Source organism: Dasypus novemcinctus, chromosome 26 (assembly GCF_030445035.2).
Source record: "Dasypus novemcinctus isolate mDasNov1 chromosome 26, mDasNov1.1.hap2, whole genome shotgun sequence".
Lineage (NCBI taxonomy): Eukaryota > Metazoa > Chordata > Mammalia > Cingulata > Dasypodidae > Dasypus > Dasypus novemcinctus.
Genome location: NC_080698.1, coordinates 34332857 through 34555411, shown reverse-complemented (window position 1 = coordinate 34555411; position 222555 = coordinate 34332857). Strand labels below are relative to the sequence as shown.

General features: G+C 42.5%; 1 protein-coding gene, 1 long non-coding RNA gene and 1 other non-coding gene across 4 annotated transcripts; 2 read left to right on the top strand and 1 right to left on the bottom strand.

Annotated features, from left to right (window-relative positions):
• The first annotated feature begins 26947 nt into the window (after nt 1-26947).
• On the top strand, nt 26948-146324 carry SHQ1 (SHQ1, H/ACA ribonucleoprotein assembly factor). Of its 2 annotated transcripts, XM_004456219.4 has the most exons (11): nt 26948-27228; nt 30498-30562; nt 32563-32685; nt 33440-33600; nt 46542-46654; nt 61445-61572; nt 70743-70897; nt 73823-73876; nt 76187-76310; nt 97126-97246; nt 145015-146324. In XM_004456219.4, exons 1-11 carry the CDS (start codon nt 27086-27088, stop codon nt 145559-145561), a joined length of 1734 nt encoding a protein of 577 aa, XP_004456276.1. In that variant the 5' UTR covers nt 26948-27085; the 3' UTR covers nt 145562-146324. The 2 variants fall into 2 exon arrangements, with proteins under 2 accessions (XP_004456276.1, XP_012379789.1); XM_012524335.4 differs by lacking the exons at nt 70743-70897; nt 73823-73876; nt 76187-76310 and having other exon boundaries at nt 26963-27228; nt 145015-145673.
• A 3813-nt stretch (nt 146325-150137) lies between these two features.
• Nucleotides 150138-157231, bottom strand: LOC101439247 (uncharacterized). The gene is made up of 3 exons (XR_011647548.1): nt 157099-157231; nt 156745-156872; nt 150138-154194 (listed from the first exon to the last, which is right to left on the bottom strand). It is a non-coding gene; the product is annotated as an uncharacterized lncRNA (long non-coding RNA).
• Nucleotides 157232-215468: 58237 nt separating this feature from the next.
• LOC111763615 (U6 spliceosomal RNA) lies at nt 215469-215575 on the top strand. The gene has a single exon (XR_002796453.1). It is a non-coding gene; the product is annotated as a U6 spliceosomal RNA (small nuclear RNA).
• Nucleotides 215576-222555: the final 6980 nt, after the last annotated feature.

Sequence of the window (222555 nt, the reverse complement as noted above, 5' to 3'; positions counted from 1 at the left end):
ATCCATTCACTCGTTTGCTCATTCATTTGTTCATTTATGTCTCCATTCCATCTACTCTTACAACCAATTCACTCATCCATTCATCTCCTCCCCCATCATCTATTTTATCCATTGATCCACGTATTTGTGCACCTGTCTGCACGTCCAATCATTCAGAGACATCTCTGTCCTGTTTGCCCAGTGCAGGGCCTGGCACATGGCAGTGCCCAATACAATATCTGTTAAATACGAACACTCCAGATCCATGCAGTCTAAAGAGATTATAGAATGACTTTCCAAGTCTGGATTTGAAATTTGATTCTGCCACTTACTGACTTGGAGACCCTGAGCAAGATGCATCCCTTTCTTAAACCTTAATTTCCTTAGCTGCATTAAATTAAGTAATGCATTCAAAGAAACTAGCACAGTACTTGGCTCATGGAAGGTGCCAAATAAAAGCTCTGTGATAATTAGTATAACTAAATATAGCTTATCACATATATACAAATGCAAATGCTATTTTCTTTCTGGCAGATTTGAGATAGAATAATAACTTTGGAACCTAGTATAGGAATAAATTCTTCAAAGATGTTAACAGCCATCATCACCAGATCAGGATCCCAGAATTTTCCACCTATCCTTCCAGAGCATCCCAAGTCATAAATCTGAAGCATTAGGCACAGCCTCTTATTACTCACCATGAATTGACAGCCAGCATTCTATTAACCTATTCTACTAGCTTTCTTCTTAGCATGGCCACAGAACAATGAACAGTTGTAGCGATGTCCCTGAATTTATACAGGATTCCATGTTGCCTTATAAATCATCTGAAGTTTAATTATATTGAGAATAGTCCCTATATTGGCATTATATTTTAAACCTTGGGGTACCCACTGTATTTAAAGTTCTAGTAATGAGAATATTCAATAACTTGGAACCTTTTGCTAAGCAAGTGTCTGGGAAAAGGCGGAATGCAAGCCTGAAGTGTGGCTGGGCAGATGTTGCGGGTAGAGCAACCACAAGCAATCCATTGGTTCTCAACTAGGGGAGAGACCAACCCACCAACCCATTGGGAAGTATCTGGAATAGAGAGAAGGGTGTTTTGGATCATCCCAGTGACTGGCAGGTTCTACTGGCATCTGCTAAACCTCTTGCAATGCTTAGGACTCTCCAGTACGACAAAGAATTGTCCTGGGCCAAATGCCAACATGGGGGCTCTGTTGAGAATCACTGGCCCAGGCTAAGATTTAGAAAGGGCCAACATTATGTTGGTGTGTGTCCCAGGGAAGCAGGAATTCTTGAACTCTGTCTTGCCACCTCCACCCTTCTTCAAGGAGAGCATATGCAACAAAGATAAAATAAAGCGAAGAAGAAAAAGTGCTGCTTGATTTATAGTTGGGGTTTTGGTGATCAAACAGGACTCACTTTTAGTTATCCATTGGTGCATAACAAACTGCTTTAAAAACTTAATGGCTTAAAACATGTGTGTAATGTCATCATTTCTGTGGGTTAGGAACGCGAACCCAGCTTAGCTGAGTCCTCCGTTCATGACCTCTCACAGGGCTGCAGTGGAGGTGTCGGCAGGGGATGTGCAGTCTCATTTGAAGGCTCAGCTGAGGAAGGAGCCACTTTCAAGCTTATTCACATGGTCATTGGCAAGGCCCAGTTTCTTTCAGATCATTGCTGGCTGTTGCCCAGAGGTTCCCCTCCATTCCTTGCCAGGTGGTTCTCTTAATCAGAGCAAGCACACATGAAGAGCCAGAGAGAGAGAGTGTCAGCAAGATGGAAGTCACAGGCTTCTGTGACCTAACCTTGGAAATGATATCCCATAACCATAGTCAAGATGATTAGAAGCAAGTCCCTAACTCCAGCCCACACTCCAGGAGCGGGGATCATTAGGAGCCATTTTAGAAGGCTGCCCCCTTAGCCCCCATATTCATTGAATCAGCAAATTCTGTCAAATCTTCTTCCAAAATAGCATTACCATCTGTTCAATTCTCTCCTTCTGAAATGCTGACAGTGATTGCTTAATAAAGCCATCCCTTGCTCAATTCCTGGTGGCCTTATTCCCATTTATTCCATGTAAATCATTTCCCCTGGAATTGTGTGATGTGTCTATTCCATGGCCTAGACACTACTGCAGTTACCCCAGTTGATCTCCTTGCTTCTTCTCCCACTTAGTTTGCTGTGGCAGCCATGACAAATACCACAGGATGGATTGGCTTAAACAATGGGAATTCATTGTCTCATGGTTTTGGAGGCTAGAAGTTTAACATCAGGGTGTTGGCAGGCCTTGTGTTCACCCTGAGTCTGTCGATTTCTGGCAATGTCATCACACGGTGATCTCGCTCCGTGTTTCTGTCCTCTGATTTCCTGAGGAAGTCTCAGCTGCCATCTGCCCTCTATTTCTGTGTCCAATTTCCTTTGCTTCTATGGTCTCCAACCATATAAATTAAAACCCACCCAATTCAAATGAAGATCCTCTTCACAAATGAGTCCACACCTTCATGAATAATAGCATCTTCAAAGGTCCTATCTACAAATCGGTTCACAACAATAGGACTGGGGCTTAGGGCCTAAACATGTCACTCCCCAACACTTACCTCCTTCCAGTCCTTAGACCAGACTGATTTTTACAAAAGGTAAATTGGATCCCATTGCTCCCCTGCTTACAGCTGTTCAGTGGTTCTCTATGGCTCCATAAACAAAACATGAACGTACAGTGGTCTCTAAACCATTCTGCACCATCTGGCCCCTGACTGCCTCTCCAACTTCACCCACCCTGGGCCTCCCTCCTCTCATGCCCCACTGGCCTCCTATCAGGGCCTCCAACACGCATGCCTGGGCCTTTCTTGCTTCAGCATCTTTGCCCTTTGGTTCCTTTTCCCTGATTCTCAGCTCTGGAGGATAATTCAAGCTTTAGATCTCAGCTTAAAGCCACATCTTTAGAAAGGTCTTTCTTAATATTACTTCTTCCCATTATTCTCCTTTATTTGCCCATTTGCACACTTACTACAAACTATGTGTATATACATGCAGAGAGACTTAAATATGCATATATATATATATATATATACACACGTATGCATATAATTTTTAAAGTTGAAATTGCTTACTTATAGTAAGGTACACAAGTCTTAAGTGTGCAGCTTGAAATACCACAAAAACCAAGATATAGAACATTTCTAGAATCTCAAAAATCTCCCTATGCCCCCTCCCAGTGGTACCCTCCAAGGGTAACTAAACACTCTTCTGACATCTGGAACCATAGGTTAATTTTGCCTGCTTTTGAATTTCATATAAATAGAACCTAAAAATATATACTCTTTCATTCAGCATTTTGTCCGTGCAGTCCATTTGCATTTCTCCACATCTTAGCAGGTTTATTTGTTTGTATTTTTATTGCATGGTCTTCCATTGTGTGGATATACCAGGGCTTATTGTTTACATAGCCATTTACCAATGAGGACTTTTAGAACATTTCCAGCTTCTATCAATATCCAGCTATAAACATTCTTGTACAAGTCTTTTGATGTATGTAAGCACTCATCTCTGTTGGGTATATACCCAGGAGTAGGATTTCTCACTCATAGGCTAGGCATATGTTTAGTTTCCAGTACTGCCAAGCAGTCTGTGGAAATGGCTGTACCAAGTTCCAGCTTGTTGTCCAGCTGTGTGCCAGCATTGCAGTGGCTCCACATTCCCACTGACGCTTGGTCTTACACATGGATTTCATTTGAGCCACTCTAGTGGCTGTGTAATGGTATCTTGTTATGGTTTTGATTCTTAGTTCCCTGATGCTGAACCCCTTTTATATGTTTATTGACCATCCCGATATCTTCTTTCGTGAATGGCCTCTTCAGATGTTTTGCCCATTTGAGGGGTGGGGTGTCCTTTCCTTATTGCTTGTGGGAATTCTTCCTAAATTATGAATATAAGTCATTAGTTGGATATATGTTTTGCAAATAATTTCTCTTGGTCTGTGGCTTATCTTTTCATTCCTTTACTGTTATCATTAATGAACTGACATTCTTAATTTAACAAAGTCCAACTTAATATTTTCTTTTATAGTTAGTATATTTGGTGTTTGTCTAAGAAATCTTTGCCTACCTCTTGGTCACAAAGAGATGCTCTTATTGTTTTCTGGAGTAGAGCTGTCCAGTAAAGTTTTCCATGAAGTCAGAAACATTCTCACCACCACAGTCCGATATTGTCATTACTAGTCACATGTGGCTATTAAGTACTTGCAGTCTGCCTAATGGGATGAGAAACCGAATTTTAAATTTTACCAGATTTACAGAGCAATGTGTGGCTGGTGGCTGCTGTATTGAACAGCTCAGTTCTAAGCATTTATGATTTTAGTTTTCACATGTAGATCTATAACCAAACATGGACTATTTTTTGTGTAACATGTAAGATAGGGATCAGGGTTGATATTTTTCTATGTGAATATTTAATTTATCTGTTTGTTGAAAAGACCATCTTTACCCCACTGAAATTATAGTGGTGCCTTTGTCATAAATTAGGTGACCATCTATGCAGTTATGGATTATTATAGAGTTCTTAAAAATAATATAGTAGAGGACAGCAAAGTAATTAAGAGCTTATGTTCTAGAATAGAATTTCCTACAATCAAATATTCCATTACTAGCTGCACACTCTTGAGCAAATTACTTCATCTCTCTAAGCTTCATTTCCTCATCTGTAAAATGAGGACAATAATAGGATTACCTCCTTTATTTCTTGAGAGGACTAAGTACAATAATTCCACATAAAATTAATGTTTACCATGGACCATTCAACACATGCCAACTATTAGCTGTTATCTATATGCTCTAACCTGGCCTGATCTGAAGCCCTATCCAGCATATATTAGTTCAGTAAAGCAGCAACTGAGAAATAATATATTGAGCACTTTTGTGTATATATATATATATATATATATATGCATGTATGTATATATGCATACACGTACATAATATTCCTGTTTTGAAATTAAGTCATAAACACATAAAAATAATTGTAATGAACATTTATATCTTACTAAATGCTAGTCACTATGCTAAGAGCTTTATCTGTGTCAACTCTAATTTTCATAACAACCTCATATGGTAGATACTATTTCATCATTGTTTTATGGATAAAGAAATGGAGGCACGGAAAGGTTAAGTAACAGCAGGTATGGGATTTGCGCCCATGCACTTTGGCTTTACTGTGCATGCTGCTAACCCCTGTCTCAGGGTATACATGTACATATGCTTGCTTTAGAAAAATGGGAAGGATATAAAAAGACACATACAAGTTAGTAGCCAATAAATACCTCAGGGGGATGGGAAAGAGGTTTGGGGCTATGTCTATATCAGAATGTCTTCAACTCTACAGAAGAGAATACCTGACTAACTGTATCTTAAACTAGGGCTTTTCACACTTAACTGCAGATGAATTATCTGGCGATCTTGTTCAACTGCAGATACTGATGTAGCACATCAGGGCCACGACCTGAGATTCAGCATTTCTAACAAACTCCCAGATGCTGTTACTGCTGCTGGCCATGGACTGAACTTTGAGTAGTAAGGACTTAAACAATAAGGACATAAAAATGTAAGAAGCCAGGAAGCAAATGTGGCTCAAACCATTCGGCATCTACCTACCACATGGGAGGTCCCAGGGCTTGGGTTCCTAGTGCCTCCTAAAAAAGATGAGCAAGACAGCGAGCTGATGCAATGAAGAGATGCAATGAGGTAACACAACAAGAAACACTAAGCAGGGAGTGGATGTGCCTCAAGCGATTGGGCACCTCCCTCCCACATGGGAGGTCCCAGGTTTGGTCCCCAGTGCCTCCAAAAAAGAAGACAAGGAGACACAGAGATCACACAAAAACAGATACAGAGAGCAGACAGCAAGCACAAACAAGGAGGGTGGCAGAAATAAATAAATAAATCTTTTTAAGAAATGTAAGAAGCCCATTGCAGATGTGGCCTTCTCTGACTAAGTCTGTGTACCTTTTCACTGTGTGCCTACTATGAACATTCTTGAGTTGGTCTTTTGGTGAACATATGAGTACAACTCTGTTGGGTATATACCTAGGAAGGGAAATGCTGTGACACCAGGTAGGCATATATGCAGCTTTGTTGCACAGTTGCCAGCAATTATTCCAAGAGGTTGTATCAACTTACATGCCCACCACCAGTGTTTGAGTTCTGATTGCTCTGCACTGGGTATGTAGTTGTTTTCAATTCAGCCATTCTGGTGACTACATAATGGCTACCTCATTGTGGGTTTAATTTGCATTTCCCTGCTGACTAATGAAGTTAAGTACCTTTTCATATAATTTATTGACCAACTGGGCATCTTTTATGAAGTATCTTTTGCCCATTTTACTATTGAGTTGCCTGTCTTTTATTAATTTGTAGGATTAACCAGAATATATAAACAACCATTATGGATAAACAGTTTAAAATTTAAATCTTTGAACCACTTGGAGTTTTTCCTGGTTGAGGTATGGGCTCAACTTAATTTTTTTCCGGATGCTTTACTGAGTTGTCTCTACACCAATATTGAATAGTACATCTTTCCCACAATTTGAGATGCTACCTTTGTCATATAATACATTTCCATGAGAGTTATGGACTATTTCTGTGTTTCCTATTCTTTTCTATTAGTCTGTCTCTCATGTGCAAATGAAATTTTATTTATTTAGCATTTATAATACATTTAAATATCTAGTAGGATGAGTTCCATCTTTTTAGAGGTTTCTAGGCTATTCTTATTTATTTTTCCACAACTTCAGAAATAGTTTGTCTCATTCCCAAATAAAAATAGTTTGTTGGTATCAAGAAAAATTTATAAATTAACTTACAGAGAATTAACATCTTTATGATGAGTTCTCTATCCAACAAGATTATGTTTCTTATTAGTACAAATCTGATTTGGTGTCCTTCAATGACCCATAAACTCCTTTGGCTATGTGTGACTGAGCTGGTGAGAAACTAAGAGAAGTCTCTAAGGCCAGAAACTGCAAGAAAGTGAAAAATCAGAGATGTTATTCACCACTGAAGACAAACTTTTCTTTGGACAAGAAAGAAATCCCCAAGTCCAAGCAAGGTATAAGGTTAGACTGGAGACACTTGAATAAAGCTGGGTCTCCCAAAGGGTGGTGCTCTGAATAGGAACCCAGAAAACAATGCATCTCACAGAGGAAGAAGGGAGAGATGCTTGCCTGTTTAAACCTTGTTACTCAGAGAAGAGACAGGAAAAGTATATATGTGATTGAGAATTCCTAATGTTTTAGTTTGTCAGACTGTTAGGACAAACACCATACAGGGGGTTGGCTTAAACAGTAAGCGTTTACGGTCTCACGGTTTTGGAGGCCAGCAGTCCAAAATCAAGGTGTTAACAAGGCAATGCTTTCTCCTGGGAGTCCGTGGCATTCAGGTGCTGGCTTGCAGTAACCTTTGGGGTTCCTTGGCTTACACCTCTGCTTCATGTCGATCTCTCTCTGTGTCTCTTCTTCTGGTTCCCACTGACTTCCAGCTTCTGGATCCTGTGTGGCCTTCTCTGACTGAGTCTGAACCTCTCTTGTTGAGAAAGGACTCCAGTAACATGGATTAAGGTCCACTCTGGTTCAGTTGGGCCACATCTTACCTAAAACTAACACATTCAAAAGATCGCTCTTACCCACTGCACAGGTAAAACAGGATCATGGATTAAGATTAAGAGAATGTCTTTCTCGAGATACTTGAATAAAGCTGGGTCCCCCAAAGGGTGGTGCCATGAATAGGAATCTAGAAAACAACGAATCTCACCGAGGAAAATATGGAGAGATAGCCTGCCTTATTTAAATCTTGTTAGAGAAAAGGAAAAAAAAAAAAGATTTAACTGAGAATTACTAATGTCTTATCTTGCTAGGGTGTTAAGGCAAAATATCTGTTTGAAGATATTAGGTATGTGATTCATGGATTTTATGTATACACAATGGTATACATAGATACAAGAGACTATGAAAGAGGATAGGGCAAATATGAAAAAAAATATGTAACTTCTAAAAATATAAAATATGTAATAATTAAGTTTATAAACTCAATTTAAGGGTTAAATATCATGTAAAATCCAACTTAACATAAAACTAAAAAGACTGGAAGATAGATCTAAGAAAGTTACAGAAGAGTAGTGTAAAGAGAGAGAAATTGTAAAAAATTAAGAGATTAAAAGGGGGATAGGGAACGGATGTGGCTTAAGCAGTTGAGCGCCCATCTCCCCCATGGGAGGTCCTGGGTTCAGTTCCTGGTGCCTCCTAAAGAAGACAGACAATGAGCAAAAAAAAAACCTGAGCAAGACAACAAACAAACAATAGTAAACAACAAGCAAAAACAAATGAGCAGGGAGTAGATGTCGTTCGAGCAGTTGAGCCCCCACCTCCCACATGGTTCAGTCTGGAAGTATTTCTGCTAATATACCATTCTCAGAAACCTTGTGGGTCTCCCATGTATATCATGGAGATTGACTCCATTAGACAAAAGTGTCCTTGACCTGTCCTTTCCTGGATAATCTTATCTCTATTCCTGGCTTCTGCTGAGATGGCTGGGGGGCAGCGGGGAAGCAGGAATCCATGAATCACATATCTAATATCTTCAAACAGGTCTTGGGTTCAGTTCCCAGTGCCTCCTAAAGAAAAGACAGGTAACGAGGAAAAAAACAATGAGCAGACAAAAAGCAAACAAAAGTAAAAACAATGAGCAAAGAGAAGAGGGAACCATCTCAGCGGGGGTGGGAAATAAAATTCAAAATAGTATTTAAAAAAAAAAGGGGGTGATAAAGTGAAAATATTTAATATACTTATAATTAGAGTTCCAGAATGAAAGGCTATGGGTTGGGGGAGGCAATCTTAAGAATGAAAATGGCTGAGAATATTACAGAACTGAAAAAAGACATGAATCCTTAGATTGAAAAAACAAAACAAAATATAGTTTCCAAATAAGATAAATTAAAAGAAAGGAATATTTCCACGAAAATGTAGACCATGAACAAAAAAGAAAAAAATCTTAAATGCATGGAGAGAAAATTCTGGATATTTACTAAGGAATAAAATTTAAACTTCTAATCTGCCGTAATAGAGACAAAAGATATGGAGTAATATCTTCAATGTGCAAAGGAAAAATAAGTGAATTTACACTTCTGTACCCTGGCAAATTGTCCTTCAGTTTAGAGGGTATAACAAATACCTAAAAATGTGGAAATGCCTTTGGAATTAGTTAATGAGTAGAGGTTGACAACATTTTGAGGTACATGATAGAAAAAGCCTATATTGCTTTACCAGGCCATTGATAGAAATTTGGATATTAAATGTGCGGCTGGTGAGAGCAGTTAAATTTTTTTTTTTTTTTTTTTTTTGTTGAGGTACCAGGGCTGGGATTGAACCCATGACCACTTATGCGGGAAGCCAGCACTCAACCACTGAGCCACATTGGCTCCCCTGAGTTGGTTTTTCATTTGTTTGCTCGTTGTTGTCGTTGTTGTTTTAAGGAGGCACTGGAAACCAAACCCGGGACCTCCCATCTGGGAAGCAGGCCCTCAACTGCTTGAGTCACATCTACTCCCCAGTGTGAGAGCAGTTATTGGAAACTGGAGGAAAGGGGATTCTTGTTACATGGTGACATCCAGCTTTACTGAATTGTGTCCTATACTTACGTGGAAAGCAGAATTTTTAGGTTAAAATATCATCATTTTAGGTAAATGATGAACTTGGATATTTGGATGAGTGGATTTTCAAGCAATGTGTTGCAGGTAAGGTCTGTTTCCTTATAGTAAAATGTGAGAGGACAGAGAAAAATTGAGGAAAACCTGTGAAGCAAAAAGGAATTAGGACTTAATGGTTTGGGAATTCCCAGCCTATCCAAATTGCAAAAGATGCTAAAATTAAGACATTTGATGTCAGGAAATCATGTTCTGCAGAGAAAGTCAAGGGTGTGGCTGGACAACCTCTTGCTAGTGCCTCGAAAGTCCAGAATTTTCAATCACACAGAGTGCTGTTTGAAGATATTAGGTATGCGATTCATGGATTCCTGCTTCCCCGCTGCTCCCCAGCCATCTCAGCAGAAGCCAGGAATAGAGATAAGATTATCCAGGAAAGGACAGGTCAAGGACACTTTTGTCTAATGGAGTCAATCACCATGATATACATGGGAGACCCACAAGGTTTTTGAGAATGGTATATTAGCAGAAACACTTCCAGACTGAACTAAAAGGGACAGAGAGGGAAGCAGACGTGGCTCAACTGATAGAGTGTCTGTCTACCATATGGAGGGTCCAGGGTTCGATCCCCTGGGCCTCCTGACTCATGTGGTAAATTGGCCCACATGCAGTGCTGCCATGCACAGAATGCCTTGCCACATATGTGCAAGGAGTGTGCCCTGCAAGAAGAGCCACCCTGCATGAAAAAAGTACAGCCTGCCCAGGAGTGATGCCGCACACACAGAGAGCTGACACAGCAAGATGATGCAACAAAAAAGAGACACAGTTTCCCAGTGCCACCGGATAATGCAAGTGGACACAGAAGACCACACAGAGAATAGATGCAGAAAGCAGACAATGGGGGGAGGGGCGGGAAGGGAAGAGAAATAAATAAAATAAATCTTTAAAAATAAAAGGGACAGAGAAAGAAAGAGATGAAAGAAGGCTGTCAGACCTTCAAAACTGTACAGGTAAGACATGCTGAAAAAATGACTCTGCTGCAAAAGTGTGCCAACTTTCATAAAAAAAGAAAGAACGATGTCTCAGAGGGCAGAGCTGAGAGCCACAAAGGATTATTCCCAATTCTTAAAACTAAATGGAGTTTTCCCAATTAGGTTCTGAAATTGCTTGGTGCCAATGACTTCTTACTTTCTTGTTTTCTCCCTTTCAGAAGGGGAATGTCTTTATCTGTTGTCCTTTGTATGTTACATTGTCATATTTTGGTAGCCCATAACCTGTTTTCTAGCTTCATAGGTCCACAGATGGCAAGGAATTTTCCCTCAGGATGGATCATTCCTAGGGTTTAACCTATGCTTGATTTAGATGATTTAGATGATGAGGTTTGGGATTTTTGTGCTATACTTAGATGGGATTTTGAACTTCAAATTATGCTGTAATGGGTGAGACTTTGGGGGATGTTGGGATGAGGTGAACATATTTTGAATGTGAGATGGACATGAAGATTTGGAGCAGAATGTGGTAGCCCAACTAATGGCCCCAAAGATAACCAGGTCCTGATCTTTGTAAGCTGTGACTTTTGCAGATATGATTAAGTTAAAGATTGCAACATGGAGATTTATCCTGGATTTTCTGCCTGGGCCCTAGTTGTAAACACAGGGATCCTTCTACAAGAGGAGCAAGAGATCAAAGCAGGAAGTAGGAGACATGATGAAAGAAGCAACAGGTTGGAGTGATGCAAAGAAGGGGTTGTGACCCAAGGATTTCAGGCAGCCTCCAGAAGCTAGAAAAGACAAGGAAAGGGATTCTCCCCTAGAGCCTCCAAAAGGCACACCTTTGCCAACATTTTTACTTTAGCTCAGTGAGACTGATTCCAGGCTTCTGGCCTCTAGAACTGTAAGAGAGTAAGTCTATATTGTTTTAAGCCACTAAGTTTGTGCCAACAGGAAACCTAATGCAGACGTTAAAAAAGATATTTGAAGATGCACAAAGACTAAAAGTTTATTGCCCATAGACTACCAGCGAATGAATAATAAAAGATGTACTTCAAAAAAAAGAAAATTGAACCCAGGAAGAAAGTGAAATGCAAGAAACAGTGGTGAATAAAGAAATAGGTCAAACATAACACTCTATAAACATAAAATGTAACTATTTTTGAAGAGCTTTATGATCACGGTGGGACTAACATATGTGTAACAAAAACATGGAAAATTGGTGAGGATAGTTTGGAGGGAAAGTGAACGATGAAAATCCTTGTTTTGTTCAGAAGAAGGAGAGAAATTTTGATTATGTTTTTTCCAAAAAATCTAAAGTCAGAGGCCTTTGTTTTTAAAAAACAGAGTCTAAAGTTAGAGGCCTTTATTTGTAAAAGACAGAGTCCAAAGCTAATATTAAATGCGTACATTAAACATTTTAGGGTATAGGTGACTATACAATATTCCCTGTAAAATTTCTTTAAACTTTTCCATATGTTTGAATTCTTTTTTTTAGATACTGGGGGTACCACTCATATATGGGAAGCTGGCTCTCAACCGCTGAGCTACATCAGTTACCCCAAGTTGTTTTTTGTGTCTGTTGGCTTGTTGTTTTGTTGTTGTTGTTGTTGGTTTAGGAGGCACCAGGAACTGCACCTGGGACCTCCCATATGGGAAGCAGGCACTCAACCACTTGAGCCATATCTACTCCCTAAAAATTTTTCATTATAAAATTTGGGGTGAAAAAAGCCCCACAATGATATATTGACCAGAATAGCTAAAATTAAAAGAACTGACAGTACCTACCTCTGATGAAATTATGAAGTAACCAAAACTCTCATACGATGCCAGTGAGAATGTAAATTGGTCCCGTCCCTTTGGAAAACTGTTTAACCGAATCTCCTGTAGTAAACATATGCTTGCTCTATGACCCAGTAATTTTGCTCGTAGTATAATACATACTTACTAGAAATCATACTTATGTATGCCAAAAGACATGTAAAAGGAAGTACATAGTAGCCTTAATCATAATAGCTAAGCACTGGAAATTACCCAAATGCCCAAAACCAGTAGAGTGGAATGCACCATAGTGTGTTCATGATGTCCATATCAGTAAGATTGAATAAGCTTTACTTCTCCCTGCAAAATTATGAGCAAATCTTATTACCCTAATATTGATGGCAAGAAGCCAGATACAAATTCTATTTACATAGAGTTTAAACTCAGACCAAACTAATCTATGGTATTAGAGGTCAGGATATTGGTTTCCTCTGGGCAGGAGGAAGAGGCAGTGACTGGGAAGGGGTTGAGGGAGGGCCCCTAGGGGGTGGTAAGATTCTGCTTCTTGAGCTGGATGGTGGGTACATGAACCTGTTCACTCTGCAATAATTCATCAAGCTGTATATTTATCATCTGTATGCTTTTCTACATTTTAACAGATTATCTTTTTTTTTTTTTCTAATTTAAGAGTAACTACTGAGTCAATGAGCTTGTGGTGATTCTAAGAGTCCCGAAGAAATGAAAGGACTCCCAGGTATTTTGGGGGGAACCTAGACTAGAGGACACCTGAACCCACTTTCTTGCTGTAACTCTGGGAGATGGCAATCTCACAGGTGTTCCCGGAGCCCCAAAGAGCAAGAACTGTAAGGTGTAGTGGACAGCTGAGATTCTCAGAGGAGAGCAGCCCTAGGCAGCCTCTCAAGACCTAGAGTGGGACAAAGGATGGCACTAAATTTACTAAGAGATAGCATCCTAGTATTTGCAGGGACTGGTGCAAGAATACAAATAGAGGTCCCCCTACGAAAGTTTAATTATTTAAAAGTTAGAAATCAAACCAACCACTGCCAGATAATACATGTTCTACTCTACTTGACAAATAAGCTTTTATAATGGCCTGGAAAGCCAGGATGAGCTTTCAGGAGTTCCGTACTTGTATGTGGAGGTAGGAGAGAGCCAGTCTCCAGTCCTTGGCTTTTGACCCATCTCCTTCTGCCTCTGTCCCAGGTGCATGTGTGGACACTGCCTGCAGGCCTGAGCTTCGACCATGTGCCTGCAGACAGCTGCCCCTTGCCCACTCTTCAGACCGAAGGGAATGTACACCAAAGACACAGTTTGCCCTTAGGAGGACCACTAGGGAAGAAGCCTGCACTCATTCTAGAAATTGACTCAGGATCATTTAGGTAAGGAATCATGGGTCTTGGGATTTGTTTTGGAAGGCTTGAGCTCTGGATGGGCACCCTCCCTTGGCACCACCAAGGAAGGCCTGGGTGAGCCCTGTAAAACGTGGGGCCCAGCCTAGCTAGGGTGAAAGGATAGTGTAGGTCCTTGTGCCACGAGAGAATGGCTCATTAGAAATTGGAATGGCCTGTCCAGCTACCAGATAGGTATTTGGATGCCTCAGTAGATGTTTGCCTAGGGAGGTGGTTATGCCTTGGGCCACATAGGACTGGACATTTCTGAAGGTGCCTACATAAGAGAGATGACCCCTTTGGATCAGATGTCCGATCAGGCCACCCCACTCTCCTCAATACCACCATTCTTTTAAAACTTCCTAGAAATGAAATGACACTCTCGGGGAGAATTAGGGAGGAAGAGAAGAACTTTAACTCCTTGAAGTTTCCCCAAAGAGATTGGAGAACTCTGAAGTGACTAAATTTACCATTAATTGACTGGCAAACTGCAGCTAGAGATAGAAATTAAGTTCAGAAATGGAAAATAAAAGTAATTTTTTTGCACACCTGAATTTTGTGGATTGAAAGATCAGGCCTAATACAGACCCTGTGGTTTTAAGATCCCTTTACTTTTTACAATACCCTGACTCATAGCCATGGCCAAATTATCCCAGGGACAGGGGAAGAGAGCAGAACTCTGGTCTGAATAGAATGTGGTGGTGGGTGGGGGATTAGAAGATGGTGGAGAAGGGAAGAGAGGAGACTGATTGCATGCATTACAAATAGATCAATCAAGGATTTCTTCAACCAGGAATTCTCCTGGTGTACTCAGAAAAATGATTTTGCCACTAAAATGTAGGAATTCCATCAGATTTTTTCAGACATACATATTAATTAAAATTAGACATCCTGGGATTCTTTTGGGGAGGGGGGGAGTGATGGGACTGGACAACATGAAACAAAACAATGTTAAAAGAAGACTTACACTGCTGTGTTTTACAATACGCTAGTTACTGATGATAAAAACAGGATGGTATTTACACATTGGAGTAGCTTGGTGCACTAGAATATAAAACTTAGGAAGAGAACTGGCTAGTGGCCAAAAAAATTAGATATAACTGAATTACCTAAAAGTTGGGATTAGATACACAAGTTATGCTACTAAAATGTTACTGGGAAGAAGACTTGGCCCAGGGTTAGGGGGTCCGTCTACCACATGGGAGGTCCGCAGTTCAAACCCCGGGCCTCCTTGACCCGTGTGGAGCTGGCCCATGCGCGGTGCTGATGCGCACAAGGAGTGCCGTGCCACGCAGGGGTGTCCCCGTGTAGGGGCGCCCCACATGCAAGGAGTGTGCCCTCTAAAGAGAACCACCCAGAGTGAAAGAAAGTGCAGCCTGCCCAGGAATGGTGCCACACACATGGAGAGCTGACACAACAAGATGATGCAACAAAAAGAAACACAGATTCCCAGTGCCGCTGATAAGGATAGAAGCGGTCACAGAAGAACACACAGCAAATGGACACAGAGAGCAGACAACTGGGGGGGGGGGGGGGAGAGAAATAAATAAATAAATCTTTTAAAAAATTAAAATGTTACTGATGTAGAAAGGTTTTTCATAACAAAATTAATTTAAAAAGAAGCTGTGAAAAGCATGTGTAGTTTAATCTTCTTATAAGGAAAAAGACATATATGCATAGAAAAAAAGTATAAAAGGATTTATACCAAATGTTAACAGTGTGGTTATCTCTGACTGCTGAATTTATTTTTTTCTTCATAAAACCTGAACCTTCACATGTGACTAATCTGTACCAAGAAATCCTTACTAATTTAAATAATTAATGGAAGCAGCCTCGCTCAGTCAAAAAGTTGACACAAGCCAAATGTCCATCAACTAGTAAATAAATAAACAAAATATGGTATGTCCAGTCAATAGAATAATATCCCCAAGAAAGAAAGAAAGAGAGAAAGGAATGAAGTACTGGATGCAGCTCAAAAACTTTACGATAGGTAAGGAAAGACAAACACAAAATACCACTTATGGTTTCATTGATATGAAATGTCCAGAAAAGGCAAATTTATAGGGACAGAAAATAGATTAGTGGTTGCCTGGGCTTGGAAGTAGGAACAAGGATTCACTGTAAATGGGCAGGGAAAATCTTTTAAGCTGATGGAAATGCACTAAAAGTGGATTATGGTGTGGTTGCACAACTCTATACTAAAAATCACTGAACACTACACTGAAAACAGTGAATTCTATGAAATGTAAACTATACCTCAACACGCTTATTTTTAAAAATTTAATGGAGAACTTGGTGAATCAGAGATGAAAAGATTTAGAGTGCTTTTTTTGTTTGTTTTTAGTATGAAGGGAGAGGGTGAGGAGAGACTGATTGATGACTTCACAACTGCAAAGTAACAGAGCCTGGCTTTAAACACTGCAGCTTCTGTGTAGATTAATGTACCACAGTATTTTTGAGGCCAGGGGAGAAAAGTTGATCTAGATGTAGATGCAGAACAGTGATCCTATTTCCCTAACCAACTGTGGGTTTCAGGTGGAGAGAAAATTAAGCTTTAGCCTTGAGTCTGAAATGCTGCCACCAACCAGCTGTGTGTCCTCCCAAGCCACTTCATTTCTCTAGGTTCGTTTCCTTATCTGTAAAAAGAAGTAGGTTAGGCTAGATGGTTTTTATAGTCCTGCTCAGCAGTAGAATTATTTTCCTTGGCATTCAACGCCCTTAACCATTTGCCCTAGACTCCTTTCCAATCCTGTTGCTTATTTCTTTGGTTCCCGGATCAGATAAGCAGACCTGATTCCACCCTTTTTATCTGAACTTATTCTCCTTTGTGGCTTTGCTCTAGCCCCAGGCTTTCTTATCAGAAATGAGATTTTTTTTTTTCTAATTGTTTCAACCCAGGAACATTCCTCTATCTCTGGATCGCTCTGGCATCATTTGTACACTTTTTGTTGTTTTTCACTGCTGTTCCATTTATCAATTGCTACACTATGAACCTCCCCCAAAACCTAGTGACTTAAAACAAAAACCATTTTATTATGCTCACCATTTTGTGAGTCAGGAATTAGGACAGGCATATTGGGGGTGGCTTGTCTCTCTTCTGCGTTAACTGTGGACCCAGCTGGGCGACTTGAATGACTGAGCTGAGATGCTCAGTCATGGGAAAAGGCCACAGGTCTTAGAGACTTGATTCTGGCTGTTTGCTACTCTTCTCCACATGGCATCTGCTGGGACTTGGATGTCGGAGATGGCTTCTTCACTCAGGTGACTGGTGTCTGGGCTGGGCTGGCTGACAGAGCTGGCACTGGCCCAGCACCCCTCCCTCTCCACTCAGCCTCTCCGTGGCTAGGATGGGCTTCCCCACAGCGTGGTTGTCTGAGGGTAACTGGACTCTTGACATGGTGGCTGGAGCAAGGGTTCCAAGAATCCAAGTAGAAGCTGCCAGGCCATTTGTGACCTGGGTTTCAGAGGACACACAGCTTCACTCTTGCTGCAGTCTACTGGTTACACAGGGCCAGCCCGGGTGCACTGTGGAAGGGCATACAGGCATGATTAGTTGGCACTGGGGTCGACTCATGTCTCCCACGAAAGGCATGTTCAGGTCCCATCCCTGGTCCTGTGGATGTGAACCCATTTGTAAACAGCTTCTTTGAAAGGTTCATAAAACCTGAACTTCACATGTGACCTCTGAAGACAAAATTAGTTAATGTGTGCCCATACTGAATCAGGTTAAGCTTTTATTTTTCTGGCCCCTTCCCGCCCCCCCCCCCCCGCCCCCGCTGTTTTTTGCTCTCTGTGTCTATTCACTGTGTGATCTTCTGTTTCTATTTCTCTTTTTGTCTTGTCTTCTCTTTTTTCTCCTCTAGGATTCACAGGAATTCGATCCTGGGGACCTCTGATGTGGAGAGAGGTTCCGTGTCACTTGCGCCACCTCAGTTCCTGGTTTCTGTTATGCCTCACCTTGACTCTCTCTTTCCTCTCTCTTTTGATGCGTCATCATCTTGCTGTGTGACTCACTTGTGCAGGCACTTGGCTTGCCGTGTGGACACTGGCTTGCTCTGCAAGCACGCTTTTTTTTTCTACCAGGAGGTCCCAGGGATGGAACCTGGGTCCTCCCATATGGAAGGCGGAGGCCCAATCACTTGAGCCACATCTGTTTCCCTCAGGTCGAGCTTTAATCCTGTTTACTGGAGTGCTTTATAAGCAGAATGAAATTCAAATATATGGAGAAAAGCCACAGGGAAGACAGAAGCTGAAAGTCAATTGAACCCAGAAAAGTAAGAAGACGCTGCCATGCGCATTGCCATGTGACGCAAAAGCCAAGGCCCTCCAAAGACTGCTGGCTGACACCAGGGCACAGGAAGTCTTTTAGCATCTGAAACAGTGAGCCAGTACATTCCTGTTGCTGATCCAACCCATTGACCAGTATTTGTTTTAGCAGCCGGCAAACTAAGACAGTGGCTTCGTTGTGGCAAGGGGCATCTTTGGAAATTGGCTATCACAATTTCTAATCCTTCTGTCTTATTTCCATAATTAAAGCCTAAATTATCTGAAGTTAAGAATCATTTATGTTTTATTATCTCCACTCTTTCTCTCTTCCCATAGCATCAAGAAAAGAAACGTGTGCTTTATAGACAATGGGCTGGAGGCAGGATTGTTCACAGGTCCTCATCCTGGTTCTGTTGCTTACCAGCCATGTGAGCCGGGGCAGTCACTCAACCTCTCTAATTCCAAGTTTCCTCATCTATAAAGTGAGGGAGATCATAAAACGGTGCTCATAGAACTGATACAGGGATAAAATATTGTAAGTCACTTAGCACAAAGGGCTAGCATTAATAAGCAACCAGTAGGGGAGAGGATGTGGCTCAAGCAGTTGAGTACCTGCCTCTCACATGGGAGGTCCCAGGTTCCTGGTACCTCCTAAAGAAGATGAGGAGACAATGAGCCAAGACAACAAGCAGACAGCAAGTGGACAGTGAGCAGACAGCAAGCAGAGAGATGAAGGAGACACCTTGGGATGGGGGGGCTGTAAAAAAAAAGCAACCAGTAAATACCAACACTTACATTTGATTATTTTTATATCACCAGTTTAGGATGATTTGGGGGCAGTGGTGCCCAGAGGAAAGGGATGATGATTTGGGGGCAGTGTTGCCCAGAGGAAAGGGAGGGACTCAAGCACTATTCTCCAAAATGAAAAGAAACATTCCAATTACAGTGATGGAGGCAACATATACAATGTTCACTGAGGCACTTTCTCACTGCTTCTGATTCCATGAAGACATAAGTTTGAATTTTCTTCTTGTTTCTTAATGTATTATCTAAATTTGCCTATGAAGTTTGATTCTTTTTTAAAAATCCCAAAAGGCTGTTAATTTGGGAAAAGACCATGAACAAAAATGTAAATAAATAAAACCCATAAGGAAAAAGATTAAGAAATTGAGATGAGACAAAGAAAATGTCAATATAAGAAAAGAAGTGTAGGGAGCAGGCATAGCTCAGTGATTGAGTGCTTGCTTCCCATGTATGAGGTCCCGGGTTCAATCCCTGGTACCTCCTAAAAGAAAAAAAAAATTGTGAGTAAATCAAAGGATGAATGAATACTTATAAACAATATGCAAAAACCAGAGTGAAAAATGGAGCAAAGCAAAAGGAGAGAATCAGAAGAAGGACCCAAAGCTATGTCTTGATTATGTACACTTGACAATACATAATTACTACCTGCATTTTAAACACTTGGTCAGTTCATTGAAAGGATTTGTCCTTATTTAGGAAAAAAAGAGATAAATATCAACTCTTCTGGGAAAACAATATAAAAACAAACCAGTTATGCTATTTTAACTTGTAGAGAAGCACCAGTAATGAGTTTACAATGCACATCATCAACAGAAATGGTTCCAAATTGAAATAGAACCTATTTTTCTCCTACACAGAACTCATCATTTTTATTGAGGTTTCTATTCCCATAAGATTGGTTTCCTTCTGGGTGGCTGCAGTAATCAGAAGACATTCAGGAAGGTGCAGAAAGTCCTGGGAAGGTATTTTTAAAATAGAGACTGGGGAAGCGGCTGTGGCTCAAGCAATTGAGCTACCATTTACCATACGGAGGACCCAGGTTTGATCCCTGGGAATACCTGGTTAAAAAAAAAAAAAGAGGGAAAATCATGGCTTTGAGACCCACAGTGAAGAAATACCTGGAAATGACACTGCTGGAAGCATCTAATATGTAATCCTTTGAGTCTCTCCTTTTTGACTTAGCATCCCTGTGTGATTCACAAAAGTTGTGACAGTAACAGTTCATTATTATTGCTGTGCAGTATTCATTAAATGAATACAGCACAATTAATTTGTCTATCCTACTCTCGATGAACATTTGGGTTTTATCCAGTTTTAGCTATTGTGAATAACGAATGTGTCTCTATGCATTCTTTTTTTTTTTTTTAAAGATTGATTTCTCCCCCCCCCCCCACCCCAGTTGTCTATTCTCTGTGTCTATTAGCTGCGTGTACTTCTTTGTCCACTTCTGTTGTTGTCAGCGGCACGGGAATCTGTGTTTCTTTTTGTTGCATCATCTTGCTGTGTCAGCTCTCCGTGTGTGTGGCACCATTCCTGGGCAGGCTGCACTTTCTTTCGCGCTGGGCTGCTCTCCTTATGGGGCGCAGTCCTTGCGCGTGGGGCTCCCCTACATGGGGGACACCCCTGCGTGGCACGGCACTCCTTGCTCACATCAGCACTGTGCATGGGTCAGCTCCACACGGGTCAAGGAGGCCCGGGGTTTGAACTATGGACCTCCCATGTGGTAGCTGGACGCCCTAACCACTGGGCCAAGTCCACTTCCCGTCTATGCATTCTTGTACATGTGTCTCAGTGGCATCAGCACTCATTTCCATTATAGGGCCAGGAGAGGAATTGCAGGGTGACAGTGAGTATGTATGTTTAGCTTTAAGTAGATACTGCCTGTCTTAGTCTCCAAGGGATGCTGAGAAAAGGTACCACAAATGTGGTGGCTTAACAGAACAGAAATGTATTCTCTCACAGTGTCGGAGGCTAGAAGTCCAAAGTCAAGGTGTCAGCAAGGCCATGCTTCCTGCTAGGAAGAAGAAGGGGAGACTCATTCTTGCATCTTCTAGCTTCTGGTGTTTGCCAGTAATGCGTAGGGTTCCTTGACTTGCAGCTGCAGCACTTGGATCTCTGCCCCCGCTGTCACATGGCATTCTCCCATGTCATGTCTGTGTCAAAATTTCCCTCTTCTTTTGAAGACACCTGTCCTATTAGATTAGGGCCCACCCAGATGTTTGCCTTGTTTTACCTAAGCTCACCTTCAAAGACCCTATTTTCAAATAAGGTCATATTCATAGGATGTTAGGATTTTGGCAAACACTTTTTCAAGGTGGTTGTGCCAATTTATAATCCCACCACAATCTTTGGAAGCCTAAAGTGGTACAATTAAGTCATTTTTTTGCTGGAGGGAATAAGTGCATGTTTCCTTTGAATCAAGGAAAAGTTTATTTAGGTTAAGTATAACTAGACCATAAGTATTTTTTAAAAAGCAAGGTAAGTCAGGTATTTTGCCATGAATATTGCAGACACTTTTCTCTAGTAGTTTTGCAGGATTATGTATTATAAAGAGTGTGAAGGGGTTCCACAAAATGTGGTGCTAGATCAGGTTGCCTAGATGCAGAGCATGAGTTACAGATTTGGATGCATGTGATTTATTAAGGAAGGCTCTTAGTAGAAGCCTAGTAGGCAAAGGGGATGTTTGAAGTAAGATAGGAAATGGGGAAGAGCAGAATAAGGATGTGGGCTCAGGTAACATCTAAGCTTGGTCTGATTCTGTAAGGCATTCTGGAGCTTAAACCACACGACAATCACCTGTCACTTTGAGGCAGTCAGCTCTACCCCATTTCAGTCAGTTATGGTGTGGGTATGGTGGAGGTGGTGATTACTTCTAGGAGGCTTCCAACAATCTAGGGCAGGGGTTATCAACAGTGAGCCCCAGGGACATTTGTCAAAATCTGAAGATATTTATGGTTGTCACAACAGCAGGAGCTGATTTGGGCACTAAGTGGGTAGAGGACAGAGATGTTGCTAAACATCCTACGCTGTACAGAATGAAATTATCATGACAAAGAATTATCCAGCTCCCAATATCCAAGATGGAGAAACTCTGGCTAGTGCATTTATCTGGAGGAGTCAGCAGCCAACCATCAACAACACTCACTGCTCTGACAGATGATGTGACAGTCTGAGATTATTTTTGTGAATTCCAAAGAGTTTATAAAATAATCTATTCCTCTGGGTGTGATACCCTTTGATTATATTGGATTCAGTTGAGGGGTGCTTGATTAAATTACCTGCTAAGATTAGGGCTTTGATTTGATCACATCAGTAAGGTATGACTCAGGCTGAGTCTCTGCCCCATTGGTGGGCCCATATAAATGGATGTGGGAAGAGAGAGAACTCTATCATTTTTCTGTCCTGGGGCACTGGGGAGAGAGGAGCCATTCACCAGATAATTTGCAGCTGACCTTGGGAAGAGAGGCAAGACTGATATAAAAGGCCCAGAAAGAAATGAGCCTTATTATGCCAGGGAGAGAGGAAGCCATGAGAGACAAGCACTATGCCAGCCTGCAGCTGAGAGAAAGGAAGCCCAGAGATCAGCGACCATCTTGCTTCAACACGTGGCAACTGACTCTGGTGAGAAGGCAACCTTGAGTTGGACTCCTTAGGGCCTTGTAACTGTAAGTTTTTACTTTAAGTAGATCCTTTATAAAAGCCAACAGATTTCTGCTACTTTGCATCAGCACTCCTTTGGCTGACTAACACAGACAGGTTCCCAGTTCCATAAAGGACATCTGGGCAGAACATCAAAATAGCACTTTTTGTGGGTCTTTCTCTAAAAGCTTGCAGAAGTCTTTCAGAAATACGATGCTAAACAATGAAAGTAGCTTGGAATGCTATATGGTTAGCTTTCCTAGATGATCCTGCATTTCATCTAATGGAAGGGAACCAGCATCTTAAAATATATTGCTAAGCCCTTAGCCACACAGCTCAGAAATATCAAAAAACTTACTGGTGTCAACTATAGACATGTATATGTAATTTTGTTCAGAACTTTCCTAAGCTTGTATAAAATTGGAAGTAGACAAATATTACCTGAAATATCCATTATTGTGTTACATTACTGCCAACACAGTGCTCTTTAAAAAGCTTATTTCTAACAATTATAACTTGAATGGACTGAAGGATTGGGACAAGGAATAAAAAGTTGTAAAATTAAAGGAATTAAACAACACTGGAGATATCCCCAGTGTCAGATTCATGGTCTGCCTCATCTATATTTTTGAGGCCATTCCTTAAATCTCCTTTACAATCCAGTATTTATTTATAAGTCACTCATGAATTTATTTAAGCCCTCTTAGAAGCAGTTTATAGCTTGTAATTTCAAACTCTCAGGGTATCTAGTCCCAGTATATTTACTATTGTTATGTAAAAGGCTAATTTATTTTAAACTTTAAAATGTGTTATCTAGTTTGTATTCTAACTCTGTATATCTGTATTCTAGTTTTATTTACGTTTATGATTATTCTATTAGTTTCATTTTTTTCTCTCAAAACCTTGTTTTTTTTTACCTAAAATAATAATACTAATAAATAAGAATGGCCAAATTATGGATATAACTATTTTTGACAAAACATGGAAATGTTACCTTCAGTGAAAAAAGTGAAAATAAAGATTATGATCCCACTTTTGCTAAAAAAAATTTATATACATTTATGAATAGGAGTTTGAGAGGATGTATGTCAAAATGGTTAAGGTGTAATTTGCAAGCTCTGGGCAAGATCCTACCAACTCCCCAAGATAGTTCAGAGAATGAACTAGAGTTATAAACAGTTTATTCAGGAAGCTATTTCTAATGTGTGTTAAAATTTTCTTCCTTGTGATGTCTTAATTACCAATGTGCATGCCACCTTCTGGAAACAGGGAGTATTTCACCATTAAAAGTCTAACAATAGAACTTTATAATAAGACTTAAATTGGATTTATTTATTAAAAACTATTTTATTTAACATTTAATTTTGAACCTGGAGGATCACAAGCTTGTTAGGCCAGAGAGCAGCTAATCTGATATAGTCAAAGATGATAGGTTATATTCTTGTTCTCAATAATTTGGCCATGGAAAAAAACTATTTTTAAATTAGCGAAAGGCCATCCAAAAGTAAAGTCTAAGGAAATGGAAAAATAAAAAGGGCACTGCACAAAAAGAAGAAGGAGGAAAAGGAGGAGGAGGAGAAGAAAAATTTCATTCCTGTTTGTTTTCCCTCCAATCCAGAGTTAACATGAAATGTTGAATATTCGCAAGCAATGTCTGTATCCAGAAACAATTGAATCTATGAATCAACAAAGATATATCTCAAAAATGTACCAAAGGGGAAACGGATTTTGGCCCAGTGGTTAGGGCGTCCGTCTACCATATGGGAGGTCCGCGGTTCAAACCCTGGGCCTCCTTGACCCGTGTGGAGCTGGCCCATGCGCAGCGCTGATGCGCGCAAGGAGTGCCGTGCCACGCAAGGGTGTCCCCCGCGTGGGGGAGCCCCACGCGCAAGGAGTGCGCCCGTGAGGAAAACTGCCCAGCGTGAAAAGAAAGAGCAGCCTGCCCAGGAATGGCGCCACCCACACTTCCCGTGCCGCTGACGACAACAGAAGCGGACAAAGAAAGAAGACGCAGCAAATAGACACCAAGAACAGACAACCAGGGGAGAGGGGGAATTAAATTAGTTAATTAATTAATTTTTAAAAAATGTACCAAAGGGAAAAATGGCATGTTGAAGAATTACATTTATAGTGTGGTAATGCACCCATGCATGCACAAAGTAACAGAATACATTGAAATGTATGTAAAATTATAAAAAGAGGTTACCTTTGGGGAAGCTGAAAAGTGGACCAAAGTTGCGATGGCAGTCAAAGGGAACTTTATCTGTAATATTCTATTTTTTTAAAGTGTATTTTAACTTGTATAATTTGACACTAATTAAAGATACAAAAATAGGTCAGCATCTCATTCTGTAGCACAGCCCACACCCATGCCTTGGGTATGTACTTACCTCTTTTCTCCTTTCTTGGTCTCTTAATAAACTCTTTACTCCCTTGCCTACCCCTCTCCCCTGCTCCCAAATACTAAAATAAAGCATTGTTGCTTGTAGGAAGAAGGGACAATAGAAAGCTATTATTTGGTTGCATCTATCATATTTTGTGATGCAAGAGATGCCTTATCTAATCTAATCAATAACAGCAGCACTGAACCATGTATAGTTTGTTTTTCTGTGTTGCAATACTTCTTCTTGTGTTTGTTTGTATGTGTGGCCAAACACACAATAAAATATCTAGGATGCGCACAGCTCTACTTTGCAAAATGCTTTTAATTCCCCATGGATAGTAGGGTTTCAGACTCAGTTCACTTTCTGGCATTAATAATTAAAAATTAATGCATGTGCCCTACAGGAATAAAGACCCATGGCAGATATAAAGATTTCTTAAGTGGTAGATATAAAGATTTCTTCTAGAGAAGCTAATGTGGAATGATTTAGTCAAAGTCCTATCTCAAGGGACCTTTTGAGGGCCTTACTAATTCCAAATTTGCCTCAATGCATTGTCAATATTAAGTGCCTATTATTTTTAAGGCTCAATATGGTCTAAATCAGGTAGGTTTGGACTGGGATAAGTCAGAATGTGAAACAAAGGGGCAAGCAATAATGTCATAGGGAGTCAACAATGTAATAGGTTAGAACCTGGACTCAGGACTCACACTCACCTGGGATTTAATTCCATTGCACCATTTTCTAGCTGTGTGATCTTACACAAGCCATGAAGAGGTATGGTAATGTCAACGTCATAAAGCTGTCAGAGGGCAGGCTGCCACATATTAAGCATTCAATTAAGGTTAGCTCCTGTTAATAGATTTTTTTCTGAATCCTAACTAAATTTCAAGAGTGTATCCTTAGAATGATAAAAAATTGGAGGTTGAAAAGGCTTTTGAGCTTATTATTTGGTCTTGTCCTAGGAGTTAGCTTTCACCTTCTTCCATTGATAGGAAATAAATACAACAGACTATACTAGTTACTGGTGAAATAACAGTACGTTTTAAAAATGAGAGAGAAAGAAGGTCAAGGGAAAGGGAATATGAAGGGCAAGAGGAATGTTAAAGAGACTAGTGGGAGAGGTATTGGAAGAATATAAGGGCACAGAGCAAAGCAAAAAAATGCAGACAAGAGGAATAAGGAAACAGAGACAGAAAAGAGCCTTCTGACAAGTGTAAGGAGAAAAGTGAGAAAGGGAAGGAGAGGGTCCACAGATCGTCAAGGCATGCTCCGACACAGTTTAAGAGTAAAATTTTCTAGGTTCTGATCATTGTAAAATACATGCTATAAGGAAAACTGCTTAACCTCTTTGGGTCCAGTCTTCTTCATAGTGTGTATTGTAGATGAAATGAGATTAATGGGATGGACACTATGTAAACGAGAAAACCCTATTTAAATAAGGGAGTAATAAGAGGAGAGAAAGCGGCAGAAAAAGACCAAAGTGTAGTGGAAATAAAACAAAGGGGCGGGGAGGGAGGGAGCAGAAGGGAGAACTGTTGACAAAACGGGTGAGATCTAAGGAAAACCACAACAACGATGCTGCTGCCGTGCCTGCTCCAACAAACCGGGTATTGACCACTTGCCAACATTAACTCATGTTATCCTCACAGTATCTCTAGGGGGATGGGTTAGTATTATCTTTATTTTAGAGAAGAGATGTCTGAAGCATGAAGAGGTTAAAAAACTTTCCCAACATTTCCCAGCTGGGAAGTGGCTGAGAAGTGATTCAAACGCAGATGTGTCTACCTGCAGAGCCAGTGCCATTAAAATTCATCTCCAAGAACCTCGAAAGAGGTTTCACGGGTCTAAGGTGGACTTTTGTTCTTCCACGAATTATTTCCTAGGTTCTGCTTTTGCGCTCAAACCCATTTACCACGCCCTTTGCCTTCCCAGTTTAATCTGAAAACTCCACCTCTCTCTGACAGCGTCCCGTCTCCACGGAGATCTGCGTTGGGCGGGACTTCCTGCCTTACGCGCGAGCACTTCCGCCTCGAGCCGGAAGCACCGCGAATAATCGGACGAGCTCCGGCGCGGGCAAACCTCAGAGAGTTTGAGTGGCGAGAACTTGGTGGCCGCTGGTGGCGGCGTGAGAGTTCCCTACGTGTCATCTGCCTCCGGCGTGGAGATGCTGACACCCGCGTTCGATCTTAGCCAGGACCCCGACTTCCTGATCGTCGCCATCCGCGTGCCCTACGCCAGGGTCTCCGAGTTCGATGTCTACTTCGAAGGGGTTGACTTCAAGTTCTACGCCAAGCCGTACTTTCTCAGGCGAGTTTCGGGTGCCCAGCTTAGGAAGAGCATATTTTGGGAATTCATTCATTCACTCATTCGAAAATAGCTTATTGAAGGAGGATGGAAGAGTTAGCGAGCGGCGGGACGCAGTCCTCGATTTAACGAATGCCGTATTCCGGGATTTCGCCGCTCCTTTCGGTGTTGAGGAAGTGATCTCTTCAAGGCGTGTATTCTCGATGCTGCAGAAGCGCATTGCCTTCTTAAATCCCTACGCTAAAGAGATTTTGGAGCCCTTTAAAACGTGGCGTTTGGGATCCTGCCACCTTTCCACCTTCTGTCCTGTCACCCTAGTTCTCGTTCCTTCCCGGTTTGTTCTGTTGCCTTCCTTTCATCTTCCTGGCCTCTCCCCTGCAGCAGGATAGCCCTTGCTGAGATCCTTGATAACCTCCCAACTCATCGGCCCATTTCCTTCCTCAGACGACCTTCTGAGGTCTCCTTTTTACCGACCCCTTAGTCGAAGTACTCTCCTTCCTGAAATGCCCTCCTTCCTTGGTCCCCCTGACTCCACATTAGCCTACCTCCCTCCTTGCTGTCTGCTACTTCTCTGTTTTGCCTTTTAATAGTGGTTCTCGTCCCCCAACATTCAGTGAAGGGTCTTCAGCGCTTCTCTGTTTATATTTTTCTGCTTATATAACTGTAACAGTAAGAGCAATAATTGCTAACACTTACCGATCACCTTCAGTGTTGTGGGCAAGCAATGTGTTAAGTGCTCTCTGTGCATTATCTCATTTAGCTTTGACAGTGATCCCTGGAGATAGGTACTGCTGTTAGCTCCATTTTACAAAGGATGATACTTTATAAAACATTGTCAGTTCCTTGTCCTCCCCTTTCCAACTAGGTGAAATCCATTCTTCTAATCTTTCTCATTCAAGTGTGGTTCCAGCCTACCTTCCTTACCTAAGTACTTCTGTAATACAAACTTTCCCTCCATTCCAACTGCTTGCTTCACTGTGCTTGAACCAGCTTTGCTCAAATTCCCTTAGACCCTAACTTAATCTGCCTACTTAAATATACTGTAATTTCCTATTTTATTTTTCATCTCTTCCTTTGATTTATTTATTGAGCTTCAAGTATATGGCAGGCCACGTTTTCAGTACTGGGAATATAGTGGTGAACTATCTATCCTCCTGTCCGTGGGCCAGGGCTTGGCTGGCTGTTCTGACTTGAGGTCTTCAATGCAGTTATTGTCAAGTGATGACTGGACCTGGAATAGCAGCTGGTGGCTGATGGGGCATCTCTCTTTGTGTAGTCTCAGGGCCTCCTTGTGTGTTTTTTTTTTTGCATTGTCTCGTTTGTGTTTCCTCAGGAGAATTGAACTTCTAACATGGTAGCTAAAGGCTTTGAGAGCAAGTCCTCCAGTGAGCAAGGCAGAACTCATTTCACCTTTTATGATCTAATCTCAGAAATCACATCGTGTCATGTCAGCTGTACTATATTGGTTAAAGCAGTCCCAGAAGCCCACTCAGTTTTAAGGGGAGGAGACATAGACCTAACCATTGGGAAGCGTGCTGAAATCATGTCGTTAAAAGAGAATGTAGCTCGGTGGTTGAGCACCCGCTTCTCATGTATGAGGTCTTAGGTTCAATCCCCAGTACCTCCTTAAAAAAAAAGAATGTAGGATGGGCCATCTTTAAAAGTACTGTTTGCTACCAAAGATGAGTAAAACTTGATCTCTTTCCTTGAGGAACTGAGAATCTAGCTGAGGGGGTAGATCTGTAAACAAATATGATTTCACCCTTATGCAGTAGGTGTTTATGTATATAAAGTTTAGGAGAAAGGAGATGATAATAATAGCTCACATTTTCTGAATACTCACCTACTGTGCCAACTACTAAGGTTTTTCCATTACCATTTCCTTCTCACAGTAATCCTTAGATGGGTACTGTTTGTCCCTGCCTTTTTACCAATGAGGAATATTGATCACGAAGCAGTTAACTTGTTCATAGAAAGTTATACCACTGGTAATATGACAGGACTGGGACTCAGTCCAGAGTCTCACAGCGTTAGAATCATTGTAAACTAATTTATTCATAAAGTGACTCCTTGTCCTGTCCTTAGAAGGAGTCTTGGTTTAGAAAATGCATTATGGCTTAAGGAAACATTGGTATCAAAGGCAACTAAGTTGGAAACCTGTGCCTTTTGGGTCTGCCAAGATTTTTATCTTGTTGGAGTAGGAAGCAAGGAGGAGTTTGGGAGGAGAAGAAGCTAAAATTTTAGGTTTAGGATGGAATGGAATGGACCTAACATACCATTGTGATGAATTTGAATTATCTAATCAATACCAAGCAGCCATAGAAGCTTTTCCAGAAAATCAGATTTCTGTTTTAGAAAATTTAATTTGGGGCCCTAGTAGAAGACCCAAGCCAGGTAAAACTGGAAGCAGGGAAATCACTTCATTTCCTGTGGTATGAAAGTGGGGGAAATCCTTCCCATATTAGTCACGATGACAGTTGGGAAAAAATACCTTTGCTTTCTGCTTTTCTTTCCCATTCGAGTAACAATTTGCTGCATATAAGCAGTTGGTTTTGGTGCTTTATTATTGTTTCTCCCTTTTTGGCTCTTTATTTTATTTTAAAGAAACTTTAGATTACATAACTATTACATCAAAAATGTAGGGGATTCCCATATACCTCACCTATTCCCCCTCCCACTTTTTCCCCGTTAACTATATCTTTTGTTAGTGTGGTACATTTGTTACAATTGATGAACACATATTGAAACATTGCTATTAACCATGGTCTGTAGCTTATATATAGTTTATGCTTTGCCCTGCACAATTTTATAGGTTTTGACAAAATATGTAATGGCCTGTATCTATCATTGCAGTGTCATGCAGGACAATTCTAATGTCCCCCAAATGCCCCATTGTACACCTAGTCTTCTCTCTCTCTCCATCAGAACCTCTGGTGACCACTGCCTTTATATCAATGTTACAAGTTCTTCCATTACTAGAATAATAATAAGTACTTTAGTCCATAGTTACATTCCCCACTTACGTTGGTTTATTCCTCAATATTGAAGATTTCGGGATGGTAATTTGGCTCTTTTTTTTTTAAGCCAAATAGTAAACTTGTGTTGGGCACCTATTAGTGTCAGGCACCTGCCTTACTTGTAAGAAAGGGGGAAGTACTGTAACAATAGTGGGAACTAATATTTATTGTGGCTTTTCCTTTTAAGTATCTATTTTATTGTGACCAGAGGGTATTTAAATAGAAAGATGAATCATCTCTGTATTAAATCTGCAGATTAAACCTTCCTGGAAGAATTGTAGAGAATGGAAGTGAGCAAGGGTCCTATGATGCAGATAAAGGTATTGACTTTGGGATTTTTGTTAGTTTTTCCTTTGGATTCTTCATGTTAGAGTTACTATATAATAATCTTTCCTTTAGAGTCACTATATAATAATCTTTCCTTTAGAGGTGTTGAAGTGCAACCTATCCATGTCCCTCTTTTCCATTTCTTAAATGTCCAGTGCCATTTATTTTTGGGCTTCCTAATTATTATTATTTCCTGTCTTTTTTTTTTAACAGATCTATTTTTATTGATGCATCTTAATAAAACATACAATTTATCCAAAGTGTACTCAATGGTATTTGCTATAGTCACATAATTGTGCATTCATCACTTCATCAGTCTTTTAAAATACTTCACAATATTCAAAGTAAAGTTAAATATTCTGGTTTTGTTTTCTAGGTGTTTTGTTTTCTACTTTCCCTACATTTAGGAAATAAACGTTTAAAAGTTAAAGTTAGAATGTGTAAGGTGATTGATTATAAAAGATGTGGATGATTTTTAAGCTATTGCATCTTTCTTTTATAGTTTTCAAACTTAAATTTTAATAACATGTAGGTGAGAGTGAAAGTGTCCATGGGTGGCATTTAAAGGCTGATTGAATTTTTTTCTCATCATTGATCTGCCTCATTTTAGCTAGCCATGAAACAGTTTATTTTCCCTTTATAGAAGTCATTGGATTTTCCTTTGTCCCTGGACCTGGAATAAAAATACTTTGTGTTTTCTTGTGTCATGTATGCAGTGAACATTTATTAACCTCAATAAACTAGAGTAGGGGAGGGAGGGTAGGATGAAAGAGGTCAATGACAAAGTTCCAACCCTGAATACAATGTAATTAATGTGCTGAAGAAGTGTAATGAAACTGCCTTCCTAGGTAGTAAAACTGCTTTTAATTGCAGATTAAAATATCAATTTTAATTGATGTTGAAACGAAAGTGGTTAAGTTTTAAAAGTACATGGGTTTAGGAAGATTGTTTATGTGGAAATACTTGTGTTGTATTTTATTTATAAAATTGTATTTTATGTATACAATTTAGTACCCTGAAAGAAGTAAAATGTTTTAAAATGTAAGAGTTGTAAATAATGTAATAAACTCGTAGGCCAGCCTGGATGAGGTTGATAAACCCATTCAAGGAAAGAAAAGACATGCATAGAATTTGAGTCTGCATTAGACAGACTTTAAGGCTATATCTCTTAAGATGTCAAAGAAACTTGATTAAGCCATAATTGCTTTACTTAAGATTGTATATTTTGAAATTGCTGCTATTCTCCATTGGGTTAGGTATCCTGATTTTTTTTCCTAATTCAGAAATATATTTTGTACGTAGCTCTTGGTTAATTCTGAGCTCTTACCTTCCTTTTTTGTTTTTGCATGGTTCCATTATGGTTTACATTTTAGACTGTACACTTTTATAAATTTTCGGTGATATTTAACATGGCCCATATCCATAATTGTAGGATTATGCAGAACACTTCCATTGCCCCCCAGTTACCCTCTCTTCCAACTATTCTATTCCTCTCTCCCCCTCCCCTCAGGGCCCACAGTAACAACCAAGCTGCACTGCTTGAAGGACAAGATTCATAGATACTTGCAACAATACTGAGGGCTTGACACACTAGTCTGTCCTCCCCCATTGGGAGCACACCATGCTCTCAAGAGACACACTTCCCTCTGTTTGAGAATATCAGGCCTCCCCAGGATGGGAGTATAACATTTTTAGAAAATTTGACTTAGACTTTTAATACTATAATAGGTTAAGATGATATTCTTAAGACAAAAGCATTCTGCAACTTTAGCAGATTAATTTCCTACAGAGGTGACTCCTGAATCAGTGGTTTTGAAAAACCTGAGTCTTTTTCTGTCTTAGATTTTTTGGTTGCTAAATCTATAATAAGAGCTTAATTTTGGAGCTTTATGAAATAGAATTATATTTTACCAAGATATGTATTTCTTAGGTATATTTGCGAAGTCTCTGTATATTTTAATTTATCTGAGTATAAAACAAATTTATCTTTAAGGAATATTTACCATTCGATTGCCCAAAGAAACTCCTGGCCAACATTTTGAGGGACTGAACATGTTAACTGCTCTCCTAGCACCAAGAAAATCCAGGACTGCAAAACCACTTGTGGAAGAAATAGGTATGTGCTTTGCAGTTGGGAGGAACTAAAGATAAGCAGAAATATTTGGAAGTCTGTGTGTTTGTAGGGGAGAAGGGATATAGTGGATAGGAAATTGGAAAAAAAATACAGTGACAAAATAAAGAAGTAGACATATATGCAGATATCTCATTTAGTGGTATATAATTTAAAGACATAAAGAACTCTGTTGAACCAGTAGTTCAGTAACATTTTGGACCAACTGAAAGAGCCCCTCTGTCTTTGGTAAAGAATTAGCCTCTTGTGCTAAGCTTAGAAGTGTGTTACAGTTCAATGACTTACTTGTGAACACCACCTAAGTTCTAGAGATGGAACATTTCCAACACCCTGGAATCTTACCCTGTGCTTCTTCTCAATTACTTCTCCCTCCCTCCTCTCCAGAGTAACCACTATCCTCAGTTTTGAATTGTATATATCATTCATACAGTATGTGATTTTTTTTTTATCTGACTTCTTCACTTAATATTACTTTTGTGAGATCTATGATGTGGCTGAGGTCCATTTTCTTTCATCGCTCTATAGTATACTATTATAGGAATATCCTGCATTTATTTGTACATCCTACTGTAGATGGATGTTTGGGTTGTTTCTATGTTTCATTTGTTATGAATAGTGGTGCTATGATTTTTTTGTACTTGTCTTTTGATGCACATGTGCAGGCATTTTCTACACTTTTTCTTCAAGTTGGACCTAGGAAATTCAATACTTAAAAACAATTAATATTTAATATATTTAGGTGCTTCTGAGGTTTCTGAGGAAGGAGCAGAGGATGATGATGAAGAATTTGATTGGCAGATTGAACAGTCCCCCTATGAAGAAGTATCAGAAAGTGCTTTGAATCCACAGTGCTTCTATGGATTTGGAAACTTACGTTCAGGCGTGTTTCAGCGGTTACAGGTATGCTGTCTTTCTGAAAGACCTTGTTAGATAGGATTTTACCATTTGAGTATTTTAATTTCAATTCTCCTTACATATGTAGATATTTTACTGACTTTTTTTTTAATGTTTATCTCTAAACATCATTTCTTCTAAAATGAAAATAATAATAGCCTCCTTAGATTGTTATGAAACTTACACAATGGCTGTATTTAAAGCATGTAGCATGGCTCTTTTCATGTAGTAATTACCCAGATGCATATTCACTTCCATAGCATTCACTGTTCTGCCCAGTCTTACTGCTCTTATAGATGGCCTATTGCTTTCTTTTTCTCCATTTCATTTAGTATTCTAGACATGAAATTCCAAAATACAAAATGGAACTCTTCTCATACTTCCTGGAAAACTTTATATTTTAAACTTCTGAAAAATGAAGATCATGTACTTAATGGCATATTATTTATGTCTCTTCTGTTTTATATAAAAGTAGGATTGAATGTTTTTGATGAAAATGAGATTGAAACTTTTGATTGAATTGTGTAGTTTTTGGTGTATGGTAGGGACTATTGTCTATTGTCTATTTCTTCTTTTCTTTTTTTTTGAGGTAAGCTGTCTCTCATCCACTAAGCCACTTCAGCTCCCCTGAGTTGATAACTTTTTTATTGAAATATATCACTCATACATAAACATACATAAACAATAAATGTATAATTGTTGTAAATTTAAAAAAACATACATCAAACAAACACATCTCACCCTACCACCAATAACTTGCATTGTTTTTAAACCTTTTTAACTAATGATTAAAGAATATTGCCCAAATATTACTACTAAACAAAGTACTTTTCCCCTAACCAATCCAATTATTATTATCTTTATATCATTTATATATGAACATACATAAACAATTAAGTGTGTAGTGAAAGTTGTGAACTTACAAAGCAAACATGTATAATATCATTCAGGGGTCCCATACATCAACCCTGCACCAACACCTTGTATTGTCATGAGACATTTGTTGCAAACTATGAAAGAGCGCTGTCAAAATCTTACTACTCATCATAGTTCTTATCTTAAATTTGGTCTGTTTTCCCCCAACCCACCCTATTATTATTTTTTAAATATATTTTATGACAGAAGTTGTAAACTTATGAAACAATCATGCACATGTGCAGAATTCCCAAACAACACCCCTCCATCAACACACCACAATGTGGTGTGTCATTTGCTACAGATAAAATAATATCATCTTATTATTGCCATGTCCATAGCATATATTTAGCTCACTTTTTCCATACTGCCTCAGTATCAACATAGTACATCTTTTGCATAGATGCAAGAATATTATATTACTATTAACCATCGTCCATAGGTCACTCCAGCTGTATTTTTCACATGCTTCTCCACATTCCCAGCACCGTACAGTAGTGATGTACATTTGTTGTAGCTCACAAAGGGCACTCTTGCATCTGTACCATCAAACACAATTTTCACCCACCTTTTGGTTTACTGTGTTGTCCAGTTCCTAGATTATTCTCAATCATTCTGTCAATTGGCATTTATATAACTATACTACCGTTTTCAGTCACATCCCCATTTATAAACTAGCTGTTACTCACTGTGTGTTACCATCCACTCTATACATTTCCACAATTTTACAGTAAAGCTAATTAAAACTTCTACATACATTAAACATCAGTAGTCATTCAGTCCTTCTCTTATCTCCTTTAAGAATCCACTACCTACCACCAGGTCTTGAAGATATTTTCCAATAATTTCTTGTAAAAGTTTTATGGTTCTTGCTTTTATTTTTAGTTTTTTTAATCCATTTTGAGTTAATTTTTGGATAAGATGTGAGATAGGGGTCCTCTTTCCTTCTTTCAGCTATGGATGTCCAATTCTTTCAGCACTATTTGTTGAATGGATTGTTCTGCCTGAGCTGTGTGAGTTTGAGAGGCTTGTCAAAAATCACTTGACAATATCTGTGAGGGTCTGTTTCTGAACCATAAATTTGCTTCCATTCATCTATTGTGTCTGTCTTTAGACCAGTACCATGTTGTTTTTACCACTGTAGGTAGGTATTATGATTTAAAGTCTGGAGATGAGGGTTCACTTTTCCTTTTTATGATGGTTCTTGCTATTCAGGACCACTTACCCTTCCAAATAAATTTAATGATCGTGTTTTCAATTTTTTTAAAATTTTTATCGGGATTGCATTAAATCCATACATCAATTTGAGTAAAACTGACATCTTAATGATATTTAGTCTTCTAATCATGAACATGGAATGTTCTTCTAGTTGTTTAGGGCTTTTTAATTTATTTTAACATTGAGTTGCAGTTTTCTGAATACAAGTGCTTTACATCATTGATTAAGTTTATTCCTATTTGAGTTTTATCCGTCATATTTTATTTTCACCCTTCTTTTGACACTTTTAGTTACTTTTATTGATATAATCTTCATTTCTAGACTCTCTTCCAGGCCTCTCTCTCCTGTCTTTTCTTTTCAGGTTCTAGCACACCCTTTAGTATTTCCTGAAATTCTGGTCTCTTGCTTAGAAATTCTCTCAGTTTCTGTTTATCTGTGATAAATTTCACCCTCATTTTTGAAAGACAGTCTTGCTGGATACAGGTTTCTTGGCTGGAAGTTTTTCTCTTGTAGTATCTTAAATATATCAGACCACTGTCTTCTTGCCTCCACAGTTTCTGGTGAGAAATCAGCACTTAATCTTATTGAATATCCCTTATATGTTATGCATTGCTTTTCTCTTGCTGCTTTCAGAATTCTCTCTTTGTCTTTGGCCTTTTGAATTGTTTTTTTAAATTTATTTTGCTTGTTTGTTTTGTTGTTGTTTAAGATGCACCAGGAACCAAACTCAGGACCTCCCATGTGGGAAGCAGGTGCTCAACCATTTGAGTCAAGTCTGCTCCCTTAATCTTTTTTTTTTTAATGGTAATACATTCCACCTCGCCCCCCCCCCCCCCTGCACCCCCATGGTTCCCCTGTCTGTCTGCTCACTGTGTCTGCTCATCTTCTTTAGAAGGCACCAGAACCAAACCTGGGACCTCCCATGTGGGAGGTGGGAGCTCAACTGCTTGAGCCATATCCTCTCCCGTCTGTCTATTTATTCTTGAGTGTGATCTCCAGTTAAAACCTGATCAAATCTCAATTGGGCTAAAAATGAATGATATCATCACTTTTTCTCCCTTCCTCAAACAATTTAGGAAATTCGCCTACATTTTACATTATGTAGGGAAATTGAAATGAATGAAATGGGTAGGAGAGATTTTGGATTAGTTTGTCATTTCATAGAAGATGCATCGCCTAGAATGCTATATCGTGAATATGCTTGTGAACCATTGACTTGGAGTCTTAATTTTTTTTTCTTTTAATGAGAGAAAAAGGGCTGAGCTATTTCTTCTCTACCCACCCCCCCACCCTTAATTGGATAGAGGATGTTAAACATGTTTGGGTAGTGGTTTTTGTTTTTTTTTTTGAGGTACTGGGGCTGGGGATTGAACCTGGGTTCTCATATGTGGGAAGCTGGCACTCAACTACTAAGCCACACTGCCTCCCCTATGTTGTTTTTTTTTTGTTTGTTTGCTTGTTGCTTGTTTTTCTTATTGTTTGTTTTTAGGAGGCTCCGGGAACCGTACCTGGGACCTCCCATGTAGTAGGTGGGAGCCCAGCTGCTTGAACCACATCCACTTTCCCCAGTGGATTTTTTAATAAACATATTTAAATGTACCAGGGAAAAGTAAGGGATTTAAGTTCAGGTTCCACTTCTACCTCTGATTAGATTCATGATGCCAGGCCAATTATTTTACCACTATTATGTTTCATCTCTTTCTAAAATAAATATAAATTTGCTCACCTACTTTCTAAGGTAGGTCATTTTGAAATCTTAATGAGATACCTCCTGTGAAAACTCTTGGAAAAATATAAAGTGCTACTAAATTCCTTAAAGGTAGTAAGACTAGGATTTGCTTAGGAGCAAATAATGCTGATGAAAAATATCTTTAAAAAACTTTATACTTTTTCTGCTGAGTTATAACCCCCCACATTTTCTCTTTCTGTAATTACTTTCCCTGGCAATCTGAGTAGTTAGAATAGAACCAGTTTTGTCTACAACAAGAACTACAGTGAATGGATCTCACTTATTTGGCTGAGAGCTAGGTTGTGGTCTCTCTGTTTTGGACTTGTGAGTTGAAAGCTATAAATGAATGGTGGTAAATGTCACACAGGCTAAGTACAAATTGGACATTCAGATTAGAAGTACTTCCTGAGGCAAGAGACTTGGTTTTTTAATTGCTCAAGATCCACTTGAGCAGGGAAGTGGACATGGCTCAACTGAGAGCTCATCTGTCTACCATATGGAGGGTCCAGGGTTCGATCCCCAGGGCCTCCAGACCTGTGTGGTAAGCTGGTCCACGTGCAGTGCTGCTGCACGCAAGGAGTGCCCACGTAGGGGAGCCCCACGTGCAAGAGGTGTGCCCCACAAGGAGAGCCGTCCTGCATGAAAAAAGCGCAGCCCTCCCAGGAGTAGTGCCCCACACATGGAGAGCTGATGCAGCAAGATAATGCAACAAAAAAGAGATGGCATTTTCCCAGTGCTGCTGGATGATGCAAGCGGACACAGAAGAACACACAACGAATGGACACAGAGAGCAGACAATGGGGGAGGGGGGAGGGAGAAAAATTAATTAAAAAAAAAAAAGATCCACTTGAGCAAGGGTTCTTAACAAGAGGTCCATGAGCTTGAATTGAAAGTCAAAACATTATTCTTGTGGGGACATGTTGGTGTGGGTATGATATATTTATTAAATAATACACAGTATAGTGTGGACTTAGTTTTCACCTGACTGGCAAAGGGGTCCGTGGAACAAAAAAGGTTAAGAACCCCTGCTCTTGAGGGATTTCTGCTGGGTTGCTGATAAGATACAGGTTTGTCATAATGTGAGTCCCTGTTAGGTCAAAAGTTCCTGTATTTCTATTGAAAATATTCTCTAAGTATGTAATTTAACTTGAGTTTTTAAAAAAGTTACTATAAAATATTCTTTATATTGTTTTGGATGTCTTAAATACTTAGATTACTAATCACCCAAGTTGAAAAACAAAGCATTACCAGAATACTTGCAACCGCCTGAGTATTCCTTCATGATAGCATCTCTCTCTTTCCCTGTAAGAAATGAATCACAGAGTTTAATGTTTATCACTCCCGAGCATTTAGTTTGATTATCTAGGATCATTGAACTATCATTCAAATTTTAACTGAATGAACTTGGCTATTCTAAACAATTTGAATGCATATGTCCCTCAATGTATGGGAAAAAAAAGCTGTGCATGTGAGAAACTCTAAGGGGTAAGGTAAAGAGTAATACTAGTAGTAGTAGAGGTTCACAACCCCATGTGTGCAATATTTGGATCACAAATAGTTCTAGAAACAGTTTTTTTCTTATTTAATTTGGTGGCAAAACCTGACGTGCACTGATGTCATTTGATATTCATTTTTTATCCCACTTAGTGTACATGTTCAAAAATGTTACTGTAGAAATGGAAATTTATTTGAATATGGGGTGCTCCCCCCACTTAGAGAGAGTTAATTATAATGTGGTATGAGTGCTATGTTACCTTTCTACTCGGAAAAAGTCTGGATTTCAAAGCCCACCTTGCTCTGAGGGATCTGGATAAGAAATGGGGGCCTGCAGTGTTTGCTGCCCCTCAGGCCCCTGCTGTGTCCTTTCTGTGCGTTGACTCAACATTACCATTTCACCATGGCATTGCTATTATTATATCTGCACATTTTACCAGTAGACAAACCATTAGATATAAGTATTTTTTAAAAGAATAATGTGTTTTCTTGTACGAATTAAATTTGAGGACTATGGTGTCCTTTGTGACAATTAGGAAATTATCAGAACTTTTGGAAATCATATGTAAACCAAGATGCCAGAAATTATCTTTGGGATATTAAGGTAGCTGCACTTTATGAAATATTGCCACAAAAACTTACATGATTGGTATTACTTTCAAAGTTCTTTTGCATTTATAACTACTGTATTTGTGGCAGTCATACCATGTAGTTAAAACCTGACCACCTAAAATTAATAATATGGGTGTAGCTGAGTTGTTTGAGCGCCCACTGCCCATGTATGAGATCCTGGGTTCAATCCCTGGTACCTCCTAAAAATAAAATTACTGTGTTTGGGAGTGGGTGTAGCTCAGTGGTTGAACGTCTGCTTTCCATATATGAGGTCCCAGGTTTAATTCCCAGTATCTCTTAAAAATATATATAAGTAATAGGACCCTTTTTCTGTTAGTAAAGCAGCTAGAATGGTTATTCCATAAATAAGTGCTTTTTTAAAAAAACATTTATGTATCTATTCCCCGCCTCCCTGCACGTTGTTTTTTTGCTGCTGTCTGCTCGCTCTGTGTTCTTCTGTGTCTGCTTGTCCTTTCTCTAGGCAGCACCGGGAACCGACCCTGGAAGCCCCCCAGAGGGGTGAGAGGCTCTCAACCTCTTGTGCCATCTCAGCTCCCTGGTCTGCTGCGCCTCCCATTGTTCCTCCTCTGTGACTCTTTTTGTTGTGTCATCTTGCTGTGCCAGCTCTCTGTGTAGGCCAGCACTCCATGTGGGCCAGCTCATTGTGCGGGCCAGCTTGCCTTTACCAGGAGGGAATTGAACCCTGGACGTCGCACATGGTAGACAGGAGCATAATTGCTTGAGCCATATCTGTTTCCCAGAGAACATCTCTTCTAATGTAAAACAATGTATTTTAAAAATTCAGCATTTTCTCAAATATGGTTTTCTCACAAGTTTAAAGTTTCTTTAGTTCTGCTTTTGCATAAGATAATATCCATAAAGTTTCTTTGACTATTCATATTTTACTAGTATTTTTACAGCCTCATTTTTCCTCCTCAAAGGAAATACTAGCTTTATTTTCTCTGACTAAAGGCAGTACATTTTCATTATAAAAATACACATAAAAAAGAAAGTAAAAAGCCATCTATAATTTCAGCACCTAGGTATCTTAATTGAATAATTTAACCCTTTATGCGATATGGGAGCCTTTTGCACTCTGTCCCCTCCAATCTTTTATGCAGCATTTGCTTGCTGTCTTTTGGATTTCATACTGATTATGGAAGAAAATAAAATTATTTTTGCTGAAACAAATTCTCTTTCAACCTCCCCAACACATACACACACTTTCCCTCTCTCTTCCTTCTTCCTTTCTGAAATCGCTGCCAGTGCCAGGATGCTTTTGGAAAACTGCCCTGGCTGCTCAGCGTCAGGGCTTCACAGCAAACTCCTGGCTCCTGGCGCTGCCAGCAGCCACAGTCCTAGAGTCCACGAGTCTCTGGCCGCCAGCTTGTGAGCTGGTGGGACCACTGCTGCCAGCAGCCGCAGGACAACTGGCTTGCTCTCCCTTCCTTCCTCCGCTGCACTGGGGGACCTGAGGCTATTATTTCCAAGAGACTCACTGGCCAGATATGCACACCATTCTTTTCTTTCTGGAGAGTCTCTGCCTTTTTTATGCCTAAACTCACAGAAACATGACTTAAATCTACTACACGACCTTTGCTTGGGAAATTTAAAAATAGCTCCCATGATGATGGAGGAGGTTGTGGTTATGGGAGGAGTGGGTGAGGGGGGTGGGAGGTATATGGGGACTTCATATTTTTTTAATGTAACATTAAAAATAAATAAATTAGGGTGGCGGACTTGGCCCAGTGTTTAGGGCGTCCGTCTACCACATGGGAGGTCCGTGGTTCAAACCCCGGGCCTCCTTGACCCGTGTGTAGCTGGCCCACGCGCAGTGCTGATGCACGTAAGGAGTGCCCTGCCATGCAGGGGTGTCCCCCGCGTAGGGGAGCCCCATGCACAAGGAGCACGCCCCACAAGGAGAGCCGCCCAGTGCTAAGGAGAGTGCAGCCTGCCTAAGAATGGCACCGCCCACACAGAGAAATGACACAAGATGACACAGCAAAAAGAAACACAGATTCCCGTACTGCTGATGACAACAGAAGCGGACAAAGAAGACGCAGCAAATAGACACACAGAACAGACAATTGGGGTGGGGGAGGAAGGGGAGAGAAATAAATAAATAAATCTTTAAAAAATAATAATAAATTAATTAATTAATTTTAAAAATAGCTCTAATAGCCAGTGGCCAGAGCAGTGCCTTTATTTTTACTTTTTTAATTAATTAATTTTTAATTTATTTCTCTACCCTCCCTCCTCCCCAGTTGTTTGCTTTCTGTGTCCATTCGCTGTGTGTTCTTCTGTGTCTACTTGTATTCTTGTCAGCGGCATCGGGAATCTGTGTCTCTTTTTGTTGCGTCATCTTGCTGCGTCAGCTCTCCATGTGTCTGGTCCCACTCCTGGGTGGGCTGCACTTTTTTCACGCAGGACCGCTCTCCATACAGAGCGCACTCCTTGCACGTGGGGGACATCCCTGCATGGCACAGCACTCCTTGCGCGCATCAGCACTGCATGGGCCAGCTTACCACACGGGTCAGGAGGCTCTGGATTTGAACCCTAGACCTCCCATGAGGTAGGTGGATACCTTATCAGTTGAGCCAAATCCACTTCCCTGTTTTTATTTTTATTTTTTTTAATTTTTTTAAAAGATTTATTTCTCTCCCTTTCTCTTCCACCCCCTCCCCCGCCCCCGGTTGTCTGTTCTCTGTATCTGTTTGTTGTGTGTTCTTTGTCTGCTTCTGTTGTTGCTGTGTGTTCTTTGTCTACTTCTGTTGTTGTCAGCGGCGCGGGAAACTGTGTTTCTTTTTGTTGCATCATCTTGTTGTGTCAGCTCTCCATGTGTGTGGTGCCATTCTTGGGCAGGCTGCACTTTCTTTCACGCTGGGTGGCTCTCCTTACGGGGCGCACTCCTTGTGGGGGAACACTTCTGCATGGCGCGGCACTCCTTGCGCGCATCAGCACTGCGCATGGCCAGCTCCACACGGGTCAAGGAGGCCTGGGGTTTGAACCGCGGGCCTCCCATGTGGTAGACGGACGCCCTAACCACTGGGCCAAGTCTGCTTCCCTGTTTTTATTTTTAAAATCACTTTCCTCCTGCTACAGAAGCTTGACATTCCTCATCCTCTTATCCTTCTCGTTTGTTGGTTAATGCCTTAGATAGACTTTCGCACCCCAAGGTGCTTTTAAGTTCTCTCCAGTTTCTCTTTGGGGCCCAGTTTGTAATGGTTGTGCAGAGCCCAGGTGGGCATGGCAGTGTCATTCACATTCTGCTATATACATGACGCACGACTCTGTGTGGCAGCCCTGCATTTGGGGGCAAGGAGGAAAGGAGGGAGAAAGGAAGGCTAGCTTCTTTCTTGGTGTTGATTTCTCATTTTCACGAGAGCAGGTTTATCGTTGGGTCTCCAGCCCCCAGAACAGTGCCTAGCCCGTAGCAGGCCCTCAAGCACTGGTTGCTGACCGAGTGAATTAATACTGGATGCTAGGCACAGTGCTGGGGATGCAGGAAGGAAGAGGATAGAGAATGTGGAACCCACATTCGAATGGGAGGTAGTCATTTAAACAAATAAATAAGATAATTTTAGATAGTGACAAGTGAAGGCAAAAGATGGGGTGATGTGAGAGTCTGGGGGTTCCACTTTGGCTAGGATGCCTGGAGAAGGCCCCTTCAAAGAGGTGACATTTGCACTGAGTCCTAAATGATGAGAAGGCTACTGTGAATGCAGAGGCTCAGACTTGGGACTGAACTGGCATGTTCTGGAAATGGAAAAATTCTAGTGTGTGGCTCGAGCGTATTTGAGCCAGATGGAGAAGGTAGGAGATGAGGCTGAAGAACAAGACAGGCGCTAGATGATGCAGAGCTTTGAGCTGTGATAATAATTTGCGTTTATTTGCAGAACAATTAATGCTTGAAGTGCTTGGGGTTATTTGAGTCCATTTATCCTCTCAAATGTGGAGTTATCTGCAAAGACTTAACAGATTTCCCAGATGAAATAATGAAGCGAGACATTTTAATCCCTGTTTATGTCTTTTTATTACTATTAGCAAATGAGGAAACCGAAGCTGAGGGAGGATAAAAACTTAGTAGGAAGCGCCTAGCGAGTGTGACAGAGTTGCAGTGGCATAGGGAAACCGAGAAAGGAAACTGACATTATTGAATACACCAAGCCCTGGGCTTGATGCCTTACGTACACCATCTCATTTAATCCTCACGACTGACCCCGCGGAGAGAATGCTGCCCCACCCCCCTCCCACCCCAAGATATCTCCATTCGAATCCCCAGAACCTGTGGGTATGTCACCTTATATGGCAAAAGGGACTTTGCAGTTACATTTATTAAGTCAAGGATCTTGAGATGGGGAGATTATTCTGGTGCGCCCAGTGTAAACTTAAGGGTCTTTACACTGCAAGAGGCATGAAAGAGGGTGAAAGCGAACGAAAGAGAAGGTGATGTGATGCTGGAGGCTGAGGGAGAAAGGTCACGTGAGGTGGGCCATGGGCCAATGAATGAGGACAGCCGAGCTGGAAAAGGCAAGGAAATGGATTTTCCCCCTAGAACCTCCAGAATGTATCACAGGCCTCCTGACACCTTGATATTAGCCCACGGAGACTGATTATGGACTTCTAGAGCTGCACGATAATAAATTTGTGTTGTTTTATTTGTGTTGTTTTAAGCCATTGCATTTAAGCCATTGTAAGCAATTGGTTACAGCAGTAATAGGAAGCTATACACAGTCCTGTGATGGAGGTAGCACGAGATTCATTTCACAGTAAGGTTTAGAGAGATTATACATTTATACTGGAGCTCTGATTTAAATGCAGGTTTGTCTAGCTCCAAAGTCATGCTCTGATACCTTGAGAATTATGGGGAGTTGTAGGGGCCATGGAACTCCTTGGGGCTAGAAGGAAAGAAAGCAGGTGACTCTAGGGTGTTAGGGGGAAGGACTGGCAGGAAATGGCTCTCAAAGTTATCCAGCTACCTTGAGGTAAGTCCTGTGGATGCATTTCATCAAAGGCCCTCACTGATGCCCTTCTCCAGCTCTGTGGCTGGTGAAGCTGATTTCAATTGGCGAGAAAGTGGGAGAACAGTCCTGGTCACTCTGGGTAAGGAAGAGATGTTTCTGATGGACTATACTGCAGCCTTAAAGTATTTTCCCTTGGCAGAATCGCTGCATGCTTATTAAATTCTTTGTATCATTAGTACTTTAAGTGTATTATGAATTGAATAGACTTGTGGATTGCCCTGAGAATCTCCTATTTAAAATAGTATTTCTGGAGGAAAGTATGTTCCAAGTATCCAAAAGGTATAAAGCAAAGGAACATTTGGAATGCAAATTTTTATAAGTTTGCCTAGAATGCTTGTACTTAGAAGTGTTAAAGATGCTCTGATGCTCCAATGAATTCCAAAAAGATCTCTGAACCCTTTCATTGTAATAGAATGTGCTTAGATTAAATATTGTTGACATCGCTTGAATTAAATGGATTGTGGAAAGTTTTTTTTTATTATGCAGAAGTTTTGATGGTATAGGGAGTCTGTATCCCAGTATTTCTAATTCAGTGTAGTGCACTTTCATTTTAGTGATTCTCTAGTACAGCAGTTTACTTTAAGCCTATCAGTTAGGCACCAGCCTGTAAATCCATTTACAAGTCTGTCTTAATTTGCCTCCACAACTCTACCAAGTTATATTCCTTGATTTCTTTCCAGTGAATATTCCTTAAGCTTCTTCCATTTTCTGTACTTGCCTTGCATGGGAGTTTGGTGGTAGGAGTGGGAAGGTTGAAGAAACAAAAAAAGGTATAGTTTTGGGAACTTTTCACATTTATAAGGTTTTTTTACTTCCTAATTCTGATTAAAAGAATAACCAAATGGTATCCTAGGCAGTTTTCCTAATGTGTGTGTATACTGTAGGATTTGGCTTAGAAAACATATTGGTATGTACCCATCTCAGGAAAGACGACTGCAGTAGAATTGAATATTACTTAGATGAGCTTTTATAGTTTTCAAATGGAAAGTCATATACATCAAAATTGCCCTTGAAAATCTTCAGTCTTTTCATAAAGTAGCATATAATCTGGTATGGTAATTCTTATTTGAGACCAGCTAAGCTAGACTATTTGAAGAAACAAAAGGAAAGTCTATATATAGGTCTGGTATTCAAACCATTCTGCCTTTACTAATTTTCAAATTTCTAGGGGCATATGGGGAATGGATGGAGAATTAAATGTTCCTGCTTGCTTACAGTAGTGTATTGCCTTCTTCTTTTTGTTTTTTTAATGCTAAACCTTTATAGCCTTAATATATGCTAATCAATTGTTTGCGTGATCAGATAATTTATGTGAAAGATTTTACAGGGCTTAGGAGGAAGTAGGTACTTAACAAACATATGCTGGATTTGAATCTAAATGTCTTCAATAGTATCATGGCTCACTTACTTTTTTTTTTTTTAAAGATTTATTTTTTATTTATTTCTCTCCCCTTCCCCACCCCCCTAGTTGTCTGCTCTCTGTATCCATTTGCTGTGTGTTCTTCTGTGTCCACTTGTATTCTTGTCAGCGGCACCGGGAAACTGGGTCTCTTCGTTGCGTCATCTTGCTGTGTCAGCTCTCCGTGTGTGCGGCGCCACTCCTGGGCAGGCTGCACTTTTTTTGCGCAGGGCGGCTCTCCTTACAGGGCACACTCCTTGCACGTGGGGCTCCCCTACGCGGGGGACACCCCCGTGTGGCACGGCACTCCTTGTGTACATCAGCACTGCACGTGGGTCAGCTCACCACACGGGTCAGGAGGCCCTGGGTTTGAACCCTGGACCTCCCATGTGATAGGTGGACGCTCTATCTGTTGATCCAAATCTGTTTCCCTCATCGCTTACATTTCGATCAATTAGATTCACCCTTCGTTTGGACATTTTGTGCAAAATTTAATTTTCAAATGCTAAAATAGCATTAAAAAAGCAGTTATTCTTTCTTTTCTGGGTATTCTTAGGATGAATTAAGTGAAGTTATTGATATCAAGGATCCAGATTTCACATGTGCAGCAGAACGACGGCAGAAACGCCTGGCTGCTGAGCTGGCCAAGTTTGATCCTGATCATTACCTGTGAGTATCATATTTTTTGAGGATGAAATAAATTTACTTGTAATTTTAAAAAAAGATTTATTTGTTTATTTTGCCCCCCTTTTCCTCCCCATTCCCCCATCCTGCTCTTTTTGCTGTCTGTATCCATTTGCTGTATGATCTTCTGTGTCTATTTCTCTTTTGGTATTCTTATCTCGTTTTTTCTCCGCTAGGATTCACTGGGATTTGATCCTGGGGACCTCTGATGTGGAGAGAGGTTTCGTTAGCTGTGCCACCTCAGTTCCTGGTTTCTGCTGCACTTCACCTTGACTCTCCCCTTCATCTCTCTCTTGTTGCGTCATCATCTTGCTGCGTCATCACTTGTGCAGGCTCTGGCTTGTCATGTGGGCACTGGCTTGTTGTGTGGGCACTGGCTCATCTCGCTGGCACTGGCTCACCACACAGGCATGCTTTCTCTTCAAACCCGGGTCCTTCCATATGGTAGGTGGAAGCCCTGTCATTTGAACCACATCTCCTTCCCTACTTGGAATTTATTTCTTCAAAATTTGAGTCTTTTTAACCCTGCAAAAAGTATGTGCTTCTTGCACTCTAGGTGAGAATGATGACTCAAAGCCTTGACACTCAAAGTGTCAAGGTACCGTTGTACCTGTGTGATCTTTGTAAGATGTTGCTTTGTAGTTGTCCTTCCCAGCAACAGAGCTCTCCTGCCTACTTCTTTAAGTTTTGTACTTGCCAGCTGAAAAAATAGAACACTAAATTCATGAGAAAATTTCACTTCTTTTCTGTCTTGAATAATGGTATACATAATGAAAATGTTTCTGCTTCTTTGAATTTGAATCTATAGGTATTGCGTTTCTTGGCTGATACTGGGTCTTCCTAACATTAGCACTAACACTGACCCTACCACCTGTCATCAAGACTGGAGCCCTGCCACGTGACAGGGCACAATGGTGGCTCTACCGAGCTCTCCCCTCTACCGAGCTCTCCCCTCTCCCCTGGCTCAGCTGTGGGTGACAGGCACATGGCAGCGTTCACTGTTCTCCCCCCTCTCCTCTAGGCCTAGTTGTTTCAGCTCCAGTCTGCTTCATCTGTGGCTTTTCTGTCTTCTGGGTTCATGAACATCTGGAAGCTTCTTTCACTGTGGCTTTATTCCTGTGTCTGCTGCTTTTTATTTTATAAAGGACTCCAGTAAGAGGATTCAGACCCACCCTGGGTCCTGCAACCTAATGAAAGACCCTTAACCGAAATGATCTAATCAAAAGTTCCCCTCACTGAATTTAATCAAAAGGTCCCATCTATAGTGGGTTCACAGGCACAGGAATGGGTTTGCTTTAAGAACAGGATTTTCTGGAGTCCACAGAAGACTCAAACTACCATAGATGGTGATGTCTTTCATTGACTGGGAGGGCATCACATCTTGCAAAGAGGCAAATGTCACCTGGCCTCTGTGGCTACTTGGCTCTCATAGAATGTATGGAGGATGGGTGTTGTATATTGATGGAGACCTCAATTATTTTTCCCCAGCTCTGAACCAACAATTTACAGTTAGAGGCAGCTCTAATAGTCATGTCTCCTTCTATTTGTGTAGTGCTTCCTGCTTATCAGGTTCTCTCATGTGATTGTTTAATTCAGTTTTCACAACATGAGGAAAAGAGGTTAAGGGACTTGGCCAAGATCATACCACTACTAAATGGCTTGGCCAGGACTTGAAAAGAGTCTCTGCGTTTGCCATTTGTCTTTCCTTTTCATGTACACTATTTAAGCTTCGCTACTGGTGCTCTTGTGATTAACATTCTATCTCCTGTGACACAGTAGGATACTAATTGGAATGGTAGAAATATATCTTGTGATGTGCAAATGCATTGAATGAGATGTGATGATAAACGGTTGAGCTGTTCAACATCCTAAAAGAAACTGGGTAAGAGCAGGATATGTTATATTTTGGAGGACATCTGAGAGATTCATCTCCATTTACATTGCCATTTCTAATTACCTTTATCGCTCCAAGTATGGGTTTAAAGGTCCACTGAAGAGTAATTTGAAGAAATCCATTTAAAATCATGCTGAATATTTAAAGTGGAAATTTCATTGTCAGCAAATTTCTTGGACAAGCATGAAAACAGAATGAACTTGACAAAGTCTGTGATTTCAAGTGGGAGGGAGCTTAATTAGAAGAACTGCCTATCTCTTCTCTTTTCAAATTGGAAGAATAACTATATGGCCTGGGGAAATTAGGAAATTGGAATTTATAGTTTAAAGTGTGATATTCTAAGTAACCTTATTTTTCTCCATCTTCTGTGTTTCTTTATCCAGAAGCTTATTTTCTTTAATAGTATGCAAGAAATGTTCTTTCCGTTTCTCAAGGAATGGTTCTTAAACAAGTGGTTTAAATTTAGTCATGGGCTAAATTGGGGAAGTGGGAGTCATGAGGTAAAGGTTCTTTGTGACTTTTCTGGTAGCAGTCAGACTTTGGCTGATTGTAATTTTTGTGTTACTCATTACTCATTATTTATATTGGGTGACTCAGTCAAATGTGTTAATGTTAAATGAAACACAAGGCAAGTTCTTTTAAATTTTCAATTGAAAATTGTTTTAGCTCAATGCTTTTTTGTGGTTGTTAGTGGAGGAAAAAGGCTTACCTTAATTCTTATGCAGATAATACATTGTATGTGCTATATTATATATTTATATTTTATAAATTGCATATGTAAAGACATAATGTATGTATGTAATATGTAATATCTTACCACTTACAGTTACACCAACGTAATGTACTACACATTTTTAGTTGTTTGATTGTCCTTATAAGTCATTATATCATCTCATGCTGTCAAGGTTATTTTAGGCTTAAAGAAAACTCCCTTTTAATTTCAGCCCAAGCAGAATACAGTGAGATAAATTGACTATATAGACAACTTAAATAGTTAAAAGTCTCATATAAATGACTTGGATTATTATTATTTTTAAAATCCTTTATTGTCGAATCTGATTGTCAATGTGCAATTTTTTAAAAATTGGCATCACTATCCCAAATCCTCAAGGCTAAGGAATGAACAAACATAAGGGGGCTATGCAACTGTGACCAACATAGACTTGTTAGTATTGTAGTAATGGAAGAACCTATAACCTTGATATAAAGATAGTGGTCACCAGAACTTTTGCGGGGAGGGTCAGGGAAGAATAGGTGGAAAATAGAGTATTTTTAAGACATTGCAATTTTTCTGCCTGATTTTGCAGTGGTGGATACAGGCCATTATACATTTTTTCAAGACCTATAAAATTGCATGGTGCAAAGTAAAAACCATAATGTAAACTATAGACTATAGTTAGTAGCTGTGCTTCATTATTTGTTCATCAATTGTAAAAATGTACCACACCAATATAAGATGTTATTAATATGGGAAAATTGGAGAGGGGGAAGGGGCGGGCTGTATTTCCTTTTTTTTTAACTTTATTTTGTACATTTAATAATTGAAAATATAAACAATTAAAAACTAAAAAAACAGTTGAATAAAAACATATTTCTCATTGAAATGTACTGGATACATATAAATTTTTTTTTTAATGATACAATATATTATACAATATATTGGTTCATAGTAACACAGTCATGCAGTATTTGTCTTTTTGTGTCTGGATTGCTTACTTCAATGTAATATCCTCCAGGTTCAGCCATGTTGTCATGTTTTGTGACTTCATTTCTTCTTACAACTGCATAATATTCCATTGTGTGAATAGAACACACTTTGTTTATCCATTCCTCTGTTGATGGACACCTGGGTTGTTTCCAACTTTTGGCAAATGTGAATAATATTTCTGTGAACATCAGTGTGCTGATCTCTGTTTGTGTCACTGCTGACAGTTCTTCTGGGTATATACCCAGTAGTGGTATTGCAGGGTCATGTGGCAAGTCATATTCAACTTCTTTAGGAACTGCCAAACAGTCTTCCACAGTGGCTGTACCATTCTGCATTCCCACCAACAGTGAATAAGTGTTCCTATCTCTCCATATCCTCTCTAACACTTATAGTGCTCTGTCTTTTTAATAGTGGCCATTCTGATAGGTGTGAAATGATAGCCCACTGTAGTTTTGATATTTATTTCCATAATCATTAGTGATGTTAAGCATTTCTTCATGTGTTTCTTTGCCATTTGTATTTCTTCTTTGCACAATGTCTAGTCATGTCTTTTGCGCATTTTTTATTTGGGTCATTTGTCTTTTTATTGTTGAGTTGTAACATCTCTTTATATATCCTGAATATTAAACCCTTATTGGACGTGTGATTTCCAAATATTTTCTCCATTGAGTGGGCTGCCTTTTCACCCTTTTGACAAAGTCTTGTGAGGTGCAAAAGTGTTTAAGTTTGAGGAGGTCCCATTTATCTATTTTTTCTTTTGTTGCGCATGCTTTGGGTATAAGGTCTAAGAAACCACCACCTACTACAAGGTCTTGAAGATGTTTCCCTACATTTTCTTCTAGTAGTTTTATGGTCCTGGCTTTTATCTTTAGGTGTTTGATCCATTTTGAGTTGATTCTTGTATAGAGAGTGAGATAGGGATCCTTTTTCATTCTTTTGGTTATAGATAGCAAATTTTCCCAGCACCATTTGTTGAAAAGACTGTTTTGTCTAGTTAGCATTGACTTGGTAGGCTTGTCAAAAACCAGTTGATTGTATAGGTAAGGGTTTATTTCTGGGTTCTCAGTTTTGTTCTACTGATTGTTCTGTCTGTCTTTATGCCAGTACCATGCTGTTTTGACCACTGTAGCTTTGTAATATGTTTCAGGGTCATGCAGTGAAATTCCTCCTATGTCACTCTTCTTTTTTAGAATGTTTATGGCTATTTGGATGAACTTTACCTCTCAAATTTGCTAATTGCCTTTTCTAATTCTGTAAAGTAAGCTGTTGGGATTTTGATTGATATTACATTGCATCTATAAATCTGTTTGGGTAAGATTGACATCTTCATGATATTTATTCTTCTAATCAAAGAAAATGGGATGTCTTTCAATTTGTTTAGTTATTTTCAAATTTCTTTTAGCATTGTTTTGTAGTTTTCTACAAGTTGTTTTGTAGTTTTCTGCATATAGGTCCTGTACTTCTTTGGTTAAATTAATTCCTAGGTATTTGAGTCTTTTTGTTGTTATTGAAAATGGAATTTCCCCCCTGATTTCCTCTTCCCTATTGTTCAGTACTTGTGTACAAAAACATTACTGATTTTTATGTGTTGATCTTGTATCCTGCCACTTTGCTGAACTCATTTGTTAACTCAACTAGCTTTGTTGTGGATACTTCAGGATTTTCTAAATACAGGATCATGTCATCTGCAAATAGTGAGAGTTTTACTTCTTCTTTTCCTATCTGGATGCCTTTAATTTTTTTTTCTTGTCTAATTGCCCTTGCTAGAACTTATAGTACTATATATATATATATATATTTTTTTTTTTTAAGATTTATTTATTTCTCTCTACTTCCCCCCTATTGTCTGTTCTCTCTGTCCATTCGCTGTGTCTTCTTCTGCATCCATTTGCATTATCTGGCAGAACTGGGAAAGTGCCTCTTTTTTTTTGCGTCATCTTGCTGCGTCCCACGGGGCGGCTCTCCTTGCAGGGTGCACTCCTTGCACGTGGGGCACACCTACATGGGGACACCCCTCCATGGCACAGCACTCCTTTGCATGCATCAGCACTGCTTATGGGCCAGCTCACCACATGGGTCAGGAGGCCCTGGGGATCAAACCCTACTCTCCATATGGTAGATGGATGCTCTATCAGGTGAGCCACATCTGCTTCCCCTAGTACAGTATTGAATAACAATGGTGACAGTAGACATCCTTGTCTTGTTCCTGATCTTAGAGGGAAAGATTTGAAACTTTCCCCGTTGAGTATGATGTTGGCTGTGGGTTTTTCATATATGCCTTTTATCATATTGAGGAATTGCTCTTCTATTCCTAACTTTGGAAGTGTTTTTATCAAAAAAGGATTCTAGATTTTGTCAAATGCCTTTTCTGTCAATTGAGATGATCATGTGTTTTTTCCCTTGAATTTGTTATTGTGATGTTTTACATTGATTAGTTTTTTATGTTGAACCAGCCTTGCATACCAGGAATAAATCGCACTTGGTCATGATGTGTAAATCTTTTGATATGCTCTTGGATTTGATTCATAAGGATTTTGTTGAGAATTTTTGCATCTATGTTCATTAGAGAGATTGGTCTGTAATTTTCTTATAGTGTCTTTATCTGGCTTTGGTATTAGGGTGATGTTGGCTTCATAAAATGTGTAGGGTGATTTTCCCTATTCAATTTTTTTGGAAGAGTTTAAACAGGATTGGCGTTAATTCTTTTCAGAATGTTTGGTAGAATTCACCTGTGAAGCCATCTGATCCTGGACTTTTCTTTTCTGGGAGATTTTTGATGATGGATTCATTCTCCTTAAATGTGATTGGTCTGTTAAGTTCTTGTATTTCTTGTAGCACCAGTTTAGGTTGTTTGTGCATTTCTAGGAATTTGTCCATTTCATCTAGGTTATCTAGCTTGTTGGCATACAGTTTCTCATAATATCTTATGATTCTTTTTATTTCTGTGGAGTGAGTCGTAACTTCACCCTTTTTATTTCTGATTGTATTTATTTGCATCTTCTCTTTTTTTTTTCTTTGTTAGTCTAACTAGGGGGTTATCAATTTGATTAATGTTCTCAAAGAACCAGCTTTTGGTTTTGTTGATTTTCTCTATGTTTTTTTGTTCTCAGTTTCTTTTATTTCTGCTCCAATCTTTATTTCTTTCCTTCTCCTTGCTTTGGGATTGGTTTACTGTTCTTTTTCTAGTTCCTCTAGTTTTTCAGTTAAATCTTTGAGTTTAGCTCTTTCTTCTTTTTTAATATAGGCATTTAGGCCCATAAATTTCCCTCTTAAAACTACCTTCTCTGTATCACATAAGTTTTGGTAAGTTGTGTTCTTGTTTTCATTTGTCTCAATTTATTTACTGATTTCACTTGCAATTTCTTCTTTGACCCACTGATTACTTAGGAGTGTGTTGTTCACCCTCCACACATTTGCAAATTTGCTTTTTTCTTGTCTGTTACTGATTTCCAGTTTCATTCCGTTATGATCAGAGAAGGTGCTTTGTATCATCTCCATATTTTTATATTTATTCTGAGCTCCATTGTGCCCTAACAAGTGGCCCATCCTGGAGAAAGATCCATGGGCACTTCAGAAGAATGTATAACCTGATGAGTTTGGATGTAGTGTTCTGTATATGTCTGTTAGGTCTAACTCGTTTATCATATTGTTCAAGTTCTCTGTTGCCTTGTTGATCTTCTGTCTAGTTGTTCTATCTAATGATGTGAGTGGGGTGTTGGAGTCTCCAATGATTATTGCAGAGAGGTCTATTTCTCCCTGCAGTTTTCCCAGAGTTTGTCTCATGTATTTTGGGGCACCCTGATTAGGTGCATAGATATTTATGACTGCTATATCTTCCTGGTGAATTGTCCCTTTTATTAATATATAATGCCCTTCTGTGACTCTTATAATTTTTTTGCATTTAAAATCTATTTTGTCTGATATTAGTGTAGCTACTACTGCCTGCTCTTTTCTGGTTACTATTTGCTTGGAATATCTTTTTCCAACCTTTCAGCTGGTTTGTATCCGTGGATCTAAGGTGAGTTTCTTGTATACAGCATATGGATGGCTCATGTTTTTTTTATCCATTCTGTCAGCCTTTATCTTTTTAGTGGGAAGTTAGATCCATTCACATTCAGTGATATTAATGTAAATGCACTATTTACTTCTTCCATTTTATTCTTTGGTTTTCATATGTCGTATCTTATTTTTGTCTGTCTTTTTACTCTTTTGGTTATCTTTTCTGTTGTTCTTTCTTTTATATTCTCTTCCAAGCTAGTCTCTCCTGTCTTTTTCTTTCAGAGTCTAAGCCTTCCTTTAATATTTCCTGCAAAGGTGGATTCTTTTTTGCAAACTCTCTTAGTTTCTATTTGTTTGTGAATATTTTATATTCACCATCATATTTGCAGGACCGTTTTGCTGGATAAAGAATTCTCAGCTAGCAGTTTTTCCTCTTTCAGTATCCTAATTGTGTCATATCACTGTCTTCTTGCCTCCATGGTTTCTGAAGAGAAATCTGTGCTAAGTTTTAGTGGACGTCCCTTGTACGTGATGGTTTGCTTCTCCCTTGCTGCTCTGAGAATTTTCTCTTTTATCTTTGACATTAAACATTCTGAGTAGTATGTGTCTTAGAGTAGGCCTGTTTGGATTTATTCACATTGGGGTATGGTGTACTTCTTGGACATGTAAGTTCATTTCTTTCATGAGAGTTGGGAAATTTTCAGCTATTATTTTCTCAAATGCTCTTTATGTCCCTTTTCCCTTCTCCTTCTGGAACTCCCATGTTGTTGTGTTTTGTGTTGTCATTCAACTCTCTGAGCCCCTTTTCTGGTTCAATTTTAGCTGTTCTGTCTTCAGTATCACATATTCTGTCATTTCAAGTCTGCTCTTTATATGCCTCAAGTGTGTTTTTGATCTCACCTATTGTGTCTGTCATTCCCATGAGCTCTGTTACTTTTCTGTTCAGGATTTCACATCCTTCTTTGCGCTCACTCAGTGTCTTCTTGATATCATCTAACTCTTTAACCATATTGTCTTTCAACTCATTAATTTGATTTGGAAATTTGTACCCATCTCGCTGATTAGTTCTCTCAAATTCTGCATCTCTTTTGGGACTTTGATATTTTCCTTTTCTGGTGTCATGTCTTCTGTTTTCTTAGTATGGCTCTTGATTTTTTGCTGATATCTAGGCATCTGATTAGCATGTAGTTTACTTAGATGCTCATTTTCATTCTCTTTGGTAGGGATTTAATGTCAGGAGGCTGTTTGTTACCACTGCTCTTTGATTCTTTGCTCGACCTAGATTGTTAGGATTGTCCTGCTGTTTACTCAAAACTGGGCACTGGACCCAGTAATTGGTTGTAGGGTCACTTCTTAGGTCCTTAGTGAGGTAGGCTATAGAGGCCAGAAAAAGCCTCTCCTACGTATTTTTCGTTTTCTTGAGTGCACTTCTTTGGTTTGCCAGCAGATGGCGCTCTGTGGTAGTTCTCAGTTTAATGCCAGATTGGAGTGTATTTGTTGCAAGACAGACAGAATCAGTGTGAGAACTTCCTGTATGGAGACTATGAGCCTTGTAATTCAAACTTTCTCTGAAACAGTTCTCTAACCTTCTCTGGCAGCCCCCTCCCTTTTCCGAGGTCAGAAGTATTTCCACTCCCCTCTGAGTCCTCAACAATCAGCCCCTGTTAGTAGAGCAGATTGGGAGGGTTGTGTGTCTTTAGCCCCTTGCTGGCTCCCAAAGCAAACAATGGTGCCACCCCACCTGGCCTGGAAGGGCTCATGGGACACAGCAGACTAAATTTCTGGGTCAGAAGCTGCCTTAGGTAGATCCCTGGAGCCCCCTTTGTCTGTATTCGCAGGCACAGAGGCCTGAGAATTCTAACTTGTCTTTAGTGTGGGAAATGGTGCTGGCAGCAGCAGCTGCTAGTTTCAACTCTGCAGTTTTGTAGTCACGTTTTCCCTCCTTTGTCCCTTTCTCCTCTGGGTGGTGTTTAGCCTTTGTCTGGTATCCTAAACTCTAGATCTTTTTCTAGGCTATTTCAGCCTGTTCCCTAGCTATTTTTCAGGAGAAGATAGTCCCTATCTTTCTAGTCCAACATCTTCCCAGAAGTCTCCCCCCTATATTTTTGATGTAACTTTTCTATAATCTAAAATGTCTTTATAAAGAAAATTTAAAAATCTCTTCACACAAAAACAAAATTATATTTTTTGTGTGTGTGATTTTTTTGTTGTTGTCTATGTTCTGCAGCCCAGCAGAGTGCTAGGCAAGTAGTAGGCAATCATAAACACTGATTGTTTTTTATTATCCATTGTTTGCCATTTTAAAATCCCTTTTGTATATTATTTTTATATTCAAATATATTAAAGACATCTTGAAACTTTCTGTAATAGTCTTTTTCTGAAGGCATTTTTTTTTCTTTCCAAAGCAAATTGTATTTTAGTCGTTGGCATATATATATATATAAATTTTTGTTCTAGTAGGTACCAGGGGTTGAACTCAGGACTTCATATGTGGGAAGCAGGCACTCAACCTCTGAGCTACACCTACTCCCAGCATATTATTATTATTTTTTTAACAAATCAGTTTTATTTGATACATATTAATAAAGCATACAATTCACCCAAAGTTACAACCAGTGGTGTTTGGTATAATCACATAGTTGTGCATCTTTTTTTTTTTTTTTTTTTTTTTTTGAGTACTGGGGGCTGGGGATTGAATCCAGGACCTCCTTTGCAGGAAGCCAGCACTTACCACTGAGTCGCACTGGCTTCCCTGAGTTGGTTTTTTGTTTGTTTTGCTTGTTGATGGTTATTTTTGGTTTTTCAGGGGGCACCAAGAACTGTGTCTGGCACTTCCCACGTGGAAGGCAGACATTCAACTGCTTGAGCCACATCTGCTTCCATATTATCTTTTATCTTAACTAATTTATAAAATCTTGCCTATTTCTTTCTTTGAATGCAGAAATAGTAAAATAATTTAGTCCATATTCTAAATATCTGTGAGATAAGAAAAGTGGCAAAAATTATAATATTAACATTTGGGATACCATTTTAAATTGTGATAATTTTTCACTGCCTTGAATTTATAAGAGATGGTAGACTGCTTGAGCTTTTGGATATACTGAAGTGATCTTCCCAAGAACACAAGCAGTCATTATGAAGGTAGGAAGGTGATCACAGACTTTCATGGAGCCGCAGCAGCTCCGAGTCCCGCCAGCCCGGCCGGCCCAGCAGACCCCTGACCTCCCGGACATTCTTCTCGGTCACCTCCACGTGGATGACGATGGGGTAGATGTCGTTCTGGACCAGCTCCCGCACGCCCCGCGCGCCCAGCTCCAACAGGCAGTGCTTCTTCCCGACAGACTCCTGGATGGTGCGGATCCTGCTGCACAGGCCGGGGCTGGCAGGCCAGGAAAAAACTCTAGGCTAAAAATTTATTCACTCATTCTTTTATTTATGCATTTATTTGTTCAAGAAATACTTGTTTGAATAAACTGCCTGCCAGACAGCATTGCAGGCACAAAGGACACTAAATATAACAAAATCATTTTACTCATGAAGGTGCCATTCCAGTGAGAGGAGCAGCCAATGTTTCTATTGTGATAAGTGCTATGAGAAAAAGCAGAGGAAGGGAGTGGATGTGGCTCGAGTGGCTGAGCTCCCGCCTCCCACATGGAAGATCCCACGTTGGGTTCCCAGTGCCTCATGAAAAAACAAAAACAACCAACAAGCAAAACAAATGAAAAAACCAACCCAGGGAAGTCAATGTGGCTCAGTAGTCGGGTGCCAGCTTTCCAGCTTTCCTAAGTCCTGGGTTCAATCTCTGGCCCTTAGTACCTCAAAAAAAAAAAAAGCAGGGGCACAGATGTAGCTCAGTGGTTGAATATCTGCTTCCCATGTAGGAGGACCTGAGTTCATTCTCCAGTACCTCCTTAAAAAACAATAATAAGTTAAAAAGAAAAGGCAGATCAAGGGATTTTAGAGTGATGGGGCAACCCACTGACTCCTTTATTTTAACATGTCCAAAACCGAACTCATCATTTTACCTGTAAAGTCTTGTGTGCCCATTTTTCACTCCAGTCACCCAGGTTAGAAACCTGGGATTCATCTATGACTGCTCTTTGTTATCCCATACATCCAATCAATCCTGAAGTTGTACCTTTTATTTCTTTATTATTTGTTATTCTCTTTATGGCCTTCCTCTTTGCCTGGCTTGCTGTAGCCTTCTCCTAGCTGCCTGGCTGGTATTCCTCCCTCCATGCTGGCCTTCTTCAAATCTATCAACCATAAAACCACCAGTGTGGGGTCTCATGTACTGAAAATGAAAATCTGCTTAAATCCTTACTTGATTCTCCTTATACTTAGAGCATAAGCTCCTAACTCCTTAGTCTGGCAGTGAGAATTCTCCAGCCCAGACCCTGCCTGTGTGGCCTCTCTTCTGCCACTCCCTGCCCATTTTATGCTGCAGCAATAATGAGCATTACATATTTCCCTGCCCATACCACACCGTTTCTCATGCACGATTTTTTTACTCATGGTATTTTTTTTTTCCCCAAAAAATTAATTCAGAAATTTATTTTGATAGGGGTCAACTGCAAACAATTTAACTGTTCAATAATAGGGTCAGTTAATTATCACACATTTACAGAAGGGATTGTATGTTGCAGCCACTGACAATTATTTATGAAGAATTTTAATGACAGAGGAAACTGTTCACAGAGTGGGAGAAATCAAGATACATGGTATTCTTTTGCCAGCTCTTTTCTCACCATGCACTGCTTTGCCTAAACAATTTTTGCTTGTCCTTGCACCCTACCTCCCAGACTAGCCTAGGAAGCCCTCCTCAGACTCCCTTATTAGAGTCCATCGGTTTGACTGCATTGTTAAATATGTTTTAGTTTTTTGCTGGGAAGTGGAGATGGTAGAAATACTATTCTACAAAGACAGTTTTTTTCCCCCTGGGGGAAAAACAGCAACTTTTCAGATGAGCTCTTCTACACTTGCCTTAAATGTACTCAGCACTCCATTGTCCATGACCCTTTCCTCTCACTGTGCCAGTTTTCCCTGGGAGATCTGGCCTCTTCCTTGGCCTCAGTAATTATCTAAAATCTCACGACCCCATGTCTCTCTCTCTCTCGAGCATCAGACTGTGTGTCCAGCTGTCTGCTGGACAGGTCTCTATTCACATGCCCGTAAAGCCCTGTTCCCGCCAGAAGTCACCTTCTCTCCACTCATGTCTGGTCGCTTCCTGTCTACCTGTTGTCCACTGAGTTATTCAGGCCAGAATCCTAAACTGCAGCCTGGACTCCTCCAGCTCCCTCCATGCCTATCTCTTGGTGCTAGCTTCTTGATGCTTCTAGATGGTGGCCACTGCCACCATCTTCTAGGCTACTGTTATTTCTGTTCCTTCTGGCTTGTCGCTTTAAACATTTTCCAAACCGCAGTGAGTGTGATGTTTCTAAATCACACTGATGTCAACCCCCTATATAAAACCTTGGAAACATTCAGTTGTTCTCAGGGATACATATCTTCCAGATTCTTAATGTGGCTTTTAAGATTATGATCACCACAGCAAACTATTTTCAGCGATTCACCTTTTAAGAAACAATTTCTTAAGTGTGCCTTCTTATTTCCTAGTCTTTGATGCACTATTCTTTCAACTCAGACTACTCTCTCCCATTTCTCTGTTAATCTGGTTAACTGCTAATTATCACTCAGCTCTTGGCTCAGATAACATTTTCTCCAGGAACGTTCCCTCTTGTCCCAATTTTATTTTGTGGTAGAATCTTGTCCTGTCTACATCATAGTACTTATGCTGCATCGTGATTGTTTGATTCCTCCCTGGGACTGTAAACTCTGTGAGGGACACCGCGGTCTCTATCTTGTCACCCGTGTAATCCCACTGTTTAATTTGGCACAAAGTCAGTACTTTTTCTTAAATAAATGGCTTATTTATCATTTTAGCCATTAAATTTCTTCTCTTAATACTTATTTTTTTTGAAACTCTTTTCATAGAAAAAGTTAACACCCTGATTTGTGGATGAAAGTCTGTAGTAGAGCCTCAAAAAGTTTTCCGTCACTTTAAAGAGAAAGATAGCTAGTAAGAAAATAGACTTTTTAACAGGTTCGTTTATAAAGCAATTCCTTCATCCTAGTCTCATATACCTTGTGCAACTGATAAAATTAATACTGAGAATTTCCATTCCAAGATATTAACTGTTCAGTTTTGTCCAAAGTACTTTATTTCCTCCAGAATAAAAATGGAAATTTTCCGTTGTTTAAGGTCTTGGATTCTGAAATAAGACAGAAGTGGATCCAAATCCTGGCCACACTTCTGATGGTTCTCTGACTTAGGTCGAGATACACAACTATTCTGAGCTGCAGCTTCTACCCACGTAAAGTGAGGGCATTAACCATACTCCCTGCCCATGGAGATGGTATGAGAGTTCAATGAAATAATGGATGAAAAGAACTTAGTGCAGTGCCTGGCATATGTAAGGAACTCAGTAAATTATCATTTTCAGCATCTCAACTGAGAGGAGAAGCATTTAAGGGCATAAAAGTATCTGCTAGAAAGCTATCAGAACAATCAATTCCTTGAGTTTCTAATTAACTGCAGTGTTACTATAAATGAGTTTTTCATCGTGAGTTAAACTTTTTTGCTACTCTTTTCCCAAGAATACGAATTTCCAACTTTGAATGCAAGTTAGCATAATTTCTGTTATTTTTCTACTTAAGACCAAGGAAGTAAAATGCAGGAAAATTAGTTTTCTGTTCTCTGCATAGGTTGCCTTTTTCTTTTTCAATAGTTTAAAATCAAGGTATTTTAAAGATTAGCACAGCTAAGTAAAATAGTTTGTACCTTAGTAGAAAATAAGTGTGCACATGCTTAAAAAAACGATGCATGTAATGATGGGACTTTTGGGTAGGACTGCGATGTCTTTTCTATACCTTCTACTTAAAGAAATCAGAAACCTCAAATATTTCTTTAATCACCTGCTTACCTTTTGTTTTATGGTGATTAGTGACCACCAAGGAAGTAAATACAGGACTTGATCTTTTCTTGAATTGTACTTTGAATTTACAACCTATATTTCTAGTGTGGATGTGATGAGCTGAGGTACAATTTTTTAAAAATGAAAACCAACCTAATCCTATGAAGCAAGCCCATTCAATGTGTTGTGTTTTTTTCCAGAGCTGACTTTTTTGAAGATGAGGCAGTTGAACGGGTTTTGAAGTATAATCCTTGGTGGACTGATAAATATTCGAAAATGATGGCCAATTTGGGAAAGAGTCAGGAGCAAGACAATCTTGCTGCATTAGGTAAGAAATTCAAATTTGGATTCATTTGTTTAATTTTAAACTCTGAGGGTATATAAAGCTTGCTTGCTGCCTTCCCTATTTATTAAGCATACTATTGTAATTGCCTCATAAACTGAAGATATGATTTGGTTTGCTAGTTTTGGAAAAAGGGTCTTTACTCCTGACTGGAAAATGCCACAGAGTAATTAGACTTATTTGTCCTGGATATCTCTTTTGAAGTCTTTTTCCTTTTGAATCATACAAGTCCTTTTTAAGGATTTAAAATTTTTGTAGTAAATTTAGGAAAATTAACACAGAGGACATTTGTAGTTACGAAATAAACTGCTTGAGAGATAGGAACATTCGTCTGTGGTATGGATATTTGAGTATTAGTAATAGTGGGCAAAGACCTAGATCTCACTCCCTTTGTTGAATGCATTTAAATTGTCCTTCCCTGTTTTCACAAGTGGTTTTAAGAGGAAGCAGGGAATCGTTATCGTCCTCTGTACCTTACAGAGAGCAGGTGGACCAACTTTTACACGTGAAAGCTGAACTGAGAAGTTTTATGAGCCACAAGAGGTGGCTGTGCCATGTCTAACATTAAGACAAATGTTATCTGCAAAGAGCCCTTTCTTAGATGGTCATTTTATTACTGCTCTTTGTAAGTGGGAAGTTGATGTATTATGTCTGGAAGTTAGAATTCTAACAGTTTCAGATAGATCAGGGATAGAAGATGCATGTTTTCTGTCATACTAATTGGCTTTTATTCATGTATTAAAATACAGTTTTAATGTTTAAATGAAAGGAATACATACAGTCATACACAGACAAACATTCTCAAGGGTGGGTTAAAATAGAGTATAGAATCTCCCCACTCCTACTTTCTCTTCCTAAACATAATCACTGTTAACCATTTTGGTGTATTTTTGGATACATATGCCCATATCTAAATATTTAATTTAAGAAATTTGGCCTCATATATACTTTGTCTTTACTTTTTTCAGTTTGTAGTATATTTTGTAGATCTTCCATATCAACACTTATGGATCTACCTAAATCTTTTAATGGCTCCTGAGTAATCTGTTGGATATTTGTATCATGACACATGGACATGTGGGCTCTTTACTAATGATGGACATTTGGATTGTTTACAGTTTTCTGCTATTACAATTAATGCAGTAATCTTCTTTAACCACTCAATCTGAAGTAGCAAAATGGTCTCTTGCATCATAGTGTTGTTGGTTTTTTTTAGATTTATTTACTTATTTATTTATTTTTCCCCCTTCTCCTCTTCCTGCCCTGCTGTTTTTGCTGTCAGTGTTGTCTTCTCTTCTCATTTTTTCTCCTCTAGGATTCACTGGGATTTGATCCTGGAGACCTCTGACAGGGAAAGAGGTTCCCAGTCAATCGCACCACCTCAGTTCCTGATTTCTGCTGCACAGAAAGGGTTTCTGCTCTCCCCTTTTCTCTCTTTTGATGCGTCGTCATCTTGCTGCGTGACTCACTTGCGCGGAGTACTGGCTCACCACGTGTGCACTGGTGCGGGCACTAGCTCACCATGTGGGCACTCACGGGGGAATTGGCTTGCCACGCAGACACAGTTTCTGTTCTTTTTTTCACCAGGAGTCCCCAGGGATCAAACCCAGGTCCTCCCATATGGGAGGTGGAAGCTCTATCACTTGAGCCACATCTGCTTCCCTGCATCATACTATTTTGATTCACTGTCCAGAAATTATCATGTTTCAGCATTTTTTTTTTGTTTGTTCATTGAATGGTTCACTATTTCTCCCCACAAGAATGAAAACATCTTAAAGGCGGGGGCTTTGTCTAACCTGCCATATTTCCATTGTCTAGCATAGTACCTATGACTTAATAGGACCCAATAAATATTTACAGAAGAAATAAATTTTTTTGAAAACATTTTTGGGATTGGCTTTTGCTAAATGAGATTGTCAAAAAGTTTTAAAGTAATGCATTCTCAGAATTACTGAGAAGGGCTAAGCTATTTAGGTTTTATTAGAGTTTAGGTTTTTGTTACCAGTTTGAAAAATTATTCCTGTAATCTTTTAGTAAATAGAGTATTGGCTCTAATGCATTTATAATGACTCTTCATACATTTATTATTCTCACTAGAACCTAGGTTTTGTATTTGATTTGAGTTTAAGAATCTTTCAGAATCTTGCTACATTACATGGGCAAAATTTTAGATGCAGTATTGTTAATGCAATTTAGAAAGTTAACTCTTTATGCCACGTAGCTCTGCACAGAAAGTTTGCTCAGACTTAAATCATCAATGACACCCACTGGTCTGAATCTGTTTCCCATTTTTTGTGCAGTATTTTAATGAGGTGGTATGAGAAGAAATCTGTGGTTGTGTAGTTGAGCTTTCTGTCCACAAGGGTGAGCTAGTTGCCCTAAAAATCAAGAGAAGGCTGATTTGCTCTACTTTGATCAATTGTAGGTTGTTTTTTCTCTTGTTTTTTGTGTCAGCAATGCTTGCTTTGAGTTAGTTTCCTGTGTATAATTTTAAGAGACTGGGCCAATCTGTCCTTTTAACCACTGACCCTCCTGACCATTTTTCTATATCCAGAAGGATATTTTAGAAACAGTCATAGTCTACAAAGCGTCATGACAATTCATTCTAAAAATTAGTAGAAATAGCAAGGGCATGTGATCAAAGGTAGGAGAACTTGAGCTTTTCTAAGTATGTGACGTTTGGGTTAAATATAGGGTATAAACTAAATATGGGACTTGGAGTTTAACTCCTTGCTCCGTCACTGACTAGTTGTATGATCCTGCACCTTCTCTGGGTTGCTGTGGAAATCCTATTTTACTTACCTCATAGAGTTGTCATGAGGATTAAGGAAGATAACATATATAAAATCTTTCATATCGTAAATGTTAAATGTTATTATTGAGAAAAATAAAAACGGTAGGAGAACCAGGAATTGAATGGCTTCTCTGTGAAATTACAATTTTCTGACTGAGACTTCTTTGTTATCAATACTTTTCTGTATTTTTTTTCTTGTTCAAATATTTTGAGACAAACAGAATTGAAAGAATATATTGAATTGTCTTGATCCAGGATAAAATATGGGAGAAAAGAAATAAACCTTAAAGTTCACTGTTTACAGAACACTGCTCCTGTATCTTTCCCCCTATCCACCTTCATTCTTCCTTTCCTTTCTGCCCACTTCTTTGAATCATAGCAATGGGGTGTTACATCTTTCACGCATCTTCAATCAGATGTTGGCATCCAGACATCCCAGTGCAGGTGACAGCTGGATTTTGATTTATTCCTCATCATAAAATATTAATCTGCTTTGTTTTGAATTCCAGATAAGTCTTAGGTGATGAACTGTGGTCTCTATCTTTGCCTTGGTTATGATTCTTGTCATTTTCATTGCAGCCCTGAGACTTTTATTAACATCTTCTGCTTTGTAATGATCCCGATTTTCCTCCCCAAAGGCTTGTAAATGGAAGTGTTGAATGCCGTGCTCCCACTGAGCTCTGGTTTCATGAGGATGGACTTACCACATTTCCCATGTTGTCTTTCAGTGGTTAATCTCAGCCCAAGAATCTTGGCACATTAATGCTTGTTATGACACCACATAACATTTATAGTCAATGAACTTCCTAGCAGGGACATCCTGTTGGGCACCAGTGAGCTCTTTAGAGGTAACAGTCAGTGTCAGTTTTGACCGTTGGAACATGGCAGGGCTACTCATTTAGGCTGAAGGTTTGAATGCAGCACATTTTCTTCTAGTTCCCTTGATCTGTTTCCAGTAAGTATACAGTGTAGTAGACACATTTGCATTGCTCTGAGAGGAGCCAGACAGTGAATGATTTAATCGTTGACCCAGAGTAGACAGGGGTGTTTGGGAGGGGGATCTAGAGAGGAAGGGAAGATTTAAAAGTAACAAAACTAGGAACTATTCAGGAGAAAAAAAGACCTTCTGACATGTGTCCTTCCTGATGGGAGCCCCTTTGCAGTTCTCAAAGTACTGATGGGCTTTTTAATGTGGGGAGGTGGTCCTGAGCCATGTGCCTCAATGCCAGCAAATGAATTGAGCATTTAGTTGGCTTTTGTTTCACTGTAGATTATTTTTAGAAGTATAATTAACCAAAATGTTGTGAACCATATAGCAAAGCTGCTTTGTAGTGTAGCTAAGTCATGCAAATGCTTGACAAATGGTGCTCATGGTGGCAATCATCCAAGCATTGTTGGCACCGCATCTGTGGTTATTTCCAGGACCGCTGCTCGGGTAGACCTGGTTGTGTGCAAACCTCCCCGAGTTGCCCTCTGGATGATAAGATTTACAGCTCTAATAAAAAGGCTCTAGGGAAACTCAGACTTCTAGTTTCTCTAGTGACTTCCTGGGTTGTTTTTGTACTTTTTCTTTATCATCCCTAATTTCTTTGTTCGGATTCAGAATTTACATGTTTGTGTATTATTAGTGAGCTTGGTCCAAAATGCAACTTTAAAACTCTCAGAAAAAGCTCAAAAAAGCTGGTGGTGTTTTAAGGTGTTTTAGGGGAACCTAGTATATTCAAATACACTTTCCTTATGTACACAGTCATTGAAAATATAATTTGTTGATGCACTTACATGTGAGTAATGTAACATCTGAACCTATAGTTCCCATATCACCCTTTGAGAATTGTTATACATGTGCAGGTATTATTACTTAAGAATGGAGGAATACACTTGTAGATGAGTTTGTGTTTTGTTAGTTACAGGCATGCTTATTTTGTGATTCAGAATTGTGTGGAGGCAGAGATCTTTATTAGTAAACCAGGATAGAAAGCCTTTTCTCTTGTGAGATATCAGCATCATGAACACTTGGCACTTGCCTATTAGCTAAATTAATAAACATCTCAAAAGTAATTCCTGAGAGAATAGTCTCTGGTAAACCTTCTTGCTAAATACAGGGGGTCTTTAAATACTTTGTTGGGTATACTTTTATCATGAAATGAGTATGTTCTTGAACAGATTTCTTAAACTGAATCACTTAAAGTGAACTGAGAGCTTCTATTTAAATTAAGGGATCTTCAGATTAGTCCTTTAATGAGACAGTTGACACCCAGTTTATTTATCTTAATAATTTCATTTTTAATGTCAGCCGTTAAAGAGCACTTCACCTGGTACCTAACTGCACTATATTTAAGTTTTTTTTTAAAAATCCACACATTTCTTTACCTTGCTGGCCAGCAAATTAAATGTATTTGAGCTCTCTGTGGTTTATATGAACAATATTTGTATAAATACATTTCTTTTTTCTTCTCATTTTTCTACATAGGACTTTTCACATGGGTGAAAAATAATTATATACATTTATTTCAAAATCCTGTTTTTTGCACTAAGTGTATTTTAGTGAATAAAAGGAATATTGCTTTAAGTAATGTAAACTAAGTGTCTTTAAGATTTTTTCCCAGAACAGAGGCTTCAAAACTGCTGGGAGCTTTAAAACAAAAAGAGGCCATGTTAAATTCAAGGCTCATAAGAGAGGAAGTAGTAAGTCAGGAAAATTATATGTCAAAAGGGTCCATCAGGTGTAAGTAATCATCTGCTCTTCCTTCTGGCTTTTGCCAAGTTTGATGAGCAGAAAGGCAGTCTTTTTTCTTGAGCAGAGCCAGGATAATTTGCTATCAAGAGAGTGGTTTGGGAATGTTAAAAAGGCAGTTTAGGAATTTTTGGTGCCTAAAAAGGTGGTAGCCACTTGTCTTTTACTCTCCCTCTTCCCCTTCTTTAAGCAAGAGGCCTTCCTGAGTTATAGCTGAGCACAGGATGGCTCAGCTAGAGTCACTGTTCCTTTCCTTCCTTGCAGCTGGGTGTGGGCATATGAGAAAGTTCTGACTGATGGGAAGTAAGTGGAGGTGATAACCTGCGATTTCTGGGTCAAGTCTTTAAGAAGGGTCTTGCCATTCTCTTCTTATTCCCCTTGATTGGAAAATAGAAAAAACCTGGAGCAGCTGTCCTGGACCCAGGGATGGAAGTCATTTGATGGGAATGTCGTGCCCCAGCACCCTTGGATCCTTCACTCAGGAGGGTAGCATGAGAAAGAAACTTCTGTCTTACTTAAGCCAGTGTATTTTTGAGTTTGTCTTAACAGCTTAGCCTTTCTGTGCCTAAATGTAATGCGCAGTCCGAAAAGCTGGAGAAAAAGAGGTGAAAGGCATTTTGACGTTGCTTTGCTAGGAAACACCAGAACTAGAAGCCGAGTGCTCCTCTTACTAAGCTTAACATTTTTTAAGTAAGTTTGAAAGTCGTTCTCTGATAGGCATGAAAGGAAAATTAAGAATTAGTTTGGGAGGTAAAGGATTGGTAACATTTTTATTTAAAGATAACTTGACATATCTAGACGCTTACACTTTTTTAAATAATTGATTTAAGACAGGTTGTAGGCCATGTTTTACTTATGAAAGTGAGGACCTAGGTACTGCTGTGGTTTTAGCTGTTACTCTCCAGTAACTCTTGCTCTAAGACAAAATGTATTTCACTTTGTATGTGAGGTAACAAGGAACTAATAATGCTTACGTTTTGTTAACTTAAGAAAATAATTGAATACAGAGGATGTTATGTGGTCTTTTATCTATAGCAATAGGAAGACTTTATGTGGAGAGACTGTTGTGATAACTTGCTTATCATTTGCTTCAAAAGAGACTTAGAAGGAACCAATCTCACACTTGCTTACCTTACCAATGAAGGTGTAATCTTTTTTTTTAGTCTGTCTGAAAAGAAATAGCTTTTCTCTCTTCGATCAACTAGAAATGGGAAAAATACTGTATTCCCAATAGTGACAAAATGTAAAAATACTTTCAAATAATTTTTAACAAGAAAAGCTACAGATGTATTTGACAAAGATAGTGGTTCAATACAGTGAAAAAGATGGATTACTTACTAAACTGACTTGGTACAATTAACTATTCATCTGGAATAAACAGAAATCTTAAAATATATGAAAAAATAAGTTCCAGATGGATTAAAGGCTTAAATGTAAAAAATGAAACAATAAATCTTGAAGAAAATCTAAGAGACTTCATGCATACTCCAGGATTGGGGGAAACCTTAACCAAGGCTATAAATCCAGAACCTGTAGAAGAAAAGATGGACATATTTGGCTATATAAAAAAGTAAATACTTTATTTTAACCTTTATTTCAAATTTTTATTTACTTTTTTTTTAAGTAAAATTTACAAGAGTAAAATGCAGAGGCCTCAAGTGTTCCATATTAACTTCGAAAAAAATTAATTTTATTTACATATACTCCATAGCCACCAAACAAACGAAAAAAAAGCTTTAATGGAAAAAGATACCTTAAAGTCAGTAGACAAGCAGTAGATATGAGATGACTAGGCTTCATATATGTAATATACAAAGAATTTTTAAATTTGATGAGATAAGCCATCCAATAGAAAAAAGAAATGGGCAAAACATTGAAAGGGGTACTAGAAGAACAGATGCAAATTTCCAACAAACATGATGCTCAAAGTTTACAGTTAGAGAAATACTGTTGGACAGAACAGTGTATTAGTTATCAGTTGCTGCCTAACAAATTAGCACACAGACAGCAGCTTGACAACACCCCTTTAAGATCTCACTGTTTCCAAGGCTCCGGAATCCCAGCCAGGTTCAGCTTGGTCCTGTGCTCCCGGTCTCACACAGCTGTATTGGAGGTGTTGGCAGCTCTGTGCCTTTCTGGAGCTCAGGGCCTCTTCCAAGCTCACACAATTGTTGGCAGGGCTCAATTCCCATGTCTAAAGAACTGAGGTCCCTACTTTCTTGCTGAGAGCAGTTATCAGATCGTAGAGGCCCCACAGTTCCTTACCACGTGGCCTTTCACATCATGGCCACATATTTCTTCAAAGCCAGCAGGCGCTGGCTTCAGTCTGCTAAGAACGTAATTTCACAGTGCGAGTTGCTGTCCACTGCCTTTGCAGTATTTATTTGTCTAGCGCAGGTCATGGTTTCTATCCCCACGGAAGGTGCATCTCATCAGGGTCAGGTTAATGTTGCCTACCACAGTCACTTTACATCCATCGAAGTGGAAACGACGTTTAAGAAGCGATTACCTTTCTTGCCACAAGGGTAGGGAGGTACGCGTAGGAAAGGGAATGCTTCGGTTCAGGACAGTTGGAAAGGAGAGCTATTGAAGCTGTAAGTAAAGCCTCTTCTGAAAGCATACTTTTTGACCTGGTAAATCTACTGTTGGGGGAAACCACTTTATTGAAAAAAACCTCCAGTATCCAAGGACATAGGAACATATGACAAGGACATTTATTGCAACATTATTAGCAGTGGCAGAGAACTGGAAGCAAATTAAATGTCCATCAGTGAGGAAGTGGGTTGTATAGAGCAAGGTACACGTGGAATATTTAGCTTGCTTACAGAAATTAGCTAACTCCTAACTGATGTGGAGAAGTTTGCAAGAGACAGTGTTGTGTGAGACAGACTAGTTGCAGAAAAATGATCCAATTCCTATGAAAAATGGTGAAAATTCCCTTGCATATATGTTAGTATCTTGTACATGGCTACATGGGTGTGGAACTAAATATGGAATGATATATACTAGGTTTTTAAATGTGAAGGAGGCTGCTGATGAAGATGGGGAGAAGGTACCAAGCAAAAGAAGAAAGGAAAGATAGACTCTAGTGAAAAGAAATGTTCTCTTCCCACAAGTCTAATATATGTCATGTGGTCATATTTATGCATTTATGTCAAACTTTGTGCACATGTGTAAGGAATATTAGAAAATCAAAACTTTGCCCTTAAAATGGATAAATATATGGGACTATTCCTATTTTTTATATAAAACTTTCAAAATGTATATTGCATATTTTCAAAGTCCTTTATTTAGCTATTATCTTTTGTGTTGTAAAATATATTCCCTTAAATTTAAAGTCAGTTAATGGTCTAAAGTTAAATGCCTTAAGTACTGTAGCAAAAATAAAACAAAGGAGCACAGGAAATAAGGAATAGATCATATTTAGAAATTTCTCCTTTTTTAGACCTATTAGGCAGAGCCCTTAATAATACTGTGAAAACTAGTTAAAAGGTTGTTTATGTACCAGAGTTAAAATAGCTTTTTATTTCAGTTTCTACAGTCAAAGTTCTATTTTTGACAACCTTCCACATTGGGAGTTTTACAAAACAAAATGAAGTATCTAATTTTAAAGACATTTTCTTCTAGTGTCTTTTTCTGAAGAAGAGAAATACCAGCTACGAAAATTTGTCAATAAATCTTACCTGCTGGATAAGAAAGCCCATTGTCAAGTGTACTATGGCTTGATTGATATCCTCCTGGCATATTGCTATGAAACACGTGTCTCTGAAGGAGAGCAGAATGTAAGTGCGTGTGTGTGCATGTTGACTTAGATTGCTGCACTGTGATACTGTGATTAAATCTATATTAATGCTTTAGTATATTAAAACATCAAATCTCCTGTCTAGAGTAAAACTGTTGCAGTTAGTTATTTAAGGAATGCTCAAGGAAGGGTACAAGTGTGGGTCGGTGGTGGGTACAGCATAAGGGCATAGTGCTTACTTGGTCTTTTTCTCTTCTCATGGCATTAGTCTACCAAATAGCAGAGTGGAAAAGTTTAAGGAGCTAAAGCGGAGGGTAGAGAAGGATATCTCTTTGTCAGGATATGACTGGCCACAGAAGAGGGTTGTTGTCACAGGACACTTGGCCTTGGCAAGGAGGTGAACTTTACCTACCCATCTATATTCTTTTTCCAAGCCTTCAGTTAGCAGATGCAATGTGATAGCATTTTCAAAAAAAAAAAGGAATATTAGCATTTACCTACAAATGTCCTGTAATTTATGTAGTATATGTGTTTCTGAAAAATAGTACATGAATCAGATTTTTAAAATGTGAATCATGTCTTTTTTGCTATCTAAAAGAATCCTATGTAAAAATCCTTTTGTAAAGTGAATTATTTCTTAAGTGCTCTTTTATAATAATATTGATTTTATTGCATCTCTTAAATCACATTTGATTTTATAAATGAAGAGCACCACTTTTTCCTCACCTATATCCCTCAGAGTGTATAAAAAAGGCTGGAAAACCCAAAAAGCCTTTCCAGGTCATGTGCACCTGTTCATAATTTTCCTTCCTCAAGGGATTATTTTTAACCTGAGTATATTCTTTTCTCTTTTAAAATTGCATAGACTTCATATTTTTGAAAGGAAAACTACACAAAGACAATAATTAAAATTTCCTGTAATTTCAGCCATCAGAAATTACTGTTAAAAGGTGATATATCTGTATCCATTCTTTTTTCAGTGTACACATGTATCCATATATATGTATATTTACATTGGATCATAATATACATACTTAATCACTTTTGTCACTCAGCATCATAGCATCAACAAAGCATTAGAATTAGAATTGGATATATGCCAATTTTTTTGGTCATGATTCTGAAAATTTCTAAGTTGACTAGAGGTTTGCATTTTACTCAAAAATGAATGTTAATATGTTTGTAAGCATATCAAGGTTATAACTTAAAATGTGTTCTGTTATGTCATATTTTAAAGACTGTATTGGAGAGAAAATTTTCTTTGACAAAATGTGCTGGGTATATTACTTGAAAAAATGAGAGTGTTTAGTTACATTTGGTAAAAATTTACCATTTTTGATTCTTATATTTGCATTTTTTAATTTAAAAAATTATTTTTATGTCAATGTTACAAGTTACTCAGTTAACACAAGGTGGTAACTACAATAACAATAAATCTGCTTTAGTCAGTAGTTACACTCCCTCCTTTTTTTTGTTCATTCCTCGATCTTGAGGGATGTGGAACAGTGCCCCTCTGACTGCTGAGAAGGGATGTAGATATGATGGGGCAGAGGAATGGGATTGTTTTGCTGGCAGGTGAAGATACTCCTTGCTTTGGGGATGGGACTGGTCCACCATCATTGTTTTGTTAGTTGTCCAATGCAAGAGCCTGAGGAACTTAAGAGTAGAAGTTGGCCGAATTATCTGCTGGGGTCCTGGGGTCAACTGGCATAGGAATAATCAGAAGTCTTTAAGTCTCTGAGAAATAATACTTAGCAAATAAATTGGAAATTATAGATTCAAATAAAAGAAGTAGAAGAATCATGATTAGTGTATTTGCATTTTTGAAACCATGAAGTCTTGGAACTTCAAGACGACCTCTGGAATTTATTCAACCTTACAGGCATTCTCTGAAGAGCAAAATTCTTGAACAGCTTATTTATTTACTTATTTATTTATTCCCACCCCCTCATTGTTTGCTTTTGCTCTGTTTGTTGTGCGCTTCTCTCCCCTTCCCCCCACCACCGGTTGTGTCTATCTGCTGCGTCTTCTTTGTTCGCTTCTGTTGTTGTGAGCGGCATGGGAATCTGTGTTTCTTTTCATTGCGTCATCTTGTTGTGTCAGTTCTCCATGTGGGCAGCGCCATTCCTGGGCAGGCTGCACTTTCTTTCGTGCTGGGTGGCTCTCCTTACGGGGCACACACCCCTGCGTGGCACAGCACTCCTTGCGCACATCAGCACTGCGCATGGGCCAACTCCACATGGGTCAAGGAGGCCCGGGGTTTGAACCGCGGACCTCCCATGTGGTAGACGGACGCCCTAACCACTGGGCCAAGTCCACCACCCTGGTCATCTTATTAGGAGGCACCAGGTAACTGAACCCGGAACTTCCTATTTGGAAGGGAGGCGCCTAATTGCTTGAACCAGCTCCATGCCCTGCTTTGTTGTGTTTCCATTATGTTTTCCTCCTTGTGTCTCTTGTTGTGTCAGCTCACTGTACCTGCCCGTCATGTCAACTCGCTATCTTGCTTGTCTTCTTTAAGAGACACTGGAAATTGAACCCGGGACCTCCCATGTGGAAGACAGGAGCTCAATTGTTTGAGCCACAGCTGCTTCCCTGAACAGCTTTTTAAGAGTCAAGGGCAATACTTAAACATTATCTTTGATTACTTAGATTATTTATAGAATATTTGGAAGGCAAGTAACTTGAGAAGGATAGAAATTGTGTTGTCATTACTTTGCTTTAATTTTTAGTTTTAAAGCCCCTGTTTATCTGGTACTCTTACTTGCAGAAAAGCTTTGTTATTATAAAATCCATGGAAAGTAGACAGGAACTTGTCTCTGGTATCTCTCCATTAGTAAAGCAATTATTTTTCTGTAGCCATGAACAAATCTTAATTCTCAGAGACTAATACTCAGACACTATTTGAGTAAATGGACATTTCCTTTATTTTTAAGTGACTTTAACTCTTTTCTCCAAAACAAAGGTTGAATCTGCATGGAATATCAGAAAATTGAGTCCAACACTGTGCTGGTTTGAGGTATGATTACCAGTTGGAATTGTTTAGATTTTGTTTGTTGAGAGAGTTATTTTTTTGTGGTTGTTGTTCATTTTGGGTAACTCAAGCAATTCCTTGACTTTTTAAAGTGGAAGCATCAATGTACAAATTTTTCCATTGTTTTAATAAAATTCTGATTCCATTTGTTACTCTTATTCTAATCATAGTATACTAATGAAGTTAATTAAGTAGGGTATTTTGGTAGCTGGGGACGTTTGGAGAAAGAATAGGGACAAGGTTTTGGGGGGAGATGCCGGGGATGGAGTTTGAGGCATGTTTGTAAGTGGCTTATATTGGGGCTCAGAGCTGCTACTTACTGATCATCAGGGACTGTGCTAAGCAAGTTTCCTATATTACCTCATCTATTTCTTTCAGTAGGTCTATGAGGTAGATACTAATGATATGTTACAGGTGAAGAAATTTCAATCATATAGTTGAATAATTTGTCTTAGGTCCTGTAATTGGTATAAAAGGATGGCATTTATAAATTTGCTAGTTTTGAACAAACTTCTATATAAAACAGTATTTAAAAGTAGATGCTTTTTTAAAAAGCGTCAGTTTAAACATTGATAATTGAATCATCAATGAAGACAAAAAAAATAGATGTTTCTCTTTTCCAGCTTAAATCCTAAATATAGTACCTTCTAAGTTGTAAAATCAAGTTTGTTTTATGACATCACTTTTTTCAAGTAATAGTTAAGATATAAATAGGAACATCATCAAATTTTACTTCTCCAAGAATGGCCCAGAGACCAACAGCCTTGGCTGGGAGCTGGGAGTGAGAATCTCAGCCCCATCCCAGACCCCTGAATCAGAATGAGAATCTGTGATAAGACCTCCAGGTGATTCGTGTGCATTAAAACTGGAGAAGCCATACTCTCTAGGCTTCTTTTGGCTTTTACAGATTACCATGATCAGCATAGAACATAGGAACTGGTTTTTGTAATAATTACATCGATTGCTTATGTTTAAAGCAAAGCAGGTAGTGGGTAGATAATTTCATTAATTCTGTTTTTAAAAATATGCATGAAAATTCACCAGTTTATGATTTGATTTTGAAAGCTTTAATTTGCTTTTTGAGATAATTTAGAATTGGCAGACAGGTTAATTGCTTATTTTGAACTTTTATAAGCATTTCGGTTTTTTTGCCAGATTTTTTTAAGTTCAAATTCTTTTTAGATAGAAGCTATTTTTTTGGCCAATAATTATATTCTTAATCAGATCTCTCATAGTGTTAAGAATAAGAAATTTTATGATGCTCCCTTAGTACTATTTTTATATTTTAAGTTTTACATATAGTTTACATTTTTTATACTTTGCTTATCAAGCAAAAGTTTAAAAAATATTTTTTTTCTAGAAAATCGCCTTACTCTTGTGTTTTCAGTAAGTTTCTCAGTTTGATACCATTTAAAATAAAACACTTTTTTCTTTCAGAAATCAGTAGTGGTGTTTTCTCTTTGATAAGTGACAACAAATTATTCAAGTCAATATCCTGTATTTGCTCATGCCAGAAGCAAAAATGAGGGGAAAAAGGGGGGGTTGATGGTATGGGAATAAGGCAGTGAACATACTTCACTAAAGAGTTCTACATTGTTTATTTGTGGTATCTTGAATAGTCCTGAAAGACAAAAACATGAAACATGTACCATTTTAAAATGTCCTTTATATGCATCTGTTTTTTGTTAATGCCAGGTGTTTTAGGTTATTATTTGTAATTCTTAAAAGACTTAAAAATATTCTTGCTACTTTTTTACTTTTTTTTACTTATGATTTTTTAAAATTTCCCAAGTATTTTTAAAATTAAAGTTAATAGATCACAAGAAATGTTACATTAAAAAACATAAAAAAAACAAAAAACATAAGAAGTTCCCATGTAACCCACTCCCCACCCCCCCACCACATCATTTTTGTAAATTATATTTTTTGAAGATATATATGTCACAAAAAAAATGTTACATTAAAAAATATGAGGTTCCTGTACACCCCTCACCCCCCCACCCCACTCCTCCCACCCCAAAAACCTCACCCATTACACTTTTTACTTTAAGAAGCATTTGTAATAGGCTGCTATAGAGTGAGAAATTACAGACCAGAATTGACCATTTTATTGTAATGTGTACAAAAAGGGTCTTGTTTCATGGTTATATATTTCTCTTCTACTTGGCTTCTGGGGTTTCTACTTGATGATGCAAACTTACAGTTTTTTAATGGAAAATAGGTTCACATCTCATTCTGTGCTTTTGTTTGTAACATATTTTATGGAAATTTACTTATTTAAATGGCACTTCACAGACTTGGACTAATGTTCATGAAATCCTGGTGTCTTTTGGAAGAAGAGTTTTATCCTACCCACTTTATCGCCATTTCAAGCTGGTAATGAAAGTCTACAGAGATACTATAAAGATACTGCAACTAGGTAAGACCTTATCTGGGAGTGTAAAAAGTTGTCAGTTTTCAGCGCGTGACTATGTAATCATGAATTTTGTTTTTCTTTCTATGTAAAAAAGTAATGAAAACCATCCACAATCCAACCACTTATCCCCAGGTATACAAAGTAATAATCCTTCTCTAGAGATATATAAGCAGATAGAGAAGAGTGGTCCTCTTTTTTGAGGAGGGCGGGGAGGGTAAATAGTGAAGGCACTCACAGTCTTCCTAATGTTTTTCATATAGTGGATTGCATCAGTCAGTATTTCTTGAACATCTGTAATTTTCTAGGTTCTATGCTAAGACAGTGGACCTAATAATAAATGATAGATAATCCCCCTGGTTTACAGTTTTGTGATGGAGACATGATGAATAAGCAAGCAATTCCAATATCAAGTGGGAAGTAGCCGTTACTCTGGGAACACTTAGGAGGAGTCACCCGATCTAGACTTGGGATGTGAGGAGAGGCTTTCCAGAGAGAGGCACAACGAAGCTCAGAGGCCCTTTGACTATTACTAAATCCAACCTGAAAAGGCAAATACCTGCTAGCTTAAAGGATGTGGAAAATTCCAAGCTCCGAAAAAAATTCCAAAGAGCCCATAACAGCATCATTGGAATAACTATATAATTTCCAAGAATATGACTTTGAAGGGGGCAACAGTCATTTGTATGTGTTAGTTCTGGCACATTTATTTAAAAATCGCTTTCAGTACTAATGGTCATTTCTTATATTCTCCCCTGGGGGAAGTCTCATTATTCCTTTGTCCTTAGATAAATGTGCTTCTAGGGGTTTAGTTTTCAGACTTTGGGATAAGAAGAGGAAAGAAAGGAAATTCTTCTTCCCTCTATATCCAGGGACTTTGTTGCCTCAAAGGGGGAAATCACATCTCTAATGTTTTGTCCCATTAGAGGTGTGCCTCATTTTTTCCTTTGCCTTCTGTTTAACCTGTATAGCTTTGTGGCCCTGGGCATGGCGGTGGTGGTAGGGGTCATATTTGAAGTAGATTCTCTTAAAGTAGACATTCGTTGTAAAAATGAACCATTGCTGGGGAGCAGATGTAGCTCAAGTGGTTGAGTGTCTGCTTCCCACATGGGTTCAGTCCCCAGTGCCCCCCCAAAACAACAACAACAGCAACAGCAAGCAAACAAATGAAAAAACCAACTGAGGAAACCGATGTGGCTCAGCGGTTGAGCGCCAGCTTCCCACGTATGAGGTCTGGGATTCAATCCTTGGTCCTAGTACCTAAAAAAAAAAAAATGAAAGATGCCAGCTGGCTTAGAATAACTATAATTTATTTTGAGGGATTGTTGATTATAGGCTAGCAGAACTGAAACCATTAAGAAATCTATCTTTAACTTAACAGTGGGAAACTGTTTTGTTTCTTTGCATGTTATTTCTTCTTGCCTTCCATTCAAGATATTTCTTGAATTGCTAAAATTACCTTGAAAAATCAATCTACTATAAATGACTGATTGTTGAGCTTGAGGAGTAATCAGTTCCACATTGCAATTAATTTCTTGTGTAAGTCATGGTAGATTATCTGGGCATTATTTGTAGATTTAAATGGTGAGAATGCAGTTTGCAGTTGTCCTATTACATCCTGGCTGCCAGATGGAAAACAGTGGCAAAGCACACATGCACATGTGCACACACACATACAAACTACTACTTGTTGCTTTTTATTCTGGGGAATACTCTGGTTCCCTGGATTTTTATTTGAAAAGTAATCAGTTCCATGATTGCATGACCAAAAATAAATTTGATTGCTTTGACTTGCACTGTAATGAATTACTTCAACAGTTTTAGGAGGTCAAAATTAAAGTTTAGACTTAACTTTTCATCATTATCAATCTAACAAGAAATAGTCTTATCAGCTGTGCTATGATAGCAACAGAAATTTGAATTAATACACTGGAAGCCTCTCTGAAAATGAATCTGAACACTCTATAAACCATGCACAGTATGTTCTGTGGCTAGCTTGGGTTATTGCTAGTTAGTGCTGAAATAGAAGACTGTATTGTCTAGAATTTATGCCATAAGCTAAATTCTTACAATGAGGATTGTACAAATACATGTGGATGTGTTTGTACAAGTGGATGGCCCAGGGATACCCTTATTGCCTCTAAAGAGTTGCGTTTGTTTGGACAATCCATAAGTTAAGTGGGGGTAGCTCTGGTTTGGCATTTAATGTTTTCCAAGAATGAATTTATGCCTACTTATAATTTGAAATGCAACCACAGAGATCACACTTTTTATTGTTAAGGTCAGTATAGTGCTTCCGTAGTTGAAAGAAATAAATAACTCTTTCCCCAAAAGAAATACTGATCTTATATAGAATGAGCTTCCAAAACCAATGTAGGAATGCTTCAGTCTATAGTATATTTTATAAGCACTGATTGACTAAGATCTGAATTTCCAAAGAGCCATGAATTTGCTTTACCTGACTTCACCATATCCCTTATAAAGTTTCTTTACTAGGCTTTTGGCTGTTTTCAGTATTATATTCCTTATCCCACTGCCTCCCCTCCTAAAGATGGTACGTTCTCTCACTGTTGCTGTTTGTTTAACCCAGACTCCTGTAAGGGCAGGACCTCCTGCTCTGCCCCCTAAGTCCCGTGGCAGTGCTTCGCTTAGGGTCTTGTACGTGCAGCCGCTCTCTCTCTGACCTTGGGGCACTTGCTCGTCCCCCTTTCATTCCCCTGTCCCTGTCTTGCACCAGCTTTGACTCCTGTCTCCTTGTTCCATTCTTTGCAGTAAGAGTGGATAGAATCCTTCATGGAAGCATCATTTTACTGCTATTAATCAACTGAAAATAGAAAAGGGATCGAAAGAGAACAGGTTTTCTAATAAATCTTTAGAAGTTTTTTTCTACTTAGAAGTGACGTAGTTGAATACTTGCTTATACATTACACAATTTACTGATTTATTATAAATTGCAATTTATTTGTCCTATCTACATTTCATTAATCTTTATAAAGGTATCCCTCTTCCTACTCCTGTTTTTGCTCAATTTTTTAAAAATTATTTATTTAATTTTTTATTTCTGCCCCTCCTTGTCTTGCTCTTGCTGTCTGCTCTCTGTGTGTGCTTCTGTGTCAGCGTGCCTTCTCTTTAGGCAGTATCAGGAACTGATTCTGGGACCTTCCAGAATGGGAGAGGCTCTCAATCTTTTGTGCCACCTCAGCTCCCTGGTCTGCTGCATCTCTTATCGTCTCTCCTCTATGTCTCTTTTTGTTGCATCATCTCGCTGCGCCCGCTTACTGCATGGACCAGCGCCCTGCATGGGCCAGCTCTCCACTCAGGCCAGCTCACCACGCAGACCAGCTTGCCTTCACCAGGAGGCCCTGGGAATCTAACCTGGATCTGCCATATGGTAGATAGGAGCCTAATCGCTTGAGCCACATCCACTTCTCTCAATTACTGAACAGATAATAATACTATAACTCTTATATTGAAAGGGCTGAACATGATGGCGTGGACAGGAAAAATCGACTTAATCTTTTCTTCCAGTTCCACCTTTGGAATAATGGGCAGGTGCCTGTAACTCTTTCTGCCCCTTTTAGATGACAAAAAGTTCTCTTACCACTTCTAGACAAGAGGAGTCTAATTTCAGTACTTAGTATACCTTCTTTGACCTTTATTAAAAAAATAAATCTTCCCTTCCCCGGCTCAGGCCCGCCCCAGATGTGGGGAGAAAGGCTCCTGGTGGTTCCAGGAAGCAGCGCCTGCTTCCAGAGCGGCCCCGTCCTCGGCGTCCCCACGGTCTGCTCCCTCCAGCTCCTGGGTGCTGGCTTTTATGTGGGTCAGCCACCCGGCTCGGCACCCACAGTCTCCAGAGCATGCAAGCAGACTGGCCGAGGGCCTCTTAAAACCTCCTTTCTCTTGGTTGACAATGACAGGAAAGCCTCCCTCCCTCCCTCCAAACAGGAGGGGTGGTAGGAAAGCCCATAGTACCCAGCAACTTCATCCGAAGAGATTTTCTTTTCCTTCTTGTCCTTCGGCTCCTGGAGGTGAACATTGGGCTAAGAGATCACAAAACAGTTTTCAGTTGCTCTCTGCAAGTCAGTGCAGGGAGTTCAGCATCTCTTTTTAAACTGAAGGGACACTTGAAAAATATTTTGTCCTTTGTGAGCCTTACTGGAAATGACTCCGAAGAAGTCCTGCTTTAATATGCTAGTACGTAATAATAACCTCAGCTGCTGTGTATGGGCTGCTGTATGTCCACACATTATCAGTTCTTTAGGTACACTATGGCATTTTCTCTTTTCTGCATTCCTGAGCTGCAGAGTTCATTACCCCCATTTTACAGGCTGAAGATAGGCTCAGAGAAGCTAAGTCCCTTGCCCAAGGTCATGTAGCAGTGGTTGATAGAGCCTGGAGTTGACTCCAGGTCTGTCTGACTCAAAGTCTGTGCCCTTCCCCATATGGAACTAGTTATAAATGAAATTATGGGAAGTTTGGGGTTTGCTTCAGAATAATATAGAGTGGGTTGGGGGAATGCAGGCAGGATACAGACCAAACCAGGTTGGCCATGAATTGATAATTGCTGAAGCTGGGTAATGAGTACACTGGAATTCAGTGTACTGCTCTATTTCTGTACAAGTTGAGATTGTCCTGTGTAAGAAGTCATCTTTTCAAAAGAATCTGGGCCCTTTGCCACTATGCTATACTTCTATGTTCCAAATTTAAATTTATTCATCATTTTGTGGAAAACAGTGTAATTGTCATTTTGACAATTGTATAAACTATATTTTAGTTAATAAAACACAGGCATTTGAAATTAGTAGTTTTGTTTTTTTTTGTCTTTTAAGGCTGATAGAAACTCACTGTTCTTCCATTTGAAGTCTGATGAATAGTAACTACATGGCAGGCCCTAACCAAAAAACAGCTTTCAGGAGAATAGTTATCTTCACCACTTAAAAGCCACTTTTACTTCAGATAATTAATAGCCCTATATATCAGTCATTAACTGGCTCAATAATCAGTTTTCCAAAAGTGACCATTTTATTAACTTCTGTAGATTTAATAACACCATCAATGTGAAACAAAAGAAAAGAGGCATAACACCAAGTGCAGGGCAGGGCTGATTTTTTTAAGAAAACGGCTTTTCAGGAATTTGAGGTGCAGCAGGTGTATTGTGTGTGAGCTCTGAATTCTCATGAAACCTTGAAGATGAATTTGTTCTTAGCATTTAAATTCTTTTTATTCCAGAGTCAGTTTAATACATGCTTCTTTTTATTGAATTATAGAGGTGATTACCCAAAACTTGGAAACCAAAAAGATGAAATCACTGGGACTTTCCATTGAGGACAATTATCTATATTTAATTTTTGTACATTCCCAATTCTGGCCACAGATATTACACAGCTATCCAGTATTGTTTTGTTTTGGTTTTTTAAATTTCATTTGTTTTAAGTATCTCAAAGGAGATGTACAGAGAGTACAAAAATAAAACCAGGGCAACTGACCTATGCTTAAGTCATTTGAGACATGTAAGTTCCTACAGAGCAGAGGCTCTACCTTCTTTGACTTCCTATTCTCAGCTTCTACCACAGTTCTCTTGGGCTCTCAAGTACTTGTTCATTGGCTGATAAGTTCATCTGTTAATTTATTCCTTCAACAGATATTTTCAGTACTACTATAAATGTGCAAAGTTTCCTCCCCCTACCCCCATGGCCTTCTTGTCTGTTTGCTCATTGTTTATGCTCATTGTTGTGCTCATTGAGTCTGCTTTTTGTGCGTTTTTTTTCTAGTTTTTTGTATTTTGGGGTTTTTTTTTTTTACTTATTGTCTGCTCGTTGTCTGTTTGTTTTTTCTTTAGAGGCTCCAGTAACCAAATCCAGGACCTCCCATGCGGGAAGTGGGCATTCAGTGCTTGAGCCACCTCTGATCCCTGCTGGTTTGTTTTTGCTTGTTGTCTGCTCATTGTTTGCTCACTGTCTTGCTCATTGTCTGCTTGCTGTTTGTTTGTCTTCTTTAGGAGGCACTGAGAACCAAACCTGGGACTTTCCATGTGGGAGGTGGGTGCTCAACTGCTTGAGCCACATCTGCTCCCCGCAAAGTACCCTTTAATATAAGATGAATTAGACCATATTTGGGAGGGCATCAAGAACATAAGATGCATGGTAGACAGTGGTGAGTACCTTACAAGAAATGCAGATTAAGTCATTCAAAAAGGGAAAGATAATGGTTCACCAGGGGTTCAGGGAAAACTTTGTGGAGGGTGTGGGATTTGAATTGGGACTTGAAGGATGGAGAAAGTGTTCCAGGCCTTGTGAGTGGACAGCATGAGGAAGTTGATGGAATAGCACGGTTTTATCAATGAAAAAAATTTTTTGGAACCAGATAATGGAAACACCATATGCTTATAAAAGTAGTTGACAGTTTTTTTCATATTAGAGTTAACTGGTCACCAGCATTTATTTCTTTACTTCTTTAATGTTATCATTTAATTCCTCACTCCCCATCCAAGAGATAATTCTTACTTTCCACTTTTCCCACATCTTCTAAATTGTTCTTGAACTTTTTTAATTTATTATTTAATTCCCCATAGCAATCAATATATTTCTAAAAACTGAACAATAATAGTACTTTTGGGAAATTTAAACATGGAATTCAAGTCAAATTTTGAAGTGCTGTCTGTACCTGTTTTTGCTGACCACTTTTATGCCAACTAATCCAAGAAAGGAGAGCGCTGCAGAGGACAGCAGGAGTTGCTCCTGGAAAGCGTGGACTGCAGCTGAAATGCTAGAGAGGCAGAGTCCCGACTGAGCCCTTGCTCATCCTTGGCCTTGCTCTCCTTGTATTCTCCTTCCACGAGGCAAAGCCAAGTCCTTTTACTCTTGTCTATTCCTCAGAGTCCAACTCTATAGTCCTGATCTCTTAAATTCCCACATTCTTCCCACTTACGTATTTCCTTTATTCCCCAGAGCATTTTTTAGGTTTATATATACCTCTGTGGAGAAGAATATTCTATTTGAGCATATACATTAAAGGGGAAAAATCAAGTTCTAATTGTCTCTATAGAATCCTCATTTTCTCCCTAATAATACTGTTAATCATTAAGTATTGTTAATCACTAAAGATTTTTAGACCACTATCATGGAAATTTCTAGGTTGCATTTATATATATATTTTTTAATTCTTTGTCCTAAAAAATACACTGTAGGGGCAATATTTCCTATGTGGTTTACAAATAATAAATTGTCACTTAATTGCCATGAATGAGTGACAGCTTGTGGTTATTTGGCTGCCAAAACAAAGCACTTAAAATACTTCTAAATGTCAGGTTTTTTTTTTTTTTTAAATTTGAGTTGTATAGTAGTGCCTGTCTGTAGGTGATGTCTGAAAATCAGCTGATCTCTGAAATAGTTACCTATATATAACCAGTTTAAATCTACATCAGATTTCCATACTGTTTATTTCAGAAAGGTTTTGTTAGTTTTTGTAGTTTCTCAACTAAACAATATAGAAAAAACTAGGAGATTAGTTATATGCTTTGATATTATGACTTTAAAAAAACTTTTAAAATGAATTAAAGTCAGTTTTGAGATTATTTTTATGGATATGAATCTTTATGGAATTTAACTTCAAGGTCTACTTTCTGTAAGTAAGAGTATCAAGGCAGGAGATTGTTATATATTTGTATGTAATTATAAAAATTTGACTACCAGGAATCAACGTCCTACTGCATATTAACATTGAGACCTAGATGAAGTAGATCGAATAATAATTTGTTATCTGGAAAACATGTAAGAATTATAATTATACAATTTAGAGTTACTTTAAGAAGTTAATATTGGAAAGTAACAAGGAAGTGAACGTGGCTCAACTGATAGAGCATCCGCCTGCCATATGGAGGGTCCAAGGTTCAAGGAGTGCCATGCCACATAGGAGCACCCCGCGTAGAGGAACCCCACGCACAAGGAGTCTGCCCCACAAGGAGAGCTGCTCCATGTGAAAAATGGGCAGCCTGCCCAAGGAGTGGTGCTGCACACACGGGTAGCTGATGCAGCAAGATGATGCAACAAAAAAGAGATGCAGTTTCCTGATGCCACCTGACAATGCAAGCAGACGCAGAACACACAGCAAATGGACACAGAGAGCAGACAACAATGGGGGGGGTTGGGGGCGGGTTGGGGGGATAGGGGCAGGGAAAGGGTAGAGAAGTAATAAAATCTTTGAAAAAGGAAAAAAATAACAAGTGCAGGCATTTATTCAACACTCACAACTCAAATCCTTTTTCTGTGCAAAGGTATTGCAAGGGTCTGAACCAGTGAGAGTTTTGATAAACAGGGCTTAGTCTTAGCTCTTCAAGAGTTTATTGTGTTACAGGAGTGAAGAGACAAAAGATAAGATATAAAGTGTAAGTATTTATAATATAAGATACAATAGAGAAAATGTCTTAACTGCTGCCCTTGTGCCAAATCTATCCTGTATAGCCCACAAACTAAGAATGATTTTACATTTTTTAATGGCCGGAAAAAAAAACTGCAAGAATACTTCCTGACGTGTGAAAATTACATGAAATTCAGATTTCAGGTCTAAAAGTAAAGTTCTATTGAAACACAGTCATGCTCATCCACTCATGTATTGTCTACGGCTGCTTTTGCGTTATAATGACAGGATCGCATGGTTGTTAAAAAAAGACTGGATGGTCTGCAAAGCTGAAAATATTTACTCTCTGGCTCTTTACAGATGAAAATTGCCAACATCTGCCTTAGGTATGTTACCGAGGATTGGAGGGGAGCCCCCTCATAGTGAGCCGAGGTCTTTGGCTGCCTTCCATCCCAAATACTGGCCAACATTGAATGGTAATTTCAGCCGTTTTCTCACTCCTCCCCACAGGAAGAGATGTAGCTGATCTCGTGGCTCACTTTACAGTAGGCCCCTCTGCATGGGGAGGAGCAAACTAAAGTGCCTGCTTGGTGGAAAAATGAATGAGGACGTAGGGTTTAAGAAAACAGGGAGCGATGAGCCTGAGTGACCTGGGGAGCACACGTGCCCCATCTGCAACCTGTTGTTGCCATGTGGACGTGCAGGATTGCCAACTTGGGGGACTTTTTAAAAGAAGTACTAAAGAGTCATCCCTAATATAGGAACATTTTTTTGTTTAAGTGTGAACAATGAATAATAAAAGATTTTAAATAATACTGTACAAGCTTGTCTTGAGAGCCCAAGTCAACCTGTGTAGAACCCCAGTTCTTTGTTTCTGTTCTAAAGTAAGCTGAGTGCCAGCCCGTCTTTCTCTTACCCCCTTGGTCTTGCCAGTTTCTAGCTGCCGCAGGGGCTTGAGACTATAGTTTTCAGCCCTGTGCCAGTTCTGAGATAAAATCAAGGGAAGAAGGTAGGGGATGTCCTGCTGCATTCTCTAAAGTAGCTATGACCACAAAGCCTTAAAAAAAAAAAAAGTCAGATCCCTTAACCCTCTTTTTTTTGTGTGTATATGTCTTTATTCATTTTTTTAATACTAATTAAAAAAATATGAGGTCCCCATATACCCCCCACCCCCCTCACCCCACTACTCCCCCCATAGCAACATTCTCCTCCATCATCATGAGACATTCATTGCATTTGGTGAATACATCTCCGAGCACCACTGTACCTCATGGTCAATGGTCGACATCATAGCCCACACTCTCCCACGTCCATCCAGTGGGCCATGGGAAGACCTACAATGTCTGGTAATCTGCAGCACCACCCGGGACAACTCCAAGTCCCGAAAATGCCTCCACATCTCGTCTCTTCCTCCCACTCCCTACCCCCAGCAGCCACCATGGCCACTTTCTCCACACCAATGCCACATTTTCTTCGATTACTAATCACAATAGTTCATGAATAGAATATCAGTAAGTCCACTCTAAATCCATACTCTATTCCTCCTTCCTGTGGACCTTGGATTGGTTGTGTTCATTCCGCATCTATGTCAAGAGGGGGCTCAGATTCCACATGGATGCTGGATGCAATCGTCCTGCTTTCAGTTGTAGGCACTCTTGGCTCCATGGTGTGGTGGTTGACCTTCTTCACCTCCATGTTAGCTGAGTGGGGTAAGTCCAATAAACCAGAGGGTAGGAGCTGAAGTCTGCTGAGGCTCAGGGCCTGGCTATCACATGGTCAGTCCAGAGATTCAGATCCCCTGCGTATATATTAAACCCCAGCACCAACTACAGTTCTGCAGCTCTTGTGACTCACTTCGCATTGTGCTTCTGGTCAGCCAGAGCCTGGTGGGGCGGGGGGTGAGTTAGAGTTCTGGCACGGCACCTCTCTCTGCCGCTGGAAGGAGGGGCTTGACCACCAGAAGCAGGAAGCCTAGGTGAGTGTGATGGTGGTGATTACTTAAGGAATGTGTAGCTTGGAGGAAAGAAGATATGGGAGAGGAGTGTTCTCTGTGAAAGCAGAAGGTAGAACAAATCAGGGAGAGGAAAATAAAAGGGTTTATGTCCAAGAAATGGTAAATACTCTGGTTTGTCTGGTGGCCGCTCGAAGGGGAATTGTTGGATGTCAGTGCTCGGGCAGGATGGCAGAAGAGCCTGCAGCGGCTTGCCGAGAGTGTGTCTGCTTCCGTGGGCAGTTTGGTATGGGGTCTGTGATAGGCTCAGGAAAGCACATCAGTCTGGCAGTTGCACACAGGATAGAGTCACTGAAGGGAACAGTACTAAGGCAGGGAGAAGACAGGACACTGACATTCCTGCCTGGACCCAGTAGTCTGGGGACAGGTGACGGGTCTGAACTAGAGCAGTCGCAGTGGCGTGGAGGAGGAAGGAATATGTGGGCAGATCCTTCCCAGGTAGTGGGGCAGGAACAAATAAAGGGAGTCCTGGTGCCCTTGATCCTTTATGACCATCTTGAGAACTAGAATCAGAATAGCCAGGGATGTTTTAGAATTTAGAAAGGATGTACGTGTTCATTGACTTGTTAAATCCCCACAGCAACTCTGAAGAATTGCCCCTTGCTTTACACATGTGGAAATAGATTCAGATTATAAGAATCAGACAGCTAAGAAATGGCACAAGGAACAGGCAGGCTCTAGGCTACACAAGTGTTCCTTAGTACAGCAGGTTTGATTGCTAAAATTTTTGTTTTGTAGGAAATTAGGTAAGAACAACATAAGATTGTTTATATTTTTCATTTTCTTTTGTTTTTTTGAGGTACCCAGGGCCAGGAATTGAACCTGGTAACCTTGGATGCATGTAGCCGGCATTCAACCACTGAGCCACATCAGCTTCCCTGAATTGGTTTTATCATTTGTTTTGCTTGTTGTTAGTTTTTGTTTTTTCAGAAGGCACTGGATACTTAACCTAGGACCTCCCATGTGGTAGGCAGGCACTCAACTGCTTGAGCCACACCTGCTCCCTATGTGTAGCATTTTCATATCTTTTCTTGGCCTTTTAAAATTTAGGACCAGAAGAAAGTGGATTTGGTTTAACTGATAGAGCATCCGCCTACCACATGGGAGGTCCAGGGTTCAAACCCAGGGCCGCCTGGCCCATTGGTGAGCTGGCCCATGCACAGTGCTGATGCATGCAAGGAGTGCCATGCCACGCAGGGGTGTCCCCTGCATAGGGGAGCCCCACACGCAAGGAGTGTTCCCCACGAGGAGAGCTGTCCCACATGAAAAAAGCACAGCCTGCCCAGGAGTGGCGCCACACACACAAAGAGCTGATGCAGCAAGATGATGCAACAAAAAGAGACACAGATTCCTGGTGCTGCTGACGAGAATGCAAGCAGACACGGAAGAACACACAGTGAATGGACAGAGAGAGCAGACAATGGGGGGCGTGGAGGGGAGAGAAATACATAAAAAATAATAAAATAAAATAAAATTTAGGACCAGAATGCTAAGATCTTAATTTCATAGTCAAAATTTTCGTGTATCTTCTTAATACGAATTAAACTTGCATGTAGGTCTAGATCTGACCATTTCTACTAAATGGTATTTACAGTGATTAAACTATAAAGAAACTTAACTCATTTCTACCAGTATGCAATTCCTCTAGCAGAAAGCACATACTTTCACAGTGAGGGTTTCAAAAGGTTTGAATCCTTCCCTTCTTCTTTGACACTTATCATCCAAAGGGACTCATAAGTCTGGTAGGACTGAATTTTGTTTTTTCCTTTTATGACCATTTAAAGTATCCAGTTGTCTTTTTTTCTTCTGCACTTTCTGACTTCATGTACAGTTTTAGTTTTCCCAATTAGAAATTGAGCTAATTCCAAACAAATAGTCAGAACTCCTAATAATAAGTGGTACCTATTGAAAAAAAGGAGATGTGACCATCTTAATTTGAAAATAAACAAGCAAATAAATAAAATTTTTATTTTGAATTGAACTGCCAGGCACTAAGATAAATGCTGTATTTGTAAGCTGGAATGTTTGAGCTAAAATTTTACCCATAGAATTGGGAAGTCTGAGATGTTTATGAGTTTTTAAAAATCCCTCAGATTTATATTGCAACTGTTTTCAAGAGCTTTTTTCCTTGTGCTTTCAACTTCTTAGCCTTTCTACCTCTTGCACTTACTGTAGAGATGGGTGATATTTATGCTTTACCTTGTACTTGGATGCCTCACTTTTTAGCTGTCTAAAGAAATTGAAATTAGTCATGCTACCATTATGTAATTTAGACGGCATCCGGCCATATGTTTCTAAACTGAAACAATCACTGCTTTGACTAGTGACTTGAGGAGGATGGAGTTCATGTCAAAGGCTGTCCTTCAAAACCAGCAAATCTTACAGGATTAGTAGAGCAGAAAAGGCAGAAAGCAGTCTTGGTTAACCTCATTATTTGAGCTTTTGATGGTACAGTGATGTAAGGAAGTTGATACAGCTATATTCTTTTTTTGTCAGGGAATAGATATGTTAGGGAAGGAACACACAAGTTGTCTGTTACATACTTGTCATGATGCAGTAACTTATGGTGAATCTACAGCTCACGAAGTTGTTGTAACTGGCACACATTAATTAAGCATTTTGACCGAGTGTTTTTAAAGTTAGGTTCTGTATACTCCAGAAACTATATGTTACCAGCCTTTATCAAACAGGATCCCACATTTTGCTAGACATTATTTTAGATCGGGGAAGAAAGATGAAAAGTCATGTCTTCTCCCACCAGAGTTCATGGCACAAAGTAATAAATATGGGACTGTATTTATTGCAGAGTGGCTCAGAGTCAGACATATTATACTTATTTTCAAATCCTGGCCATTGCTTTCTTGGCTGACTCCTTCATATCTGCGAGCCTCAGTTTCTTTCATTTATGAAGTAAGGAAGAAAGTACCCAACTCATAGGGTTGGTTGCAATAATGTTTATAAACTACTTGGTGCAGGGCAGGTGGGTAGCTGCTAACTACAATATTAGAGGAGTGTGCCAGACAATATGGTGAAACCCTATACCAGCTTGGGGAGAATTGGAGCCCCGTTCTTGGAGGATTTGATGCCTGCTTTGAGACTTGAATGGTAAATTAGGGGTTGGATAGGGGGTTGTGCATTCTAGACAAAGGAAACAACTACAAAGGGTGTGTTTGTGTTAATTTTGTTTTTGGCTGAATGGGTAATATATGTATTTTTAATAGCAAAGAGTATCTTAAAAATTGACATTTTGCTAAAAATAACTCCTATTGCTTCAAGTGTGCATTTATTATTATAACTCAAAAATGTAAGAGCTTAAATGACATTGAAGAATTTGAGGATAAAAAAATTACATGGCTTGAGAAGTTTTCATAATGCTAAATGTAATGTATGTGTTTATATTCATTGTTAGAGACTTGACTTTATGCTCCTTTCTAACAGGGCCTGGTATTGAAGCAAATTATCACACTTTCTCTTTAATTGTGATTTTTTTTTTAGTTAGGCCAGTAAAAATAATTTATTGAGAACTGGGAGGAAAAAACAGTTTATTGAATAATGGGAGAAAAGAAGAGAATTACGTACCCCCAGATGTTGGCATGGACTCCTCTAGGCAGAGAGAGCCAATTGTGATTAATTTGACACAATTTTTCTCTTATTTTCCTATGATCAAATGATCTCTGAAAATAATGTTAAAATAATTCGTAAGATATTCCTCCTGATAATATTCTTCTCTCATCTAAATTCCAGAATTTTAGTCAGAAAACTACTAAATTATGTAGCTTAAGATGATAGCAATGTTGGCTTATATTTTGGAAAGACTTTACAACTGAAGATCAAGCAGCGTTGTCCTTTAGGTCTTTTGAATAATCTCCTTTTTTTTCCTTTACTTCTTTGGGCCTCCTGTCTTAACATCACTCAGACTTTTCAGGGGTGGAACTATATACCCAGAAAGCCACAGCCACATAGTATCTATAATATACCACGAGATAAAAAGAAATGTAGCTCCCACTGTATAGAGTTAGCAATATATTATTTTTCCTATGTTGGCTTTTAGCCAGCAAAAACATCCAATATCCTGATTATTTCCTAGAGATGGGAGCCATTTCTTAAGTGCTTCCAACCATGATCTGGTCTGTCAGTGAGAGATAATTGCCAAACCTAGTTTGCTAACAGGAAGATTGCCAATAGCCAATTGATTCTAATTTAGAACAGCTCAACTCTGTCTTTATTTTAAAATATATTAACCTGTGGTGCCACATCTGTCCAGAACAGGAAAGCACTTTGTTGTTAGCTGACCTTTCCTTTAAAGGAAAGCTGGAGATTGAATGGGTATCCAAGTGACCAGAGGTTGTGTTAAATACTGTTTACTGCCCACCTACTTGCTACTGTCATCCCTGTTTTCTTTGTGTTGTTATTTTGTTTCTCTATATTGTCATTAGACAGTCATTTTCCCTGGTGTGAAACATTCATGGCACTTGTCATTTATAACCCCAGGAGACTAGCTTTGTACTGCCTCTGTGAGTCAATGAGAGCTCTTGGTCTCAGGAGCCTTTCTTCCGTGGATAGGATTGGCTAAAGGAAGATCAACTAGATCCCAGAGAATCCCTAACTCTTCAGGGATCTAAAATCCTGGAGAGGCTCTAACCTGTTAGTGCATTCCTGCAGTGAAAATAGCTGCTGTGGTTACCGTACAAATTTCCTTCTTCTGCTTTGGACCAGGCAGTGAACTGCCTGAAAATGGTCACTTTCCCACAGTGCCTTTGAACAGAAATAATTCTTAGATTTAGGCCTTAACCATTTTTTATGCCCATATGATATGTGACGAGTCCACAGTGGACGAAGTCCCAACAGGAGCAGGACTTTGAATCCCAATAGGCTTCTGGCCACTGGCCACGTGACAGCCTGGAAGATGGCCAGTTCTTTCCTCTGCTGATAGCTGTTAGATAAGTGGCTGACAACCTGACAGAAAGAGCAGTCAGTACAAAAGAGACTTAAAAAAAAAGCCTCATGCTTCAGGAGTCCCTTGGCTGTGATGTTGTAATCATCTATGGTGATTTAGTCAGAACAAAAGAGATCAAATATGACTTCGTGGTACCAATACATATTGTTGCTAGGAGGATGGTTTTAATGTACATTTTGTTCCAGCCTGTCAACTGCCAGTGACCTAGTTATCGTTTACCTTGTTTGTCACATAGCATACTGTGAAATAGTTAGAATAAGGCTTACAATTAAAACACAGCTTTCCCTTTCAAAACTGCCTTGCATGTGATTTTTAAAATTAACTGATCTAAATATTGCTTCTCAGTTGTCCAAAAATATAATCTTCATTGTGAATTAAAATTTGCATCACACAGTTATCAGTATTTAAGAGTTGGCTGTGTAGGCAAGTATGTCTGACTTTTTGTTAAACAAAAATAATAAATGTTTATTGTGAACAATTTTGAAAATAGAAAAAAGTGTGAAGAATAAACAACCATAATCCCAAATGTAAAGCAATGCCTGGCACATGTCAGGCCCGTAATGAATGTAGAGAGAAGTGCTATTAATATCATGTGGGTGTGTGTGTGTTTAGGGTTTGTTTTTTTAAACCCCCCTCATCTGTTTGCTTGTTTTTGCTCGTTGTTTGCTGTTCATTGTCTGCTCATTGTTTTTGCTCCCTGTGTGCTTGTTTTTTGTTCATTGTCTGTTTTTTTTTCCTTTAGGAGGCACTGGAAGCCAAATCCTGGACCTCCCACATGGGAGATGGGAGCTCAGTTGCTTGAGCCCATCCTCTCCCCTGTTTGTTTTTTTTTAATTGTCTATTTGTCTGTTTGTTTTTGTTTTTGTTTTTGTTTTTTTAGAAAATAGGGATCAAAACTTTTAAGTACAATGTAATCTCTTTTTAAATTTTAAAATATTTATTTGGTTTTTGACGTTTACTGTTATTCTTTCGCAATAGCTGGAAGACTTGAATTTGCATTTGCTTGTGGTAGGTAGTAACAAGGCAACCTCACTTTAGGTAGCATTAGGTAACATTTCCTCTGGAACCTCACCAGAATGTGACCTTAATTCCATACTGCTCTTCATAAAAATCTTTAGGACATTAAATTTAGGCCTTCTCCCCTCAGTCCTGGCTGATTACATTATCTCCTCCTCCTTGTCTCACTCTCACCTGCTTACTCTCCCTCTGTCCCTGCATGAGCCATCTGCTCCAGCCAAATGGCTTTCCCATTGTTCCCCCAAACCTGCACCGTTTAAAGGTCCACCTCTGCTCCTTCTCACACACTTCTTCTGTCTGGCATACCTACTTGTCCTTCACTCACTGATTTATTTGCCTTTATTACTTCAATAGTATAGCTCCAAATCCTGTATTTTCTATTAGGCTGCTTGTGTTATAATGTATGTGGTCTTAAGAGATTGCATTCTGTGGTCTCACACTGTAAAGAAACTTATAGGTAGTTACAAGTGAATAGTCTTTTTTTCTGATGAAAACCTGTTTTTTACTCTTTCTTTTCTTTTAAAATTTTTGTTGTGGCAATATATATGCAACATAAAATTTCCCATTTTAACCACTTACAAGTATACAATTTAAGTGGTATTAATTACATTGGCAATGATGTTCTATCATGATCACCATCTATTCCCAAAACTTTTTCATCACCCCAAACAGCAGAAATTCTGTACCCTTTAAGTATTAACTCTCCTTCCCACCCCACCGCCACCCCTACTGCCCACCCATCTTGGTAACCTGTAATCTACTTCCTATTTCTATGAATTTGCATGTTCTAATAATTTAGTATAAGTGAGATTAAACAATATTTGTTCTTTCTGTCTGGCTTATTTCATTCAACATGATGTCTTCAAGGTTCATCAACATTGTAGCATATATCAGAACTTCATTTCTCTTCATGGCCAAATAATATTCCACTGTATGTATATAACTACATTTTACTTATTCATTCATCTGTTGATGGACACCTGGATTTGTGTCTACTTTTTGGCTATTGTGAATTGTCGTGCTGTAAATGGTGCAGAAATATCTATTCAAGTCTCTGCTTTCAAATTTTTTGATATATACCTAGAAGTAGAATTGTCAGATCATATAGTGAGTCCATGTTTAACTTTCTGAGGAACTACCATACCTTTTCCACAGCAGCTGTACCATTATACATTCCCACCAATAAGGTTGGAGAGTTCCTCTTTCTCTGCATCCTTGCCAACACTTGTTAATTTCATTTTTCTAATAGCAGGCATTCTAGTGGGTATGAAATAGTATCTCATTGTGGTATCTAATGTTTGACGACGTTGAACATCTTTTCATGTGCTTATTGGTCATTTGTATATCTTCTTTGGAGAAATGTCTATTTTTTAAAAAATTTATTTATTTATTTCTCTCCCCTTCCCCCCCACCCCCACCCCAGTTGTCTGTTCTCTGTGTCTATTTGTTCTGTCTTCTTTGTCCACTTCTGTTGTTGTGAGCGGCACGGGAATCTCTGTTTCTTTCTGTTTCATCATCTTGTTGGAGAAATGTCTATTTAAGTCCTTTACCTATTTTTTAGTTAGATTGGTTGTCTTTCTGTTGTTGAGTTTAAGGAGTTTTTAAAATAAATTCTGGATATTAAACCCTTTTTAGATATATGGTTACCAAATATTTTCTCCCATTTTGTTGGTTGTCTTCACCCTTTCCTGATAATGTCTCTTGACATGCAAAAGTTTTTAATTTTGATGAAGTTCCATTTATCTATTTTTCTCTTTTGCTGCTCAAATTCTTATTGGTTAGTTTTAGTTCTCCCTTGATTTTTTCGACTCAGCTAACTCAGCTAGCTTACTTTCACCACTTCTGTGAGCTTTGATTGTATTTCTTCTTCATGCCATTAAACTTCAAGGTTACTTTCCTAAAATATTTGTGAATGGGGAAATCAACACTAATCATTTGACGTAGTTAACTGTTGATAAATTATAACTCTAATTTGATGTAACCAAATGTAATTGACATCCTGTAGTTTTAGAACTCTATATATTTTTTCTCTAAAACAATCTACTAGATGACTTTCCTCTCATCTGCATATAAAGAAGTTACAAAAAACAACAACACACACACAAAACATGTACACACACAAAAGAAGGTACATAAATAGTTTAACATTTTAAAAAAGGCATGACCTCTGCTTTCCAGGGCTTACTACCTAGTTAGCTCTTGAATAATAAAAATCTTGTGACGTAGACTGAATGAGCTGAGAACACATGAGTAGCAGAGCACAGTGTATCACCTCAGAAGCCAGTAAGACCACAATTTAGATCCTGGCCGGTCACCTCAATGGCATTGTGAGTCTCGTACCTTCCTTGAGCCCCAGGCTCTTCTCTTTTGACAGGAGCAGAAGGGTCCTTGATGGCTCAGCTTCGATTTCTCTCTACTTCCTTTCCTTTGCAGGGTTTAGAGAGGGACTCTGGGGACTAGAGTAGTCAGCCCAAGACTTCTTGGAAAGAAGACTTGAGCTGAGCCTTGAAGGTTGGCTAAGATTCCATTAGGTGGGCTGGATAAGAAAAGGCATTTCAGGTGAAAGAAACCAGTTGAGTCAAGGCCTTGGAGACCATAAAGCATCCATGGAGAGTCTTGAAACCTTAAGCAGGGAGGGGACTTCGCAAAAGCAGTACATTACCAAAACAAGTCTGGTAGTTTGTGTGCCATAAGGGTTAGTGGGAAGAAGTGTCTGGAATCAGACAGGAGGAAGAAGATTCTTATTATAATCTAGGTATAAGATGAAGAGAATAGAAGTTACCATAGGCCCTAAAGCGGTGGTACAGAACAGGCAGATCTAAGGGGCATTTTCAATAAAAATTGCATGGTTTTAAGTTGGGCAATTACCATGATGCTCATTCATTCGTTTTTATTGAAAACCTGTGGCTGCAAGGTTCTTCTGCCTGGGTACTGGCAATTAACCACTGCATTAAATAGAAACGGTCCTTCCTTCTTTGAAGCTTCCTTTCTAGTGTTATGTTAAGATTCTGTGGCAGCAATTTTGTAACCTTATGTGTCATTATCTAGCTCATGATTCTTCTTTCCTATCATCTCAAAGTCAAGTGGAGAATGTTCATGAAAGCACATCTAGCATCTTCATGAAATCAGGACACACTATTTTCGTGTTTCAGAACTATAAAGGTTAGAATGAAACAGTTGAGTTGAAACTGCTCTATTTCGCAGATCAAAGGAAGTAATACTACTGTAGATTTAGTGATTTGCCTTATAGTTAATAAATTTCAGGGGATGTTACGAAGTTTGAAACACCTACAGAATGGTTGTTGAGTTGTGAGGCTCCTTTTTTAGACTTTGGTTGGGATTAGAATTAGGTTTATTTAACAACCAAGAAGTGCTTATTAGGTTGAACAAAACTCTTAACATTTGATGGCTTTTTTTCAAGTGATTTTATTTGTCAGCCTCTTTTTGAAGTAGTGCTGTGCTATTTAAAAGTTTCAATCTGAGTTTTCATTTTTGTTTACAGTGGAAAAATTTAAATTAGTACTAGATAATTCCTTGTTGAGAAATGTTAGCATAAGAAATCAAGAATCCCAGAATGCTCAGGGTTGGGAAGTGAACTATGGACTAAAGTAGACTTACTAGTATTCTACTATAGACTTATTGTGATTCTAACAATGGAAGAAATATCATTGATATGGAGGCAGTGACCACTGAAGGTTCTAAGGTCAGGGAAAAGGAAAACAGGTGCAATACAGGGGCATTTTCAGGACTTGGGAATCGACCTGAATGACATTACAACGGCAGATACAGGCCGTTGTATATCTTTCCATAACCTGCAATGTAAACTATAATCCATGCTTAGTGGCAGTGCTCCAGAATGTGTTTTGTCAATCGCAGTGAATGTACCATACTAATGAAAGATATTGCTGATGTGGGAAAATGTGGGAGGTGTGGAGAGCAGGGCATATGGGAATCCCCTATATATTCTCTGTAACACTGAAGTAATCTAAGTATCTTTTAAAAAAGAAAATATAAATATATAATTTAGTACACATACACAAAAGAATCAAGAAATTTGAAAATTAAAATGCATAAATTTCAATGGTATTTTAAAAGCTTAAATTAGAAGAACATTGAAATTATGATGCACTTGTATATTCTTATAGTGCTCCAATTTAGTTAGGAAATCTTATGTCCTTTTCATGCAATGTAATTTTTTGTATTTCCCAGCATTTTTATGATAACCACAATTTATCAGCTTTAACAATAGTCTAGAGCATAAAGATTAGACACAGTTCTTAAGGAAAGAAATAAAGGGGCTTGAACCTAATAGATCTAATGTGTTGTCATGCAATTAATTAATATTAAAAATATTCTAAAGAAATGTAAAAACTCTGAACTGCTTTAAATATATTACCTCTCAAGTATCGGAATTTCTCAGTTTAAAAAAATCAGATGTTTTCCCTTAAGGATGACTTGGTTTTTGTTTTAATTTCCTTCAGGTAAAAGTGCCGTTTTAAAATGTCTCCTGGATATTCACAAAATTTTTCAGGAAAATGACCCAGCTTACATACTAAATGATCTCTACATCTCAGACTACTGTGTGTGGATTCAGAAAGCCAAGTAAGTTTTGAGTTATTTAATACTTCTAAATTTTTAGAGGAATTTCTGGAGAAAGTGAGATGCTCACCTAATCTGGAGGAAGAAAATGAAATTACTTGAGGGATGAATTTCAGTGAGAAGGGAATTCACGCATAAAGCTACCAAACACTGAGAAGTACCCAGGTCAGCATGGATGTCTTGATGGGCTTGCTTAGGGAAAGAGGTACCAATGGTCAATACTTAATTTTACTGAAAAAAAAAATTGGCACAGCCTGGAAAACTAGTGTTAAAACAGACAATTGTGAGTATTCATTGCTAGTGCTATGACTATACAATATGCATGCTCAATACTAGATAGCTGAACCTGTGTCTATAGTTTTATCTATAGTAGGGGGTGAATGTGTGTGTGTGTGTGTGTTTATGTAAATATCCTAGGACACAGACCTAATCAAGCCTAACTAAAATGAGACTAACCAATTCATTCGCTAACCACTGGCTTACAGAGTCCAATATTCAGAGCAAAAACAGCAGAATTTTCAAACCCTCAAAGCACAGTTTTTGGGAGCACATGTATCCCAGAGCTGTGGAACAGTCACAAATGGGTGACTTGCATTTAAGATGTAAAATTAAAAAAAAAAAAGTTTACCATTGTCTCACTCAAGGAAATATAAGAGATTAACTATTAAGTTTAAAACTGCACTGCATTTTTTATCTGTAAACCGTAGATCTGATTCTTTCAGATATGGCCCAGTTATCCATTTCACTGGCAAAAGACTTAATTGAGAACATACCGAGAGAGCACTTCATTGGAATGATTCTTAGGTGATGTTGAAAATGATGGCATTGTATCAATTGTGATTTAGAAGAATTACCATGCTATTTTTACTATCACCACAATTGGTAAATGAAGATTTTGGTATGGCTTTTAATGCTTGTTTTGAATGAACCGTGATACAGGAGTTATTTTTTATTTCTGTTCATGGGGAAACAATTATATTGCAGAGCAAAATTAGAAAAAACTTAAGGATATACCTGTTGTATTGAAGAAGCTTAGGGACTATTAAAGATAACACATAATAACATACAGCAGGTGGTGTCAGCATTTGTGTTGGAAATCTAGATTTAGCCAGATGGAAAATTGCATCTTTAACCCCTGAGGTCATAATGGCATGTCGTCACTTCATTTGATCCTCCTGCTAATTGAGCTTATCAAATACCCTGCTGCCACTTCCTGTTGTTACTTTCACTTTCATGATAAAATTAAGCTGAAATAGTCTATTTAGTTGGCTTTGGGTTTTTCTTTCTCTTTTTTGAGAGCAAGGATTTTATAAACATGTGGTGAGCACTGAGATTTGTGCTAGGATCTCACTTCCATGAATGCCTTGTTTCTCTGTTTATGACATTCCTTATTAACTAGAGAGAAGATCTTATTTCATTAAAATAGGAGGGTATAGGCTCTCAAATCGATGTGGGGATTATTAGACTTTCTCTTTTAAAAAACGTTTTCTCTCTTGGTTTTAAGTTGTGGGAAATGAAACAAAATTCCCAGTTTCTTCATAATTGTTGTGATAATGATAAATTTTTTTAATGGGGAGTGAAGTAGGAGAGAAAAGCCAACAGGAGCTATCTACATATTACTTTGGAAACGTTTTTCAGCTCTACCAATCTGAACATAACTCCTTTCCCTAAATAGGCTAGATTTTCACTTTGCATTTTAAATTGAATGCAATCTAGCCCAGTTGTTTTGGTCTTCTTTATAGACGTTTTTAACTAAAACACTTGCTTATTTATCTAATTTTTAATAAAATGTTCTAATTTCATTTTTCAAGCACAACATAATTGAGCTTACTAGTATATCATTTTTAGTCTGAACTTTCCTGGATTTAATTGTACTGCAGTTTATGTCTGTGATTTTTGTAACTACTTTCTTAGGCTTCACCTTTCACTTTCTGGGCTATTTCTGCCCCAAATGATTTATAAGTGAAATCTAATACCTTAAAAAAATTTTTTTTAAAGTTCTGTATTCCCATAGTCTATATTTGATGGGTTTAATTATAAAAATAAAGACTAAAGTTTTATTTGAAATACCAGAAAAATGCTAAATTCTGACAAGCACAAAGAATGGCACCCTAGTTTTACAGTCAGACATTCACTTTGCAAAAACTTACTGGTTTGCAGGTAGGAAAGTCACTCTTAGGTTGAGTTAATGAAGTTAGGGCAACAGTTACCGTAAGTTTTGCTCTAGTACTAGCTAGTTATTTTTCCTTGTGAGATCTATGTCTTATAAAGCTTATTTGCAAATCTTGATCTAGGCTTCTGGATTCTTATTCTGAGTTACAGACTCTGCAAATTCTTCTCAAAATACGATATCTCCATGCTATCCTCCACTGTAAGTCTTCATTGTCATGATTCTTAGGTGCTGTTGAAAACGATGATGCAGTATCAATTGTGATTTAGAAGAATCACATCCTGGTGGATGTGATTTGCTTGAAGTCATATGACTTGTAAGAGGTAGAGCTGAGATAGTTTTGGGTCTTTGGTTCCAGATTTCACATTTTTTCCAGACATGCTACTTAGACAGCCAATTGTCTTCACTCATCATATTTGGACGGAAAACAAAAGAACAAAAGCCCTCCCTTCAGGAAGCTTTTCCTATGGGAAAGGAATTAATAAATCCTTTGCCTTCCTCCTGGATGTTTCCAGAGCACTTGGTTTGTGGATCATTTGGACAAACCTCACCGCCTGCCTCATATTTCAATGATTTTACATCCATATCTTTTTCCCTCTCAAGCTGTTAAGGTCCATGTGAATGAGCACCTGCCATAGTTCCTGTGAGCACAGCTATTAGACTGATTAAAGGAGCATTTCTCAATGTTTAAAAAAAGTTACAGCACTTCAGAAAATACGGATTGGCTCTAAATTATTTTTATTGAAATTTTTGAGTATACTCAGTATAACATTTTGTCCTTCCCCTGATTCTGTCATCAGTAGCAGTACTAGTTCTGTCCTTCTGAAATTTTAGCAGTTTATACCATTTTCTGGAGTGGAAACAAATGAACTGTATTACCTTCCAGCTCTACTTCTTGGCCACACGCCCTCAACAAGTCACTTCATTGCTTCATCTAATGCAAACAGTTTTGTATTTCAATTTATTTCCTTTACTTATTTCACAGATATTTTTAAACCAGTGGAAATAATACTGCACATATTTTGTAACCTACTTTATAACTTATAATAGTACTTTATAGATCATTTTCCTTTACAACATAATATCCATAGCATAATGAAAACAGAAAAAAATAAACAAAAATTTAAAAAATATCCATAGCATAGTATTTTTTAATAACTAATTTATTCCTCATTATAGATGGCGTACATATCCATTGAAAAATTCTGATACTATACAGTTAAACGCACCATACATTTTGAAATGACTTCTGTGTTCCTTTATGTATAACAAGGGATAAAATAGGTTATTTTGTTTTTCTCCATGGAAAAATTTTCATGTTTTCATTTTTAAAAATGAAATTAAAATCTAAAATTCAGGCTATCTTTGATACAAATCTGAGCTTGTGGTTAAAGTGTCAAATCATACATTTTCTATTATAATATTTTAAGGGAGGTAGTTATGGGAGGAAAAAAAAAAACTCTTGGGGTATTTATTTTTCGCTGCATTTAGCTTACCTTTCCTGCACTAAATGAAATCTTATTTTATGACTCTTTGGGCCTTCGTGAGCAAAGTACGTAAAGGGGACAATTTTATTGCTCAATAGAAATATGTCATTTGATAAATCCTGGACCTCACTTTCCTCATTTGTAAATGCAGCCCCAGCCGTTTCAGCACTGAAGTCTTAGCGTTGTAGAGAACTTGAGACCTCTCGCTGCATCATACTGCTTCATTCGGTTGCTTCCTGTATGTAGGTGCTTTGGTGGGGGGTGGGCCATGCTCCTGAGAGCGACATACACATTTCTTCCTTTTGTCCCTCTAGAGTTCCTAGTTTATCTACCAAAAGGAGAGAGTAGGGGCTTAGATGCAGAGGTGCAAAATCAGCACCAAATACAAAAATGGAATAATTCTGTTTTTTCAGCCAGTAAAAAAATAATTGAGCCCTGCATGTGCCAGGCACTGGGATAGGTGAACAGAAGATACAGCCAGCAGAGAGCTGAGCGTAGTGGAGAATACAGAGGTTAAGTGGAATGTGATGCTGCAACCTGTCAACAGCTGCAAAGAGGAAGTACAGGGTGCTGGGCAAGCACCTAGGACACGCTACCTAGTCTTGGGCTAAAGGAGAAAGCTTCCCGAGGAAGAGTTGAAGCTAAGAGCTGAAAGATAAATGAGAGCTGATGAGGGGAAGGTGGAGAGGCAGAAGTGAAGAGTATTTCAGACAATAGGGGCGAGAGAATATGGCCCTTTGGAAGATCTCAAAAGCCCAGGATGATGCATCATAGTACAAGAAATGGGGAGGAAAGAGATGAGGCCATGGTGGCTTCTGGGGGCCAGATCACATGGAGCCTTGGCCACAGGAAGAGTTTTCAGCTGAGGAGTGGCTGTGTGAATGAATTAATCATGGTGGGACAGAGCTCCTACCTAAAGACTGAAAGCCAGTTAGGAGGTGTTGTGATCCAGGCAAAAGGTGATTGAGATCTGAGCAAGACTAGTGAGAGTGGAGAAGGAGACTCGTGGTCAGATTTAAGGGGTAGGAAGGAGGAGTTAGGATAGGTCTTAGGAATTGAATGGATGTGGGGAGAGTGCAAAGGGAAAAGCCAAAGGTGAGGTCCAAGTTTTGACTTAACCAGTTCACTGGGTTGTTGGCCTTACATTTGCTGAGATTAAATAATATCGGGGAGGGTGTAGGTTGGAAAAGGGAGAGGAAGGAAGGATGAGGAGTTCAGTTCTGGAAATATTGATTGGAGATTTCTGAAGAATAATCATAAAGAAGTGGCCAGGAACATTTGGATCACAGCTGGGAAAGATACGTGGAGAAGAGTTTGGGCAAATAAAGGACATGAATTAATAGCAAAGCCTAAAAAATACTAGCTGGTTGCATCGTACTCTTATACACATGAACGCTATGATCATCAGGAGTAGATGCATTCCAGGTTGGGAAACTAACCATCCTCCAGAGGAGAAGACAGGTAAACATGTTTGAACAGATTGCCTGGGTTGTAGCTATGGTGTGTTGGAAGGGTTCGAGAACTGAATGTGAGGCTTTTTTACATTTGGATCTCAGTTTGTTTTATCTGTCCTTGTAGTATCCCTTTATTATTGAATGATGATTTAGTAACAGAGCCGACGTGAAAATAGTATTTGTCCATCTTATGTGCTCAAGAGTGTCGATATTCTTGACATAGAGCTCAGCTGGCTATGTAAGAGAAAACTACTCAGATTCTTACAGTTAAAATGCCTTTATTCGGAAGCTACAGGATATGGCCTGGAATGCAGGTGCTAGGAGTACAGCTGGACCTCAGAGGAAGGTGCGAGGGGCAGCCTGGGCGCCCTCTGATGATGGCACAGGGTCTCTGACGTTGCTCCTCTCTGCAAGTCAGTGTCATTCTCTCTCGCACCTGGAGGAGGACGGCTGTCCGTCAGTTGCAGTGGAGATGTGGCTCCTTTATGTTTAACAGGGGAGCACATGAGATTGTCCCTGCCTGGATCACTGTCTTTTCCTGGTCCAAATTTGACTTTGTGACTCTCCGGGTGAGGGGTGCCCCTAAGTGGTACACACGTGGCCCCAGGGCCTGCTACCTAGGCGGGTGAGAGGCATTTCTCAGAGTAGCTTGCATGTGGGCCAGGCACACACCTCAGGAGGACGCTGCTGTAATTCCACAACACTACTTTGAGCTATAGCTGTGGGTGAGCCCCTGACACCACCCATCACCAGTGTCGCTAATGTTCATAAAAATATTCAGCATTGAAGGCCATCGCAGGGGTCTATTGAATTCAGTCATACAAAGTGATAATCAGACATTCTAGGTGGGTTTTTTTTTTAACTTCTGCATGGGAAATTACTTCTCTCTTAATGTTAAAACGTGAAGTGTTACATTAGCTGCTAATGATTAGCATATAGAAATTTCAAGAAATAAGGGTGCATAATTTCAGGCAAGTTAAACCTCCCTTGAATTGAAATCATTCTTGGTAAGGTGCTTATTCAAGGGGCATGTCAAGTTGCTCTTTAGTTTTACTGTTTATTTTTAATTAAAACCACAAATTCATCCTGGATGGAAGTGGGTTTTATCTCCATAAGAAAAGATTAGTATATGCCAGTATCCATTCACTTGAATCCATTCAGTGTGGCTTCCTCTAGAAGGACTTAATGGTCCTTTGCCTTATCACCAGTAGTTCAGCAGCACTCCCTAGGGACTGCTGCTCTTCATTAGACTTCTCTTACAAGAAATTTGCCAATAAATCATAGCATTGTGAATGTTCTCTTGCATAGCCAACTGAGTTCTAAGTCAAGATTTAAGACTGAAATAACCCTTTGCAAATATACAAAGCCTTCCTATAACTATACTTACTGAGAAGACGAGCAAAAGAATTAGAAAGAATTATATATCTGAATGTTAAAGTTTTGTGGGGTCTTTATGGTTCTTTCGTTTGAAATTTCTATCCTTTTTGCTTTAATAAAATAAGCTTTTAATTTTAGAATAACTTTAGATTTATAGAAAAGTTGTAGAGACAGTATGGAGAGTTCCCATATACCACATACCCATTTCCCCCCATTGTTAACATCTTACATTAGTGTAGTACATTTGTCACAATTAAGGGACCAATATCAAGACATTACTAACTGAAATCTATACTTTATTCATATATTTCCTTAGTTCATAGCTAATGTCCTCTGCTGTTCCTAGGACCCATCTGGGAGACAAATTTTGCTTTGTGTTTTACTAAGATCTAAATCAGTAGTGCTCAGTTTCTTGGCCATTTTGATTATCTAAGAGCTTAAATGCTATTGAAAGTCAGTGAAATATTATTGCAATGTTGAGGTACCTTTCTGAGCAGTTTAAAACTTGACAAATATAATCATGAAGCTAGACTTTGAAAAAGATAGGTTAGGCATATTTGAGAATTTTTATGCTGTGGACATTATGATTATATTAATAAAAATAGAGACAGTCCATAAAAATAAGTTGGGCAAAGCCTAATATTTTCATATTGGTTTTCTTATAGTGGAGGAATTTAGAGAAGAAAGTGTGAATAGCAGTTCTCATAAAAAAGATAAAAATTTCCAGTGGTGAACAGGCAGCTCCCAAGTTGAAAAATGCCATGCCTTCACCCAAGGAACATTGTGTGTATCAAGTCCATTTTCTAGCTTTGCTTGGGTGGTGACTTAGGTTTGTTTCTATGCTTTCTAGTTTTGGTCACCTCGGATTTTTAGGACCTTGGTTTTGACTTGCTGGTGCCATGGCTGTTTTATTTTAAAGGAGGTACTGTTGTAGAATTTGAGAGAATTTCAATTATTTGAGTATAGAGAGGCCAGGACTCAGGAATGATTTTGAGAAAGAAAAATGGTTTATTGACGGTCAGCCGGACTCCGGAGCTTTCTGTTTGAATCCCGAGCCCTGATTGAACAAGATTTTCAAACGTCTTTTATACAGAGAGGAAAGGCCAAATGGTCCCTTTGTTTCAGTTCTCAATAGGCTTCAATTAGCATATATATCTTCCACATCTTAGGTAAGCTTTTAGCATGGACTCCAGATATTCTAGATAAGCTTTTAGCATATTTGGTTTTTGCATTTCCCCTAAATACTTAAAGTTTATAGCCCTTGCATTGTTAAACTGTTTCCTGGGACTGGAGCCTGTTGCCATTGTCCCTAAGGGCAGGACTGCAGCCTCTTACGGTTCCACACCCACAGCCTTCAGCTTAGGTTATCTCTGAAGAGACAAAGAGCCTTCCACCCATAGCCCACATCAGTACTATGGATCAAACCCGGGACCTTGTATGTGGGAAGCAGGCACCCAACCACTGCGCTACACCTGTTCCCTAGCCATGTCTTTTTACAGTGTATAATTAACTACTATGTGAGCAAATTGCTATTTTCTCTTTACTTCCTTGTTCCTATATATTTTTGTACTTCAAAGCTGTGATTCTCTTTGGAGGAGACCCACAGTATCATGTGAGTTGGGGTGGCAATTGATTTAGTTCGGTTTTGTAAACCAGTCTTCTCTTAGTTCAGATAGAATTTTCACAGTACTTGGATTGTCTTAACGTTTTATTCAGAAAAGAGGCTTACATTGATTAATGTGGCATATGTGTGGTTATCGTACTTAGAAAGTGCTCTGTTTAAGAAGAGCTTTGTCAAGAGTCCTTTGAATGGAGTCACAAGAAAGCTCTTTTTTAAAACTGACAACTTCAAGTACAATTTCCCCTTTCTTCTGCCTATTATGATTGAAACCCAACCCTTGTTATAACATAATTATCTCAACTGAAGCCAGCAGGGAGTTGCTGCCTTAATGTAAGGGGTGTGAAGTCCCCTAAATAAATAGAGGATTAATTACATTCACAGCATGTTGCGAAGGTGATGAGATTGATTGTAATCATTTGACTTGTCCCATTTCCTGCTCTGGCTACTTTCTTGAATAAATAGAAACTGGGAAAATAATAAATAGAGCTACAGAAAGTATCGATGGGCCTGGGGTGAAAAATGATGTTGGAAAAGATCACCTTGCTGTATGTTTCCATATTTTTTAAGTGATTTATATATTTATTTTAAATAAATTTATCATCGCTTATTCTTTTACTGGTCTCAACTTAAGCAGCTTTCCAGAAAATAGTTTTTATTTTAGAAAATAAAATACTAGCAGAGTGTGGAAAGGATTTGACAGATGGTATTTTTTTACTATATTTTTATTACAGAAGTTGTGAACTTACAATTGTGCACATGTGTAGAATTCCCATACAACAGCCCTTCACCAACACACCACACCATTGTGGAACATTTGTTACAGATTATGAGATAATGTCATCAGACTATTATCACTAACTATGGTCCATAGCATATATTTGGTATATTTTTTCCATTCCTCCTTTCATTAACAAAGCACATCTCTGCCATTGATGCCAGAATATTACAATATTGCTATTAACTATAATCCATAGGTTACACTAATTGTATTTTTCCCATGCTTCTCCACATACCCACCAGATGAATTGTATTAATATTTTTAATCGATGTATATCAGCAACCTTTTTATCCATTTTTAGATGTTTTCATTTACAGTGGCCTTTTGGAAGGTTTAAACTAAAGAAAGTGCTAGCTGTTAGGTTTGTGTTTTCTTTCTCTTGTAGGAGCTTGGTGCTTTTGTTAAACTTAAAGTGATAGATTAGTGCTTCCATAAAGCAGATCATGTTTTCTATTTTACTTTATCTCTGTCTTACCTCCTTTTCCTAGAGAGTTTTATCATATTCTAAAATTCTGATTTTGATTTATACATTTATTCTCCACACCTTCTATTGCAGTGGCTTCCAAAGTGAGATGCACTTATGGCCAGAGAGCACGTAAAACAGTCTTTTGAAGTACAGGGAGACTATAATAGACCCTCTTTCTATGTTTATTTTTTAAGAAAGAAATTAAACTTCACTAGTAGTTAATATATGGAATGATAGCAAAAATCATATTTTGTGGGCAGCCATTTTTTTAGTGATGGTATGCTTGGTCAGAAGTTCAAAAGGTCATTGCTTTATGGAGAAATCAACCTTATTTCCAAAGAGAAGCACATTTATATTCTTAAGGCCTAAATTATGGCCAGGGAGGGGTTGTCTCTAATTTAAAAAATTGGAGTTGGGAGTCAGGGAGTCTAGTCAGTCTCTTTCAGTTGCTTAAACTGTTAAAGCATTAGAAACCCCACTGCTAGCGCTTGATATTTTATGCCAGATATAAAATGTTCACTTCTTGCTTGCAGAAGTATTTTCTTTTTTAAGAAAAGGAAGCCTTACTGCTGGATGCAGAGCCTTGTCTTGATGGCTGTACATACTTCCTTGGGACAAACAACTTGGCCTTATTTGTTCTTTGTTTGGGGGATTCTTATGTAGTCATTTAAAAGACAAAAGCCAACTCTTATTTTAACAAAAAAGAATGAAATTTGAAATGGATGATTATATGTCTGGGGGCAGTTGTGACTGAGGTAAAAATCTCAAGTTGCATCTCATAAAGAATGGTTTTGTGATTTCACTGTTAATTACTAATCCAAAGAAAAAGATCCTAAAGAAATATGGACCCTGAAAGTCCTAGCAGGCAAAGGTCTCATTTAGCTTGGTACCCCAGCACCTTGCAAAATGCCTGACATTTATTAGACATTCAGTAAATGCCTGTTGAACTGAAAAAAAATTTTTTAAGATATATTTATTCATTTACTTCTCTCCCCTTCCCCCTCCCACCCCGGTTTTCTGTTCTCTGTGTCTATTTGCTGCATCTTCCTTGTCCTCTTCTGTTGTTGTGAGCGGCACGGGAATCTGTGTTTCTTTTTGTTGCATCATCTTGTTGTGTCAGCTCTCCATGTGTGCGGCGCCATTCCTGGACAGGCTGCACTTTCTTTCACTCTGGGCGGCTCTCCTTACGGGGCTCACTCCTTGCGTGTGGGGCTCCCCTACGTGGGGGACACCCCTGCATGGTAGGGCACTCCTTGTGCGCATCAGCACTGCACATGGGCCAGCTCCACATGGGTCAAGGAGGCCCGGGGTTTGAACCGCGGACCTTGCATGTGGTAGATGGACGCCCTAACCACTGGGCCAAGTCCGCCACCTGAACTGAAAATTGTCTTTCTAATCCAGCAAAATGCTTCCATGAAAAGAAGCAGTTTTACCCCCTCTTCACACAGTGCTAAACTTATCTCTTCTAGGACCATCAGTGAATGTCCGACTCTTCATATCCTAGTCCTAAAACAAGGTCATATGCACTTACATACCAGATGTTAAATATACAGATAAAAGAAACAAAACTCTCTGCAAATACTTACCTGTTTTGAGAAAGTCAAAACAGTTTGGAAGTGTGTAAGAAAGAACGACGTGGAAAGAAATGAGCATGGATGTTTGGATGGTCAGTAGGATGGAAGTTTAGGTCACTTGCATGTCACCTGCTTATTGCTGAGCAGTATTGGCCCAAAGTGTAGTGTTGGGGCTGCCAAGTAGCTTCCCGAAAGTCACACTCGAGAACGAATGATCTCAGGAACTGCACCCATGTGCTTTCACCACATCTAGGGAGAGAGTGTGAGCCCACTGAGAAGAAGAAGGGACTCCACCCTTCCAGTCCAGGACATTTTCCCAGGCCACCTTCTCAAAGTTATGCACCTGAGCAGGAGACAAATTGAATGATCTACACCCTAACTGAAGGATATCATGTCTAGCCATTCATCTTAGCCCTATTTGCCATAGATACCTATGAATAACAGAGTTTCTTAGAGCAAACCAGGTTTATCTGAATTAAGCATATTTTTGTTCTTTATGGTTTATTTTTCTTAAATGAATTTAGAGTCTGATTGAATAAAAAATTATTGAGGCAGGTATCATAGTCAGTGCTGGACATAAGAAACCAATGTCAAGATTTCTGCCATCAAGGAGGCTACTTTCTAGGAGGGTTAATTGGAGATTGTTTAAGAGACAACAATACAATCCTGTTATGAAAAATTACAACTGGAAAGCTAACTGGAAAAAGCATATAAAAAGTTGTATATGCTGAACTGGCTGAATCACTATAAAAATATATATTCACAGACACAAAAAAATCCCTGAAAGGACATACATTAATGTTCATAAAGGTTATTCTCTGACTTGTGGAACCATGAGCATTCCTATTTTATACTTATTTTTTTGGTACTTTTTATGGTGAAAAAGTAGTTTAGTTTTTTCCCTAGATACACATTGTAAGAAATTGTAAGGGTGATATAAATGGTTGTTACACATTTTTTTCCTCAAGTGTAACAGAATATTATACAAGTGACCTAAGTAAAAAGGGTGGCCCTTTGCACTCCAGGCCCAACTAAAATCAATAAAATGAAGGAAAAAATAAAGCCCTTCTGCCCTGAATGAAATGAAGTAAACATGGTAAGTAGATAATTCATCAGTACTTGTTTGAGTTGTCTTAAGTCCGTGCTTAGCATTTAAGTCAAGTAGTTATTTGACATTGTTTTAAAAAATGGAGTTTCTGCCATTGTTTTGGTGCACCATTTTATTATTTATATAAAAGTGCTTAAGAGGAAAAAAGAGACCATACCATTAAGTCTTCAATGTGCATGCGTTCTCAGAGTTTTATAACACATCAAGCTACAGATGGAAATCACCTCTGAGATTTGCCCTTTGTTTGTTTGAACTGTTCTTAGTCTTGATATCACTTGAGATATCACTTTACATCACAGATTTATAATTACACAGTGTACTTTAAATGACAAAGTGAAATGTGCAAATTGATGTCTATTCTGACAACTGTTTTCTCCAGACTCTTTCCTGCCTCATAATATACACCCAAAGTTATCCTTAGGGATTGTCATTTTTAATACCTTACCAGAGCTCAAAAGCATTTATTTTTTGAGCAAAGAATAAAACACCTCTAATATATAGTATTAAATACCCTTGTGCTGTTTCAAGAAAAGCTTGCTGGCCAATTTAGATTTTATTTCTGTTCTTAGATTATTCTAAGGCATCAGGAAAATCAGGAATTAGTTCTTACAAGAAGAAATTGACTTCAATTTCAAGATGATGTTTAGAGTTAGAGTTGCCAGCATATGTCCTATCTTCTGGTTTTAATGGATGCAAACAGTTAAAGGGACTTCATTTGTGCCATATTAGCTAAAGCCATCTGAATAAAATGATTGGCAAAGAAGCCCCACTCTGTTAAATACTGGATTAGTCATAAAAACTATGCTATTGAAACTCAAGAACTTGCGGGGCTTATATCTGATGGCCACACTAATGCAGCAGCACTACACATTCTTATGTTTCAAAAGCTTTATTATAATCTCTGATTTCAGGTCATAATTTGAACTCTAAAATTTTCATATGGTAGATCCTAGGCTTACCTTACCTTTTTATCAGAAAGATCAACCTTGCTCCAAGCTTGTATGGGAACAGCTTTGTTTTTGTTTTTTTTTTTTTTTTTCCTTTTTTTTTTTTTTTTTTAATTTTTTTATTTTTTATTGACTTTGTAATAATATTACATTAAAAATATATATGTGAGGTCCCATTCAACCCCACCCCCCCACCCCCCCTCTCCCCCCCCCCAACAACACTCGTTCCCATCATCATGACACATCCATTGGATTTGGTAAGTACATCTTTGGGCACCTCTGCACCTCATATACATTGGTTCACATCATGGCCCATACTCTCCTCTATTCCATCATGTAGGCCCTGTGAGGATTTACAATGTCCGGTGATTACCTCTGAAGCACCATCCAGGGTAGCTCCATGTCCCGAAGATGCCTCCACCTCTCATCTCTTCCTGCCTTTCCCCATACCCTTTGTCCATTATGTCCACTTTTCCCAATCCAATGCCACCTCTTCTATGTGCCACCCAGATCTTCCTATCATCCTTATAGATGGAGGTAAACTCTTTCTGTGAATCCTGCTCTTTCAAAGATCACCTGCCAGTGTAAGATGGGCTCTTCTCTTCAGGCCTGGAATTGGGAGGTAGTACCAGATACTTACCTTGTTTCCTGTCTTTTAGGGTCTTGTTACCCGAAGCAGCAGAAGTGGAAATTTTTAAATTGTGACTGTTTTGTTTTGTTTTTTTTAAATATTTAGATTATATAAATGTTACATAAAAAATATAGGGGATTCCCATATGCCCTGCTCCCTACCCCTCCCACATTTTCCCATGTTAACATCCTTCATTAGTGTGGTACATTTGTTACAATTGATGAACACATTTTGGAGCATTGCTACTATTATGGATTATAGTTTACGTTGTAGTTTACACTCTCTCCTGCACAATTTTGTAAGTTATAACTAGATATATATTGGCTTGTATCTGTCATTGCAGTGTCAAGTCCCAAAAATGTCCCTGTATTACACCTGTTTTTCCCTCTCCCTACCCTCAGAACCTCCAATGGCCACCAACTCCACATCAATGATATAATTTCTTTCATTGGTAGAAGCACAGTAAGTCTACTCCAGTCCATCATTCATTCTTCAGTCCTGAGGATTCTGGGATGATGATGTCCATGCCACTTCTAATTAAGAGGGGGCTTAGATCCTATGGGCAGATGGATGGGACTCTCTTGCTTGGAGTTGCAGACTCCCTCTGTCCCTTGGGATGGTCATTGTCCATCATCAGTTCCTTGTTAGTTATTCTGGGTGAGTCCAATGAACTATAGAGTAGGTGTTGCAACTCTGTTAAGATTCAGATCCCAGCTGGCACATAGACAGCCCAGAGATTCAAGTCTCTTGGCTATACACCTATCAACTCTAGCACTAACTATAGGTTCAAATAGAAGGGGCAGAAGGTGTACGAAAACCACACCTGAGTCCAACTCTGTCACTCTGGGGAGCATAAATTCCAAAGTAGGGCACACTGGCAAGGCACCAAACTCCTGAGCTACTTGCTCTGACTATACTGTCTGGATGTCTCCAGAGCCCTCAGGAGCCCTGCTATTTGGGTCAATATCTACTTTGGCAGTCAAAGGGATCCTGCAGAGATGTGCATAAGTGTAACCTCTGAAATGATCTCCTGACTCACTTTGAAGTCTCTTAGCTATACAAACTCTTTTGTCTTTACCCTTTCCCCCTTTGGTCAACATCTTTTTCCAGTTGCATTGCTTGTTGGTGCTTGATAGTAATCCTTCAGTGCCAGAGAGGATTATCCCAGGAGTCATATCCCACACTGGGGGGAAAGTAATGCATTTATAGTCTGAGCTCGGCTTATGGAAAGGCCAGTTGCGACTCTTTTAGGCTTGAGTATCTGTTCATCCATTCAATCAATCAAAAGAGATTTATGTGTTCCTACTATGTGCTAGGTACTACGCTACAATACTGGGGCCTACAATGGTAAACAAAACTAGACATGGGCCCTGCCCTCATGTGACTTATGGTCTAATGAGAGAGAAATGTTAATCAAATAGTCATACACAAAAGTAAAATTAAAACCATGGAAACTGCTGCAGAGGAAAAGATTTATGCTACTATGAGAGCATATGATAGCTGGTGAGGGAGGGGTAAAGGGGAGGTTGTCAGGGGAGGGTAGAGTGAGGGGCAGTAGAATGTCAGGGGAGACTTCCCTGAGGACATGTTTGTTTTGAGGACTGAAGGACAAGTAGGAGATGACTTGAGAGAGCAGTGGTGGACTTCAGAAAGATGCTGCAGATCAGCCATGTGCAGAGGCCCCGACACAGGAGGGAGTTTTGTATGTGTTCAAGGAATTGAGAGGAGTCCGGGATGGCTCAAACACAAGGAATGGTTATATGTGTGTGGTGTGGAGTGGGGAGAAGTCAAGATGCAGTGGTGATTTAATAGAGGCCCATATTATATACTATCTTATAAATAATGTTAAGAACTTTTTTCTTTGTTTTTTCTTTATTTTCTTTTAAATGTTACATTAAAAAAATATGAGGTCCCCATATAACCCCCACCCCAAGAATTTCTATTTTAACTAAAGCAGTAGGAAGCTAGTGAAGGATTTTAAACATATGATGAGATTTGCTTTTGAAAAGATCAGCTGGGGCTTGGTAGACCAGTTTAAAGACTGTAGTGTGGTGGTTTCGAGCTGTATGTATGCCAGAAAAACATGTTTTTAGATTTAATACATTCCTGTGGGTGTGAAACCATTGTAAGTAGGACCTTTTGATGAAGTTACTTCAGTCAAGGAATGGCCCAGCCCAGTCAGGAAGGTTCTTAATCCTATTATTGGAATAATTTATAAGCAGAATAAAATTCAAACAGAGAGAGAGAGAACAAGCACAGGGAGCAACCAGAAGCTGCAATTCAGAGGAATCCAGAAGAGAATGGAGAGACTGCCATGTGCATTGCCATGTGACAGAGGAGCCACAGACCAAGGATCACCAGCAGCCAGCCCCAGGACATCACAGTCTTTGGGGAGAAAGCATCACCTTGAAGACCCCTTGATTTGGCCATTTTCCTGGCCTCAAAACCATGAGCTAATGAATTCCCATTGTTTTACCCGGCCCATTTCATGGTGTTTTCTTGAGCAGCCTAGGAAACTAAAACAAAGACCAACAAAAGTGTTCATGTGAGTGATAAGGATAGCCTGGACTTGGGAAGTAGGATTTAGGAGCTAAAATGGATTAGGGGAGAGTGGAGGAGAGCAGTATGGAAGATGAGGTCCGGATGTGTGTGGCTTCCACAGCTGAATGAATAATGAGACGTAATTTTGGAAAAATAATTCCCAGGCTTTTGGCTTTTGTTAGAGAAATTCTGTTTTACAGAAGTTAGAAATTCTCATGTATATCACACTCTTTTTTGGTTGATCTGTACTCTAGTTTGTAATTTGGGGTAATGCCAATTTTCTTTCTTTGCCTTTGTTCCTGTTTAACAGTTGGGTTCAAAGCTATCTATTGAGGGAAGCAGACTTGGCCCAGTGGTTGGGGCATCCTTCTACCACATGGGAGATCCACAATTCAAACCCCAGGCCTCCTTGACCCATGTGGAGCTGGCCCATGCGCAGTGCTGATGCGCGCAAGGAGTGCCCTGCCACGCAGGGGTGTCCCCATGTGGGGAGCCCCATGTGCAAAGAGTGCGCCCTGTAAGGAGAGCTGCCCAGTACGAAAGAAAGTTCAGCCTGCCCAGGAATGGTGCCACACACACGAAGAACTGACGCAGCAAGATGACACAACTAAAAGAGACACAGATTCCCATGCCGCTGACAACAACAGAAGCGGACCAAAAAAAACATGCAGCAAATAGACACAGAGAACAGACAACTGGGGGAAGGGGAGAGAAATAAAAAAATAAAAATAAAAAAATAAAAATAAAAAATAAATAAAGTTACCTATTGAGGGTTGCCTTTTATATGCTTTTTTTGGTATGTTTGCAGAGTTTAGTTATTTTCTTTAAATATTTTCTTAAGAAATATGATATGTATACGAGTATATAAGATGAATATGTAAAGTTTAGAGAGTAATAACTTAACATGTATGTTCCTACCACCAGTCCTAAGAAATAGACTATCACCGGTTTCTTAGAGGCTCCTGTGTGACCAGTCCCAATCGTGTTTCTCCTCTCCTTCTAGTAACCACAGTCCTGGATTTTAGGTTAATCATTACCTCACTTTTCCTTATGGTTTTACCATCTGTGTATGTATCCCAAATTACTCTTCAGTTGTGCTTGCTTTTGAACTTTATGGAAATACAATCATATTGTATTTATTCTTCTCTTGCTTTTTTCACAGAACGTTATTTTTCTCTTAGATGTATCCACGATGATACATAGAGGTGTAGTTTTTTCCTTTTTCCCTGCTGTCTACTATCCCATAGTCTGAATATGCTACAGTTTGTTTGTTGTTCTGTGGATTGTACCATTAATGAATGGTTTCCAATTTGGACACTAGGAAACTGAACATTGTTGAATGTGTTTCATGGTGCACCTGTGCCCCTTTGCGTAAGCTCTTGTCTTCATTTCCCAGCTGCTATGACATATACCACACAGTGAGTTGGCTTAATAACAGGACTTTATTATCTCATGATTTTGGAGACTGGATAGCTTGCTTCCTCCCGGGGTTGAGCATGTTCTTGCTTGCCAGCAATCCTTGGGTTTCCTTGGCTTTCCCGGCACATGGTGATGCCCTCTCCTTTCTCGTCCGGGTTCCTCTGACTGCTGGGTTCCCTTGCCGTCCTGGCTCCTTCCCATGGCATTCTCTTTTATAAGGCCTCCAATAATAGGTGGGCCAAACCTTACCTAAAAATAACGTCTTCAAAAGGTCCTGTTTATAGTGGGTTCACCCCCCAGGAATGGGATTAAGATTCAGAGCAGGTTTCCCTGGAGTACATAATTCAGCCTACCACAGTTCTACACCTAATGATGGAATTGCTGAGATTTAGGGGATGGTTGTTGGTTAAACTTTACTAGGCAATGCTAAACTGTTTTCCAAAGTGTTAGTACCAATTTTTAGAATTCATATTCCCACCAGCAGTCTATGAGAATTTTCTTGGTTCTACCTTCCTGCCAACATTTGTATTGTTCAAATTTTGACAACTTGAATAGGGTGTGATGTAGTTACTCTTATTACTTTAATTTGCATTTTCCAGCTCACTAATGAAATCAAGCACTTTTCATATATTTATGAGCCATTGGTATTTCCACTTCTATGAAAAGAGTGTTGTATTGCCTATTTTCAGTGAGGCTATCTTTTTCTTTTTGATTTTAGAATTCTTCCAGTATACTTGATGCTACTAGGCCTTTATTCGTTAAATATGTTGCAAACATTTTTCTTCCACTTTGTAGTTTATCTTTCAGTCTCCTTATAGTGTCTTCATAACCAGAAGTTCTGGTTACTTCATAACCAGAAGTTTAGAATTTATCAGTATGTTCCTTTATGGGTTACACTTTTTGTTTCTTGTTTAAGAAAATTTCTGATTTGGATGTCCTAAAGATATTCTCTTATAGTATATTCTAAAATTTTTATTCTTTTGCCTTTAGCATTTTAGTCTTTTGTCTACCTGGAATTGATTTTTATACATAACATGAGATGGGAGATCCAGTTTCATTTTTTCTCATATCAATATACTTATCCTGGCGTCACGTATTAAATAGACCATCCTTTCCCTCACAGTACTCACCATCATAAATCAAGTTTACATATATGCATGGGTCTATTTCTGGATTCTCTATTTAGTTCCACTTATTGACTTGTCTATTATGTGCCAATATCATACTGTCTTAATTACTGTAGCTTTATACCTTAGAATCAGCTTGTCAAGTTCTATGAAAACATTTGGATTGGAATTGCCTTCATCTATTAATCAGTTTAGGGAGATTAAAAATATTTAGTCTTTCCAGTTGCATTGTATGATTCTCTATGAATTTGTTTTCTTTAATGTCTTTTAACAAAATTTGTAGTTTGAACATCTTTTGTTAGATTTTTTTTTCCTTTATATTTTGTGATGCTACTGTAAATGGTATCTTTTAGAAAAAATTGCTTTCACCCCAAACTGCTTGTTTAAGATATATAGAAATGCAATTGACTTTTCAATTTTAATTTTGTATCCACCTACTTTGCTAAACTCTTTATTAACTCATATATATATTCTCTTCTGTTTTCTGTATATGCTAACTGCAAATAATGAAAGTTTGGTTTCTTCTTTTTCCATCTTTATATCCCTCCCCCTTTTTTTTTTTTAAAGATTTATTTATTTATTTATTTCTCTTCCCTTCCCCCCCCCACCCCAGTTGTCTGTTCTCTGTGTCTATGTACTGCGTCTTCTTTGTCCGCTTCTGTTGTTGTCAGTGGCACGGGAATCTGTGTTTCTTTTTATTGTGTCATCTTGTTGTGTCAGTTCTCCGTGTGTACGGCACCATTCCTGGGCAGGCTGCACTTTCTTTCGCGCTGGGTGGCTCTCCTTACGGGGCGCACTCCTTGCGTGTGGGGCTCCCCTATGCGGGGGCACCCCTGCGTGGCAGGGCACTCCTTGTGCGCATCAGCAGTGTGCATGGGCCAGCTCCACACGGGTCAAGGAGGCCCGGGGTTTGAACCACGGACCTCCCATGTGGTAGATGGATGCCCTAACCACTGGGCCAAGTCCGCTGCCTTTTTTTTTTTTTACTAATTTAATTTTTTTATTCAAAAGCATCTCTTCTCATCTACATGCTATTTATTTACTCCTACTCCCCCCCCTTTTTTTTTCTCATTTTACTGCACTGGCTAAGCCCTTGAGTACTATGCTAAATAGATATGGTGGTAATGTTTTGTTCTTGTTCTTTGTTTTTAAGGAAATGCTTTCAACAGCTCACCATTAAATATGATGTTGGCAGGAAGTTTTTTAGATAGTTAGGAAAATGACCTATTATTCTTAGTTTGCAAAAATTTTTTATCTCAGGTGGTTGTTGAATTTTACTGTGTATTTTTTCCTCACCTTTTGAGATGGTATTAAGGTTTTTCTCCTTTAAATCTATTAGTGTCATGAATAACATTTATAAAATGTCTAACTTAAATTATGCCTTCCATTCCAGGGATGAACCCATCTTGATTAGGATATATTTTTAAAATATGCTGGATTTGGCTTGTTAGCCATGCATGCATGTGTGTGTGTGTGTGTGTGTGTGTGTGTGTGTGTAAGAGATTAACATGTAATTTTCTTTTTTTCTGGTGCTGTTCTTTTCTGGATTCATTATCAAGATTATTCTTTTCTGAATTCATTATCAAAGTTATGCCCTTATCAAGGTTATGATAAAATGAGTTGGAAAATGTTGCCTTTCTGCTCTCTAAAATAGTTTATGTACAATTGAAATAATCTGACCCTATATCTTCCATTGAAATCACGCAAAAAACCTCTCTTGGCTTGTTTCCTTGTGGGAAGATTTTAAACTCCTGATTCAGTTTTCTAATGGTTATAGAACTATTCTGGTTCTCTATTTCTTCTTGAATCATGTTTTTTTTTAAGGTTTACTTATTTATTTCTCTCCCTTCCCCCCACCCCAGTTGTCTGTTCTCTGTGTCTATTTGCTGCGTGTTCTTCTTTGTCCGCTTCTGTTGTTGTTAGCGGCATGGAAATCTGCATTTCTTTTTGTTGTGTCATCGTGCTGTGTCAGCTCTCCGTGTATGCGGCACCATTCCTGGGCAGGCTGCACTTTCTTTTGCGCTGGGCGGCTCTCCTTACAGGGCACACTCCTTGCGCATGGGGCTCCCCTATGCGGGGGACACCCCATGTGGCAGGGCACTCCTTGGGCGCATCAGCACTGCACATGGGCCAGCTCCACACGGGTCAAGGAGGCCTGGGATTTGAACCGCAGACCTCCCATGTGGTAGACGGACGCCCTAACCACTGGGCCCAGTTTCCTTCCCTTGAATCATTTTTGATAGGTTGTATTTTCTAGAAATTTATCCTTTTCATCTAAATTTTCAAGCATTTTGGCATAAAGTTGTTCTTATATCCTCTAATCTCTTTTTTCCACAGCATCTATAACTATCTTATTTTATATTCCTAATATATGTGCTTTCTTTTTGATGAACTTTTAAAATATTTTTTCTTGATCAGTCTTACAAGAGGGTATATTTGATTAGTGTTTTTCAAAGAACCAGTATTTGACTCTCAATTCTATTTTTGTTTTGTTTCATTATTTTCTGCTTTTATCTGTATTCTTTTATTCCTTCTACATTTTGGGAGTTATGCTTTTCCGACTTCTTGTGTAAGATGCTTAGCTCATTACTTTTTCCAAATACATGGATAGGTTTTTTAAGTAATATTTTTGTTACTGATTCCTAACCTAATTGTATTGCTGTCACAGAATCAAATCATTCTTTTGAAATTTGTTGATATTAATCTTAAGTCTAGCAAATGGTCAATTTTCAGAAGTTTTCAATTTTATACTTGAAAGTAATGTGTATTTTCTAATTGTTAGTTATATATTCTGCATCTGTCTATTGGATGAACCTTCTCAGTTCGGCTGTTTAAATCTCCTATATCCTTCCTGATTTATTTTGTCTTTTTAATCTATCAAATTTTTAATTGAAAGAGGTGTGAAAATCTACCATGGTGTCATCAGGTCAGTTTCTTCCTGTAGATCTGTCAATTTTTATTTCATATTTTGAGGCATGATGTTTTGAGTTATTAGTTTGTAATTATGCCTTCCTGGTGAACTGGACCTTTAATTATCTGGTGACCCTTTTTTAACACTAATAATCTGCTATTTTCTCTGACATTAGTATGGCTACCTCTACTTTCTTTTGATAGTATTAGCCTGGTGTATCTTCTTTCTGTTCTTTAAGGGTTTAATTTTTGTGAATATTGTTTCAATAAACATTTGGGGGCCAGTTTCCAATAAATTCAAAGATAATTACAAAATCTGATGCTTTTATTGGATTAATATGAAAAATATAATATGAACATATGATATGAGTTTTTGACGAAGTCGTAATTTGGGAACCAGTTGTGACTTAGATATTCTTGTGATTTGTGGTCTTGTAATGATATAGGTTTTCATATTTGGGTTTCCTGCTTCACATGTTTCTGGCTTTGCCCACTCTATCTTTGTCCTCTACATGGAATCAATCACCAAGTCCTTGTAATTCTTTTTCGTCTACCTACCGCTCCTGTAATTCAGGCCCATTTTTCCTGCCAGAAGTTCCTCTACTTTTCTTGCCCCCAGAGTCTTCCTCTTCCTCTTGCTGTTTTCCTAGAGTAATGTCAGTGTGATCTTTCTGCAGTGCCATTTTCATCATGTCTGTTCTGCTCAGCAGTTCTTCGTGATTCCCCATTGCCCAAAAATCTAAATTCCTGAGCCTGGTTCTAGACCCTCTGCATCCTGCTCCCTGTCTTTTAACCTTTGTCCCTCATTGCTGCCGATCGGGTACTCTCCCTCTGTCCTGCCAAATGTGCCGTAAGAGAACCTTTTGCTTGAAGCTTTCTATCCTAACCCCCACGAAGTCATCTCTTCACTGTAAGACTTGAAGCTAATACTGACATCATTTTTTTAGTGGTGTTCATCTGGAATACAGTCAGTCATAGACTTGAAATGTCTGGCAAAATCTTCTTTTGCATGGATCAGATCCTTCTGCACTGTTGCCGCTATGCGATTGCCTAGCCTTGGCAATCAGTACCTAGAAACTCACTAATGAGTGAGAGAACCCATTCTACTTGGAAGCAATTTAGGTTGCTTAACAGTTCTCCTTTAAACTGGACTGAAATCTGCTTTGTTCACATTAGTCTTAATTCTGGACCTTTAAAAATAAGTCTGTTCCCTTTTCTGAATACCTGTCTTTAAATTTCTGGATCACTATTATATCCCTTCTAAGTCTTCTGGATCAGTTTCTTCTGCCTTTAATTATGCCAGAATTTCCAACAGTTTGCCCTTCTCGGTCTATTTCTAGGCAAACTCTGCTTTGTCATTCCCCTTTTAAAGTTTCCTTCAGGTTAAATATTATAGCTTCAGGTTTGGCCAAACAGCAGAGAAGATCTATTGCTTTCATTTTTGTGAGCATTACTTTGTTACCTTAGTCTAGGAGTTTACCTGCTCATCTTGGGAAACCTCAGCCCACTACTTCTCCTTAGTTTGCTGTTTGCCAAAACCATTACAAGTCTTTGTCCCAGGTACTGTTTAACTGTAGTTCCTATTCTCTACTAACTGTTGAAGTACTTTTCAGTTGTCCCTGATCAGTTTCACCTTGCTGGATTTGGTTTATCCCTTCAATCAGTTGTAATCTTTTGGGAACTAGAATCTGTCATCCAGGTGATTTGCTGACCTTTTCACCTTTGTAATGTTATTTGTAAACTTGGTCCCTGAATTCCAGGACAGTGATCATTTGGGGGGCACTTACTGTATGCCAAGCATAGGCAAGGCACTGCAGAACTAAAGAAGAATTAGATGTAGCTTCTGGCCTTTATGAATTAGAATTAAGTGTACTAATTATGTTTTCACCTAAGACAGTGAATTAAATGTTGACTGAGGAAGTCTGAGGTCAGAACTTTGCCAGGCTCTTCCACAGATACCTTCCTTCAGGTTGAAATTGATCTTTTGTTATAAAATCAACTTTATAATCATTTACCCCATTCTCTGTATTTTGCCCATAAAGAGTCCACAGGAGACTGTCATATGCCTTGTTAAAACTAAGACACAACCTGTTCATGGGGCTCCCTGGATCAGGACAGTCCAAGGGATGACATCAATTTTCATGAACCCATGCCAACTCCTGGCATCATCCACATCTGCTCTTTATATTCACAGATTAACTTCATGGATTTTGAATTCACTTTTATATGGCTTCCTCACTTTTGTGCTTCTTCACCTCTGTGAAAGTGACCACATTCACCTCTTTCCTGTATTCTACATGAACATTGGAGGCTAGAAACATTGTTTCTGATTCCCTCTCCAGTCATTTTTTTGGTGATCAGCAAAAACCTTTTCCTTTAGTATTAATATGTATCACAGTTTTTGCCTTTCATGACATCTGTAACTTTCCGGCACTTTGGGGGCACTTTCTCCTTTCCTCATTGTTCTCAATATGTTGATCAAACTGACAGAGAAGCAAATTCCTTTTTTCTGGAACTTCTGAGACATAGTCTGTTCCAGGCCAGGTTCTAATCACCCTGGCATTTTAAGCCATGGTCCACAAAGCCAGATCCTGTTTTTGATTTGAGAAGGCTGAGGTCAGAACGTTGTCTCCTGCTGGTAGAAATGTAGAGGGTTGGGAGCAGGTGTGGCTCAAGCCACTGAGTGCCTGACTACGACACGGGAGGCCCCAGGTTCAGTTCCCAGTGCCTACTGGAAGGACAGAGACAGACAACAAGCAAAAGCAAACAAAAAAACAGCTCAGGGAAGCCGATGTGGTGCCATCTTCCCACATACGAGGTCCTGGGTTCAGTCCCCAGCCCCCAGTACCTCAAGGGGGATCGAAAAAAAAAGAAATATAGAGATGCAATAGTGGACCATGGTTAAGAGTACGGGCTCTGGAGTCAGAAGGCTGCATTCAGCTCTCGGCTCTGTGTGGCTTTGGACAAGTTATTTAAACTCTTTGCTTTAGCTATCCATAAAATGGGGATAATTATAAAAATTAGATGAGCTAACACATGCAATATGTTTGCTACAGTGCTAACACAGAGTAAGTGGTCAATAAATATTTGCTAACAACGAAGCTCTGATGTGCAACACGTGCATAATGATAACATTGGCTGAATCCGGCAATCATTCCATAATAATAACAGCTAACATTCCCTGAGTGTTTACTCCAGCTAGGCATTATGCTGAGGCTTTACATTCATTCTCTCTGGTAATCTCACAGACTCCATATGAATTTAGGTATGTCTCCATCTTATTATAGCCCAGGGTACAAACATGGAAACTGAGAGATTAAGATACCCAGACCTGCTTGACTTCAGAGCCTGAGCTCTACCATCTGTCAGTCAGTCCCTCCTTGTCTTTGGCGTATGTGACTCCCTCATGAACACTGCACATTCTCTGGCCGAACTATCTGACATGGTTTCTGATATTGAGCATCCAGTCTGGTTGGGGAAACAGGCAATGCAGATAGCATAATTAGAGGACTGCTGAGGGAACTCCTGCCCCATTCCCAGGGATAGAGTTATAAGAAAGGTGATGATCCAGAGAAGGGAGAACTCAGGGTGGTCCGAAGGCTTCGTGGGGTAAGGGTCTTGAACTGGGAACAAAAGTTGGGTAAGATGTGACTAGACAAAGGCAGGAAGAGGGAAGAGACATGAAGCAGTGACTCAGCTTGAGGCTAATCACAAGAGTTAAAACATCTGTGGACGGGGAGTGGCTGTAACTTAGGGGTTGAGAACCTGCTTCCCATGTACGAGATCCCAAGTTCGATCCTTGGTACCTCCTAAAAACAAGCAAACAAAAAACCAATTCTCGGGAAGTGGATTTGGCCCAACAGTTAGTGAGTCTGCCTACCACATGGGAGGTCCAGGGTTCAAATCCAGGGCCTCCTGACCCGTGATGAGCTGGCCCACATGCAGTGCTGATGTGCACAAGGAGTGCGCCCCATAAGGAGAGCCGCCCAAGGCGAAACAGTGCAGCCTGCCCAGGAATGGCACTGCACACACAGAAAGCCGATGTGGCAAGATGACGCAAAAAAAAGAGACAGATTCTGGGTGCCACTGACAAGAATACAAAGCGGACACAGAAGAACACACAGCAAATGGACACAGAGAGCAGACAACTGGGGGAGGGCTGGGTGGGGGAGAGAAATAAATTTTTTAAAAAGCTTTAATAAAAAAAAAAATTCTCATTGGGAAGTGGATACCACTCAGTTGTTGAGCACCTGCCTCCCATGTATGAGGTCCTGGGTTCAATCCCTGATACCTCCTAAAAGACAAAACAAACAAAAAACCATATGGTGGGTGTGGGAGCAGCAGTAAACAGGTCACACTGGGTTAGCAGGTATGTGTTGAGATGTGTGGAATGTGTTAGGGAATTGGGGAGATGGGAAATAAGTCTGCAGAATGTAAAAGTTGCAGACTAGTGCCCCTGGGGTCACATTTAGCTCTCACTAAGTTTTAAAAAACTTTGAATTAGTTGCCAACACTTAAAAATTGGAAGATTTTATTGTTAAAAAAAAAAAAAAAAAAAAAGCCTGGACTTAAACTGCTTTTGAAATAGGGAAGTTCTGGCAGTTGCTGGGCCCACAGCCCCACGTGGTAACAATTGGCCCGAGCTGGGACCAGCTGTCTCCATTATGCAGGACAAGTGCTCTCCCACCCGCCACAGACCCACACCTGCCCCCCGGCTCAGGCCATCTGCCTGGCTGCCGAGGGCAGCAGAGCACGTGACCTTGGCCTGACGGATGAGGGCCCCGACGCTGCATCTGAAGATCATGTCCCTCCTTCCTGCCAAACTGCAGGCTCCTTGCAAGCAGGAGCCATGATTTCCAGGTGTGCTGCTATATTGCTCGGGTCTAGTAAAATGCCCAGCAAATCGTGGGCACTCAGCAAATGTGAACTGAATCAGATTTAAAGAAAAACAAAGAGGCGGGACCCCAGTGGCACCTGGGATGGCAGCAGTGACCACATTAGGATGGCGTCAGTTTGGGGAGCTGCAGCTGGGCTCTGGAATGGCACACGCCAGTCAACCTGGTGGCTCATTTTGAACCCTGTGTTCAAGCCAAACTGCAGGCGGCCATCCAGCAGCAAACAGGCTGTGTGTAAAGCAGAGAACAATCATCGTGTGTATGTCAAGAAAAAAGCTGCTGGCCCGGCATTGCTCTAGTGCCAGCTCCACTTGCGGGCATGGGTAGCAACCCCGCTGTCGTCCTTGTCCTTGGACACACGCTCAACAACAGTAGGACTAGAAAGTGTGCAAGTAAGGCCTATGGCACACACTTATTTGCCTTGCTCAGCAGACAACAGCATGAAGGAGATCACAGCCAGAGCCCCAGGGCTCTGTGTGTTTTAGCAAAAGCCTGTAAACCCGAGTTGCTTTTAACTAGGATGTGCTGCTCCTTCCTGGCTGCTGAGGCTCCTCCACGGGTTCGCCTGTGTTCCTGTTTTGTTTATTTATTTCCCGTTCCCCTGCAGCTGGTATTCCTCCAGGCTCCATCTGAACGCACCTTGCCATCGGGAGCACTAGGAAGGAAGAAAGTCAAACGGCCTCCCCCGCCGGCTCAGGCTTTGGAGAATCAAAGCCAAGCAGAAGCAGCTCTTCTGGGCCTGCAGCAGGGTCAGTGGTTTGTGTAATGTTTGCCCTGTCAGCTTATCTCGGCTGATTTCTTGTGTTTCTGAGCAGGGGAACAGAGCATCATAGCCAAGCTGCTTCCTTTTTAAGCAGGTGGAATCTGCAGCTGCGATCAAAGCCAAGCTCTGCGTTCCCTGCCAATAGCATCCCCTGCTTTTTGTAAACTGCTCATTGTAGGCCTCGATTTGTCTCTGTGGAGTGAGGTGCTTCCAAGAAAAACCCCACCCAGATGCCCTGACAAAGGAATGACAGGAGAAAAGCACTTATAGCTCTCACCCTGTGCGGGAAGCATTTTGATGACATCATTTGACTAAAACAAAATTAGGCTTTTGGTTGCAGTTCTTGTAGAAACATGAAATGCTACTCAGCCAAGAAGTTTGGTTCTGACATCCATCTAACTGGACATTTACATTATACTGTGTATTCCTATATTTAGTAAAAGAATATCTTTGAACCACTTTGGTAATTTTCATAGATAGTAATTTGGGTCTGATTGGGACATTTTGGCAACTTTTCAGTTCTAATTATAGCAGAGTTTTTGCCTGTTAGGACAAAATGAACATAGGATCTCTTTAAAAGAGTTATCCAACAAACTGGTTGAGTCTTACTTTTTGAAGGGTATAATCACTTCATTAGAATATAGAATAGACAAATGATAGCTCCTTCGCTTCCTAATAGAAATATCCTAGGAGATTTAATTTGCATAAATGTTTTGTCAAAGCCTGGACCCCATGACATAGGACAGATTTTCCCGTGGTTCTGCTGGCAAGATGTTGTCTGCCAACATCTTGTTCAACTTTTATGTAGTTAATAAACTCTTTACCCAGAGGGTATCACTGCTTCAGAGTGTGAGCCAGCAAGGCAGAGCAGGTCTGCCAGTCGGAAGCTCTGGCTTTGCCAGGGATGAATGGTCTGGCAAGTGCTTACTGCCTCTCGGAGCATCTGTGAGATGTGGAGAGTCCTACCTGCTGAGCCTACATCTCTGCTGATGAAAGGATCAGACAGGATAGAGCATGTGACAGCAATTTGAAAACCCACAGGTCTGATGCAAATGTGGAGTATTACATTGGTGGCTAGGCCTGTTGTCTTAGCTATGTCACTTAAGTGCTCTAGACCTCAGTTACTTTTTCACCTTAAAAATTAGGGTTTGAGGGGGAGCCAATGTGGCTCAAGCAGTTGAGCTCTTGCCTCTCACATGGGAGGTCCCAGGTTTGGTTCCTGGGGCCTCCTGAAAAAAACAAAAATGAACAACAAGCAAAACAAACAAAAAAGCCAACTGATGGGAGCTGATGTGGCTCTGTGTTGAGTGCCAGCTTCCCACATTCAAGGTCCTGGGTTCAGTCTCCAGCCCCAGCCCTGGTACCTAGAAAAAAAAAATTAGGGTTTGTGATTAGATTTGTGTAGTCTAATTCGGTAACCATAACCACATGTGGCTATTTAATTAAAATTAAATAAAATTAAACATTGAATTCCTTAGTCATTGGCAACATTTCAAGTCCTTAATACCACATGTGCCTGGTGGCTATTGTGTTGGACAGCACAGATATAAAACATTTCCATCATCATGGAAAGTTCTGCTGGGCAGCCCTGGTTCTCGAAGATCTGTCAGGCTTCTTACATGCTGAGATTGTATAGACTTCAACAAAGTGCCTTGTTCAATCCTTAAAGGAGAGGTTTGCTTTTAACTCCTCCCCCTGGCATACATACCAAGGACTCTGATATGCTGAAATCTTGACTCCTTGTTTCCCTGGTGACTGAGCATGAGGGCTTCCAATGACCTTTTTTTAGTCTAGTTTCTCAAAAGAGATAAGTTGCAGAATGGTACGTTCTATATATTTCATTATATGTTTCTATAAACTTACTAAGCCATTCTTTTGCTCTTACCCTCACGTTAAACATCCAGGCCTTCCTTTTTTAGGAACAAGGTGACCCATTTTCATTTTCTGTGGACATGGGACAGCAGAGTCTGGGTACCAGGCTCAGACACTGATGACGTGGCAGGAACTTGGGCAGATGGAGGCTGGAGATCCAGATTGGCCCACAGAGGTAGGGAGAGGGTATGAGAAGAGGTTGGTTGTCTAGGCATGGATCCATGATCCAGAGATTAGAAATAGACTTGTGGGAACTGATGCCCAGGTAGCATTTAGGACTCAGAGCAAGGGGTAGATGTGAAAATTGTATACCAAGCAAGGAAGAAATGGAATAGGTTAAAAAATAATAATAAATGAAAAAGCAAGAATAATGGCATATTCAATGTATATGGTCCCTTATGTCACCTTTCAGTGAGGCCTTCCCTAAACATTCATAAAAAATTGAACACCCCAAGCACTCCCTGTTTACCTTTTCAGCTTTTATTTTTTCCATAGCTCTTATACCATCTAGCATATTCTCTCTGTATTTTTTTTTCACATTCTGTATTTTGCTTGGTTTTGTTTATTGTTTTATCTCTTGCTACATAAGCATATACATTCCATTGAGGACTGGGGTTCTTATCTATTTTGTTCAGTACCTGGGCACATAGGAGACACCCAGTAAATACTTATTGGATGAATGAGTAGATTAAAAAAACACAGACCTGATGTTTTGTTTCAGTGAGATCTGGAGGTAGATGCTACTCACGGGAGGCTGGTGGCATAGATGGAGGTAAGGAAGTGATGCGTGGACTTCAAGGCAGGCTGGCAAATGGGAGGGGCTAATGGTCAGGAAGGGGGAGAGGAGCAGACATCTGGACCCTGGGCTCAGGAGAGGTCCCCAAAGAAGTTGAAGACTTTGCACAAGAAAGCAGCTAGCGGGCAGAATCCCCAGCTCTGCAGAATCAGGGTCATGAAGTAAAATGTTCCTGAGGCGGGGCCTCAGGATCAAGCTGGCCCAGAAGAGAGGCCAGAAGAGAACTCAATAGTCAAAGCGGAAGTGGATGTGGCTCTAGCAGTTCAGCACCTGCTTCCCACATGGGAGGTCTCAGGTTCGGTTCCCAGTGCCTCCTTAAAACAACAATAAGCAAAACAAAGAGACCAACTCATGGGAGCCAATGTGGCACTCAATGGTTGAGCACCAGCTTCCCACATATAAGGTCCTGGGTTCAATCCCTGGCCCCCGGTACCTCAAAAAAGAATAATTAAAAAAAAAGTCACAGCACCTTGAGAGTAGGATTCCTTGCATCCTTTTATCTAGAGCCAAGATTGGTAAATGAATATGGGGTAGAGGTTCATGTTTAGGCTCTGGGTGAGGGCAGGGTGGGGGCAGAGTTGGGCTGTCCTTTACGGGTGTATGAAGTGAAATCCAATGCTTAGCTCTCAAGAGTTAACCCAGGATACTGCAGCGGAAGCAGAGAGAGATTGTGATATGATGAGGTTTTTTGGTTTATGTTTTGTTTTTTGATTATTATTGGAATAATGAAAATGCTGTAATAATGTTTGAAGTGATGTATGCACAACTATGTGATTATACCAAATATCACTGATTTTACACTTTGGATGGATTTATGCTTTATTAATATGTATCAATAAAATTTGTTTAGAAAAAAAGAGTTAACCTGAAATGGGGGAGAATGCCACAGCACTCCCATCCCTCCTAGGTGTTTGATAAGGTTGAAAGTGAGCAATATTGAAAGTCAAGACAGGGAAGCGGACGTGGCTCAACTGATAGAGCGTCCACCTACCATATAGGAGGTCTAGTGTTCGAACCCAGGGCCCCCTGGCCTGTGTGGTGAGCTGGTCCACACATGGTGCTGCTGCGTTCAGGGAGTGCCATGCCACCCAGGGGTGTCCCCTGTGTAGGGGAGCCCCATGCACAAGGAGTGCGCCCCTCAACGAGAGCCGCCCCGCGCGAAAAAGTGCAGCCCGCCCAGGAGTGGCACCGCACACACGGAGAGCTGACACAGCAAGATGACACAACAAAAACAGACACAGATTCCTGGTGCCGCATAGAATGCAAGCGAACAGAGAAGAACAGGAAAGAGCAAACAGGGCAGGGCGGGGGGAGTGGTGAAGGGGAAGAGAAAGAAAATAAATCTTAGAAAAGAGAAAGTCAAAACGTCAGGTGGTGATCATCACTACAACTGAGTCACAAGTCACCACTGGGCGCAGTGCCTCTCAAACTTCTTGTGGACACCAGTCACCTGGGGATCTTGTTAAAATGCATATTGTAATTCTGAGGTCCAGGATGGGACCTGAGCACCTGCTTTTCCAGCAAACTCCCTGATGATTGTGCTGCTGGTCCAGGGATTACACTTTTCAGTAAAGCTTTACAATTAATCAAGGAGAGAAACTAAATTTTAGGTGGTGGATATCAATCGCCTCTATTAGAAAAAATATGTAAATTCCCTTTGGATAGCCTGGGGATGCCATGTAAGGGTATTTGATTAAACCAGTGTTTTTCTCAGAAACAAGATAGTTCCTGAAAGAGCAAAGGTAAAACGTTATGAAAATTAGCTTTGCCAATTTTGATTTTCTAGAAATGAACAGTTGTCTGCACTGTTGCACGTCCTTACCCCGCCTCCCGTCTGCCCCCTTTGACTTTCAGATCCAAGGCTGCCCGATGTGCAGGTGCAGTCGCAGGGTGCTCCAGGCCTCAGTAGACTAAGTCGATTTACTGCATCCCAGAGGTGGTTGTGAGCACTGAGCCAGGGCTGCAGCGGGCCCTATGGGGGAACTGAGTCAGGATTTGAAGAGGTCTTCTGTGGTCTGGACGAGGCCTCACCGGGCCTTATAAAAATCACTGTCCTGGAGTATCTGATGGGAAAAAACCATTTTGGAATTCACGTTCCAATAGCCAGAGTCTTTTGTAAAGTCTTCTATGCATCTCTCTCTTACTTAGTCCTTGTAGAATGCGCTGGCATAGCCTTGCAGTCTGAGGGTGGTTCTGGAAGCCTAGTAATCTAATTCCAGTTTCCAGCTCACCGAAACCTTCTTCCCACCTTTCTCCCCTGACCAGCTCCTGTTGTTAAGAACGTTTCAGTTTAAGAGTCTCCCTTTTCCAGGAAACCTCTGCCTTTTTTTCCCCCGTCTTTCCCCACCCCCACCCCATTCCACACCTGAAATGGCTGCTCCTCGAAGGATTTGATATTTGAAAACATGTTTTTGTTGAAACAAAAAACATTGAAAGAGTCAAGCTGGGAAAAATTAGGACTTCAGTGGATTTTAATTTAAGTTTCAGAATGATTTATATTTAGAATGAGCTATGGAAGGGAACTGTCTTCTCACTGCCCAGGGTTCCTGCAGGCCCTACGCTGGTCCTGCCCAGGGCACCCTGTGCTTGTCCTTCTCAGAGACGCACTCCACTGGGTCATGAGGCCGCCTTCCTTGCCAACCGCAGACTGAGGTGGTAGGCTTTGTGAGAAGAGAGACTGTATTGTGGACGTTAGAACCACTAAACCTAGCACATAATAGGTGGCCAGCAAATACTTGTTGAAAGATTAGCCTTGGACCTCAGGCATTTGGACTTATGGTCCTAGTCTACAATCCCCCTATCAACAATTCTGAAATGCAAAAAAAAAAAATGCTGTAAACAAAAGTATTTTCAGAGCGAATGGCAGCAAAACCCTACTGGCCTGTACTGGTTTGGTGACTAGTCATATATTTTGCTGGAGAAATGGGTCTGTCTGATTACAGGATGCTCCTGGGGTATTAGGTAAGGTATAGTATGTGTTCAGACCTTCCTAAAATGGAAAAAAAAAAGTCAGAATTTTGAAACTCATCTAGGCCCAAGGGTTTCAGATAAGGTATTTTGACCTATAGGAGAACTTAAAGAATTTCTGTAGAAATTTTATGTGAAGACATTGAGGGTTTAAAAGAGCATTAGCTGGAGGCAGACACAGTTGTCTTCTCTCGGTGATGAGAGTCGAATTAAGTGAGCGAATCCGATGGCAGAGGTCCCGAGGGACATCATGTAGCGTAAAGCCCAAGTTGGGTTTGGAAAGTGCTGAGAAGAGGCTCTTCATGAGTAGGTAGCTTCAATAATGAAGGTGGGCAAGGTGATTAAGTTTAAGACTTCATTTATATATATACAAGATAATGACTTTGAGTCTTTCCTATATCTCTTTCCATATGTATCGGCAGGCACAAGGACAGAGGTTATTTTTTTAAAAAAGATCTCTTGAATTTCAGAATTTATTTTAAAAATCTGTTCATTATATCCAAATCAACTGTTGTTTCACGGAAAAATGTGTTGGTAAAACATGCTTGTCCTTTAACAAAACAAAAATGCCAAAAATTGAAGCAAAACAATCCCAAGCAGGTGAGGTCTACCAAAAAACATTTTTTTAAATTATAATTGCAGACATAGAATGAGGTCTTATAAACCCATATGCTCATTTTAAAGAAACACTATCTGTTTTGAGAAAGTAAGCTTTATTCGGTAGTGCACAAATTAAAATTGCTTACTTTGAGTAAAATATTCATACAAGTGGTATAAAGACTCTTGATGGTTTTCACATTTTTTAATAGATAAGATGAAGATTTAGAGGCTTGGAAATAGTGTTAAAAGGAATATTAATAGAAATTTTTATTTTCTACTTAGTTCCAAAAGCCTATCAGTCAAATGCCTTGGGAGGGTGGGGGACAGAATGCCTTTAAAAAGTTATTTGAAATGACATGCAGATAGTGTTTTAACTAATACCTCAGGAATAACCTCTAGAACAGTGAACTTTGTACTGCTGCAAAGAAAAACTCTTTCTGTGCTCAGCACGCACATTGAAAGAGATGACTAATGGATCTGTCTCTAGGCATATTTTGAGATTCTCTTTTTGTTTGGTAGAACGTGCAATGCCTTCTAAAGAAAAGTTAAAGATGAGGGGTATAGTAGCAGTAGAAGTGCTGACAGTTTGCCCAGGGGAAATCGGAGCTGTCCCTGGGATCCTGTCCACCCCTGGTGCTCTTTTCTCCTCATTCCGAGAAAGCGGTCAGAAGCTTGAAGCTTCTTTTCCAGGACTCGCATTCTGTTATTATTTTTTTAAGTATGCCCAGATTACACAGATGCACATAATGAATTTTAATAAAGTGAAACACCCGTGCAACAACCACCCAAATCAAGAAATCACACCTTTCGCCTCTCCTTACATTCTCAGTCACGTCCCCTACCCTGACCCACCGCCCTCACTTCTGCACGACCTGCCAGTTCATTGGTCTTCCCAGTTTCTGAACTTTGTATAACTTGAATATACAGTGCGGACTCTTTTAGCTTCAGTCATTCACTCTTATCTTTGAAAGGATTCTAACTCTTAACAAGTAAGGATTCTGACTCTTTAACATCTTTAAAAAGATTTCTTTAAGTTACTTTTTAAAAAAAAATCTCCTGGCAACTTGCATAAGATCATTCAGTCCTGAAAAAGAATGCAGCTAATAATGTAGTATGTGAGGAATATGAAGTGGGGAATTGATGGGGCATGAGTTTTGATAGATTATAGGTGGGCTTCTTTTCTGAGCACTTTCCTCTTTGCCTTTGCTGATCCATCTGAAGGTGCAGCCCTCAGGACCCCCAGCCACTGGCATGGACCTCCCTCCTCCAACCAGGACTGAGCCCGGTGAATTTGCATTCCAGAAGGCTGCAAGGGTGGCTCCTTGGGTGAATCTCCTAAGCCTGGCTCTCCGACAGAGGGGAGAGAAGATAAAAACTGCCCTTACTAGATCTCTGAGCTATACTGACTGACACAGTTGTTTTACATCAGGATATAGGAAGGACCAGTGGGTTTGCCCCCACAAGATGCTGCTTACCCTTGTGCCAGGCCCTTCTTTCTCTCTTGCTGTGAAAATTCTGAGGAGCTCTCTGTACTGTTCCTCTGTCCTATCATGCTGTTCCTCTTCTGTCCTTAGTAAAGCAGAAGTTCCCAGCTCTTTGGCTCAAAATGACGAAAAGAGGGCCAGAGTTTAGGCAACATGTCAGCCATTTAACTATTCTAGAAAATTCAGACCAGTGAGCAGAATGTACCTTGCTTTCATTCATTTTGTAGAACAAGATTAGCATTAAGAAACTATAGAATGGTTCTGGTTTAGCTGACAGATGCCATTGTCACATGGATTTAGGAAGATGTTTCATTGTGCATCGTAACAGTGACTGGATAAACACTCTGAACTTTCAAAACTTTGACTCCTATCTTAATGGAAGCAGTCATTTTTTTCTGCACTCAAGTTGGGAAAGTGGAGATAAAAATACATATTTGAAACTTTAGCCAGGACTTAACACTTGTTTAGACCTCGAAATACCTATTATGTCAAATAACTTCATAATATTAAATCTTGATATAAGAAACCAGAGGGCAATGAATGTGCCACAGTGATGCAAGAGGTTGTTGATGTGAAGGAGTGGGGGTATGGGGTGTGGGGTATGTGGGAACCTCTTATATTTTTTAATATAACATTTTTTGTGATCTATGTATCTTTAAAAAAAAAAAAAAGAAAGAAAGAAATCAGAGGGTGAGGGACAGAGCATTCCAGCTGGTGTAACACAAGTGGATTGCAACTGGATGGAGATATTGCCCCGCCTCAGCTCTCAAGTGGCAGGTGGGATGTGAGCCAGCCTGGTCTGTTTACCCTGGCTGCCTTGCCAGGCAAATATTTTCTATGTGTCCAGTGGCCATGAAACAGCTTGGGAAACAATGCTTTAAATAGAATGATCTTGCAAAGACTCCTTGGAGTGGCATCTTAGCTGAGTACTGAATGTGCTCAGGCAGGTAGGTGAAGATTTGGAAGAGTATTCCATTAAGAGAGAATAAGTTGGAGAAGCGGACTTGGCCCAGTGGTTAGGGCGTCCGTCTACCACATGGGAGGTCCGCGGTTCAAACCCCGGGCCTCCTTGACCCGTGTGGAGCTGGCCCACGTGCAGTGCTGATGCGCGCAAGGAGTGCCCTGCCATGCAGGGGTGTTCCCGCGTAGGAGAGCCCCATGCGCAGGGAGTGCACCCAGTAGGGGGAGAAAGTGCAGCCTGCCCAGGAATGGTGCCGTGCACACAGAGAGCTGACACAACAAGATGACGCAACAGATTCCCGTGCCGCTGACAACAACAGAAGCGGACAAAGAAGAACATGCAGCAAATGGACACAGAGAACAGACAACTGGGGCGGGGGAGGGGGTGGGGAGAAATAAAAAAAAAAAAAGAGAGAGAACAAGTGCAAAGGCCTTGAGGAAATGAGTGAGCGTGTCCCATGGACACACAGAAGGCAGAGGAGCAGGTTTTTAAACAGGGGAGTATTGCGATCATATTGTAGATGTGTAAACCATAGCGTTTGAGACTCAGAGGGCATTAGAAACAACCTTTCCTCTTTACTGTATAAGAAAACTCTCCTGTGCTTTGCTGCTGTTGATATTTTGGGTGGTGGTTTTTCATTTGTTAAATCTGAGGCTTGGATGAGCTGCCTTTTAATTTCTGATCAGCTCTAAAGATCTTGATCCCAGCCCACCCCTCCTTCCTTCACCAATGCATAGTAACATCTTCTCCGTCTTGTTGATTGACCTCCACTTAGATTAATTGAATCCCAACCTCCATTTCATCTGAATAGTAATAGGTCAAAATACTACATCTCTGTCATTAAATTGCACTGCCATTTTCATAGCTGAAATGTAGAAATGTTGTCAGGATTGTTCAAGTCCAGCATACCCAAATGTTGTGCTTCATGGAACAATTATAGAGAAGAAAATGGATTGACAAGATCTTATCTGTCATCCCCATTTTCTCGTCTTTCTGTCTCCAAATGTTTTGTTTGTTCATTTGTTGTTTTTTTTTAAGATTTTTTATTTTTATTGCTCTCCCCACCCCACCCCCCCATCCCCGTTGTCTGCTGTGTCCATTTGCTGTGTGTTCTTCTGTGTACGCTTGCATTCTTGTCAGTGGCACCAGGAATCTGTGTCTTTTTTTTTTTAAGATTTTTTATTTACTTCTCTCCCCTTCTCCCCTCCCCCAGCTGTCTGTTCTGTGTGTCCATTCGCTGTGTGTTCTTCTGTGACCTGCTTCTATCCTTATCAGTGGCACCTGAAATCTGTTTCTTTTTGTTGCCTCATCTTGTTGTGTCAGCTCTCTGTGTGTGCAGCGCCATTCTTGGGCAGGTTGCACTTTCTTTAGGCTCTCCTTACGGGGCGCACTCCTTGCACATCAGCACTGCGCATGGGCCAGCTCCACACGGGTCAAGGAGGCCTGGGGTTTGAACCATGGACCTCCCATGTGGTAGGCGGATGCTCTATCCATTGGACCAAGTCCACTTCCCTGTATCTCTTTGTTGCATCATCTTGCAGTGTCAAGTGGCGCCACACACAGCTCTCCGTGTGTGTGGCGCCACTTCTGGGCAGGTTGTGATTTTTTCGCATGGGGCAGCTCTCCTTACAGGGTGTACTTCTTGCCTGTGGAGCTCCCCTACGTGGGAGGCACCCCTGTGTGGCACGGCACTCCTTGCACACATCAGCACTGCACATGGACTAGCTCACCACATGGGCCAGGAGGCCCTGGGTTTGAACCCTGGACCTCCCTTGTGGTAGGTGGATGCTCTATCCGTTGAGCCAAATCCACTTCCCTGTTCATTTGTTTTTGTTTTGTTTTGTTTGTTTGGGTTTGCTTTTAAATTATTTATTTATTCCTTGCCTTGTGTTAGAAATTATTTAAAGCATTTCTGTGTGTAAAGCAAGGTGCCATGATTAAAGGTAGGGATGAAAGCAGTAAAAGAAAATGGAAGCAGGAAGGAGCTACAAGCACATTCCATGCTGCTGGGTGGGTCACAGGTTTGAATTCCCTAACAGCCAGCTGGGAAAGGAAAACCTTGTGATTTGCACAATTCAAAGAGTTTCGTGGGGCTGTTTTTTAAATTAGCCCTAAACACCAGCTTTGGGGAGGGCAGTGAAGCACATTTCAGTGAAAGCCATTCTGCTGTTATGCGGGATGGGGGTGGGGTGTATTGGGAAATGTGGCAAATTTATGAGGCTCACATTTCCATCTCAGATTATTTGATTTGGTCCTGCATGAATGTTAAACTATTTTGAAGACAGCCTGGGTTGCATTTCTTTCTAACAGTTCTTTATAAACAATGTGTCTTTTTATCACCCTCGTCCTTGTGCTTTTTGGATGGATGTCACTGATGAGGCCAACGCAGTGATAACTTCTCCAGCTTTGGGCAGAACTTCATTCCTCTGCTAGAGGCATTCTCCACAGTCTGTGGCATTGCCTTCACTTATTTTTTTAATGTATTTTTAAAATTTTACATAAAGTCATTTGCTGTGCTCCAAAAATGTGTGTGTGTGTACATGCAGCCTGTTCTCTCAAGTACCTGCCAGTGCAGGACCCATCTCCTTGCCCTTGGCTCAGCTGATTTTCCTGCTGTCCAGGAGAGGAGCTTATGGAATAGACTTTCTAGCATGCAGCCCAGCAGTTTATCATTTGAAGATTAAAATAAATGATTCTCTGTATAATTATGAACCAAAAGAAAACTGGCTGTGAGTTTACAAGCATGTTAACACATAAAAAGAAGGACTGTTCCGCTTGGGCCTTCTAGAGTGGTCCCTCTCTGATAATAAACTTCTTTGGTCCTCCAAGACTGTTTCCTCATTTTACCGATAGAGATAATAAAGGTGCCTGTTTCAGAAGGTAACTGTGTTGACTGAGTTAACCCATGTGCAATCACTTAGAACAGAGCCTGTCACCGGCCGGTGAGCTATAACTATGACTATGCTGCAGAGAAACCTTTGTCCCTTTACATAGCAACCAAGGAATGGTTGAATTTTCTAATAGTGGTTTCCTGTAATAATTTGGCTGTTATTCAAGGACAATTGAAGATTTTATTCCCCTATGGGGGGTAGGGGGGCTTGGGGGGGCAGAATCTGTAACCCAATGTATCAATATATATTAATGAGCTAATGAATATTTATTTTTATTCTCTGCTTCAGGATTAGAGCCCATACACTTAAACAAAAAGTCATGGGCATAATTGTAAAATGGTTGAAATTGTCCCTCTGAGAGCATTTATTAATCCAATTATAGAATTCTTTTAATTGGCTTAATTTTCATAAAAGGGTATGTAGGTCGATTTTCTGATTTTATCTTAATGTACTTTATAATATTTCAAGAAAGCAGCAGTTATTTTCTACCAAGGACTACTGTGGAATGGTCAATATCATGTCCTTAAAGAATGGTTTGATATCGATTGTTTTCTAGCTTCACTTGCCTCACACTGTATTTTTCCTAAGCTCATTACATCACAGTCAAGTTGACTTCATAAGAATTAAGTAACATTGTAGTTTTCTACTGTCTTTCTTTCCAAAGGTTAAGTAATTTCTATTACTGTCATAACAACTGCTCTGGTAAAGGTGAAAGTAAACAGCCCTTAAAGCTTGGAAACTTTGCAGTTAGGATTCAATTCCAAATCTTCCAATTTAAATTGTACAAACCTAGAAGCTGCATCACAGCAGCTGATCTTAACAACTTCGTTTATAAAATGGAAGGATTGGAATAGATTATTTCCTTGTTCCCTGCAAGAATAAACCACCACTGGGTCTATCCAGTACAACCACCAGGGGTCCCTTATTTCTGAATAGTCATTGAATTTCTACACTTACAAAGTTACAAAGGAAGTGATGGCAGTCAAAACATAAAAAAATTCACTAATGAGCAAATCACCTAATAAATGTAGTTGCCATTCTAGCATATCATTTCCTTCCTAACATCTTCCCACACCATTCTGCAGTTTTTTATTTGACCTCTTGTTGAACATCGGTATTGTACAGTGCAAATAAATTGCAAATTGACCCAAAGATACAGGATTTCATGAAGGAAATGGAAGCAATACCTGAATCACATACCACTACTCACAATGAGCCTTGAAGAGTGAGATCAGTTAAAAATGGAAGAAGGGGAAGTGAATGTGGCTCAAGTAATAGGGCTTCCCCTTACCATATGGGGCCTCCTGATGAAAAAGGAGAAGAGAAAGCGTGCCTGCGCAGTGAGCCAAGTGCCAACGAGTGCCCATGCGGTAAGCCAAGTGCCCACATGAGTGCCCATGCAGTAAGCCGAGTGCCCACATAAGTGCCCGCGTGGCGAGCTGAGTGCCCATGCAAGTGCCCGTGTGGCAAGCCGAGTGCCCGCCTGAGTGCCCAAGTGGCCAACCAGTGCTGTGCAGCAAGCCGAGTGCCCGTGCAAGTGAGTCACACAACAAGATGAAGACGCAGCAGAAACAAGGAACTGAGGTGGCGCAGGTGACAGGGAACCTCTCTCCACATGAGGGTCCCCAGAATCAAATCCCAGTGAATCCTAGAGGAGAAGAAAAGACAAAAAGAGCAATATAGATACAGAAGATCACAAAGGGAATGGACACAGATAGCAGAAACAGCAGGGTGGGGGGAGGAAGAGGGGTAAGAAAAAAATGGAAGAAGAAAATGCTACAATAATAATGACATTAGTAGAAAGTCCTTATTTTGAATATCAAAGTATTGATTTGAATATCACATGACTGAGACCCTTGAGAAAACTGATGATGTCCTTGATTATTTTCTATAAAAATTGCCTCCTATGATTCTACTACAAAAGAGCAACATGAAGTGATGAATGTCATATGATGCTATAATGTAGTACAGTTACAGTTACAAATACAGTTAATATTTGGTTCATTCTTTGAGAATTAGTGCAGAGTTGCAGTTATAACCTAAATATTAACATTGTTAAATGCATCATAAACTTATTTTTGTAGTGTGTAGTTCTGTTTCAAGGTGAAGAGTAAAACTTTTTATCATTATTTATTATTAAATTTAAATTTACTTTTAAAATTCCATTTTAAGTCAGTTTACTCTAAGTGACTGTTTTTTTCTGGTCTTAATTACCCACCATTAATGACTATTTGTTTCAGCCATAGGAGGTTTACAGAAAATTATTCTACTGATGTACATGGACTAGATACTGTACTTAATAACCCAGTCCCACAAAATGGCATAAAGTAGAGTTGGATATTGGATGAAAAATTATTTTATTGACCCAAACTTCATAGGCCTTAACTCTCAGCTTGCAATCTTATTCTATTAATGTAGTTTCTTGCTCAAAAAGATAAAATTTTTCTTTTAATGACTGAGCTGAAAACTGTTTTCACTGTTAAGGGATAACAGCAGACAGTTCTGCATTCCTCTGTGCATTAATTGGTATCTGATTTTTTTGGTGACTCCCAGAGAAGATTTAAGAAAGGAGTTTCACTAGCAATTTTTTTTCTCATTTTTAATTAATTTTTTTTATTTTTAAAGGGGCTTTATATTACATACACGTTACGTAAAAAATACAAGGGATTTCTCTATGCGCCACCCCCTTCCCCTCCCACACTTTGCCACATTAACAGCATCCTTCATTAGTGTGGTACATTTGTTACAACTGACGAACACATATTGAGGCATTGATACTAACCATGGACTATCGTTTACATTATAGTTTACATTCTGTCCCGCACAGTTTTGTAGGTTATGACAAACCATATGATGGCCTGTATCTGTCACCGCAGTGTCATGCAGGACAACTCCAATGTCCCCAAAATGTCCTCTTATTATACCTATTCTTTCCTCTCCCATCCCTTGGAACCTCTTGTGGCCATTACCTTTACTTCAATGATAAGAGTTCTTCCATTGCTAGAATAATAATAAGTATATAGTAGAATAATAATAAGTCTACTTTAGTCCATTGTTCATTCCCCAGTCTTGAGGGTTTTGTGATGGTGACACCTACTCTGCTTTTAATTTAGAGGGAGCTTAGATCCCATGGGGCAGATGGATGGAACTGTCTTGCTTGCAACTGCAGATACTCTCTGTTCCTTGGGAGGGGTGTTGTCCATCATCTTCTTGTTATTTGTCCTAGGTGAGTCCAATGAACTGGACAGTATGTGTTGCAACTCTTGTCATTAGCAACTTCTCACAGCTTAATGTTTTACCTTTCAGGCTACATAAATGTGTTTTGGGCCAAGGATCCTGAACTTTGGAACTGGTTCTTTGCAATGAAGAGATGATCATGTATCATTATCATCAATGCCCTTTTCAAAGAAACTTGATGCAGTGTTAGGTTGGTTCCAGAAAGAATCTGAGATATGTGTGTGTGTGTGTGTGTGTGTGTGTGTGTGTGTGTGTGTGTAGTGTCCTTTGTAATTAAAAGGCTAAGTTAGCAAGTATACCCCACCATCCACTATGAAATGCTTCTTGAATTGCCTCACTGGTGTCCTCTCTTACATTATCATTTACCGGCTCTAATGCCATTATGTCACGCCTTGCAGGTTAGCAGGTTTTGGCAGAGGAAATGAAACCTAGTCAGTTACTACAAGATTTATAGTAGACTGGCTTTTGCAGCAAGTGCTGAAACCTTGATTGATAGTTTGAAACAAAACTCTACAGCAAGAAACAGGATGTATGCTTTCTATTTATACCCAGTTTTCTTTTTCTTACATTTCAGGGCTCCCTTTGCACTTTGTTTTGGCTGTTTCATAAGGCTATGGATCCTCTTTTTTAAAACCCAGCCATCAAATATAAAATAATTGAGGAAATTTTATATCAGCTTAGTCATGTTAAAGGCATGCACTCTCAGCTGTTACTATTTCTCTTTCATGGTAGTTGTATTTACTTTATCTTGTCAGAAGTTTAACTTAATTTTTAAAAAATCCTCCAAATAGGATATCATCTTGCACATATAAACAGAATGAATTTTTTTGTTGTTGTTACATGGGAGGATTCAGTTTTGTGAGAAAAACCCATTTTGAATGTAATTTTATTAAAATGTGGCATTGGTATGATCCTATTGCCATGGCTGTATTAAATGCTGCCTCTTTTCACTCTGTAATAAATACATTCTTAACAGGTAGGTGTTCTTCACTTAAATATAATGTCCAACTATAGCTAGGAATTCACTTTTAGGTGTTCTTTGAGTATATCAAAATATACGTGGTTTTCTTATTAACTTATTAGTTTGGGTCAACTAATAGTCATTTGGCAAGGCTTTGACAGGAATTAGCCTGATCTGTTTTGAGTATGACAGTGAGAATAGGTAGAACCTTAAATGAGATGTTTTCTAAATTGGTAAGGCCATTGAAGAAGTAAGATTCTAGAATTTATGAGGAGTAGCAGACTTAGAACCAATTCTAACTATAGAAGTGATTGAAAGGGAAAAAAAAAAAACCCTATTTTTCATAGCTTAATTTTATCCCCCAAAGGAATTAATTCCTTTTTTTGTGAACAGTGATTACTAAATTATCTGTGCAAAATATTTGAATAAAAACAAACCCAGAGAAGTAGATGTGGCTCAAGCAATTGGGCTCCCGTCTACCATATAGGAGGTCTGGGGTCCGATACCCAGGACCTCCTGGTGAAAGCAAGCTGGCCCGCGCAGAGTGTTGCCCCGTGCAAGGAGTGCTGCCCCGCACAGGAGTGCTGCCCCACACGGAGAGCTGACGCAGCAAGATGACACAACAAAAAAGAGACACAGAAGAGAGACAATAAGAGATGCAGCAGACCAGGGAGCTGAGGTGGCACAAGAGAATGATCACCTCTCTCCCACTCCAGAAGGTCCCAGGATCATCAGTTCCCGGAGCTGCCTAATGAGAATACAAGCAGACACAGAAGCACACACAGCAAATGGACGCAGAGAGCAGACAATGGAGGGAGGGGGGAGAAATAAATAGATAAATCTTTAAAAAAACAAACAAACCCAACTCTCAATTCTCAAACTATTGGGTCAACTTCTATACCAATGATGTTATGAAAATTTTAAGCACATTTTCTCCTGGCGTTTTTTGGAGGAAGACTTCAGAATACTTCTTAGATAAGCTTTTGGTTTCTATCAGAACTTTAGTATTTATACAGGAAACTAGCCAACTTCAGGTAGTAAAAGATAATAAGAATAAACTTGAAGATAATACAATGAATAAGGATAAAAAAAAGTATGTACATATAATTAATTTTTTACATTTCTTATATAAACTGGTCACTTGAAACATAGTATAATGAAGTCCCATGAGCTGGTTCAGGCATAAGTTCCTGGTTGGGCCCCGTGGCGCAAATGGCTCCTCCTCACCACTTTCTAGTCTCCAAGGACTTGGACAACTTGTGAATTTTTTTAGTCTCACCTTGTGGATATGTGCTTTCTTTTTTTTTTTAGAGAGATTTATTTATTTATTTCTCTCCCCTTCCCCCCCACCCCAGTTGTCTGTTCTCTGTGTCTCTTTGCTGCGTCTTGTTTCTTTGTCCGCTTCTGCTGTTATCAGTGGCACGGGAATCTGTGTCTCTTTTTGTTGCGTCATCTTGTTGTGTCAGCTCTCCTTGTGGGGGGCACCATTCCTGGGCAGGCTGTAATTTCTTTCGCACTGGGCAGCTCTCCTTACCGGGCGCACTCCTTGCCCGTGGGGCTCCCTTACGCAGGGGACACCCCTGTGTGGCAGGGCACTCCTTGCACGCATTAGCACTGTGCATGGGCCAGCTGCACACGGGTCAGGGAGGACCGGGGTTTGAACCACAGACCTCCCATGTGGTAGACGGACGCCCTAACCACTGGGCCAAGTCGGCCGCCAATATGTGCTTTCTGAAATACATCAGTCAGGGGCTTTGAAATTTCAAATTTATACTGCTATAAAAGGCATTTGGGATGTAGTATTTTTATAGTAGACAGTAACAAAGATCTGAACAGTTTCAACTTGATACCTGATATATCTAATATATTCAGTAGGATTCACAGCAATAATTCAAAACTTTTCCTCCTATTCCAATTAAAGCTTGGATATATGCTTTATTGAAGACTGCTAAGCTAAAGAGATTGGCCACTGCTCCTTTGGAGAATTTTGTACCTTGTGCAAGGCAGAACATGTTTATTTGGAAGATGGTGAGTAGAGCTCAGATTGAGAAAGAATGAGGTCTGTGGTCAAGAAATGAAGCTTTTCAGATCATGGTATTTGAAGGAGGCCCTGGGGTAGAGTAGGAAGAACCCTGGCGTTCAGAAGCTAGGCGTCCAGAGTTGACAGCCACTTCTGAGCTGGGTGAACTTCAGCAGACCTCTCGACCCCTCCAGGTTTCTGTTTCCTCCTTTGTAAGGTGAGAATAATCATGACACTGATTCCCAGGGTGGATGTTAGGCGGAAGTGCAGTGATGTTCGTGGGACATCACTCATCGTATATTGTCGGAAGTATTAGTCGAGGCTATTAAAAATGAGATGTGTGAAAGCTTTTATTTTAAATGTTTATTCTAATATTATAATTTAAGAAGCACTGCCATCTTTCCAGGTTTATCACTCGTTGTCCCTTAAAGTTACCTGGCCTTTCCCAGTGAGAACACCCCTGTACCGAGAAACACGGTGGTGACCTGCCCGTGGGCCGACCACACCCTTTGCCACCAGGAGTCAAGGCATCAGAATATAGAAGGGCATTGTCTACAACCTTCTTGGACATGAGTGCAAATTATATTTCGGCCACCTTATTCCATAAGGGCGCTTTTTAAAATGTCTGAAAATGGCAAAAAGTTCGACCAGGTTTTGCAGCCCTTTTGGTGAACCGTCAGTTGAATCCAGCTGACTGGTATCTCCTTATTTTTCCTTTCTGTGTTAGCCCTACCTCCTTGTTTCTAAGCTCTCTGGAAATTCCTGTATTGAAACTCAGAGTTTTCCTCACTTGAGAGAAAGTTAAGCCCTCGCCGACAGCTGCTGTCCATGGCCGCTTCACCCCCTGTGCCTCTGGGACCCGGACTGTCCCAGATTTCCCTTGTGAAGGGAAGCACAGGGGAGAGCCTCGCTGCGCAGAGGTCATTGCTACTCGAAACATTTTAAGACATCACGGTCTCTGGTACATGGAGGCTTAGATGAAAAAGACTGTCTCTGTTCAGTAATTCCCATTGCACCATCTGTTCATGGCAGCTTTATTAAAGTGAAGCCTCATTTTCTCAACGTTATGGGATGGACTCTGCCTGCACTTTTACAAATGAGAATTTACCTTGTGTGCTCACCCTCATCCAGGTTGTCTCAAAGCTACGACATATTTTGGATAATCAGTGACTCTCTGAAGCTAGGGAAAAATGGAAAACATGTCAGCACACTTACTGTTTCCTCTGACTGCCACTTCTTTCAGTTTCCCATCAGGAGATTTTCCTCTACAAAATAGTAAAGAGGCAGCCTTTGAACAAATGCAGTGTGCTTTACATTGCTTCTTTAGAAAGAGCCAAAACAAAACAAATCTCAATGCATTCAAGTTAATGAATGACTTAACTGTTCAATACAACGGAATGTTATAAATCTAGCAGGTGATACAGAAAAATACCCTCTGAAAGAAATACGAAATGGTTTTCTGGCGAGGAGGAAAAAAAAAGCATGTTATGCTGCTCTCTAATATTGCTTTTATGTTTTGTTTTTTGTACATTTAAAACTTTTGAACAGGTATTGCATTCATGTGGTTTTAGAAATCAAAAATACTCAGTGAAGTCTCCCTCACTGTCATCCTCCGTCATCCCCCATCTTCCCAGTTCCCACCAATCAAACCCATAAGATACTGTTTTCTGTAGCTTTCCAACATTTATTGATAAATGTGGAAGCAAATACAAATATGTTTTTTCTTTCTTTTTTTTTACATGAAAAGGTAACACAGTGTTGTAAAACTGTACATCTGGTTAGCCCATGGAGAGCGTCATTCTTATACTGCTGTAGACTATTCCTTTGTATACATGTGCCATATCCCATTTAACCAGTTCCGTATTGACAGGCATTTGGTTGTTTCCAATTTTTTGGTATTAGAAAACAGCACCATGGTGCATAACCTTGTAATGATCATGTCACATATGTACCACTACACGTGTTAAATTTCGAGAAGTGAGATTCCTGGGTCAAGGGTATATACATTTTCAATATTTAAAGTTATTGCCAAATTCTTCTTCAGAGGGGTAATACTTCTATTACCTCCCACCAATAATGGATGAAAGCACCTTTCCCCCAAAACCTTGCTAACAGAGTGTTGTCAAATATTTGTATTTTTGCTAGTATGCTAGATGAAAAATATATTTCAGTATGATTTTAATTTGTATGTATCTTATTTGACTAAAGCTAGATATCTTTCGTATATTCAAGAATTGGTTGTATTTCCTTGTGCAGGAATTGTCTGCTTGTATCTTTTGCCCATTTTTCTGTTGAAATACTCTTTTGAATCCATTTTTAGGAACTCTGTTAGGATTCTCTGATAGGCCTTGGTCTGTGATATGAGTCACTAATATTTTTCCTAATTTTACATTTATCTTTTGACTTTGCTTATAATGGTTTATTTACTTTTCAGAAGTTGTTGGCTTTTATTTAGTTGAATTTATCGATCTTTTGTGGCTTCTGAATTTCTAGTTATTGCTGGAAAAGCTTTCCTCATTCTAGGATAATAAAAGAATTTTCCTCATAACACCTTAATAGTTCCATCTCTTACATTTATGTCCTTGCTCTGTTTTGCAGTTTATCCTGGTGCACCATGTAAAGTAAGGATCCACTATTTTTTAAGCTGTGTACTCTGTTGTCCCCAGGACATTTAATGAATAGTTCTAATATTTCTTTTTCAAATGTTTTTCTAGGTCCAAAAAGTTGGCAGCTCTGGCAGAAGCCTTAAAGAAAGTCTCCCTTACAAAGGCGCAGCTGGGATTGGAACTGGAGGAGCTGGAAGCAGCGGCCTTTCTTGTCCAGGAGGAAGAAAATGCCTTGAACGCAGCCCATGCGGTTTGCAGGCAACAGACAGCTCACCCCAGTTCCGAGGCAAGTGACTTGGAGGATTCAGACAGCACCTCGTCGTCTGAGGCCCAAGCCTCAGATTCAGAGGATGAGCTCCAAGATAGTGAATCTGAGGCAGCAAATTCTTTGCAAGGTCCCCTTGTAGAAGAATGCCACACCCTGCTTATTGACGACGGCGGGGTGCACAGCCACCCGGCCATGCTGACGTGCGACGGTAGTCAGGGAAGACCTCTTGCCTCGTCACCAGCTCTTGGAGGGTCTCGGCCTCTGATCGAGGAGCTTGGAGAACAACTCAGGACAACGGTCCAGGTTTCCAAACCCGAGGGCTCCGCTTCCGGAAACCACAGCACCACGCAGGACAGGGACGGCCAGCTGCAGACACCAAGTAACTGACTCCATGCAGTTTGATTTTTTGTTGAGACTATGTCAGATTTGGTTTCATTTGCTGAATTAGAATTCCTCATTTTCCCTCTGTACTTATTTTTTTAAGTACATACAACATTGTTTTCAGTGAGCTACTGTTGATACCTTTTGATTTCCTTGTTGCAACTTTAAAAATAAAGTTCTAAAATGTTTTTTCCCAAAGTGTAATTATGTAGAAAATAATAGTTCACTACTAGAATCTCTAGAATGTAAAGTCTAGTAATGTTTTTAGTATCTTAACTGAGATAGGCTTGATGTGCAATAAACAGTACATACTTAAAGTGCACAATTTGGTAAGTGCTGACCTGTGAATACACCTGGGAAACCATCACCACCAGCCAGATAATGAACATATCCATCATCCTCAAGTATCCTCCTGCCCCTGCGGCATCCTTCCCTCTCCCCTCCCCACATGCCACTCACCCCCATTCCCCAGACAACCACCAGTTTGCTTTCTGTCACTTTACATTAATTTGCGTTTCCTAGAATTTTATATAAATTGATTTGTGCAATATGTACTCTTCTTTTGTCAGGCTTATTTCACTTGGTATAATTATTTTGAAATTTATCCATGTGATAGCATATATCAAGAGTTTGCTGCTGCTCCTGCTGCTCCTTGTTGTTTTATTATTGCTAAGAAGTGTTTCATTGAATAGATTTATCTGTTCACCAATTGATGGACATTTATGTTGTTTCCAGTTTTCGGCTATTACAAATAAAATTGTTGTGGTCATTTGTGTCCAAGTTTTTTATGGACTTTTGCTTTCATTGCTCTGAAGTAAATGTCTAGGAGTGGAAAAACTGAGTTGTATGGTAGGTGTAGGTTACCTTCAAGAAATTCTATGGGAAGTGGGCGTGGCTCATCTGATAGAGCGTCAGCCTACCATGTGGGAGGGTCCAGGGTTCAAACCCCAGGCCCTCCTGACCCATGTGGTGAGCTGGCCCCACGCGCAGAGCTGCCATGTACAAGGAGTGCCATGCCATGCAGGGGTACCCCCATGTGGGGGTGCCCACACACAAGGAGTGCACCCTGCAAGGAGAACCGCCCCACATGGAAAAAGCGCAGCTTGCCCAGGGGTGATGCCACACACACACAGAGCTGACACGGCAAGGTGATGTAACAAAAAAGAGACGCAGTTTCCCAGTGCCACCGAGAGTGCAAGTGGGCACAGAAAAACACACAGCGAGTTGACACAGAGAGCAGACGGCGGGGGGGGGGGGGGGGGGGGAGTGGGGGAGGAGGCAGGGAGAGAAATAAATAAAATAAATCTTTAAAAAAAAAGCTAAACTATTTTCCAAAGTGGTTGCACCATTTACAGTCGTGTATGAGAGTCCCAGTTCTTCCACATTCTTGTCATCACTAGATTTGGTCAATCTTTTTCACCATTCTGTAGGTGTGTAGCAATATCTCATTGTGGTTTTAATTTTCATTTCCCTAAGATGAATGATGTTGTGTACCTTTTTATATGCCTATTTGTTATCCATATATCTTTGATGAAATGTCTGTTTACAATCATTCGCCTGCCCCACGCCCCCAGATGGCTCCCTCATCTGTTTGCTCCTCATTGTTGTTTTTTGCTCTTTGTTTTTGCTTGTTGTTTGCACTTGTTGTCTGCTCTTTGGTTTTTGCTCATTGTGTGCTTATTGTCTGTTTCTTCTTAGGAGAAGAAACTGAACCCAGGACCTCCCCTGTGGGAGGCGAGTGCTCAACTGCTGGAGCCACATCTGCTTCCCTTTTTTTAAATGGTGGTGTTTTCTTATTTTTGAATTTTGAGATTTCTTTTTTAACTTCTGGATTCACATCCTTTATATGTTTGCAAATATTCTCTCCCACTTTATGGCTTGTTTTTTCATTCTCTTAACAGTGCCTTTCAAAGAGCAGAAGTTTTAAAAATTTGATGAAGTCTGATTTATCAGCTCTTTCTTTTATGGATTATGCTTTTGGTGTTGTAGCTTAGAAATCTTTACCTAACCCAAGGCTACCAAGGTTTTTCCCTATGTTTTCTTCAAGTTCTAGTTTTAGGTTTTACATTTAGGTCAATGATAAATTTTGAGTTAATTTTTAACACAATGTGAAGTATAGCTTGAGATTCGTTTTATTTTTCTTATAGATGTTCAGTTGCACTAGGTCCACTTGTTGAAAAAACTTTCTGCATTCCTTTGAACATTTTGTCAAAAACCTGTTGACCATATTTGTGAGTCTGTTTTTTACTCTTCACTTGATTGCTTTGGTCAATGTGATTATCCTTCTCCTCTTTGAATCTATAGATCAATTTCGATAAAATTGACACTTTAACAATGTAGATTCTACCAACCCATGTGCACAGTATATCTCTCCCTATTATGTCTTTAATTTCTCTCAGCAGTGTTTTGTAGTTTTCAGTGTTTGCTTTTATCTTTTAATCAAATGTACCCCTAAACATTTCATATTGTTTGATGCTATTATAAATGGTATAATTTTTAATGGCTGTCATCTTTGTCTTTGGTCTTTTGTATGTACTGTGTCCTTTTTTTTCTGGCTGCTTTTAAGATATTCTCTATCACTGGTGTTAAGCAATTTGATTATGGAATGTCTTGGTATAATTTTCTTCATATTTCTTATGTTTTGGTGTTTGTTGAGATTCTTAAATCTGTAGATTTATCGTTTTCATCAAATCTGAAGAGTTTTCAGCTGTTTTCTTCCCAGTATTTTTTCTACCGGCACCCTCCCTATATCAGACCACTTGGAGTCCCACAGCTTGCTGATGCTCTTTTCATGTTTTTAAATACTTTCACTACTCCATGTTTCATTTTGAAGAGTTTCTATTGGTATATCTTCAAGTTCACTGATCTTTTCTTCTGCAATGTCTAATCTGCCATTAATCCCATCCGGTGTATTTTTTAATCTCGGACGCCATCATTTTCATCTCTAGAAATTAGACTGGGCCCTTTTACTTTTTGTTTTTTTTAAATCTTCATGCCTCTATTGAATTTTTTTAACCAGTTTTCCTGTTTTAATATTCAATAATTCTGACTTCTAGGTCAGTTTTGGCACAGTTTCAATTGATTTTTCTCATCATTATGAATTGTGTTTACTGCCTCTTTGCATGCCTTGTAATCTTTGATTGGATACCAGACATTGTGAATCTTACCTGATTGGGTGCTGTATATGTATTCCTATAAATATTCTTTAACTTTCTTTTGGGATGCAGTTAAATTACTTAGAAATAATTTGATCCCTTTGGGTCTTGCTTCTGTAATTTGTTAGGCAGATCCAGAGCAGTGCTCAGTATAGAGCAAATTGTTCCCCAATACTGAGGAGGCAAGATTTTCTTGAGTGTTCTACTCATGAATTATGAGTTTGTCCTGTCTGACTAGTAGCAATAGGTACAGTTCCTTGTGTGCATGCTGAGCACTGTTCTCTTGAATCCTTTTGGGTGTTCTCTCCGCACTTAGGTACTCTGATAGGTAAGTACTCTCGAATAATTGAGGGGAACCGTCTTCAGATCTCCAGGGTTCTCTGTGCAGCTCTCGACTCTCTGGTACTCTGTTCTATGAACTCTAGCTGCCTTGGTTTCCCCAAAACCTTTGTCTCCTGAACTCCAAGAGTTCCATCTGGATTGTCCCTCCTCTCACAGCCTGGGGAGTTTTTCAAGGCTGTAAATGGGGCAGTAGTAAGATTTACCTTGTTTTTTTCCCCTCCTATCCTTTAGGGATCACTCTCTTTTATTGCTTGATGATGTTTAGTTTCTTGAAAACCATTGTTTCATGGGTTGTTTCTGTTTTTCTTTATGTCAGGTGGGAAGGTAAATCTGGTCCCTATTACTCCATCTTGATTGGAAGCATAATCCTTCCATTAATATTTTAAATGTAAATTTTCCCACTTGAGTGTAAGCACCTAGGAAATGGGCCCTTTGTCTTACCTTGTTACCGCTGAATCTTCAGTGCTCTTATTCTCTGTGCTTTGTAAATATTTGTCAAATGAAATAAACCAATTTGCTTTGGGAAAGAAATAAAATGAAATTTGATATGTATTAATCTTGGGGGCAACTTTATTTCAGGAAAGGGTGTGGTCCCTTTTATTTTAGGTCTATAAAGGTTGCCAGTATTTGTATTTCCAATATAAATTCCAGTTTGTATTAACGTGATAGTTGGGGAGACTATGCCATTTGACACGCGTTTTAACTCCTGAACACCATAACAGCTTTGTCAGAGTATGTTCAAGACTTCTCAGGCTCCCGGGAGAGCTTCAAAATCCCTATGACCATCAAAAATGCATTTCTCCTCAGTAGTATATTACCTGAAGTCAGTCTGAAAAAGCATTATTTCCCCTCATTTACTTCTACCAAAGGCAAGGTGCACAAATCCACTTGTCTAAAATTTTAAACCATGGAAATTTTCTTCCTTTCATCAACTTCTGTCCTGACTTAAGAATTGTGACAGGATCTATTTGGTGAAATTTGTCTTGGGTAGAAAAACCTGTTAACTCCTTTCCTCAAAAAATAAGCAAACATGATCCTTCCAGACATCCTCAAAGCAGAGAAGCTCATGAAACAACTCTCACGAGTATTAAAAACAATGAGTGAGCTCTTTAATTTCAGACGCCAATATATCCACAGTGTTTCTTTGTCCAGAGGGGGTTAAAGCTTTCTTATATCACATTACTCTGTCTCTTTAATATGGTTTAAGAATACTATACCATGTCTGTAACCCAAAACACATCCAAAGGTGCCACCAATTAATTTTTTTGTTTTTAACTAAACAACCTGCCAGGCAACTTAGGGATTTCCTATAACCATGAGTTTCCAAGTATCCTGGGTGATGGGGGGAAAAATAGATTGGGGAAGGAACAGGGAAGACACTTCAGTGATTGTGTAGTTGAACTTAGTGGAAAGAACCAAGGCTTTGCAATTGACAGAAGATGTACACGAGTTCCAGTACCATGGCTCAAGTGTGATCTGCCTACAAGGGGCATGCCAAACTCTGATCCTTTTATTTCCATTGGACATGGGACTAGAACTATATTTCCTTCCTATCTTAAAGGAATATGAAACTGTATGTTCAAAACATAAACTGGAGGATCCACCTACCACATGGGAGGTCCGCGGTTCAATCCCAGGGCCTCCTTGACCCGTGTGGAGCTGGCCCACTTGCAGTGCTGATGCGCACAAGGAGTGCCGTGCCACGCAGGGGTGTTCCCCGTGTAGGGGAGCCCCACACGCAAGTAGTGCACCTTGTAAGGAGAGCCGCCCAGTGCAAAAGAAAGTTCAGCCTGCCCAGGGGTGGCACCGCACGTACAAAGAGCTGACAAAGCAAGAAGACGCAACGTAGATTCCCGGGCCATTGACAAGGAAGAACACACAGCAAATGGACGCAGAGAACAGACAACTGGGGGGGGGGGAGGGGAGAAATAAATTTTAAAAAATAAATCATTAAAAAACACACACACACAAAAACAAACTGGGAAGTATTAAACAAACTTAAGAGTTGGTTATTATTTATTTCCCAGAACCTAACAGGGATAGATTCAACTCTCTGAGACCAGGTTGCTGGGGAAGCTGGTTCTGTGAACATGTGAGCCAGCCCTTTGAAATGCTTTAGTAGTGTGCTAGTATGAAAAGTTTATGTGGGAGGCGGACTTGGCCAGTGGATAGGGCATCCGTCTACCACATGGGAGGTCCGCAGTTCAAACCCCGGGCCTCCTTGACCCGTGTGGACCTGGCCCATGCGCAGTGCTGATGTGCGCAAGGAGTGCCGCACCACGCAGGGGTGTCCCCCGCGTAGGGGAGCCCCACGTGCAAGGAGTGCACCCCTAAGGAGAGCCGCCCAGCGCAAAAGAAAGGGCAGCCTGCCCAGGAATGGTGCCGCACACAGAGAGCTGACACAAGATGACGCAACAAAAAGAAAGAGATTCCTGGTGCCACTGACAAAAACAGAAGCAGATGAAGAAGACGCAGCAAATAGACACAGAGAATGGACAACTGGGGTGGGGGGGGAAGGGAAGATAAATAAATCTTTTTTTAAAAAAAGTTTATGTGGTTCACCGGATAGATAGAAATATTATATCAACGAATCACAACATTGCCTCATCTGCTGGGTTGGCACAGTCATTGACTTCTTCTATGTTCCATCTCTCCTCTCCTATTATCCTTGAAGAGTAATGTGGGGCCTAGCTGTGGGCATGTAGTTTTTAGGTGCCGGTAACTGTGCTGGTATTATCTTTCACTGGCACAAGATTAACTTACAAATGAGACCGGGCTGCTCTGGACCATATTCTAAATTGGTTGAACAGCTGGGTGGGGGTGGGGGGAATGGAGGGGTGGTAATGGGGTGGTGGTGGTGGTATAGTTTTCACACCTGCTAATGAAAAATCCATTTTGGCTGTGTGGATCAAATCCTACTACCAAGAATTGGGGAAAGAGAGAGAGAGGGCCAAATTTTCTCAGTTCTAGGATTTTATAAAATGATTATTATAATCAGAGGGACTTCTAGATATCTATTTTGCTATGGAGAAATTTTTCTATGTTGTGACTGGAACTTGACCTACATAGTCAATGGTGCCAAGACAGACACCTCTAAAGATAAAAAAGAGATAGAAACGAGTCAATGACTTTATATAGGAATAAAACACTATTTTAAAAATATATGCTAACCCCTCAGAATGCATTAATTACAAAATCTTTCAAGATGCAGAAATCCCTCTATATAAAAATCATTTGTCATATAATATCATTGCATGGGAAACTTGAGTTAAGCTTCATAAAACACAAATCTCCGTGTTGGTTTGGGCAGGCATTCCATTAAAACACATCAAATATTGCAAATGTCTTTTTAATATCATTCCACCTAAATCCCTAGGGGAATTTTTGTTTGTGATCTGCTCCCTTTCCCGCCTATTTTCTAAGTGTGTTATATATAGTTTCAATCTATACCAAATGAAGGAAGCATTGATTAGACTTGATTTAAGGCAGCAAGTGATAAATGCAGCTGGGAAATTGATTCATGCCTCTCAAGTGACTAGGGCACAGCCATCCACAGTTGACACAACTCTTGTCTCAAGGCTGGAGAAAACAAACAGGGAAACACATGTCAAACAGATAAATGACTTGGCTGTTTTGAGCTCTCCGGTGGAGGCCATTTGTTTCCTAGATAAGGAAGACTGCTCTCCAAAGTCATGAAAAGATAAGCTAGAGGAAAAGGATGAATGTAGAATTGGATGCCCAAGCACTTGAAAGAAAAAACAAAGAAGAAGAAGGAATTTACCTCCAGGAAAGATCTTGCTACGTGGGTCTGAAGTACTTTTGCCTCCAAATTGCTGGGAGCAGCAATTTTGCTATGCAAACCTCAGTGCTAGCTTAGAATTGGGTGTGGAGGCTCTATCTCTGGGATTTTAAGTGTTTGCAGTGGTATGCTGCTATCATTGAAGCTATTTCCACAGACATTTCCTGACTGTTCTTGTAAGAAGCAACAGGGATAGCAGACCAGCCTCACATGTCCTAGTTCCAGGAGTTGGACCACCAGCCCAGAAGGCCCCTGAAAATAGTAGCCCCATTGCAAGCCGGGGTCTCTCCCTAGTAGAGCCTCGCCCATAATACATCAATATTTATTGCATGTAGGTTTCCCATACATGCTTTGTGTTTTCCCACCTTGATTTGTTTGCACATCTATTGCTTTCTCTTCTCTCTCCCTGTTCCTTTGCATATGTTCACATTTCACCCATCTTTCAAGGCCCCCTTCAAATGCCTCTTCCTCTAGGGGGTCCTCCTTTATCCTTCCTGGCTGGTACTATTTCCCTCCTGAACTCCTGTAACAATTTATACAAGTACTCTCAGAGTACGTGTTGCTCGCCGCTGGGTGCATCCCTAACTCCTCTCCTTTACCAGAATACCAGCTCCGTTATCTGTTTCAGCTCCGAATCCTGCATGTCACTTACCATGGTGCTTTCTCTAACAATAGAACACTCTAAATGACTCTTGTTGACAGAACCAACCAACTAAAGCCATTTATACAACTAAATGGCTTAAATGAATAAATGTCCTCAGACCCTCACCGAGCATAGCAAGGTCATATTCCCTTTTTGGTTTGTTTTAGTTTTGTTTGTTTGTTTTTTTTCCCTTTGGTTCACCAGTCTGGGTTCTATTATTATAATTACTATTTTTTTTTTAGGAGTTACTGGGGATTGAACCCAGGACCTCACACATGCAAAGCAGACTCTTAACCACTGGGCTACAGCTGCTCCAATCCCTTATTATTTTGAATATGGTTTCTGCCACCATTCTAATCAAGAGGATCTCAAGTGTCTCTCCTTCCCCACCTCCTCAATCCTCACCCCCCAGTCTGGGCTCCTCATCTCCTGGCCTAATCAATGCAGATATTTGGCTTTTTCCTATTGACTTTCCTCTCCAACTCTGAATCCCAAGCATTCTCAGCCGATGCCTTCCAGGCTCAGTTCAAATGGCAGGTGGAAGGTTTGCTGGTGGGAAATCCCCAAAGTTCCTCCTCCGGGCACGCTGTGGTCCACACCATTCAATTCAAGCAAAGCCAAAAGGCTTGGTGTGGGCAAACAAGATTCCAACCACGTGGTCCCCTCCTGCAGCAAGTTCTAGAGTTTTGTCTTCCAATTTCTGTAAAGTTAACATTAGAGACAAAAAAACAAAAACAAAAACTAGGGCACAGGGCAGAGGGCTGCTGACTTAAAGCTTCGACATTTAATTGTGCATATATAGCTATACCCAACCCAGCCACACCATTCTATTGACGCTACCATTTCATAAAAGCATTGTAATATCAAAAAAGCAAAAGGACATTACTTCAGACTAAAGATTGGTCCTCCCAATTGAACGCATTTTGCTTCAAGAAAAACCCTCTCACTTGAGAGCCAGTTTCCTTTTGGGTCTCTATATTTCCAGTCATTTTTCTGTGCACATATATACACTTACATATTTTAAACAGAATTGGAACTGTGCATGTCGCAAATTTTATATTCCCTTTTCTCTCTAAACACAAGGTCACGAATATTTTCCCATGCCATTGAATAACCTTCCAGTATGACTTTTTATAGCTGCATTTATGTAGTCTTAAATGGAAACAATTACTCTCAAATATAAGTTCGATTAATCAAGATTTTCCCTTTTTGTCGTGTACTTGCCAAGCGTGGATGTCTAGACGATAGGTGCTTCCTCAGCAGTTCTTCCTCAGTTGCACTTAGCAGCCTCATTTGTTTTAGGGACAGTCTACCTCTGGGTTGGAGACAGGCGTGGACTGGAGCTCCCATTTGCCTAGTCCCCGCGTTGTGCCCAGCACTGTGCTGTGCCCTCCCCTAAGCATGTCAGTCAGGGCCTGTCTCCACTTAGGCCCTTCTGCAGGCACAGACCTTGCTGATGGAGGTAGCTCTAGGCTTGTTTAGAGCACGTGGCTTTGCCCTCAGTGTACCAGATCAGGGTTGAACTTGTCCCAAGGGCAGGCTGTGAGGTCTGTTGGTCTGGAAAGCTTCACCTCAATCCAGGGTCCTCGACTCAACCGAGCTGCACATTTGGACATTCTGAGAAATTTTTTAAAAAGAGGAAATTGATGCCCAGCCCCTCCCTTCAGACAGTGGAGTCAGCACCCTCCGGGTGTTTCGGTGGGATAAGTAGAAGCGTGCTCCCAGGGATTTGGATGGGAAGATGCAGACAGGATTAGGACTTTTGCAGATTCTCAAGGTAAGAGGATGCATTGAGAGAAGTCTCAAAGTAGACCTGGCATCAACATTGAGCAAACTCAATCAAGGAAGCAGACCTGGAATCAGCATTGGGCAAACTCAGTTAAGGAAGGAGGAGAATACAAGTTGGCAGGATCTATGTAGTGGAGAAAGGGCAGAGGAGAGGGTGAAGACACCAGCTAGTTGTGGAAAAAGTGGTAGACAGGCACAGAAGGATGCAGACGCAGAGTGGATAAATCGTACTACTCTCTAAAGGAAAGATTCGAAAATGTCTGCGCTGCGATCCCAAGAGTTTCCTTGGACTCCTACGGCTCTTTCATCAGTCCCATCTTCTAAGGCTCGGCCCCAGGCCTGAACTTACTCTTGGAGTTCAGAGGACACACGTTTCCATTATTGCTGATCCACTTGGAGGCCTTTCTTGCAGGTAACAAGAAAACCTGACAACTGTATCAGACAGTAAAGAGAATTTCTTAGTTCATGAACTGAAGAGCCCAGCAGTAGGATGTGTTTCAGGAGAGGCTTGACCCAGCATCCAATAATGTAGCCCAAGCCTCTGTCTCTTGTGGTTTCTCTGCTCTCCCATTCTCAATGTAGATGTCATCCCGGTTTGTCCCAAGATGGTACCCAGCAACCCCGGAAGCTACCTATTTGCTTGTCGCCCATCAGAAAAGAGATGATCCCTGCCCCAGCAATTGCCCTCAGACTTGGCCCATTTCGATAAAAGACCCATTCACAGTGGGCCAATGGAATTGAATGTGCTGGCTGGCTTTGCCTAGTCCTGGGGCCACTGCTGGAAGTGGGGGCAAAGTTCGGACAGCGTTGAGTGGGGGTGGGGAGAGAGCTAGGCAGGCAATTGGTAAATGAGGGCCACCTTTTCCATCCCTCCACTGCAGAAGCCTTGAATGTGAACTGCCAGCTGCCAGACCTTTGCTTCGTGACCCACTCCTGGGTTCACAGTGAGGCCACACTCTCCCCAGGCTGCTCCCAGCCATGACTGGCCACAAGAAGGGACCAGAGCTGGACCAGCCGGTCCAACGTGGGACTCCTCCAGTCGGCGTCTCTGCCCTCGCCCCAGCGGCCCTTTCTCAAAGCTGTGCTGCTCTCCGGGGCTCTTACCACCCAACCTTCCGTGGCTCCCTGTCTCCCTCCCCAGGTGTGAGCCAGGCCTCAGCACAGTCTGCTGCCCCTCCTGCTCCTGTCCCTCCCCCTTTATCCTTCACAGATTGGCAGGTCTAATTCCATCTTGGCATCTGCTTCCCAGAGGAAGGAACGGCCACACCCAGGTCATCTGAGCAAGCCTGAGGGAGCCTTTGGTTTCTCCAAAGGCGCTGGGCTCTTTGCACCACGGCACCTGTGAGGTGGAGACTCCCACACAGAAGAGGAGACGGGATAACGCGCCTGAAGTCACTCACGCAGCGAGGGTCAGCCCCGCATTCCAGCGCAGGCCTTTGGCCTTCTGCAGCTGTGCTCTTACCTGCTTTACGTGCTGGCGAGGCACCCCTCGGGACAGGAGAAGGTGAATGCCAGAGTTAACTCCACGTCGAGCCGGGAGAGTTGGCGGGTGACGCTCCGTCGATGGCATTGTTTGGGCCTAAATCATCCCTGCACGGTGTTTTAAAAGAACAAGGAAAGTCAGATGAAGGTAGGAAACCAAAACTATGGGAGCGGGCAGGTGGGCCACCCGCCCAGGTGCAACCCCGGGGCCCCTCCTGGCCTCTGGGCTGGGGCCGGGGGCGAGGGCCACGAGCCTGAGCGCGTCCCGGGCACAGAAGGCCCGCCTTCCCTTCTGCAAGCCCACCCCCTCCAGTACGCTGCATTGTCCACTGACTTGTCTAATTACGCGTCTTACAACCACAGAACTCTCCCCAGAGCAGCGGGGGCCCTTCCGGCGGAACGAGGAGGATGATTGCTCCATCTGTTCCTCGGGTGCTGCGGGGCTGCGGGCGGCGGGAGGCGCGCGCGGGGCGGCGGGAGGCGCGCGGGGAGGGGCGCGCGGGGCGGCGGGCGGGCACGCGCGGGGCGGCGGGAGGCGCGCGGGGCGGCGGGAGGCGCGCGGGGAGGGGCGCGCGGGGCGGCGGGCGGGCACGCGCGGGGCGGCGGGAGGCGCGCGGGGCGGCGGGAGGCGCGCGGGGAGGGGCGCGCGGGGCGGCGGGCGGGCACGCGCGGGGCGGCGGGAGGCGCGCGGGGCGGCGGGAGGCGCGCGGGGAGGGGCGCGCGGGGCGGCGGGCGGGCACGCGCGGGGCGGCGGGAGGCGCGCGGGGCGGCGGGAGGCGCGCGCGGGGCGGCGGGAGGCGCGCGGGGAGGGGCGCGCGGGGCGGCGGGAGGCGCGCGCGGGGCGGCGGGCGGGCACGCGCGGGGCGGCGGGCGGGCGCGCGCGGCTGAACGCGGGCGGGCGAGGGGGCGTGGCCGCGCCGGCAGGTGCCGCGAGGAAGGGATCCCGGCGGCAGGTGCAGATGCCAAGCTCGCCCGGGCTGAAGTGTATGTTTAATTACAGGCGGCTGAGGGGGTTGTTTCATTTAAGAATTATAGGCGGCAGTTTCAGATGAAGTTACGAGCAGCGCCAGAAAAGGTAGCAGGCTGGAAACGGCTCTTTGAGGAGCGAGATCTGCCTCCCTAATTGGGGGAGGCACTCTCAGAATTTCCGGACGTGTTAAGATAATTACCTGGAAGACAGGGCGGCTTCCGTATAGAAGTCAGAGCCTCCACCAGGCCCCCTCCCCGCCAGCAGCACGCTGGTTAGACTGGGTGGCGGTGAAGCGGACCCTGATTTGTAAGCGCAGCATTGCTGTGGGTGTGGAGGCTCTCGGGGCACATGGACTCATCGCCTGGAGAGGATGACCAAAGCCAGGCCCTCCGGAGCCCAGTGCCACGTGTCTAGCCCTTAACGGTTTGCAAAGTGCTTTCTCCTTGCCTGTTCTCAGCAGTGGCAGGCAGTGGTGGTCCTATTTTGGAAACGAGAAGCAGAGAGGCACTAGGGCTCGTGGGGTGGGCGCACGGGGCAGTGGCAGCAGAGGACTTGGCAGCGGGGTTGGGGAAGATCTCACGCAGGAAGGAAGGGCAGGCGATGGCAGAGAGAAGGGAGGGCAGAGGGGACGTGGGAGCGTGTATCAGCCAGGGTTCTCCGGAGAAACAGAGCCAATGGGATAGGTAGAGAGATATAAATATGTACATATTTATTGTTATTATTTGTATTTATTATAGGAAGTGGCTCACTCGAGCATGGAGATTGGGAGGTTCAAATGTCATAGGGCAAGTCACAAGTTGGAAACTCCCATGAGGGTGAAGGTGAATTCCCCAGAAGGAACTCGCAGGCTGAAGTAGAGACAGAAATTTCTTTTATTGACGTCTGAAATCCTCAGTCTGGCTGGAAGCCCTCCAACTGATTGAATGGGGCTCTCCCCTCCTTGCTGAGGGCAATCTCGTTGTTGATTGTAGACGCAATCAGCTGTCAGAGCACTCAACTATAGATGCAAATCTACCCATAAATACCTTTACAATAACAATCAGGCCAGAGTTTACTTGACCAAATAACTAGACACCATAATCCAGCCAAGTTGACACATGAATTTAACCATCACAGAAGTCATGGGGTGTTTGGGGAGCCAGATTGTTCAGGCTGGCTGGCAGAGAGGGCAAGAGTTAGTGGAGCTAGGGGACTGGTGGGCAACCTTAGAATGCCACTTCCGCTTGTGGGCCCTGATTCTGCATTGTGGCACACTAAAAAAGAGAAAAATAATCCATAATGATTCAAAAGTAGTTGAGTATTTATTGTAGTCCCTTGTGGATTTCATTTGTAAAATCCTCTCATTCCCTCACTCTCTTGCTCTGTCTCACTCTCTCATAACCACTGCCCTAAAGACCACCTTTCCCTCCAAACTTCCCTAAATCCCTCTTTCAGACTTGCCTTGTCCGGTTTCCTGCCTGCCTCCCTCTCTCCTTCTCCCTCTCTGTGGCTATGATTTTGAACCTATAACACTTGTCTTGATACGCAATATAAATTCCACTCATCCTGTGACTCCTTCCATGGAGACGGTTTAGGGCAGGAGTCAACGATCCACGGCCCACGGGCCAAATCCATCTCACTGCCTGTTTCTGTACAGCCTACAAGCGGAGAATGCATTTTCACATCACTGGGTGGTTGAAAATACTTTTTGGAAATTTGTCTTCTCTCTTTTTATAAAAGTATAATATTCTCAATTTTGTCTCTTGGCCTACAAAGCCTAAAATATTTACTAGCTGGCCCTTTACAGAAGAAGTCTGCCAACCCTGGGTTTAGCAGAAAGGGATTATACTCATCCAGTAGCACTTTGGGAGCCTCGCCAGGGCTTCTGGAGTCTTCCATACCCCCCCGGGCTCTGGGGCAAGCTAAGACAAGAGGGATGAGGCTCCTGTGCCTGCTCCTGTCTGGAGGGAGAGGGAGGCTGCCTTTGAAGCCGGCCCATGGGCAGGTGTCATGGAGGCAAGCTGGGGGCTTACTGGTTTTTCCAGGATGGGGAGGTGACTTCCTTCGATCATTGCATGGACCGAGAGCAGGGGAGTTCTGTTTCAGGATCCCCTTTACAGGATCTGTGGCCCTTTTGTGATCCTGAGGTAACATAAGAAGACGGAGACCAGCCCAGCATGCGGTAACCCAGGAGATTTCATTGTCCAGAGACAGGTAACATGGCAGCTCAAGCCGCCTCTGCCACGGATACTCTGGACTAGGTAAATAGCTCACCAGAAACACCTCCCCAGAGCACAACAGTCTCCCCACACACCAGGGCCACCCATATTACCTTTTAGCTACTATCTTTTCTTTAAAAAAAAAGATTTGTTTTTATTTATTTCTCCCCCCACCCCTCATTGTTTGCACTCACTCTCTGCTTGTCTTCTTTTTAGGAGACACTGGGAACCAACCCCAAGGCCTCCCACGTAGGAGGGAGGCACCTAATCACTTGAGCCACCTCCACTCACCTCCTATCTTTTCTTGACCCCTGTGGGAAGCCGACGCTTAACCACTGGGCCACATCAGCTCCCCTGAGTTGGTTTATTTTTTCTCATTTGTTTGCTTGTTGTTTGTTTTTTAGGAGGCATCGGAAACCAAACCCAGGACCTCCTATGTGGGAAGCAGGCGCTCAACAGCTTGAGCCACATCTGCTCCCCATCTATCTTTTTTGAGTGTTTTTAAAAAATGTTATGATCTTAAGCATCTTCCCATAATCGCTTGGGCACCTGGACAAGAGGCAGCATGTACTGGTGTCTGTCCAGCATCCTCTTGGGGAATCACCCCTTGTCCCGCTCTACCCAGTGCTGCTCAGTCCCTGTCTTTCTGAAGGGCTGGTATCACCCTCTCACCCCATCACAGGGAGGGACCCACCACCCAGGTCTGGCCAGGCAGAAGATTCTGTCCTTCTGGCTACGGTGATTGGTTCCGGGATGGGTATATGACCCAAGCCCAGCCAATCAAAATGGTCTTCCAGGGACTTTGGCCAGAGCTATTAGAAATGATGTTTTTACTTCCTGAGTTGATAAATAGAGGGAAGCTATTTTTGAGTTGCTGGTTGTTATCTTTGTAACCATGTGGGGAAAACCGTCCTGGGAAAGGAATATCCTATCTAAGAAAACAGAGATGGACCAAGGGAGAGAAAGAGAAAAAGGGAAAGAGAGGCAAAGAGAGATCTAACAACACATTTGGGACTTAGAGTCCAGCCATCCCTTAAGCTAATTTTCCACTCCTGGACCTTTCAGTTATGTAAGCCAGTAAATTGTTTTGTGTGTTTTTGTTTTGTTTTAAAGATTTATTTATTTCTCACCCCTCCTCCCCATCCCCCACTCCCCAGTTGTCTACTCTCTGTGTCCATTCTCTGTGTGTTCTTCTGTGTCCAACTTTCATTCCTGTCAGCAGCACTGGGAATCTGTCTCTTTTTTTGTTGTTGTTGGGTCATCTTGCTGCGTCAGCTCTCTGTGTATGCGGCGCCATTCCTGGGCAGGCTGCCCTTTTTTTGTGTGCAGGGCGGCTCTCCTTACAGGGCACACTGCTCGCGCGTGCCGCTCCCCTATGCAGGGGACACCCCTGTGTGGCACGGCACACAGCACCATGTGTGGGCCAGCTCCACATGGGTCAGGAGGCCCTGGGTTTGAACCCTGGACCTCCCATGTGGTAGGCAGACACTCTACCAGGGGAGCCAAATCCGCTTCCCTGTTTGTTATTTATGTTTGCTTAAACTGATATTGGTAGGGACCTTTCACTAGCATCCTGACCAATATATGGCCTTTACCAGGAACCTTAGATTTCTCCCCTTGCCTTGGAACTTCCAGTGGCCTCCCACTTTGAACTCTGGACTTGAAGTGACTTGCTTTGACCAAGGGGATGTTTGCGTATGTGATGCAGCAGAGGCTTGAAAAGCACTTGCACAGTGGGTCTCGTCTTCTCTCTTGATGCTCTTAGAGCCCTTCTGCCACCACATGAGCAAGCCCAGACTAGCCTTCTAGATGATCAGAGACATGCGCCATCTCAGCTAAGGCCCCTTACACCAGGGGTTCATAGCCCTTTTTGTTCCACAGACCCCTTTGCCAGTCAGGTGAAAACCATGGACTCCTTACCAAGTTCACACTATACTGTGTCTTATTTGATAAATATATCACACCCCCACCAACACATTCCCACAAGAATGATGTTTTTTTGAATTTCAAATCAAGCTCATGGACCCCTGGTGAGGAACCCTTGCCTTAGACCATCCAGTCCTTAGCTGCTCTGGACGCGGACAGTAGCCAAACGAATGAGCTCTGCTGAGGCCAGTCCAAATTGCCAGGCTGCAGAAGTGTGAGCTAAGTAAATTGTGGATGTTTTAAAGCACTCAGTTTTGGGGAGATTTGTTAGGCAGTAAAAACTAACTGATACACAGAGAAAGGGTGGAAAAAGTATTATGAAAGGCACTAAAGGAGTGCAGCCTCTCACCAGCTAGTTTAATAGATAAGGAAACAAAGGGGTGTGATATTGAAATATTACATGAACTTAAAACAACCACAGGGAGCAGAGGTGGCTCAAGCTGTTGGGCGCCTCCCTCCCACATGGGAGATCCTGGGTTTGGTTCCCTGTGCCTCCTAAAAAGAAGATGAGCACACAACGAACAGAAACAGAGAGGAGACAATGAGTGCAAAACAGCAAGGGGAGGGGATAAATAAAATAATTTTAAAAAGAAAAGAAACATGACTCTAGAGCAGCAATACCTGAACAAGGAACCCAGAACACACAGAATTCAGAGCATAGCCACCCTGGCAATGACCCCACTGAGAGTTCCATGCCTGGCACTGCCACTCAACAGCCACTCACAGCAATTGTCACTGCAGCCATCACAGCCAGCACAGATTTTGCCTCTAGGATGAGGGGGTCAGGCACACAGTTGACAACTTAGAATTCTTCTCAGTCACGTCCTAAAGCTGTGATGTAAGACTCATAGCGTATTGAGGACATACTGCCTCCATCATGCTCATAGCAAGTATGTTTTTCTTCTGCTCACTTTTATTAGGAGTGATTTGCTAGATGTAATTTATCATTTTCTGCGATATCAAATATTAAAAGTAATGCTAGGGGTCACCCTTATGCACACCTGAGCAGAGTTCCAGAGACAGATAAAGTAGATACAACCCCAGGTATTGGTTCATCTGAGGGCTGCAGAGACCCACAGGTTCTATGGTCATGGCAGATGGAGTTCAGTGCCATGTCAGTTGGCCCTTCTTTGGAGTTTGTGTTTCTGTGTGATGGAGCTGGCCTCAGATGTGATCTTTTTTCACAAGCCTCTCCCGTTACTTTTACTGGATCTGTAGTTGGTGCTGGGGTTTAATACATACCCAGAGGATCTGAATCTCTGGACTGACCATATGATAACCAGGCCCTGAGCCTCAACAGACTTCAGCTCCTACACTCTGGTTTATTGGACTTACCCCACTCAGCTAACATGGAGGTGAAGAAGGTCAACCACACCAGGGAGCCAAGAGTGCCTACAACTGAAAGCAAGAGGATTGCATCCAGCATCCATGTGGAATCTAAGCCCCTCTTGACATAGATGTGGAATAGACACAACCAATCCAAGGTCCACAGGATGGAGGAATAGAATATGGGTTAGAGTGGACTTACTGATAATCTATTCATGAACTATTGTGATTAGTAATAGAAGAAAATGTGGCATTGGTGTGGAGAAAATGGCCATGGTGGCTGCTGGGTGTGGGGAATGGAGGAAGAGATGAGATGTGGAGGTGTTTTCGGGACTTGGCATTGTCCTGGGTGGTGCTGCAGGGACAGTTACGGGACATTGTATGTCCTCCCGTGGCCCACTGGGTGGAACGTGGGAGAGTGTGGGCTATGGTGTGGACCATTGACCATGAGGTGCAGCAGTGCTCAGAGATGTATTCACCAAATGCAATGAATGTGTCATGATGATGGAGGAGATTGTTGTTATGGGGGGAGGAGAGGGGTGAGGGGGGTGGGGGGTATATGGGGACCTCATATTTTCTGAATGTAATAAAAATAAATAAAATAAATAAAAGTAATGCTACTACTAAAAATGATAGCCCACATTTCCTGAGGTCCAGGCTCTGGACAAAGGGCTTTACAGGCCTGGTCTCAAAACCCCACTACAGCCTGGGAAGGGGGTGCTGGCAACCCTATTTTACAGAGGAGAAAACAGCCCCTGGCCCAAGCGCACAAAGTTATCCAGTGTTGGTGTTAGCGACTAACCTGGCTGTTATTTTAAAGGGAGGCTAACAGTGTGGGCTAGAGAAGCAGGGAGCCTTCCTGAGGACACACTTCCCCTGCCCTAAACTAGCTCTGCACGGGCCTCTTGCTAGCTCCGCGGCCTTGGGCGTTTTACTAAACGTCCCTGGGCCTCCATTTCTTCCTCTGTACAACTGGGGTGAAAATCTCCACCTTGAAGGTTGAGTCGGGGAGAGAAATGAGAGATGGAAAGCACCCAGCATGCTTTAGGCCCATAGTTGAAGCTCAGTCCCTTTTACCTTTCCTTCCCCCAAGGAAGGTTCCAGGTATCCCATCCAATATAATGTTCTAGACTTTTTTTCTTTACACTGTATCCACTGTGCCAAAACAGTGCCCGGAACATCACAGACTCCCAATACCCGTGTCTTGAATTCTCTCTTTCCATGAGTCTGCAGTTCTCTGAGATGTGACTTGCAGTGGCTTCCTAAGGCCTGACTGGGGTTAGGAGGCAGAGGGGCAGTAGCAAACCTTTGCGGGGGGCGGGGGAGATCCAGTCCAATCCCGCCTCATCCAGCACCCCCTAGGTGGCAGCTGCAATGTCGAGAAGGACCCTTTCCAGCTCAGGAGGGCGGTGTGGGAGTTGTGGAGCTGCCGGCAGGGTAGACCTGAGAGCTTCAGCAGGGAGGGAGCCAAGCTGGGGACTCAGCCCGCTCCTGCCTCCCTCCTCCTCCCCACAAGCTCATCCTGGCCTCTCCCAGGAGCCCCACCTATCTGCACTGCCCGACTTGGAAAGAATCCTTCTCCCATGCCACCGTATCACCAGGGCTCTCTGAGCTGTGAATTATTCATTGATAAGCCCAGCACCCATCTGTCTCCAGTCAGCGCTGCTGGCACTTCCTTGTGCCCGGAAGTTGCCCAGGGCCCCTCCCGCCCAGGCCTGTGGTTCCCCACAATGAAGACGCTGCTGCCCAGCCCTCGCCTTAACTGGAGGGCTGGGGAGAGCGAGAGCTTCTAAAGCGTGTGTTTGAAATCAATTTGCTCCTTGAAGTGGCATGAAGACAGCCTGAGGGAGGCCCGCTGTGAAGGAATTTCCTTGGTTCTGCTCAGCTCACCAGCTCTGCTAACTCACCTTGGGCTCTGAGAGGCTTGCAGAAGCCCTAGCATCACCGGGGTGGAACGGGGCTTCACCCACTGCCCAGCTGTGCAGCCTCTGGGAGTCAGGGCTGGACCACGGCAGCTGCTCAGGGAGTGGGTGTGCTCCCCAGGGCTCCCGGGAGGGAAAGCTGACTTCAGAGAGTTGAAAAAGTGATTGAGTTGGCTGGGACCCCAACCAGCTTCCCGCCGTCCCTGGCGGAAATAGGTGTAGCAGCAAGCTGAGACAAGAGGCTGGAAGACGGTGTGTGGCTGTTGGTTGCGGGGTCTCTCATTTCCAAGGGACAAGCTGGCCAATTTCCTCCGCTGAAAGAAGTCAGGAATTACGCGTTCACTTCTACCGTGGCTAGAGGCTGACCTTGAATTCAGCATGTCCAGGAAAGAAAACCAGGGTTTTCCTCAGAGGAGGGTGCATGCCCTAGTAAAGGGTTCCCCAAGAACTAGTAAAATTGCCAATGGCAGGGCTATTTTAAGATGTTCATAAACCTTGGTTATTTTTATATCAGGAGCCTCATCCTACTTTGTACATTGTATCAAACATTACAATGTACCCATATCATTTGTGTGTGCTTGTGTATGTATGTGTATACATCAGTGCACATATATATATGTACATATGTTTTAAAGACTTTTTAGAATTTTGCTTTTGAACTTAGCTGCCTGTGAAGAGTAACTCATTTAATTTGCCATTGACTCTACTTTCTCAGCAATCTCATGCGTACTTGGGAATTCCTACAAAGCAAGGTAACCAACCCATGAATTGTTTTCAGATATAATAAAATGTACATGAAAACTAAATTTAACAATGGGCAAAGTGGACCTAATGTTTTCTTGACGTTTAATTAAACATTGATTCGATTTTGCCATTTAAATATTTCATGCTGCTATCTTTCATTTTTTTCCCAGGTTCTCCACACGTTGTGATTCCCCCCACAAATGCTGGGTCTCCAAAGCAGATCATGTTGGCGATGTCCCTTGGTTGAAACAATAAGCCTGGCGGGGTTTGGCTTTAGGTAAAGAAGCCTCAACTCACATTCCAAGCAGCATCTCTAAGTGTGGAGAGCTTGGGGCTGTGCAAAAGGAATCTAGCAACAGCTGTGACTGTTAACCTCCTGGAACAGGAGTCAAGAAGGAAAGAGGGGCGTCTCGGTGCCCTCACCTGGCATGGAGCTCTCTCAGGGCTTTTATTTGTTCCTTCAATCAGTTTACTCAGCAAGGAGTAGTCAGGGAGGGAGCCTCTCTCGTGCCCATCCTGAAGCGGCAGGGTGGGGGGCAGGTGAAGAAGACGGGGCATGAGCTCTGTCACCATCACCTGAGTTGCTGGCTTCCTTTCGCATTAACATTTTATTTCTCGGCACTCAATAGCAGCGAGCTTTCAACACTGGCACGGGGCTGACCCTGTTCTCCAGGGATCAGGCGCCTTGGAGGCTTAGTCCTCAGGTCCCACCCAGGTCTGGACCATTTGCTGAAGGAGCACCTTCTAATGACCAGGCACTGCACCCGTGCCCTGATGTTTGTTTCCTAACTTAGGCCTCAAGCAGCCACGTGCCCTTTTTCAGCTGAGGAAATGGAGGCTCCAGAGAGCTGAAACAATCCACCCGAAGTCCCCCAGCTGGGACGCGGCGGAGCTGGGATTTGAACTCAGAGCCCTCACACTCCACACCCTGAGCTGTTTCTTCCCCACCCTGTTCTCTCCCTCAATTCCTAGGGATGTTCAGACTTTGTATGTTGGTGAAGTTTCTAGTGAGTCTCAAAAATGGACAAGTGGTTCCTTCCCTGAAGTGGGGAAAGTGTCACTGACTGCCGGGAGGTCTCTACGCAGGCGATGATGTCTGGTAGACAGAGGGGTCAGGTCGGGGCTAAATGCAGACGGGAGCCACCGGCCCTGTTGGTAACCCGGGTGCTGAGTGTGGCAGCCTGGGGAGGGTGGCTTGCCCAGCCCTGCACCCCCAAGGCCACAGCCAGCCGAGGGTGCCTTTTAACATCTGCAAAAGGCCCTGCCCTGCACAGACTTCCGGGGAATCAGACCCTGCGGCCAATGCTCCAGTGCTCCTCATTCGCCTGGGAAGTGCCTGGGGGAGAAGGGAAGTAAGGCTGGGAGGGGAGGAAAACCCTGCAGGGTGTGTTATCAGCTGGTTATCAGTGTGGACGGTGGAGCTGACGCTGTGCCCTGGACTTCTGTCCGGTGGCTCCCGGAGGCTCCAGCCATTCTGTGTCCCCGCTTTGATCAGCGGTAGGAGTTCAGGCCCTCTCCTGTGACCCTACCCTAGTCTGTAATTGCCTCAGAAACGAGCAAACACCTTTGTAAGACACCATCGTCGGGGATCTTGTGATTTGTAATCCAGTCTGGGATCTGCTCGTAACTCAGCTCACACCCGTTTCCTCTGGCCTCCTTTTGCGCCTCTTTCTGTTCCTCTCCCTTCCTCCGAAGTCAGTAAGGAAATCCAGGTTTCCTGGCTTCTTGCCTTCCTGTTTTTATCCCCTAGACCTCCAGAGGGTGGTTTGGCAGGAGCCGAGTGGGGGTGGAGGGGTGGGGGCGGGGTGGCTCCCCCAGATCGCACCCAGCGCCCCGCGAGCCCGGTGGGAAGCAGGGTGGGCCTGCGCGGGGGCCTTCCCGCAGCTGTGCACAGCGCAGGCGCGCCGCCTCTTCTTTTTTATTTACTGGGGTGCCAGGGGCAACGGTGGGGCGGCCAAAGCCACCCTCGCATTGCCGACAAGGCTGAATTCTTTGCCGTTACTTGCTCCCCAAACCTCAAAAGTGACAGCCCCTCCCCAAACGCCCTTCTTAGACCACCTGGCTCTGTGGCTTTTTTGCTTGTTCAGGGGCAAAAGCGCCCGCCTCGGGCACGAACTGAAACAAGGGTTTGGCAGAGGGTGGAAGGAGTGGATGCAAATCAGAAACCCCCAACTCCGAATTGTTGCGACCATTTTAGTTTCTGTTTCCTCCAACTGCGAGGCTGTCGCGTCCGCTCGGTTGTTTCGGTCCCCACGTCCCAGTGGCCCTCGAGATTGGGGCTTGATCGCAGCAGGGGTGGGTTAAGGAGGCGGCGGAACCCTGGTGCAGCCTCTGGTGTCAACCCCCCACGCGCCCGGGCGGCTTAGTGTCCCCTCGCCGCCGTCAGGGTCCTAATCGCTGGGTCGCCTCCAGAGCGAGGACCTGCTCGGCCCTCGACAGCCCGCGCGCTTCCTGACCTGCTCAGAGCTGACTTCCTGGGCGCCCAGCTCTGCTGGTGGCCTGGGAAAAATTACTCCACCCCTTGGTGCCTCGGTTTCTTCTTTGGTGCCTTAGTTGCCTGCCCTGCTGTAATAAAGTACCACACACAGGGTGGCTCAAAAAACAGAAGTAGGTTCTCACGCTGTCCTAGAGTCAGACGTCCGCAGCGAGATGTTGGCATGGCCCCCTAAGGCTCTGGGAAGGATGATTGCTTGCCTCTCCAGCTTCTGGTAGCAACTTCGCACCAACCTCTGCCCCATCGTCACTTGGCCCTCTTCTCCCTGTGTGTCTCGGTCTCTGCGTACAAACTTCCCTCTTTTAAGAACACCCTTATAATTCATGTTGGACTTAGAGTCTACCCCAACCTGGAGCGCAACGCGTCTTAACTTGATGACATTAGCAAAGACCCTATTACTAAATAAAGCCACCTTCACAGGTGCTGGGGGATTAGGGCCTTTGGGAGACGCATTTTAACCCACAACCTGCTGTAATAATGGCACATTCTTCATATTATTGTTGGAAGGCTTAAGTCTGTTAATATCTGTAAAGTGTTTAGAAACATCTGCACAGTATTTATGAATAAGTAAATTCTCTTACTTATTTCAGCCTATTTCCAGAAAGGTTTAGGGGATGGGGAGACAGCAGGGTTTACCACCAAAGATACACAGTGTGCCAGGTACTGAGCTCATGGCCAGGCTTACAGCTTGACCTCATGGAGCTTACTTTTGAGTGTGAGGATACAGAATGCACAAGTAGACAAGCAGATAAATAAGATAGTTTCAGAGAGTGGAAAGGCTGTGGTGAAAATAAGCAGGGTGGACGGAAAGGGAGGCCCAGAGTGGCAGGTGACTTGGGACGGAGTGGTCAGGGAAGGCCTTGCTGAGGAGGTGAGACGGCAGGAACAATCACAGGGCGCTCCGGAGGAGAACATCCTGCACTGAAGGCAGCATGTACAAAGGCCCTGGGTGAATGGGATCCTGGCGAGTTGGTAGAACACTAAGAAGGCTGTCATGGGCGGAGCAGAATGAGCAATGGAAAGAGTGGGAAGGAGCCAGTATGGAGAGGGTGGAGGAGGCCAGGTCATGTGGGACCTTGTCAGCCATGAGAAAGAGTTGTGGTTTTATTCTAGGTAACTTTGGTGGCTTTAAGCAGGCAAATGGTATAATCTAGTTGGTGTTTTAAAAAGTGTTCAAAGGACATGGAAGACATTATGCTAAGTGAAATAAGCCAGACACAAAAGGACAAATATCGTATGTTCTCACCAATATGGACTAAACATGAAGAATAGACACATATGGGAAGTGGACTTGGCCCAGTGGGTAGGGCGTCCTTCTACCACATGGTAGATCCGCGGTTCAAACCCCAGGCCTCCCTGATTGTGTGGAGCTGGCCCATGTGCAGTGCTGCCGTGCCACACAGGGGTGTCCCCGCATAGGGGAGCCCCACATGCAAGGAGTGCACCCCGTAAAGAGAGCCACCCAGCGCGAAAGAAAGTGCAGCCTGCCCAGGAATGGCGCCGCACACACGAGAGCTGACGCAACAAGATGACGTAACAAAAAGAAACACAGATTCCTGTGCCGCTGACAACAACAGAAGCGGACAAAGGAAGACACAGCAAATAGACACAGAGAACAGACAACTGGGGCAGGGGGCAGAGAAGGGGAGAGAAATAAATAAATAAATCTAAAAAAAAAAAATAATAGACACATAGGGAAGCAGATGTGGCTCAAGTGATTGGGCTTCCACCTACCATATGAGAGGACCAGTTCAATCCCAGGGGCCTCCTGGTTAAAAAGAAAAAGTGTGCCCCCATGGCGAGCCGAGTGCTGGCGCAAGTGCCTGTACAGCAAGCCAGTGCCTGTGCAAGTGAGTGATGCAGCAAGACGATGACACCGCAAAAGAGAGACGAAGGTAAGAGTCAAGGTGAAGCACAACAGAAACCAGGAATTGAGGTGGCGCAAGTACAGGGAACTTCTCTCCACCTTAGAGGTCCCCAGGATTGAATCCCAGTGAATCCTAAAGGAGAAAAATAAGAAGAGAAGACAAAAAGAGAAATTGTGTCCATTTGCTATGTGATCTTCTGTATCTGACAGCAAAAAATAGTGGGGGGAGGGGGAAGAAAAAAAGAATAGACACATAGTTAAAACGTAGACTCTAGGTTACTGAGAGGTAGGATGAGGGCTGAGAAGGGGTACTGATGCTGAATGTACGTAGAATTTTCAATTAGCTTAACTGTGAAAGAGTGGACATAGAGTTGATGGTAGCACATTATAGTGAGTGTAACTAACATGGCTCGTTCATAAATGGGATTGTGGCTGAAAGAGGTATTCTAGGAATGTAAGTGTCAATTGAAAGAAAGCTAGAGAATAATCTAGAGACTGAATAATGTAGTGAACCCAGAGATGGATGAGGATTGTGGTTAATAGTACAAATACAAGAATGTTCTTCTCTGAACTAGAACAAATGTACATTACAAGGTGCTTAGAATATGGAGATGCACGGGTAAAATACAATTAATGTAATTTATGAACTATAGATAACAGCAGTATAGTAGTATTCTTGCATCAATGTCAAAGAAGGTATTGTGCTAATAATAGGGTGGTATGGAAAAAATATACCAAATGTACACTATAGATCATAGTGGTAATAGACTGGTGATATTCTCTCATATCACGACAATGATATATATATCATGACAATGTAATGTATTGGTGGAGGGGTGTTGTACGAGAATTCTACACACTGTGCATGATTGTTTTCTAAGTTTATAACTTTGCTAATAAAAAAATATGTATATTTTAAAGTGTTCAAAGCCTATTCAAGATAGCATAAATAAAAGGATGCTACGGGCAGGAAAAGAGCTAAGCCTAGAAAATCGAAGGCTATTTCTCTTCCCTGATCCCTGATTTTCTCTGCACCGTCTGTACCCCAATCCACATGGTGGAAATTGACTGCCAACTGCCTCTTGAGTTTTATGAACTTGACTCTACAGGCCAGCGTCTTAGAAGTGATGCACTCTCAGTTCCAGGGTACACTCACATAAGGTCTTATATGCTGGCTTGGTAAATGAGTCTGTTTCTGGACCAGTCAACTGTGGGCAGGGGGAAATACTTAAGGAAATAGATTTGTTGGCTCAGGATTGGTCAAGTGCCCCTTCCTGAACCAATCAGCTCTGGCCAGGGTAGGAGCAGGTCACACTGTCCCACCTGGTTGCTCCTGAGTAAGGATGGGAGTGGAGCGGGATAAGGATAGCTCTTAGAAAGGGATAGGGAAGCGGACTTGGCCCAGTGGTTAGGGCATCCATCTACCACATGGGAGGTCCGCGGTTCAAACCCCGGGCCTCCTTGACCCATGTGCAGCTGGCCCATGTGCAGTGCTGATGCGCGCAAGGAGTGCCCTGCCACACAGGGGTGCCCCCAAGGAGGGGAGCCCCATGCACAAGGAATGCACCCATAAGGAGAGCCGCCCAGCGCAAAAGAAAGAGCAGCCTGCCCAGGAATGGTGCTGCACACATGGAGAGCTGACACAACAACATGATGCAACAAAAACAAAATAAGATTCCCATGCCACTGACAACAACAGAAGCGGATAAAGAAGAAGACACAACAAATAGATACAGAGAACAGACAACCGGGGCGGGGGAGAAGGGAAGAGAAAGAAAGAAAGAAAGAAAGCTTTAAAAAAAAAAAGGGGGGGGTGGATAAAGGTGCAGCGCAGAGCAAACAATGTCCAAGTTACCAGAAAACCAGAAACTGACAAATATACCTGGAACTAAGCTTAGAATTTAGCTCTGAGCTTCCTGGCAGTCAAAGCTAAAAAGAAACATGAATGGACTTCAGAGTTTCCATAGGCTAATAAAATAAGGCAGAGCAGAAAAAAGCCTTTGCTTCCACTACAGCTCAGAGGTCCTCCTTGAGAGGTGCTACGTGGAAGGGGAACTGGGAAATATGGTGGATGATTCATTCAGCAACTATTTAATCATTTCTCACATGATTTATTTTTTCAAAATGTGTGAAGATGCTCCCCCTTCTGGCTCTGAAAATAGAGGGGGACATGATCGAATCTTGGCAATGGAGGAGTGGGGGGCGGAGGGTGGAAATAGGGTTATGAGGATCCAAAGTAATGTCCTGCCAAGGCTCTTTCCGATCGTCCCCTTCATCCTTGGAGCCTGCAGCACAAAAGTCAAAAACTCAAATGCCTTCAGCACTAGGGAGATGAAGGAGGAAAACAATAACATGATGATGGCAGTGACAAGCCAGGAGACCTTAGGAAGGAGAGGTTCCTTGGCTCTCCCTAATTGTTCCTTCTTGGGCCTAGTGATTTTCCAAGAGGAACTAGAAATTCCAGATTACTAAGATGCGAAGGGAGGTGAGGCTGGCTGGTCACGTCCTGGAACACGGGGCGGGACTGGCATTCACAGGGGCAGCTGCCACCAAGTCTGCGGCGTCGGGAGCAGGACAAGGATCAGGAGAAGGACGGATGCCTGGTGGGACCCACAGTTTCAGCAGCGGCCCCACCTCCGTGGCCCCCTCCAAGGGAGCCCCGTGACCAGGAGAGCCTCGCCATGCTGCGCAAGGTCAAGAAGGGTGTGCTGTTTGCAGTCCCTGGGGCCTTTGCCCGGAGCTGCTCCCAGAGGGGGTCTGGGTGGTGGCAGGTCTGAGTGTCAGCAGCCTCTTTGTGACTGGAGGTGGGTGACCCTGCAACGCAGACGTGATTGCAAGCTTCGGGCTCCCAGCTAAGCCCACTGGGGCCCTTGGGAAACAGATCTGTTAATAGATGACACACTGGTGCCATGCCTGCTGCTCAAGAGGGTCTCCATGGTGACAGGAGGCCCTGATGAAGTCCCTGATAGCGGAATCGGCCTGCAAGGGCCCAGCTGCAGCCTGAGACCCTGGCCCAGAGGCACACTTTCCACCTTTCCCTTGTCTCACGTGCTCAACCCGGGCAGGCACCCCCTAGCCCAGCCTCAGCCTGGGCCATCCCAATGGAACTTGGGCCAAATTTCTGCAGTGAACATGACTGGATAAATAAAAGCAAAGTCAAAACCATAAACCAAAACAAAGCACAAAACATGAAGGATCCTATTTTAAATGTTGACAACGAATTCAAATCTGTTTAAAGACTTTGCCAAAGTCAAGTAAAGCTTGGGTGAGCGGTGAACGCCGCCCGCGAGCCGTAGCGAGGCTGCCGAGACCAGCCAGCCTGCCCTTGCCTGGGCTTCTTGGAGCACCGCGGTGCCAGGACGGGGCACAAGGGGTGCCCCCAGGACAGGTGCTCTGGGCTGAGGAGAGCCACAGGCTCAGAACCAAGAGCGTCCCACCGGCTGTCACCTCCTAGACTCTCTGCTCTGGGGCAGACCCCCGGCTTCCAAGGGTGGGTGAAAGAGGCCCACCCCATCTCAGGGAGTTTACTTTCCAGTCAGGGAGCCAGACTTTAAACAGCTATTTACACAGTGGAGCAGTTAGTCAGAGTTGTAAGAAGTGCCCGAGGAGAGGCTCACCGAGGGCCTGGTCTGCAAGTCTTGAGGGGAACAGGCCTGTCTAGGGAGGCAGGAAGAGTCCCTGGAGGAAGTGACTTTTGGAGGGTAGGAATGAGGAGTAGAGCGAAGCTGGTGATGCCAGACAAAGGAAACAGCTGCGGGGGGCCCTGGGGGGAGGGAGCAATGAGGGGGGTGGGGGTGGGGGCGGTGACTGGGGGCAGAAGCAGAAGCCAAGCCTGTTTTGCAGGCCATGATGACTTCCAACTGTTAAGCAAAACTATCCAAAATTTAGGAATACAGGAAAAAGAAAAGAAGACTGCAGGCTTATTCAGTGTCAGACTATGGGGATTGCACCTTGCTTGATTTTGCCACTTTGCTATTGATTGGGTCTGATCTCTATGTAAAGTCACATGTAAGTGTTTAGAAAGTTGTCCTATAGAGAAGCAAACATCAGATTACTATCAGGTAGAGAAGATAACCCGAAAGGTTCCCTGTTTATTGTCCTGAAGGACAATTTAAACAGATAAAACCTTGCTTTTTTGCATCTTTCCTGAGAACCTATATAAACCCTGATCATCAAATGCAGTTTGAGCCAGCTCTACCCTGTTGCTGGCTTCCTTATTTATAAGTTCTATTAATTTTTTTCTATTACTTTTTGATACATGTTTTCTCTTCATTTGTGTAAGGCTCAGATTTCTATCTTCTGAACACTATTCTTTGACAGAAATTTCTCGTAAATGTAATGAGACACAGTGGAAGTTTTCAAACAAGCAACTGACATGTTCACACTCGCACACGGATGCCAATATTTACGTTCTTTCAAGAAAACCAAGAGACCCAGGCTCCTATTTTTACCTTTGCATGGTGGCCTTTATCTCTTGGGGAAAATAACTGATTGGGCTGAGGCCCAGTCTGCTGTTGTTATCAATTGTCAGCTTATTATGGGGGCTTTCTACAAGCACAGGGGAATCTAATCATGGCAGTGTCCATTTTGTTAAGATTTAAAGCAGTGGATGATAATTTATTGTAATGAGAGCTCAACTAATGAACTCTACTTACAATTAAAATGTTTTAGAAGGCTTTCTCTTCTCCTGGGTCTCCCCAGGAGGCCCAGCGCCGACCAAAGCTGGAATCACTCTGCGGCTGGCTGGATGGCTCATCGACTGCGTCAAGTGTCAGAAGGAAGGCCATCTCTTTAAAGTGCTTAAAAAAAAAAGGGGCGGAAAATACCGGCATCCATTTCCATAAATTATTGAATACGAATTTAAAATCATCTAGTTGGAGGAATGTTGAAATTACATGTGCTAATTGGTGAGTGAGAGAAGCAATATCATGGCTGCAAGAGGAGCCCAGTAATTGTTGCTCCGGCGACTTCGGCAGTGAGCGCGAGGGGGACACACAAGCTGGGGCGGCCGCCCCGGCTCAGGTGGGGTCTTGGTTTGCCAGGGCCCCTGTAACAAAGTACCACGACTGCTGGGCTTCAACTGCAGAATTTACGGTCTCATCGTTCCGGAGGTGTCAGCACGGCCCTGCTTTCTCTGACGTCTGTGGTCTGGCGGTGTCTGGCTGGTGATCTGACACTCTGGCACGTGGCCACTGGTGGCTTCCAGCTCCTCCTCGTGGCGAATTTCCTGTGCCCATAGGGACTCCAGTCACAGGGGGCGAAGGGCCGTCCTGACTCAGTTTGACCCCTCTTAATAGGATCTTCAAAGATCCTATTTATGAACAAATGGATTCCTATTCACGTAGGACTGGGAACAGGATTTGAACGTGTCTTTGTGGGGGTCAGGATTCGATCCATAGCAGGGTCTCAGGTAAGAAAGCCACCACTCAGCACACCAGGAATTATGCTAGAACTTTACCTTTCTCATCTCCTTTCATCCTCTGCGCTCGTAAGGGGACTCAGGTGAGGAATTGGAGGTGGCCGGCCCGAGGTCACATGGCTGGGTGGGGCTGAGGAGAATTTTGAATCCAAGTGTTTCCGATTCACCGTGCCAATCTGCCTTCCTGTGGCAGGCAACCACTTGTCACCTCCATTATCGTTTTCTCAGTGATCATACTCTAACAAAAGTATTCACACCCACAGAGTAGAAAGAGTGGGACTCCATCCCCATCACCCCCTACCCCAATGCAGAGTCAATGCTCCGCTTTGGGCAACTGACAGAATCTGAACGTTACGAGTCCTCCTTCCTTCTCCGTTTCTCCCTCCCTTCTTTCCTTTCTTTCATAAGTATGTTCAATAGCACCAAGGTTTTGCTCAACACTCATCTCTTCAGTAAAGCACACCATGGCTACCCTACTTAAAATTGCATGAGTTCCGAATCCTCTTATCTGTTACCCTATTCTATTTTTTCTTTTTTCCAGGCACTTTTATCTTCTAACACACTATATAACTTATTTATTTATTATCTTCATTATATACCATTTGTCTCCCCCAATAGAATGTAAACACCAAGAAGGCAAGTATCTTTGTCTATTTTGTTCACTGGTGTATTAGTCAGTCAAAGGGGTACTGATGCAAAATACCAAAAATTGGTTGGTTTTCATAAAGGATATTTATTTGGGGTAGGAGCTTACAGATATCAGGCCTGAATCATAAGTTACTTCCTTCACCGAAGTCTATTTTCACGTGTTGGAGCAAGATGGCTGCCAACATCTGCAAGGGTTCAGGCTTCCTGGGTTTCTCCCTTCCAGGGTCTTGCTTCTCTCTGGGTTCAAGTTTCCTTTCTTCTCAGGGCTTGCTTCTTTCTGGCCTCAGGGTTCCTCTCTTCCTGGGGCTGTCTTCTCTTTCCTCTGTGAGCTTAATTCCCAGGGCTCCGGCTTAAGGCTTCAGCATCAAACTCCAACATCAAAACTCCAACATCAAAAACCCTCACATCAAAAACTCCAACTCTGTCCTTTGCCATGCCTTAATGATGTGGCCCAATCAAAACCCTAATCAAAGCTCAATCATGCCCAGTGATACACCAGATTACAAACATCATCCAATAGCTATTTTTGGAATTTATAACTGTATCAAACTGCTAAACTGGTATCTTTTAAGTGCCTAGAACAATGCCTGGAGGTATTGTTTTAGGTGCTTAATAGGTATTTGTTCAATGAATGAATGAATGAATGAATATCTATTATATGGCTACTTAGAGTTGAATGAAAACCAACAAAGAAAGAAGACCAATATTTTTGTTGCACGCTTCTGTGCCAGGTGTGGCCCTGAGCATTTTCATGTTTTCTTTCCTTTAGTCCTCATAACTTAGCTCCTACTAATATCATCACTTTACAGATGAGGAAACCAAGGCCCAGAAAAACAGACTGGCTTACCTAAGGTTACACAGCTAGTTCTTTTAAAATTAACTTTGCTGGGGCATAAGTTGCATATCATAAAATGTACGCACATTCAAAGTACAGTTTGGACAAAAGGGTATACCCGTGCAGCTGTCACCGTAGTCAAAATGTCCATTCCCCCAACAGTTTCCATCTGCCATTTTGCCATCAATCCTCTCCAGCCCCTGGCAACCATTGATATGTTTTGTTTTTTGTGTGTGTTTTTTTTAGATATTTTTGTCTTTTCTAGAATGTAGTATAAAATAAAATCATACAGCAGCTACTCTTACATATGCCTAGATTCCTTTGCTCAGTATAGTTATTTTGAGATTCAAATACATTGCTGTGTATATCAAGAGTTAATTCCTTTTTATTGCTGAGTAGTGTTCTACTATATGGATGTACCACGATTTGTTTATCTACTCACCTGCTTGTGGACATTTGGGTTCTTTCCAGTTTGGGGCCACTAGGCATTAAGCTGCTGTTGACGTTCATGTACAAGATTTATGTGGACATAAGTTTTCATTTCTCTTGGTTAAATGCCTCACAGTGGGATTGCTGGGTTGGGTGCTAAGTATATGCTAAATTTTATGAGAAATGGCCAAACTGTTTCCCAAAGTAGTGTACCACTGTACCTTCCCACCAGCAAGCTATAAGACTTCCAATTGCTCCAGTCTCACCAACATTTAGTTTGGTCAGTCTTTTAATGAAGTAGGGTCCAGTGCTTTCTCACTGCTAGTCATTTTTCAAGTCATTAATGGTGCTGGACATTTTTCATGTGCTTATTGGCCATTAGTATGTCTTCTTTGGTCAAGTGTCTGTTCAAATCTTTTGCCCATTTTTAATTTGGCTGTTTGTTCTCTTATTGAGATTATCTATTCTTTATACCTAGTCCTTTGTCAGATATGCGTAATATGAATATTTTCTCCCAGTAAGTGGCTTGCCTTTTCATTTCCTTAATGGTCTTCTAAGAACTATTTTGAACCATTGTCTGTCTGTCCTTCACTCCTTTCCATTTTCCCAAGGAAAGTCAATCTTGAGGAATAGCAAACTCAAGGAATAAAAAAAAAATCATGAAAAATACCAAAATACCCAGAGGAAAAACAAATCCTGGTCTATGTTTGTACGGAAGGTTCAGAAACAAATTACTCTAATGGGAGGCTGAGGGAGGTAGAGAGAGCTAATCACTCACCCCCCACTCAGTGTTATTTTAATTAAGCCTAATACGAATAATGAAATTATGCACCTCTCAGGATTTATGGCTTAGCTATTTATATGGCACTGAGAGGCTTTCAGGAACAAATATAAATGATTGAATCCCAGGGACTTTTCCTGTCTCACTGGGCTATTCTACCACCCCGTGGGGAGGGCTGTGATTGGGAGGAAACTGCACTGGATGGGCAGGACAGGCCCTTGGGGATGTGACTTGGAGCAGCTGTTTCTGCTCTTTGGCCCCTGGTCTCCTCAAATAAGGAGGGTTTGATGTAGTGGTGCACTAGTAAACATTTAGTGTTCAATAATGTATCTTTAAAAAATGTGCATCTATATATGCACTTACTTTCATTTATTACAAATTTTCTGGATAAAAATGGATAGTGTATAATTTAAAAATCATTAAATATACAATACTCTTTCTTATAAATTCCACATAACACTTTCATTTTTCACAGAATGCTTCCATTGATTCTCACCCAACTCTTGTATCGTAGCCAACCAATAGTTGTAACTGGCAAATGAGTGTAGTTCCAACATGAAAGTTGATATTTTTGCTTATGTTAAAAAGTAAGGGGAAGCGGACTTGGCCCAGTGGTTAAGGCGTCCGTCTACCACATGGGAGGTCTGCGGTTCAAACCCCAGGCCTCCTTGACCCGTGTGGATCTGGCCCATGCGCAGTGCTGATGTGCACAAGGAGTGCCGTGCCACACAGGGGTGTCCCTGTGTAGGGGAGTCCCACGCACAAGGAGTGTGCCCCATAAGGAGAGCCGCCCAGCGCGAAAGAAAGTGCAGCCTGCCCAGGGACGGCGCTGCACGCAATGAGAGCTGACGTGGCAAGATGACACAACAAAGAGAGACACAGATTCCTGTGCCGCTGACAACAACAGAAGCGGACAAAAGAACATGCAGCAAATAGACACAGAGAACAGACAACTGGGGCGGGGGGGGGGGGGGGTGGGGAAGGAGAGAGAAGTAAATAAAAATAAATCTTAAAAAAAAAAAAGTAAGGTAGGGAAGGAAGCGGCTGTGGCTCAATCAGGTGGGCTCCTGTCTACCATATGGGAGGCTCCCGGTTCGCATCCCGGGGCCTCCTTGTGAAGGCAAAGTTGGCCCCTGTGCTGCAGAAAGCTGATGGCCAGTGCACCATGGAGAGCTGGCACAGCAAGATGACACAACAAAAGGGAGACAAACAAATATAGAAAAAATGCACAGCGAATGGACACAGAGAAGAGACAGCAAAAGAAAAGGAACAAGCCTCAAGGGGGGAGGAAATAAATAAATAAATCTTAAAAAAAAAATAGTAAGGTAGGGAAACAGATGTGGCTCAACCAATTGGGCTACTGCCTACCATATAGGAGGTCCAGGGTTCAATGCCCACAGCCTCCTGGTGAGGGCAAGCTGGCCATGTGGTGAACTGGCCCATACGGAGTGCCAGCCCACGTGGGAATGTCACCCCTTGCAGGAGTGCTGCCCTGTGTAGGAATGCCACCTAGCGTGGGAAAGCCGCCCCGCACAGGAGTGACAGCCGACGCAGAGAGCTGGCACAGCAAGATGATGTGACAAGAGATATGGAGGAGAAAAAATAAGATGTAGCAGGACAGGGAGTTGAGGTAATTCAAGAGAGTAATCACCTCTCTCCCATTCTGGAAGTTCCCAGGATCGGTTCCCAAAGCTGCCTAATGAGAATAAAAGCAGACAAAGAAGAACAAACAGCAAATGGACACAGAGAGCAGACAATGGGGGGAACGGGGGTGGGGGGGTGGGAAATAAATAAAAAATAAATCTTAAAAAAAAAAAGTAAGGTAAAAGTGAAAGAATGAAGAAGTATATCTGGACCTGACTCGTTCAGCAGTGGCATGAGCAACTTCTTTGTTGAACTGGATAACAGGTTTGAACACTGAAAGAATATTTCCTCAACCTTCTTGCTAGGCACAATGTAACAGCTGTTTTCATCATACCCTTCATCATTAACATTTTCTCCATCATTTTCTTAAGTCTAGACCATCAACAAAATGACAAAACAAGTTGTGATTTTCAGTGTTTGTCAATTTCTGTGGTGTAAATGCTCCTATCTCGACCCATTTTAAGCTATATGACATCACCTAAGGTGGATTTGGGAATAGGTTTGGGGTAGTACACCATCATTTGGTATACCCAATGGATATAAATAACATCCAGGGCATATATAATAGTAAAATGTAAGAACATATTTAGGAAGAGATGATTTTGAATACTATTACATTTTTAATATAATTTAACAATAGTTTATATAATTTAATTTTTAGGAACAAACATGTTTAAAAGCTAGCTTGCAAAATGCCTAAACATTTTACAATTGACTCTCATGAACGTGTGAGCTGGCTGTGGCTCACCACCCACTGATGAGGTTTTTCCAGAGGTCTGACTCTGCCCTCTACGGGGTGAGATTTCCAAGAAGGGCCCACATTTTAGACGTTTCTTCTCTGCGGTCTTGATCTCTCCCAGCCGGGGCCAGGCTGCTTCCTCCCTGAAAGGACCTGGTGTCCAGCAGCGTGGCGTTCCTGCTCTGCTGGAGGAGAGGAAAAGAATCAGAGGTGACAAAGCAGCACTTGATGCAGAGACAAGGCTGGAGGGGTCCTTTCCTGGGGCCAGGACGGCAACCCTGCAGGGCCAAGAGCCCTAACTGTGAAAGGAGATGTGACAGCACCCCACAAGGCCAGGAGCCCAGGCTGCTGGCGCAGCATCATCTTGAATGGACAGGGGAGCAATGCCACCAAAGTCTTAGACATTGGAGCCAGGCTTTGGGCTTTGAGTCCCAGGTACACCATTTACCAGCTGTGTGGCTGTAGGCAACTTACTAAGTCTCTCCGTGCATTAGTCTAGTACAAATAATGCTAGTACCTACCTAGGGGTTTCTATGAGGATTAAGTATATATATATATAAAATGTATTTATAATTAGACTATATAGGGCTCTCAGTGCCTGGCATGTTGTAAGCGATGTGTTAACTATTGTAGCTGCAGTCACACTGTTTCCCTCTTTCAAGTGTATTTATCTTTTTGAAAGGATGAGCCCTTCTAAAAAGGCAAAACTATCATGACAGAAAGCAGATTACTGGTGGCTTAGGACTGGGGTCTGGAAGGAGTTCAACTGCAAAGGGGCTTGAGGGAACTTTGAGGGCAAAGAACTATTCTCTATCTTGGTGGTGGTGGTTACACAAAATTAAATAATTACTGAGATTCATCAAATTCTATACTTAAAATGGGTGAATTTTATTGTACCTCCATAAAATTGAACAACAACAAAAAAGAAGTCAAAGTTCATAGTCTATAATCAACTCTTTATTAACTGGTAAATAAATGAAGGGCCAGACACTATTAGAACCTTACCAGGATTATCTCTTTTAATTCTCACATTAACCAAAGAAAGAAGATGCTGTTACAATGTCCATTTTACAGAACAGGAAACTGAGGCAAAGGGAAGTTGTTCTTTCCATCTTGTATTAGTCAGTCAAAGGGGTTCTGATGCAAAATATCAGAAATTGGTTGGTTTTTATAAAGGGTATTTATTCGAGTTAGGAGCTTACAGATACAGGCCAAAAAGCTTAAGTTACTTCCCTCACCAAAGTCTATTTTCATGTGTTGGAGCAAGATGGCTGCTGACGTCTGTGAGGGTTCAGGCTTCCTGGGTTCCTCTGGGCTCAGCTCCTCTGTTTTCTCCACATGGTCAGCTGTAGACTATTAAGTAAATGGCTCTGTCTCTCTCCTCGAGGCTCCAGTTTCAGCATCAAATTTCAATGTCAAAACTCCAACATTAAAAGCCCTCATCTCTGTCCTTTGCCATGTCTTTTATCTGTGAGTCCCCATCTACCAAGGGGTGGGGACTCAACGCCCTACTGGCACAAGAGGTTTACATAATTATTTAATCAAGCAGACCTATGAATCCAATATAATCTAAAATGCCCAGAGGAAAAGATCACTTTACATAATCCATATTTCTTTTTGGAATTCATCAATAATATCAAACTGCTACATATCCTATCTGGGATCTAGGCAGATTTCTGATAACTACGTCCTAAATTTCCTGGGGAAACCACCCCTCCCTTCACTGTCAGCAGATCGGCTTAGGAGGTTGTTGTCTTCCCAGCTCAGGCATAAAGCACACATCATGATCCTCTTCCCCAAGGATTAGTTCAAGGATAGACAGTGGCCCCATTAGAGCCACTGAAACACAATAGACAATCTGCTGGGACTGCTGAAGCTGAAGTATTTTCCTGATGGACAGGAGTCAGGAAGGATATGGGAGCAGGAATTGCAGCAGCTATCTTGCCTCCATGAGTGGCAGACCCTTCTAGAATGCACTCAACACCCTGGAAGTAGAGCCATCAGGGATAGGAGGGAACTCCTGGATCAAAGCAGACCTGAAGCTAGTATATCCCTGGACTCTTCAGTTACACTTACCAGTGAATTTCTTTTTTGTGCTTAAGCTGAAGAGGTGGACACAAGGTCACAGAGCTAGTATCTGTCCAAGAAGCCTGGATTCAAACCCAGGTCTTATTCCACTGTGCCCACTCTTTTAGCCATTTATCTCTAGAGGAGAAAAGAAGAGGGATGAGCAATAAAAAGACAGCAGCTTTGGAAGATTCTGTCGTCTGTGGATTTTGCATCCGAGGCCTGGCTTTGCCACCACAAGCCGTATTTGTGGCCAAATTATCTTACACCCTAGAATCTCAGTATCTTCATCTGTAAAATGGGAAGTCCAAGTCGTCTCTCTACTCCTGAGGACTATCATGAAAGTAACAAAAAATATTATCAAGAAGGTAACAAAAAATATTCAGCATTTAGGAAACACTCAAAAATATAACTATTGTTATTAACTAAAAATATGTACATGGAGACCTGCAAACCTCTGTGCCACCCATTAGTATCTGATTATGCTATAAACACCTTGCCTTGCCTTGTTTTGTTTTTGTTAGAGAAGACTAAGTTCTTCGAGCTATTGTAAGATTCTAATGACCCCAGGCTTGTCTGTCCACCGCAGCTGGAATCAAAGGGCTGCCCGGATCAAAGTGTCATATTATCTGCTCCTGTCTTCCTGGGGATTTCAAGTCCCCCTAGGGCACTACCTTGGGATCCGTCCTGCTCTGAAACTCTACAGACCAGGCACAGCCAAGTTTGGGATCCTCTGAGAAGCCTCCAAGGATAGAGAGAGACACAATCCCAGGCAGTCAGAACATCCTCCCTCCAACACTCCCCTCCAGGGAGTGGCCTCTCCCTGAGAAAGAGCAGGGTCTGCGGGACACTGCCCCGAGGGACATTGAGGAATGAGGGCCAGCGGGCAGGAGAGGGCCGTGGGGGACAGGGCTGTGGGGGACAGGGCCGTGGGGGACAGAGCCGCTTCTCCTGGCGCGGCCCCAGGGAGGCTGCGCTCTGTCCCCGGGTCCTGCCTCTCTTGTGGACCTGTGCAGTCACCTGTGCGCCGTTTCTCCCGAGGATCCCAGGGGTGCTGAGCAGACAGGGGCCACAGCCCACCTGAGCCACAGAAAGGCCGTGTGGGCTGTCCAAGTGACCACCAGAGGCGAGCAACTGACTCAAAGAGACACAAGCTGCTGGGAGCGGTCGTGGAGAGCAGCGCCCGGAGGTTAAGAACGGAGCTCGAACATTAGTCCTAGGTCTGGCTGCGAACGCCATCTCCAAGTTTTATGGCTGAGCAAGTGACTTCATTGCTCTAAGCCCCGATTTTCTCATTTGCCAAATGGAGGGAAGACTATAACTAACGTCTGGGGTTGGGGTAATTCTGAAACAAGGGGCCTCGGAGCTTGCTGTTTCCTCTCCCTGCGCTCCATCCCACCTTCCGCCCCCTCTCTGCTCCCCCCTGCCCAGTGTGCTTCCAGCAGCAGCACCCAGGAGCTGGCGGAGGCCCCACCCAACCCCAGGGAGTGAAGGCTCTGGGGCTGGGGCAAGGCTCCCGGCAGATCCTGAGGCCATCAAGCTTCAGGTGACGCTCCTGGTCCTCGTCTCAGCTGGGCAGTTACCTACCCCAGCAGGTCTGTCCAGGCTCCCCAGGCCAAGGAAGGGGTCACTTTGTTCTGTCTACCCGGAGCATCTAGTATTTATATGCTTTAAATTATTTACTTTAATATTTGCCAAACAAATGAATACATCTGCAGGAATTTATGAAAACAACAGCTCACTATTATAGTTAAGAGCGTTCCCGGCTCTTCCACTCCTGCCTGTGTGAGCTTCATAACTCTCTCTGCTTTTGTTTTCTCAGCAGTCAAAGGAGGATAATGATAGTCCCTACCAGCTTAGGGCCATGGGGGTTTAAAATGAGTTAATCCATGCAAAACGCTTAGCAGAGGCTCTTAGCAACTTTGTGCCAGCCCTCTGCTAGACTCTTGATAGACCGTCTCTGGTTTATTCCTCAGTGAGGTGGCAGAACTCTTTGCCCATTTTACAGAGAGGATGACTAAGGCTCAGGGAGTTAAGCAGCTTACTTAAAGTCCTCACATGGCAAGGAAATAAGCAAGCTAGGACTGAGACGTCTGGTTCCCAAAACAGGCTGTTCCGTCTCCCTTCCCCTGGAAATAAAATGCCCGCAGGGGTCTATGGCCATCTGTGTCCAGGTCCACGTAAAAGCGTGGTCGTCGTCGCCGTCCTGTGGCCTGTGTTCTATTGCTTGCTTAGACTGATGCACGGTCAAAGGGGTGGGATGACTTTATGAAAAATTAAATAAAGGAAGATGCAGCCTTCCTGATCCTTTCCTAGCCTGCCATTGGAACTGGGCCAGGTGGACAGAATTAGCTTGATTTGTGCCTCATTTCCCAGGATCAATATTTGGCAGAATGCTTCCCATCATCCCGCAGCTGCGAGGGCTTGGAAACTACTGTGCCAGGCAGCGAAGCCAATGGCAGAACCGCGGGCTGCTTTTGACGCTGTGAACATGGCTGGGGAAGAGAGTGTCAGGGGATGTGCCAGCGGATCTTAAAGATTCCCAGGTCGGGAAGTGGACTTGACATAGAAGGTCCTGGGTTCCGTCTACCACACATGAGGTCTGCGGTTCAAACCCCGGGCGTCCTTGACCCGTGTGGAGCCGGCCCATGCACAGTGCTGATGCGGACAAGGAGTGCCCTGCCACTGCTACTGCCACGCAGTGGTGTCCCGCGTAGGGGAGCCCCACGCACAAGGAGTGCGCCCCATAAGGAGAGCCGCCCAGCACGAAAGAAAGTGCAGCCTGCCCAAGAATGGCACTGCACACATGGAGAGCTGACACAGCAAGATGACCCGGTGCCGCAGAGAAGGATAGAAGCGGTCACAGAAGAACACACAGCGAAGGGACACAGAGAGCAGAAAACTGGGGGGTGGGGGCGGGGAGGAAGGGGAGAGAAATAAATAAAAAATAAATCTTAAACAACAAAAAAAAGATTCCCAGGTCGACAGAGACAAAGTGCCCACCTTCCTCTGGAAGGAATTGTGGCCTCCCTAAAACCACACAGCGGCAGTTTATTTCCGCATGCAGACTTGGAAAGGAGAGGGCGGCCTGACAAGGTCGCGACCAGGAGATATTGACCTTGCAGTTCTATTATCACAGGGTCAGGACCTTCCTGGGCCTGGTGGGCTGGGAAACTCAATCCCGACAGTTTCAGCATCCCCGGGAGCCTGACGCCAGACCACAGAGCGAACATATGCAGGTGGCATGAAGACCGCCCCTCACTGGATGCCCACTGCCCTGTAGAGGCCGTGCCAATGACCCGCGCAGCTCACCTGAGTCTTTCCACATGGACGAGACACGAAGTGACACCTGCTCAAGCTCCTGTACCTAGTACGTGGCAGAGCTGGATTTCTTTTTTTTTTTTTTTCTGATGATACCAGGGTTGAACCCAGGACCTTCTATGTGGGAAGCAGATGCTCAACCACTTGAACTACATCCACTCCCCAGAGCTGGATTTTTAACCCAGGCTGATCTGGCTCCCAGGCAAATGCCAACTGATTCATTGACAGAAACATCCAACAGATGGACCTTTGCAGCTCCCCATAAGAGAGAAATACAACTAGAAGTTGCAGATGGGAGAACCGTTTGATCTGGGGAGTGTTGTTTTGTTTTGTTTTTTTTAAATATTCAAATTAGTTATCAACTTTTTAAAATAGGGAGTTTTCACACTGGGTGCAGATTTCTGGCTTCTCTTGGGGAAACCAGAAGATTTGGCAAAGGCAAGCTGGAGTTGAGAGTGGCCCCTCCTTTAGAAGGGACGCAAACCCTCCAGAAAGTCCCTACCTCTTGCCTACCAAAGCGCTGGGGAAAGACCACCCTGCCCACCCTCAGAAGCCCTCCACAGCTGACTCCCTCGCCCCTTGGGTGGTGTCACCCTGAGGTGCATGCTCTACCCTGTCTCCAGATATCTCCAGGGGATAAGGCCCTGGGTGGCCACAATGGTGGCTGGCTTGATAGCACACCCTCTCCTGGCTGGCTGCTTGTCCAGGGTCTGCTTCCAGAGGGACCAAAGAAGTCAATACAAAGGTGAATATTTACTTTTAACAAGGAGAAATAAAAAGTGGAGACTGAAGTCCTGATTGATTGCAGTTGAAGTATCCTACTCTGGTAAATTTTACAAAAATCCATGGCCACACGAACATGCTTTTAGAGCTCTTGGAAGTGGCCCTTGCAAGGGAGGGCCCTGCTGCTCAGACTTCATTAGTCAAGATAAATCCACCTCCATCTCCTTGACTAAGACAGGCTTTGTGAGCTCAGGACAAGGCCCAGCACAGAAGTGGGCACACAGTACGTGCTCCACAAGTAACAGTTCAATGAATGAGTCTAATGGGGATATGCTAGCAGGATAGACCAGACCTTGGTGCACCCATCTTTCCTGGGAGGTGCTTGGGGGTGCATCCTTTAAATTCCCTTCTTGGGAGCTTCCACTAATGCTGATTTCTGATGGACACAATGTTGTTGTTTTTTTTAAAATGTTCTCATACCTTCATTCTTAGAGACCTGGGAGCCAGGATCTCTATTTAGAGCAATCTCACATTTTGGTGATCTGATCCATCATGGGTTGTGTATTAGTCAGGGTTCTCTAGGGAAACAGAATCAACAGGAGAGATCTGTTAATAGTATGCGATTTTAGGGAAACGGACTTTGGCCCAGTGGTTAGGGCGTCCGTCTACCACATGGGAGGTCCGCGGTTCAAGCCCCGGGCCTCCTTGACTGTGTGGAGCTGGCCCATGCGCAGTGCTGATGCACGCAAGGAGTGCCCTGCCACACAGGGGTGTCCCCCGCATAGGGAAGCCCCACGCGCAAGGAGTGCACTCCATAAGGAGAGCCGCCCACCGTGAAGGAGGGAGCAGCCTGCCGAGGAATGGCACCGCCCACACTTCCTGTGCTGCTGATGACAACAGAAGCAGACAAAGAAACAAGACGCAGCAAAAAAAAAGACACAGAAAACAGACAACCGGGGGAGGGGAGGGGAATTAAATAAATAAGAATAAATCTTTCAAAAAAAAATAGTATGCGATTTTATCAGAATCTCTCATGCAGCCGTGGGGATGCACAAGTCCAGGTTCTGCAGACAGGTTGCAACCAGGGACTCCAATGAAAGTCCAGTGAAGGTTCTTGACGAGTTCTGGGAGACGTTGGCTGTTCAAAGAGAGTTGGGAAATTCTCACTCAATGCTGGAATCACTTCCCCTTTTTTTAAAATTTTTAAAAATTTCTCTTCCCGTCCCCCCTCCCCAGTTGTTTGCTCTCTGTGTCCATTTGCTGTGTGTTCTTTGGTGATCACTTCTATCCTTATCAGAGGCACCGGGAATCTGTTTTTCTTTTTGTTGCATCATCTTGTTGTGTCAGCTCTCCGTGTGTGCGGCACCACCCCTGGGCAGGCTGCACTTTCTTTCACGCTGGGTGGCTCTCCTTACAGGGCGCACTCCTTGCGCGTGGGGCTCCCCTACGCAGGCACACCCCTGCGTGGCACGGCACTCCTTGCGCGCATCAGCACTGCGCATGGGCCAGCTTCACACGGGTCAAGGAGGCCCGGGGTTTGAACCTCGGACCTCCCATGTGGTAGGCAGACGCCCTATCCATTGGGCCAAGTCCACTTCCTCACTTCCCCTTTTAAGGTGTTCAACTAATTGGCTAAAGCATCACTCATTGCTGATAGCAATCTCCCTGATTGATATAATTGTAATCAGCTATCTATGATTTACCACTGCAGTAAAGTCAATGGTGACTAAAGTCCATAAATACCCCTTGTATTACAGTTAGCCCAGTGCTTGCTTGACCAAACAATTGGGCACAATTACCCAGTCAGATTGACACAATAACCTAACCATCATAGTTCACTCCTTGTCACCTCGGCAACCATACACATTACCTTAAACCATACTTAGTCTCTAAGTAAAAACAATAACAGACATGCATATATATATACTTCCACCTAACAATGTTCAACTCTCCAGTGTACAACTGGAAATGCATTAATTCCATACAGAATAGGGTGCAAGTTCTTGGGTAATATTCACTCTCAAACTTGACATCCTCAAATATTATGACATGAAACTGATATAATTTGTTATATGATAAGGGAAAAGTTTGGGGAAGAAGACAAAGAAATTTGTTCTGTGTACATACACAATCGTCATCATTATGAAACAAGGAAGATTTATGACCATTATATTCCTTGTTTCTGTAACTGGTCACGTGGTCGAAGTTCATATTTATCCCTACCTTCTTCCACTACCCATTCCATGTTTCCATTACCCTCAGCAAGCACTTCAGCTGGCCGTGGTTCCCTGTGTCTGTAATTTGAGTTAGGGTTTTGTTCACTTGACCTGGAACTCTTCTATTTATACAGATCCAGAAGACATTTGGCAGACTGCCTATCTATTTCACTGCTAGGCACCCCATAATGTATTAGCCAATGCTGTAACACTACATGACTCAGACTATTCTGAGTGCTTTTTTGAATCTGCCTTTCATTGCGGTAGCCATGCCCACGTTGACTTTGGCAATTAACTGCCAATACTTGACTTTTACCAGACCAACAGCCAATCATCCCCATAATGTTTAAGGATTCTAACTCCATCACAGCCCTTCCTGCAGTAATATCTGGACTACAAAGAGCAACCAAAGAGTTCTTCAGGGAAGATGGAGTTAGTCTTACAAATTTATTCCTCACAGTCTTGGTTAAAAGTGTATCCTCTGGACATTCCTGGCATGGGTGGGTAGCTCTCAATGGTAAATCCATTCTAGCATTCCAATCTCCTTAAGCCTTTGAATTCCCTCTTCTACTTTGTACCAGGGCAAATCGGGCATCTCAACCTCAGACATGTTAGGGCATCTTTTGGTCCATGTTTCAGTCAGCCACCCAAACAGACTGTTAAAGCCCTTTCTAATCCCTCAAGCTACAGTGTTGAATCCAGAATTTCTTCTTAGTGGGCCCATATCAATAAATTCAACCTGATCCGACTTTATATTCCTTCCACCATTATCCCACACCCTTAGTATCCATTCCACACATATTCCCCTGATTTCTGTCTATTTAAGTTGGAAAACTGCAGTTCTTTCTGAGTATACCTTACTTCCTCATGGGTCACACTTTGTAGTTCACCTTTGGGGGCTTGTTGTGATTTTAGTCTAGTAATAGGTCTTGAAGACAAGAGAGGTGGTGGGGGTAGGTAAGGAGAAGGATAGAAATGCCTTGCAAGCTACTGACCTCAGGACATTCCCTTGCATTTTCTTCTGGTGAGACAGGATTAATCTCTTCAGGCAGTTTCCTCAGGGCAGACTGGAGGCTCCACAGTGCCTGCTGGAGTTTGGCTGGTGCTTGCCTCAGGGCTGGGAGGAGGTCCAGACTCCCTGGGGCAGGCTGGAGGCTGGGCGGGGCAGGCTTCAGTTTGGCTGGTATCCCTTTCAGGCTGGAAGTTGTTTCAGACTCTCTGGGGCAGGCTGGAGGCTGGATGATACAAGGTGACAAGTTGTGGTCTCCACAGGGCAGGCTTATCTGGTAAAGTCTTAGCAGAATTCAGGGTTCCAATGTCCCCACCAATATTATCATCATCCCATATGTCTCCATCACAATTCTCTGGATTCCACTCTTTCCCAATCAATGTCTTTACTTGAACTGCCGAAACCCTGTGGGATTGAGATTTTAGTTTCCTTTGTAACTCTGCTACTCGACAATGAGAATCTGAGTTTGATTCTAAGATATTTCGAGCCTGCGGCTACAGGAGACAAGATTTTCTTTCAGAGCACACAAAGAAACTTTCGCATCGTTCATGTTTAAGTTTCAAATTTGAAGACTTTAACTCATCTCCTTCTTTTGTAACAGAGTATCTAGGAGGAGCCAGCCAACATCATTGCACCGTTTGACTCCACAAAACTCTATTAAGGTGTTGAAAACGCTCTCATCCAGATCCTTGCTTCTTATAAGTGTGCAAGTCGGGGAATCCGGTGATGATATTTTGCGTATCGCAATTGCCAACTCATGCCATGGACTGTTAGCAGCCTCTTCGTTATTGGAAAGGGAGTGGTCAGTACCCTTGAATCCAACTAGCGTAGAGAGCCAATTGTAACACTCCCAGAACCACCTCAGACATGTTTAAGACTCTCTTCCTCAAGAACCACTCCTGGTACCAAGTTGTATTAGTCAGGGTTCTCTAGGGAAACAATCAACAGGAGAGATCTGTCAATAGTGTGTGATTTTATGAGTCTCTCACGCAGCCGTGAGGATGCATGAGTATGGGTTCCACAGGCAGGCTGCAACCAGGGGCTCCTATGAAAGTCCAGTGAAGGTTCTTGATGAGTTCTGGGAAATGTTGGCTGTCCAAAGATGAGCTGAGAAATTCTCACTCAATGCTGGAATCACTTCCTCTTTTAAAGCATTCAACTGATTGGCTAAAGCATCATTCATTGCTGATAGCAATCTCCCTGATTGATGTAATTGTAATCAGCTATCTATGATTTACCACTGCAATAAAGTCAATGGTGACTCAAGTCAGTAAATGCCCTTGTGTTACAGTTAACGCACTGCTTGCTTGACCAAACAGTTGGGCACAATTACCTGGCCAAATCGACACAAAAGCCTAACCATCACAGGCTGCCTACACAGTTTTACTCCGAGAAGACAATTCTTTTTATTTTAAAGATTTATTTTTTATTTATTTCTCTCCCCTTCCCTCCTCTTCCCTCCCCCCGAGTTGTCTGCTCTCTGTGTCCATTTGCTGTGTGTTCTGTGACCACTTCCATTCTTATCAGCGGCACTGGGAATCTGTGGGGTTTTTTTGTTGCGTCATCTGTGTCAGCTCTCCGTGTGTGCGGTGCTATTCTTGAGCAGATTGCATTTTCTTTTGCGCTGGGCGGCTCTCCTTATGGGTGCACTCCTTGCGCATGGGGCTCCCCTATGTGTGGAGGACACCCCTGCGTGGCAGGGCACTCCTTGCGCGCATCAGCACTGCGCATGGGCCAGCTCCACACGGGTCAAGGAGGCCCGGGGTTTGAACCACGGACCTCCCATGTGGTAGGCGGATGCCCTATCCATTGGGCCAAGTCTGCTTTCCCCAGAAGACAATTCTATCTTCCTTATTTCCAAGTTCTAATCTCAAGTCCCACATATAAGGAGCAATGTAATGTATTGACTACTGTGTGATACGGAATTGAACTGACCTGGTTGGAGGCTTCCCCACTCCTTCACAAGGTGTTTTTGGACAATTTACTTAGAGTCTCTGAGCCTCAGTTTTCTCATTTTAAAATGGGAATAATGGCACCTGACTTACAGATCAGTGGGAGGATTCAATGAGATAATGCACGCAAACCCTTAGCAGAATGTGTGATCCACAGTTAGTGCTCAGTAAGCGTAGGCTGTTTATGGGTAATATCATAATATGCCCGAAGAATGCTAAACCCATAAAGCTGTTTTTCAGTGTACTCCATGGGCCTGGAGCAGTGTGGAGTTACTTTTAAAGTGACATTTCTACTGGTCTCTGAGAGCTGGTGAGGCACAGTCAGGGGACACTTAAACACAAAGCGGCGCCCTAAAGGATGCGCTTTGTGTCCTGTTGGGGTGGCTTCCTGGTGACTCTGTCAGGGAACCAGGCCCCTCCTGCCCCACAGGAAGGCTTCCTAAGGAAAACAGCCCCTGCTGTGGTCAGTCGTCAAGAACAAATCGCTGGCCTGGGTATACTGTTTACCACTGACAGCTTCTAGTAACACGAAGAGGGGGAAACCTTGAGGATGATCAAGAGATGAGAGAGAGAGATCGGCTGAGAGAGGGCACACAAGTCGGCTCTCCTGGCCAAGCTGAGCACAACAAAGGGGCAGACTGTGGGAAACAAGACTGACAGAGACAAGGATGTGAGTGAAGTGCAGAAACAGAGAGAGCGAGTGAGGGAAGAGCATGAAGAAGAAAGGAGCAGAAGAAAGCACAAGTATAGGGAAATGGCATATGAATCCCGAGGCTCCATCCTAAGGACAGCCCTAGCCTGGACATGGAGTGAAGAGAGTCTGTGGGAACCCACATCCCCTAAGCTCCACTCCTGTGTCTGTGCATGCCTTGTGCTATCAATCGCAGGACTCTTTCAACTGGGCTCAAATATAGCCTCAAGATCCTTCTCAATCCAGTGATCCAGATGATCACTACTAATCCACAAGAGTCGGTGGTAGAGTTGAAAGCCTCTTTCCTGTCCATGTTAGAAGCCCTTCCCACACAGTTAGGGAGAAGACCTGGCTCCAAAGAGCAGATCAAGACCCAAAGGACGTGAGAAGAGAAGGAAGCACTAGGCTGCATATTGCAGGCTGAGGGGCAGAAAGTGTCTGTCCTTCATAGTCTCAGTTCTCCAATCCTGCTCCACTTATCACAGTCCACTTCTCTGACAGTAGGGAAGAGAGATAAAGGGACCAGATGGAAACCAGAGCCTCAGTGTTGAAACCCCTGACCATGGAGCATAGGGAGGAAGAGGACTTGTTCTGATCAGCTCCAGCAGTGCCTGGAAAACAGTAGGTACCCAATAAACATCTGGTGAAAGACTTGAGCAAGGAATGCTCAAAGGTGGCAAATATAGGGGAAAGGTATATTCATTCACAACTTGGGGGAGCAAGGCACCTTTCTTCAGTGTGATATGGTCCTTCATTTAACCTTAAATTAAAAGTGTACATAGCTCTGACCTAAACATTCTAAGAGTTTATCCAAAGGAAATAGACAATGAAAGTGCACAACAGTTTATTTCCAAGAATGTTCATTTCAGTGTTTTTATATCACCAAAATGTGTGAAGCAACCTAAATGCCCAACAGCTGGGGATCTGTTAAATGACTAACAGATGAAGCCTACACAGCTGTTAAACATAATGCCGTCTAAGAATATTTAAAGACATGTGACTACATTCATGATATATCAGTAGCAAATACAATAAGTTATGAAAAAGCAAGAACTTTATCAGGGGTGGGGGGGTGGGATTTTAGTATATTTACATACACCAAAAAGAACTAGAAGTACATAGGCCAAAATGTTAACTATGTTTATCTGTAGGTGGTTGTATAATAGGTGGTGTTTATTTTTCCTGTCTACTTTTCTGTATTTAAAACTTACCATAATAAACAAAATTTTTTAAACCAATATTTGAGTGATTGATGGAATCATATAGACTTGGTCATTTTAATAGGGACACACATGTGGTACATGGGATTCCAGGTGTTTGAACTCTTTGGACTACTTCGATAATAAGCTACAAAAATAGCTAATATTTAACAAACTGTGCTAAGGTCTTTGCCTATTTGTTTGATTTAATTTCACTGCAACAACTAGGAGGGAAGTTCTGTTGCTCTCTCCATTCTAGATGTGAGGAAACTGAGGCACTGGGTGTAAGTTGCCCACGGCTTCTGCCAGGTGAAGGCAGGAATCCCACACAAACAGGCTCTCGCTGCAGCCTGCACTTTTTCAACTTCCTTGCTCTACCGCTTCCTGCAAAAGAAGATCTTAGCCAGAAATTTTTGGAATTCTAAGACTGAACCAAGGGGGATTAAGTAATCACGTAAGCAGTAATTTTGAAAGCCCCAAATTAAACTAGGTTCACATTTTAGTGTATGTGTGTGAGTTCTTGTCAGGAAAAAAAAATGGGGGAATTAAAGTGTCTTGAAAAGATTCCTTTTTATAATTAAGCCTTCCTTGCCTGCTTTCTGTTACCCATGCTGACATATTATAGCAATAAACAGTGTGTGAAAAGGCAGGGGCTCCTGTGTCATGCCAGGGTCTGAAGGATGAGCGTTCTCACGCAGCCAGCTCGCTGGTTTCGTCAGCGGTTTTCTATGCCTTGCATGCATGTCCTCAAAGTTCCCACTGTATCAGAGAGCCATTTGGACTAATATATTTTTTTCATTTCTGAATGGCATTTGTAATTTCAATATCTACTAAGTCTTTTGAGGGAATTGGGCCTTAATGGTGGACAGATGGAGAAAATCTTCTTTGCCATTGGAGCTGATCACTATAATTGCTCATCTCCCTTTGAACAAACCACAGCGCCTGCTAAGGGAAGAAAACTCTTTTAGCACCAGCTTAGGGGGAGCTCTTTCTGGAAAGTGGAATTTCTTTAGGCAAGGGTGAAGGATCAAGGGATACCCTTGACTTTTATACCCAGGGCCATATTTGGGAAAAATATAGTTTCAGACTTGCCAAGGGGAAGGGTTCATGGAGCCAGAAAGAAGGGATTGTGATGGGGGGGAAAGAACAGGAACTTTGAATCTTGACTTTGACCCTCACTAGCCATGTAACTTTGGACATAGAACAGGTGAAATGTGTGCCTCCTTCCCTCCCTCCCTCCCTTCTGTACAACAGGATATGTCAATCTGTAAATTTGCTAGTACAGAGCTGATGCTCAATAAGTGCCAGCGAAGTGACATAAGCTCATGTTTAAAGCTGAGGACCCTGGATGCCAGCAAAGACAAAATGTGGTAGGTCAAAGTCAGTTGCAGATCTTTAACACTGCTCCCATAGAGGGAGGTGGAGTCCACGCCTCTCCCCTTGAATCTGGGGGCACCTGCGACTGCCCCCACCAATGCAAAGCAGTGGGAGCATGCTGGGCCAGGTTCCCGCCCCACCTAAAGCCACTTCCATGTGCTCTCCCGGGGCTCTCTCCGAGAGCCCTGAGCTGCTCTGTAAGAGAGCAATTACCCTGAGACGCGGCTCGGGACAGATCACACCCGGGTGGGTCATCCAGGCACTCGGGGCCAAGTGCCCACAGAGCCTCCAGCCATCGCCCCCAAGGCATCACCACGCAAGGGGAGCTGCCCCGGACCCTCCCGATCCACCAGCTAAATACCAGAAAGTGACCTCCATCGATGCCGTGGGGGGCAGGTCCTGCCCGAGTGGTGGTGGTTTTGCTCCAGTAGGTTTTGGGGTAATTCACTACCGAGCAGTAGATAACTGGAACACCAGGGTTCAAGTCCCTCCTTTGCCACTTACTAACCGGCTGCTTGATCTTTCAACATTATTTCTCCACGCTTCCGTTTCCTCAACTGAAAATGGGGATAAGTACAGTCCTGCCTGGTAGGTCTGAGGTGAGGACTACAGGAAGTAACACAGGCAAGTGCTCGCCGCAGGCGCTGGAACAGAGTAAGCATCAAGAATGCTAACATGACCGCTGTCACTCCTTCCCCAGACTTGCTGGCAAGTTAGCGCAGAAGGGACAAAAGGAGGCAGGCCCTCGGTCCTTGCACAGTTGGGGGCAGCAGACCCTGGGCAATTATTTTTCTTAATAGAATTGTCCTTAATCCTGTTATGAGGGGAGAATTGAAGATCGGAAAAAAAAAAAATTGCCTTAATGATTCCACATGGTTTGCAAAGGAATTGCCAGACTTGGTGCTCAAGTCACAACACCCCACCTCCTCTCTTCCCAACAATCTTGCATTGGTTGTTTGCACAGTCTCCTTGCCCACTTCCCGGCTTCCCCTCCCCCGCAAACTTTGCTCTAGGAACTTTTCTTCTACCTGTGCATGGAGGCAGCCGAGGGGCGGGCGCTGCTCCTGGCATTTGTCTTAGGTCAGCATTTCCTGGTTCCACAACCCTGGCTGAGCCTGTGGCCCAAGTCAGTTCAGAGGTTGCTACGGCTTTTCACAACTAATGGTGAGATTACAGACTAAGCATGTTTGTTACATCAGACTGTTAGAAGCTGGGACCTGGGATCTGTAGGAATCTGGGACTGAGGTAGAAAACACCATGAGCTTTTGGGGTCATTAGTTAGTGAATCTGGCAAATATTCCTTGAGCAGCTACCACCTGCTAGACACCGGCTGGCACTGAGTCAAACACACTTGGGTCTGGTACCCAACTCCTTGACCTAAAGTTCTCCATCACCTGCCCAGCAGAATGGCTAAAGTAAAAAAGACCATACCAAGTCTTGGTGAGACAGCAAAACAATCAGAATCCTTAAATGCTGCTGGCGGGAGTGTGACTTGGTACAACCACTTTATTTTTTTTAATTTTTAATTTTTTAAAGATTTATTTATTTATTTATTTCTCTCCCCTTCCCCCAACCCCCCCAGTTGTCTGCTCTGTGTCTATTCCCAGTGTTCTTCTGTGACCGCTTCTATCCTTATCAGCGGCACTGGGAATCCGTGTTTCTTCTCGTTGCATCATCTTGTTGTGTCAGCTCTCTGTGTGTGTGGTGCCATTCCTGGGCAGGCAGCACTTTCTTTCGTGTTGGGTGGCTCTCCTTACAGGGTGCACCCCTTGCACATGGGGCTCCCCTACGCGGGGGATACCCTGCATGGCAGGGCACTCTTGCACACATCAGCACTGCTCATGGGCCAGCTCCACACGGGTCAAGGAGGCCCAGGGTTTGAACCGCGGACCTCCTATGTGGTAGACGGACGCCCTATCCACTGGGCCAAGTCCGCTTCCCAGTACAACCACTTTAGAAAGCTGTTAGGAAGAATCTACTGAAGGTGAGCGTTTCATTCCTAGGTACATACTCAGCAGAAATGCATACCTGTGTCCCAGAAGACATATTCAAGCATGTGCGTAGCCATGACATTTGTAAGAGCCACCAAATGGCAACTCAAATGCCCATCAGCTAGTGAGTGATAACCCTATCAGGGAATGCTATGCTGCAATGAGAGTGAACACAAAAGGGTCACAAGCTACAACGCGATGCAACAATGTGGGTGAATCTCACAGACACAATGTTACCGGAAGGAAGTGATGGGCCAAAGAGGACATATGGTGTATTCCATTGATGTGACTCTTAAAGCAGCCCCAAGTAGTCTGTGGTGTAAGTCGAGGCAGTGGTTACCCTCAGGGTTTAGTGAGTGAGCAGGGGCAGGAGAGGAGATTGGGGGGGGGGGCTTTGGGGGAGCTGGCGATGTTCTGTTTCTTGAACGAGGTGCTAGGTTACATAAATGTGTTTGTTCACTTGGTGAAATTCATCCAGCTGTTTACTTATAATGTGTGTACTTTTCTGATGTATACTTTAACAAAAGGTTAGAAAAACATTATCCAGTCTTGATCAAGTTGCTTTGCCTCTTTAAGCTTGGTTTGCTCACATGTAAAATATGGATAGTCTTGCCTTCTTCATAGGGCTATTGTTTTATTGAGATTTAAGAATGTGAGGTGCATAGAGTCCCACCTAGAACGTGTTAGGTGCTTCATAAATGATGGCTATTATGATTATTATTATATTACTATAATTTCTTTTTTTTAAAACTTGAATTTCTCTGAGTGCCTAATTTTTTTTTTTTTTAATCTGGGGAAAATATCGTTATTCTTCAGGTAAGAAAGAAATGAAAAGCAGCCTTTACAAAGGCCTTTCTGTGGGTTGAGTTATTTGGTGGTGGGTGTTAAGTTGCTGTAGAAAATGAAAAATAGCTCCCTTTTTTCTATGATCCTCAAATTCCCTTTCCTAAATGGACCCTGGGGTAAAACTTTCAGGGGAGAATGTCACACCACCGGGAAGAAATTTCCCCGTCCTTTCTCCATACATATAAGGAACGTGCCTGAGAACGGATTTTTCAATTCCTGGGGAGCTGAGAGCGTGTTGTGATAAAGTTTGTACCTCTCGGCTGGAATTTTCCCTCCCTCTTCTGGGGCTTGCGTCATGGCAGGGCTTCGCCGCGCAGGCGCTGTCTGACATGGTTGAAGTGTGATCTTCCAGCCCTGGAGAAATGGCCCAGGCTTCACTGCTGGGAGCCAGGCTACGGCGTTTACACTCTGGATATTACATTACATCAATTTAAAACGTGTAATCCAGGAATTAGCCACTGGCGGCTGAAAAATAGACCCAGCTGGTCACAGCTGGGAGAAGAGGGCGGTGGTGGAAGGCCGTCTGGCCTCCAGCTCCCTTGGAGACCCAGAGAAGGATCTGGTGCAGTCCTTCGCCCCTCACTGCCAAGGGGTCCCACTGGTTGCGGTTGTTTCTCTCGCCCCTTGAGAGAGAAGCCCCGCCCGAGAGGGAGGCAGGGTGGGAAGGGCTGGCGGTGGAGATGCCTAATGATCCCACTGCTGTGCTTTGGCAGACGTGACGCCAAGGTCTAATGTCATTGAGTCACAGAGAGACCCAGCGCCCCAGGGACCCCTGCCATCTCGCTCTCCCATTCACGGGAAGCTGATTGGGTGTTTCCACTACTGCAGTCCCTCTCGTTCCCATCACAAGACAGGGGCGTGTCAGCACCCACTGTCCCTGGCTGCGTCTGTGAGAGTGAGGGGGAAATCAAAATTCCTATATTTCGTGGGTGTACGCAGATTCCAGAGGGCAACTTGATAGGATGAATTTAAAATTTTTAAAAAGTGGAGCCCTCCTGACTTTAGGAACTTATCCTGAGGAATTTTGACTGGTGTGCAAAGATAATTAGTGACATTTCAATCCACTACATATTTCTTAAGTGCCTGAGACTTAGGAGGTGCCAGGCACTGTGCTACGACTCCCAGACATTGCCTTCTAGAACGCCCAGGACCACCCCCGGGGATGCCCCTGCCACTACACCCATTTTACAGATGAGGAGATGGGGCCTTCAGAGGTTAATCAGCTGCCCAAAGTCAGAGCTCAATTTGAACCCGGTGCCTCTGACCAGAGAATATGGTCCCTAACCAGTTCGTTTTGTTGTAGCATTTGAGAGAGGTTCAACACTTTGCGTATAGAAAGGCCAGGACTCAGGAATGATTTTGAGAAGGAAAAATGGTTTATTGATGGCCGGCAGGAAGGGAGCTTTCTGTTTCTAACTCTAGCCCGGAACAGGACTTTCAAGTTCCTTTTATACAGAGAGAAAAGGCCAAATGGTCCTTTTGTTTCAGTTCTCAATAGGCTTGAATTAGCATATATCTTCTATATCCTAGGTAAGCTTTTAGCATGGACTTCATACACTCTAGATAAGCTTTTAGCACATTTGGCTTGCATTTTCCCTGAATATTTATTTAAAGTTTATACAGTTTGCATTGATAAACCGTTTCCCGGGACTGGAGTCGTTGCCATGGTCACCAAGGGCAGGACTGCAGCCTCTCACCATCCCACACCCACAAGTCTGGACAGGCAGCTTAGGTTAAGGTGATCTCTGAAGAGACAAAGAGCCTCCCACCCGTAGCCCACATCAGTTTTAGCAGCAGCCCCTGGGCACGGGCTGGGGTAGCACTTTCAGCATTCTGGGGGAGACATTCATTGTGCAAAACATAAAGCCCGTTCGCTGCTACCCAACAGGTGGAGCACCCCGCGATCCTGTGGCTAGGATCTTCTCGGGATCGCTGTCAGCCTGGCCAGAAAGGAAATCACCAAAATGTCTGATGAGCAGAGTTTGGTTATATACATACTTTGAAATACTAAGCAGACTGAAAAGGAATGTCTCAGGGCTGTGTTTATTGATGTACAAAGATGTTGCTTTCACATTATTACAGGGAAGTAAGGTGATAACGGAAAAAAAAATATTGGTGAGTGTACCTGTGTGTGCATGTCTGTGGGGAGGGGGTCGGCTTAGAAACAGCCCACGACTAGTTGTTTTCTCTGGGGTTGGGATTTTTTATTGATAGTTATCTTATTTTTTTCTCTCTTATCTCTCTGACCTTTCTGATATGTACTCACACACACATACATGTTTTGGCAGAATTAGCATGTATTATATGCCTAATTAGAATAACAAGCTATTTCCATTTGAGGGAAAAATAGCTGACGCTTCTTCAGACACGTGGATGGCTTGGTGCTGCACTAGCGCCCTACTCCCTGCTTCTTTTAAAAGGGAAAGCAGCTGCCTGCAGGTGAGGAATCTTGACCAGGGTACCTGCAGAGCTTAGGTTCTCGAGGTATGGCCTTGGATCATTTGCATATGAATCACCCACGTAAGATTCCTGCAGGCTGCTTGTTAAATGCAGCTGCAGGAAGGACTCCGCCGTCATATTAATTATCCCTTACATTTATTGAGCATGGAATATGTGCCAGCCACTGTTCTAAGCGCTTTCCACTTACTAACTCATTTAATCCTCACAACCCGGAGGTATGCAGATAATTACACCCACTGGACTGTTGAGAAGGCTGATCATCAGATTAACTGGTGAGCTCCAGGTTGCAGAGCGGGGAACCCAAGCCCCAATTCCTGGACCCAAGCCTCAAAGCTTCTCTTCTCAGATTAGGGGCTCAGGATTCTGGATTCCAACCCCCCCACCCCCCAACCCAGGTGATCCGTGTGCATACTACAGGATCTTTTATCTTGAATTTTTTAGATAAAGAAATAGCAGATCCCTTTACTCTGTCTCGGCTGTGAAAGGACTTTGTCCATTTCCTTGAAGTCATTAAAACAACAACAACAACAAAATGTGTTTGAGATTCTCAGCCATAGGAGAGTCATCAAATGTAAAAGTGAACATGGGAAACGGACTTTGGCCCAGTGGTTAGGGCGTCCGTCTACCATATGGGAGGTCCGCGGTTCAAACCCCGGGCCTCCTTGACCCGTGTGGAGCTGGCCATGCGCAGCGCTGATGCGCGCAAGGAGTGCCGTGCCACGCAAGGGTGTCCCCCGCGTAGGGGGAGCCCCCACGCGCAAGGAGTGCGCCCATGAGGAGAGCCGCCCAGCGTGAAAAGAAAGTGCAGCCTGCCCAGGAATGGCGCCGCCCACACTTCCTGTGCCGCTGACGACAACAGAAGCGGACAAAGAAAGAAAAGCAGACAAAGAAACAAGACGCAGCAAATAGACACCAAGAACAGACAACCAGGGGAGGGGGGGGATTAAATAAATAAATCTTTAAAAAAATAAAAAATAAAAAAAAAAAAATTAAAAAAAAAAAAAAAAAAAAGTGAACAGGCTCTGGCAACCCAGTAGCCCAATTGTCCCCTGCCTACTTCCCTCCCTTTCTTGGAAACCTATTTGCAAACAAGCCCTTACCCAGAATCCCAATTCGAAACCATGACGGGATAGAGGGGCTCGATCTGAAGCTGGGTGGTGGGAGTGCACAGGCAGGGCCCAGGGGCCCACCCAAGCCCCACCAGACCGTGGACTCTGAAACAACTCTGGGTGATGAATTCGAAAGCCATTTAAAGCCGGTGGTGGCTGAGCGGAGAAGACCAAGATTGCCCCAGGGCACTCAGCCTGCTGGTTACAGCCCTGGGGCCAGGCCCTGCCCACTGACTCCTAATTTTACACACCAGCCTGGTGTTGCCTCAGTGTATGTCCTGATGTGTCAAGGGGCCCACTGGCCTCATGGTGATTGCAAAGTTTGTCAGAGTGCTGTGTTCAAATATCAGCTGGGAAGCGCCCCGAGTTGGGTGACCCAATTCCAGAGGACACCTGTCCTATCACGTGCCATGAAGCTGGGATGCAGGGGAGACTCACATACAACACAGGGTAGTGGGGCTACTAGGGCTATAATCCTCCAGTGGCCCAGTGCCTTGGTTTGGGGATCATGGTGAAGGTGGCCAAGGCGGTCTGGAAGAGCAGGCTACATGGTGGTGTTTTGTTTGTTTGCTTGTTTGAGGTCCCGGGGTGGTGGGTTGAACCCAGGACCTTATATGTGGGAAGCCGGCACTCAACCACTGAGTGCCACGGGGTGTTAAGCAATGGAAACCATGGCCCTTAAATGCAAGCCTTCCCAACCCAGTGCGACCAATCACAGTCCTGACCCTTGAACAAGTCACGTTCGTCCAGCACCTTCCGTGGAGGCTGTGGTGGCAGACACTGGGAGATTTGGTCCCCTTGCTTGGGGATGGAGAATGGGGACCTGACAACCACTGCTGGGCGAAGGTGTGTAATTGCAGATCCTGAGCTGATGGAAGAACTTATCAGCACACTAACAACAATATCACCTTTGCTGTCCCCCAAACTCTCTGATGTAGGTAAATCAGTCAGATTTTGTTATTTTCATGTGGCAAATTAGGAAACTGCAGCTCAGACACGTGTTGGAGACCACACAGATAGTAAGAGACAGTGGTTGGAGGTTCTGAGGGGAGGGAGAGGGAAAAACAGATTTTCGGGACTTGGGAATTATCCTGAATGACGTTGCAGTGACAGACACAGGCCATTATATATCTTGTCATAATGTACAAAATTGTGCAGGAGAGAGTGTAAACTATAATGTAAATGATAATCCATGCTTAGTGGCAACGTTCCAAGATGTGTTCAAATGTACCACACTAATGAAGTATGTTGTTGATGTGGGAAAATGTGGGAGGGGCAGGAAGCGGGGCATATGGGAATCTCCTGTACTTTTTATGTAACACTTGTATAATCTAAATATATTTTTTAAAAATTAAAAAGTATATTTAAAAAAAAATCAATTTGGGGAGTGTTGCCAGCTTGACAATGTTGAGTCTTCCAGTATGTGAACATGGGGTGACATCGCATATACTTAGGTCGTCTTTAATTTCTCAAAATGATGTTTTCCAGTTTTCAATGTACAAGTCTGGGACTACTTTTGCAAAATATATTCCTAGGTTTTTATTTGTTTGATACCATTGTAAATGAAATTGCTTTTTAAACTTAATTTTTAAATTGTTCATTGTCAGTGTTTGGAAATGAAATTCATTTTCACACTTAAAAAAAAATTTTTTTTTCTTTTTTTTAAATTTCTCTCCCCTTTCCCCTCCCCATCCCCCAGTTGTCCACTCTCTGTGTCCATTCTCTGTGTGTTCTTCTGTGACCGCTTCTATCCTTACCAGCAGCACCGGGAATCTGTGTTTCTTTTTGTTGTGTCATCTTTCTGTGTCAACTCTGTGTGTGTGCGGTGCCATTCCTGGGCAAGCTGCACTTTATTTCGCGCTGGGCGGCTCTCCTTACGGGGCACACTCCTTGCTTGTGGGGCTCCCCTACGTGGGGGACACCCCTGCATGGCACAGCACTCCTTGCGCGCATCAGCACTGCGCATGGGCCAGCTCCACATGAGTCAAGGAGGCCCAGGGTTTGAACCGCAGACCTCCCATGTGGTAGACGGACGCCCTAACCACTGGGCCAAGTCTACTTCCCCATTTTTACATCTTGATCCTGTGTCTGTGACCTTGCTTGATGCATTTATAACTTCTAATAATTTTTCATATGATACTTTTGGATTTTCTGTGTATGCAATTGTGCCATCTGCAAATAGGGACCGTTTTGCATCTTCTTCCCCCCCATCCCCCCGCCCCCTCTCCCCCCAAAAAAAAGAGACAGTGGCGCTGGGACATTTGAATCAGTTTTCTCCTTTTGAGTAAGCAAATGATGCCAAGGGACAAACATCCATGGTAAGGTTAGGACAGAGAGGTGAGTGGTTTTTCTCTCTGGGGAGACGTGGGTAAGTTCCACATTTCCTGGAGGACCTGCCCATTACAGGTCCTCTCAGCACCTGACTGGCACTCGGCTGGGAGTTCCTTTTATCCCTTTTCTACCTCAAGACCTAATTGACTGCTCTGATTTTCACAGCGAGTGAAGGAATTAAGAAGAAAGGAAAACACTCCTGAGCATGAAAGAAATCATAATCTTTTTCCAGAACTAAAGGCTTTTACAGGAATGGAGGGAAAATCTGATCATTCTTGGCAGTTTTGTTTTTTTTAAAAAAAAAAAACAAATTAGATTGTTGGAAGAATAGATGAAAGAGTGAGGAGTGCTTGGGAGAGGAGCGAGATCAGCCGAGACCTGTGTGCCCAGAAGACAATGGAACAGTGTGGGCTCCCCGACTGTGCACCTGCTCCCTGCCGCAACAGTGAAGTGAAGGGGTGGCTTTGGACGCTGAAGTTGGAAAACACAGGCATTACCCTTTGAATCTCCGCCTAATCCACACTTCTTTAGGGAGACTTCTCAGAGTCCTGGGCCAGGCTGGCCCTTCATATATGTGGTCTGGGAATCCTCCACACCTCTCCTTTGTCGCCTAGACTACACTTTAATTCTTTGTCCAGTGGCTGCCTCCCCCATTTGACTCCAAACCTCCTCGGGGCCGAGGCTGGGTCTGCCACATTCACCACTTCTATTACTTGTGAATCTTTTAGCTTCAAGTGACAGAAGACCCAACCTAAATCGGATTAATAAAAAAAAGGATCCCCTCACCCCCCACCCAAGCTCCAGGCTAGTCTGTATACAGGGGTTCTGAATAAGTCCTCCAGATTTGGTCTGGCTCTCTCTCGATGCCATTTCATCCTCCTCCTTATATTGGCTTCATTCTCAAGTTCCTTGTGGTGCCAAGACGGCTGCGACAGCTCTTGCCTCAAATGCTTTCAGGAAGGAGTAACCCCTTCTTCCCGGTGACTAAAGCAAAAGTCCCAGGATTAACTCTGATTGACATGACTTGAGTAACGTGCCCATTCCTGAACCAATCACTACACCTCCGAGAGTGTGGTGCTCCTTTGGCCAGTGCAACAGATACAGATAATTGCCCACTCAAAAGCCATCCTCTCCTCTTTTCCTTGCTAACAAGCACCCACCAGGTATCAAGCAAGTGAGCAAGATGTCAGGATCTAGGAAGCCATTCATGATAATCCCGTCACCTTTTGGCAGTCTTTGTTTTAAAAGTGTTCATTGATCCACATTTGGCAAATAGGATCTGGGGCAAAGTGTGCTGGCAGCTTCTGGAAGAAATCTTCTAATAAGTCAGATACAGAGAAGGCTAGCTTCCTTTCCATCCCTTCCTGCCTGTGGTTATTGTTGTGAGAGGGTGAGATGCTTGGAGCAACTGCAACCATTTTGCAACTGTAAGGTGAAATATCATTAATATATCTGGGATGGCAGAGTATAAAAATGTCTGCCCCTGCCCTGGCTTCTATGTTGTTTAGCTGCTAATGGCCTACACCTTTTTTGAAGGACTGCTCTCAGGCTGGAGTCACTGGAGCTAATTTGCCTGCATATGCAGAGAGCTGGAAGTGCCTGGGAATTTACATTCCTCACAGGGCAGCCCTTGTCAATGACTCTCTGATGTGGAAGTATGAAAGGCCAGCTCTCTTGCTTTGAGTTGGGACAACTGCTGGGGCAGATTTTATTCTCCAGAGCTCCCTGCAGGATCAAGCTGAGGCAGGGTCTTTGCTTGACATCACACCTTTGCTTGGCATCTCCCCGTCCCTGTCCTGCTCCCCCACTCTCCCCCCGCTGCCCCTGGGAGCATTTCCTTAATCAATCGCTTGCACACAAATCGTTATCTCCTTCTGGGGGAACTGTCATATCACCAGGGCTTGCACATCACAGCTGCTCTGTAAATATTTGTTGCCTGAGTGAATGAATACATGAATGGATGAACAATCTGGGGAAATCACAGGCAGGTGGAATCTGAACAGGTTATTATACTAATTACAGGCTGTCTACTTTTTTTCCCTTTGCCTCTGTGAAGCAGGTTAGCCTCTTGGGGAATTTCCCCAAAGCTTTTGAAGCAGATAGGGTGCCTTCTCATTGGGCTCATATGCTTTCTAATTGGACAGGCCATTAGAAGGTGAGATCATCTCCCAAGGGAAAAAGGCGAGGCTGAGCTCTCAGGGCAAGGGTGGGGACAAAATCTGCCAGAACATCTGCAGTCTCTCCCTGCACTGTGTATCCTTACCAGAGCAACTGTAGGGAATGACCATTCCGGAATGAAGCAGCTAAACCTTTGACCCCAACTCCAGTTTAATTCACTCTTTCCCTTCCATTAGCTGGTTTAAGGGATGGGGGAGGAGGAGGGGAGAGAGAACATATTTTATTTTTATGCATTTTTTTATTCCAAATGACCTGCTGGGTCAAACCTGCTCTCCTTTCATGAATTATGCATTAGGAGACCTTTTTTTTTTTTTTCCTAATGGCTTTAGTTGAGTTCACCTCCTAGAAAGACAAAAAAAAAAATCAGGAATTTCAATTAAGGAGTTCACCTCTTGCCATATGAATTGACACAGTTTTAATTGGATCATTCCATAAATAAGTCTCTGTTGGTAGAATTTTCAGGCTTCCTGGGGTCTTAAAAATCATCCATCCCCATCCCCCTATCTTTGCATAGAAAGACCAAGACCCAGAGACGGGAAATGACATGCCCAAGTTCACACAGTTAGTGAGGCCAGCGGCTACGAAGGGGCAGAGATGGGAATTGATTTCATTGCTATTGCAAGTCCAGCGCTCTTTTTTGCAAGGAAGCCTAGAGAGGTAATATAGTTACCATGGCTACAGATCAAATTACTCCGAAACCTGTTGGCAAGAAACAACCACTTATTACACTCATGCATTCTGAGGACTAGGAATTTGATAGGGCACAATGGACCTGACTTCTCTCTTCCATGGCGTCTGGACCCTGGCCGGAGACGCAAAGGCTTGGAGCTGACTGTTTCTGACAGCCTTGTCTACTCACATGTTTGAAGGTCGATGCTGCCTGTGGGCTGAGAACTTATTGGGGGTTGTGGGCTCCCCGCGTGCTCTGGGCTTTCTCACGACATGGTGGTTGAGTTCTAAGGGGGAAGGGGAGGGGAAGCCTTGTTCCTTGTTGCTCTTTATTTATTTTTATTTATTTTAGATTTATTTTTCATTTATTTCTCTCCCCTTCCCCACTGTTGTCTGCGCTCTATGTCCATTCACTGTGTGTTCTTCTGTGTCCGCTTGCATTATCTGGCGGCACTGGGAAACGGTGTCTTTTTTTGTTGCATCATCTTGCTGTGTCAGCTCTCTGTGTGTGCAGTGCCGCTCCTGGGCGGGCTGTGCTTTTTTCACGTGGGGTGGCTCTTCTTGTGGGGCACACTCCTTGCACGTGGGGCTCCCCTATGCGGGGGACACCCCTGCGTGGCAGGGCACTCCTTGCGCACATCAGCACTGCGCATGGGCCAGCTCCACACGGGTCAGGAGGCCCTGGGTTTGAACTCTGGACCTCCTATGTGGTAGGCGGACGCTCTGTCAGTTGAGCCACTTCCACTTCCCTTGCAGTTTATGATCTGTCCTAGAATGTCCTGCAGTGCCACTTTCACAACATTCTGTTGGTCAAAACCATTTCAAGGGGAAGGAATGAAGACCTCCATATTTGGAGAAGTTCCAGTCACTTTGTAAGAGAGCCTATCGATTGCAATATATACTGGTGCAGCCATTCTTGGAAAATACAATCTGCCACAGAAGGTTTGGGCTAGGACAGAATTTTGTTGAACTATTCATCTAGGATCTATCTTTCCAACTAGATTATAATTTCCTAAAGGGTAAGCTATGTGTCTGTCTGGTTTGCTGGTATACCGCAGTGTCCAGCACAGCTGCAGCTGACACAGGGTAAGATCTTAATAAATTTGAGTTTGAAAAATGAGTATCAAAAAGAAGGTCTCTATTGGTTTAAAGTTTTCTCCTATATCTCCCTTCTCCTTGTACGATCGTTCCTTTCCATCAAGAACTTGCACGCCACCACCATCTTCCCTGGAGAGTTGATGGATTGATTCTGCACCCTGGCGGGAGTGATACATAACAGGAGGACTGAGGGTATGTAAGAGAAGCTACAGGGGAATCGATATGGCTCAAGTGATAGGGCTTCTGCCTACCATATGAGAGGACCCGGGTTTGATCCCTGGGGCCTCCTGGGGAAAAAGAAGAAGAGAAAGCGTGCCTGCACTGCAAGCCAGTGCTCATGTGGCAAGCCTGTGCCTGCATGGTGAGCCAAGTGTTCATGTGGTGAGCTAAGTGTTGATGTGGTGAGTCGAGTGCCTGCTCAGTGAGCCGAGGGTCCATGTGTGGGTGCCCGTGTGGCAAGCTGAGGGCCCATGCAGTAAGCCAGAGCCTGTGCCAGTGAGTCACGCAGCAAGATGATGGTGCAAGAAAAGAGAGACGAAGGGGAGAGTCAAACTGAAGCACAGCAGAGACCAGGAACTGAACTGAGGTGGTGCAATTGACAGGGAACCTCTCTCCACATCAGAGGTCCCCAGGATCAAATCCCGGTGAATCCTAGAAGAGAAAGACGAGAAGAGAAGACAAAAAGAGAAATAAGTACAGAAGATCACACAGCGAATGGATACAGCAAAAACAGCAGGGCAGGGGAGGGGGAGCACAAATAAATGTTTAAAAAGAAAAAGAGGGGAAACGGACTTGGCCCAGTGGTTAGGGCGTCCGTCTACCACATGGGAGGTCCGCGGTTCAAACCCCGGGCCTCCTTGACCCATGTGCAGCTGGCCCATGTGCAGTGCTGATGCGCGCAAGGAGTGCCACGCCACGCAGGGGTGTCCCCCATGTAGGGGAGCCCCATGCGCAAGGAGTGCACCCCATAAGGAGAGCCGCCCAGAGCGAAAGAAAGTGCAGCCTGCCCAGGAATGGCGCCGCCCACACTTCCCGTGCTGCTGACGACAACAGAAGCGGACAAAGAAACAATATGCAGCAAATAGACATAGAGAACAGACAACCGGGGGAGGGGGGGAATTAAATAAATAAAAAATAAAATAAATCTTTAAAAAAAAAAAAAAGGAAAGACTTCTAAATTAAAAAAAAAAGAAAAAGAAAAAGAGAGAAGCTAAGGGAAGGGGCAGGAGGGCGGCACTCCAGGCAGAGGGAACAGCCTATGCAAAGACGTGGAAGCCAGCAGTCCAGTAGGCAGGGGTGTAGTTTGAGAGAAGAGCAAGAGGCAAGGCTGGAGGGGTAAGGAAAGCCTGAATTTTAATCAGGCCTTCAGTGCCATCAGGGGGTTTGACTTATTCCTAAGGGCAGAGGGAAGCTACACAAGGGAGCGTGACATGATCAGATTTGTGTTTAATGGATCCGTCTGGCTTCAGGGTAGATGACGGACTGGAGTGGGACAGGTGAGAGGTGGGAGGCCAGTTGGGATGTTGCTGGCAGAAATCCTGATGGTGAGATGATGGGGTTCTGTACTGCACCAGGGGGCAGTGGGGATGGTGAGAAATGGACGGATGTCTCAGAGGACCTAATGAATGACTGGATGTGGGCCAAGTCTCACGTTTCTGGTTTAGACAAGTGGTAGATGGTGGTACCAGGCACCCAGCCAGGGAACAGTGGGGGAGGAAGAGGCTTGGAGGTATGGCTGCTGAGTTCAGTTTTGGGACATGTTGAGTCAAGCTGCCAGAAGAATGTCCAAGTGGAGGTTCTAGTAGGTGCTTGGATTCTTGAAACCAGCAGAGTGATCTGGGCTATAAATCTGGATTGGGGACCAATGGAGAGATGGGAACTTAAGCCACAGGATTGGACATGCTCACCAGGAGGATGGGGAGATGTAGCAGTTTGATAAAGTTATGAATTCCAAATATAGATACTGGATTATGTTTGTAATCTGGTCTGTATCTGGGCATGATTAAGTTACGATTAGGGCTTTGATTGGCCCACATCATTAAGGTGTTGGGTCCCCATCCCTTGGTGGGGACTCACAGATAAAAGGCATGGCAAAGGATGGAGTTGAGGGTTTTCTGATGTTGGAGTTTTGATGTTGGAGTTTGAAGCTGAAATCTTAAGCTGGAGCCCCAGGAAGTAAGCACACAGAGGAAAGAGAAGCTAGTCCCAGGATGAAAGGAACCCTGAGCCCAGGAAGAAGCAAGCCCTGGGAAGAGAGGACCTGAGCCAAGAGAACACAGAGGAATAGAGACGGCTCCTTAGACATGGCAGAAACCCCAGGGAGAGAGACAGAGCTGTTCATCTGATAGTCTATAGCTGACCTTTTGGAGAGAGGCAAAGTCTAGAGAGCCTCATAGTCTACAGCTGACCTTGTAGAGAAAACAGAGCCCAGAGGAACCCAGGAAGCCTGAACCCTCACAGACGTCAGCAGCCCTCTTGCTCCACCATGTGAAAACAGACTTTGGTGAGGGAAGTACCGTATGCTTTATGGTCTGGTATCTGTAAGCTCCTACCCCAACTAAATACCCTTTATAAAAACCAACCAGTTTCTGGGATTTTGCATCAGCACCCCTTTGGCAGACTAATACAGGAGAAGAGGCGGGAAGGGATGGGGAAGGCAGGTTTCCAGAGGATAGGCACCTACAGTATCATATCTGAGAGACCAGGAAGGAAAGGGAGAACATTATCCACAAGGTTCAATAAGAGAAAAGTCACTGGCAACTTTCACAGGAGAGTTTCCCTGATAGACACAGGAAGGAGCCAGATGGCAGAGGGTTAAAGGATAAAGAGGTGAGAGAGCAATGGTTGAATGAATGAATAGCATTCTAGTAAAGTCTTTACATGCCTCCTTCCAGGTCTGGCAGCTCTTCCAGGATGGATTTGCCAAGGAACTCCATAGGAAGACCAGCCAGAAGGCATCTTTTTCACCCTGCTCTCTCTGTCCCAGGAAATAACCAGCCTATGCACAGACCTTAGCCTCCTCTCCAGCAGCCAGCGTCTGCATTTAAATTCTTGGATGGTAAGGTTGGGAGTATCAGCGAGTGACTATCCACACAGCTTCTGTGGGCACATCAGTTCTTTTTCTCTGCGCAACAGCCCTTCTGCACCATTTGGCTAGTAGCTCTTTGGGGTCATAACTGATCCCTTATTCCTGGTTCTGTGCGTGGCAGATGGCCCAAGGCTGGCCATGAAGACCCAGAGCTGAGGCTTTCGGGGGAACTCTTGGGGAAAAGAAGGTGTGGCTGCCGTGTGGCAAGAGCCTGCCTGTACAGAGGCAGAGAGAGAAAAATAGTTTTGAGGACAATGCTCGAGCACCTGGATCCACTCATGCCTGAAGCCGTTGAAACTCTGGGCTTTTCGGTTCCAGGTTTGTGTGAGTCCCAGCCCTGAACAAGCTGCCGGGGCCTGGGTGGACAGGGGTGGGGTTGGTGGAAACGTTTTCTTCTTTTCCTCTCAGGTATTTCCCTAGACTTTTCACCTGTCAAGTTGCTTTTTTATTTGGAATACCCCCTCCCTTTTGGTAATTAATCCTTTTTATGGTCTCCACTTGTACGCCTATCTTTTTGTAAACACCTCCTTGCTCGAAAAACCTAATCCAAGGTGCACAGATGCTATGCTTGGAACCTCTCCACCCCCAGAGGCATCACGCATGCTTATTATTTTTAACAGTAAAAACAGAGGGCAATGCTGCTTTCCTCCTGGGCTCCCCAACCCGAACCCAAATCTGCAGACTCTCCATCAGTGTGAGAGGTCTGTGCCTCTGGGGGCTTGCTGACAGCTCAACGCCAGTTTCCGGATCCCCGCCCCACGTGGGCGACAAATGCTCCAACAATGCACATTCTTGTTCGTTTGTTCAGAACATGAATTAATCATGCCAGGGAAACTCCAGACACTGGACCACATTTTGCTGTGACAGCAATCAACATCCCTTCCTACTTGTCAACATAACCAGAGGGGAAACAGAGGCTCTGAAGCCCCAAGGTGGTGAGGGGACTCCGTGGTCACCCATGCAGAGAAGAGGGCGATGCATTCCCTATTCTTTCCACCCCCCCGCCCTATATCAGCCTGGATCTTTGTGGGGGTTTTTCCCCCTTGATAGGAGTGTGCCTCCTGTCTAAGGCCTTTGCTCCTCCTACAGGTCACATTTTCTGCCCAGCTTCCAGCCAGATGGACTGTCTTGGCATGGGCTCATGGCATGGCATCTTCTGGGTGTGGTGGCGCTCCGTGCTGGGCTTGCCAGCATCATGCTGTGTTATTTGCTGTCCCTCCTCACTTAGAATTAGTGAGCTATTCCTTCCTCTCTCATCCTCCCTGTCTCGTCTTCTCTCACCCCCCATCTTCCTCTCCCTCTTCTTCTCCCTCCCTCTATCCTCCCTCCCACTCTCCATCTTCCCTCCCATCCACCTCCCTCTCTCCCTTTTTTGCACCTCCCTCCCTCCCTCCTTCCTTCCCACCCCTGCTCTAATTCTTCCTACCTGTCTGTCTTTTCTTCTCTTTCCTTCCTTTCTTTTTCTTTTTTTTTTTCCCTCCCCACTTTCTGCACTCCCCTCAGGCCTTCCATCCTGTGGTCCCAATAAAATAAGAACTTAGGCGATAATAGTGAAAAGCTGCCAGGCGGAGCCAGTAAAGCCTCTGACGCTTGTCATAGTGTCATTGTCTACACAGTCATCCTCGTTTAAGAGTTTAATCAACTTCTTTGAAATTTTTGCAACTTACTCCATGGACTCTTAACTCAAGACAGAGAGTCGGTTCCTTTTTCCTTCTTTCTTTCCTTCCTTTCTTCTTTTTTCATTTATTCCATAAATGTTTTTGAGGGTCCTTCTGGGCCAGGTACTGGGCTAAGTGCTAGGAATTGTGAATAGAAATACAGACATGATCCCTGCTCTAATGAGCTTACAGTTTAATGGGAGAGACAAGGTCTCATCAGCTAATCACACATAAATGTGTATTCCTCTTTTTTAAAAAAAGATTTACTTCAATGTATTTATTTACCACCCCCTCTCCCCCCTTGTTTGCACTCACAGTCTGCTTTTTAGGAAGTACTGGGGACTGAACCCAGGACCTCCCAGGTGGAATGGAGGCACCCAATCACTGGAGCCACCTCCGCTCCATAAATGTATTCTTATGAGCTAGATAACGCCTCCAAATTTCTATAAGGGTCTAAACTGAAGATCTGACTCTGATTTAGGAATCATGGAGGCTTTCTGGAGGACCTGATTTGAAGGATGAGTTTTCTAGAGGGAAGAGCACTCCAAACAGAGGACAAAGAATATGCAAAGGTCTTGGGGTGAGGAGAAGCAAGGTACTTTCTTGGAATGCAGCAACAACATGACTGGGATGGGGAAACGGACTTGGCCCAGTGGTTAGGGCGTCCGTCTACCACATGGGAGGTCTGCGGTTCAAACCCCGGGCCTCCTTGACCCGTGTGGAGCTGGCCCATGCGCAGTGCTGATGCGCGCAAGGAGTGCTGTGCCAAGCAGGGGTGTCCCCCACGTAGGGGAGCCCCACGCGCAAGGAGTGCACCCCAGGGGTGTCCCCCACGTAGGGGAGCCCCACGCGCAAGGAGTGTGCCCGTAAAGGAGAGCCGCCCAGCGCGAAAGAAAGAGCAGCCTGCCCAGGAATGGCACCGCCCACACTTCCCATGCCGCTGACGACAACAGAAGTGGACAAAGAAACAAGACGCAGCAAATAGACACAGAGAACAGACAACCGGGGGAGGGGAGGGGAATTAAATAAATAAAAAATAAATCTTAAAAAAAAAAACATGACTGGGATGGAGAGAGCCGGCTGCAGGATCCCTGGCGCTCTCGCGGAGGCTGCCTGCCACCCTTGCAGGGGTTGTGGTGTGCTCTAGTATCGTTAGAGCCAGCAGTTTCTTCTTAGTCTAGTGGAGGCCTTCCCTGAGGAGACCTTCGGATGCTCAGGAAAACAGGGCATCTTTGAGGCACCAAAAGAATGCTTCCAACAACTTGTGCTTAAAAAGGCTTTTTCAGAGACCATAAAGAACTCCTTAAACTAGACCCATGACTAAACTAATTTGCTGGTCTCTAATTTCCTGGCCCATCTGAAAATTTCCTAATAAAAGTTAGCTTCAGGTTGGCATTATGCCAACATTACAGCCCTCTCCTGAGTGACAATCAAAGGGTGTGGAAAGCATTTTGGAGGGATGGGAGGGTTGCTACGTTGGCGGGGAAAGCACACTGGATTTGGAGTCTTGGGTTGCAGAGATGGCTCTGTCTTTTAGCCACCACCATATTTCAGATGAAACTGTCCTTTCCATGCCTCAGTTTCTCTCTCAGGGGAAAGTGGTGATAACCCTGGCCCTTCCTGACTCCAGGGCTATTTCTAGGTTTGCATGAGTTGATGTAGCATTTCATAAAGGGTGGTCCAAGGGACTCTAGCACCATGGGCTGTTAGCCCCAAAAAGGGTTCCATGATGATGTAAGTGCGAAGAGCTGTGCTAAGCAAGTCCAACCATTTCTTGACTTCCTTTTAATGCAGATGGAGCCACCTTCATGGGTGTCAGCCTCACAGGGCCCGTGTCAGCAGGGGGTTAGTGCTTGGTGGTCACTGTCCTGACATTTTAATGATTTTTATCTTTGAAGTTGTGTTTTGTAAGTGAAGTCGAACAGGACAATGGAGCATGCACTGGGGACTTGGAGCCTCAACCTGCATCACCTCCCTGGGACGGGTTCTTGGCTACCTGCTCCCTGGAGCCCCAGGACCCACCTGGCATCCCCCTTCCTGCCTCTGCCCTGCGACCACTGCCACCCTCATCGATGACAGTGTCCCATCAGCCAGGGGAGGCCTGCATCCTGTTGTCATCCTCTGCCCCCAGTGGGGGGACTGGATGCTGGTGTGGCAAGCATTGGGGTCCAGCACATGTTCTCTGGGGTCTCAGGGTAGAGTAAGGGGGCAGCCATTCCCACCCTGATCTGGCAGCGTCACAGGGCATTTGGCAGGCAACTTGGTGGGGCATCTCTCAAACCCCAATTAGGCTCCAAGTGCGTCTGGGCATGAAGGTCACAATCTCTTGGGGGCTACCTACCTGCCATGGTTCTTGGGAAGGGGAGATTAACGTCCCTACCAGCAGGGCTGCATGTTTTCATTTTGGTCTGGGTCCCACAGATTATGTAGCCAGTGCTGACTGCAGGACTTGTCAGATCCTTTAGTATAAAAGGCAGTAAAGTGAAGTGGGTCAGAATGCAGACTTGGGAGCCAGATCACCAGCATTTGGGTCATGAGTCTACCACCGACCAGTGTTGTGACCTTGGCCAATGTACGTAGCCTTCCTGTACCTCTGCTTCCTCTTCTCTAAAGTAACGATAAGGTCTTTCCTACCTCAGAGGCTGTTGTGAGGATTAAATGGGATAGTACGTGCAATGCACCAAGGGTAGTGCATAGCACATAGTGTCACCCGCTATTACGTTTACTCGTTTAATGTTTGTTTCCCCAAAAGACTGCAATATTATATAAAAGAACTGGAGTGCTCGCTGCGGCAGCACATATACTAAAATTGGAACGATACAGAGAAGATTAGCATGGCCCCTGTGCAAGGATGACACGCAAATTCGGGAAGTGTTCCATATTTTTATGTGGACCATTGACCATGAGGTGCAGAGGTGCCCAAAGATGTACTTACCAAATGCAATGGATGTGTCATGATGATGGGAATGAGTGTTGCTGGGGGGGGGGGGGGGAGAGGTGGGGTGGGGGTGGTGGGGTTGAATGGGACCTCATATATATATTTTTAATGTAATATTATTACAAAGTCAATAAAAAAAAATTAACCATAAAAAAAAAGAACTGGAAGCAGCAACCTGAACAGACACTTGTACACCAATGTTCACAGCAGCAGCATTATTCGCCACAGCCAGAAGATGAACCAACTTCTCAAGTGTCCACCGGCAGATGGATGGATAATCAAAATGTAGCACATGCATACAATGGCATATTACTCAGTCGTAAAAAGGAATGAAGTCTTGACACATGCAACAAGCGGGGATCTTGAAGCCATCAATTATGTGAAATAAGGCAGACTCAAAGGCACAGATATTGTCTGTTTCCACTTATATGAAATGGCTAGAATATGCAAATTCATAAGAGAGTAAGTGCAGGTTCCCCAGGTGGTGGGGGTGGGGTGGAGACCGCAAACTTAATGCACAATAGGTGTAGCGTTTCTGTTTCAGAAGTTGGGAAAGTTCTGGTAGTGGATGGTGATGGGAGTCGCACAGCATTGAGCGTGATGAATCCCACTGAATGGTGTGCTTGGGATTGGGTAAGACAGGGAAGTTTATTTTGCATATATGTTTCCACAGTTTTAAAAAGGAGAGCAACTAAAGAGACAATGACAATTAAATGCCACACGTGATTTGGACTGGATCTAATAAGGGAGGAGAAAAGGCCCAAAAGGCTGTTATTGGGACATATGAAAAAATTGGAATATAGACTACAGGGCTGTAGGTTTTCTATCAGTGTTCAATTTCTTGAGCTAGATCGCTGTACTTAAGGTAGTAACATAAGTAAATATCCTTGTTCTTAGGAAAAGTACATGGAGGTAGTGAGTGTTCAGGGAACACAATGTATATACAACCTACTCTCAAATGTTTAGAAAAGAGATTGAAGATAGATAGATTGATAGACAGAGAGTAGAATAATATGGCAAAACTCTCTGAAAGAGTTTGGAGTCTTTTTTGCAACAGTTCTTTAAGTTTGGTATTTTTAAAAAATAGGAATTTTTTAAAAAAATAACGACCCCTGGGGCAGCAGGGGCGGGGCGGGGGCGTGGTCTGTTCCAACCACAGCTGTAATGCTGTCTAAAACACACTGGGTGCTCTAGAAGGGTCTGTTTAATGAGTTCACCTCCAGGAGGGGGCTTCCTAAATTTATCTGACTACAGAACTCTCATCCCACCTCCTTTTCTTCCAGAGTGGGCGGCGATTTGGGAGAGGCTGGAACTCGCCTCGGTGAAGTGAAGCCCCCTCCGGTGCAGCAGCAGGCGCAGAGCAGCTCTGGGCAAGGGCGTCCCCCTCCTCTCTGTCCTGTGGCCCCCCGCGTCTCCTCGCTGCTCCTGCGGGGTCTCTTGGCCTGGTGGAGAGTGCGCAGACACGCAGGGACGCGGGCTCCTCCTCGGCCCGTCTATCCTGCGCGCCGCTCCTGGGCTCTTCCTCGCCTCCCCCAGGCCCAGCCAGGTTTCCATCGCTCATCCCTCCTCCCCCGCCGCCCCTGCCTTAATTGGGCCAATCTGTCCCCTTGACACTCTGCTCTGCTTCGTTTTCCTCGCAAAGCCCTTGCCTGTCAGTTGACAGATTCCCGACTGCCGTGGGCCCATTTTTCAAGCTGCGCTCTTAGAACGATCGCGCGGCCAGGTCTGTGCCCTTCTGCAAGCCACTTGATCTCCTAATGTGACGCAGTGATGCCTGTCCTCCCCCAGGCCCCGGCGCGTCACCGCCGCCTCCCTGTGCAGCCCCGCGGGTCGCCCTGTAAGGAAGTCTGGTGGATCCAGCGACGTGGAGGGCCACCGCCTGAACCGGGCTTCCTCCACGAGGGGCCCTGCGACAAGGACTTGGGAGAATGGTTTACCGGGGCGGTGGTCCCAGGAAGCAGGAGTGAGGGGGCAGGGGGAGCGAGACAGAGAAGGGCACAGTCACGGAAGGCTTGGCACTGGGCTGCCGCCGCAGGGATCCGAGCCAGGAGCCCGTAGCCCCAGAGCGCCCCTCACCGTCCTCCCCTGGAGCGTGGGTCGCGGGGCGTTCATCCACGGACCCCGTTCCCCACCGTTCCAGGGTCGTCCCGGCGACTATTAACTTCTCTGCACTTCTAGGTTCTGACCCGCCACGAAGCCTCCTTCCCTTGCTTTGGAGAAAACCGCGGGGGCCGCTGGAGGACGACTCTGGAGACACCCATGGACAGGCCACGGGGGCTTTGCTGCTTCAGGGCGGCGGGGCTGTGACTCCACGAACCGCCGGCGCCTGCCACGACCAGGTGCACACGCGGGACTCCTGGGGTTTGAGGTCGTCTCTTCCGGTGCGGACTCCTTCAGTTCTCTGTCTTCTTTTTACGCCCCTGATGAAGAAGGCTATTTGCTGACTTTGGGGCAGGCTCCTGCTGGTTGATGCCCCTGCCAGAGGGACTGAGTCCCCAGATAGAAAGGAGCGACCAGCCAGGCGTTCTACACGTTTCTGCCTCTGGTAATCAGTTTGTTAAGAAAAGGGGTGTCGGGAAGCCATATGGCTCAACTGATAGAGAGTCTGTCTACCATGTGGAGGGTCCAGGGTTCGACCCCCAGGGCTCCTGACCCGTGTGGGGAGCTGGCCAACGCAGTGCTGCCATGGGCAAGGAGTGCCCTGCCGCATAGGGGAGCCCTACACGCAAGGAGTGCGCCCTGAAAGGAGAGCTGCCCTACTGAAAAAAGCCCAGCCCACCCAGGAGTATCGTGGCACACATGGAGAGCTGATGCAGCAAGATGATGCAACAAAACGAGACACAGATTCCCGGTACCTCCTGACAATCCAAACACAGAAGAACACACAGTGAATGGGCAGGAGAACAAACAAAGCGGGGGGAGGGGAAAAAGGGAGAGAAAGAAATAAAATAAATATTTTTTAAAAAAGAGAAAGAGTGTTGACACTACCAGACAATATGAGGAATGGGTCCCCCCGTGACTTTCTTTTCTTTTTTTTTTAAGATTTATTCTTTTTTTTTTATTTATTTTTTATTTTTTTTATTGACTTTGTAATAATATTACATTAAAAATATATATGTGAGGTCCCATTCAGCCCCACCCCCCACCCCCCCTCTCCCCCCCCAACAACAATCGTTCCCATCATCATGACACATCCATTGGATTTGGTAAGTACATCTTTGGGCACCTCTGCACCTCATAGACAATGGTTCACATCATGGCCCATAAAGATTTATTCTATTTATTTCTTTCCCCTTCCCCCCATTGTCTGCTCTCGGTGTCCATTCGCTGTGTGTATTTCTGCATCCACTTGCATTGTCAGGTGGCACTGGGAAACTGTGTCTCTTTTTTGTTGTTTCATCTTGCTGCACCAGCTCTCTGTGTGTGCGTCGCCACTCCTGGGTGGACTGCACTTTTTTTTCACGCAGGGTGGCTTTCCTTGCGGGGCGCATTCCTTGTGTGGGGGGCACACCTACGTGGGGATGCCCCTGCGTGGCACGGCACTCCTTGTGCGCAGCAGCTCTGTGTGTGGGCTGGCTTGCCACACGGGTCAGGAGGTTCTGGGTTTCAAACCCTGGATCCTCCATATGGTAGGCAGATGCTCTATCAGTTGAGCCACGTCCACTTCCCTCCCCTGTAACTTTCTGAATCCACGAGAACACTTGGGTGGCGTGCTAAATTACACAACTAATGCCAGGTTCACTTCATGTGTTGACAAGTCTGAGGTTGATGAGATACAAACATGAATCGGATCATTTTCCCCTAGTTGGTCTGTCACCTTTTCTTGTCTCTTAATAGCTTCCTGGATGGGTCCCAGAGGTTTCTGGTCACTTTGGCTATAGAAAGTTCCAGTTTAAAATTTTAGTCTTTTCTCCTCCTTTCGCCCAGCCAAGGTTGGATGCTTGGCCTGTGGGGTTGAAGTGAGATGGGAGCCCCCGCCTTCTCCTTCCCCTTCTTCCCCACCTTCTTCTCTCTTCAGACAACTCCAAGGAGCATCTGTGACACTGTAGCCCTGTCCTGGGGACGATCTCCACACAGAAGCCAGCGTGACTGTGTATCAAGACAGGGAAAAGGCCCCGGAGAAGAGGAGCCAATTTAGTTTTATTGAACCAGATCTGCTGTAGTCCTCTCTCAGCTTAACACTGTGTGGCAGTTCAAAATTATTTTAAGAATCCCCCAAAGAGAAAGATGATGCTTTTAAACTAATCTATTCCTGTGGGTGTGATATCCATTGATTACATTAAATTTGGTTGAGGCGCCTTTGATTATACTGCTTGATAAGATTGCTTTGGGGCTTTGGATTGGGTTGTGTCAGTGGGGCGTGATTCATGTTGAATCGGGGCAGCCCTGCTGGGGCTGATATAAACAGACACAGAGACGTAGGAAAAGGAAACCATCATGTTTGTTCTTGCCATGTGAGAAGAAAAACAACAGTTTCCCCCACAGCTGAGCTCTGGGGGAGAGGACTTGAGGATCGCTCAAGCATGAAGGCCCAAGAGGCTGGGCCCATGCAGGAGCTCAAGGCTGAAGAGGCAAGTGCTATGCCTGGCTGCCCTCAACTGAGCTCAAACCTCCACAGAGATGGGCGGCCATCTTGCTTCTGCACGCAGCCTCTAACTTTGGTGAGAAAGCACCTCTTACAGTGCCCTGATTTGGGCTTTTCACAGCTTTGGAACTGTAAGCTTTTAAATCCCCTTTATAAGGACAAATGAGTTTATTTGTCTATGAGTCTCCAAAAAGAGCTGGGAGGTTATCAGAGGGGTTGCCCTTATGCATACCTGAGCAGAGTCCCAGAGACAGATAAAGTAGATACAATCCAAGGTATTGGTTCATCTGAGGGCTGCAGAGACCCACAGCTTCTATGGTCATGGCAGATGGAGTTCAGTGCCATGTCAGGTGGCCCTACTTTGGAGTTTGTGTTTCTGTGTGATGGAGCTGGACTCAGGTGTGATCTTTGTCCACAAGCCTCTCCTGTTACTTTTACTGGAACTGTAGTTGGTGCTGGGGTTTAATGTATACCCAGGGGACTGAATCTCTGGACTGACCATGTGATAGCCAGGCCCTAAGCCTCAACAGGCTTACAACTCCTACACTCTGGTTTTTTGGACTTACCCCACTCAGCTAACACAGAGATGAAGAAGGTCAACCACCACACCAGGGAGCCAAGAGTGCCTACAACTGAAAGCAGGAGGATTGCATCCAGCATCCATGGGGAATCTAAGCCCCCTCTTGATATAGATGTGGAGTGGACACAACCATTCCAAGGTCCACAGGATGGAGGTACAGAGTATGGATTAGAGTGGATATTGATATTGATATTCTATTCATGAACTATTGTGATTAGTAATCGAAGAAAATGTGGCATTGGTGTGGAAAAAGTGGCCATGGTAGCTGCTGGGGGTAGGAAATGGGAGGAAGAGATGTGATGTGGGGGCATTTTCGGGACTTGGAGTTGTCCTGGGTGGTGCTGCAGGGACAGTTACTGGACATTGTATGTCCTCCCATGGCCCACTGGATGGATTGTGGGAGAGTGTGGGCTATGGTGTGGACCATTGACCATGAGGTGCAGTGGTGCTCAGAGATGTATTCACCAAGTGCAATGAATGTCTCATGATGATGGAGGAGATTGTTGTTATGGGGGGAGGAGTGGGGGGAGGGGGGTGGGGGGTATATGGGGACCTCATATTTTTTGAATGTAACAATAAAAAAATAAAGACAAAAAAATAAAATATATAAAAATAAATAAATCCCCTTTATAAAAGCCAACCCATTTCTGGTACTTTGCATCAGCAGCCCTTTGGTGAAGGAAAGCACACTGGTTGCCCACAGGCCCTCTGAGCCGTGAGCTCCAAGTGCCGGCTCTCAAATGGGGCGCATGTGTGAGAGTTTTGAACTGCTTTTGGGTGCGTCTCCTCAATGCAGTTCCCTGATGTGGAAGAACCTCCCTGGCTTGCACACCCCACAGCACTTGCTCCTGGGGTCTTTTTGCCTGGGGGCCACCTTCTCAGTTAGGACTTAAGCCTAGCAACCTTCCCAGAATCCCTTTCACTCAAGAGATGTTTCCTCACCCTTGTCCTCTCTGCCTCCAGTTCTCCCCTGCCCCTTCTCAAATGGACCCAGAAGGCAGGTCCAAACAGCCTATTGTTCATGGGAGACCAACCAGGAAGGGAGATGCCTGGATCCCCTTCTTGCAAGCACCCCCAGTCCCTACAAGTTCCTTTCCTTTCCTGAAGGACTCGAGTCAAAAGAGAAGGTAGACCTGCTTGGCTTCCTGCTGTGTGCTTTACAGGTTGGAGGGAAGAAAGTGACAGTGGTCAGGCCTGTTTGGCCACCTCTCAACATGCCCTGCGTGCTCTTCAGGCCTCCTAGTGGCTCCCCTTAGGAAAGGGGCTCTTACCCAGGGCTGGCGACCTTGGGTGGGAAAAGGGTTTTGTTTTTTTTTTAAATTAATCTCTAACTGAAAGTCAGCCTTTCTTTCTGTTAAAAATGTAGGCGTCAAACCCCACATTATTAGTAGTTACTTTGTCACACGTCTAAATCAGAGCTATTTTCATATCATACTACAGTTGTCACAAATATCTCAAAATGACATTTTATGGGCATCTCTGCTTAAAAATAATGGTAGTAATTAGACCCATCGTTAGATATTGTTATTAAATGTGTTAATAAAGAAGCAGGAGTATTACTGTATCATAAATGTGCTTAATATTTCGATAACCATATAATGGGTTGTCTCTAAAATCTTGTGTCTTTTATTTTGTATTTTAAAAACCATTATTCTGAGAAGGGGTCCATTACCTCACCAGATGCCAAGAAAGGTCTGAAGCCCTGCTTTGGAACGTGTGGGTTTTAGTGCCTACTATCTGGCTTTGGGAATCTGGCACAATGC

Coding starts and splice junctions, on each gene's coding strand:
- SHQ1 (XM_004456219.4), top strand. CDS start 27,086: ATGCTGACACCCGCGTTCGATCTTAGCCAGGACCCCGACTTCCTGATC. Junction 61,573..70,742: donor AGACAATCTTGCTGCATTAG/GTAAGAAATTCA, acceptor ATTTTCTTCTAG/TGTCTTTTTCTGAAGAAGAG. Junction 76,311..97,125: donor TATAAAGATACTGCAACTAG/GTAAGACCTTAT, acceptor AATTTCCTTCAG/GTAAAAGTGCCGTTTTAAAA.